At 46.9% G+C, this 225,774-nt stretch overlaps 5 protein-coding genes and 2 long non-coding RNA genes across 28 annotated transcripts; 5 read left to right on the top strand and 2 right to left on the bottom strand.

Moving 5' to 3' along the window:
* Nucleotides 1–21,039: 21,039 nt before the first annotated feature.
* LOC119453999 (uncharacterized) lies at nucleotides 21,040–25,518 on the bottom strand. Its single transcript, XM_049667860.1, has 3 exons — nucleotides 24,478–25,518; nucleotides 21,321–21,560; nucleotides 21,040–21,138 (listed from the first exon to the last, which is right to left on the bottom strand). Exons 1-3 carry the CDS (start codon nucleotides 25,306–25,308, stop codon nucleotides 21,040–21,042), a joined length of 1,170 nt encoding a protein of 389 aa, XP_049523817.1. The 5' UTR covers nucleotides 25,309–25,518.
* Nucleotides 25,519–26,830: 1,312 nt separating this feature from the next.
* Nucleotides 26,831–31,156, top strand: LOC125945560 (uncharacterized). The gene is made up of 2 exons (XR_007466993.1): nucleotides 26,831–27,002; nucleotides 31,006–31,156. It is a non-coding gene; the product is annotated as an uncharacterized LOC125945560 (long non-coding RNA).
* Nucleotides 31,157–40,793: 9,637 nt separating this feature from the next.
* Nucleotides 40,794–155,787, bottom strand: LOC119453068 (uncharacterized). 20 transcript variants are annotated; one of them, XM_049667526.1, is made up of 8 exons: nucleotides 66,426–66,921; nucleotides 58,959–59,115; nucleotides 58,771–58,851; nucleotides 53,510–53,804; nucleotides 52,764–52,939; nucleotides 48,413–48,520; nucleotides 46,758–46,893; nucleotides 40,794–41,179 (listed from the first exon to the last, which is right to left on the bottom strand). In XM_049667526.1, the coding sequence occupies exons 4-8, from the start codon at nucleotides 53,793–53,795 to the stop codon at nucleotides 41,142–41,144; spliced, it is 744 nt and encodes a 247-aa protein (XP_049523483.1). In that variant the 5' UTR covers nucleotides 53,796–53,804; nucleotides 58,771–58,851; nucleotides 58,959–59,115; nucleotides 66,426–66,921; the 3' UTR covers nucleotides 40,794–41,141. The 20 variants fall into 20 exon arrangements, with proteins under 20 accessions (XP_049523483.1, XP_049523478.1, XP_049523482.1 ...); XM_049667521.1 differs by lacking the exons at nucleotides 53,510–53,804; nucleotides 66,426–66,921 and adding exons at nucleotides 58,632–58,691; nucleotides 61,456–61,839; XM_049667525.1 differs by lacking the exons at nucleotides 53,510–53,804; nucleotides 66,426–66,921 and adding exons at nucleotides 58,632–58,691; nucleotides 60,543–60,935 and having other exon boundaries at nucleotides 58,959–58,999.
* On the top strand, nucleotides 67,173–71,990 carry LOC119453072 (uncharacterized). The gene is made up of 2 exons (XR_005192201.2): nucleotides 67,173–67,252; nucleotides 71,823–71,990. It is a non-coding gene; the product is annotated as an uncharacterized LOC119453072 (long non-coding RNA).
* LOC119453069 (uncharacterized) lies at nucleotides 78,680–102,869 on the top strand. Of its 2 annotated transcripts, XM_037715064.2 has the most exons (6): nucleotides 79,784–80,161; nucleotides 81,235–81,756; nucleotides 84,266–84,441; nucleotides 94,917–95,024; nucleotides 97,462–97,597; nucleotides 102,484–102,869. In XM_037715064.2, the coding sequence occupies exons 1-6, from the start codon at nucleotides 79,846–79,848 to the stop codon at nucleotides 102,519–102,521; spliced, it is 1,296 nt and encodes a 431-aa protein (XP_037570992.2). In that variant the 5' UTR covers nucleotides 79,784–79,845; the 3' UTR covers nucleotides 102,522–102,869. The 2 variants fall into 2 exon arrangements, with proteins under 2 accessions (XP_049523462.1, XP_037570992.2); XM_049667505.1 differs by lacking the exons at nucleotides 79,784–80,161; nucleotides 81,235–81,756 and adding an exon at nucleotides 78,680–79,529.
* Nucleotides 155,788–163,060: 7,273 nt separating the features above from the next.
* Nucleotides 163,061–191,997, top strand: LOC119453066 (tyrosine--tRNA ligase, mitochondrial). 2 transcript variants are annotated; one of them, XM_049667503.1, is made up of 14 exons: nucleotides 163,093–163,232; nucleotides 165,610–165,959; nucleotides 166,085–166,198; nucleotides 166,863–167,007; nucleotides 169,226–169,410; nucleotides 172,147–172,248; nucleotides 173,201–173,315; nucleotides 175,423–175,501; nucleotides 181,267–181,376; nucleotides 183,130–183,228; nucleotides 184,478–184,544; nucleotides 187,803–187,997; nucleotides 189,627–189,752; nucleotides 191,621–191,997. In XM_049667503.1, exons 2-14 carry the CDS (start codon nucleotides 165,856–165,858, stop codon nucleotides 191,656–191,658), a joined length of 1,479 nt encoding a protein of 492 aa, XP_049523460.1. In that variant the 5' UTR covers nucleotides 163,093–163,232; nucleotides 165,610–165,855; the 3' UTR covers nucleotides 191,659–191,997. The 2 variants fall into 2 exon arrangements, with proteins under 2 accessions (XP_037570990.1, XP_049523460.1); XM_037715062.2 differs by lacking the exon at nucleotides 165,610–165,959 and having other exon boundaries at nucleotides 163,061–163,232.
* A 7,504-nt stretch (nucleotides 191,998–199,501) lies between these two features.
* On the top strand, nucleotides 199,502–205,154 carry LOC125945558 (uncharacterized). The gene is made up of 2 exons (XM_049667504.1): nucleotides 199,502–201,462; nucleotides 203,819–205,154. The coding sequence occupies exon 1, from the start codon at nucleotides 200,043–200,045 to the stop codon at nucleotides 201,393–201,395; it is 1,353 nt and encodes a 450-aa protein (XP_049523461.1). The 5' UTR covers nucleotides 199,502–200,042; the 3' UTR covers nucleotides 201,396–201,462; nucleotides 203,819–205,154.
* The last annotated feature ends 20,620 nt before the right edge of the window (nucleotides 205,155–225,774 follow it).

Raw genomic sequence — 225,774 nt, 5'->3', positions numbered from 1 at the left:
GTTATTTCAACTTGTGTAGTCCCTTTATTTTTTTATTTCCTTCGCGCAGCACAGGGAATTTGTACATCTTTTATTTAGAAAATGTCACAGTTTCGCCCTAAGGGTGAAGCAATGAATGCGATAGCAACACAGCAATGTCATACGAAGTAAGGTGAGCGGCATTGGTAGCAATATGAATTGTAGTAAACATGAGCTGATTAAGTAAGCAGGTGTGCTGCGGCGTAAGTAGACCGACATGAAGAGAGACTCGATGACCACGAGGAGGCACGTGTGAAACGGTGGTGTTGATGAGAAGCGCTTCCCGTGGGCCGCGCGTGCGAAGGGACACACCTGTAGCGCTGCACTGCCGACCCGGGCAGCATTGCATGTGTAGCGTGCGTTGGAAAATGTGGCCCGACTATTACTAACTGATTGAACAAGCGTGGTGTGAGCGCGCATAAACAAACATGAATAGATCACACTGAATGACTGCAGACAACGACTTTCAAAACGCTGGCAGCAAGCGCATATATACGCCGCAGCAGCCGGCCAAAGTACGTGCGGTCTATCGCTTCAACGGAAACTGAGCGGCGAATGCACGGCGCATAAAGGTGAGAGCCGTGTGGAGATAAGAGACGGTGCGGACGAGCGACGAGCGCGGTTGTTTGCAGCGTAGAAGTGCGCCCCCCCCCCCCCCCCCCCCGCCCTCCCTCCGGCGCTGGCTTCCCGCTTCCTTGCTTGCGCGTGGGTGATTGAGTACGTTCGCTCTCCGTGATAGCGCGCGTCCCCGCACGCTTCCGCTCGAAGATTTTATCTATAGGGAACCTCACGGCGACGGCAGAAATCCGGTAGAAGTGTCCATATAATTGCTATCGCAATAAAAGGGCCGCGCACGAACACTGCTCAGCGATTGCAACGCGATACTCAGACAGCATGCCGGCCAGCACTATTTTCCCCACCGCGGAGTGCTGGGTGTATGCATGCATTAGTAGCGTATTACGACTTTCACTTGATCAAAAGTGCATCGGCTCGGTGTCCCCAATGCCCACCGGTGGCGCGAAAACTCCCGACAGTCATTCTCTTCAAGCATGGCGTTTCAGTTGGGGAGCACTGTACAATAATTCTTCGTGTACCTTAACCGGGTTTCCACATTTTCATAACATTGCTTTTTCTCCCCAGGAATGCAGGAGTGGTAGGTGAAGTGAGCTTGGAACTTAAGCGCATTTTCGTTTGCCAAGACTGCAACAACTTCTTCTACGAGGGATCGATCCAAATGACGGAGACTCGCCTCCCTTGTCCAAGCTGCGGAAGCGAACGGTGCAATGAGCTTGTGTAGTGCATGCACTTGTGAAATATGCCCGAACCGGGACGAGGGTGCACAGTTTTAAGTGAATTGAACACTACAAAGTTTGGATGAAGCATATGCCATCTCCACGAACGCAGCCTCGTTAGAACCAAAAGCCCCACAATCCTCGCGCAGGTACCCAATGATGAGCGGGGTACACATGACACGGCGGTAAAAAGACGCGGATCAAACGTCACTTATCTTGGAACAGCAGCGTGACACGCGCTGTGACTATTGACGACCACAGATGTGTTCACTGATTTTAAAAGGAAAAATTTTCTTTCCCCCTCTTTCTTTACGGCAAGCTCCATGACTGACCAAAGTGCATAATACACCGCCATGTTTAATAGGCCAGATGGCAGATAACGTGAAGACGTACAAATGAGCCACTGTATTTTCCATTTGAAACTGCTGAGTGCTGACAGCAAAAACCTTCTCTCTTGTCTACTAAAATTTGATAAATTGCGTTCGTTTTATGCTGCTACGCTTTCTGTAAAGTGTGTTTATATAATGATGTTGCTGAAGTGTTTTCTTTTTCTTTTCTTTGTAAATGGACTGTATTATTTTATGTATAGGTTACTGTGTATTTAATTGAACAATTTTCGATGACATGCTCGTAGAATACCCATCGCATCCTTCACAGACGACGTGTTTGTGTTGAATGCCTGAAGAATTTTTCATGTACCACATACTTGCTTTCCCGCGAAAGCGTTGGTTACATCTCCTTTGTGTCATGTGAATAAAATAATAGGCCAGCTCGACAGGACACTGGCCACATTGGAAAACCCGACCATTTCAGTCCGACTGTTGTGCTGACTTTTGTGTGGTTTTTTTTAATCACTGCTGCCTTAAATTTTACGTTACTCAGTGACAGCATTATATAAATTCTCAAATGAAGGTATAGGAGTACTCGTGGAGTCCCAAAACAAGTGTTCCCAAGGGCAATGTGAATAAAGCACACCAATTAGGACACAGATCAAGCTGACCGTCAGATATTCTCCTGGTTAAATTGAACATGACGTCGCTATTTCACACGACGCGGCGGCGAAGAAACCAGGCTGGTGAGAAGAGATATGCGGAAGTGTTCGAATGCAGCTGCACTTTGTTTACAGAGGCACTAACGATAATACTTTTTAACGCGAAAGCGTTAAGGGCCCCGTGTCGCAGAAAATCCGGCGTTGGCGCTAAGCATGGGCATCTGGTGGAGTTAATCATGCCGAACCACATCATCCCCAACCACTCCGACGTGTCGGTAAAATTGGAGTAGCGGCGTGCGAGCGTGCATCTATTTATATGTCGCGTATTTCGCGGGCTTTTGTTTTTTCTTAGAAAAAGCAACCAAGTACATTTCAGCACGAAACAAATGCTTGATTCGGAGGTTTTTTGAGGTGCCTTGCAACTTTGTAATTTGCATGTTTGCGATTCAAGCAATAATTGAAAAGTTCACAAAAAAGCCATCATTTATTAAAAAAATTGGAGGGCGCTTAAGCTTCGCCTTGAAGAATAGAACGATAGCGTTATCGGGACCTGTTCGCATCGCATCGTTCGCATACGGCAAGTAGGCTTCATTTACTGCAATACTGAATGTGGGAAAGCCCGCTTACAAAGACCAAGCTTACACCGATACCCTTAAAGTGAGCGTCACGTTTAAAATGAAATGCATATCTGGAAAGACGTTTTTTCAGGGGCAAATATATATATATATATATATATATATATATATATATATATATATATATATATATATATATATATATATATATTGTAGCGAAGAGAGACGCTAGTGGGACCAGACGCTAGTGGGTCCAGCGCTTTTGCTCGGCAATAGCGCTCGTGCTTGAAAGCTGTGTCTCCTTTTGACTGTCGCCGCTGCGCTCCTCCGAACTCTAATAAAGCCCTTTACTATATATAATCTTGTGAGACGTCGACCGATACGATGCCTTTATTTCTGAGCAGCCGCCAGAGGCAGAGACGAAGCACCGCACGAGACAAAAGATGATGAGTCGTATGTACAGATGACGACGACGATATGCACGAATAGCGCTCTCACCATAGAGTAACATACTACGTAAAGAGCGGACACTCCCGTAGGGCCTTGCGGCCCAGCTACTGCACTGCTACCAGCGCGACCAGCGGCTGGTCAGACCGTCAATGTTGTCTTCCGAGATTCGGGACGCCTGGTTTGGCTCTGTTTTGGTTTCGGTTTTGACAGCAGCGCTTTTCAATATGATTTACCTAGCTGTTTAAGTGTTCAACTACGTTATCTTTAGTGAAGCTCCGGTGTTGTGTTTTTGGCATAAACAGGCGTCTAAACTAGCAGATCGCAATCTTTTTACTAAACAAAAACAACCAAGGTTGTCGATGTACCATGAAAAACGGAATTTGCTCATGCGAACAGCATAAAATCATGCGGTCAGAGATTTTGTTGTTGTTGTTGTTGTTCTCACTTTTTTGCCGTTCTTTTGAATTACACACAACAGGAAGCAGTAGTGGCACAGTACAAAATGCTTTATTTTTCCTTGTTTACAAGCGTACTACCAAGATCCTATTGGGCACAACTAATTTCAGTACATATCCTTAAAATTGCAGGTAAAGAGCAGGCAGAACAACAAGAATGGTTTAACAATGACAGCAACGCGTTATGTACAGCCCACGCTTACGAACCAGCCTCGGTGGACGCCGAAGCATATATTGTATGCTACGCACGCAAAAATACACTCCATCGGCGTCAATAAACATCTCTTTAATAATGTTGAACGCAAACAACTGCAAATTCTTAGTGCAGACAAAAGGATGCAACTTGCCGCAGCAGCGAACCGGCGTGTTGAAAGCGCGGCGAGGTGGGCGTATCCAGCTGCACATGACCGGAGCAGCCAGCGCAGCATCAACGTTTCTATGGAGACGGGACACCACAGAGGGGACGTCATAGAGAAATAGATGACGCGTCGATGCAGCCCGCTGGAGGCATGATAACCTGTCTATCTTTGAAGCGAAGTGGAAGCGCTTGTCGCTACGCCATCTGGCGGGTGGTCAGACCCTCAATTGCTCGGCCGCGAAACGGCCCTTGTGGCCACTCTTTACGTAGTATGTTTCTCTATATGCTCTCGCAAGATGATGAGTCGTATGTACAGATGACGACGACGATATGCCCAAAATGCGCTCACAATATACATATAAAAATGAGATGCGAAAGGCATGGAGGTTAACCGGGAGGTTAACAGTCGCTCAAACAGGTCGCTTGACCGGTGGAACTTCAGTAGCGCCCTCGTCGCCCTTCTGGTATGAAGACCGTATCAGCCGGCATTCTAAAATCGTCTGCTCAGAAAGCAGCCGGTCGTCGAGGCGTGCCAACTCCGAAACGAGCGACTGTCTCTGGGAGCTGTAGCGGGGACAATGACACAGGATATGTTGGACTGTTTCCTCGCTGCCGCAACTATCACAACCAGCACTGTCAGCCATTCCGATGCGACAAGCAGAATCATTAGTAAAGGATACTCGAAGCCACAGTCGGCAGAGAGCAGTTGTCTCGATTCTGGGAAGTCCAGACGGAATATGTAGTCGGAGGGATGGGTCCAAGCGGTGCAGCCGAGTATACCGGAAACCTGGCGTGTTCCACATGGATCGAGTGGCATCAAGCGCGAGTATGCGAAGCTTTGTTGCTGCAGCGGCTCTTTATAACGTGATGGGTTCCTTAACAGCATTTTCGTAAGCCCACCTCGCAGCTTCATCGGCCTCTTCGTTGCCCATGATGCCGCAGTGGCCTGGGAGCCACTGAAAAGTGATGTCATGTCCTTTTTCTGCTAGTTGGTGATAAAGGTGCCTTATTTCCACCACAAGTTGGTCTTGTGTGGTTAGGGGCAATATAAGTGGTCTTATATAAAAATGCGAAGGCCCTAGCACCTTTTTTATTATTTTATTAATTATTTGCTATTGCTCCGACGCGCGCAAGTCTGGTAGAAATGATGGATAAGGGGTTTGTGTTTGAGTTTCCTCGTAGCAGAATTAGGTTTTCTCGTACATTCAAATTACAATCCGACGGCGAATCCGGCGCCGAATGGTAAAGTCGTACTTTATAATTTTGTGACGGATTTCACGGTGAGAAATTCAATTTTTGTTGACCAAAACCTTGCGCCACGTGGAGGGCCTGCACGGTCGATGTGGTTGGATGATTTTCTCCGCCACCCGCAGTCACATGCCGGTTGCAGACGCCGGATTTTCTGCGACACGGGGCTCTAAACGCTGTCGGGTTAAAAAAGTCACAGTTTCACCTGAAAGGCGAAGCATCAATTGCGATAGCAAATTTGTAGAGAGCTATACGGAGTAATGATAGTAGCTTTATCAGCTGTATAAACTTGGACATGCAGCAGCACCTGCAACACGCACAACTGTTGTCGACGCCGTCGGCGTTTTGCCCGCGTTCGCACAAAATGCGTGCGGCGTTGGTGACTGTTGCCGGAGCCTCTGATATAAATAGTAGTAGTGATTTTATTGAAGAAGAAAGTGACGCTTATTTCTGCTGCCCAATAGGGAGCACGGCGCAGCGTCAGGGGAAGGGGAAAAAAAAGGAGATAAAGATGTTGAAACGAAGGGAAGAGAAGAAGAAGCAGCAAAAGTCTCATCCGATCAAATAGGCACTTGGTGCTGCAGCTAAACGTCGCTTCTCTTCCCTCCCCCTCCCCCCCACGGCCTTTCGTGCGTCCGAAGAAGGCGCGTTTGCTCTACATATATGGTGATTGTAAAGGAGGAAAGAGACGCCTACTTCTGCAGCCCTTAACGCACGGCGCAGAACACGCGTTTGTTCTCCGCCGTGGGTTCACTCCCCGTGAAAGCGCGCGTCCCTCGCGCCCTTTCACTCGCACATACAGCGTTCGGCGGCGCGCGGCGATTGGCGCTGAGCCGTGCTCCCTCAAGGGCTGCAGAAGATAGCGCCAACCTTTCCCTTTCCCTCAAGAACCACTTATCATATCGCGCGGCGACGATTTCATCTCCATTGACGTCATACGGAACCTCACGGCGACGGCGACGGCGACGGCGACGCCGACGGCAGAAATCTGCTTTGGGGTGTCCATATAATTGCTATCGCAATAAAAATCACAGCATATCCACGGGGTGAATGATGATGAGTGGGCGAAGCTCCGGAGGGAATCATCGGATCTCCCGCTTAAGAGGACGCTAGCACAAACGCGTTAGAAACGTGCAGTACTCTCTAGTAAGGGGGAGCGGCCACAGCGTCTTACGCAGCCATTTACACATGCCGGAACGTGCACCGCGTTTGCCGACGCCATCACATGACTGCTGAGAGAGTATACCCCCCGTATTCATAAACGCTCCTCGACTTGAACTTGAGAGAGAGAGTAAACTTTAATGGGGAAAGGCAAAAAAACAAGAAAAATGTGGGTGGAGCCCCTAGTCCAGGGCCCCACTGGCTTGAGCGGCTCGCTGGGCTTGGTCCAGGAGAGCCAGCTGACTGTCCTGTTCCTCGTCCGCAAGCCATGCCTCCCACTGCCTTAGAAAGTGTTGTTTAGTAAATTTGTGTGTGTTCGCTTGTGGAGGTCTTCTCGCGCATATGAGTGTGATGTGTGGCAATGTAGGCTTTTCGCCACACCACGGACATTTGTCTGCGTACGCTTCGCCATGTATTTGTCTTAGCTTGTGTAGATTAGGATAAGTGTTCGTTTGGAGTCGGCGCCAGTCCATCGCTTGCCGTCTGGTCAATTTTGGATGGGGCCTGCCGAACTCCCGTCTTTCCTCTCTTTGTTGTTCCAAGATATCTCTCGCAGTCGTTGGAAAGTCCCTACGTGGCTGGTCCGCCGCTCGGATATTTAGTACTCGAGCTAATCGGTCCACCCTCGTATTTCCCTCCATGCCTTCGTGTGCCGGGCACCACGTGAGGCTGTGAAAATTACATAGCTTATTGCCTATGATCCTAATCACCGCCCGGGGTACCGCCCCTGACAGGAAGAGGCGACACGCCGCCTGTGAGTCGGTGATGACAGCCGCGGATGTCCCTCTGCATTCGGCGTCCTTCAAAGCTAAAGCTACCGCGGTCGCCTCAGCGGTTGCCGTACATGCGGTTTTTACTGATGCCCCTACTACCCGTTCCTGACACGTGGCGACTGCGATGTGTATGCCACATCCAGAGTAACTTGCGTCCGTGTAGTAGACGTCCGGCTTGCCTTCGAAACTCCTTCGCAATGCTCGCACCCGAGCCTCTCGTCTTCCCCCGTGGTACTTCGGGCTCATATTTTTTGGGATTGGTGCTACGCATATACGTGCCCGAATTTCCCTATCGAGAAGTGATGTATCGTCTGTGCTATAAAACGGTCGAGGTGCATACCCCAGTCTGTTTAGAACAGTTCTCCCTTGTTTGGTTTTGCCTAACCTCTCTCTCTGAGACAAGAAAACGGCCGCTGCGTGTTCTTCGAAGGTGTTGTACACCCCTAGCTTCTCCATTCGTTCCGTGCTGGTGCTCTGAGGGAGCCCAAGGGCAGCCTTATATGCTCGTCGTATTATAATGTCCAACTGTTTAATCTCTTGTGCGGTGGTGTTTAAGTACGGGATGCTATACGTGACTCGACTGATGACAAAAGCGTGCACTAGTCTAATTGTCTCGTCCTCCGAAAAGCCTTCTCTACTGCGCGTGACCCTGCGGATCATTTTCGCCACATTCATCACCGTGCCCTTTAGCAACCGTATCGCATGCTCCGCGTTGGCTTTCGGTTGAATCCATATCCCCAGAATATTTAGGGTTTGCACTTCGCGGACTTCCTGTCCGTTCAGAGTGAGTTCTATACTCGGCTGGTTTGCCCGCCTGGAATATCTTGCACGCACCCGAACGAACTCTGACTTTTCGGGGGCGCATGCCATTCCCGCCTCCCGTGCGAAAAGCTCTACCTGGTCGATTGCCCACTGCAAGAGGTCCTGTTTTTCACCGTAGGATCCTCGAGTCACCCATATGGTGATATCATCCGCGTATATGGCACTTCCTAATCTCGCTTCCCTTTCCAACTCTGTTGCTAACCTCCTTATGGTCACATTAAAGAGGAGCGGAGAAAGTGGGGAGCCCTGGGGGGTACCCCTGTTCGGCAGCGTGAAAGGTTCCGACCTTGTGGATCCTATTCCTATGGTCGCCCTGCGATCACACAGGAAGCTCCTTGCGTATTGATATATTCGCTCTCCACAGCCCACTGACTCCAGGCCCTGCAGAATGGCCTCGTGAGATATTGTATCGAAGGCTTTCCGCAAGTCTAAGGCCAGCACTACGTTGTCATTTGCCCCAATATGTGGGTGTAGTACCTCGTGCTGTAAAGCTAGGAATACATCCTGCGCACATATGTTGGGACGGAAACCAAACATGTTCGCGGGAAAAAGGTCGTTTGTCTCCATGTGGTCCGCGAGTCGAGTTTGTACTACTTTTTCGAAGAGCTTTCCTGCACAGGAGGTCAGGGATATAGGCCTGAGATTTTGTATATCTCGAGGCTTGCCCGGTTTCGGAATCAAGATAATGTTGGCCGATTTCCATTCATTGGGGATTTCTCCTCCTTCTATCCATACCTGTTCATTAAAGTATTTGGTGAGCTCCTCTAAACTCTCGTGACTGAGGTTCCGGATCATGGCATTTGTGATCTGATCCGGTCCCGGTGCCGTGTTCTTTTGAAAGGATTGAGCCGCCGCATACACCTCAGCCACGGTAATCGGAGCGTCCATATCCGGCTGGGGCGGTCCCTCGTACCGCTCTTTGCGACGCGTTATGTCACCCGCAGTTGGTCCCACATAAAAATGCTTGAGCTTTTGGATCAAGTCCTTTGGGTCGCCTGCGTACTCGTTTTCTATTAGTTTTAGCGTTTTCTGTGTAGCCGTTTTAGTTCCCCCCGGGTTCATCATGCTGCGCAGGACATACCACGTTTTCTTCGTCCCAAGTGTTCCGCTGAGAGAGTTGCAAAATTGGCGCCAATTCCCCTCATATAGTTCCTGCGCATACGAATTCGCCTGCTCGGCCAGTTGAGCGATCCTTATCTTAAGCTTGCGGTTCATCTTTTGCCTCTTCCATCTTCTGGTCAACCCTCGACGGGCTTCCCATAAGTGCATTAGGTGCTTGTCCACCACGGGGTAATTTTCGGTTGTGACCACTGTCTTTGTCACTCGTTTTAATGTGTCCCTTAGCTGAGCTGCCCACTCCGCAATGTCCGTGATCGACCCTGTCGTGACCTGCTGCTTGCGGTATTTTGTCCAGTCTGTCAACCTAGCTTCGGTCACTCTCCGTCTTATGCTCGCAGAGTTTACGGATAAGCTTAGTATGAAATGATCGCTTCCAAGGTTATCCCCCAGGTTTGTCCATACCGCTTCCTCCTCCCTATTCGTAAAGGCTAAGTCGGGTGATGTGTCTCTGGATGCACTGTTTCCCGTTCTAGTTGGCATGTCGACCTGGTTTAGAAGTGCGAGATCGTATTTTTCCATGAGATCTAGCAGCGTCCGTCCCTTTGCAGAGTTAACCTTATAACCCCATTCTACGTGTTGCGCATTAAAGTCCCCTAAAATAATAATCTTATCCTTGCCCATTGCCTTGCTCATCGTTTCCGCCACTATGCTCTCGAAATCCGCGTGTCGTTCCTTGGGAGGGCTGTAAGTATTTAAGATTACCGTCTTAGGCTTACCCCGTTTGTGCGGCCATACTGTAATTATCTGATGCTGTACTGGTTCCCCCTGACTGTACTCTACACTCAGCGCCACGTCCTTTTTAGCGTACGCGGCTATCTGAGGGTAGTCCGGATGCTCATATAAATCATAGCCCTTAAGGCTCCGGCGAAATTTTCCTATCTCCTGTAGGCAAATAATGTCCGGAGGCACTGGCGCCGACTCAATGTATTGTGTGAAGTTGGCGTGCTTTCTGCCCAACGTGTTGCAGTTCCACTGCCATATCTCAATGCGTTCTTCGGATCTGGTCTTTGGGTGACTAGCCATGATTGGTACAATCGCTGTCCGAAACCTCTAAGTTCTTGGGTCCTCTCGTGGGGGCCCCCGGACTGTGGCTAGTTCTCTTACGAGTTCCTCCTCCTGCTCCCTTCGCGAGGCACTCCTCCATGTGTCGTTTGAACTTGTGAAACTCTGCGAACAGCAATTGCATATTCTGTGCCAATTGCTCTGTTGTCACTGGTTGCGCATTGCTTGATCTGTTGTTAGGTTGTATCTGTGTTAGCTGTGTGTTCTTTGTCACCGTCCTCTTTAGAGCTTCAAGCTCAGCCCTCAACTCAGATAAACTACTCTTTAAAAGGAGATTCTCTTCTACTATCTTACGGTATTCGGGGTGCTGTGTAATAGGTGTGCTTGGTGTTTTAGGTCTGGCAGTGGGAGACACGACTTGCGCCCAGCTTACCTGACTCTGTTGCGGTTGGCTCTTTGCCAGTGGGGCCCCAGAGGATGTGGCCTGATTATGCCCCTTCTGTTCGCGTCTTTGTTGCTTCTGCTGTGGACGCGGTGTCCGAGGTCTGGACAATGATCTCTGTTGATCCCGCTGGTCCACCGAGGCTTGCTCCCTCGATGGCGACCGGGTTAGAGAATGTCCGCGATGCCCGCTTTCCTGGAAATTCGGGAAACTCTTGAGTTCCTCTTCCTCGTCCTCTGTGGCGAACCAATGCGGGGGCCGCCTCTGGTGGTCACCTTTCGATGGACGTCTTCGAAGCTGTCTGAGAGGTTTGAGGCGTTTGGGGCACGCCCTATCTCCCGTCGGATGCTCTCCACCGCAAATGGCACATTTGGGAGAACAGTCATGTCCGTCGGCTGGTTCCCGCGCTCCGCACACGTGGCAAACGGGAAGGTCGGGTTGTGGGCACACGTCTGTGCGATGTCCCACGCCACAGCAGCTCCTGCAAAACTGCACCGCATTTCTGTATGGCCGGCATGTCTTTTCGCCACCGTAATAATAAACACATCTTGGCACGACGTCTCCGAAGAAGGTGATCAGGGCACTCTGCGAGTCTCCCAACATTCGAGCGTCCACGATTTCCACCTGCTGGGTACGAAGCCTCAGATGAGCTTTGAGCGTTGCTGATGGCGTATGCGGCTCGATGCCGTGAATGACTCCGCGTACTGTCCCCTCACCAGTTGTCACGTATGCGTTGATGGGGTGAGGTCGGCCATTAATGTTAAGTGAACTGACGGCCTGTACCCTGCGCGCCGTATCCTGGTCAGGTGTAGAGACGATGGCAATGTTTGACCCCGGCTTGATGCGCAGGATGAAATCATCACTTAGTACCTTGTTTTGGCAGGCCTCCACTATGGCTCTCGCCATTTCTTGGCTGTTCACATTTCTGAGGGGTAGACCCTGGTGCGGACGGATAACTATCTTCAGATCCTCCCGGGGTAAAGGCGGCAGCCGCCGTCTTCTCGGACGGCCGCGATGTGCGCTATGCTTAGCTTCCGCGCCCTGCGACGCGTCTCCTTCGTGCGACTGCTTGCGCTCCTTTGCTTGTTTCCGCTTTTCGCGTAAAGACAGGACCCTCTCCCATCCTGCTTCTATTGCGGCATCGCCTGTTGGAACGGCGTCTCGCGTATTATCGCTATCTCTGTCCACCGTGCCATCTTCGTGATGGGATGACGTGAGGGATGTTCGAGTGTCATTAAAGTCCATACCTTCGTCGTCGACAGACGGCTTCGGAATGTGCTGAGTCGATGTGGAAGGCCCCCCGGCGCTAGTGCCTGCCATCAGGCTCGTCGTCGGTGCCGTGATCGCCGTCTCCATGCGCACACCCGCCGGCGTCGCCACCGCTGCCCTACTCGTCGTTAGGGTTAGCGGGGCCGCCAAGTGGTGGATGTGGGAAAATGGTCGTACAATGCCGATAACTGGTCCGGTTGGGCCGAAATTGGTGTCGTAGGATTCCGGAGCACTTCCCGGATCAGATGGTATAAATCTTCAGTGGGTCCCTGGAGGTGGTCCACCGAAAAAACATCGAGAAAGCGGGCGCGATGTGAGTGCGTCAACTACACAGGTGCAGCGTCTCAAAAACTCTCTGCACAGACAGACTTGCTCGCAACAAGCTAACGCTCCTGCCCGATGAAATTCTCAAGAGAATAAATGGGTGGAGAGGCTATAGATAGGCAAGCCTGTGAACCAACCGATGAGACGGAGCATATGTACGATCCTTAGCTTTCGGCTTTTATATTACTGCGAAGCTGTTAGCCTCTGATTGGTCGGGACTTCCGCGGCGTTGTGCATTGAAATAATGAAAACTAATCACCCTGCTCATCATGGCCGATTCCCCGTAGTGGGCTGTCATACCAGAGACACCCAACGAAGCCTAACTCTTGTCCCAAAATGAAAAAAAAAAATTGTGGAATTGGAATACTGTCTCCTATATTCTCGATTGGCTGTTTTCTCTTAGACTCCCTATCTTCGTCCCGATCTTTCTCGCAGAAGTTTTAGTGTTAATTCTAGCCATTCGCAAACTAAATACATCAACACGTTCCATGTTGGTCGTGACGAATTCTGTCTCTGTGCTCCTCCCTCACTGCTTCTGATGACTCCCAGATTATACGAGCTTTGAAATCGTTAGTGTCTCCTCATTTACTAAAGCTTTGAATTGATTGGTTTGGCTACGTGGAAAGAAGGGCCTATTTCTAAACGAAATGGCAGATTTTTTGGCAAAAGCGTTCCCGAATGGCCCAGTCATTGAAATCCTACCGGCATCAGCTTTCATCATAGGGGCGAGATTTCAGAGGCAAATGACTTATGCGTGAATTTCACGCCCCTCCTTTAACAAACTCTTTAGATTTTCAGCACATGCCACATTATTGGAATAGTAAACTCTGTCAAACATGAGCGCTCATCCCGCTATGTTTCTGGGCGACGAACCTCTCTTTGACATTAAGGCTGTCCTGGATTTTCTGAGCGATGTAGTATTGCATGTTATTTGCCTAATAGTTTCGTAGCGCATCCTCTCTCCAGAGGATGTCGCCGCGATAGTAGTTTTGCATAGCACGCGCCTCCAGGCCCTTGCGTTTCAAAGGGTCTGTCAAGGCAGTAGTGATTTTTGAAAAGTTTTATCTGTGACATATTTTCGTTTATGTTCATTATCTTGCAATTTGTTTTTTCGTGTTCATAGTGCACCTCATTAGCCATTGCCATAATTTTACTACATATATATATATTACGCATTTTACAGCGATTGTTTTTTAGGCCCTTTTACAGCCACGATACGTCTACCTTTCACAATTCATTGCTCCATTGTCAACTCATGAACACTGGCCTGGCGCTCTTTGGCCATACCTGGCCCTTGCGCCATTAAACACCATTGAAGTTGCATTGAAGTTGCATCATTGAAGTTGCAATCACTAGACTACGCTGCCGAGTTCCACTTCTACATTTTTACATAGACAGCTGGTCTCGCTCCATTACCGAACTGTGCCTCTTGCGGGGAACATGAAACAATAGATCATTTTTCTCATTTATTGTCAAAGATATTCTGAATTGCGAAACAAAACATCAGAAACGGCGTTCCGCCTTGTTAGATTTGACTTAGATGTCCAAAATTTACTATTTTGGGGGGTCTCGACCCTTGCGCAGAGCAACAGGAAAGTTGGCGATGCCATCCATCCAGTTTTACGTGCTGATCGGTCAGCCCGTAAAACTGGCATCCTTCCAGAAAATGCCGAAAGTGGTGTATCGCAGTGTAGATGACTAGTAGCTCTCGGCCGAAGATCCTGTAGCGGGTCTCAGCAGGAAGTAGCTTCCGAGAGTAAAAAGACAAAGTCCTCCAGTCGGAGTTAATGCACTGTTGTAAGGCAGCTCCGATTGCTACGCTGGATGCATCCACCATTAGCCGAGTGGGGGTGTTGCTGCACGGATGGATAAGAAGCACGGCGTTCGCGACTGCTTGCTTGGCAGCAGTAAAAAAGGCGGCCTGGGCTTCTGGTGACCAAGAAATGGCAGAGGACGGGCCGGCGGTTGACCGAAGGAGGTCGGTGAGCGGGCAAATCAGCTCTGCACAGTGCGGTACAAAGCGCCTGGAAAAATTCACAAACCCCAGGACTAGGAGTAACTAGCGCAGTGTTGTAGCTGGGGGTAATCCTGGATGGTCTTGACGTGGGACAGGAGAGGACGTATACCTTCGGGTCATATGTGATGGCTCACAAACTCGAGCTCAGATGCGCCGAAAACACACTTGGAGGCGTTCACAACCAGACCGTACTGCTGAAGATGTTGCAACAGAGTACCTAGATGGTGCTCATGCTCTTCAGCGTAGGGCTGGCGATGAGAACATCAACGTACGCAAACACAGTAGGCAGGCCCCGCGTGACCTCAGAGATGAACCGCTGGAAGGTTTGAGCCGAATTTTGGAGTCCAAAAGGCATCCGCACTTACTCAAACAAACCAAAGGGCGTCGTGATGGCAGTCTTAGTTATGTCGGCGGGCTCGACGGGAATTTGGTGGTAAGTCAGTTCCACAATGTTAAAAAATGGTGCAGCGGTCGAGACGCGATGTAATATCTTGGATGTGAGGCAGCGGATAGCTGTCGTGGACAGTATTGGCGTTCAACGCTCGATAGTCTCCGCAGGGACGCCAGTCACCGGGATCACACTTGGGCACTAGATGCAGCGGAGAAGCCCACGCGCTAGACGACGGGCGTATAATGCCTAGATGTGGTCTAACTCCCGATTGGCGATAGCTAGACGGTCCCCAAACAAGCGGCGGGGTGGAGCGGCTGCTGGTGGGCCACGGTTGACGATCTGGTCTGTCACTCTATTTTTAGGCGGCTGAGTGAGGTTCCAAGGCTTTGTTATAACTCCGGAAAATCCACCAAGATTTTTTTTTCGAACGGAGAGGAAGCAATCATAGTTCGGATGTCCATGGGTGCAAGGTCGGACAGGACTCCAAGAGATCCAGAGAATAGTCAGACCGTCTGTGAGCCGACGACGCCGCACGCTGACGTCCATGTCGAAGTAAGAGAGGAAGTCCGAGCCGATGATCGGGTGAACCACGTCTGCGATGACGAAGACCCACCGAAAAGGACGGCGAAGGCGGACCTCAAGGGTGAGAGACCGGATAGACGAGGCGTTGGCAGCACGAAGCGACTGCCCCCGCATTTTCGAAATTATTCCCAAGCCCACAGCTATGGCGTCTCTCATGTCCCCGCTCCCGGGGACATGGCAGCCGCATTGTGTTAATTCCCTGCAGAAATGTGTTTTGTGATTTTGTGTTTACACTTGCCAAGTGACGTTATTCCTTTGCTCTTAACGGTGTCCTCATTGTTTGCCCCTTTCAGGCACAGGCGCCCCTTCCTACCATGTCGGCCTGTATGACCTGTTACGGCACACCCTACTACTGGGCAACAACGGTAGCCGTCATGGGGCTCGCCCGGCTGGCATTTCAACAGAGGCTGCAAGCACACTTCGCAAACCACATCAACGACGTGCCGATAAATCTACAGGCGTGGAGCTACAACCACGCGCGGCCATGTTCTCTAATGCTGCTGTGGTTGCGCTTCCCGCCCTAAACGCCGAAGACTTCGGAATCATCCACGGCGTCCTCGTGCTCATCCATCTGTATACACTACGAGTACAGACGCATCAAAACGACGGTGCAGCTGTTTTCGTCGATTGACACCAACGTTTACAAGGTATGTATTTCGACGATACACTTGTGACCTATGTTTGTGACGAATTAGTGCATGCTGCTGCACATTCGGTAATTCGTTACTTTCTACAATCGGGGCTCGACTTCGTGCAAGACATCACGAGCCGCATTGGGAAGTACACTTGTGGCACTAAGGCGACCTCCTCACTAAGGCGCAGCGGCACGCGCAACTTGCGCGGTGGCCTACTTGCGCCCATCGCTCGCAGCCGCCGCCGCTGCCACTGTGACGTCAATGCGCAGTGCGCGCGCACCCGCTTTTCTGCGCAACAACACCTGGCACGACACCAATGACCAAACTTGAAACTCGGCATACGCTTAAGACTGCTTACGTGTGGGAATGCAAAGGCATTATACCGTTTGTAGACCTGGGAACGTCATCAACGCGCTCATTTTATACTCTTGACGTGGCGCCACCGCCTCGGCACCGTCACGTTCGCCGCCCAATGACGCACGCACTACTAGTCTAGTCATCGAGATGGCTGGGACGTGACGTCTGCAATCAGGCACGCACTAGGCACACCTTCAGTACGTCATAACCGTGGAGCAGCGTGGGTTCAGGGAAGCCTGCTCGTCTCGCACCCCAGAGGCTGCAATGTACCAAATTTTACTTTCAAAGCCACTAATTTACTTTGTTTATATGAACCTCCCTGAGAAATGTGACATCAATCCCATACTTTTTCACGTGTTTTATTGCGATAGCAATTATATGCACACTCAAGAGAATTTCTGCCGTCGCCGTTAGGTTCCGTATTAAGTCCAACAGGCGATGAAATCGTCGCCGCGTACCGTATGCTCTATGTGCGAGTGAAAGCGCGCGAGGGACGTGCGCTTTCACGGGGAGCGAACGCACGGCTGAGTAGCAAACGCGACTTCGTCCGTCGCGCGAAGGCCGTTGGGCGACGAGGGGGATTGAAGGGGAGGCGACGTTTTGCTACGGCACCAAATGCGTATTTATATAAAAATGTCGCAGTTTCACGCGAAAGGCGAAGCATCAATTGCGATAGCAAATTAGTAGATAGTTATACAGAGTAAGGATAGTGGTTTTATGAACTTTTATCAGATGTATAAACTTGGACATGCAGCTAGACCAGCAACGCGCAGAAGTGTTGTCGACGCCGTCGGCGTTTTGCCCGCGTTCGCACCGAAAGCGCGCGGCGTTGGTGACTGTTGCTGGTACCTCTGGCGGCGGCTCGGAGGTTTTCGATGAGATCAGAACGGCACACTCGTCAGAGACTATCTAGCAACGCCTGCTAGATCACGCCATCGTCGCTTGCGTGCACTGGGCACGGACACTGTGTATCACGCAAGTCCTTATATGTTTGGTGCTATGCGCTAAAAGCGTCTTTGGATAGCTTGAAGGACGAACGCATTTTGATTACAAGCACACAGATTAGAAAGGGCGGCGCGCCGCTTGAAGTGATATTAGCAATAATACGCAATGTTATTACCTTTAGAATGTTTCTTTTATTGGATTCAATAATTTTTGTCAGGATATTTACCAGAAAAATTATGAGCACTTTATTTACTCCCAGGGTGCCTATTTTCATAGCAGCCGCTGGTACCTCCTAATGCACACGCTCTTCAATGATTTCTTAGTACAAAACACGAGACTAGCGTATCACGCAATTAGCGAGATACCACGCAAAGTCACTCACAGTAGAGCTTCTATGCACCAACGCATCTCAGACGTCGCTATGTTCTATCCCACCCTGTGCGCATGAACCATAGCCACTTTCAGTGCATCTATGTAATTATTTGCTGCGGACGGACAGAAAATTTACCTGCTGTATTTTCTCTTACAGCTAGGAACACTTCACTTCCTAGAGACATCGCACTTCACCATCTCGTCGCTACTCATTCTGCTTGGCACAACCAAAGAAACCATCAACGCCAGGTTTTGCACAAGCCCATCATTCTGGTGCGGGCCAGTAATCCAATTCAGTAAGTGTACGTGAACATATTGTGTTCCTGTACATTTTAGTTTGCAAACAGATTCCTCGAATCTCTCGGATTTTCGAAATACAGAACAAATCGTGCAGAAGTCATCGATGACGGTTGTCAATGTGAGCGAATAGCCGAGTTCATCTAGAAAGCTGTTCGCTTCAATGATCGCTTCAATGACCATAGAGTGAGTGAGGGTTGTCGTTCCCGCGTGCCCGACCAGAGCATCCAAACCTTCAGTCGCCCCGCAGTTGTACACGGTGGCGCCACACAGCGATCAGGGAGAGAAATGCCACGAGGAGGATCAGTAGACGACAACGCGGTATGACCTCGTTTTCGCGTGGCAACTCCGGGCTGTGTCAACACCCGCCGAGCAGGCACAGGTGCTTTTGTTTGCCCATTTCGCGCGTGTTATGGTCAAGCACCACAATAGTAAGCGCATGCGATGATTGTCGGAGTGCACAGACAGACTTGCTCGCAACAAGCTAACGCTCCTGCCCGATGAAATTCTCAAGAGAATAAATGAGTGGAGAGGCTATAGATAGGCAAGCCTGTGAACCAACCGATGAGACGGAGCATATGTACGATCCTTAGCTTTCGGCTTTTATATTACTGCGAAGCTGTTAGCCTCTGATTGGTCGGGACTTCCGCGGCGTTGTGCATTGAAATAATGAAAACTAATCACCCTGCTCATCATGGCCGATTCCCCGTAGTGGGCTGTCATACCATAGACACGTGCCCAACGAAGCCTAACTCTTGTCCCAAAATGAAAAAAAAAAGTCTGGAATTGGAATACTGTCTCCTATATTCTCGATTGGCTGTTTTCTCCTAGACTCCTTCACTTCGTCCCTATCTTTCTCGCAGAATTTTTAGTGTTAATTCTAGTCCATTCGCAAACTAATTACATCAACACGTTCCATGTTGGTCGTGCCGAATTCTGTCTCTGTGCTCCTCCCTCACTTCTTCTGATGACTCCCAGATTATAAGAGCTTTGAAATCGTTAGTGTCTCCTCATTTACTAAAGCTTTGAATTGATTGGTTTGGGTACGTGGAAAGAAGGGCCTATTTCTAAACGAAATGGCAGATTTTTTGGCAAAAGCGTTCCCGAATGGCCCAGTCATTGAAATCCTACCGGCATCAGCTTTCATCATAGGGGCGAGATTTCAGACGCAAATGACTCTTGCGTGAATTTCACGCCCCTCCTTTAAGAAACTCTTTAGATTTTCAGCACATGCCACATTATTGGAATAGTAAACTCTTGTCAAACATGAGCACTCATCCCGCTATGTTTCTGGGCGACGAACCTCTCTTTGACATCAAGGCTGTCCTGAATTTTCTGAGCGATGTAGTTTGGCATGTTATTTGCCCAATAGTTTCGTATCGCGTCCTCTCTCCAGAGGATGTCGCCGCGATAGTAGTTTTGCATAGCACGCGCCTCCAGGCCCTTGCGTGTCAAAGGGTCTGTCAATGCAGTAGTGATTTTTGAAAAGTTTTATCTGTGATATATTTTCGTTTATGTTCATTATCTTGCAATTTGTTCTTTCGTGTTCATAGTGCACCTCATTAGCCATTGCCATAATTTTACTACATATATATATATATATATATATATATATATTACGCATTTTACAGCGATTGTCTTTAGGCCCTTTTACAGCCACGATACGTCTACCTTTCTCAATTCATTGCTCCATTGTCAACTCATGAACACTGGCCTGGCGCTCTTTGGCCATACCTGGCCCTTGCGCCATTAAACACCATAAATCATCATTGAAGTTGCAATCACTAGACTACGCTGCCGAGTTCCACTTCTACATTTTTACATAGACAACTGGTCTCGCTCCATTACCGGACTGTGCCTCTTGCGGGGAACATGAAACAATAGGTCATTTTTCTCGTTTATTGTCAAAGATATTCTGAATTGCGAAACAAAACATCAACATTTGACTTAGATGTCCAAAATTTACTATTTTGGGGGGTCTCGACCCTTGCGCAGACCAACAGGAAAGTTGGCGATGCCATCCATCCAGTTTTACGTGCTGATCGGTCAGCACGTAAAACTGGAATCCTTCCAAAAAATGCCGAAAGTGGTGTATCGCAGTGTAGATGGCTAGTAGCTCTCGGCCGAAGATCCTGTAGCGGGTCTCAGCAGAAAGTAGCTTCCGAGAGTAAAAAGACAAAGGCCTGCAGAAGTGTGGTTTGTGATTTTGTGTTTACACTTGCGCCAAGTGACGTTATTCCTTTGCTCTTAACGGTGTCCTCATTGTTTGCCCCTTTCAGGCACAGGCGCCCCTTCCTACCATGTCGGCCTGTATGACCTGTTACGGCACACCCTACTACGGGCAACAACGGTAGCCGTCATGGGGCTCGCCCGGCTGGCATTTCGACAGAGGCTGCAAGCACACTTCGCAAACCACATCAACGAGGTGCCGATAAATCTACAGGCGGGGAGGTGCAACCACGCGCGGCCATGTTCTCTAATGCTGCTGTGGTTGCGCTTCCCGCCCTAAACGCCGAAGACTTCGGAATCATCCACGGCGTCCTCGTGCTCATCCATCTGTACTACGAGTACAGACGCATCAAAACGACGGTGCAGCTGTTTTCGTCGATTGACACCAACGTTTACAAGGTATGTATTTCGACGATACACTTGTGACCTATGTTTGTGACGAATTAGTGCATGCTGCTGCACATTTGGTAATTCGTTAATTTCTACAACCGGGGCTCGACTTCGTGCAAGACATCACGAGCCGCATTGGGAAGTACACTTGTGGCACTAAGGCGACCTCCTCACTAAGGCGCAGCGGCACGCGCCACTTGCGCGGTGGCCTACTTGCGCCCATCGCTCGCAGCCGCCGCCGCTGCCACTGTGACGTCAATGCGCAGTGCGCGCGCACCCGCTTTTCTGCGCAACAACACCTGGCACGACACCAATGACCAAACTTGAAACTCGGCATACGCTTAAGACTGCTTACGTGTGGGAATGCAAAGGCATTATACCGTTTGTAGACCTGGGAACGTCATCAACGCGCTCATTTTATACTCTTGACGTGGCGCCACCGCCTCGGCCCCGTCACGTTCGCCGCCCAATGACGCACGCACTACTAGTCTAGTCATCGAGATGGCTGGGACGTGACGTCTGCAATCAGGCACGCACTAGGCACACCTTCAGTACGTCATAACCGTTGAGCAGCGTGGGTTCAGGGAAGCCTGCTCGTTTCGCACCCCAGAGGCTGCAATGTACCTGCGATAGAGCGAACAGGCAGCATTCCATCAAGCAAAAGGATGACCGTTTATTTCACAGTGCACTTATATAGACACGGATCACCTGATCCGTAACACAAGGAATGCGCGCACTGGGTGCGCACTGATATGCAACGTCACGCTATAACACTTCTTCCCCCTTAGATTAACTTCGAAATTCACTGGGTTGGTATCTGTTCGGGGGATGTCGCACACGGGCACTACGACGAAGAATTGGCAGCTCGGCTGTAGGTGCAGGGTCTGGCTGGTTCGAAGAGCCGGGGGCAGCTGTTCCGGGCGTGGGCGATTCAGGTACCGGAAGCTGCTGATTTGCAGACTCTTTCGCGCCTGGAACCCCGAGAGGTGGCACGGCGACTGGCCCACTAGACATCGGAGCAGACGGATGAGCTGTGTCTTCCGAGGCTGTAGGAGCAGTTTGTACTGGCGGAAAGCTTGAGGAACCCGAGCTTGCGTAGCGGGCTCTGATGTGGTCCACATGCGTAAATCGCACAGCCTGCGACACTTTCACCAGATAGGTAACGGGACTAACAACTTGCGTCACGACACCATCGTCCCACGACACGCTTTCACCTCGCACAGTTTTGACCCACACAGCGTCCCCCACAGAAAAACATCGAGGAACCCCACGCGACACATCATGGGTTTCTTTCATGCGCTGTTGCTGCTCCCGCATGGAACGCGTAAAATCTGGTTTAAGCAAAGAGAGCTTCACCCGTGGCTGTCTTTTCAAAAACAATTCTGCCGGGGTCTGGCCAGTGGTACTGTGTGGATTATTCCGATAACTCATAAGATAGCTGTCCAAACACTCCAGGAAGGAATGCTTCTTGTGGCTAAGTCCGTCATGTAAGACCTGCTTCAACAGAGCTTGTTTGGTTGTCTGCACTAACGCTCGGCCGCTCCGTTAGAAGCGGCATGATACGGCGGCGTCTTAACATGCCTTACACCATTCACACTCAAGAACGTTGAGAACTCTTCCGAAATGAATTGCGGTCCATTATCACTCACCAGTACCTCGGGTAGACCGTAAGCTGCAAACACACAACGTAACTTTTCAATGGTTTTGTTAGCAGTAGTGGATGACACAGACCAGACCTCGATCCATTTCGAGAACACGTCGACGAGGACTAACAACGCCTGGGAGCCCTTTACAGCATAGTCCACGTGCACGCGTTGCCAGGGTCTTGTGGGATAATTCCATGGCTGCAAGGGAACAGGTGAAGCCGCGTTCTGAACGGCCTGACACACCCGACAGTGTCGAACGTAGCTCTCAGTCGAAAGGTCGAGACCCGGCCACCAAACAAAGCTTCTTGCGAGCGCTTTCATGCGGCTAGCTCCCGGGTGGTCTTCATGCAATTGATGCAAAACCATTACCCGAAGCTTATCAGGTATGATCACCCGTGATCCCCATGTTATGCATTCTTGCTCTACTGATAGCTCATCGCGACGTGAATAAAATGGTCTCAACTCTTCGGAGCACTGCGAAGGCCAGCCATTTAGAATGAAGTGTGTCACGCGAGATAAGGTGGGATCACGTCTGGTAGCTTTAGCCACGTCATCAGATTTTAGTGGCATGCTGTCAAAAAGCAAGAGACACTCGGGAGGCTCGTCGGCCGCTACAATAGGCCGTGGTAGCCAGGACAGAGCATCAGCCACTTCGTTTCTTCCTTTTCGATATTTTAGTTTATACCTATATGCTGCCAACGTCATTGCCCATCTTTGCATTCGAGCTGCCGCAAGGGTAGGCACAGATTTGTCTTGGCCTAATATTCCGAGCAGTGGCTGATGGTCTGTGTAAAGAGTGAACTCTCTTCCATACAAGTAGCGGTGAAATTTTTTTAGCCCAAACATCAGTGCTAATGCTTCCCGCTCACCCTGAGCATAGTTCTTCTCAGCTGATGTAAGTGTTCTAGACGCAAACGCCACTGGCCTCTCTTGTCCCTCTGCAGTCTCATGAAAAAGAACAGCACCCAAACCATAGGGCGAAGCATCACATGACAGAGCAATTGGTTTCGCTACGTCGTAAAAGGTGAGCACAGTACTCTTCACAAGCAACTGCTTCGTAGCAGCAAAAGCTTCGCTACACTCCCGTGTCCACGACCACTTTTCGCCCTTGCGCAACAGACGATACAATGGTTCTGCCACGCAGGCAATGTTGCTTAAAAACTTTGCGTAAAAGTTTAACATGCCTAGATAAGCCTTTAGCTCTGTTTGACAAGTGGGCTCTGGCGCTTCCGTGACCGCTTTTATCTTTTGTTCCGTGGGATAGATACCGTCAGCGCACACAGTGTGACCTAGATAAGTCAGGGTGTCCTGAAAGAAACGACACTTTTCTTCTTTCAGAGTCACGTTGTAATCATTAAGCCGCCGCAGAACTAGTTCCAACGTCTTTTGGCAGTCGGTGAAGTTTTTTCCGGACACAATGACGTCATCTATGTAGCAACCTACGTGCGGTATGCCCTTGAGCACCTCATCCATGAATGACTGAAAAATGGCTGGCGCGCTGGCTACCCCAAACGGTAACCGCTGGAACTCGAAAAGTCCCATGTGCGTGTTAATGGTTAGCAGTGGTCGGGACTCGGTAGCGAGCGGAATCTGCTGATACGCGGCTGAAAGATCCAGCACACAAAACACCTTGCCACCCGCTATTGCAGAGTACGTCTTCCGGACGAGGCAATGGGTAGTGGTCGGTCTTTAGCGCGGGATTTATTGTTACTTTGTAGTCCCCGCACAATCTCAGCGAGCCATCTTTTTTCTGAATCACAACCACTGGCGTTGCCCAATCGCTTTGCATCACGCGGCGTATAACTCCGCGTTTTTGCAGCCTTTCCAGCTCCTTTTCTACGTTATCTCGTAGCGCATATGGAACGTTTCTGGCCTTGCCAAAGACTGGCGTACAGTTCTGTTTAAGAACTATCCTTGCTTGGTAGTTCTTTACTACTCCGGGTTGCTTAGAAAACACCCCTGGGAACTTTTGTTTCACTGCTTCCACCTTGCTAGCGTCGCTTACATTTACGGACAACACACTTTTCCAGTCAAGCCCTAGCATCTCGAGCCAATTTCGCCCCATCAGCAGTGGAAGCTGTTTGCCGTGATCTTTGACAATGATAACTGGCAGTCGTAAAGACTGCTTTCCTGTCGTAACGAAAACGTTGCATTGCCCCTTCACTGGAATGGGTTCCCCAGTGTATGTTCTTAGGATGACTCGCGATGGCTCGCACTTGACATGAGGAAATGCGTTCAGCTTAACACTCTCAGGAATTAGGGTTACAGCAGCTCCCGTGTCAATCTGCATGCAGATGTCTTTCCCTTCTACGTTTACTTGCACTTCGTATCCAGAACGAACGGTGTTAATAACATGGTACACATCTAATTCAGAGTCACTATCAGAGCAGTCCACCACGTTCCCAGTTTTTAGTTCTCTGCACTTGCTGGGACACATCTTCTGTAAATGGCCGATTTGTGAACAGCTGTGACACTGGACATTCTTATACCAGCAAACACTAGCGGCATGCGCCTTGCCACATCCTTCGCAGATTCGCTTGACGTCCTTGAATTTCCGAAGCTTCAATTTCTTTTCAGTTCCCTGAACTCTTATCGCCATGGCATGCAGCGTCGCTTCCTTGCCTTCTGCATGCAGTAACGCTGTTTGTCGCGCAGCCTGCTCCCGGTCCAAGGCTATCTTGCACGCCTTTTCAAAGGTTAAACTGTCTTCAGCAAACAAGGCGAGTTGCGTTTCTTCGCGTCTTATGCCTGCCACTAATCTGTCTCGCAGTGCGTCTTGCAGGAACAGACCGAAATCGCACTTCCTTGCTAAATGCTTTAAGGCCACTATGAAATCCTCGACGCTTTCTTGTTCCTCTTGTGCTCGCTTGTTAAATTTGCAGAGCTCGGCGATCACAGAACAGCTTGGGCTATAGTGCTTCGTCAACAGCACTGTCACCTCTTCGAAGGATTTGTCCCCAGGAACGGCGGGTACTACCAAACTTTTGAGCACCTCGTACGTTCGTGGTCCTATCACGCTCAGAAATACGGCCAGCTTCTTTTCCTCTTTGATATCGTTTGCAGTGACGAAATGCTCAAAGCGTTCTAAATAGGATTCAAAATTCTGCTCCTTCTCGTCGTACTCGTCTAGCTTCCCCAGTCGTGCCATTTCCAGTGAAGTGACGGTATACTTATCGGTTCGCTCTCCCGATGACTGCGTTGACTCGTTGCTGTGGTACCGACGATTTCAACCGTTCCGGGCCAGGGCTGCCGCCGCTTTCCTTTCCGTGGCTGTCGACCGCCGACTGTCTATGATACTGCTTCAGCACTGAGCTAGTGGAAGCGGGCACATCCCACCCTCGTCGCCAGTGCGAAAGAGCGAACAGGCAGCATTCCAACAAGCAAAAGAATGACCGTTTATTTCACAGTGCACTTATATAGACACGGATCACCTGATCCGTAACACAAGGAATGCGCGCACTGGGTGCGCACTGATATGCGACGTCACGCTATAACAGTACCAAATTTTATTTTCAAAGTCACTAATTTACTTTGTTTATATGAACCTCCCTGAGAAATGTGACATCAATCCCATACTTTTTCACATGTTTTATTGCGATAGCAATTATATGGACACTCCAAGAGAATTTCTGCCGTCGCCGTGAGGTTCCGTATTAAGTCCAACAGCGATTAAATCGTCGCCGCGTACCGTATGCTCTATGTGCGAGTGAAAGCGCGCGAGGGACGTGCGCTTTCACGGGGAGCGAACGCACGGCGGAGTACAAACGCGACTTCGTCCGTCGCGCGAAAGGCTGTTGGGCGACGAGGGGGATGAAGGGGAGGCGACGTTTTGCTACGGCACCAAATGCGTATTTATATTAAAATGTCGCAGTTTCAGGCGAAAGGCGAAGAATCAATTGCGATAGCAAATTAGTAGACTGTTATACGGAGTAAGGATAGTGGTTTTATGAACTTTTATCAGCTGTATAAACTTGGACATGCAGCTGGACCAGCAACGCGCAGAACTGTTGTCGACGCCGTCGGCGTTTTGCCCGCATTCGCACCGAAAGCGCGCAGCGTTGGTGACTGTTGCCGGTACCTCTGGCGGCGGCTTGGAGGTTTTCGATGAGATCAGAACGGGACACTCGTCTGAGACTATCTAGCAACGCCTGCTAGATCACGCCATCGTCGCTTGCGTGCACTGGGCACGGACACTGTGTATCACGCAAGTCCTTATATGTTTGGTGCTATGCGCTAAAAGCGTCTTTGGATAGCTTGAAGGACGAACGCATTTTGATTAGAAGCACACAGATTAGAAAGGGCGGCGCGCCGCTTGAAGTGATATTAGTAATAATACGCAATGTTATTACCTTTAGAATGTTTCTTTTATTGGATTCAATAATTTTTGTCAGGATATTTACCAGAAAAATTATGAGCACTTTATTTACTCCCAGGGTGCCTATTTTCATAGCAGCCGCTGGTACCTCCTAATGCACACGCCCTTCAATGATTTCTTAGTACAAAACACGAGACTAGCGTATCACGCAATTAGCGAGATACCACGCAAAGTCACTCACAGTAGAGCTTCTATGCACCAACGCATCTCAGACGTCGCTATGTTCTATCCCACCCTGTGCGCATGAACCGTAGCCACTTTCAGTGCATCTATGTAATTATTTGCTGCGGACGGACAGAAAATTTACCTGCTGTATTTTCTCTTACAGCTAGGAACACTTCGCTTCCTAGAGACATCGCACTTCACCATCTCGTCGCTACTCATTCTGCTTGGCACAACCAAAGAAACCATCAACGCCAGGTTTTGCACAAGCCCATCATTCTGGTGCCGGCCAGTAATCCAATTCAGTAAGTGAGCGTGAACATTTTTGTCCCTGTACATTTTGGTTTGCAAAGAGATTCCTCGAATCTCTCGGATTTTCGAAATACAGAACAAATCGTGCAGAAGTCATCGATGACGGTTGTCAATGTGAGCGAATAGCCGAGTTCATCTAGAAAGCTGTTCGCTTCAATGATCGCTTCAATGACCATAGAGCGAGTGAGGGTTGTCGTTCCCGCGTGCCCGACCAGAGCATCCAAACCTTCAGTCGCCCCGCAGTTGTACACGGTGGCGCCACACAGCGATCAGGGATAGAAATGCCACGAGGAGGATCAGCAGACGACAACGCGGTATGACCTCGTTTTCACGTGGCAACTCCGGGCTGTGCCAACACCTGTTTGCCCATTTCGCGCGTGTTATTGTCAAGCACCACAATAATAAGCGCATGTGATGATTGATTGTCGGAGTGCACAGACAGACTTGCTCGCAACAAGCTAACGCTCCTGCCCGGTGAAATTCTCAAGAGAATCAATGGGTGGAGAGGCTATAGATAGGCAAGCCTGTGAACCAACCGGTGAGACGGAGCATATGTAGGATCCTTAGATTTTGGCTGTTAGCCTCTGAATGGTCGGGAATTTCCGTGGCATCGTCCTCAGGAAAAAAAATTCTACGACTGAAAAATAATGTTGGGGCAGCTTCACAATAAGGGCAGCTTCACAATAAGCGAGCTGGTGACCCTTCTCTATATATCATATGTTTCGCGATAAAGATTACAGTTGTGGAAGACGACGGCAGCTTGCGACGTTGGGAGTGATGTCATTAAGCCTTTCGCATACAAAAGAACCAGCCTAGCAACTGATTTCATTGTTGTTCCAGCACCGCTACGGGTGGACACGCATACTTAGGCCTCCCGAGAAGCCGCGTGAATACGAGGAGCTGAAAAGGGAAAAACAAACGGCAATACGACCAGCGGTGGCGTGCTGCCAAAATTACCGTTACACCCATCACTACCATTACTCTAAAAAGCCATTACTACCGTTACCCTAAAGCAATAAAACATTGCAAACCCCCCTCAGCAGTTGTAGTGGTGGTTTTCAACAGCTTCCCGTGATATATCCACTTTTACAGGGCTGGGACGGTGAGTCATTTTTTTTTTTCAGGATGGTAAAAATGGGGAATCATATTGAAAGAGAAAAAGCCAGGGAGACATCGGGGGTTTCGAAGCCTCGCAACCAGGTGTTTGGGATTTTTCTGGTAGCATTTACAAACGATTAACGCAAGCAATGTTCTCGTTTGGACCGCAAACGCTCTACTTTGAAACAAGTGACGTCACTCACACCAACATGCCGTGACAAAGAAAGCTGCTCGCAAATCCTGTCACCAACTCATCTTCACAAATTCACGTCATGAGGCATTATTGATGCATTTAAAGGACACCACATTAACAAAATTAGCAACCAATGGCGAGGGGTTTGGCGCACATACTTGCTTACTTTGTTATCTGCCCTTTTTAACCGAATACCAAAAGACGAATTGTGGGGATTTACGTGGTCAAAACAATGATCTGATTATGAGGAACGCCGTAGTTGGGGATTCCCAGATAAATTATGGCTTGACGAATTTGCCTGACGAGGAGATGGACTAATCCTAGGCATGGGATCCTAGGCTGTTTCATGGGATATATGCCACGTAATGACAGCTGCGTATTGTCACACATTTTTGTCACAACATGCTCAACAAAACGCTTTCCGTGCCTTCGTCCTCTCCCGCAGTCCTCCTCCTGACAGACACTTTAGTTTTATTCTCGATTAAAATCTCGATTTACTAAGTGCGCCACCTGCAGGTCGCGGGGATAACAAATCACTCGGAGACGGGGTTGCACGCGAGCATGCTCCCAAGGCATCTGGCGACTTTGCATCAAAGCTAAAAGTCCGCTGACCACCACAAAAAGACGAGAGAATCCCCTCCCAAACCTACCCCTCCTCCAAAGAAAAAAAAACTACTACTTACTGAAAAAAAAAAAGATCGCAAAGGGATCTGATCTGCTTTGTTCATGTTCGTAACTGGGCGCTTGAGCAATGCATGTGCACAAGCGAATAGCATTCTGCCGGGAACTTGGGTGCTGGTCTGATAGGCTGTTGAGAGAAAGGGTAGCACACCAGAGCGCGTTTAGTCGCGATGCTCCATTCGTCATGCTGGCTCACGACTCCCTCGCTTAGATCCTACACCCATAGAGTTTCGCATTATATTACCTCAAATGAAATCTGGCGCTGCTGCGCTGTGGTTTGCATATGGGAATGCCGGCATATTGCAACTTCGGATTGAGAGCCAGGACGCCTTGAAGACGCGCCTGACTAGCACGGTTTTGTCTGTCACAATGATTTTTTATTTTCAGCTAGAACAGCACCTAAAAGGCTGCTTTAGCTTCACTATTACACAAAAACATGTTTTGTTTAATTTTGAGGACTTATTATTGTATGTACTAATGATATGAAACGTAAAACGCATCAGCTGGTCGCTGAAGTTGGAGGACAGACAAGATTCTCGCTCGCTTTGAAACAAGTTCTCGTCTGTTCTTGCTTTTCTTGGCTTGATTCTGCATTGTACGTGACTAAACTTTATTAAGAGACGTAATACGGGTGAATGAAAGCCTTTTATGTGGATTTTATTTTAAGTGCGCATAATTTGTGTAGCCATATCCACGTTTTATACATAGCCTCGCACAACACCAGCCAACACAAGCCTCGCAGGCACATATCCAGTCATTCCCATGACAGCACAGCGCCCTTTAGGAAACTCCCATAGACGGTGGTGCCAGATTACCCTCTAGGTGTTATAGTGAGAAACTCTTATGCCTACACCCCTGCAGTACATAGGATCTGCCCGACTTTAGGCGAGGGGAGAAAATGTTGTCAAGTCGTCGACGTCGCACCGTCATAATCGTCGTGACGTCATCTTCATTGTCATCATTCTGTCGTCTCCACAGCGTCGTCGTGGCACTGTCGTAGCATCTACTGTAACACGTGAAGGATAATTTGTGCCTGCAACATTAGACGCGGTTATCGACGCCAGCAGTGCCCTTCGGAAGTGTTGCCAGTGTCGATTCAATTTGTGCACTCTGGATGAACTAGAGGCTTACTGTGACCATCATTTTCGGTCATTTCTGAATGTCCTTTCTTTTTATTTCTTCAAGGGTAAAAGCGATGGTAATTGAGTATGAGACAGTGCTAAATATAAAAAAAAGAAAAATCTATAGCATTTAAATAGTTCGTAATAGGCCCACCGAAAAGGAGGTTTGCTTTTCCGTACATCCGTTATCTTATTTTACTTGGTCGGTCTTCTGTAATAAACAGTTTCCAGAAAATTTCTAGCCTGTTCCGAAGGTGGCGGTCGCAGAATTTCTTCAGTGCACTTCAATGCTGTAATTGGCGATTGTGTGTACACGGCACCCGTGGCAATGTTTCACCCCGTAGATGTGGTGCTACGTGAAGCGTAGGCCTTAGATAAAGTCTGTGGGTCAATGGGTTTTGACCTACAGACGTGGGTCAAGTCAAAGAAGACGTGTACGCAGCACAATGTGCCCCACATCCTAAACACGCACAGATGTCCATCGGTCATGCCTGATCCTCGAAGCTATAAATTTGACCGTACGCCCTTGCGAGGGAGATCGCCTGAGGATGCCCTGTTCCAATGGCCCATAGGGTGCCTCAATGCGCTAGCTCTCTTTTGCTCAGTCTGTTGGGAATAGGGCGACCACCGAGGCACATTAAAGACACACCGTAGCATTACTTCAGTTGCCCTACACGTGTGTCTTCATTGGTGGGCAAAAATTTTAACTTCATGTATTACTCTTTCCTGAGAAGGAGCTTCTGAATTGGGAAAAAAAGAACGAAAAAGAAAAAACAGCCTATCTGTATAGTAGTACATTTTATGATTGACATGAATGCCTGCTTGCTGGAGCGTTGTAAGACAATCAACAAACTGGAAATATGCTGTGCTATTCTGAAAAACTCCTTGTTTCCTTTGTTGCAGCTCGTACCTTCTTTGTGGAGAAGGAACTGTTACTGGCTGGCACAGAATTTTTCATCACCATTCTCGTCTTCATCTGCCCCAACATTTATGTTTGTTTTTGTTGCTTTCACCAAAGGTGCGAAAAAAATAAACCACTACAAAAACATGATAATCATCATCACCATTTTTGTTGTGTGTGCAATATTTCCTAAATAAACAGTCAACACACAGACATAAATGCAATATTATACACTCTAAACATTTTTACACCTTTATGGGTGTATAAAGGGTGTTGGTTGTCGCATGGCTAACACCCTCACGTTTAAGGGATAAGATAAAATTCTTGGCGGGAACTATGATGGCGTTTTGTTTGTCGACTTTTTCTTGCTAGTAAAAATGATGACAGCTGTGACAGGTGACATAAAAAGTGCATTACAGTTTCATATCTATCCCTGTGAAATTCTATCGGATATTTCTGTGTGCCCTAGGCTATTGAATGATGACATAGTTTTTCAACTAGGTCTTTTGTCATCGCATGTCTAGTTAGAGTTCCGTTGTCGTCCTCTATAAAGTTTTGTAATGCCCTAACAGTAGGGGTGTTAGTGCTTTTTGAGGAAAACGAATGCCCATGCATTTCGTCGGACACTTTGAAGATTAATATCTCGAAAACAAGTTCAGTCCTGAGAATTCGTTCCAAGGGGATACACCTTGCGAACACAGCACTAGTGCTTGAAATACAACTCATAATGCATTGTTTACAGCAGAAACAGTCAATGAAACTCTGACATAAAATGTAAGCATAAACTATTAGGAAAAAAAAAGATACACGACACTTGATACACAGTATGTTGATATGTGCATAACAATAAGTAATAACTAATAAGCTAGCTCTAACTTTTTATTTTTGCACGAAGCCCCCCCCCCCCCCCCCCCCTTGGTAAGATTGTAGGTTAACTTCAGTAGCTATGCGTGATGGTAGGTTATTCATTCTATTATTGTGCGAGGAATAAATGAGCTTGCATAAAGAGATGAGTGGCATGTTATGCGCTTTACTTTGTTTTCTTGGTCACAGTGTAGGAAGACCGCAGGGGGTGGCGAAAAGAAGTCCTTGTGAAGCGCGGAATGATGATACCGTTTATGAAATAAGGTTAGGCGAGCTAAGTGGCATCGACGTTATAGTGGGTCTAACTCGGCACGTTTTAATGCTATGTGGCTGGTGAAGCGTGAATAATATGAATAGATCAAGCGAACGGCACAATTTTGCAGGAATTCAACATTATATATGAGTATGCTTGATCGGGATCCCATGTGGCAGAAGCATATTGCATTTTTGCCTGTATCAGCGTGATATAAGCAAGTTTCTTTAAGTGTGAAGGTGCGTGCTTGAGGTTACGTTTAAGAAGACCGAATGCTCAGTTAGCCGATGCTAAGACTGTGCTATATGGCGATGCCAAGTTTAGTCAGACGGAAGATGAACGCCAAGGTACCTGCAAGTTGACGTAAGTTCTACGCTAGCATTATTAAGAAAGCAGGCTGTAGGAAGACGAGTGGAATGGTTGGTAAATTACCTTAGCTTTGTTTCAAACGCATTTAGAGACATTAACCACGAGGAACACGAGGCAGTCACCGCATGAAGATCAGTTTTTTTAGATATTCTTAGATATATAGAAACATATGCATACACACTCCTAGGACACACGCACACCGCAATATCAGTAAACACTCGCTGCAGTTATATGGTTTATTGCAACCAATACCTACCAAGCCAAGCATGCTTCACATTAGGTAGGTGTCAACTGAAATTGAGCTTGCCGGTTTTTGTTTTTGTTATTTTCTTTTATTTTTTTTTACAACTGGTAATAAAGACTTGCAGAACTGTGTAGCCTGCACGCACAGGAGGTTTAGGTGTGCAGCAACAATGATATGTGTATATGTAGCAGCTGCCTTTTTTAGACGAAAAATATTTTTTTTCAATATCGCCTGTGGCAGATAACATAATTCGACTCATTGAGCTGGTTTTCTCGGAAGAGGCGTACACAACTTGCACTAGAAATTGAAATGCATAATCAAATAATCAACGAACATTGACCAACTAACCTTTTAATTAATTACCTTATGGCACATGCACTGTGGTATGAAGGTTATAAACAGGGATAAGATGCCTCACAAAGGCTGGCGATATACAGGGGGATCAAAATTGACAGTTTCTTTTTTTTAATTAGGCGCCAGAGACGTACGCGAGAGCCACCTCTACAGTTTGTTTATGAGGCGAGGGGGACACAAAGTAAGATGATAATTGTCCCTGTTAGCCGTGCAATTAACAAAAATTGAATAATTAACTTTCGACTGGTTGCAGTAAGCAGGCACGTTTGTATTGAAAAATTTAGAGGCAGTTGTGTTTCTACAGAGTTCCACTTGGCAGAATTCTTCTACCGTATCTGTGCTTTGAGATATCGAACTGTAAAGTTTAACTGCCATTCGCATCATTACGCATGCAAAGCTCCTCCCTTCTGTGACGCGCCTTTTGCGTACGCCGTTTAATCTGACAGATGGGAAGGTGGCATAGGCAGAAGCGATAACTGCCTCCCTTTCACTCTCTGCTGGCATAATCGCAAAGCGCACAAATCGGAACCGCTATCAAAACGCGGAACCGCGCAGCCTGTAACGAGGGCAGAATTAGACTACAAGAAGTTAGGAAAAGACGCACAAAGCATAAGGATAGAGAAGGTAAAATTTGTTACCTAAACATGTAGGGTGGTCGCAAGCAGTAAAAATGGCTGGAAATTCAAACGCAGCAGAATGACGAAGCGATTAATTAGCGTGTGCGTCTTGACCGAAACGCATGTACTAGATTTGGAGTAGCCGCCTGTTATTGTCAATCTTGTATGGGAAAGGTGCCACAGAATGACCGGGTCAAGGATGAGCGGAGGCGTAGGCATGCTAATTAGGCGAGGTCTGAAGTGGCAAAGAGTAAAAGAGACGTGTAAAGAGCATTTATGGATTAGCACCACATGGTTGGGAGTACCTATACCTATGAACAGGTAGTGACAGCAGAGAAAAAAATAAGGAATTGGTCGATTGCAGTAGAAGCAATATTAATGAGCTCAGGCGCGGATCCAGGGGGGATGTCCGGATGTCCTGACCCCCCCCCCCCCCTCAGATTTCTGCATCGCCCCCTCGCTGACAGGGGGATGGCCCTGTCGCAAAAAAAAATATATATGGCCACCAGCATTCTTCAAAAGTATTTTTCGCGAGTACCAGTGGTATCAGCCATGTCAGTCAGCATCAGTCAGTAAAGCTAGCTCGCTCACAAGCTTAGTTGTATTCCGTAGGAGTGTGGTGTCGCGCAGTTGCCGTAGTTATTTTTTATTATGAACACCTTGGACCTCCTGGCGCCTGCCGTGCCTTACTTGTCCCGTCGGTGGCGTCGAATGAACGAGGGGACGTCCCTTTTGCCAAACACGCCGAGGTCCGCTCGAGCGCCTTCGCGCCTGATTAACTTAGTTTCCCCTTGGGGTGCCAACGGTTGCCTCATTGGCTGTCATCGGTTCCGCGACCAACCTGCTTAATGAAAGAGATCTCTTGCTGAAGTGTTCATATATAAGTAATAACAACTAACAGCTAAACTAAGAACTACGCATAGGCAACTTTTTTTAACTGTAGCACTCATTGTGATCACAGTTACACGTTGACAATATCCAGTACGAGCACAGTACCGTTCGTACGCTACAAGTTTTCCATTGTAACTTCGCACTTTCATTGTCGTACATTAAGCATAGGAGGCTCAAGCCCGCCGCATCCGTTTATCTGAGTGAGCGTTCTCGCGGAGCGGGGCGAAGCCTCGAGCCGCGGCTGCGAAGTGGGGGAGCGTGACGTCAGCGGCTAACTGCCAGCGCGCGGGCCTAGGATGGCTTCACGTGGTTAGAGAAGCGGGAGCAGATGCGCGCCTTGTATAAAAGGATGACGTCGAGTGGGAAACAAAACATGAAGACGCTGGCTCGCGCTCTCGGCTAACACGCCACATCGTTCTTCTTGTAGGTGGCGTCGTGAGTCTTCATACGCGGTGATTCGCATATCGTAAACACCCAGCTTTGTAGTTGCTGCGTTGGAGCGGGGCGTTACGCCCGTATTCAAGAACGTTCCTCTAGTCAACATACCACCACGACTCCAAGAGAGAAGATGGCACCGCCATCCAGTGGCGCACCGACGGGGGGGGATTCGGGGGTTGTAACCCCCCCCTGAGGCCGACTTAACCCCCCCCTTTTGTTTAACCCATTTTCTTTCCTTACGCATTTCAGTACTGCAACTAAGATGTAAGACGCGCAATCGTCTGCACACTCGCAAAAAGCGCATTTTTTTGACAATTTCCCGTGAAAAAAATCGAAATTAGTGCTGTTTAGATGGTATTGGCAAACTGTCAACCCCCCCCTGGCAGAGATCCTGGGTGCGCTACTGCCGCCATCACTCCACAGAAGTGGTCACTGAGCTTCATGATCATTCACGGGAATTCATGAGAATTGTCGCGTCTTTATTCTCGATTATTCTGCGCAGTACGACAATTGAAATTTGGAGTCTGATATCTCAGAGAACGGACATGCTAGAATAATTCTTCCGACTGATACTGTGTAGAAACTCGACTGTCTCTAAGTTTTCAATACAAACATACCCACTAACTGCAGTCAACAAAAAATAATTGTTCAATTTTAGTTAATTGGGCTGCTCACAGCGATAATTATCATCTCACTTTGTGCCTCCCTGGCCACATAACTTATTTGTACAGGTGGTCTTCGCGTGCCTCCCAGAGCCTAACTTTAAGAAAACCATACAGCTTAGTTTTGAACACCCTGTATTATCAGGCGCAGCCGCCAAGCACATGGCTGTATTGGGTAACGTCCTTTTCCTATAAGCTCGGAGAAACCGATACCTGGCTTCGCTACAGGTCTTCTTCCTCTTTCTGGGGTTTTACGTGCCAAAACCAGTTCTGATTATGAGGCACGCCATAGTGGAAGGCTCCGGATTAATTTTGAGCACCTGGGGTTCTTTAACCTGCACTACAACGCAAGAACACGGGTGTTTTTGCATTTCGCCTCCATCGAAATGCGGCCGCCGCGGCCGGGATTTGATCCCGCGATCTCGTGCTCAACGCCCGAGCTGACTGAGCCACCACGGAGGGCTACAGGTGTTGCTTTAGCCGTATAAAACGTGCGTTTATCGTGAGGAAAAACGGTAAATTTCGGTAAATAAGAAAGGCTACTATCATCATCATCATCATTGACAGAAGCTGACCCCCCCCTCAGAAAAAACCTGGATCCGCCCCTGAATGAGCTCAAGAAATCGGGCCAGGTGATGTTAGTTGATGTGAACACACACATGGATGATTTAGATGGACATACTGATTGCAACGGTTCTATAGTTCTGGATCAGTGTGATGAACAGAACCTTATCCTCCAAAGACCCCTTGTACAATACATTGTGCATTGCCTCAAACATTCTTTCGAAATTCACTCGGGAGTGATTACACAAAGTATTCATTCTGGGTATTAAGTACGGTGCATGTGTAACTGTAAAGTGGTTTACCGTATTTTTATCTGCTTTTGAAAAATTTCACACTCATTTGATCTAGACCTCTGTGTCATCCCGGACTGCCGAAAGCAGTCTTGAGGTGTGCTTCGCAATTGATAATGCGTGAAAATACTGGACGCGGCAGCAACATGGCAATGTACTAGACATAATTCCATCTTCATCTCTGCGTTTAAGCAATGAAATGCAGTTTTTACCATAGCAAACACGAGGGGATGAAGTGTTTTTTTTTTTTTCACATACATGGAGATGCAGCTTTTGGCATCCAACCGTATAAAAACAATTAAAAAATAACCACCTTGAAGAGCGATTATATCCCACAGTTGTGTTCAGGTCTCAGAAGGTATACAGTTAACAGGGAGAATAAGTTTCATGGACAGGTAACGTGGCAATGTGGAAACTGAATCTTATCCCACGCATGCACACCAGCAGAGGGCGCATGCCGTCAGCATGCTGCTGTCAAATGTAGAAAACGCACTCTCCCTTTTACGTACCGAGTGCACTATAAATACCGACGCTTAATAAAAATGTTGGTTCGCTGTGCACTGGCTGTGTCGACGCTTCACTTCGGCGGCAAGCTCAGAACGATACAGAAACAGGCAGTCATGAATCGACTACGCCTTAGTCTCAGAAATGGTCTGCTAGATCAAATGATAATAGACAAGCATGCAAAAAAAAAAAGCCTGGGTAGCTATTACAGACGTTTAACATTGAAGTTTGGGAGAGATACTAATGCAAAACACGAACCAATAACACCAGTATTTCTAAAAATGAATGAAGAGCAAATAACAGAACGCAAAAAACGGAGAAGAAATCGGAGGCTTTTCCTACAGCAGTCTGGGAATATAAGGAACTGGTAGACATTATGCAGCAGGGAATAAGACAGACACGGCCAAAAAATCGTTGGGCTGGAAAGAGGAAACCACGTAAGTGGTCGAACAAACAAATAAAGCAAGCTATAGAAGAGCAGAAGCAGGTATCTAGGGATCATCGAGAAGCCAAAAATTTGGGATTACACGAAGAAGAGGTGCTCCTTGGGTGGAACAAACACCGAGAAATAAAAAGGGTGGCAAGTGAGCTTGTGCAAGGGAAAATTTCCCAAGTGAACGTTGGGTGCATAACATTCACAAAAGAGACAAAGGCGCCCAAAAATGATGTTGGAACCATATAAGAGCACTCGGAGCTCAAACTAAAAATTCGCAGATGGCTATAAGGGCTGAAGAGGGTAACATATAAGAAGTGGATGAAGTGCTGCGGTACATCACAGAGGTTATTAAAGATAACTTCGGCACGAAAGAAAGCATAGTTCAGACAAAAGGTCCAGCAACAACAGAGAAGCCCGAGAGATCAAAATTTAGCAAAGAAAGCTTTTATTGGAAGAAAGCAGAAGAAAATGTCCCTAATAACACGGCAGCAGGAACCGATGATATCCCAATAGAGCTAATCAAAAACCTCGGTCCAAAGAGCAATGCATTGCTGACTAATGCCATCGAGCAAAATATTAGAATAAAAGAAATTCCGGTTGGATGGCACGAAAGCATGATGAACCTAATATAAAAGGCAAAGGCGATAAGAATAAAACGAGCTCATATACAACATTTGCAGTAACGTCAGTAATGTATAGAATGGCAATGCAAGCATTAAAATTACAACTGTTGAAGTGGGTGGAGAAAAATGATGTACTAGGGAAACTACAGAATGGGTTCAGGCCAGGCATACGCTTAGAGGATAATATGTTTGTATTAACTCAGTGCATACAGATTTCAGCAGCTCATAATAGACCTTTATCGGTAGCATTTCTAGATATTAAAGGTGCCTATGACAACGTAGACAGAGGCATTCTTGAGTACGAAGGCTTAGATGACTATTTCGTGGAGCTGGTGAGGGAGATATATAGAGGCAACCGAGTACAAGTTGTGTGGGAAGGTCGAAAAGGTAATGATGTGGTGGGAATTCACCAAGAACTGAAAGCAAGAATGTCCTCTCTCTCCATTATTGTTCACGCTTTATGTTAAGGGCATAGAAAGACGACTGGAAAACAGCGAATTAGGGTTTGATTTAACCTACATGCGTAATGGACAAATGGTGCAACAGAAGGTCCCCGGACTGATATATGCGGACGATATAGTGCTACTGGCGGACAGTACAAGTGATTTACACACACTTGTGAATATCTGTGGCAATGCAGCGACAAATCTATAGGCCTTAGGTTAGCATAGAGAAAGCGGGAACTTTTACACTTTAATGAAAAGACGAGAAATTACGTGGTGTCAATTCAACCAAGCAATATAAATACCTCGGCGTATACATAAACGAAGGAAAGACTTGCTCAAGCACCCACCAGGATAATCTGAAGGGGAAGCGGAATACAGCAATAATGAAACACAGAGCACCGTAGGGCCACAATAAGTATGAGGTGGGGCGTGGAATCTGGAAAGGAGTAATGATGCCAGCGCTAACGTTCGGAAATACCATTCTATGCTTAAAATCGGATATCTTGTCAGGGTTGGAACTTAACCAAAAATTGGCACGCCGGTTGGCTTTGGGAGCCCATGGTAAAACCACAAATGAGGCAATGCAGGGTGACATGCGTTCAGCCTCTTTTGAAGTCGGAGAAGCACAGAGCAAAATTAGTTTTGAAGAAAGACTCAGGAACATGGATGAAAACAAATGAATGGGCGGCTAAAGTGCACAAATATGTGTACCTGAAAAGCATGGACACAGAGTGGAGGAAGAGGTCAAGAAAGTTGGCAAGCAAGTACAGGATAATCAAAACTAAGTATACAACCAGGAGTCATCAGAAATAAGGAGAGAAAAAACAGAGACAGTGAATTGGATGCAAAGAATTGAAACAAAAAGGACCGTGGAGATTTACAAGGATGAGAAGAAAGAAATTAGAAGGGAAAATCTGAGCGATAACACAAAGGGCAGTGCCTTGTTAATTGAGGATCGAACCGATTGCCTAAGGTCCAAAACACGCCGGAGCAAATATTCGGAACTAGATGAGGCATGCGTTTGCTGCAGCCAAAATGCAGAGACCACTCGGCACATCCTAATTGAAAGCAAAGGGATTGTCCCAGCGAGATCCGTAGGTAAAGTACACCTTCCAGAAGTACGAGTACCTGTGTTTAAAGTGGACGGAAGCATCAACAGGTCAGAAATAGAGATAAGAGACGTTTAAAGTTCTTTAAAGACCAGATATCTTTCAGTCATAGGTCGTGGTACAAGGTAGATTGTGAATGGAAAAAAAAGTGAAAAAAAAATGTTAAGATGTATACAAAAATGCTAGATAAAAAAACATGTATAGCATACCTCATTAAATCAAGCAGGCTAGGTGACTATTTGTCACTGCCTCGTTTCAATGTTGATGCCATTAAATGTTAAATTAAATTCAGAGAAGGGAGGAGCGTCCACCAACTGCGCATCACGGATTCTTCCAGGAAGCTTCATTTCAGTCGGCATTTTGCGGATGGCGATTAGGGACAAACAGTGGAGCAGCCTTCTGGTGCGTGGATGCGACCAAGCAGCTTTCACTTTGCGCGGCAGGCAGTAGGTGCGAGCACGCGACGAGGAGAGGGCCTGAACTCTTGAACCGCTGTAAATATGTAAATATGTAACTCTTGTAAATGGGAACCTGAACTGTTGTAATATGTAAAACAATCACAATACTCTCCGCTTCCCATCACACCTCTACTTCTCCCTTCAACGTTCTCCTCAAGCATGAAAGAGGGAAATGATGACGTGGGCCAGCTATGCTTCTAGGAGATGCCCAACCAGACCTCTTACAACATTAAAAAATTAAATTATGGGGTTTTACGTGCCAAAACCACGATTTGATTATGAGGCACGCCGTAGTCAGGGACTCCGGAAATTTGGACCACCTGGGGTTCTTTAACGTGCACCTAAATCTAAGTACACGGGTGTTTACTTAGATTTAGGTGCACGTTAAAGAACCTCTTACAACATGCTGCGGCCGTCAGTATTCAAGTGCTTTGCAATACAAACTGGCACGGTCAACGGCAGGTTGCCCCTTTGCCTCTTCTATTATGGAGAGACACATCTGTTAGCACACAAAATGTCGTTTGCAGACTTAAAGCACAAACTCGAGTGACTCGCAAGTACTGCAGGTGTTTGTATTCCATAAGCCCAAGTTATCGACGAAACATGAACACAGGTCAAGCGTGACAATGTGACTAGATGCGATTACTTGCGAACATAAGACAACAGCATTTGATGCCTACTACTGGCATTCTTGATTTATTTTCTGCTCTGGAAATGGTTAACAACAGTTATAGACTAGACGTCACTCACATCTGGTTCTGAGGAATTCGGGACGGTGATATCCAGATGACACGCAGCAAGCCCCATAACACATTACATCCAATGACAGGGTGCACTCGGAATGTTCGAGGACGGCTGGGCAGAGGCGGACACTGATGGCTGGCAAGATGTCATACGCAAGCTCAAAGTGGTCCTTCACCGAGTCTGAGGCAAACGCACACCTCAACTGTAGTGCACCCAGTAAATGTGCAGTTTTGTAGGTCATGGCAGGTCCTTAGTGCTTGAACTTGTAGGCTTCAGGTTTCACACAAGTCGACACCAATGGGCCCAATTCCTGAAATTAGAGCATAAAAAGATTTTAAGAAAAAATAACCAAAACCACATACAATCACTGACTGAATTCTTAGGACAATGACAGGGACGCAAAAATGTTTGAACGACTGGACAGTACAAAAAATTTATTTAGAAAGTCAAATAAATTTCTATCTCCTTTACAGTGGAAAATTCATTCAACAGAATTCTGCTCTATGCTGTGCTTCTTTCAAGACAATGTTTACTTGAAACTCCCTAAGTGTCAAAGCTGCGGTTGTGCTTCACAATAGCCCATCACGCAGCCCAATTAGCATCGTACATCGTCACAAAGTGCAGATATTGTGCACGTGTGGTTGACCAAATGATGCTGATAACTAAGCCTGTGTTGAATAAATTCAATTTTTAGTTTACGTGCCTACATGCAGGTTTATGCCATTCCATCCAGCAAACACAAACACTAGTTTTTCAATGTAGTCGATGGCTTAGAGCCTGTGGACCTGAACTCTGCTTCAAGCACAAGAGCGAAACTGACAGCCTTGCAGGTGATCTAATGCACCATTTCCGGTATATACAGTCAAATCTCGATAATTCGAACTCGAAGGAGCCCGAAAAGTTGCTCGAATTAAAAGAAGTTCGAATAAAAGGAAGGTCGTATTTTTTAAGTATTCGAGCACCATGCACGAACGGTGCAAGTCGTGAAATATCGCGGCGCGCAAACGCATAGCGAGCGCAACCACCCACGCTGGCCACCGTTCGGTTCCCGATAATGGATAATAACTTCTGAGAGCGGACAACGCCTCGGGTGCTTGCACGCGGAGACCGTCGAAGGTGAGGGAGGAGGGCGGCAGGGAAGCGGATTTGGCCTCGGCAACTTCGCCACTTCGGTGGGAGTGGCTTCGGTGGCTCCCCCTCGCCCTCTCTCTCAACTCCCTCGCAGCTTCTTCACCTTCAACTATCTCCGTGTATGCACACCGCCGTGGCGGTGCCGCGGATACAGCCGGCCCGGCGCGAATTAGCCCGCTGCCTGAAGTTTCGTTTTCTGGCATTATCAGGAAGCGAGCGTTTGCCGGCGTAGGCAGTTTCATTGACCGGACTGGGCCTCCGCCGCTGCATTAAGGGGTCTCACCTAAGCGTTTGCTCTATGGCGGTGTCGGAGCAATGCCGGTCGGAGGTGCCGCCGTGTTATTTGGCGCACTGCTGAGAGCATTGTCGGTCTGCGGTATGTTCGAATTAACCGTAGCGAATGCTTTCGCGTTCGAATTACCGAGCGTTTTCGCCCATTGAAATACACATAACTTTGACGGGACCACAGCGTCAGTTTGAATAAACCAGCAGTTCAAATTAAGCGTGTTCGAATTAACGAGATTCGACTGTAGTTAAGGGTATGAAAATATCAACAGCAAGAGCCGACTAGGGCTAACCTGTCAAGCTTTGTCAGAGTCGGTAAACAAAGTTGCGGCTTTGTGCCAAGACAATAAATCTCGCTTCACAGCAGCCATATTCATTTAAGCCACTGTAGTTTGACGTTTGAAAAGCCGAAAAATTTCCTCTCAAAAGAAAGTGACGGCAACAAGCAACAGTCTGAATAGTGCAACTTTGTCCAAAGCCATTATTTTTGCGACATCGCATACCCGGATGCGACTTGAAAGCTAAGTGACACACCAGCGGCTTCTGAAATTTCAGTTACCATCATAGAGTTAGTATACTACCTCCAGAGGAAAAGATGGGCGAGAAAAGTGGGGACCACAAAGGCACTGCCATGTTGCTATGACTCATTTTTGTAGCACTAAAGATATTGAGAATATTATGCAAAAGCAAGCACTTACACGTAGCATGTAGGCACGGACAACGTTTGAAGTTCATTCCATATGTTTTTCAGAAAGATTGGATGACTATTTAGAAAATGTTGATCTAAAATTTACTGTGTCTAAAAGGCTGCGTTTGCGGGCGCCTCAACTAGATGGCGCCACCATACTGATGGAGGCTCGGGATCGCATTCATTACGCGCCTCGTCTGAATCGCATCTCGTCGTCTGCGACTGCACACGCACAGAGTAGCAGCATGAGTAGCATTGGGTCCGAATTCAATACATGGGCACTATGGGGAGCTTTTCCTCTAGAGTTTGTTATATTAACTCTATGGTTACCATTATACATTGGAGTGCACGTAGATGTCCAAATTCAAGCAGGTAAAAAAGTTTGACAATCGGAAAAGCTGTCAGCGACTGTATGTCAACACGACCAAAAGAAAGAAAAACGCAACCAGGAAACTTAACAAGTGACTTCAGTTTCAGTTTATTATCCATTCAACAAGCAACGATTATGTACAGATAGTACATAGAGAACAAGTTCAAATCAATTTATAACAACGGAGTAGATCTTGCTGGCACCTAACTTAGATTCAGTGCAACGAGAGACAAATACACTTAATGGCAACCTGACCTTGTTGCCAGCTAAAATGGAAAAAGCAGCCACAGTGTTGCGGCAGAAAGGTAACTCAAGTGGGGTGAAGTTATCTGACACACAAATCACCCAAAACACTTCTGGCTTGTTTCGGAAAAAAAGGAATGCGCCACGTGCAAATACTATCGCATAGTATTTACCTTAACGATCTAAAGAATGCTACATGCTGCTGTCGCATTCGTATAAATGCGGTTACAGGCTCGGAACACAACAAATGCTCGCTGCAACCACGGCAGATATAAATCCGTGGTCGCAACGATTGCAACCACAGATGGCAGCCACATGGTAGTCCATAAGGATGTGGACAACGAAGTGCCACACACTGCACTAAATGCGATAAAACGACGCAAAGCACTCTCGAGCTTTTGTCTTTCCCGTATGTATCTCACCGATGGCCATGGCAATGCAGACTCCAGCGCTATGTTTTGGTTGGACACCAGCACCGCCCGTACTGCTTTCGCATCACACATCTGTAGTGCTGTGCACTCTCTAGGAATCATCTGAATTAACTGGTGCGCGGCCATATGCCTCTGAAGAAATTGGTGTTTGATGCCATTTAACAATGCATACACTCGCTGGGACCAATAGGCGAGTGCTAATTACATTAAAGAATCCAGATTCGCGAGGGTCGAATTAACGACATTTTACAATACAAAAGAGGGTGTCCCAGCAAGGAAATGCGAGGAAGACCCAGCTCCGACAATATCGCACTGCACATGCTTCGCAGCCGGGAGCTAACTTCCTCTTCCTTGACGGGCGCTGCACGTGGAGCGAGTTGTGCCCTGCTGCCCGGGCCCTTGCATCGGGCCCTGGCCCTGCTGCCCTGCAAGCCCTACACTGATGCACCTAACACACTAATGTCCTTAATACAAGCTAGGGCATTAAGCTTTCTGGCCCTGGAGATCCACACCAGCTTTTATGAAGTGTGGAAAAACACTAGTGCTTAATGCCAAAGCCCATCCACGCAATACAATTAATTATTATGGGTTTTACGTGCCAAAACCATCGATCTGATTATGAGGCACGCCGTAGTGGGGGACTCCGAAAATTTGGACCACCTGGGGTTCTTTAACGTGCACCTAAATCACGGGTGTTTTCGCATTTCGCCCCCATCGAAATGCGGCCGCCGTGGCCGGGATTCGATCCCGCGACCTCGTGCTCAGCAGCCCAACTACCATAGCCACTGAGCAATCACAGCGGGTGCAATACAATTAAGAGCACGGAAGCACTGCTGCTCAATGTTCACACTTTACCATAGACTAAACACCTGATATACAGTTGAACCCACTGTATATCAATTAACAATGGGGACAATGAACAATGGGGATGAATTACAACAAATGATTGAGGACGTTAAGCGAGAAAGTGTAAGAGTGGTGTTGAAGATTAATATGCAGAAGACAAAGATAATATTCAACAGCCTGGCAAGGGAACAAGAATTCAGGATCGCCAGTCAGCCTCTTAGAGTCTGTAAAGGAGTACATTTATCTGGGTCAGTTACTCACAGGGGACCCCGATTATGAGAAGAAAATTTACAGAAGAATGAAATTGAGTTGGAGTGCATACGATAGGCATTGCCAAATCCTGACTGGGAGCTTAGCATTCTCATTGAAAAGAAAAGTGTAAAATCATTGCATTCTACCTGTGCTACCATATGGGGCAGAAACTTGAAGGTTAGAGAAGCTCGAGAACAAGTTAAGGACTGCACAAAGAGCGATGGAATGAAACATGTTAGGCCTATTATTAAGAGAGTGGTGTTGTGGATAAGAGAACAAATGGGAATAGCCGATATTCTAATCGACATTAAGAAAAAACAATGGAGCTGGGCAGGCCATGCAATGCGTAGGATAGATAACCGGTGGACCATTAGAGTTACAGAATGGATACCAAGAGAAGGGAAGCGCAGTTGAGGATAGGCAGAAAACTAGGTGGGCTGATGAAGCTGGGAAACTTGCAGGTGCAAGTTGGAATCAGCTAGCACAAGACAGGGGTAATTGGAGATCGCAGGGAGAGACCTTCGTCGTGCAGTGGACATAAACACAGGCTGAAGATGATGATAACGATATACCGGTTTCAACAATGCATCGGGTATAACAATGAGCTGCTGTCACAAAACAGCGCATAATCAAAGCGCGCGCCACACATCACTTAAGCCAGCAAGGAAACAAGTCAGACCTGCGGCAGCTTCGACAGAGACAGAGAGCGCATAAGCCACAGACAGCAGAGAGGATCTACGCAGACTAGAAGCTTCGACAAGATACGCTAAGGTTAGATAACGAGAGAGAGGAGAGAGTGTGCGTTGATACACCCTCTCAGACCCACGCACACGGCGAACAGAGAGAGAGAGAGGGAGAGAGGACAGCAACCCAGCTTGCGCCTACGGATGAGTCGCCATCCTCCTCGAAGACGTTTCAGTGGACGCGGTTGAAAATGCAAGAAATGTCGAGAAGATTCCCAGGCTTTGTTAACGCTATGGGATCACGACTCCGTCAGAAGGTTCGAGAAGCGCCGGCGAAGGCAATAAAAGCACCGTGCGGGAATCAGTAGGGGATCAGACCACGCCGGTGAAGAGATGGGACGTGAAGACTAACCGTCTAACTAACCATCTGCGAAGAAGGGGATTCCGGGGCAAGCTAACCGACGAGTTCATCAAGCGTCCGCAATTCCGGAAGAAGTTCTTTCGAGATTTGCCTCAAGCTATGCCGAAGTCGTCCATTTCAAGACCAGAAGGGTGAATACGAGTGGAGACTGTGTTCCTAATCTGTACTGTAAGTGTTGAACTCTTAGTGCTTGTCATTATTTATTTTCCCGAGTTTTGTTAACACCCATCTGAATTGCATTGTGATGTGCCTAGCGGAAGTGTGTATGTAATTGCCTTGTTTGAAAAATTTATTTTGTTGTGTTTTGACAACTCTGGGTTCTGACTCGGTCTTTGGACAACAAACGGCGTTCGCTGGCGCACAAGAGGGCCCCTTATTAATTGTCCGAGCTTTCGTGGGGTTATTTTCGGAACCTGATAAATAGGCTTTGGAATTTCGCCCAGCGTTGGCACCTCGTTCACGGGGTGTGTGACAGCTGCCAATGCACCACCAACTACCAAATATTTGATTATATAAAAGTCGCATGTTGAACACTTACCACAATGATGCTGGCACCATGGGTCAGCCTGCACTTCGACACTGCAGGTTGAAACTTGTGGCTTTCTGCACTGGACTAGCGTGATGTGATGTTCGGTCTGGCAGAACCGTTCTGCATGCTGCAGCACGGCCTCGTACTGAAATTTCAAGGTTTGGGAAATCAGACACTTCTCAGTTGCAACCATCACGTAACAGATAATACTGCCATGTATGGAGTGTTCTACTTTTTACAGCGAAGCTGTGTACATCTACCCCCCAATGCATTTGTCGTGTCCGTGGGCAAAAAATCTTTTTCGTGTGCCTGTCCCGGAGGTTGCGCAACACTGAAGCGAAAAGTGGGCATATCCTTTCGAATCACACATACAGTGCATACCAAATAGGTTGTTTCGATAAAGAAAAGAATAAAACATCTCATATCCACGTGATGGATAATGGCGTTAGCAATGGGATGCACAGAATGACTGATAACATGCACTTGTAACAGGGGGCGTGACATCCATAACCATATATATACTACGAACTAAAGTGCAGGTATGTGACAGCACAGTTTGTAACACAGGATGTGACGTCACTACATTACATAATTTATAAAGAGGGCCCACCTAGTAAGCCATAGCATTTGTGTTGCGACAGTGCTATGCCAACGCCACGAATAGTGAGGACTCCTGAAGACAAACGTGCATACAAGGAGCGGCGAGGAGAACAGAGATGACAATGTAAACAACGGCGTCGTGCTCGTGCCAATGATGCAAATCGTGTCCAGCCGCACGACCCGAATTTCCATCCTGCAGCAAGCACCCTGTGGGCTAGGGGCTGCCTCCAGAGGAAGCAGTTCAGAGCTCTTGGATCATTTGGGCCCCGTTTTGGGTCAGAAGAGCAGCCGCCATTAAAAGAATGCTTATACATATTTTTGAAGCATTAAAAGCTCTCCCACACGCTTTTTCCAAATAAAAGGTTTGTAATTAGCAAGTACAAAGGTTTAGAACCATAAAATAGTATTTTCATCTGCTACTAAAGCTGGCCTGAAAGCGCCGGCCTTGGCGTCATCAACATTATTGTGACGTCATGATAGAGAGCAAAGTTTGCTGACGTCATGTAACAATAAGGCTAGGTATGAAGACGTTGGTCATAAAGTAAAATAAGCACGAATGGCTGCATGCAGTTCTTTTGGCTGGACTCGTGTGTAGCAGCCGCTGCGGTCGCAGAAACTGAGCAAGCCAGCATATCCCTACGCCATAACAAATCCTAGGTACAAAAGCTGAATGTCATTCATTGAAACATGTATGCTATATATAGTAAACAATTTATAGTGCTCTGAAGCTTGTCCATGTTTTTTATAATGTTTAGAGCGTTTTGGCCTTTATTTAGCATATAATAATTACAAGTCGGGAATGTTATATCAGTACTTCATCAGTAAGCGTCCCTTTCCTTCTCACACTGTCACACCTTATCACTCTGAATCCCTGCCTGCGTAGGAGTACAGAGAAAGATACCCTTCTCTCACTTAGCCCAACATAATAGTAGTGTTTTGCAGAGGCAATCAAAAAGCAATGTGCGCATCACAAAAGAAAAGAACGGAACAACAAAATGTCGCTGAGAGCCCCCAACCGCACTCAACAAGTCTCGTGCATTTCATTCACACAGGGCAAGCCTTACCTCGCCGACGCACTTGTCTTGGAGGCCTCGCCACGGTTCTACCCGGCAGGTGGTACTCACCAGGCTGTCCTCGATAAACGGTGGCTTGTCACATGCCACCTCAGCCGCCTGTCAAAGAAACGGGATGCGATTAAAGCACGTGCAAAAAAAGGGTAATATGCTCGTTTGACATAGCTCAGACAAGCTGCCGACAGCATATCACCTTCATGGCAAGCACTGCCCAAAATGCCAAACAAGGCCTCTTTCTCTTCACCATTCACGAACATAAGTGGGCAAACGCCCTCATTTCTAGTTTCCCTTCCTTAGGATGCAAGTCCCGCCCTCACCTCAACCTCGTGCTAAATGTTTGCACGCCACCCTCACCTGCACACGCTCGCTCTCACGCTGAAACGGCTACCCTCCTTCTTTTACCTTCGGTTTGCTACAATATCAAATAAATCATTTACTTATCCTGCGAGCTTAGTTTACAGATATGACTACCTGTCATGCCATCCCGATTGTCAAAGCATGCCGCAGTGTTTTGCTTATAGCTGCATTGATGAAACCTAAAGCTTAATTTTTCACGCACTACAAGTGTGTGAAGTGCCTTAAACCTCCAGTTTTATTATTCCTCCCTAATCGGAGCAAAAAAAGGTGAATTCCAGAATGTCTATTTAAGATAAAAAGGAGTGTGCGAACTGTGGTAATTAAAAGAAATGTAGCAGTTTCACCCGAAAGGCAAAGCACCAATTGCGATAGCAAATTAGTAGAGAGCTATACGGCTTGAATAGTAGTTTTATCAGCGGTATAAGCTTAGACATGTAGCAGCACCAGCAACACGCAGAACGGTTGTCAACGCCGTCGGCGTTTTGGCCGCATTTGCACCGAAGTGTGGACGCAGTTGGTGACTGTTACCGGTGCCTCTGGCGGCGGCTCAGAGGTTTTCGACGAGATCAGAACGGGACACTCGTCGAGCAGCGTCGGAAGTCTTTACCACCTTCTTGCCTCGCAACGTGTTTATATAAATATGCATTTGGTGCCGCAGCTAAACGTTGCCTCCCCTCCCTTCCGTCCGTCCCCCCCACAGCCTTTCACGCAACGGAAGAAGTCACGTTTGCTCTCCGCCGTGCGTTCGCTAATGCCCTGTGAAAGCGCGCGTCACTCGCGTGCTTTCACTCGCACATACAGCATATGGCGCGTGACGATGATTTCATCGCCGTTGGACTTCATACGAAACCTTACGGCGACGGCGATGCCTACAGCAGAAATCCGCTTGGAATGTCCATATAATTGCTCTTGCAATAAAAAAGGAAGACACTTTTGTTGCTGCTACAGCTAACATCAACAGCCATTTATGACAGTGTCACAAGTGGGTTTCAATGTACATTTGAGCTTAAGAGGCTTCCTGCCAGTGGGCTTCAAAACTTCAGACTGCAAACCCATCACGCATACGATCAAAGTGACATCAATGATGTCTTCCTCATTTAGTGTCACATCGTCACCCTCCCTCACTTCACAACGTCCACCCTCACCAATTTTTTCGAAGCCGATTCTCACCTCAACACATGAGGGGAGCTCACATCCCGGGGGCAAGGATGCCCTCGTGAGGCTGCTAAATGACAAGATCTTGTACTATAACCAGAGTCTGATACTCGAAACACTAGAGTAAAATCTGACACCTGCGTGTGCATGCGGCTGCCAGTGTGACTGCTAAGAGAGTATACAAGCGATGAACAGTAATAACCGCTTCATTGCGCCAAATTAGTCCTATCAAAAAATTTTAGCTTCACCACATTTCTTGTACATTCAGAATCATGAAAACCGTACAGCTGCAGAACAAATTAGCAATTGCAATTCCTCAGTGAGTTTGCTCAAGTTTACCAAATCTAGAATTCAAGCGAGAACTCTTTACAGGAACATCAGGTGTAAGAACATCCACTACTCCATGTCTAGCGTAATTGGAAAGCACCTATCCAGACACTTGAAATATATGCCCGATTTTTTTTAAAACATCGTGAAAAACAATGAAAGAAGTGAAACCGTTACATGAAGAAGACAAGCTGACACCAAGGGCCAACACCTAGCCGTATACCTTCAAACTCATTTTACTAAAGCACTTTTTACTTATTATTGAAACTTGCAGCACAGGTCCACTCAAAAGTGTTTGAAGATGTCCACGACACATTTTAAATATCGTAATTTTAATTAGTGCTTTTATGATTTTGATGCACTATCTTGACGTGCTTATTTCTGCACTTAGTGCCTGAAGGGGTTAAGTTAAATTTAGCTAAACTTGTTACTTCTAGTGGCCTCATAAATCCTTATACTAATAGCCTCGTGGAAAGTAATTGTTCATTGCAATTTCTTTCTGCATGCAAACAATTGCTCTCGTTTTCTTCTCTACCATTCGATTGTTGTCCCAACATAACAATTTACAAACAAAAATGGTTTAGGATATTGAAAATAGTTCAAACATGCCATAATTCATCAACCACTATGTTGACTAATTGGCATAGATGCTCAAGACAGTTCCTCAATTTATTTAGGGGCCAGAAATTACACGATGGAATGAATAAACCATGACGGTATAGCACTAACTCCTACAGAGAAATTCCATTTGGCTAGAACGCAACGTAACTGAACCACAAATAGTAACAAGATAATTTGTACTGTGGTTTGTCAACAAATCCTTGCCAAAACAATGAAAAATATTGTACAACCAAGGATAACAATGGTGGTTGCACGACTATTTCAATTTCACTCACCCGCTCCAAAACTGACCAGAAGGTGTAATCCCCACGTGACCTCTGGCGCTCTCTCTGAATAAGTCAGTGCCGACCTCACATGAGAGCTAATCGGGTCCAAAAGTAGGTAGCACCACCCCGATATTCCATTTTCCTCATTTTAATTCACTCACAATAGCCCTGGTCTTGCTACAAATGATGCACTCGTTATTACGGAAGCCTAACCTTTCAACCTACCTCTACTAAATAGTTTCCTTTTGTATCCCTTTACCACAGCCAATTAGAGAAAGAATTAAAGAATTATAGACCCATTAGATTGCTTTCAGCATTGTATAAAGTATTCACCAAGATAATTTCCAATAGAATCAGGGTAATACTTGTCTTCAGCCAACCAAGAGACCAGGCTGGCTTCAGGAAGGGATATTCTACGATGGATTATATCCATGTCATCAATAAGGTAATCGAGAAATCTGTGGAGTACAATCAACGTCTCTATATGGCTTTCATAGATTATGAAAAGGCATTTGATTCAGTAGAGATACCAGCAGTCATAGAGGCATCACATAATCAAGGAGTACAGGAGGCATACGTGAATATCTTGGCAAATTTCTACAAGGATTGCACAGCTACTTTGGTTTTCCACCAGAAAATTAGAAAGTTACCTATCAAGAAGGGGTCACGCAGGGAAACACAATCTTTCCAATGCTAATCACTGCATGTTTAGAAGTATTCAAGCTCTTAGACTGGGAAGGCTTAGGAGTGAGGATCAATGGCGAATATCTCAGCAACCTTCGGTTTACAGATGACATTTTCCTACTCAGCAACAATGGGGATGAATTACAACAAATGATTGAGGACCTTAACCGAGAAAGTGCAAGAGTGGTGTTGAAGATTAATATGCAGAAGACAAAGATAATGTTCAATAGCTTGACAAGAGAACATGTATTCAAGATCGCCAGTCAGCCTGTAAAGTCTGTAAAGGAGTATGTTTATCTAGGTCAGTTACTCACAGGGGACCCTGATCATGAGAAGGAAATTTACAGAAAAATAAAATTGGGTTGAAGTGCATATGGCAGGCACTAACAAATCCTGACTGGGAGCTTACCACTGTTGTTGAAAAGAAAAGTGTACAATCATTGCATTCTACCAGTGCTAAGATATGGGGCAGAAACTTAAAAGGTTAACAAAAAAGCTCGAGAACAAGTTAAGGACCGCACAAAGAGCGATGGAACGAGAAATGTTAGGCCTAACGTTAAGAGATGGGATGAGATCGGTGTGGATCAGAGAGGAAACGGGGATAGCCGATACTCTAGTTGACATTAAAAAGAAAAAATGGAGCTGGGCCGGCCATGTAATGTGTAAGATGGATAACCGGTAGACCATTAGAGTTACAGAACGGATACCAAGAGAAGGGAAGCGCAGTCGAGGATGGCAGAAAACTAGGTGGGGTGATGAAGTTAGAAAATTTGCAGGCGCAAGTTGGAATCGGCTAGCGCAAGACAGGGGTAATTGGAGATCGCAGGAAGAGGCCTTCGCCCTGCAGTGGACATAAATATAGGCTGACGATGATGATACTCTGCATATGGTGGCACGACGTCATTCGAATGTGGAAGCAAGGATCGGCGTACCTGTTTGAAGTCGATGTCCGGGAACACAGCACTGAAGTCGGCCGTTGCCACCCCAAGAGCTTCAGCTTCCGATGTTGAATGATGCGGACACATGACAAGAGGCCAACTCCTTCCTGTCCTGTGCACCCGAACTGTCTGTGCCTTGACTCCATCAGCTGCCGGCAGGGTTTCTCCCACTGTCAGATAAGAAGCAACCGTCACAAAGGAACGTGTATTTTTTATTTATATACACATCACAGGCCCGATAAGGGCCCAAGCGGGAGGAGCACAAGTTGCATGAAGAAAGGAAAAGATACATAAATGTAACTCATAGGAGAATAGGTTTGAACCCTCAATGAGACAACTCAACCAGACGGAATAAAAAACGAGCAATTTTGCACTCGGTCGTGCAAAGCTTAGGCATAGCGAAAGATCCTTAAGTGTTACTGGCTGCTCCTGCTAGGTATTAACTTGGTTGCTGCTAGGTTTGTAAGCAGGTTTTGCTTGGCCTTGTATTTTGCTATCACTTCGCATTACTGGACTTGAGGATCGATAGTTTCGCTTTTCACGACCGAGTGTAAACTTGCCCGTTTTATTAAGCTATATGTATGCTTTGTAATGAGTATGAAGCAGTGTAATTTTATTAGTCAAACGAGAAGTTCTCTAGCAGAAGTCGTCGTCATGATCTCTCTCATCACCATCGTCGCCGAACCACAATCTGTCACAGATTTTGCAAGAATGCCTGAACTCCAGTGCCAGAAACTCACGTGCAAACCTGACACTCCCGGTAGAAGCACGGGCTCCTCGTCGCTCGTACTCGGCTTGCGCTATGCCTGGCAAACTACGCATTGCCCGTTTTCTTGCCGCGTCCTTCTCTCTCGCTCGTCGGGTATATTCCGGGTCTGCCTGTCGTCGCCGTTTAGCGGCAGCTTCATTGGCCATGTAGATAGGGTCTGATCGCCGTCGACGGGCACGTTCTCGATCTGCAGCACGCCGAGCCTCGCGGTAAGCAGCCTCTTCTTCGGCGGTGCGCACCTTCTTCGGTCGGCCCATGTCTTCCAACTGCATTGACACGACTAGGTGCAGCCCCTTTTATTGCAAACTCCGAGGCCAAGCGCATCGCTGTCGACGGTCATTGTGCTGTTGTTCCTTTGTAATTTCTAGCATGTTCTTTAACTTAGCTGCACATGTAGGGAAGGTATTCTCGAGCGATCATTTTCGGAGGTACCTTGCCTTTCACGACATTTCGCGTGACTAGCGCCAGACGCGTTGGCGCCTATGAGCGACAGCGTTCCTGGCGTGTCACAAACGCAGGCAGGCTAAGAACGCTGTTGCTTGCCGACGCCGAACGCGTTGAACACCATCTAGGTGGTGTTGGTTGGAGGCTAGCCACTCGATATCTAGCGAAAGTTGACACGACTAGGCGCAGCCCCTTTTATGGCACACCACAGCTGCATCTTTGGCACGGTATCATAGAATAAACCAACTTCTTCGGATCGGCTTGCCGCCGACGCGCAGGTTCTCGCTTGGCCACAGTGGCGTACCACCTATTTCTCAAGGAGGGGGGGGGGGGCGAACTGCAAAAAATCTGACCTCTCTCCCCCTCCCTCTCTATATATATTTTTTTGCAAATTACTATTACAATAGGTGAAAGAGCCTGGAAATGCGTCTGTCAGTTAGTTTTATATTTAACAGACATCGACCTATTTATCAATCACACACATGGTGAACCATGGCGGTGCGAAAAATTATTTGAATTTGCATTTATGTATTGCAACTACATAAAATTTCAAGGTGATGTAGGAACAAAAGGCAATGAGGGTCTCACAGAGGTCTCGGATCCCGCCTAGTAGCAGCAGTACAGCGCATACAAAAAATGTGCATTTGCTACAAACAATTTATCAATGAAACAAAGAATTGCACTTGTTATTTAAGTCTACAGCCTAAATGTATCGCTAGTTTAGGTAATAGTATTGTCTAGGTTCTACACAACGAAGTACAATGAACACAAATTGCAATATCCAGTAGAAAAAAATGACAGCAGATGTGTGCAACAACCTGATTTCCAGCAAAGGTGGTTCTTTTGAACAGTTGCAATAAAACATTAAATTTTTTGTATTTATACCGCATACATTAAAAGGTAGCCCGTATATGACTGCACAATTTGAAACTTTGCCTGCATGTAATCCTTTGGAGCACTTCTTATTTCGAATTTTTAAAAAGCTAGTAATTCATCAACACACGTTCCTTCGCCATAACATTTACCATGGTGTCCTCCCTCCCTCTGTCCTTCCCTCCCCCTCGCCCTCCTTATTAATTTTTTTATATCAGTTGAGTTCACAGTTCTGCCAGAGCAACGTGATAAATCATTTGTTCGTAAAACACATTCACAAAGCTCCGGATCCCTTGTGTGCGTAATTTACTGCAAATGTCATAATTAGTCCCCTGTCTTTAAAGTTTACCTACATATTGTCAGTAACGCGTGCTTTATTTTCACCAAATATAAACAAGATTTCTTGTTTAGTTCACCGAGGACATCGCTGAAACAAAGTCTGAACGTGTTACGACACCTGAAAATAGGGAGAGAAAAACGACGGCTCAATAATTATTTGCAATGCTTCTAGCTGGATCAGGAACGTAAAAAATTTGTCGCACATTGCAGTTACCATGTCACCCTCTCCTTTCCAGAAAATATAAACCTCCTGTAACCTACAGCTATGTCGGGACACTTGGAAGCATAGCTGATAGCTGCCATATCACAAGCTTTAACACTTGAAAAAGAATTTTTTTGCAATGGCTGTGTATGATCCAGCCACATTTAGCTTCGCACAGAGAGTTTACATACCATACCATCAATTTTTGCTAAATTTGGTCCTTAGTGGCTTTTACAGTTCCGCCATGGCAGTGGGCTCAATTCTTCCCCACTCGTTAAACACGCTCAAAACATACTAGAGTGCTTGCATACGTAATTTCTTGCGAAAGCCCCAATTACCCATCTACTCTGAACTTCACCTACACATCGCCTACAAACTTGTCCTTACAGTCACCAAACAAAATCGAAACTGCCTCCTTTAGTTCAGTGAGGACGCCAGGCGAACCTACCTAGTATGTCATGCATGAAAAAGTAAAAATAAATAAAATATGAGGGTTCAATAATTATTAGTAACGCTTCTAAATAAGCCAGAAACATTAAAACTACATGACACATTGCACTTAAAATATGCCTATTCCTTTAAAGTAAAGAATACCTGAAACGCAGAGTTCTCTTGGAACATTGGGAAACCTAGCAGCAGCATACTTTCGAACAATTGATTGTATTTTTTTTTAACTCATATTTGATCAACACGCATTTACCATCACACATAAACTTGGCGTATTCCCCTTATACTCACAAAATTTGACCTCAGTTGTAGTTGCAAATATTCCAGCGCAGCCATCTAAGTTTTACACCGCTCGTAAAACAGACTATAACGCAATGGACCACTTGCATACGTATTCTACTGGAAAATGCACACTTAAACCATCCATTTGGAACACTGCCTACAGATTACCCATACCATGCCCCTAATTATCCCCAGATATAAACAGAATGCCTTGTTTAGCTCAGAGAGGACACAGGAGAAACTACAAATCTCATATGATGCACGAAAACACATCGAAAAACAAGGGTTTAGTAATTATCTGCAACACTTGCATTAAAAGCAGAAAAGTGAATGTTTTGCAACGCACTGCACTTAAACTTATCTCTATTTTCATGGAATTTCAACCGTCTCTCGTGCTGTTGCTTTAGGAGTCGGGGAAACACTTCGATTAGCGGCACTATGACTCCCTGGAACGCTCCCATGAATAACTTTCTACAAAGACTGCAATGAACCTACACAGGATAAACATTTATTGTGCGTCACTCAGAACATTTCTTCGTACTTCGAATAAATAAAAACACCATGCCCCGCATAGTTCACCGAAGATACTGGGGGAAAACAACTAAATGCCGTGTATAACGGATAAAAATTCGGAGAAAGAGACTATTCAGTAACTGTTTTCAGAGCACATAAGCAACCTACACAGGGCAAATTTTCGATACACGCCACCAAGAAGTGGCCCTCATTTTTTTTTTAATATAAAACACCTGCTATTCTTGCTCCTGCTGGGATACAATTAATAGTGTAGCCCTTATTTAAAAACAGCCTGAAAATGAAACCGACAAGTTCAGAAGGGACACAAGCCTTTAGAAAAAAATTCAAGTCAGTGTTCTATTGGTATTTAAATGACTCTGCACATTCGACCAAGGTCACTTTCACGAACATATATCTACAATAAGTCGTGATTGGACAGTGAAACTCGACAGTTATACCTGTAAGAGGTTTGATTACTTTTTGATGGTGATAAGATACTGAGACTGCAACGCTATGTAGGCTGTCTCTGGACAGAGATTAAATAGTTCCAGCATTTGAAAATCCGAAGATTTCATGATGTAAACCACAGCAGTCGTTGGGCGCGGCTGATTATAATACGTTATCCTGACCTCCCCCTCGCCCGCAGGTTAAATAATGCTGATTTTGTTTTCAAATACGGATATAGGGATCCCAAAACACTGGGCATGATGCAAGTAACTCAAGCTGACATCTTTTAGGGCGGGAACTGCCCAGCGCCAGGCCTTCCCCGCAACGCGAGCGTGTACAGAGAATCCCGCGTGTCGTCCGCTACGGCGCGTCCCAAGGAGACACAAAAAACAAATCCTCACTTCCCAAGCAGGGGATACGTAGTAAAGAAAAGCATTACTGACATGACCACTCTATTACGAAAAAAAATTTAGCTTCAGCTGTAGTTTTGTTGAACTTTCCAGCACGCAGCCAAAAGTGCCCGCTTTCAAAAGTGGGTGGGCAAATGGCATACTTTGCCCCCCCACTTTTGACAGTGTGGGGGGGGGCAAGCGCCCCCCCTGCCCCCCCCCGGTAGATACGCCTATGCTTGGCCGCGCTACGAGCTTCAAGATGAGTGGCGGTAAAGCCCCTTGATACTTAGAAGTAGCGACACTCTCCTCCCCGCCGCGCTTTTCTAGATTCACCTCGCCCGCCGGCTGCGCGCGCTGCGTACGGCACGCTATTCCGCCTTGGCTCTCATGGACGGGCCACGGAATTCGTTGGAGGCGCATGATTTTGGGCCAGTTGCGCGCCCCGGTGGCGTAGAAAATTTTGAAAAATGGTGATAACAGCATGGAGAATGCTGAAGGCAACATTTATGAGGAGGTTTGTTTCATCTTAAAGCCGTATCAATGACACACACTGATGTAAAAGGAGCTTTGAGGCGAGTTCCATACTCCAGATATTTTTTCTGTCACATGATACGCTGCTTTACTTTGTGCATCGGATCTAGTATTGCTTGTGGCACATCGCTCTGTGTTTGGCAGTTTTTCGTGCATGTGCGCCGCAGGTATTATATTGAGCGTGCCTTCTTATAATGAATCACTGGCAAGTGCATCGTCCGTCCATGTGTTTGTCTCAATGTCAAAATAGCTTTTGCGCTGTGGTTTCTGCATTTAATAGGACGGTTGCGCAATTTAAATGCGATGAAGTGGTGCCGGCAACCACTCATCACCCACAATAACAGAAGCTCAGGAAAGGTAATTTACAGATTATTCTTTAGGCGTCACTCTCAATGAAGCTTTAAAAAATACCGAGTGAAAAAAAAAAATGAGTGAACAGCCGCACACTAAATTATTGTATGAAAAGAGATACTATAGCTTAGCAGGGTTCACTTGGCGAAGCGGGGGGCCCTATTGTCGACGCATTGTAGATTGCGGGCAAGCATGCGGTGGCCACAGGTGCTGTGTAAAAGAGTGTAATACCACAGGATGCAACAACGAAATGAATAAAAGGTACCATTTGCCGTTGCTCAACACTGGTTCGTGGCACGCACCAAGTTGGTCAGGGCAGAACTGAGATAGTGCTGATGGAGGAGTGAATTTATTGCGTGAGTGAACAGCCGCACACTAAATTATTGTATGAAAAGAGATACTATAGCTTACAGCAGAGTTCACTGGGAGAAGCAGGGGGCCCTAGTGCCGATGCATCGTAGATTGCGGGCAAGCATGCGGTGGCGACAGGCTCTGCATAAAGGACCATAGTGTCGTTGGTTGCGTCATTAAGCGACCGAGATCATTATTGCTGAAATTATTAGAGGTGGAACAAGGAGCAAGCAGCAGCAATCACTTACTACTGTCAGTTCCAGGTTCATGCCGCTGTCGAGGGGGCTTCCTGTGCTTCACGACAGGTCGGTGGGAGAAAATTGTTGGAACTGCGTTGGGCTTCAGCTTTTTTTTTCCAAATTCTCGTAATATGCGAGGCTCAAATTGGTCTTCAGTGAAATGTAGCTAGAACATTTATCGAAGAGTTAATCTTCAGGCAGGATGAATAAAACATCCTTTATACAAGTACAAGTGGCTAATACGCTGCAGTGCTAAACATTATTGCCTACATAATATTCCCTGCATTGCTACATCATAACCATAATCATTATTCAACCTTCGTAATCAAAGTGCATTCATACAATGACATCGGCTCATGTTACATGGATGGAAAAGGTTTACCCACAGAACAAAACCGAAGAAATGCGATTTTAACGCATTCGCTATTAAAGCGAAGATTCCCGGCCGCCACCTAGAAGTCGATATCAACAGCAAGGGTGAGCGATCATGTGAACACCTCCTGCACATCGCCTGTGTCCGTGAGAAAACCAAATAATAATCGTCACCCACTCACGCGTGCATGGCAGCCCAGTTCAAAGCATATTCAAGAACTGAGAAAGATTACCAGGGGTCCTTGGCCTAAGAGACGCGAAATTCGAGAGACGCGAAATTCGAGACGCGAAATGCGAGTCTTGTAACATCTACTGTAATTCACCTCTATCCACACTAATCCACCTTCATGCACCTTATTCGACCTTAATCCACTCTAATCCTTCTTAATAGACGTTAATCCACCTCAATGAACCCTAATCTTCCTAAATACACTTATACGACCTTAATCCACCCTAATCCATCTTAATCCTCCTTCATGCACATTAATCGACGTTAATTCACCCTAATCATCTTTATTACATCTTGATCCACCCTAAACCACCCTAATCCAACTTAATCCTCCTTAATCGACCCTAGCCCTCCTTATTTATCCTTAAACCACCTTAATCCAATCAATAATGAGTCATGAATTTACTAATGATTAATAATCTATTATACACGGCTGGACATGATTTGGCTCACTTCTGGCCTTCATTAGGTCACCTTACTTTCTGTACCTCAAACGCTCACCTTGAAACATATCCAACTAAGGGTCTCACCTTAAAATGTGGACTACCTGGCGCTCATCACCTGCAATACCACGGGTATACTTGCCACTAGTTTTTTTTAGGCCCTGCATCCAATGTATTTAAGCGACTGACACACACATCGAAGTAAGCTGTAAATAGCTCCTCTACAAGCTGCTATTTCGATTTTCAGTAAAACAAGCAACGGATCCTAACAATCACGAAAAGTGCGATCGAGAGGCTGTATCTCCGGGTATATTTGTTCAGTGGAAATCAGAATCTATAGTGCTGTATTTCCGATTGAATAACACTTGGCGACGTGCGAGGTAATGGAGACCCAGCAGAACAGTATTCAGCATTCTGAGGAGCACCCCATTTTTACGCAACGTACAAATTGCCGCAGCAAAAACGCTAATGAGCAGGCCGGAAGTATTGAAAAAAAGATGCAGCATTAGGGGATCTGCTTTGATACGAGCAATAAGAAAGCCGCCTTACCTCGCAAACAACACTGTTCTTTGTCGGAACAAAGTTCTTTCGGCCAATGTTGTGCAGCCACTGCTTCTTGCGCAAGACATCACGCTTTCCTTGCGGTATCGCAAAAACTGCATAACCATCTTCCCGCTTCTTGCAACAATTATATGCGCAGCAGCACGGCATAGCGCTAGCAGAAAGTGCACGAAACAGCGTGCAATGTTAGCGTGCCAGTCGAGCTAGGCGGAAAATGGCACGAACGAAAAAAGCAAAACACAAGATCCGCTCGTTTCCAAGGGCAACGGCAAGGAGACCAATCATCGTGCAGGAAAACGGGCGCAAGACCGTCTGCCGCAGAGGGGAATAGCGAGAGGCGAGGAGGTCGCGCGCGGGCAGCAGAGTACAAAAAAAAAAAAAAAATACAATTATCAAGGCGCTTTAAGCGGCGCCTTCTTCGGGTGTACGGATCTTCTTTGGTCGTCCCATTGCCAAAGCTACATGTACTCGGCACAGCATAGAGCCTATGCGGCACAGAGTCGACGAGAGAAGGGAAACTCTACCTTCCACAGTGGTACGAAAATAAAGAGCGGCCGCGCATGGAACTTATTGGGGAACCCGACAGATGGCTCTGCTCAAACAAAATTTTTACTACCAGCCGAGGAAATTTTCGTGTCATTGGCGTAATCAAAAAACGCCAGGCTAAAAATTAGATACAAACAGCATGTCTCCTTTGAAATCAGGCGTACAGCTCAGCACTCGTTTTCAAAAGAAAAACCACAAAACAAGCATCAAGGCGCGTGTGAACAATGGGAACACGCTCCGACGCGTTCCGGTAAAGATTAGGTTTGCAGCTGCTACGAAATGGGTTTAATAATAACGTCTGCGAATAATGCGAAGCACGTTCCTTCTCCCGCGTGTGTTTCCCGGTAAAACTTACGGTTGCGTAAGCTACTCCGAGTGGGAAAGTACCCAACAGCATCAACCGCGGCGCGTTCAGCATGGAGCGCGCAAGTGGAGCTACTGTAATTTTGTCGCATACCTTAATTCGTATTTTTTCTGCTAGGGGCGCTCAACGGGGCTCATTTGATCTATTAATGTACGTATAATAACCGACAAACAGAGTTACGGTGCCATGTTTTTACAAAATAGGCAGTCTATTGTTTTTATTGAACTTCTGTTATTAAAGCCTGTGCTTTGTTACTTGAATAAAGGTTTTGAGGCCTCACTGACGTGTGATGAGCAGCAGCCCACTGGTATCGATTGCAGTCCGTGCCGTTTATCGATTCAAATTGTACGGCGGTAATATCATGTAATATTTGCGGACGGGGTGGTCGTTTCCTTTGAGCAGCATCGCGCAGGTTCGTTTTAATTAGATATCAATGATATCTCAGCCAGTTTATGCGTCCGGAATTCGATAGCTGCCACCAAGCGAACGTGTTTACAGACGCTAAACTTTCAGCTGCGGCGTTGGTTCTTTATTCTATGGTCATCGCATTCAGAGCAATGGCCATTTGCAAGGGGTCCTCGAGATCGGTGATTTCGGGCGCTCGTTCGATCTCGTCGTCGTCATCAAACTGAGCGAGGCGACTCCAATCGACCTTTATGTTTAGATATTTGTAGACGGCTGAGTCTTCTAGGTACTTCAACCACGCGTGAATGTTTCGTTTCTTGACTAGCACGGACTTGTACGAGGGCTTGCTTATCAGCTTTCGCTTTATATGCAGGTCGATGGCTGCGTCGTCGTGTATGTTTCTAGGAAGGCATTGCACCGTTTTCTGCACGTCTATTGGGACGTTGACCACTTGACCTTTGATTCCGTACTGCCTGTTGCCGTGCGTTAAACGCCTGGTGCTCATGAACGGGAGCCGCGGAGCGATTAATCGTTCTTCTTGTGTTGGCAACCCTGTGTGCTCAAGCGTAGACTGCGGGCAACTGGCAACCAGTACTCCTGTGGCCTGTGTGGCGGACAGAGCCTCGCCTACGCCTCTCTGGCGAAGTTGTAACCGTTGTGTCACGAACTATGTAACCCCTGGTCTGCCGCAAGCTAGCGGCTTAGTTAATAAATATATAACACTTCTACGGAGTTCAACGCGGGCAGTTCTGGTTTGGGCGGGTAGCAGTAACCGTACGTTACACTCGCTGCAGGGACCTTGCCAGATACCAAGGAATCTGTGCACGTCGAGCAAACCATGTATGTACTCACTGTGATCACCACCGGAGAACTCTTGCTGCATCACTGTGATGGCGTTGGCTCGCGACTGTTCGTTTCGTATGCTGTCGATTTTGGTCAACGCGTTATCAAACCACAAGCGATCACACACTTTGCAGCTGTCGCCCAAGCTCCGGTCGAGGAAATCACGCTTGGACCGTGCATCGGCGCCTCCCATCTCCGGTAGGCAACGCCTATGGCGTTTAGCCGCCGCTTCCCGAGCTCTCGTCTCCGGTGTAGCAGCTTGTTGTCGGCGTCGCCGCCTTGCCGCCGCTTCCCGAGCTCTCGCCTCCGGAGTAGCAGCTTGTTGTCGGCGTCGCCGCTTTGCCGCTGCTTCCCGAGCTCTCACCTCCGGGTCCGCTCGACGGTTAGCTTTCCGCGCCCTCGCCTCCGGGGTGGTTTGTTGTCGGCGTTGCCGTTGAGCCTCTGCTTCCCGAGCTCTCAACTCCGGGTTCGCTTGGCGTTTTTGCCGTTTTGCCGCTGCTTCCCGCGCCCTCGCCTCCGGAGTAGCTTGTCGTCGGCGTTGCCGTTGAGCCGCCGCATGCCGCGCCTTACGTTCGTTTTCATCCATAGCAGAAACATGGAATAAAGAACCAACTTTGCCTTGCCGTGTACGCGATAGTACCGGTAATTTTTTTTAATTCAGGCCAGAGCTATAGGTCACTTGAGAGATCGATGATGCTGAGTGTTATTTTTAGTTTATAATGGTAAAAAAAGAATCGGGTTAGCACTCAATAGCATAATCTCTAATTAAGAATAATAAATTTGTACTCTCTGTCATGTAATAAAAACGCTTCGATAAGCGCGGGAGAAAGATTGTAGGTTAAATGGATGGATGAGGCTGAACCCTTTAAATCGGGCGGTGGCATACGCCACCTAGCCATGACTATTAAAATTGCGCTTATTACGGTGCCTCTGGCGAGAGTTACTGAACTCACGCAGGCATATTTTCGAGGGGGTGTACTATGCGTGTTTTATTAGCGGCGATTTTTTCGCCCTCTGTGGCCATTTGGTGAACTCGCGAGATGGATAGATGGATGGATGAGGCTGAACCCATGGAGGAAGGAAACCCCAGGAGAGCAGACATGGAATATATGGCTAACTCATGCTAACGCCCATGCACGAGCGTATTGAGACTGCCTCAGGTGTGGCGGAAGTCACGTGCTGTTTCGCGACACCGGTACCCCAAATGTCAACGTTGCCAAAAATAAATACAAACGCGACAACCTCGCGTCTCGCTCACTTGGTATATATTCAAAGAACGTGGAAAGGTACTGACTAAGAAAGGCATTAGCTGCTGACATACTTCTCCCGGTCTCTGGTATATAAATTTTTCGGCCGAAATCCCTCTGATGGTGTGGGTGTGACGTCAATAGACCTTGTTCGCGAGAAAACTGAGAATTGGTAATAATAGTAATGAAATGAGAAAAGCTTTAAGGGCTCCGGTAATTTCGACCGCTGGGTTTCTTGAACGTGCACCTAAATATATGTGCAGTGTGTCGAAATGTAAGCCGCCGTGGCGGGAAATTTACACTCATGTAATTTACGAGCATCAGAAAACGAACGTGCTTTACGGATGTGCAACTCGTCTTTCGCCTCTTGTGCAAGAGCGCAAACACTAAGCGAATTTTGACGTGAAAGTAACTTTAGGAATATTATCGTCTTACTTCAACGTGCCAGTACACTGAGCGCGTCTGAACCAGAATGCTGCAAAGCAATAAATTATATCGCGGTCGCAGCACACACTTCGCGACGGCAATGCACCTAGTTCAAATGACCCATCAGCTTGCTTAAGGTACAACGTGCGCGATAGCGTACGGCGCCTCTGGCTGCGGCGAGAGTTACTGAACTCACGCATGGCATTTTTTGGGGTGCAAGCATGGTGCTATTGCCCTCGTGCCCATCTTTTACGTTCTTTCCTTGACGAACTCTAGCACCGGAGCTAGGCCTCGCGCGTTGATACGTTAGTTTTTGCATTATCTTGCTGCCCAAGCACAAAGAAACGCTCAAAGATGGGTAAGCTTGCAGCACCACACTGTTTACATAGAGTTCCTTGAACGCAAAAAACTACAGCCTCCGATGGATGGATGATGAGGCTGAACCCTTTAAATCGGGCGGTGGCATACGGCCACCTAGCCATGGCTATCACTGCAGCACCCCTGAGCCATGGCTAGCCCTGCAGCGCCCTCTCGTGTATTTTCACTTCGCAGCGTGCATTGTGCTGTCATATGCTTTGAGTTGATGGGCGCTTAAATGTCGGTGTTTTGGCCTTTATTTTGTTCTTGTTAACCTTTTGTTCACAACGTTGGCAGGTGCGAGCCAACGTTGGCCGTGAGCACGGACAACGTGGACGGACCTACAAGCCTCAACCCTAAAGTGCTTCGCCCCTGAAAGCGGAATTTTTACAGCAAAGCTCTATATCTCTACGAGCCGAGGAAATTTTCGTGTCATTGGCGTAATCAAAAAATCGCCAGGCTAAAACTTGAATACAAACCGCATATATCCTTTGAAATCAGGCATACAGCCATGGAGGAAGGAAAATGTTTTCCTTCCTCCATGCATACACCTCAGCACTCGTTTTCAAAAGAAAAACCACAAAACAAGCATCAAAGCCACATGATGGATGATAAAGCGCGTGTGAACAATGGGAACTCCGACGCGTTCCGGTAAAGATTAGGTTTGCAGCTGCTAGGAAATGGGTTCAACAATAACGTATGCGAATAATGCGGAGCACGTTCCTTCTCCCGCGTGTGTTTCCCGGTAAAAATTACGATGGCCTAAGCTACTCCGAGTGGAAAAGTACCCAAGCGCATCAACCGCGGCGCGTTCAGCATGGAGCGCGCAAGTGGAGCTACTGTAATTTGGTTGCATACTTTAATTCGTATTCTTTCTGCTAGGGGCGCTCAACGGGGCTCAATATTTGATCTATTAATGTACATATAATAACCGACAGAGTTACGGTGCCATATTTTTTTACAAAATAAGCAGTCTATTGTTTTTATTGGACTTCTGTTATTAAAGCCTTTGCTTTGTTACTTGAATAAAGGTTTTCAGGCCTCACTGACGTGTGATGAGCAGCAGCCCACTGATATCGATTACAGTCCGTGCCGGTTATCGATTCAAATTGTACGGCGGTAATATTTGCGGACGGCGTGGTCGTTTCCTTTGGGCAGCATCACGCAGGTTCGTTTTAATTAGATATCAGTGATATCTCAGCCAGTTTATGCGTCCGTAATTCGATAGCTGCCACCAAGCGAACGTGTTTAAAGACGCTGAACTTACAGCTGCGGCGTTGGTTTTTTATTCTATGGTCTCACTGGCATAACGGCTGCATGCACGGCTTCCGCCGTTAGTGATCTGCCGCGTTTGGCCGCGTAATTACGTGTTGCCTAAAAAAAAAAAAAAGTGCTGGCCAGCGCGAATATTCATCGCTGGAACCGAGCACAGTCTGCTTGAAGACTACCCACGAAAGCGGATTAACCTTGCAGCCCCTGGGCGTGTGCGCCGGTGAGTAAAAAAGGAAACAGTGGCTCCAATCCACGCTGTGAAGGTGGCTGGACAGCGAAGCTGTAAACGACACCAATTGACGACACCCACAACGATTACCCATTGTGACGTCACTTGAATTCACACACGTACGTGGCTCACGTACTCACATTCAACATCGTATCCATGAGTGGAAAGTAGAGGCACTTTACCTTCGAGTAAGGAATCCTTGCAGGCACCACACACTTTAAAGTTCACAACGTCCTCCCCAGGATAGGAACACAACACGTCGAGTGCGCGTTGTTTCTTTTCTGTATTCATGACATTTGAAATGCACATTAGATCGTCTTGAACGCACAGTCGATCACACACTGAGCAAGTAAATCCAAATTCTACGTCGTGAAATTTCTTTTTAAATTTATAATTAATCCCCTCGAATTTGGCCAACTGATCAGCGTGGTACTTGCGCCGTTTGGCAGCGTTCTCTGCTTCACGTCGCTCCTCGTCTCGGCGGGCTTGTCGCTTGCGCTCGGCTTCTCTGGCGGCATATGCTGGGTCCTGCCTAGCCTGTCGCTTGCGCTCGGCGTCTCGTGCGAGAGCGGCTGGGTTTTGCCTACGACGTTGTTGAGCGAGACGGTTTTGTTCTTTTCGTCGAGCATTATATTCACGCTGATCTTCTGGCGTCTTTACTTTCCGTGGTCTACCCATGGTAAAGTGTTCTATTCTATAAAAACTTTACCGTAGTTCTTTACCGTAGAACTTTACCCGTAGTTCAGGGTGGTCGCGGAGAGACGGCGTTTGCTGCCGACCCTACTTCCTTGTGGCGGAGCAAGTGACGATTACGAGGCTGGCGCGCGCTCGACCAATGGCTTGACGAGAGACCGCAGGTCGTGCCTCCAAGATTGCAACAGACGCCGTTATAATCTCGGAGGCCAGCCCACGTGACGTCAAGTTTGTTATAACCCATGATCTTCATGGCGTCTGTTTTTTGGGACCGGGCGCGTTGTGAAGCGGTCCGTATTCCGTGCCTTCTTACAGCGTAAGTAATCCATTTTTACACTTTTTTTTTTTTCCAAATTGCAGCCGCCTGTGGAGTGGGCCGACATCCCATGCAAAGCTGATCGTGTGAGTGGTATTGCCTCTGTCAGGTTCGTCAGTGCGTGCACAGAAGCCATTCAGTAGTCTGGTTCAGTGAAGGAAGCGTGAAATAACGAGGACGTAAGAAAATCCTGGCATGGTGAGCTGTTCCGCCAGATGGTGTTAAATCGCGCTGTTAGACCATCTCACACGAGCGAGATGGTCATTTAATCATCACCTGCATTCTCTTTAATCATACAAATTGCATCACTGCGCGCAAGAGCGTCTCGAAAGTTTCCTAACAGCCGCCGTGCCTGTTGCATGCACGCTTACCAGCCACACGCTGTCTTAATTAATGCAGTTAAAACGATTATGACGCGGTATCAGCCTGCTACTGCGTGATGAGGGTCACTATGACAATAGAGTTAAAAATAACAAAAGAAATGAATGCAGTAAGTGTGATGTCAAACGTTGCTAAGCGTGATAAGCGGATCTGCCTCGTAAAATGCGTTGAATGAATCGGCTTCCTAAAGTCAGCTTCGCCGCAGTGGACTTGTGTTACGCGGTGAAGCTTACCAAAAGTAGTGCAGTGAAGCATATCAACACTGAAAAGGGGCCACTGTGTGTTTTTTAATGATGTACGCGCGCACCCGCCGTCTCCTGTCGCATTACGCGCGCCGAGTGTGCTGGCAGGAATTCAGAGCGATTCCGGACGTGGCTGTGACGCTTTGAAGCTTTGTTTCGTCCACCTCGCAAGCCAATTTGTTCAGGCGGGTCATTTTTGCTGAAGTGTTGATTTCTGCACTAACAGCTACGTAATTTCGTAGTTTCCTGACCAACTGCTTTGGCCATATGCAAGTCAAGGCGTTCTTTTTAGCCGAGTGCAATTTTCGAAAGCGAAACGACGCTTTTGCAGCAGTAGTGCCGTCACCCATTTACAACACAGTCAATCAGTGCCATTTTGTATGACATTGATTGACTGCATAACTAGCCGTACGATACCATGCAGCGTGCCTCTTGTGAAGCTGCTTTGCGCACCCTTGCTCAAGATTTAACGTCGCACTTGGTGGTTGGCTGGGGCGCCACGCGCGTTGATTGGGAGCAATTGAGGCATGGATTCGGGCCATTTGGTCTGGCCTACTGTGCCGTGTGTTGTCGTTTCTTGCATGCCCCTGTCTTTTTAGCGCTAATGAGATTCCCAGTCGAGTCTGAGCTGATCGCACACGTGCGAGGTCTTCTGGCCGCTATCGTACTGGAGCAAATGGTTTAGCTGGTTCGGTTGAGTCTGCCGCAGATTTTTTTTTTTTCCTTGGCTGGTAATACATTGCGCAGTGGCCCGTTTCACTTCACCGCGAGACATCTGTATGTCTAACAGCACAACATACTTGTACTGCGGCGAAGCTAGCTGTTGTATAAGGCATCGCTGCCGACTGCAGCGCCATTAGATGGCGCGTGCTTGGGAGCCGGCCTGGAGAGGAAGAAGAAGATAGAATAAACAGTCAGGGACTGAGTAATGTCTGTAATGTCTCCTTCCAGTATCCTGCACGATACAACATATTTGGCGACGAGGATTTAACAGCCCATGTGCTACCGGCTTGCCCCTCATCTGTGCCTTCGATTGCTGCCTATCATCCTATACGATGAGTATTTCGGGACTACAACCGCCACCCCCTTTCCTGTCCTCACCTGGACACCCGGTCATTCCATGGGAAGCTATCTCCACAGTTTTCTGCGCCCAAGAAAATTATTGAGAAGCGTGGACCCGCCTCTTACCTGTTAGAAGATGGCCGTGTCTGGAATGCTTCCAAGTTAGCGGCCGTTCACCGCGAAGCTATCAGCAAAATGAAGTTCGGTACCTCTGCTGTCATGAACTGGTCACCGGCATCCGATAATCCCGCTACTGCAGCTGTAAATCACCCTTCACAACCTGGCACGTCAAGCGCGGATAACTATGAGAATGCACGCTTTAACCATGAACCACCTGTTGCAGAGCGCACGCAACAAGCTTCATTTAATCTGCCGGGATGCGAAGCCCGCGTGAGAAGAAGCGCCCGTAACAAGAAGACGCCGAAGAAGCTGCAGGACTACATTAGGCAATAATGGACAAACAACCGTTTTTTTTTTTCTTCGTGTTTTGTATTTTTTTTTCCAAGAGGGGATATGTTGTATAAGGCATCGCTGCCGACTGCAGCGCCATTAGATGGCGCGTGCTTGGGAGCCGGCCTGGAGAGGAAGAAGAAGATAGAATAAACAGTCAGGGACTGAGTAATGTCTGTAATGTCTCCTTCCAGTATCCTGCACGATACAACACTAGCTTTATGAAACCGAATTTCGCAATGCTTTTTAGACTCTTGCCTCTCTACCAGCCACTACCAAACGCTTGCCGGGACATCGCTTGGCAAAGGTCTTACCAGCTAATTATCCCCCGATGGTAGTTGGGGAGACTCACACGTATCATGAAAACTGCCAGGGAAAGCAGCTGCCCTGATGAAGGCAAGCTCTCTTGTCGAAACGATTGCACCAGCATGTTCGGCCACTGTCCGCCACATATTTGTGTATATTGCGGTGAAGCATGCCGATAGTGGGAAGGGTTCACGCGAATCGGGAATGTAGGGTTCTCAACAAAGCAGACTTTCGCAGCAGGATGATGTTTCGACGACTTTTGTTGGCTAAATAATTACATGCCAGGTTAGCTCTTGTCACCATCAATGTGCTTTACCGCAATACAGATGGAGCCTCACTGCAGAACAAGTCCACCGTAGTTTGCCAAAACCCTACGTATGTACGTGTTATAGTGAGAAACTCTATGTACGTGACAGGTTCACCCTTGCCGCTATTAGTATGCTTCATTGCAAAACAGATTGTGTATTGCGGTGAAACATACTAAAGCACATTTGTCACTTTAGAATGCAAGGACCCTTGCCCTTTCGCTATTGTGAGATTATGACATTCATTATAATGAAGGCATATTCACTGCTAAAACCATCCACATTGAAATGGAGACATGAACATTGATGGCAGCATGTGTGATGTTTAATCATTTTGCTTTGTTGTGTACCCGTCATACTGCTATTAAATGCTCCTGTACTTTGTAAGGTACTTACGTATATCACATCGCAATGAGTCACTGTGTAATTAGTGGCCTTGTCATGTTCAGAGACCAGGCTCTCCTCAAGAGGGGTTGGGGTTAAGTTGCTGTGAAAATTTGTTTAGAGGGGTAGTTTTCTGAGAAAAAATCAGATGCCAAAAAAACAGACCTTTGGTTCCCTGGGTTTGAGTATTTAACAGTGGAAAGGATACAAACTACATAAATATTTCTTGCCTGAAACCAAGAACTAACTGAAATATGTAAAATATATTAAATAGCATCCATGAGCAACTGCAAGCTGTGCACACCTAGACCCAAAACACACTTCTCTTGCTCCAGTCCATGCAGGCTATCAGGTGCTTTGTTGAAGCCTCTGGTACATTCTCAGTGGTGCAGTAATTTTAATCCGCCTTTTGCTCAAGTGTGCCCTAGACATAATTGAGTGATTTGCAGTTACAACTAGACAGCAGCCTCAGCTTGGGAGGCCAATGGTAGGGCACATTTTATAAAACTAAGCTACACATAGCATTAGCAGTTTGAGCTGAGACCTGTTTATATATGTCACCTTTAGCATGTAGATTTTTTACCATGAATTCAGAAAAATCTCCAGCACATTGAGCTCCTAGGTGACAAACGGAGATAACTGATATTCTAGTCGACATTAAGCGGAAAAAGTGGAGCTGAGCAGGCCATGTAATGCGTAGGATGGATAACCAGTGGACCATTAGGGTTACAGAATGGATACCAAGAGAAGGGAAGCACAGTCGAGGACGGCAGAAAACTAGGTGGAGTGATGAAGTTAGGAAATTCACAGGTGCAAGTTGGAATCAGCTAGCGCAAGACAGGGGTAATTGGAGATCACAGGAAGAGGCCTTCGTCCTGCAGTGGACATAAATATAGGCTGATGATGATGATAAGTTGTCTTCTTGTTCACTGCAGTTGCGCTTGGCTTCTGTCCAAATGGGAGAGCACTTCTGCATAGAGCATCAGGGAACATTCTTATTTACATGCCTTCCTTTTATTTATCTTACCTACAATCAAGAGCAAACGTATATTGCACATGAATGTGCTGTGCGTGAACTTAACTTACATTGCCATGTTTAGCTAGCACAGTGCACATAGTTGGTGTTGGTTCATTCAAGCTAAGCATTACGACAGCCTTTAACTGTAGGTATCATGGTGTAAGAGCAGGGAAATGGATATGCAAAGACAGTTGAGCACATTAAGGTGACATCTTTTTGTGTGTGAAAAGGTGAAAGATACACAAAATGGCACAGAACACATGCACTTTCATCTTTTCTCACACACAAAAAATGCCGGAGAAATACTTGTTTGTTCTCAAAGGGTAATTCTGTTTCGTTGGATTTGTTCTTGTGCTGTGTTTATTTTCTTGAGTGTGCTCTACTTTTTAGTTAATGTTTCAAACTCGTTTTTATTTTCACAGCCTGAACATCCCACGTCTTGGTTTGGCTTCCTGGTACAGGATATTTGCACTTGGCATGGAGTGATGAAGCAGCACGGTGTACTTTTATTAAAAGCACAGATTTCACCAGTGTAGAAGCAGTTCATCAAAAAAAACATGTGTGCTGAAAATGAAGTGTTCCTACCCACATTCCTCATTGTCTAATTATGCTTGTATCCCTACATTCTCTTCAGCAAAACCACTTATATGGGGAATAGATTGTGATAAGTGCTCGTGAGAGTTTTCAGGAAGAGCTTTGAACCCTTTCCACCTGGTGCACTGGTAAAATGTGTACATGCTGTAAAATTGAAACACCAGGCGGAATAGCAAACACCAGTGCTTGATGCGGCATTTGTCGGACTTGTATGTCGGCAATTTTTCCATAAAACATTAATATACTCTAGGACAGAGCATACTAGCACTACAAAGCACCCATCTTCTATGTTGGGTATACATTACCACAAGCTCTTTAAAGGTGGTCACAAGAGAAATGCTGGCATTAATGAGAAACTAAAGGTGAAGGAAGCTGTGAAAATGTATTGAGAAATTATGGAATCTGCTGCATTTACTCAGTTCAGATAACGTCCGAAGGTGCCATAAGGCCTTGATAGCTGTGGATGAGGGAACAGTTAGTTGTAGCCCTATTTGGAGCATGAGAAATAAATTAAGATGGAAACCTGAGTAACAACTTGTAATGCAATTAAAGAATCTTGCTACACCTCTAAAAATGAGGCAGTGAAATGAAATTAGTGTCACAATTACCTTTTTTTTTTGCTTCATTTGGGTTGAATATACTGATTGGAATAGCACAAAAAATTACCGTAGCTTGCACTAGTGGCGCAAGGCTAAAGAAACAGCGGAGCTGAATAGTACCTAGCTGGTCCTGGCCTTACAGGTTATGCTATTCCGGAATTTATTGCTTATTGATCGATTACCTATTGATTGGCTATCGCAAGGCGAAGTGAGGCGCAGCTGTGCACAGTGATGTCATCGCTAGGCGAGTTTTTGCAAATGCTACACAGGGAAACGAAAAGCTTAAACAGCTCCGCTGTTAAAAGAAGAGGTGGGGCACATTAGAGAAATGCTAGTCTGTCTTTATATTCTGCGTTCTCTGCATTCAAAGTTCAGTAAAGTTAACTTGGAAAGCTACGGTGAAGCGTTTGGTTGAGCCTGTATGGTGCATAACAGTGGCAATTGCCAACCTAACTGCTTAGGTTTACAGTGCCGTATTTGTAGTACATACCTATTTAAGCGCTGAGCTATTCGAAGATTGATTAAGGTGACCAACATACTGAACAAGTAGTTTACTGAGTAAATTACATGGAGAAGGGCGGTAAGATGGGACAGGGCACAAGGGGTGTATTCTGCAAGTGTCCACCTAGTGGACATACCCATTTCAGCTGCTGCTTAAGTTCCGATTGGCTGGGCTGGGGCATGCGTGGAAGGAGACATATGCCCCCAGCCAATCAACAATTCAGCAGCAGATGAAATGGACATGTCCACTAGGTGAATACTTGCAGAACCCCCCCCCCCAGCTCTGCCTGTGACCAACACGCCTGCTATGCCACCCTTGCTTTCAATGTATGTCTTTGTCAGCAAAAGTGTGAAAGAACCAGGTTTCTGCATGAAAAGTTTTCCTGGGGGTGTCTGCCTTGAAGCCCATGGTGATAATCACAGGAAACGGGGGAGGGGGGGGATCCAGAGTGGCAGCAAAGGAGAAGCCTTTATCGAAACAAATATGGAGGGGGTTACTGCATGCTCAAATTTGTGAGCTCACAAGTTTGCCAAGACCGAATCGTGTCAGAAGTTGATGAAGCCTGCATGGTTAATGAATAACCGCATAGGCTAACATTATTTAGGTACTGTTTATGAGGACTAATTTACTGGAAATCTCTGAAAGTATAATTGTGTAAGCGCAAAAGAATACCCTCAGTGGGTGGCGACGTCCTTGAAAGAATGAAAATGTATCAGTTGTACCTGCGTGGGGAATGAAGTTACACTAAAAAAAAACAAAGAAAACTCGGCAATGGCACCAAAATGCAAAGAGTAGTACTCCAAATACTATATTGCAACTTTTTTAGGACTAGATGAATGCAAATAATTATAATAAACAGTTGAAACTTGAATGCCAACCACAAAAATAAAAAATATGACATGTTTCGGCTCCTACATGAGAGCCTTGTTCACAATGATGGTGAACAAAGCTCCACTTGAACCCTATATTATTTTTACTTTTTTTGTGGTTGGTGTCCAATTTTAAACTACTTACCGTGTCTCTTTCGACCAGACCAGACGAGCTTCCGTCAAACTCTTCACTACTTCTTTGCAATTAATTAGAGGTTGGCAAATATCAAAATTTTCTAATAGGACTAGTAAGTATCAAATAGTTGAATACAGATGCATACATTTACAGCATGCATATTTATCTTGGTATAATTAAGCACCATGCTTCTACTGACTAGAAAAAAAAGAGCACTGCTAACTATCAGGGGAAGATGCGGTTTATTTTTAAACACAAGATCACTAATTGTCACTTTAAAAACTACACAAACAGCCTCTCAAAATCTTTAGAGCCTAGTGGGTGGCAAACAAGATTTCCAAGAATGAATAGCTGCTGTATGACTAGCTGTAAAAAAGTACTAAATAAAAATCGGAAGTGGTGAAAACGGAAAACAAAAGCTGCTGAAGGACTTGTATGCTGTAAAGACATGTAAAAGGACATGTTGCAAGAAAAAAATCACTGGTTATAAAGAAATTTACGTGACTAGACGGCTGTTAAATGATAGACTATAAGCGAAAATCGGTGGTGGTCATGTAGCCTTCCACCATGAAACCAAAAACAAAGCTTATATTACCCATTTTGTTTCTGCGTTGCTTCGAAAACTTTTGTTGTTTCACTTCTGATAACTTGTGATACTTTGTTCGCAGACGGAGAACAGTAACAGCGGTAACACTCGGTTATTGCGAAATATTTGGCTAGTTTTACGTAATCAAAAAAGCCGAATAGTTCATTATTTTCGAATACAAATAGTTGGCGTGCGATATTCGATTGGTATTCAAAACTTTGAATACTTGTCCACCCCTACAAATAATACTTCCTTTACCAGTGTTCATGTTGAAACCCCCCTCCCTTATATGTACTCGGCATCCACCCCTACAATCCTGAGGCATTCTGACGTTATGCCGTGTGGAAACCCAAGCAAATAAAAAGAAAATCCTGAGGCATGATCAGATTTGCAATGTGTGGTAAGTACCTGTCTACAGTAGCTTGGATCTGCCTGCTGTGCTGAGTAATTTTATGTCACACACTTGTGAAAGTCAAGTAGTGCTTCTCAAGAATCGTGTCCAAACTGCACACACTAAAACATAAGCTGGGATGTTCAAAAAGACAAGTACGTGTCTTGCTCGCCAAGTGACTTTTAGTGTGCTCATTTATGTAAGGTGTACTATTATATGATTATTGTAATTTGCTAATGCAAAGAATGAACAAGGCAGCATCTCTTGCTTGATATATATGCACTGAACCAATAAAGTAATTAAGGAAGAACAGCATCAGAAATAAACACAAATATGTGTGCACTTACCAGCATAAAATAATTCTCAATGCAATATTTCGATGAAGCATGCAACTTGAATTAAAGCCACGTAACATGCTTTCCAAAGCACTCCCTAACTTACCTGTGTTGCTCAGCATCATTCAAGAAGCTTTCACCAGGTTGATTTTTCATTTGAATAACTTAGACAATTCTGTCCTCGTAATAGGTCATGTAGTTTACCTAATTTTTTGAAGTCACATCTCAAGAAATCAGTGCTAGAAGAGAGTATAGCATAATGCACAGCTGCATAACAACAAGACACTATCTAAAAACACATGATTCATGATCATTCACTGTGTTAGTAACAACCTCCCACTGAAGCAGACTGAGAACACATCTGGGCATTGCATTCAATAGCTGATGTAAAATGAGAAAATTGCTGCTTGTAGGTATGAATGAACCAAGTGAATAAGAAATATAGGTTCTCAAACTTCTAGTATTCAGTGTGGCAGCATTTAAGAAAAACACATTGCAACTGAAAGTTGCAAAACATGTGCTTGAATAACTGAAATAGCTGGAGTTTAATAGACCAATAAACAGGAACTGTAAATTCCCAACATTTCTGAATACTTTTCCTCACACTATTCTCATAAAGGTGGCTTCCCTTAATTGCTCACACCTATGACTTAATTCTATAATTCCTTGCCCTCGCTGTTTTGCCCATGCTGACTGACACCTTGCACAAAGGTTAGGGCAAAAGCAGCTTGTGTTGTGAGGCAAGCTGTCCACGTCTGGTAGCCACATGTCAGTTTCTCAGAGTAAATAAAAGGGAAGCCATGAGGGGGGGTATGTCATAGAGAAGACAGATACCTTGGTTCAATGATAAATGAAAATGAACTATATATTGGACAGCCCAGAGAATCAGCAGAATTGACACAGATTGGAAAAACTGAAAAGATGCATCATGCTGTATATTTATGTTACACAGGTTTCAGTCAAGTTAAAATATTTTCACTGTCTAATAAACTTTCAAGACAATACATACTGCATGGAACCGAAACAATTTTAATAAAGTCATCTAGAAGCCAGGATAGAGAAGTGATTGAATTGAGGATGCTAAAGTGGATGAAGTGGAGGCACAATGTGAAGATATGCCTTAAAAAATGACAACGAATGCACACTTAAGGTCAGAAAGATTAGACTCAATGTTCAAGAAGAACGTGACAAAGATAATTTATTGGTATCCATACATGAGAGAGCAGCAGCAATACAGCAGAGATAACTGTCATGCCACAGGAAGGGATGTTAGTCTAAAAATTAACAGTTGATCAGAAGAACGATTAAGCATGGGCGCAGGCTTATGTAGGATTCCGTATGGTATGCATGATGTGAGAGTTGCATCTCATAAAGAACCGTGGCCTTACATGCCTGAAATATGAAATGATGCGGGCTAAGATGAGTGTATCAAGAATAGCATCAAGAGGGGGCCTCCTCCAAAAAAAGAACAAGAGGGAGCAAGATATATAAGTCGTATCATATGTGTCAGAATCAGTGCCGACGTGTCTCAGGGAAGACACAAACTTCCAGGGCCCTCCATCTGACTCTGCCAATGGAGTAGGCGAAATGGTATACAGTGTATATATATATATATATATATATATATATATATTATCCGGTGTGATAGGCATAAAGTACTATATCTTTTTCATACTGTGTTTCCCTTTAAACTTAGGCCAATGTTGTTTTAATATAACACTTGCCAACTGGCTGGTAAAATGTAAATCTGCGTCACTAAGTCTACGACTGGAATATGGTAATATAGCTGTTTGCTGCTTATAATCAATAACCAAGTCTTTCTTTTTGCATGCAATAGTGCGCTGATATTTCCAAACGAGCAAGAGATCATGCAGTAACTTAATTGTGCTTAGTTAAATAGGGCACAAAAATGCTTCACCCAAACTTGCATAGTGCAATAGTTTATATGAATGATTAGTTGTCGAACTTGTCGATTAGGATTTTATTTATATTTAACTGTTGTTAGTGTTGCGATCTCACTCATTATGTACATGGCCCCTTCGTACATGAATTACGGTGTACTGTCAATAAATGTGCTGAAGTCAGATAATTTTATTCCATGGAGCTGTAGACTGTCTTGAAAGGATGCAGAGATAGGAATATCCTTTCTGCATTGTTTAGGGAGTCCTTGTTAATACGGAGTAATTCAATTTTGACGATGTACAGTCAGTATAATGCCACATTTTTTCATAAAAAGATTTAAATCACCGGCCCAAGCCACATGAACAAGTTAATGACTAGCTGCAGGCATAACGAGGATTAAGAAAAACTGCTACTTCACCATTGCTGACAGAACAGATTTGAACATGTGCCGAAAATTACCTTTACGTGGTCCCTTTAGTAAAGAGTCATGTGTAGCGGTACTCTGCAGTCTGATTGAATGAAATGGAGTAACATTGGGTAAGCAGCATCGATTGACCCGAGCTCAGTTTCTGTGTTTTTGTTGTTGTTTTTTTCCTTGCCGCTATATTGAACAGAATTTGTAAAAAGAATTGACACCCACAAATGATGTGAACGACTCAAGCAGTCACGGCCACAGGCGAAGTCACGGCCACACACTACACGGGCAGAACGACTACGGCTACACTCGATCACTTCGCCGAGGCTCTCAACATCATAGAATGAAGAACACGACATCAAATAACTTCGCAACTTCACTCGGAGCTCCCTAGTATAACGCTGACCCCCCCCTCCAAAGCTTTTCACTCCATCGACCGCGTCGTAGCATTACCGGCCAAGCGAAAAACGCCAGGCTAAAAATTGAATACAAACAGCACATCTTCTTTGAAATCAGGCATACAGCATATGCAGCTGATCAGCACTCGTTTTCAAAAGAAAAACCAGAACACAAGTATCAAAACCACATGATGGATGATAAGGCGCGTGTGAACAATGGGAACACCCTCGGACGCGTTCGCCGCAGCACTCGATCGTTTTCGAAAGAAAAACCACAAAACAAGCATCAAAACAACATGATGGATGATAAGGCGCGTGTGAACAATAGCACCCTCCGACGCGTTCCGGTAAAGATTAGGTTTGCAGCTGCTTCGAAAGGGGTTGACGTCGTTCAAAACCCTCGTGTGAAGTGCAAACCGCATAATGTATGCTAATGACGTCTGCGAATAATGCGAAGCACGTTCCTTCTCCCGCGTGTTTTTCCCGGTAAAGATTATACGGTTGCGTAAGCTACTCCGAGTGGAAAAGGACCCAAGAGCATGGAAATCACGTAGTGACGTCACCACGGCGCCGCAAAACTGCAAAACGCAGCAAAATTCCACGGCCGTGCGGAGTTTCGTAGATGCATCTAGCTCCACCGTTCTAGAAGCGCACCCGATCGCAGTACGAAGGCTACGCATGGGCTACGGACGGAGCGCGTCTACTCCGACGCTACCAGCTGCGCCGCCAGGTGTCGCATGAATTGCTGGAGTCGCGAATAGAGACCGGTCTAGCAACTCATTCAGTTCATTCCAGGCTACCATGGGTAGACCACGGAAAGTAAAGACGCCAGAAGAACAGCGTGAATATAATGCTCGACGAAAAGAGCAAAACCGTCTCGCTCAACAGCGTCGTAGGCAAAACCCAGCAGCTCTCGCACAAGACGCCGAGCGAAAGCGACAGGCTAGGCAGGACCCAGCATATGCCGCCAGAGAAGCGGAGTGCATGCGTCGGGCTAGGCAGGACCCAGCATATGCCGCCAGAGAAGCCGAGCGCAAGCGACAAGCCCGCCGAGACGACGAGGAACGACGTGAAGCAGAGAACGCTGCGAAACGACGCAAGTACCACGCTGATAAGTTGGCCAAACTCAAGGGGATTAATGCTAAATTTAAAAAGAAATTTCTCGACGTAGAATTTGGATTTACTTGCTCAGTGTGTGATCGACTGTGCGCGCTTCAAGACGATCTAATGTGCATTTCAAATGTTATGAATACAGAAAAGAAACAAAGCGCACTCGACGTGTTGTCGTGTTCCTTTCCCGGGGAGGACGTTGTGAACTTTAAAGTGTGTGGTGCCTGCAAGGATTCCTTACTCGAAAGTAAAGTGCCTCTACTTTCCAAGACTCATGGATACGATGTTGAATGTGAGTGTGTGAGCCACGTACGTGTGTGAATTCAAGTGACGTCACAATGGGTAATCGTTGTGGGTGTCGTCCAACCACCTACACAGCGTGGATTTTTTTTTCTTTTTTTTTACTGCGACATTTAATATAGCCGCTTTTTGCCGGTAGCGATCTGCAGAACACAGTTGGTTCTTTATGCTATGCGTCTATGACAGAACAGCTGTGCCACGGCCGCTGGATAAAAAAAAAAAAAAAAAATCCAGGGGCCGTGGCTGTGCACTGACCTGTACTACATGTAATGTAGAGATCAGTGCAGCTGTGTCTCCGACGAAGAGGTATGGGTCGACTGAAGCAGAGCGTCACTCCGGAGGAAGAGGAAGCGTGGCGCGAACGGCGACGCGTCGCTACTCGAGAGCGAGTGAGACGACTTCGGTCCGATCCAGAGTATCGCGCCGCCGAAGCGGCGGCGAAACGTCGGCGATTCGCAGAAAATCCGGAGTTGCGAGCCCGCGCTAGGGAGCAAACCCGTTTGAGCGTCCAGAAGCGTCGCCAAAACGATCCGGGGCTGCGAGTCATGGAAAACTTCCAGCGACTTGTTCGAAAATCCATGGGACGTGCTGACGGACGGTTTGCCCGCGAGTTTCTAAGCAATAGTGAGTTTGTTGCCGAGTGTGTGATACACTACTGTGGTTTGACTCGAATCTGTCTACGCTCTGTGCGCGACTGCGAAAAGCGAGAGACTGCGGTGCGCAACGTACGTACTGTACGAGAAGCGTTTCCCGACGAAGCTAGGTGGGGCCGTCAGCTTCGCTGTTTGCCCCAACGTTTACTAGCTACAGAATTAACGTTGGTTTGCCCAGTCTTCAGAAGCTGTGAAGTGTGAAGCTGCTCCATGGAGGAAGGAAAAAAAACTGTTTCCTTTCCTTGCTCTATGAGCTGCCCCAGTCGGGTTTTGCGAGCGCATGCCGGCGCATGCTCCGCCGTTGGCTCCGCCCATGCAAGTGTCGCCTGGCAACGGAGGCGCGTCTCTTCCTTCTTTCGCCCTTCTTTCTGCGCACGCCCCGTCTTTCTTTCGCGCTTCTTTCCGCGGCCGCACCAGCTGGAGCAGCAGCTACGTACGCGCGCGGAGAAATGTAACGTCCGTGCTGTCTCGGGGATGACACACGGTCGCACTTCCCGAGGTCAAGTACCGAATTTACCGCAAGCTTCGCCGCCCGCGACATCCCCCGGCCCGTGTTTATGGCTCGAGGGCCAGGCTTGCCCGAATCTGCACGCTTGTGGAAGCCTCGCGCTCGTAGCTCCCGCTGCAGAGGCACAGAAAGTTGTCCCCGAGAGGTGGGCGGCAACACCACCGCCGCCCAAAGAGGGGAGAACCCTAGCGTATATATATATATATATATATATATATATATATATATATATATATATATATATATATGTGTGTGTGTGTGTGTGTGTTTGTGTGTGTGTGTGTGTGTGTGTGTTATAACGGCCTACGCATCGGCGCATATTAAGGCAATTAAAGCCTTTAATGGCTCCTACGCTCGGCGTCCGACCGTCCGTCCGTCCGTGCCGTGGAACGGTGCCAGCTGTGGCCTCCCCTTCACTCTCTCAGCAATCACGTGTTGGCACAGCGGCGCATAGCAACAGCTGCGCGCTGCCACAGCTGTGGCCTCTCCCCCTTACGCTCTCTCAGCAATCACCTTCGTCAGACGTCTCGTTGCAGCAGTCGAGTGGATGATTCCCAAAGGGCCCGGTGATGATTCCAACAGGGCAAGCGGTTCGGAAAAGCGCCCCAAGAATGTGGATTCCCTCGATACCAAACGCCAGAAGAAGAACGAGCGAATGCGCCTGTGGCGGGCTAAGATGTCACCCGACACCAAGGCCAGGGAAGCTGAACGGAAGCGACGACAGCGAGTGGCCGCGTCACCTGGCACCAAGGCCAGGGAAGCAGAAAGAAAGCGGCAGCAGAGAGTGGCCGCGTCACCGGGCACCAAGGCCCGGGAAGCAGCAAGAAAGCGGCAGTGGCGAGTGGCTGCATCACCGGTCACCAAGGCCAGGGAAGCTGAGCGTAGTCGGCAGCGGCGAGTGGCCGCGTCACCGGGCACCAAGGCCAGGGAAGCGGTACGAAAGCGGCAGCAGAGAGTGGCCGCGTCACCGGGCACCAAGGCAAGGGAAGCGGTACGAAAGCTGCAGCAGTGGCTGTCATCGCAACCGGGTCCCAGCACCGACTACAGCAACACACCCAGTACGTCTAGTGCCAACAACACTCTTCGACAGCACTCAGCACCGAGGATACTGCTCAGGACTGCCACAAACGACTTCCAGAAGCATTTCGCGCAGAACCCGTCTGGAGCAAAAAATTGGAGGACACTTTGTAAATTTCAAAGTGTGTTCTGCGAAAGTCTGTGCCCATTCCACTGGGAGTGTCATGCACAAAGAAAAAAAAAAAAACAGACATGGCATAGTCAGTCGAATGGCCACAGGCTTTCGCCGAATACACTTAGGAATTTCCAAAGTGCCCTTCAATTTTTTTCTCCGTAAAATTAACATGCCTGCTGACCTAAAAAAAATTGAAAAAGCTTGCGCTAGGACGCGCAAGGCTTAAGATCAGCGGAGCGACGATCATGTAGTTCTTGTAGTTTTACTAAGTTTATGCTACGTTTTGCTAGGTTTTTGGTGCTTGAAACGGCCGTACGCTCCTCCTATGGATTTACCAGCTCGGCGTCGTGATGGCCCGAGATGCCTCGGCTTCTCTGCAGTCGGGGTTTTCACGCATGTTCCGCATACCGATCCGCCTTCGTTCCCTTTCTCGATCGGCGTATTCGGGATCTTTGATTCTGCGCCGTCGCTTGGCTAAGGCTTCCTCGGCTCTCTGTGCAGGATCAGCTCGACGCCGGCGATTGTATTCTTGTTTGGCTAAGCGGCGCGATTCCGGGAAAGCAGCCGCTTCCTCGGGAGTGCGGTTCTTCCTCGGTCTCCCCATGGCTGCTACTACTGCCCGCGCACTAGCAACCCTGCCTTCACACCTGCTACATGGAACATTTATGGCAAGCTAGTGTCTGGGCGCGGAGTCTTGCGAAGCTGTCGCATAGCTGGTGTGGGGTTGCTAGGCAATGCCGTGACGTCATAGCTCGGCGAGGTTTTGTGGCTCGCGGCACACATTACGGCCGGCTTGAACGGCTCTGCTGTTAAAAATATCAAAGGCCATGCTTTTGTGTGCTGCCGACACCAGAAGTGACTGTTATGCCACGTGTATATGGCAGCAAAGACATCTTTTCGCAATTAGCAGTACATATAATAGCGTGGCCTTCATAGCATGGGAGGTCGGCTTTAGTTACTCCAAGGGAGCCGTCGCTGGAAGGTGCAATTTTTTATATCCTGCAGGAAGGCGCAGCTGAAGTAGGTGGAAGGGGCTGCTGAAATTGTAAGAGGTAATATTGCCTTACAAATGTAACAATTCATAAGGATTATTCATGTGCGCAGAAACTTATTGCATATATGTGCTTAGAAAAATAAGATTTCTTGGAAATTCAGAAAAAGAAAGTGTAATAAACAATGACACAAGAACGTCTGAAGCCACCCATATGTAACATGACAAATGCACACACTACCCATTATTGCCTTGGTATAGGTGAACGACCGCATTGCCAGCGTTCCCTCTAGTAATTTTTGTAGGAAACTCCACAGTTTAGTGCATGCTACATCCATGCCTTTCTGAACTCCTATGACAACGAAGCCTCGTTATAGCAGAGCCGCATCCATCAATACATTCGGTATATTAATATCTGACATTCATTATAAATCTGTGTTCGTTACACGCTGATGTTGGTGAAAATGAAATTAATTCGTATAAGGATTCGATAATTCATATATCTGTGTTCATTACATTGCCGTTCGACTGTGCTGTGTTAGGTGGCCTCGTTGCGTGGGGTTTGAACCTGAAGCCACCGCTTTCTGTGGTTGACACAATCTCATCTCTCCCTCCTTTAGATTTTGCCTCTACTGTAAGTGTTGCGAGATCGCATATATCGAGCTTGCGATTCGTAACAAATTCTGTGAGAATGTCCTGTACTCTTTCTCTGATCTGGGCTCCTAAATCTTTCTGCCGTCCTTGGCTAGAAGCTACTTGCTAATCCATTTTGGTAGCAGCTTCAGAGCGCAAGAAAACTAACTCGCATACGCCAACCATTGATCACAAATTTCTTAATAGCGTTATAGGTGGGCTTCACCCACTTTGACAGTATATAAGAGAACTCGGGATGTGTTAAGCATATGCGAGTGCATCACAAAACCGCAAGCCTCGCATAGCAACCCTGCCCAGTTGAGATCACGTACTTGTAAGAGATACAAGGTATACAAATGTCGCATTGATAAATGAGATGCTGTAATTTCACCCGTGACGCGTGCACATGCAGCTGTCGAGATGCCACAATCGTCACTTTCTAAGTATGCTATGGCATGCTTAGAGACTTAGCTGTGCCAAGTCCTGGTCTAGGTTTCATACCACCTCTGGACGGGAATGGCAAAGAACAAGTTGCACACACCAGTGTGTTTGCTGTAACTGGAGGGGGTCTTATTCCTTCTTGTTGAGTTGTCTCATTGTTGAAACTTGTTGTCCTGGGAGTTACATTTATGTATCTTTTCCTTTCTGCATGCAACTTGTGCTCCTCCCGCTTGGGCCCTTATTGGGCCTGCAGTGTGCATATAAATAAAAAATACACGTTGCTTAGTAATGGTTCCTTCTTATCTGACAGTGGGACAAACCCCGGCGGCAGCTGATAGAGTCAAGGCACAGACAGTTCGGGTGCACAGGACAGAAAGGCGATGGCCTCTTGTCATGTGTCCGCATCATTCAACATTGGCAGCTGAAGCTCTTGGGGCGGCAACGGCCGACTTCAGCGCTGTGTTCCCGGACATAGATTTCAAACAGGTACGCCGATCCTTGCTCCCACATTCAAACGATGTCGTGCCACCATACGCTTAGTGTGCGGCGGCGCCATTCCCATGGTTCCCATCTCGCATAGACTGGCTGTGGTAAAGGGATACGAAAGGAAACTATTTAGTTACGTCACGAGTACATGATCTTTTTGGGTGAAGGCAACTAGTCAGTAAACCCACATATGCCCAAAAAGATCACATACTTGTGATGCCTGCGGCAGAAAGGATGTTCCACATCCACCCCCAAGGTTTGCGAGTGGTGGCGCTGGCTAACACTCCCAGGGTTAGTTGTAGTAGTAAAGAAACATAAATACCCCAGAAAGTGGATGGGAAAACGGCTCCGCGGTAGCTCAATCGTAAGAGCATCGCACGCGTAATGCAAAGACGTGGCATCGTTTCCCATGGTCGGACAGTTGTTTTTTCATCCATTTTCATTTCCATTTATTTATCATTTCTTTAATTAAATTAGTAAGTACAAGTAATTTCCCCTATGTTGTCCTTGGTGTCATTGTTTGTTGGCTTCTTATGATATATATACATATATGTCTGTATGTATTACGTATGTATGTATGCACACGTATACATACATGAGTGAAGTGTTGTATCACAGGATCCGGCAGTGAAACAGGTCAAAGAATAGAAGCACGTAGGAAAAATATGATTTTACTGACATTTCGGCGGGGGACCAGCCTTGATTCCGGGCCACACGAACCGATCAATTGCGATTACATCATTTATTGAAAAATTGTAGAGTTGGAATTGCCCCGCACAAGGCACCACTGCTAATAAAATCGCCTCCAGCTCCTCTCGAAAAAGTGCCGCAGTGCTACAGTTGACCTGCCAAGGGGGGGCAACCCCCCACCCCCATGGCCCCCCCTGACTTTAAGCACTGGTTCTACCATCATGGTGTATTCATTCCATCGTGTAATTTCTGGCACCTAAATAGATTGAGGAACTGTCTTGAGTATCTATGCCACTAAATCAACGTAGTGGTTGATGAATTATGGCATGACTGAATTACTTTTAATATCCTAAGCCATTTTTGTTTGTAAATTATTATGTTGGGAAAATAATCAAATGGTAGAAGGGAGAAGGAGAACAATTGCTTGCATACAGAAAGAAATTGCAGTGAAAAATTACTTTCAAGGCAGTTACTCATATAAGGATTTACAAGGCCACCAGAAGGAACAAGTTTAGCTAAGTTTAACTTAACCCCTTCAGGTGCTAAGTGCGCAAAAATGCACGTGAAGATAGTGCATCAAAATCAAAAGCACTAATTAAAGTTATTGTATCTAAAATTTGTCACAGACATCTTCAAACACTTCTGATTGGACCTGTGCTGCAAGTTTCAGTAATAAATATTATGTGTTTTAGTAAAATGGTGTTTCAAGGTATGCAGCTGGGTGTTGGCCCTCAGTGTCAGCTTGTATTCATGTAACAGGTTCACATCTTTTAGTGTTTTTCACAATGTCTTACATCTGGCATATACTTCAAGTGGTCTGGATAAGTGCTTTCCAAGTACGCTAGACATCAAATAGTGGACGTTGTTATACCCGACGTTCCTGTGAAGATTTCTTGCACGAATTCCACATTCGGCAAACTTGAGCAATCTCACCGAGAAATTGAAAACTCCTAATTTGTTCTGAAGCTGTACAGTTTTCATGATCCTGAAGGTACAAGAAGTGTGGTGAAACTAAATTTTTCAACTGACAGGACTGATTTGGTGCATCAAGTGGTTATGTACTGTTGTTCATTGTTTGCACACGGTCTTAGCAGTCACAATGGCAGCCGCATGCACGTGCAGGTGTCAGATTTTGCTCTAGTATTCCGAGTATGCGACTCTGGTTATAGTACATGCTCTCATGATTTAGACATGGACAGCCTCACGAGAGCGTCCTTGCCCTCATCTGCCCTCACCCTCATATGTTTAGGTGAGGATCGGCTTCGAGAAAATTGGTGAGGGTGGGCATTGTCGTGTGAGGGAGGGTGGCGGTGACGATGTGACACTAAATGAGGAAGACACTATTCACGTCACTCGGATCGTACGTGTGATAGGTTTGCAATCTGAAGTTTTGAAGCCCACTTGCAGGAATCCTCTTATCCTCCTAAGACCCCTTGTGCAATACATTGCACATTGCATTCTAGATTTTTTATATGTTCACTCGGAAGCGATTACGCAAAATATTCATTTTGGGTATACTGTGCATGTGTAACTGTAAAGAAGTGCTTTAGTCATATTGTTGTCATCCACTTTCGAGGAATCTGACACTCAATTGATTAAGACCTCTCTGTCATCCAAGATGGCTGAAAGCCACCTTGAGGGGCACTTTGAAATCACTGAGATTGCGTGAAAATACCGGACGTGCCAGCAACATGGCAATGTACTACACGTAGTTCCATCTCGATCTCTGCATTTAAACAGTGAATGGCAGTTTTTACCATAGCAATCATGAGATGTTCACGTACATGAAGATGCAGTTTTTGGCATCTAACCATAGTACAGTGCTGTCCACTTATAACGATATCAAGAAGAACTAAAAATCCGATTGTTATAAACAATCATCACTATATCTGGACTGCCGTAAAAAAAGAAAACTGCCGATACCTTTGTAGTCCCAAAACTAGATTTGCCACTTGCGATAAGAAATCGACATTGTGGAAAGTAGGCTGTGAAAAATAAAACAATTATTTATATCTGTATATAGCAATTCAATCATTAGGTACGCTGAGATAGTCAGAAATCCGCACTTGCTTTCGCGCAAGTTTCAATTGCACAACCACAGTGTGGAACAAGTCCAGCTGCTGCGTGAACACTGGCGGCTATAAATTAGCGTGCATTAAATCAGTGAGCAACTTGATCGACGACATTGCACTCTGCGTGAACATCGGGGTCGTTGTGTCGGTGTCAAAGACGGGCCATTGTCAATCTCGTCGTCACTGCCGCTGCTGTCGTCACCTTCGTCGCACAACGCCGCCGTCTGTCGCGGCAACAATCGCTCCGGCGGAGATCTCTTCGCAGAACCAGGCAGCACTATCTGCACTCAGAAACTCCTCCACCGAAGCACCACCCATCTCATCATCAGTAGTGACGTGCTCCCAGACTTCGGTAATGTCAGCGGCTTGCACCGTGTTAGTTTCACTCGTGGGGGTTTCGTCCTGGCGCACGAAGCCCGCCTTTTTTGTTTATCAGCATGGCCACTGCTTCTAGCATTCATGATCGTGGCGCTCCCAGTTTTCATAATCGTCGATATCATCCACTGCGCGAGCTCGTACTTCTTTCAGTCTTGCAACTGTGTCTTGCAAACTGTCTCAAGCGACACAGTTTTGCCGGCGCACCTCGATCCCTCCACTTCCACGGTGCATTTCCGCGCTCGCTGAGAAAGAGAGCGAGAGGCAGATTGTAAAGGGAGTGCAGGCGCCGCTCGCTTATTGCTTTTTCATTTACTTGTTTAACAGCGTAGCTGTTTAAGCTCGAGATTCGGCTACAAATCGTTCGCAGAAACGCCGCCGAGCTATGACATCATTGCGTTGCCTAGCTGGATGGATGGATGGATGGATGAGGCTGAAACTTTTAAATCGGGCGGTGGCACACGCCACCTAACGGTGACTGTTCACGTATTTTGTACTTTGTGGAGGGTGAAATTTCACCCTTGGCCTTAATTTTAGCCACCAATCAGATAACCTCCGTTTGGCTATTTCTACCCGCTTAAAGTCTATTTTGCTTCCACTGTCCCTAAACCCCAATGCCTTTAAAAAATCAGCCCCGTTGCTTTGCACTGGTAGTGTCAAGCCCTTTATAGTAAAGTCTGAGGTGTTCAGCCGTTTTCTCTTCCTCTCCACATGCACCGCACAACGTGTCTATACCTTGGTACTTGACTTGGCACATCTTAGTACGCAATTCTCCCGTCCTGGCTTCAAACAACAAAGAGCTTGCCCTAGAATTATCATAGATATTTTCTTTGGCAATTTCTTGCTTGAAAGTTCTGTATGTTCCCAGTGCTGATTTCGTCTGCATCCCTGTTTTCCACAGACCCCTCTCTGTTCCTTTAACCTTTTTCTTAACCGCTGTTTCTTGGTTTGCACCGCTCTTGCAGTCCAAATATTTGATTGACAATTTTCTGGTCAACTTCCTCCATTTTGCATCAACATTCTTCTTCTACAAATAACTGAAAACTCTCCTTGCCCACCGCTTTTCTGCAATTTCTCTCAATCGCTCCTCAAATTCTATCTTGCTGCTAGCTTCCCTGCCCTCGAATGACGTTCATACCATGTCACCCTGTACCGCCTGATTTGGTGTACTTCCATGTGCTTCCAAAGCAAGCCTACCTACCCCTCGCTGCTTAGTTTCCAACCTTGCTCGAACCTCTGATCTCATGCACAGGACCGCATTGCCAAAAGTCAAACTAGGGACCATCACCCCTTTCCAAATCCCTATTAATTTTATCACTTCGTACTTATTGTAATTCCACAGTGCCCTATTTTTCATCACAGCTGCATTCATGCTACCTTTAGTCGTTACATATTTTTCATGTTCCGTTAGGTACTCAGCCCCATTGTTTATCCACACTCCGAGATATTTGTACTTATCCACTACCTCCAGCGTAACCTCCTGTATCTTATGCTCGCTGCCCTGATTATCATTAAAAATCATGACTGCTGATTTTCTTTACTAAACTTCAAACCTAAGCTATCTCCCTGTTTACCACAGATGTTCATTAATCCCTGCAAGTCTTCCTTGTTGTCAGCCATAAGTACAATGTCATCCACGTACATCAATCCTGGTAATGACTGTTTAATCCATTCTCCTTGCTTGAAAAAGGAAAGGTTGAAGCCCAGTCCGCTCCTCTCTAATTTTTTCTCTAATCCTTGTAAATACAGCATGAACAGCAGAGGTGACAGAGGGCACCCCTGCCTAAGCCCCTGCTGTATCTCTATAGGCTCAGATACCTTTTTCCCCATTTTATAAGCACCTTGTTACTTTTATAGATATCTTTTAAAAGATTACTTACTCCATCTTCCACATCTAGAGTGCCCAGTATGTCCCACAATTCTTTTGGATTACACTGTCATAGGCTCCCTAGATATCCAGAAATGCGGGCCATAGGGGCCCGTGTTCCTTTTCTGCTATTTCAATACACTGCGTCAATGAGAACAGATTATCTTCTAACCGCCTTTGTTTCCGGAACCCATTTTGTAGTTCCCCCAGCACCTCCTCCCCCTCCACCCATGCCTGCAGTCTGTCCTTTATAATCTGCATCACCACCCTGTAAACCATTGACGTCACTGTTATGGGACCGTAGTTGTTTATGCTGGCTTTGTCCCCCTTTCCCTTATATATCATGCTCATCTTGCTTAGTCTCCACCAGTCGGTGGCTTTACCGTCCATCATTTTGCTCACTACCTCTCCTAATGCTTTCTTAGATTTTGGGCCCAATGTCTTTATTAACTTAATTGGGATGCCATCAGGACCCGTCGACATGCTACTAGGAACCCTCTGCTCTGCCCTTTCCCACTCGCTTTGTTCAAGTGGAGCCACTGCACTAACCGGTCTATCCTCACCTGATTGAGCACATGCTACGTTTCGTTCTTTGAATTTTTCTGTCATCATTGTTCTTATATGTTCCATTGCCTCATCTCCTTCTAGCCGAACACCTTGAGCTGTAACTATAAACCTCTGCTCTAGGATAGTCTTATTACTCAAGGAGTTGAGATGTTTCCAAAATTTCTTCGCTGCTTTTTTATCCTTTTTGTTTACTTCTGACAACGATTGGGTCCCCGTTCTTCTAATCTTCTCATTGATGAAATAGGATGCTTACCTTCTACAGTTTAAGAAGTTATCCCATTTTCTGTCTACATCAGCTTCTGGTTCACCCCTCTGCTTTGAATATGTGTGTTCCCTGGATGCTTCCTGACGTTTCTCTATGGCCTTCTTAACCTCCTCATCCCACCAGCTCTTGGGTTTACGTCTTCTGTTCCCTTTGGGCCTGACTTGTACCTTAGTAAGCTCTAGCTCAAATACCCCCTGTTAAATTTGCATATGTCCATTCTGTTTTAGTATCCTCTGAAATTACTTCCTCAATTTGTTGGATTGCTATTTCCAGCTGCTTTTTCCGAGTAAAATATCCTACCTGGTTGTTCATCTTGCCTCCTACCTACTTTCATTTCTCATCTAAAATTCAGCTTAATACGTTTGTGATCACTACCTAGACTTCTGGAGCCATATTCATCTATGTTCATTATCTTTAGCCTATCATGCATCCTATGTGACATAAGTGCATAATCTATCGTCGACTGCAGGATCCCTAACTCCTATGTTATGTGCCCTTCACGCTTCTCAGTACTGTTACATACAACTAAGTGCCTGCAGTCTTGGCACTGCTTCAGCACAGCTCCGCCTAGCTCTGACGTCACTATGCGTCGCCTAGCAACCACCTGGCATGTCTGCGCCCAGCCGTGCCACGCTGCTTCCCGTACATCGCCAAGCTTCCACAGCCGTGTAGGTGGAGGGAAAAAAAAAAAAAAAAAAGCCACAACGTCACTGCGCGCCGCTTCGTTCGTGACGCCGCGACGGCGGCACATCCTAGAGTCTCTGCGCCGAGCACATCGTTTGCGCCGCCTAAAAACATGGGTCGGCCGAAGAAGTACGTAACCCCCGAGGAAGATGATGCTCGACGGGAAGCCGGTCGCACCGCTGCTCGTGAACGAATGCAACGGCTGCGATCAAACCCGGGATACCGTGCTGGTGAATCTTCGTCAAAGCGACAGCGAAGAGCGGAAGATCCCGAGTACCTCGCCCTTTGCAGGGAACGCTCTTGTCTCAGCGATCGCAAGCGCCGAGAAAGTGATCCTGGCTACCGTGTCACGCGTAACCTTCCAGCGTCAAACCTACAAGTACATGGGTGGCGCGAACGGCCGATTTCAGCGAGAGTTCTTGAACGTGAGTTTGGTCACGGCTGCCGCGTCTGCGATCGGCTGTGGCTTGACGTCTTTGAGCAACGCCTCCTATAAAGTCTTTATAGGAGGCGTTGCTTTGAGACGCGCAATGTCGGCGTGCAAGTGTTGCACGAAGCGTTTCCCGCCGAAAACGACCCCGAATTAAGAGATGAAGGTTCGCAAAAATATTGGCATAGCATAGCAATACATAGCGAAACATCGTTAACATCTTAGCATAACATAGTAATACATAGCAAAAACTTTCGTAAACCTTGGTCGACCGCCAGCTGCGCTGTTTCATCAGCCTACACCGCTACTATATAATGCTACTAAGTGGTTCGTTATGAGAAAAAGAAAGATTATATAGCGGCGATCTTCAGCAGCCCTTGAGGGAGCACGGCTCAGCGCAAGCTGCCCTCATTTTAACAGCGAGGCTGTTTAAGCCAGTCGTAATTTGTGGTTCGTATCATGCGACGCCACAGCTGCTAGAACACCTGGCGGCGTATTTCTATTTGCGCCCCCGTACAGCACTCGACCGCTGGCGCCGCGCTGCGCCGCTCGCGCGTACCACGTTTCTAGCCGCCGCCGTTGGAACGGAGGAGGCGTTGACGGAGAACACGCTGGGTTGGGGGTCACTAGCCTGCTGTTAGGGGATCGGTGGTATTCCTAAATAAACGCATCACTGTTTTGATGATCCAAATATAATCTCACTATCAGGGAGGGAGCAGTCTACCTGACTGGAGCAGTATTTTTTTATTGGGGTGTTGCTACGCTGCGCTCTGCAACACCCCAACGACCGCCGCTTCGCGTCGGCGCCCGGCACCACGGCTTCCGCCGTGGCGCCGGGGTTCAAACGACCGCGCTGGCAAACAGAGAGGAAAACAAAAGAAAAAGCGTGATATTAAAAAAAAAAAAAACTAGGCAAGCATGCAAACCATATGATTGCGTTCGAGCGCCCTCGGCGAAAGCAACCACCTAAAAACGCGGTACGCGCGAGCGGCGCAGCGTGGCGCCAGCGGTCGAGCGCCAAGCCACGCCTACCGCCTGTGCACTGCGCACGCGCCAACATGCTATGTAAGCCGGTGCTCGGGGTGACGCTCGATTAGCTGTAGGCATGGGACGCCCGAAGAAGGTTCGCACTCCCGAAGAAGAAGCCGCGATTCGCGAAGCGAGGCGTACCGCTACGCGAGAACGGCAACGGCAGCGACGACAAGATCCCCAGTATGTGGCCAGGGAACTGGAGATCAAGAGGCAGCGGCGGCAGGATCCCGAGTTCAGGGACCGTATACGTGCTCGGAATGCTGCATGCATGCGAGCTCTACGCCAGGACCCAGCTTACCGGCTACTAAGACAACTCGCACTCATCCGCAACCTACGCTACCCCCAAGCCGACGTTCTCAACTACCAACGTGACCAGGTGCTTCCCTACGTGCCGTTCCGGAACGAACTAAACCTCGACATAGCCAAGTTCAACCTAGCTCTTTGTTGCGTCTTGAGCTTTGCGCGGCCTAGTGCAAGCTTTCGCTCTTTTTTTTTTTCTTTTTTTTTTTTTTTTCTTCTCCCCTCCTCTTCTATGGACGCTCGCACTAGCCCCTCCATCCACGCGCCACGCCGCTTTTGGCAAAACGTGTATGTAGCCACCGCCTCCTCACTGCCATTGACGCGGACGCGAAGCATCTGGCGCCATCTCGTGCACGCTGTACCAACTTGCGATGCTCTCCGGGCGGAATGCGGTAATGGCGGCAGATACGAACTTGCGTAGGCAAACTTTTCGCCCCGTCTCGGTTGAGGGCAAGTTAGGAACGTAAATTTCACGATTATTCCGCGTGAAAAACGCCGCCCAAAAGCAAAATTTCGATCCTTATATCCGATATGCGGTGAATAACATATCGTTATAGATGTTATAGACGTTATAGATAGATAGCCCTGATGCATAAGTTACTCTTCAGTCGGCCCATCGTTATAACCGATATATCATTATATGTGGTATCGTTATAAGTGGACTGCGCATTATTTAAATTTTTAAAATTGTTTTTTAAATTCATAACATAACCGTACACAGTAAAAACCACCTAATCATAATTAAATGGCTGTTTATGTTAGCCAAACTTAACCACTGGGAGCTGTAGCATCAACGAAAGTTTCTTTTTATTAATTCTCACAGTGCGAACACTCCTTTATCTGAAATAGACTTTATGGAATTCACCTTTTCTTGCTCCGATTATGGAGGGATAAAAATGCTTTAAGTTTGACACATTTCACACATTGATAGTGCATGAAAGATTAACCTTGAGGTTTAATCAATGTGGCTGTAAGCAAAACACTGTGGCATGCTTTGACAATTGCAATGGCATGACAGGCAATCGTATTTGTAAACCAAGCTCACGGGATGAGTAAATTACGTATTTTTTTATTGTTGCAAACCGAACGTAAGAGAAGGAGGGTAGTCGTTTCAGCGTGAGGGCGAGGGAGGGCAGGTGAGATTGGCAGGCAAACATTTAGCACGAGGGTGAGGTGAGGGCGGGACTTGCATCTTAAGGAAGGAAAACTAGAAATGAGTGCGTTTGCCCGCTTATGTTCGTGAATGGTGAAGAGAAAGAGGCCTTGTTAGCTGCAAAGCAAGCACAGAAAGCTGGTCAGCAGTGCGTGCTCAACCAAACAAAGTTATGCACACAGCAGGAAGAACCGTGTTTAGCAAAGCATTAGTGAATGGGGGGGCTGCTGAAGGTCTAGAATGAACCACTTTTCGCTGTTCCGGTGCATATCATCTTACTGTCTTTAAAAAAAAATTTTTTTTTTTAAATGTAGATGGAGGTAAACGCCCATACTGGTCATACCACCTCTGCTTTCATACTTGATTCAATGCTAATCATTGAATTGTTCTAGAATGTCAGCTATGCTGTGTTTTACACATAGCAGGCGATGCTGCGGAACCTACAGAAATAGCGAAGCCATAAAAGTGACTTGGTTTATTTTGCAGGGTGGTTGTTCTTTATCTGCAATCATTCTTACGGAATAACTATGGTACTCTATCTACAGCAAGCAAAGCTTATGAATCTTGAAGTTACACCGAGTCACATAATACACGTGGAGTTTTGTGCTTCCAGTACGTGACATACTATGCTTTGGTCGCGAGCGGCACTGTGGTCATTGATTGCAAAAATGCGTCACTCTGCTTGTGCGATGCTAAGTAGGTTCAGATCGGTGAAGCCTTCCATGGAATAAATACGTCATAGTTTGCAACATAAAAACGTGAGACTGGATGTTACATCGAATTACATGATGCCTACCCACATATGTTTTGTTTAAATGTGTCGTGAATGCGAACAGTGAGATCAGTCTCCCTAGCCTGCTTGCCATGTGGAAAAATTGAGTATGGCCCGCTTCCAAACCTTGCTTAACTGACGGCCGAGGCATTTTGGGCAGTGCTTGCCAGGAAGGCGATATGCTGCCGGCAGCTTGTCAGAGCTATGGCAAGCTAGCATTTTACCCTTTTTTTGCACGTGCTTTAATCGCATCCCGTTTCTTTGACAGGCTGCTGAGGTGGCATGTGACAAGCCACCGTTTATCGAGGCCAGCCTGGTGAGTACCACCTGCCGGGTAGAACCGTGGCGAGGCCTCCAAGACAAGTGCGTCGGCGAGGTAAGGTTGCCCTGTTGGAATGAAATGCACGAGACTTGTTGAGTGCGGTTGGCTCTCAGCGACATTTTGTTGTTCCGTTCTTTTTTTTTTTTGTGATGCACACATTGCTTTTTGATTGCAACTGCAAAACACTACTACATATTATGTTGGGTTAAGTGAAAGACGGGTATCTTTCTCTGTACTCCTACGCAGGTAGGGATTCAGAGTGATAAGGTGTGACAATGTGAGAAGGAAAGGGACGCTTACTAATGAAGTACTGATATAACATTCCTGACTTGTAATTATTATATGCTAAATAAGGCCAAAACGCTCGTAAACATTATAAAAAACATGGGCAAGCTTCAGAGCACTATAAATTGTTTGCTATATATGGCATGCGTGTTTTTATGAATGACATTCAGCTTTGGTACCTAGGATTTGTTATGGCGTAGGGATATGCTGGCTTGCTCAGTTTCTGCGACTGCAGCGGCTGCTACGCACGAGTCCAGCCAAAAGAAGTGCATGCAGCCATTCGTGCTTATTTCACTTTATGACCAACGTCTTCATACCTAGCCTTATTGTTACATGACATCAGCAAACTTCGCTGTGCATTATGACGTTGCAAATAATGTTGATGCCAAGGCCGGCACTTTCAGGCCAGCTTTAGTATCAGATGAAAATACTATTTTATGTTTCTAAACCTTTGTACTTGCTAGTTACAATAACTTTATTTGGAAAAAGCGTGTGGGAGAGCTTTTAAAGCTTCAAAAATATGTATAAGCATTCTTTTAATGGCGGCTGCACTTCTGACCCAAAACGGGGCTTCAATGATCCAAGAGTTTAAGGCTTTAAGCTGTGAACTGCTTCCTCTGGAGGCAGCCCCTAGCCCAATAGATATACGTTGCGACCATTGGGCGGAACTGTCAAAAACAAGTCACGTACACAAACGTGTACGGTGTGACTAAAGGCTGTTTCCACTTCAATCATTTCTCCTTCATAGATGTCTGAAACATGAATCAGTGTATTTATTCTGTTATTCTTAGCAGTGACCTCGTCACATTTATGTGGGTGTAATTACTGTCATTATGCACTGCCGAAAGTGAGAGTTAATTGTCTGCGGTCCTGAAATAAAAGCAACACTCAGATCACAGCGATAGTGGCGAGCATGCAGTTGTCAGTCATCGAACGTAATCTCGTGGGTCAAGTCTGTCCAGTATTATCATGGCACATTTCGGAATGTAGTACACTATTCGTATTGCGTGCGCCATCTGATAAGGCATGTCTCTTTCGTTATAGAGCGGGTGACGTTCATTAAGAAGTTTCGAACTACACAATGGTTTGTCTCGCACAGAGCGATAGGTTCATAATGGTGATGAACTGTTGAAAGTAGATTGGGAAAAAAAAAACTCCACTCCAATCTGCTCTGCGAAGGTGGTTGGACAGCGAAGCTGTAAACAACACCTAGAACGATTGCCCATTGCGACGTGGCTTGAAATGATTCACATGGCGACTGTCACATGCACTTTACCTAATTATTAGCCATAGATGTTTCCGTGGCCTGCGACTTGGTTTTCGCCGCTACTTCGTGTACCTACGAAGAGTGCACCAGAGACAAAGCAAGATGCACTTAACCTAGAATCACAGTCGATCACAAACGGAGCAACTAAATTCAAATTCTGCGTCGAGAGATTCTTAAATTTAGTATTTGCACCCTGGACATGACTGATTGCATTGTACCTTCGTCATTTAGCTTCTTTCAGCTTCACGACATTCATCATCCAGCCGCACAGGGTGCTTGCAGCAGGATGGAAATTCGGGTCGTGCAGCTGGACACGATTTGCATCATTGGCACGAGCACGACGCCATTGCTTACATTGTCATCTCTGTTCTCCTCGCCGCTCCTTGTATGCACGTTTGTCTTCAGGAGTCCTCGCTATTCGTGGCGTTGGCATAGCACTGTCACAACACAAATGCTATGGCTTACTAGGCGGGCTCTCTTTATAAATTATGTAATGTAGTGACGTCACATCCTGTGTTACAAACTGTGCTGTCACATACCTGCACTTTAGTTTGTAGTATATATATGGTTATGGATGTCACGGGCCTCCTATTACAAGTGCATGTCGTTATCAGTCATTCTGTGCATCCCATTGTTAACGCCATTATCCATCACGTTCATATGAGATGTTTTATTCTTTTCTTTATTGAAACAACCTATTTGGTAGGCACCGTATGTGTGATTCGAAAGGGTATGCCCACTTTTCGATTCAGTGTTGCGCAACCTCCGGGATAGGCACACGAAAGAGATTTTTTGCCCACGGACACGACAAATGCATTAGGGGGTAGATGTACACAGCTACGCTGTAAAAAAGTAGAACAATCCGTACATGGCAGTATTATCTGTTACGTGATGGTTGCAACAGAGAAGTTTCTGATCTCCCAAACCTTGAAATTTCAGTACGAGGCCGTGGTCCAGCATGCAGAACGGTCCTGCCAGACCGAACATCACATCACGCTAGTCCAGTGCAGAAAGCCACAAGTTTCAACCTGCAGCGTCGAAGTGCAGGCTGACCCATGGTGCCAGCATCATTGTGGTAAGTATTCAACATGTGACTTTTATGTAATCAAATATTTGGTAGTTGATGGTGCATTGGCAGCTGTCACACACACACCCCGTGAACGAGGCGCCAACGCCGGGTGAAATTCCAAAGCCGACTTATCAGGTTCCAAAAATAACCTCACGAAAGCTTGGACAATTAATAAAGGGCCCTCTGGTGCCCTGACTTCCTCAATTTCTTCAACCTTGCGGTAGACATGCATGCTCATTGCCTCAATGTTCTCAGAACACGCCTCTCCCTCAATGGCGTACTCTGCACCGCCTCGCCGACGGGGCTTCGAGCTCTCGCACCCGCTTCGCCGTACGCAAAAATCCTTGCCGATTTTCCCGCTCTTATGAAGCCGCACATCAGAGAGTCACCGGTGAAGCACTCGATCAATCACCACATCGTGACCACTGGACCTCCACTCTTTACTCGGCCCCATCGGCTGTCTAGAGACCGCTTCGCCATCACTCGCTGCGAGTTTGAACACATGCTTGAACTGGGCATTGTGCAACCTTTCTCAAGCAACTGGGCATTGCCACTTCACATGGTGCCAAAGAAAGATCTTGGCGACTAGAGACCATGTGGGGATTATCGTGCTCTCAACACCGACACCTTACCAGACTTCCTCACATACGAGACTTCACATCGAATTTGGCTGGGTGCACGATCATGTCTAAGATCGACTTAGTGAAAGCTTATCATCAAATTTCTGTGGAGCCTGCTGACGTTCCGAAGACAGCCATTACCACCCCTTTCGGCCTCTTCGAGTATGTGAGGATGCCTTTTGGATGGCGCAATGCTGCGCAGACTTTTCAGCGCACTACCAGCGAGGTCACGCGAGGTCTAGACTTTGTGTTTGCCTACCTTGATGTTCGCCTACTTCGTCGCAAGCTCATCCGGCCCCGAGCAGAAGCCTCTTCCACCGACTTGATGATTACAGTCTCGTCTGTAATCCGAACAAATGCCTCTTCGGTGTCGCTACCATTGAGTTCTTAGGCCACCTTGTCACCCCACAAGGTATCCGGCCTCTCGCCAGTTAAGTGAAGGCAATTCAAGACTTTCCACCCCCGACTTCACTAAAAAGACTCGGAGAATTCCTGGGCCTACTGAACTTTCATCGCCGCTTTCTTCTGAAGTGTGTCACTTTCTTGAAGCCTCTGACTGACCTACTGGCTACCAAAAAAGATCCGGCCACACCACTTGAGTGGACTGAGGATGTTCCATCTGCCTTCGCTACTGCCAGGAAGGCGCTGGCAGACGCCACCATGCTCATACATCCCGTTCCTGATGCCCCAATTCGTCTCATCACCGATGCATCGAACGTGGCAGTCGGCGAAGTTCTCGAGCAGCACGTATCTGGTTGGCAGCCTCTTGGTTTTTTTTTCTCGCAAAGACTGAAGCCATTCGGTCGAGAACTCCCTGCGGTGTACCTTGCCATCAAACATTTTCGCCACTTTCTGGAGGGCCTGGACTTTTACGTCGTCACAGGCCATAAACCCCTGACGTTTGCCTTCTATCAGAATCACATCGACTACACTGCACGGGAGATCCGCTAACCGTGCTTTATATCTGAGTTCACAGTGGATCTCCGTCACGTGCGTGGGCTGGAAAATGCTGCCGCTGATGCACTCTCCCGCATGGATGCCCTGGTGGCCCTACCACCAGTAGACGTGGAGGAGCTAGCAGCTGCCCAGTGCAATGACACTGAGTGCCTGCTTCCGTTTTCTTCCTCGTTGATAACATGCGAGACAGCCACTGGTGTTTCATCACGTAATTTTTGATCCACTGCGCAGCATGAGCCACCCTGGTATTCGTGCGACCCAGAAGCTAGTCATCACTCGCTTCCTTTGACCAAACATCAATGCAGATGTCCGTCGCTGGCTGCAAACCTGCCTTCTATGCCAGCACGTTAAAGTTCACCGCCCTACCGTCACGTTAACTCCCCATTTCGGCCTCCAGATGCGAGATTTTCCCACGTCCAGCTCGGCATTGTCAGCCCTCTCCCATCAACATGTGGGGCCTGTTACCTGCTCACATGTGTGGATTGCTTCACCCGATGGCCAAAGGCGTTTCTCATTACTGACAATACGGCAGAGACAGTTGCTGCGGCTTTCATGAGCGGCTGGGTGTTGTTTCGGATGCCCTTCTGTGGTCTCCACCGACCGAGGCCAGGAATTTCAATCGGCCCTATTCACTGCGCTGGCCGACATCATATACGTTCAACACATCCATACGACCACCTACCATCCTTCCGCGAATGGCATGGTGGAACAACTTCATTGACAACTGAAGGCTGCCCTCGTCATTTATCAGCCAAGGGAACATTGGCTCGTCCACCTTCCCTTCGTCCTCCTGGGCATCCTATGAGCACGGAAGGCTGACCTAGGTTGCTCTTCAGCTGGACTCGTCTACGGCATTCCTCTGCGCCTGCGCCTTCCCGGAGAATTCTTTGCGCCATCGTCGCCACCTTGCTCCCATGGTGCTTCCACCTACATCCGGGAGCTGCGCACCACGTTTCGTGATCTTGCTCCTGTAATTCCTGCTGACCGACACCCCCGGTCTGTATTTGTCAGCCAGGATATGGATTCCTGCAGCCATGTCCTCGTTCGGCGCGACCACACGCATCCACCCCTCACTCCGGCCTAGGATGGACCATTCCGCGTACTCCGTCGTACTCCCAAGACGTTCACGCTGGACATTAACGGCCATGAAGATGTTGTGGCTGCCGATCAACTCAAACCGGCCTATGTGGCCGTTCTTGTGCCTGCGTTCCCTCCACTCAACCTGGCCTCCATCCCTTCACCACTCTGGGCGGCCGCATCTAAGCACGTTCACTGGGTGGCTCCTCTGGCTTCCACTCTACGGGGGGGTCTGCCTCGCATTTCCGTGCTGGGACACCCTCTTTTGTACTGTAAAATGTCGTTAATTCGACCCTCGCGAATCTGGAATTTTTTATCTAATTAGCACTCGCCTATCGGTCCCAGCGAGTGTATGCATTGTTTAATGGCACCAAACACCAATTTATTCAGAGGCATATAGCCGCACACCAGTTAACTCAGATGATTCTTAGAGAGTGCAGAGCACTACAGATGTGTGATGCAAAAGCAGTACGGGCGGTGCTGGTGTGTCCAACAGATCATCTGCACGGCTGTCAGTTTAGCCCTTGTGCTTGGGTCCACAGGCTCTAAGCCATCGACTACAGTGAAATCCTAGTGTTTGTGTTTGCTGGATGGAATGGCATAAACCTGCCATGTAGGCATATAAAATAAAAATTGAATTTGTCCAACACAGACTTAATTATGAGCATCATGTGTTCAATGACACGTGCACAATATCTGCACTTTGTGACAATGTACGATGCTAATTGGGCTGCATAATAGGCCATTGTGAAGCACAACCGCAGCTTTGACACTTGGGGAGTTTCAAGTAACAGGTTGTGGTGCGTACAGGTGCTTGAAATCCTTGAAAACCCTTGAAATAGAAAAGTGTGTTTTCAATGCCCTTGAAAGTCCTGGAATTTTTTTTTTCCTTCCTTGAATTTCGTGAGCAATGCACTCTGATATCGACATTTTGACCTTCCTGTGGTAGATCGGCGTCGATCTGACAAACTCCCCATTTCAGAAACAATACGCCGGCGCGAGCACACGTGGTTCCGTTTTGCAGAACTGCGCAGAAAAAATTAAAGGCTTCGCCGCGTCAAACCGCCAACGGAGCGAGATATCTGTGTCCCGCTTCGGTGCCGGCTCGGCCTGGCGGTGTTTACGGTGCTTTCCTCACCCTATCGTTCGTTTAACTCCTCGCCCTTCGGTCTGCCTCGTCCCACTTACCCTCTTGCACGCGAGGTGAAGCTAGTGAAGCTTAAGTAAAGAGAGCTATAATGGAGCAACTTTACCACTGATGCTCAGTGCCTTTGTGCGGAGGTTTGTTATAATAATATTTATGATAATATAGTATAAGTGCTATAACATTATGCTGAATGTTTTGGAAATGTTTGATGAACCAACCCAGCTAATGCTGCAGAAGCCTGAGCAGCTGTTGTGAGTGTTCGTTGTGCTAACTTTTAATATTGTGGACTTGAGAAACGATCAAGACATGTTTTACAAAATTGCAATATACATCTATTTGTTATAATTTAATGGATGTGTAGCAAGTCTACACTGAATGGTTTGGAAATGTTCGGTAATCTTGCCCAGTTAATACTGGAGAAGCCAGAGTAGCTGTTGGGAGCATTCATTATGTGTTGTGAACTTTTGTTCTTAGTATTGTTGTGAACTTGCTAAGTGATCAGGGCTAGACATTGTTAACATCATTGGAATATAAATTTATTTCTTTTATTTCAGTGCAATAATCCTATGCTGAATGTTTTGAATATTTTTGGTGAACGTTACCCAGCCTATACTGGAGAAATCTCAGCCGCTGTTGTAAGCGTTCATTTTGTGTTGTGATCTTGAGAAGTTAACGAGGCTAGACATTTTTATTATAATTGTGATATACATTTATTTATTGTAAGTGCAGTTAAACTAGTCATTTTTGCAAATGTTAGAGTAAAGAAATCCTACTTTGGATGCTGCCTTGATACCTTGAAAAACCTGTGACAGGTTCTAGAATATCCTTGAATTTTTGCCTTTGAAACCTGTACGAACCCTGATAAGCATTGTCTTGAAGAAGCACAGCATAGAGCAGAATTCTGTTAATTAATTTTCCACTGTGCTGATGTAAAAGAGATAGCAATTTATTTGACTTCCTAAATACTTTTTTTGTACTGTCCAGTCGTTCAAACATTTTTGCGGCCCTGTCAGTGTCGTAAGAATTCAGTTAGTGATTGTATATGGTTTTGGTTATTTTTTTCTTAAAATCTTTTTGTGCTTTAATTTCAGGAATTGGGCCCATTGGTGTCGACTTGTGTGAAACCTGAAGCCTACAAGTTCAAGCACTAAGGACCTGCCATGACCAACAAAACTGCGCATTTACTGGGTGCACTACAGTTGAGGAGTGCGTTTGCCTCCTACTCGGTGAAGGACCAGTTTGAGCTTGCATATGACATCTTGCGAGCCATCAGTGTCCGCCTCTGCCCAGCCGTCCTCGAACATTCCGAGTGCACCCTGTCATTGGATGTAAAGTGTTATGAGGCTTGCTGCGTGCCATCTGGATATCACCGTCCCGAATTCCTCAGAACCAGATGTGAGTGATGTCTAGTCTGTAACTGGTGTTATCCATTGCCGGAGCAGAAAATAAATCAGACATTGTTGTCTTATGTCCACAAGTAATCGCATCTGGTCACATTGTCACGCCTGCCCTGTGTTCGTGTTTCGTCGATAACTTGGGCTTCTGTAATCCAAACACCTGCAGTACTTGCAAGTGACTCGAGACTGTGCTTTAAGTCTGCAAACAAAGACATTTTGTGTGCTAACAGATGTGTCTCTCCATAATATAAGAGGCAAATGGGCAACCTGTTGTTCACCATGCCAGTTTGTATTGCAAAGCACTTGAATACTGACGAGCGCAGCATGTTGTAAGAGGTCTGGTCGGGCATCTGGAAAGCATAGCTGGCCCACGTCATCGTTTGCCTCTTTCATGCCTGAAGAGAACGTTGAAGGGAGAAGTAGAGGTGTGATGGGAAGCGGAGAGCAGTAGGATTGTTTTACATATTACAACAGTTCAGGTTCCCATTTAAAAGAGTTACATTTCAGGCCCTCTCGACGTGCTCTCACCTATTACCTGCCGTGCACTGTGAAAGCTACTAATTCGCATCCACGCACCAGAAGAAAAGCTGCTCCACTGTCTGTCCCTAATCGCCATCCGCAAGATGCCGACTGAAATGAAGCTCCACGGAAGAATCCGTGGTGCACAGTGGGTGAACCCTTCTATATCCTCCCTTATTGGAACACAGCCTTATCTTATCACGTTGCCTCTACCGTCTCTCGTCGACCTGACCTATCGGCAGCTTTTACCCTGGTGATGTCACGCGCATGACCCTGTCATCGATTACCACGTTCGAAGAAGGAACTAGAAAAGCCCAGAGAGGTACATGTGATTCATTTTCTTTAAATTAGTGGCATAGTCTTTGCAATCTACTTCATTTATATTATAAATGTGGCTTCCTTCTGTATTTGTGTGAAATGTTCTGGCTTCTATAGGTGCAGTAAGCATTGAATACGGAATGAAACAATTACTGTTGTCATAAAAATGTGCTTTCCATAGTACAAGTGCACCAGCAACGCATTATATCCACAAGTGCAAATGAATGCTGACATTTTTTTCCTTTGCCGCTATGTATTATTCAGTTTTCATGCCGTTTCACTAGCAGTTTCACGCCAGCAGTGGAAGAAGGGTCCCCCTGGCATTGGTTGACTCCAGGACATAATTCTGTTGTGGAGCTGTGCTCACCTTCGAAAACAGCTGACTAAACTCTAGATAATGCACACAGTCGGTCCATTTGCCTTATTATATAACGAAAATGGATCCCCAAGGCACGTCTCAACAGCGTCGTCGCACTATACATTCTTAGAAAATAGTGGACATAAGTCTGAATAAACGGCAACAACTTTGGCAGTTAGAATGCAGGCTAATGCTATTTATTTCTCTCAAAACAAAAGACTCGCAGCATATCCTTTTACTAAGCGAAAATGCGACAAAAAAGTGTCCCTCAAAACATCTTGTTTCTTCCTTGGTGGAAGACAGCAGGACAAAAATTAGCAAGATAACACGCACCGCAGTTTAAGGTGTACAACAGCTGATTTGTTGAAACTTAAGGAGTATGTGGGAAAAATGGACCACATTGAGCATTCTGGACGGGTTTCAAGGCAAGAGCACTGGCCACTAACCACTCGGTGGTAAGCGCAAATGACGCCTTCAAAATTTTCTGTCTTCATGAGTCAGGCGCCCCAGTTTTGCTCCACGTTTCAAGGCATCACATTTGAAGCAAAGAACGACACGCGCAGTAGCAGAGAATCGCCCGAGTACATGCCTCCAAGCCTGTGACGGCAGGCGCCACTAAAAGTTGCCACGTACCAAACAATCGCGAATGGTCCGGCAACCTTGTGGGCCTATTCCTACCCAAAAGGCACCGCACACAAGGCCCCAGAGAGAGGGAGGGACGGCTTCAGAGAAGGTTAGCTTGCCAAGGCTAGCGGAATCACCTGACGCTCCTTCCTAGTTTTCCTCCATGCTTAGAAGCCATGTTTAGGTAAAGGCAGTGACTGCCTTTACCTAAAGCCCCTCTACCTTTACCCAGTTGAATCGCCACCATTCGCCACTGCCTGTTGCATGTACGCATTGTACGTAGTCGGTCACATGACTTAACGGCACTGTTTTATTGGATCTCTTCGCCCTTCTCAGTAGGCTGCAAATCCCTGAAGGTCGGTGCGCTCCCCTTTCAGTTCGTGCATTTTCTGTGAACGTGGTGGTTGTGTTATGCGCTCATCAGTTCCAGGTGAACGTTAGTATTGTGTGCTTCAGTGAGCTTCATCTTCACGGCGCCTGTATGTCTTACGCCTATGAAGAGGTGAGTGACAGTTCGTGGAGTCGGTGTTTTTCTCGACTAGCGTGTTGTTGTGTCTGCGCATAATCGTATGCTGGGCGTTGTACATCCCCATTGTTTGTGGCAATGGTGACATCACACAGTGATTGACGATCCGTTAATTGTGCTCCGGCTATGCTGAGTTTAGTTGCATTGTACTGCTTTTCTGCAAAGTTCCGAGCTTACTCTGTGCTATACTGTTTCTGTATAGCGCTGAGATCCGCCCCCAAGAAATTCTGAATGCGAAACTTTAGAACCGCTAACTCCTCCCATGTAGCCTACAGGATGGGTCTGTGACAGTTATCGTTGTCTTTCTTGAACAGTGGCGAATAATAATAAAAATACTAATAATAATATAACTATTCCCGACACGCACTGTCCAGAATAGCCTTGCCTGAGCTTCATTTGCATTTTGTTTGCGTAACCGCAATTCGAGAGCAATCGTACAACCGCGTGAGGTTGGAATAGCTGAATTTTTGTAGGCATTTGCATAATATGGTCGAATCACTTGCTGCACATTATGGCCGGCCGCGCGGCTGAATTTTACCACGTCTGTCGTACGCGCACGTACGTTTCTTGGAATAATGAACCTTTTGGGTGACTTCTTAGACTTCTGCTTACTTGCACATGATTGGAGGCGCATGAAGTGAAGCTTGCTCAACTTTCTATGACGATCAAAACGTTTGCAGTGACTTAATTGCTCCTTGGCACCTGGTCGTATTTTTTAGTACGTAACAGTGCAAGTTTTTCTCAGTTGACTGTTTCTGTCACGCGCTCGTAGTGATAACCGTGTCGCTTAAACTTCTTCGTACGTGTGCTGTTGGTGATTCGTTTGTGTAACCGCGATTGTGAGAGCAATCATACAACTACGTAGGGTTGGAACTTTGTAGGCATTTTTATCACGGTGGCGCTGTTGAATTTAACCACGCGCATCTTTAGGGCTGGTATTTGTTTTTGGCCAACAGTATCGTGCACGTTGTCAGAATAATGAAACCTTTGGGCGACCTGTTAGGTAGCTGACCTGCTAGACTTCTGCTTATTTACACGTTGCAGTATGCATGCTACTATGGTGTTAAGGTCAAGTTCACGTCTCAGCTCTGTAACGATCTAAACGTTTGTGCTAATTAGCTCGTTTGCACTTGGTCGGATTGTTTATTATGAAAGTTTGTCTGAGTTGACTCTCTGTCACGCGCTCGTCGGGATTAACCTTGTCACTTAAGTTTTGTTTGCGTAATGATCGCGATAGCAATCTTAAAACTGTGTAAGTATGGATTAAGTGAACTTCTTTTATTTATGTGTTTATTTAATAAATAATTAATTTTTTTATTTACTTATTTCAATACTCTGAATGCCACATAGGGTGTTGCAGAGAGGAGTGGGATTCTATACAATACGTGGAAACTGCATTTTTAAAGGATTAGAGAAAAGCTGGTTGCTGTCCTTGGAAAGAAGGAATAACCGTGCAGGTTCGAACGTGAACTTGGGACGTGGAATACAGAAGTAGGCATCCTTATCATGATCGGAGCACTCGCTGCAAGTGATGGTTCATTGGCCGGCTGCGCTGCTGAATTTTACCTAGCTTGTCTTTACGGCTGGTATATTCGTGCCAAACAGAGCCATGCATGTTTCTCAGAATAACGCAACTTTTGGGAAACTTGTTAAACTGCCGCCTATTTATTTGCATGCGGTTTGACGCATGCTATTATGATGGTAATAAGATCAACCTTAGGTCCTAGCTTCCGAATTTTTCTTCAACTGTGAGGCTTTTCTTTCAAGGAAACCATATGGGTTTCCTTTGTAGCAATTGCTACGTTTGGGTGGATGTCTCATTTTCCATTTAATTACTTCTCTCCACCTAGCGGGTTTCTGCTGAATTATCATGTCAAACACTTGCCTTTGCTTCGAGTTGTTGATAAATCCAACTTCAGTTTTTGAAGGATGATGGAAAAGTTGGTCGCTGTCCTTGGAATGAAGGAATAAGCGTGCAGGTTCAAACGCGAACTTGGGACGTGGAATACAAAAGTAGGCATCTGTATCACGATCGGAGCACTCACTGCACATGACGGTTAATTGGCGGTTGCGCTGCTGAATTTTATCACGCTTGTCTTTATGGCTCGCTTCAACCCAGCCTGGAGGGATCTAGACAACAAATACCCGCTTATATCATACCACGAAATCACTTCAAATCATAGGTTAGCACGAAGAATTTTTCCTCCTCCTCACCAAAACCTCAAAAAAGCACAGGCCGTCACTTACAGACAGTTGCAGACTAGGACATACATCACACCAACAACACTAAGCAGGATCAATCCTGGCCTTCCTACTGAATGCCCACACTGCGGCCACGAATACAACAACTTCGAACACATGCTCTGGCTGTGCCCTGCCAACGCGGGCACGGACTTTCCTGACCAGTCCTCCTGGGACTCAGCACTCAGAAGTACAGAGCCCATCGCTCAGCTCAACGCTGTCCAGAGGGCCCGGGCCGTCGCCGAAGGACTCTGTATACCGGCCCCGACCTGGGTGGAGCCACCGGATTGATTGGCGTGGCCTCCATCCCCGCTTTAATTCTTTCTCCTCAGGACCTCAATAAAGTTCGTACTCACTCACTGGCTGGTATATTCGTGCCAAACAGTGCCATGCATGTTTCTCAGAATAACGCAACTTTTGGGCAACTTGTTAAACTGCTGCCTATTTTCATGTGGTTGGATGCATGCTATTATGATGGTAATAAGATCAACCTTAGGTCTCGGCTTTCTATAACGATCGAAACATATACGTGCTATTGCTAGTTTGCACGTGGTCGTATTGTTTAGTATTATCAAAAGGGAACGTTTGTCTTTGTGAACTGCTAAAGTTGTGCCATGCGCGCCCGCCCTCGCTGATTAACCGTGTCACTTGAGCTTCGTCTACCGTTTGAGTTTTCCTTGCGTAACCGCGATTGAGAGAGCAACCGTAAAACAACCTATGGTTGGAATAAGTAAAGTTTTGTGGGCATTTCGATCACGATCGGAGTACTTGCTGCACGTGATGGTTGGCCGGTCGCACTGCTGAATTCCTGTGCGTTTCTTTTAGGCTGGTATATTGCTCGTGCCAGACAATGCCACACACGTGCGTTTCTGGGAATAATGAAACTTTTGGGCTACTTCTTGTGAAACTGCTGCTTATTTACACGTCGGGTGCATGCTAGTATGATGGTGAGGTCAAGCTTACGTCTCGGCTGTCTGTAACAATCGAAACGTTTACGCTACTTATTAGACCATTGCTCGTTCGCACGTTGTCATATTTTTAGTAACGGAGAACATTTGGCGCTGTTGACTGTTGAATTTCTGTCAAGTGCCCTCGGTGATTGAACGCGTTGCTTAAGCTTCGTCTGCTGTTTGCGTAACCGCGATTGCAAGAGCAATCGTAAAACCACGTAAGGCTCGAATAACGGAACTTTTGTAGGCATTTGTATCTCAGTGGCAGCACCTCTCACACATGGCGGTTGATCAACTGCGCTGCTTCAGTTTTCTTTCCTCTCGCATTTGTTATCATTTGGGCCAGCGTATGTTCTGACATGTGTGCGCGACATGCCGTACGAGATGAAATTCATGCCACACTGTCTCTTTTGAACTACGAGACTGTTGCATCCCCATGTTGTCATTATATTCTTTGTGAAGGTATAGTTGATGTTTGCCGGTTTTTTTTTTTTTTTTTTTTTTTTTTTTGCAATTATAGGGATACTCCAGCCAAAATTCCGCTGATGCGGCATACGCAGGGTATGTGCACCGCCCTTGGTTGTGGCTTTGCGAGTGCTGCGCCCGCACAACCTTAGTGTCGAAGGTTCGCGTAAACTTAGCTCTGCAAGCTCTCGAAACGCGTTGTAGCTGTAGCAGTAAGAAGCGATCGCTTGTCGCCGCCGACTCGCTTCATCACGCCAGTGTTTCGACAGCGAGTTCCCCTGCTATCGAGCGAGATGTGTTCGTGTTTGCTTGAAGAAAAAAACAGTGCAAAAGAGACGAGAACAAAAAGAAGACATGTACAACAGACGGGCGCTGTCTTCTTTTCGTTCTCGTCTCTTTTGAGCTGTTTTTTTCTTCAAGTATATGTTAAACCAACTCGCCCACATCAGCCTTCAGAGTTCATGTTTGCCTTTGCGCACGACACCAAGGTTGTTAATTTAATAAGTAAGCGAAAGCTTTACTTTTATTTACACTGGCGATAACATGTACAACTGCTTAATTTACTTATTATAGCTTTCTCGTAATTTGCTATCGCAATCACTGCTTCGCGTTTCGGGCGAAACTGCGACATATTTACCTGTTGTCAGCTCGTTTGACAAATGCATGCAGATGTAGAGACATTCGGAGAATTCCTTTAATCCTTGCACAGAGTTGAAGTTATCACAACCTTTCTCTTAACTGTTAGCTCAGCTAGCTTGTATAAAGCCATAAGGAAGCAATGTTGCTATCAGAACCAGCAGATTGCTGTTAGAAGTGCAGCTTGTTAACATACACATGGTGGATAGTAATTTGTGTACATATTTCTAGCATGTTTCTTGCATACATTACAGCCCCGCTGTGTGCCTTCCTGGTCCACTGAGGCAAGCCCACAGAAATCCCCCGCTAACTTTCTTAGTACCTGCGATCTGAACAGTGCATTTTCGTGTCTGCGACCACTTAAATGAGCCTGCAGCATGACTAGTAAATTGTGTAGCCGCCAACGTACTTGTAATCTCTTCCGTTCTGCATCTGCAACCAGGGATGAAAGGCTGCACCCGGCCAGTGGTAACTTCCTTAGGAGCCTACGTACTTGTGAACTCTGGGTTAATTTGTGTGTCTGTCACTGTTGATCTACAAAAATGCCGTACTAAATTTGTTAGTACCTGTGACCTCCAGTGCATTTTGTGTCTGCGACCGCTGAAGCCAGCCTGCAGCAAGCCGTGGTAAATCGTGTAGTCTGCCATGATACCTCTGATCTTTTCAGAAGTATTTGAGTCTGCAACCATGGAAGACCAGCCACATTCAGTCTCTGGTAACATCCTTTGAGATCTTGTGACACCCGTGAATTTTTTGTGTGAATTTGTGTTTGTGTGTGAGCGCTGAAGCAAGCCCACGCAAATCCTCCGTTAACTTTTGGTACGTGTGAACTCATACAATGCGTTTTTGTGTCTGTGTCCACTGAAGCGAGCATGCTGCAAGCCTTTAGTTAAATGTGTAGTCGCCAACATACCGGTGACCTCTTCAGCAGTATTTGGCTGCGACCACAGACGGCCACATTCAGCTTCCGTTAATGTGCTTAGAGGCCTTTGAGCCTGTGTACTCCTAAGGTGAATTTGTGACCTACTCGAGCCAGCAGTATCTTGTAAGCTTGTAACTTCTAGTATCTGTGAACTCATTTTTGTGCTGAAGCAAGCGTCTAGTAAGCTAGAAATAATAGTAATTTTATTAAAGCTCAATATATATCTCGAATCTTTAGTTTTTACTGTTTGCAACCATTGAAGCAAGCATGCAGAAAGCCTGGAGCAACTTCCTTGATTTCTAAGACACCTGTGAACTTTTCTGCAAATTTTGCATTTATGTGCCAGCGACTGCTGAAGTGAGCCAGCCCACAGTGCCCTCCCATAAACTTCCTTCGTGCCCCCCACCTTTACAGAGGGCTTTTAAAATTCTTTTACTGGCCGAGGTGCATATGCAAAACGTTAGCTCAACTGAAATTGTATCATCACTGCTCGAAAGTGTCAATGTTTGATCTGGTGACCTTTACCAGAATTTGTCATCAATGCAGAGCGCATTTGCATAATAGAGGGGTGATCATATAGCAGCTGTTTCTGTCTATGACCGCTGAACTAGTCTCAAGTAACTTCGTTAACGCCTAATGTAGTTGTGACATTTTTAACATTATTTGTGTTAGTGTGTGTAACTAATAAAGACGGTCTGCAGAAAGGCTCTAGTAACTTCCTTAGTGGCTAGTATACCTGAACTTTTCAGCACATTTTGTGTTGATGTGCCTGCGACCACTGAAGCGAGCCCACAGCAAGCCTCATATTATAACTTCCGTAGTGGCCTTACTGCGAGTTCTTCAGTTTTCTTGCTTGCCAAAGTGCATTTGTGAAGAACTTTAATTGCTGCAATCTTTTACTGGCCCTGGTGCGTCATAACGGCTAATGGCTGAGCTCGTATGATCAAATTATTGAGTCCTATTTGTTTGCACTGATGTGCTTTACTGAAAACTGCTGAGTGCATTTGAAAGTCGAACTTGTGATCTTCTTGCAGCCGTTTCATTGAAATAAGTGTTGTATTTTTAACGATATTGTCAAATGATTCAGCAGACTGCAGAACTTAGTTCTGTAGCTTTGTTCCTGTTCGCACAAAAAAGTCTAGCTTGCTTGTCCTGACTGATTATAGTTTGTACTATATGTTTTGATTTAATGCATTTTTATAAGGTTCTGTGTAATGTATTAGTTTACCATAGCAGAGAATTATGTGTGCAGTGCAGCTAAGCACGGTGCATATCATTCCCTGCTACAATTGTGTAATGTATTAGTTTACCATAGCAGAGAATTATGTGCAGTGCAGCTAAGCACTGTGCATATCATTCCCTGCTACAATTGCAGCAGGAAATAAGACGGAGAAGGCAAAACAATTGTTGGATCAGTAAGAGGAAACCATGTAAGTGGTGGAACAAGGAAATGAACAGGCTACAGAAGAGTGTGAGCAAGGCATCTAGGGATCATCAAGAAGCCAAAAAAGTTCGGATTACACGAAGAAGAGGTGCTTCTTAGATGGAACACATACCGAGAAAAGAAAAGGGTGGCTAGTGAGCTCGTGCAAGAGAAAATTAAATGCGCATGTGAACGTTGGGTGCATAACATTCACAAAACAGACAAAGGCACCTCAATAAGATTCTGGAAACACATAAGAGTACTCGGAACTTCAACTGAAAATTCGCAAAAGGTTATAAGGGATGAAGACGGTAACATCTACGAAGGAGACCAGTGCCTAAAGTCGGAGGGGGACCCAAGGGGGCCCGGCCCCCCTCCATTTTATAAGGAGGGGCTCGGCCCCCCCCCCTCGGCAGTTCAAGCGTAGCACTGCAGCACTCATTCGACAAGCGCTAGAGGTAATTTCATTACCAGTAGTGCCTTGTGCCGGACAATTCTAAGTCTCGAATTTAATTTTTCGATTAATGATTTAATTCCAATTAATCGGTTGATGTGACATAAGCAAAAACAGGAAAGCAGGTTTTGTACTGCTGCATGCATTTCCCAGAGGCGCTGCACAGGACGATCACCACCCTTGTTCAACTAGAGGTCCGTTCGATTCGCCTGCACCACTGTGAACCAGTTCACGGTGGTTCACGAGAAGTTCAGAAATAGTGCAGCTCGATTTCTGTGGTGCAGGCACAGCGCGACACTCGAAACGAATGCCAAGGTGCAGACGCGGTGCAGGCGTTATGTTATGTCCGACTAATGTGCACGGAGTGCGTAAGTTTGAGAGGTCCTGAACTGCAGATATGATCAAATTCTGGGGCGTAAATACACACCACACTTGCGTAGACACATCAGATGTGCATAAACGGGGTTTTAACGGCGCTCGCGCCCATGTGCTGTGTCGTCTGCTGCGCTGCTGCCGCGCACCTGTACGCCTGCACCAAGGCGGCACCGACAGTGGAGTGGGTGCAGCAAAATCATGAACCAGCCCTGCACCTTTCCTGCACCTTTTGAAACAAACGGTGTGGTTCAGCGGGCGCCATTGCTGCACCGCTGAAACGAATGGCAAGGTGCAGCACCTCGTGAACTGGTTCAGGCGGTGCAGGTGAATCGAACGTACCTTAGGATTCTAGGCACAGCGTACTGTTTCACGAGTCAACCGAGTGTGAAGCTACCGGTCGTGAATCAGTGAAACTTCATATTGGCTTCTTTAGTTTACCAGTTAATTTTCACTTTATTTGTGCATTACGAGTGAGTGCTGTGTTATGGCACAGAGGCATTATACATTTTATCCACTTTTGTAGCTAAGTAGGTGTGAAACCATAAAATATCCTGTTGTATAATACCTGAGGTTGTCAAAGAAGCAAGGCAACTAATGTTCTGTATTGCAGCTAGACTTTTTTAGTTTGTGTTCACATATCTTTACCCTTTTGCCTCCAGAGTCATTACTTAAAAAAAAAAAGGAAACGTTTCAAAAATGCATTTTTTTCTTATTGCTTAATTTAATTGGCTCATTCAATAAGTACGAGAAATATACTCAGTATAATATATGTAATTCATTTTTTTTTAATTCTAGATAAAGTTGGCTTCACTACAGTGCTTGAAGTTGGCTTTTTTAGTACTAATAAAGTAAACAAAAAAAACATTACACGGAAAATCTCCTATAGTCGAAATGATGCGTAAGCATTTGCTACTGATCACCTGCTGTTTCGTCATCGTATGCTGTGGTCTTTGGTACAATTGCGAGAAACACCATGAAAGAATCGTGAAACCGAGAAGCGTGGTTGCAACACCGAAATGTTAACCGAGACCAGCATGAGACGACGAAGAGGCGAGTAGTAGCAGTTTTCACTCGTTATATGATGGTGGGTTTCGATGATGCCGCCACTGTTTCGTGGCAGGTGAGCACTGGCCGATGCGTGGTGTAGTACGTGACGTAATTGAACAGTGTCACGTTTGGTAGACCTGGTAAGTAGGCGTGGTCGATGATGCTGCCTCCTCTCGATGCGAACTGTTATCAACCGTACTCCGGTGGCGGCTGCGTATGACTTATTTTGAAGGCGATCTGCATGGGAACAGAGCGCCGAGTGCTGATAGCTTCGTGTGCGCTGTGTTCTCGCCGCTTAGTTCGCGTTGAAGCGAGATGTAGCACGAAGGTCAATTCGCTCGCTGCTGCGGGCCCCATCTTGGAGCGTTGGGCCCCATCTTGGAAGCGTTCATCTTATGTGGTGGACGGACGGACGGGTTTCGTCGTTGGGTAGGCATAGAAATCATTATGTACTTAAAAAGTGAATGTCCCAAACACAGCTTCTGTGGCCTAGGAAGGCCCTAGTACGGCACACATCAAACCCAAGAGGAGTGCCATTCCACTCCTTGTGATATATACATATATATCCTACTTGTGATATATATATATATATATATATATATATATATATATATATATATATATATATAATGTGAGTGCGTGCTATAATGGTCGCCGCCCTGAAGGAGGCTATGCACTGTGGTACATCACAGATGTTATTAGGGGTAACTTCAGCACAAAAGAGAGCATAGTTCAACGGATCCAACAACAACAGATAAGCCTGAGAGGCCAAAATTTAGCATAGAGAGCTTTTACTGGAAGAAAGCAGAAGAAAATGTCCCTTAACAACACGGCAGCAGGACCCGATGAAATCCCAATACAGCTAATCAGAAACCTTGGCCCAAAGAGCAAGGCACTGCTGACTAATGCTATAGAGCAAGTGATTAGAATGAAGAAAATTCCGGCTGGATGGCATGAAAGCGAGATGAACCGCATCTACAAAGGTAAAGGCGATAAGGATAAGATGAGCTCGTACAGGCTATTTACAGTAACGTCGGTGATATATAGAATGGCAATGCAAGACATAAAATTAGCACTCTCAAAGTGGGTGGAGAAAATGATGTACTAGGGGGAACTACAGAATGGGTTCAGGCCAGGCATATGCTTAGAGGATATTATGTTTGTACCTAACTCGCTGCTATAGATATTTCAGTAGCTCAGAATAGACCTCTATCGATAGCATTTCTATATATTAAAGGAGCCTATGACAACGTAGACAGAGAATTGTTATGGGATATTCTTAAGCACGAAGGCACAGATGACGATTTTGTGGAGCTGCTGAAGGAGATATATAGAGACAACCGAGTACAAGTTGTTTGGGAAATTCAAAAAGGTAATGAAGTGGTGGGTATTCACCAAGGATTGAAGCAAGGATGTCCTCTGTCTTCATTGTTGTTCACACTTTATGTTAAGGGTATAGAAATACGACTGGAAAACATCGAATTAGGGTTTGATTTATCCTACCTACGTTATGGACAAATGGTGCAACAGAAGGTCCCGGGACCAATGTATGCAGACAACATAGTGCCACTAGCGGATAATACAAGAGATTTACAGACACTTGCGAATATCTGTGGCAATGCAGCGACAAATCTAGGCCTTAAGTTTAGCACAGAGAAAGCAGGAATTATGATCTTTAATGATGAGACGAGTAATTACGTAGTGTCAATTCAACTGCAAGCCATACCCATAGTCAAGGAAAATAAATACCTCGGCGTATACAGTAAACGAAGGAATGACTTATTCAAGCACCCACCAGGATAATCTGAAGGTGAAGCAGAATGCAGCATTGAAACGCAGAGCACTGTGGGGCCACAATAAGTAGGAAGTGGTGCGTGGAATCTGGAAAGGAGTAATGGTGCCAGCGCTAACGTTCCTAAATGCCATTCTGTGTTTAAAATCGAATATCTGGTCGGTGTTGAAAGTTAACCAAAGATCGGTAAGCCGGTTGGCTTTGGGAGCCCACGGTAAAACCACAAACGAGGCAGTGCAGGGTGACATGGGTTGGGCCTCTTTTGAAGTTAGAGAAGCACAGAGCAAAATTAGTTTTCATGGAAGACTCGGGAACATGGATGAAAATAAATGGGTGGCTAAAGTGCGCAAGTATCTGTACCTGAAAAGCGTGGACACAGAATGGAGAAGAGGTCAAGAAAGTTGGCAACCAAGTACAGGGCAATTGAAACTGCAAAGCCATCAGAAAGAAGGAGAGAAAAACGGAGACAGTAAATTGGATGCAAAGAATTGAAACAAAAAGGACCGTGGAGCTTTACAAGGATGAGAAGAAAGAAATTGGAAGGGAAAATCTGAGCGATAACACAAAGGGCAGTGCCTTGTTATTTGAGGCTCAAACCGGTTGCCCAAGGGCCAAAACATACCGGAGCAAATATTCGGAACTAGATGAGGCATGTGTATGCTGCAGCAAAAATCTGAAGACCATATATCCTAACTGAACGCAAAGGGATTTACCCTCCGAGAACCGTAGGCAACGTACACCTTCCAGAAGTGCTTGGGTTTAAAGTGGACGAAGCATCAACCGGTTAGCAATCGAGATAAGCAAGAGACGTTTAGAGTATTGGTGGAAAGAAAGCACGGAAGAGATTGATCTGACCGGATCTCTTGTAGTCATAGGTAGCGGTACAAGGTAGATTGTGAATGGGGGAAAAAAAAAAGAAACCCCAATTAAGGAGATATATACAAAAATTCTGGATAAAAAACATGTATAGCATACCTGACTAAATCAAGCAGGCTAGGCGACTACTTGCCACCGCCCCGTTTCAATGGGAATCCCATTAAATCATCATCATCACCAGCAGAGGAGATGAGCGCAGGCAGAGAGCACGCTGGAATACTGCACGCCTGTAATGGCGTGGACATTAGTTGGCCGCGCCTGATGCATTGCAAGATAAGGGAGTCGGAGTTCCTGAACTCCAGTTGCAATAATATCTACTTCGCACTCAAGCAGGTTCCACCATCGAATGATCGTGCCAATGTTTCTACAACTCAGGACGACAAACTTCTTTTTTTTTCTTTCTTGGGCTTGACACGTGTTCAGATAAAAGCAAAGCATTAAGCAGTTGATCAGCGTGGTACGAACAGCATGCACAGTTGCCGCTTGCCGCAGGTGTTGGTGTCATCTCGCCGTGCAAGTGATGCAAGCGAGCAATGCTGTAAAAAAAAAAAAAAAAAGCAGAGCGGTGCGTATAAAGAGAACATGCAAACCTATATAGTACGTGTCAGATCCCGCGTCCCATCTCTTGCTTTCTCGCATGACCTCTAGCTGCTTCAACGTTCGCAATTAAGCTTCCTTCTGTTGAGTGGCATGTTTTTTATTGAAACAATTCGCTGCTGTTAGCAATTGAGCCTACTCCGACTTTGTAATCCTCACCAATGTCTTAAATGTTTGGAAAGCACGGCGCGTTGCACAATGCCAGTTCCCGAAAGTCAGCTACGCCTCAATACAGCACTGTTATGCAGTGAAGCATAGCAAGAGTGGGAAGGGGCAATTGTCACAGGACACAGTATGTATTCCTTACACACGCGTCTACCGCCGTCTCCTATCCAGGGGTACCGAGGGGGCCTGAAATGTTGTAATATGTAAAACAATCCTACTGCTCTCCGCTTCCCATCACACCTCTACTTCTCCCTTCAACATTCTCTTCAGGCATGAAAGAGGCAAACGATGACGTGGGCCAGCTATGCTTTCAGGAGTTGCCCGATCTGACCTCTTACAACATGCTGCGCCCGTCAGTATTCAAGTTCTTTGCAATACAAACTGGCATTGTCAACGGCAGGAGGCCCCTTTGCCTCTTATATTATGGAGAGACGCATCTGTTAGCACACAATATGTCTTGTTTGCAGACTTAAAGGAGAGTCTCGAGTCACTTGAAAGTATTGCAGGTGCTTGGATTGCAGAAATGATACATGAACACAGGGCTGGCGTCGCAGTGCGACCAGATGCGATTACTTGTGGACATAAGACAACAGTGTTTGTACTGGTATTCCCGATTTATTTTCTGCTCCGGTAATGGATAACACCAGTTATAGACTAGACACATCACCCGCAGCAGGTTCCGAGGGATTTGGGGCTGTGATATCCAGATGGCACGCAGCAAGCCCCATAACATTGCATCCAATGACGGTGCACTCGGAATGTTCGAGGACGGCTGGGCAGAGGCAGACACTGATGGCTGGCAAGATGTCATATGCAAGCTCAAAGTGGTCCTTCACCGAGTATGAGGCAAACGCACACCTCAACTGTAGTGCACCCAGTAAATGTGCAGTTTTGTAGGTCATGGCAGGTCCTTAGTGCTTGAACTTGTAGGCTTCAGGTTTCACACAAGTCGACACCAATGGGCCCAGTTCCTGAAATTAGAGCATAAAAAGATTTTAAGAAAAAATAACCAAAAACCACATACAATCACCTGACTGAATTCTTACGACACTGACAGGGCCGCAAAAATATTTGAATGACTGGCCAGTACAAAAAAATTAATTTAGAAAGTCAAATTTCATCCATCAGCACAGTGCAAAACTCATTAACAGAATTCTGCTTTATGCTGTGCTTCTCCAAGACAATGTTTACTTGAAACTCCCCAAGTGTCAAAGCTGCAGTTGTGCTTCACAATTGCCTATTACGCAGCCTAATTAGCATCGTACATCGTCACAAAGTGCAGATATTGTGCACGTGTCATTGACCACATGATGCTGATAATTAAGTCTATGTTGGACAAATTCAATTTTTAGTTTATGTGCCTACATGCAGATTTATGCCATTCCATCCAGCAAACACAAACACTAGGTTTTCACTGTAGTCGATGGCTTAAAGCCTGTGGACCCGAACTCTGCTTCAAGCACAAGGGCTAAACTGACAGACATGCAGGTGATCTTATGCACCATTTCCGGTATATAGTTATGGGTATGAAAATATCAACAGCAAGAGCTGACTAGGGCTAAGCTGTCTAGCTCTGTCAGGATTATGTAAACAAAGTTGTGGCTTTCTGCCACGTTAATAAAACACGCTTCACAGCAGCCATATTCATTCTAGCCACTGTAATTTAACAATTGAAAAGCTGAGAAATTTCCTCGCCAAAGAACACGAGGGCACCGAGCCAGTCTGAATATTGCAAGTTTGTCCAAAGCCATTATTTTTGCGACATCGCATGCGTGAATCTGTCTTGAAAGCTAAGTGACACACCAATGGCTTCTGAAATTTCAGTTACCATTATACCTTACTTGTCTTACTTGATGCCATGTAGGTCCGAATATAATCAAGCAGGTGAAAAAAATTTGACACCCGGAAAAGCTCTCAGCGAGTGTGTCAACACCACAGTGCCGAGAAGCAAGCGGCTGAACGAATGTAAACAGAGGCGCGATGGAAGCACGGAAGAAGGCAAATGCAGCGCACGTGAGAACAACCAGGCCGAGCTCGTGAGAATCGTCGTACGATATGGTGCCAGACCAATAGGAGCGAGGCACGCGGGGGGTGTGCGCACTTTGGCCAATCAGCGGCACGGACGCATCCATCAGAAATGACGCGACATTTTCAGTTCCCCTCCCCGACGCCATTTTGAGACGATGCAAAATCTGCACAAAGAAAACAGCTTCAAAACAAGCCCAAGATGGCGGCTGCCAGCCTGGTAGCAAATGGCGTCGGCACGAAGTTCGAACGTTTTTGGCCAATTCTCGCTGATTTCGCGTCCACACTTGTTCGTATAAGCTTGATTTTTATTATTTTCCGATTAAATTTACCTTCCAGATTTCGCGGAGACAGTCTTGAATGTATAAACGTAGTGAAAATGCACATTTCGGAAAATCGACTTTTTTTTGCTATTTTTTGCCATTTTAAGACCCACGTCTCCCCTTAAAACAAACAGAATAGATCTTGCTGGCACCTAAATTAGAGTGATTCCATGCAACGAGTGACAAATATGCTAATGGCAACCTGACCTCGTTGCCAGCTAAAATGGCAAAAGCGGCCACAGTGCTGCAAGAAGAAGGTAATTCAAGTTATCTCATACGGTGTATGCAAACTCTGGCATGTCGCATTGAAGCAGAGACACTGCTGGAGCGGTGTGCTCTCCTCCACACACCCGCAGAACGCAAATCACCGCAACTTCTGACTTGTTTTGAACAAAAAGGAATGCGCCACGCGCAAATACTCTCGCACAGCATTTACCACGATGAGCTAAAGAAAGACACATGCTGCTGTTGCATTCCTGTAAATGTGGTTACTGGCTCAGAACAAAGCCACTGCTCGCCACAACTGCAGCAGATTATATAAATACGTGGTTGCAACGATAGCGACCACAGACAGAAGCCATGCACTGCACTATATATGCGATAAAAAAGCCGCAAAGCATTCTCGAGCTTTTGTCCTTCCCATATGGTTCTCACCGATGACCGTGGCAATGCAGACTTTAGTGCTATGTTTTGGTTGGACACCAATGCCACCTATGCTGCTTTTGTATCATACATCTGTAGTGCTCTGCACTCTCTAGGAATCATCTGAATTAACTGATGCGCGGCCAAATACCTCCGAATAAATTGGTTTTTGATGCCATTAAATAATGCATACACTCGCAGGGACCACAAGGCGAGTGCTAATTACATAAAAAATTCCAGATTTGCGAGGGTCAAGTTAACGAGACCTTTCAGTGTAAAAGAGGGCATTAAGCTTTCTCACCCTGGGGATCTATACCAGCTTTTATGAAGTGCGGAAGAACACTGTAGTGTTGAACACCGAAGCCAATACACGCCATACAATGAAAAACATGGAAGCACTGCCGCTCAATGCTCACGCTTCAACCATAGATGACTAACAACTTGACATACGGTTGAACCCACATATAAGTACAGTGGAACCTCGTTGATACGATCTTTGCGGGAACCAGAAAATAGAACGCATCATCCAAAAATCATATCATCCAAGGCAAGCCCCAAAACGTAAGAAAACAGGCTTACTTCGTGACAAACTCGCTAGCAAAGCTTCCTGTGGCGTTGAGTGATACTGCTCCGCATAACACACCTGCTATGCGGAGCAGCATCACATCACAGGAACAGCAGTCAACACACTTTTATTGAGCAACTTTAAAACAGCTCGTCAGTTTTCGCTGAACTTTTTTTTTTTTTTTTTCAAAGTCCGTAAACAAGTTATTTTGAAAGATAACGAGTTCCCTGACATAGCTACAGAGGTCACCGGCACAACAAAGCCAAGAATTCCGAAACAAAGGAACACCGAGCAATACGCCTGGCGGATGAGGGCAGGAGTTTCATTCAGCCACGTGACCGCACGAAGGTCTCACCCGAAAAGCCAACTAAAACAAGCGCGAGCAAAAGCTGACGCGAGCAGACGATACTACGAGTGTGAAAATAGCGCTCGGGCAGGTCCGCATGACACCAGTTTCTTACGCCACGGCTGGTCTAGAGGTCCTTTAGCGAGCGCGTGCCAACAGACTGGCTGTGCCCGCACGTACATCACTGAAGGGGGCAGCTCTCATTGGTCTGCTTCGCTCCTGGGGCGCACGGCAATTTAAATCGGTCCAGGACCGATCCCTCCCACGGCACGAGACATCTGCTTCCCGGTAGCTTTTGTGACGCCCGTTTTGCCGCCACCGGTGCGCAGCGCACATTCGTCGCCGGGCCGTAACATATTGTTCGTAGGTCATTGGAATGTAATTTAATCTAGTACACTTGAATATAAAGCTACGAGTTTCAGAAATATGAGTTTGCAGTCATATCATCCAATTAGAGGTGAAAACGCAATCGTATCAACCGCATGAAAATACATTGATCTTATGGGGCATTGGCAGGGAAATGAAAAGAAAACGTATCATCCCGAAAAACGTATTACGCAGAATCGTATCAACGGGGTTCCACTGTATACCGGTTTCAACAATATATCGGATATAACAATGAGCAGCCAGTGCACCATCAACTATCAAATATTTGTTTATATATAAAAGTCGCATGTTGAGCACTTACCACAATGATGCTGCCACCATAGGTCGTCAGCCTGCACTTCGACGCTGCAAGATGAAACTTGAGGCTTTGCGCACTGGACTAGTGTGATGTGATGTTCGGTCTGGCAGGACTGTTCTGCATGCTGGAGCACGGCCTCATACTGAAATTTCAAGGGTTGGGAGATCAGAGACTTCGCTGTGGCAGCCATCATGTAACTCATAACACTGTAACACATTTATTGTTCTATTTTTTTTCTTACATCCACGTTTAACAGTTCATCACCATTATGAAGCTATCGCTCTGTGCGAGACACACCACAGTGCAGTCGAAACTTGTTAATGTCGCCAATTCTATAACGAAAGAGACATGTCTAATCAGATTACGCACGCAATACGAATAGTGTACTACATTCCGAAATGTGCATGATAATACTGGACAGACTTGATCCACGAGATTACGTTCGATGACTGACAACTGCATGCTCGCCACTATCGTTGTGATCCGAGTGTTGCTTTTCTTTCAGGATGCAGACAAATTAACTCTCACTTTTGGCAGTGCATAATGACAGTAATTACACCTACATAAACGTGACAATGTCACTGCTAAGAATAACATAATAAATACACTGATTCATGTTTCAGACATCTATGAAGGAGAAACGATTCAAGTATGAAACATCCTTTAGTCACACCATACACGTTTGCGTACGTGACTTGTTTTTGGCAGTTCCACCCAATGGTGGCAAGGTATATCTTTGTGCTGCTAGGGGCATTTCTTGATGAACAAGGCAGTACAGTTTCTGGCAAGTGCATATTTCCATCAGGAAGCAGTTCATAGTTCAGAGACCTAGGCTATAACTCTTGGCACTTGGCCCCATTATTGGTCAGAAGTGCAGCCGTTAAATGACTGCTTGTACATATTTTTGAAGCTTTAGAAACTCTCCAACATGCATTTTGCAAATAAAAGGATTGTGCTTAGCAAGTAGACAAGCTGAGAAACATAAGATAGTATTTCCATCTGATACTTAAGTTGGCCTGAAAGTGCCGGCCTTGGCGTCTTGAACATTTTCGTGACATGATGCAGAGCGAAGTTTGCCGACGTCATGTAACAAAAATTTGGAGGAGGCTTAAGCTTCGCTTTTAATAGTGGAACGCGATAGCATTTAAAGATCCCCGACTGCTTATCGCGCATCCCAGCAACTGCAGCTTATGTAACCATAATGTTTACCGGGAAACACTGGCAGGGAACGCTATGCACAAAGGCCAGCTTTCTGGTAGAAATGCGGCCTCTTACGCTGGGCAACCTTCTGTTATTGTTTTGCACTTTTAATATTTCAGTCTGAGAATATTTAACATAAAAGGCATGCACTGTCGATGTTTTGTTTCACGACGTTTGTGGGATGTCATTCTCAAAATTCCGAGGAATAACTTTGTAAAGAATGTATAGACAAGGCATGAGCAACTTTAGCGATAGAAGAACTTTAGTGCCGTATAGATTATATAAAGCAATTTTTGCTCACGGGACACCAACGCCGGCTACGGCACCGGATTTTCAGCGACATGGGGCCCTTAACGCTTTCACATTAATAAGGCTAGCTATGAAGATGTTGGTCATTAAAAAAAAATAAAAAGGAATGCTGCATGCATTTCTTGTGGCTGGACTCATGCATAGCAGTCGCTGCGGTCGCAGAAACTGAGCAAGCCAGTATATCCCTACGCCATAATGAATCCTATGTACCAAAGCTGAAACCCGTTCGTAGAAATGAATAATACATAGTAAATTATTTAGGGTGCTCTGAAGCTTGCCCATATTTTTATAATGTTCAGAGCATTTTGGCCTTCATTTAGTACTTAATAATTACAAGTCAGGAATGATATATCAAAACTCCATTATTAAATCTTCCATTCCTTCTCCGATTTCTGTCTTCTCTTAGCTTTTCCTTTTCACTTTGTCGTACCTTATCATTCTGAATCCCTGCCCGTTTAGGAGTACAGAGTAAGACGCCCTTCTTTGACTTACCCCAACATAACCACGTTTTGCTGTAGCAAACAAAAAGCTATGTGTGCAACAGGTAACGAGAAAGAAAGAAAAAGAACAAAGCAACTTCGGCTGAGCAAGTCTCACGAGTTTCATCCCAGCAGGCACAAGCAAGGCTTACCTCGCCGACGCACTTGTCTTGGAGGCCTCGCCACGGTTCTACCTGGCAGGTGGTACTCACCACGCTCGCCTCGATAAATGGTGGCTTGTCGCATCCCGCCTCAACAGCCTGTCAAAGAAACGGGATGCATTTAAAGCACGTGCGAAGAAGGGTAAAATGCTAGCTTAACATAGCCATACCTGCTAAGTTCGGAGAAACTGAATCCGAGAGATCTTCCGACCAATCGGGGCGGGGGGGAGTTCAGTCGAATACACAACCCCCCCCCCCCCCGACCCCCGACGTACTGACACTTATTTACAGATTGACAAATGACCACATGAACATCAAGGTCTCACTTTTGCAAGCATTTCGTTGTTGCCGATTCTGCCTTCAAAAAAATTTCAAAATTCTCAGGTCTTACGTCCCACAACCACCATGTGATTATGAGGGGCACGGGTTCTTTAACGTGGACCCAACGGACGGCACACGGGCGTTTCTGTATTCCCCTCCCCCCCATTGAAGTGCGGCCGCCGTGGCCAAGATTTAATCCCGCAAACTTGTGCTTCGCAACGCAATGCCAAAGCCACTAAGCAACCCCAGCGGGTGTTCAAGAATTCTTCAGATAATATTTGATTCCATTTCTTTCACATTTTGCAACGATGACGTTTCCCAGCGTCTTGGACGAGCGACACACAGACGAGCGGCACTGCGTTCCTCGTATTTTTCACGATGGTAAACTGCCGCTCGCACTCTGCATTGCTCTCTGGTATCAACAAAATACCCTGTGTAACTTCGGCTGAGCACTACATTAAAAATACTTGAAGATACTTTTTGCGCTAGCACTCCTTGCTTTTAAAGCCATGGCCTATGCAATGCCAGAGCGACTGACGCCGAGGAGAACGATGGAGAGTCTAGTGTTGCCTAGTTGCAGAATGTGGAATTAGCTCGCTAGCTTAAAGAGACTAGGGCCACTAGGGCACCCAACAACCCCGTCAGAGTAAGGAGCGGCTCTGTGCAATGTTACTTGACTAGTCTAGTAACATTGGCTCTGTGGTTAATTAACGAAATAGCGCATGTATAGGGTTTGCCTACTACTTTCTTAACAATGGTTTGCACGATGAACTTCCAACTGGATTGGATTGGGTTAGAATCTTTTTGTCAATGTGGCCTGACAAAGCGCTGGAAGCGGATAGAAACAGGACACAACTGCAATTTCCGGGACATTTTCCTGTCAACCGTACAACCGGAAGAAATGGTCCAAATCCGGGAGGCTCCCGGGTAATCCGGGAGACTTGGCAGGTATGCATAGCTCAGACAAGCTGCCGAAAGAATATCGCCTTCCTGGCGAGCGCTGCCCAAGATGCCTCGGCTGTCAGTTAGGCAAGGCTTGGAAGCGGGCCATACTCAATTTCCCACATAGCAAGCAGGCTAGGGAGACTGATCTCACTGTTCGCATTCATGAAACATTTAAAGAAAATATATGTGGGTATGCGTCATGTAATTCGATGTAACATGCTGTCTCACGTTTTTATGTCATAAACTATGACGTATTTATTGAATGGAAGGCTTCATCGATCTGAACCTACTTAGCATCGCACACGCAGAGTGACGCATTTCTGCGATCAATGGCCACAATTTGGCGCTTGCGCTTGCGACCACAGCATAGTATGTCCCATACTGGAAGCACAAAACTGCACGTGTAATATTAGCCACAATCAGCCAGAATCATAATCGCCGGTTCAGCCTTCGTTGCCACCCTCGTCATTCTCTTTGAGTGCTGTAAAGAACTTATTTTGGGAATGGATTTCTTGAGGGAGTACGGTGCAGTTATTAATGTCCGCGACCGCATGGTGACATTTGCTACGAGCTCCGAAGACGTCGACCCCGCGGATGACCAGCGACCGCGTTTACGTATCGCCGACGACGACGTCACGCTTCCGCCGCGAAGTTGTTCCCTCGTGCCTGTCATCTGCGATAACTTGCACACCGGCCCTGGCGTCGCTGAACACATCAACGCACTAGTACTGAGTCAGGGCGTTTCCGTCGCCAGGGCCGTAATTAATGTACTCGACGGACATGCTGAACTCCTGCTGACGAATTTTAGCAGGGAACGTCGACAGATTGTTAAAGGCACTGCTGTTGCTTACTTCGACGAAATTGCCCCAATACAAGACTGCCTCTCAGTGCAGCACGCGGCGTCCACCGCGCCTATGCCTGCACCTGTGGTTGATGTCAGTCGAACTTTATCGCCCATCGAACGCAACAGCCTTCTTGAGCTCATCAATGAGTTTAACAGCTGCTTCGCATCAACGTCAAGAGTTAGCCAGACGCCGCTCACCAAGCACCGTATTATCACCGAAGACGACGCAAGACCCATCCGGCAGAATCCTTATCGTGTAGCACCGAAAGAGCGGGAGGCAATCCAAAAACAAGTGAAGACGATGCTTGAGGACGGAGTTATTCGGCCATCTAAGAGTCCGTGGGCATCGCCTGTCGTATTGGTGAAAAAGAAGGACGGTAGTCTGCGCTTCTGCGTCGACTATCGAAAACTCAACCAGATCACAAAGAAAGACGTTTATCCGCTACCGCGTATCGATGATTCACTGGACCGGCTACGCAACGCACGTTACTTTTCGTCGATGGACTTGAAAAGCGGCTACTGGCAAATCGAAGTTGATGAGAGAGACCGTGAAAAGACCGCTTTTGTGACACCCGATGGACTCTATGAATTTCAGGTACTTCCCTTCGGTTTGTGTTCTGTGCCAGCAACGTTTCAACGACTCATGGACACGGTACTCTCAGGCCTCAAATGGCAAACCTGCCTAGTGTACCTCGACGACGTGATTGTTTTCTCCGCCACGTTCGACGAACACTTAAGGAGACTGAAGACGGTCTTTGAGGCAATACGCTCAGCAGGCCTCACTTTGAAACCTAAAAAATGCCATTTCGGTTTTGAAGAACTTCAATTCCTCGGTCACGTGGTTAGTCATGAAGGTGTTCGACCTGACCCTGATAAATCACTGCCGTCGCTAATTTCCCGACGCCATCTGATAAAAAGGCCGTGCGACAGTTTTCTGGGCCTTTGCGCCTACTACCGGCGGTTTATTGCGGACTTTTCGCGCATCGCGTGTCCATTAACGCATCTCACCCGCGAAGATGTCCCCTTCGTGTGGGGCGAAGAGCAGCAACGGGCATTTGACGAGCTGCGGCAGCAGCTGCAGATGCCTCCTGTGCTCGCACACTTTGACGAAGACGCCCCGACGATTCTTCATACCGATGCTAGCAATGTCGGCCTTGGCGCAGTGCTCCTTCAGCGGCAGGACGGCACCGAAAGAGTGCTTGCTTACGCCAGCAGGACCCTATCCAGAACGGAGACTAACTACTCCACTACAGAAAAAGAGTGCCTCGCGGTAGTCTGGGCCATCCTGAAATTTCGCCCATATCTGTACGGCCGCTGTTTCACCGTCGTCAGTGATCACCATGCACTTTGCTGGCTGACTAATTTAAAAGATCCAGCTGGTCGGCTAGCACGCTGGAGCCTTCGGCTCCAGGAGTTCGACTTCACTGTTGTCTACAAATTGGGGAAGCGCCACGCCGACTGCCTGTCTCGGTCGCCTGTTGCGACTGCATTGCACAACGATGACGACGCGGCTTTTCTAGGCATGGTAGGCGCTGTCCCCGTTTCACGCCTGCAACCGCCGTTTCACGCCTGCAACGCGAGGACGCAGAACTGGTTCCTCTTATTGATTACTTAGAGGGAAAAAGAAGCTGCGTGCCGAGGTTATTCGCCAGAGCGTTGCCTTCATTTTGCTTGCGTCACGACGTTCTCTACGAAAAGAACTTTTCACCCAGTGGCAGCAGCTACCTACTTGTCGTTCCCGCATCTCTACGGAACGAAGTCCTACACGCCTGTCACAACGAGCCGACCGCTGGTCACTTGGGCTACTCCTGCACATTATCCAGAATTAGGCTAAAGTATTACTGGCCGAGACTTGCGCCGGTCGTGAAACGTTATGTCCAGACACGCCTGGATTGCCAGCGCCGCAAAACCCCACCGGTCAAGCCTGCTGGACTGCTGCATTCTGTTCAGATACCAAAGGCGCCGTTCGCACAAGTTGGCATGGACCTTTTAGGTCCATTTCCAGTGTCTTCTGTCGGCAATAGATGGATAATCGTCGTCACAGATTATCTTACCCGATACGCCGAAACAGGTGCTCTCCCGCGGGGAACAGCAGCCGAAGCAGCACGATTTTTCATCGAAGCCGTCGTCCTAAGGCATGGCGCTCCCGCAGTGGTCATTACCGACAGAGGTTCTGCTTTCACGGCCGCGCTTCTGGATACCGTGTTGCGATTAAGTGGTACAACTCACCGAAAGACAACCGCTTATCACCCCCAAACCAATGGGCTGACAGAACGTTTGAATAAGACTCTGGCAGATATGATGAGTATGTACATCGACGTCGACCACAAGAACTGGGACGAGATTTTACCATATGTTACATTTGCGTACAACACGGCTCGCCAGGAGACAACACGCGTGACACCTTTCAGCCTCGTCTATGGCCGGGAAGTAACAACACTGTTGGATGCGATGCTGCCACACGAGTGTGGTGATCACGAGACTGGTGTCGAGGAGTTTACGCAACGCGCCGAGGAAGCAAGGCAGCTTGCACGTTTGCGCATCCAAGAGCAACAGAACTACGATGCCAGACGCTACAATCTTCGACACAGACCCGTCACGTACAACGTCGGCGACCAGGTGCGGGTTTGGACTCCTATTCGTCGGCGGGGGCTATCTGAGAAGCTCCTGCGAAGATACTTCGGGCCGTACACAGTTCTACGCCGCATCAGTGACGTGAATTATGAAGTTGTGCCCGACAGTCCTTACTGCTCCAAACGCCGGCAGCATCTGCCCGAGGTTGTGCACGTGCTTCGTATGAAGCCATATTTTTCATCATGACCTCACTTTTGCACCATCACTGCACTTTCTTGGGCGCTTGGTGCATCGGGACGATGCTTCTTTCAAAGGAGGGGCAAATGCCACATGCTATATCGTCGCCGCGGGTATGTGCCCGGCCATGGAAACGACGCTGAAGTAGCGCGCGGGTAGAAAAACAGAGACGACAACGACGTTGCGTTTGCTGCTCATATAAAGTGCTTGTATACGTGCTGTACGCCGGCTTCCACGTCTCCTGCGAGGTCGTGACAATATGTGATTCGATGTAACTTCAAGATTCAGAAGCTTTAGTTGCTGTATATAGAGTACCGTAGTTATTCCGTAAGAAGAATCGCAGATAAAGAACAACCACTCTGTAAAATAAACGGTGACTTTTATGGCTGCGCAATTTCTGTAGCTTCTTTTCCGTAGCCAATTTCTGTAGCCCACTTTTCAGCGAGACACCACCACCACCGCCGACACTTGTGAGCCTATAAAGCTTCGCTTAAAATGGAGCTGGGCAGGTCATGTAATGCGTAGGATGAATAACCGGTGGACCATTAGAGTTACAGAACGGATACCATGTGAAGGGAAGCACAATCGAGGAAGACAGAAAACTAGGTGGGGTGATGCAGTTAGAAAATTTGCAGGCGCTAGTTGGAATCGACCAGCGCAAGACAGGGGTAATTGGAGATCGCAGGGAGAGGCCTTCGTCCTGCAGTGGTCATAAATATAGGCTGATGATGATACTCCGCATATGGTGGCACGACGTCGTTTGAATGTGGGAGCAAGGATCGGCGTACCTGTGTGAAGTCGATGTCCGGGAACACAGCGCTGAAGTCGGCCGTTGCCACCCCAAGAGTTTCAGCTGCCGATGTTGAATGATGCCGACACGTGACAAGTGGCCATCTCCTTTCTGTCCTGTGCACCCGAACTGTCTGTGCCTTGACTCCATCAGCTGCCGGCGGGGCTTCTCCCACTGTCAGATAAGAAGGAACCGTCACTAAGCAATGTGTTTTTTCTCATTTATATACACATTTCAGGAGCAGCACAAGTTGCATGCAGAAAGGAAAAGATACATAAATGTAACCCCTAGGACAACAGGTTTCAACAACGAGACAACTAAACAAGAAGGAATAAAACCCCCTCCAGTCACAGCGTACACATTGGTGTGTGCGACTTGTTCTTTACCATTCCAGCGATGGCTCCCTTGGAGTCACTAAAGCCGACTTCCCATGCCATAGAAGCTATGCTATGCTTTATGAAGGCCATGCTATTGCTAATGCCGAAAAGACGTTGCTGCTGCCATATACACGCGGCATAATAGTCACTTCGGGTGCTGACAGCACGCAAAAGCATGGCCTTCGATATTTGTGTAATTTAATGTCACAAGGCATGTTAATTTTATGACGGAGAAATATGCGCCAATGCGTAGAGGCCGTTATAAAACATATATATTATATATATACCAGGGTTCTGACCACGGTGGGCGGCGGTGGTTTTGCCGCCCACCTCTCGGGGACAACTTTCTGTGCCTATGCAGAGAGAGCTACGAGGGGCCTAGGGAGCCTCCATGGGGCCGTATTCTGAAACGTTCGCCTAGGCGAAATCAGCGTGCGCGCTGACTGGCTGGTTGAGCAAAATTGAATGACGTCGGGCTCAACCACCCAATCAGCTCATCCAATTTTGCTAAAACAGCCAATCGGCGCACGCCTGAAAGCAAAAAAAAAATAATAATAAACACCGCATACACACGGGGTGAATGATGATGAGTGGGCGAAGCTCCGGAGGGAATCATCGGTAAACCGTGAATCTTACGTGTAATTCGCCCAGTCTCGCCGCACTAAGTCGAACGATTGACTTCCACCAATGACACGCGCCATATGTGGCGTCATTCCTATTTTATACAGCGCCCTTCATTATAATTGCACCATCTCCCTCTTAAGGGGACGCTAGCACAAACGCGTTAGAAACGTGCAGTACTCTCTAGTAAGGGGGAGAGGCCACAGTGGTCTTACGCAGCCGTTTACACATGCTGGAACGTGCACCGCGTTTGCCGACGCCATCACATGACTGCTGAGAGAGTATAATCCCCGTCCAGAAAGTCTCTCTTGAACCGGGCGTCGGCACCTTCGTGTTCTTTCTTGGCACGTTTTGCAGCCGCCTCTCGAACTCTGACCTCCTCGTTCGCCCGTCGATAGGCACGCTTTCTCGTCGCTTCTCGTTGCCGGACGGCTTGGAGATCATCTTCTCGTGCGGCCTGGCGCCGCTGCCGCGCCGCTTCGGCCTCTCGTTCTCGTACACCGGGATCTTGTCGGCGCCGCCGCGCAGCTTCGCGGCGCGCTTCTGCCTCGCGCGCCCGCACGTCGGGGTCCCTTCTTCGAGCGCGAGCCGCCGCCGCCCTGCGCGCACGCCGCTCAGCAGCCTTGTCCATCTTCCGCAGACCCTCTGAACGCGCGCGCGCCAAAACGGCGCGTTTATTGTATTATAGAGCACCCGCTGCAGCGTACGGCGCCGCCGAAGAACACGCGATCGTCTCTCTCCTTCCGTACGTGTGACGTCATTCCTGTTTTCATAAAACTAACCTTTTATTTTTACATACTACAAGTAACGCCCTCTAGTATCGTACCATCTTGCATTTTTCAGCGTATATGCATTCGTTATATAGTACAAGTACCGGCCCTCTACGGCCAGTTCAAACACGCGTTCGCTACGCGGACGCTGGCGGTTCACTCCATTTATATATTACGTGCGAGCGAGCGAACGGGAGAGTGGGGCGCAGGGAGGAGAGAGAGCGAACGGCGAGAGAAGGAGCGGCGAAGCACTGCACCTACCCTCCTACACTTCTCTCCACACACGCGGGAGCTCCGCCGAGCTCCCGCGATGCGAGCCCCCTCACACGCCAGAGCGCGCTCTTACCTCTCCACTCACTCTCCGCTACTCCGGAGGCGGTTACCTACGACGGGACGCTCGGGCCACGCCATAAGGAGCTTCGCCCCTAAAAAATCACAGCATATCCACGGGGTGAATGATGATGAGTGGGGCGAAGCTCCTGAGGGGAAATCATCGGTAAAACCGTGACTCTTCAGTGAAAGTTCGCCCACTACATCATCAATCTGTCGCACACACCACAACTATGGCCGAACGAAACGTCCAGAAAGTCTCGCTTAAACCGCGCGTCGGCACCTTCGGGCTGAGCTCGCCTGATGCGTTTTGCAGACGCCTCACGAGCTCTCACTGCATCGGGGTCTGCCTGCCGATACGCGCGCTTTCTCGCCGCTTCCCGTTCTCTGACGTTCTGCAGATCCTGTTCACGCCGCAGCCGTGCCGCTGCGGCCTCTCTTTCACGTACGGCAGGATCTTGGCGGCGGCGTCGCGCAGCTTCACGGAGCGCTTCTGCCTCGCGGGCTCGCACATCGGGATTCTGTCTGCGAGCGCGCGCTGCCGCCGCCTTGCGCGCTCGCCGCTCTGCAGCCTTGTCCATCCGGCGACTCCGAGCGCGCGCCAACAGCGAACGGATTTTATTACAACGCTCCCCCTGGCGTACGACGCCGGGATTCTGTCTGCGAGCGCGCGCTGCCAAATATGATGTGCAAGTGCGCTGCCGCCGCATTGCGCGCTCGCCGCTCTGCAGCCTTGTTCATCCGGCGACTCCGAGCGCCGGATGTACAAGTACCGCCATCTAGTGAACACTCCATGAACTAAACGAGAGGTAGCTACATACAGAGGATGTACAGACAGACCCACGGCTTAAGGAGCTTCGCCCCTAAAAAGAAATTTCGCCGAGGCGAACGTTTCAGAATACGGCACCATGTACCGCGTTACACGGTACATGGAGGCTCCCTAGTGGTGCCGGCTTCCACAAACGCGCTGTTACGGGCCAGCGTGGCTCACGAGCCATAAACACGGGTCGGGGGATGTCGCAGGCGGCGAAGCTGGCGATAAACGCAGACGATCGCGGTACATGACCCTCGAAAGTGCGACCATAGAATAAAGAACCAACTTTGGTGCGACTGTCTGTCATACCCGAGAGAGCACGGAGGCTACATTTCTCCGCGCGCGTAGCAGCTGCTCCAGCTGGTGCGGCCGCGTAAAGAAGCGCGGAAGAAACATTTTCCCATCATTTTCCTTCCTCCATAGAAAGAAAGACGAGGCGTGCGCAGAAAGAAGGAAGAGACGCGCCTCCGTTGCCAGGCGACGCTTGCATGGGCGGAGCATGCGCTCGCAAAACCCGATGCGTCGTCGCCTCGCCTCCGCAACAGAACGAAAAAAAAAAAAAAAAAAAAAAAAACGCCGTCGCATGCCACCGCGCGAGGGACACATGTAAATGCATTGTGGTGGTGGCGGTCTGGGTTGAGAGAGAAGAGAGAATCGTAAGTAGGTAACGTAAAGTTGTCGGCACCCCTAAAGTCCCGTTGACGTTGCCCGACGGCCTCCAGACGACGACGCTTCCTCGCCGCCGCCTCTCGTTCCCGTACGCCGGGGTCCGCGGCCCGACGCTGGCGTGTCGCAGCGGCGTGTCGTTCTCGACTCGAAGGGTCCGCGGCCCGACGCTGACGCCTGCCCGCGGCTTCTCGTGCACGCTGCTCGGGATCCGCTTGTCGACGTTGACGCCTGGCCGCGGTTTCTCGTTCACGAAGTTCGGCGTCGGCAGCACGCTTACGACGCTTGCGTTCGGCGTCGGCAGCGCGCCGCCTCGCCGCCTTGTCTTCTGCCGCCGTTGACGAAGACGATGGTACGATGTCTTGAACTGGTGCTTCGGCGCTGATGTTGGATTGCGTCGAGGTACTAGTTGAAGGTCTTGCTTCCATCGCTTATCAACTGCGACCGCCTACGAACGCAAGAGAGCGCAGGAGTTGAGTGGAGGAGCCCGCGCCAACCCGCTTTATATTCCTAGCGCGCGCGTTAGAGGGAGAGGGGGTGGAGAGAGGGCGCGCTATCACGCCAGCACCTGCTGTTGCTACGGTGCTTGCAGCGCCGGAGCGCGACTCAACTACGACGCTTCGCGCGCTGCACATGTGCTGCAAGCGTGATGCGGGAGAGGAGGAGTGGGGGAGAGGGCGCACCTGCGCTCGAGCTGTTGCGGACGGACGGCGCACGCTTCATGTGAGTTAAAGAAATGTTTAAAATCACAGCATATCCACGGGGTGAATGATGATGAGTGGGGCGAAGCTCCGGAGGGAATCATCGGTAAACCGTGAAACTCTTCCGTGAAATTCGCCCAGTGCATCATATAAAGAGTGAGCACACACTGCAGCTCTGTCCGAACGTAACGTCTAGAAAGTCTCGCTTAAACCGCGCGTCGGCACCTTCGGGTTGAGCTCGCCTGATGCGTTTTGCAGACACCTCACGAGCTCTCGCTGCATCGGCGTCTGCCTGCCGATACGCGCGCTTTCTCGCCGCTTCCCGTTCGTTCCCTGACGTTCTGCAGATCCTCTTCACGCCGCAGCCGTGCCGCTTCGGCCTCCCGTTCTCGAACGGCTGGATCTTCGCGACGCTGCCGTGCCGCTTCGGCCTCCCGTTCTAGCACTGCGGAGTTTTCCCGGCGTCGCCGAGCAGCCTGACGACACGCTTCGGCCTCTCGTTCTCGCACGGCCGGATTCTGTCTGCGAGCGCGCGCTGCCGCCGCCTTGCGCGCTCGTCGCTCCGCCGCCTTGTCTTCCATCCGGCGACTTCGAGCGAAAGAGAAAGCGCGCCAAGAGCGAGCGCCTTTTCTTATTATTAGTGATATTATTTCCAAGGACATATACACACAACGTCATCTATTGAGCAATTCATAAACTAGAGGTGGCTACATACTACTACTACTACTACTACTACAGAGGAGGGAACGACCCACACCCTAAGGAGCTTCGCCCCCTAAAAAAAAAAAAAAAAAACAAAAAAAAAAAAAAGGTTAGCAGCCGATCCACGAAGTGAATGCTGATGATGGAGCTACGGTGGCTAGAAGGGGGAGGTGAGAGTAACGGCGGCGGCATCGCGTACATGGAAGTGTTTTTCCGTGGGTGACAGAAGCCAGCGAATACACGCAAAGTGCCTCGAGCGGCCAGTCGCGCGCCAATTTTGCGTGCATTCGCGGGCTTCGTTCACGCTCGGAAAAACTTTTATGCAGCACGTATTGAGCAACAGAAAGCTGTATCGGTAGTTTTTAGTTGTAGTTGCTCTACAATTTTCTCCATGACACTTTTCATCTAATTATATTTGAGAAGTTGATTAATTAAGACAGTATGTAATTAGCGGAATGCAAAAAAATAATCTGAGTATCGAGAAGCGACGGCAAACAACATTGCCTTGGTTCTGTCCAGCTACGGGGCATTTGCATATTTCTAAAATCTTGTTGCATGATAGTTGGGACACCCTGTACAGAAATCTAAGCGTCGACGCGCGCGCCACCACTCGGCATCATGAATCACTCGCCGCGCTCTCCGACGTCCGCGTTGCTCACACCTCCTACTTTTAGCCACCGTAATGGAGCGAAGCTCCTTGGACGATTATGAACGTTTCTTCTAGCACGCGAATGGCTCTCGCTTTCGAGACTTCGTTACGAATGTTGCCTATCTTACTGAGGTTGTAGTCAAACCACAGTCGGTCGCACACTCTGCAACTGTGGCCCGACGACTTGCCTAGAAAGTCGCGCTTGAAGCGCGCCGCATCCGCCCGCCGCTCACGCTTGGCAGCGGCTTCGCGCGCCTTCCTTTCGGCGTCGGCTCGTTCACGGCGTCGCCGTTGAGCTTCGCGCTCCCTGACTCGAACTTCTGGGTTTGCCTGGCGTTGCTGTCGTCGTGCTGCTGCCTCTTGTGCTCGCGCTTGTGGGTCCGCATCGCGTCGCTCTCGACGTGCCGCCGTTTCTCGATCCCGTACCGCAGCGTCAGAGTCGCGCCGTTCACGATGTGCCGCTGCTTCACGGGCTCGCCGTTCTGGGTCTGCGTGGCGTAGCTCTCGCTGTGCCGCTGCTTCACGGGCTCGCAGTTCTGGGTCGCCTTCACGTCGTCGTCGTCGCGCTTCTGCTTCGCGAGCTCGAACCTCTGGGTTCTGCCGGCGTAGCCGTTGTGCCGCAGCGCGTCTTGCCTTGACTTCGGGGTCTTGCTGCCGTCGGCGCCGAGCGGCTGCTGCTCGAGCTTTCGCTTCGGGGTCTTGCTGCCGTTGCCGGCGTGCTGCTGCTTCTCGTGCTCGTAGGTCGGGGTTAGCTTCGCGGCGTTGCCGTTGGGCTGCCGCGTCTCGTTCTCGAAGTTTAGAGTCACGACGTTTGCGCTTACGTTCGCGCTCCTCCATACTGTAGCGGCGCGGTGCCGGCGCAACACCTGCGCGCGGTCGGTATGCGCGCTGCGTGCGCTCTGCGAACGGTTCTGCGCATGACGTCGTGCGCTTGCTCGGAGAGGGGTTTCGGAGCTTCGGTATGCGCGCTGCGTGCGCGACGGGGAGCTACGACGACGACGGCGACAACGGACATCGTGAGAGCGGAGCGTCGCTCCTAAAAACAAAGTATAAAAAAGTGAAAGCGCGCGCTATCATCGTCCAATCGGAGATACAGAAGAGAGAGAAGCGACGTTGATCAAAAGGATGGCGGTACTTTTCCTTATAGGTACTTTACGTTTTACACGGTATATGGAGGCTCCCTAGAGGGGCCGGCTTCCACAAGCGCGCTGTTACGGGCGAGCATGGCTCACGAGCCATAAACGCGGGTCGGGGGATGTCGCGGGCGGCGAAGCTGGCGATAAACGCGAACGGTCGCGGTACATGACCCTCGAAAGTGCGACCGTGTGTCATCCCCGAGAGAGCACAGAGGTTACATTTCTCCGCGCGCGTAGCAGCTGCTCCGAAGAAAGCGCAAAAGAAACATTTTCCTTCCTCCACGGAAAGAAAAACGAGGCGTGCGCAGAAAGAAGGGCGAAAGAAGGAAGAGACGCGCCTCCGTTGCCAGGCGACGCTTGTACGGGCGGAGCATGCGCTCGCAAAACCCGGAGCGTCGTCGCCTCGCCGCCGCAACAGAACGAAAAAAAAAAAAAAATGTCGCAGTTTCTCCCGAAAGGCGAATCGTCGGTACAGTGTAGCGTCGGATAGCAAAATGACGATGTCGTCAGCTAGCGACTTCCGGTTCGCGGGTTAGCGCTTCTGTTGCTTCGTTCAGCCTTGTCAGCAGTTTCTACAGTGCGATTTCGGGCTGTTCGCGAAGAAAACACGCTTCAGCAACGTGATTACGGTTGGCTGCTCGGCATTAGGGTGCGCGAACTCTTCCGTGAAAGGGGAAAAAAATGTTTCGTTTTCCATGGAATGAAGCGCACAAACGTAAACGGGCAGTTGCCGTCAAACAAGCGACCGTGAACGGCGAGCTGTGGGTACCGAACGTAGGAGCCAGAATATGTGAAGATCATTTCGTCACGAATAACTTCGTCTTTGGCGAATAACTTCGTCTACTAACGTTCTAGTACAAATAGCCCCCTTTTTAACAATCAGTTAAATACACGCAGGTGCACCCAGCAAGGATCCTCAGCACATTGATTATGTGCAGTCTTCATTCCGGTACAACGAAAAGGCAACTGAGGCTGCACGAAAGAGGGAGGAGAGGTAACGTCAAAATAATTCGTGCACTTTTGAGATACTTAAATCAGTGCTTTCTCTCTGCAGTTATACACGACATGCGTCTCTTGACAAAAAACGGGAGATTGCGAAGGCACAGCAGCCGACGACATGGTGCGTGCGCGCTGGGCACCGCTGCAGACAAAACAGCGGACGAAGCGATCGACTGCACCGTTTGTTATGGGAATAAGCGTTACCAACAGCCACTTATTAGGTCGACTTACCACTTATTAAAAACTACTAAGTTAACGAACGTTTATATGCGCTCGACAAACGTTTGCGCTTGATAAACGTTATATGACACAAACACGACAAGCGACGCGATGGAGATGGCTGTCGCGTTCACTCGTCGCCCACAAGTCGTACCGCATGCGAGCGACGAGACGAGCGACGACTTTGAGCGACGTCTCCCCGGTGTTGCCGGTATGAAGGCAGCAAATACTCGCCGAAACTGGTGTTACGCGTGCTTTATTAATTTAAGTTGATGTGTTTTAGTGTGAAGAGTAGCACAAGGTCTTGCACTACGTCATTATCCTTACACGTATCAAAATCTAGTCGTTTGCTTGATCCGTGCGACAATTGGTAGTACTTACTAACTGAAATTCCTATTTAATTTATATATTAATGATATCATTAGTATCAGTATCAAGGCAAACTATATAATTTACGCCGATGATACTAGCATATTTCTGATAAGAAAGTCGGCGGATGAATTAGTTGAGGAAGCAAACTTAATCCTTCAAAGATTACATGAATGGACATGTAAAAATAGTCTTAAAATAAACACAAACAAAACAAAAGCAATAGTTTTCCGGAGCAAAAATAAAAACGTAATAATTAAAACGCCTATATTGCTAAATTTAACGCCTATCGATATTGTTCCATGCTTTAAAACTTTAGGCGTTATTTTCCAAGAAAACTTATCATGGGATATGCATGTAAATTCCTTGGCGACAAAATTATCTCAAGCAATCGGGCTTGTTTACCGTAACCGTCATATACTGCCAACAAAAATAATGATGCTGATTTTCAACACACTGTTTCTTTCTAGTCTAAACTACTGTCACTTAGTTTGGGCTACTACCACACAGGGAAATTTGGAAAAACTTCATGTACTGCAAAAAAAAAATTCTTACGAGTCGTAGAAAACGTTCCAAAATATGTTCATACACGTGATTTTTTCATAAGATATAATATAATGCCAATTGCCAATATGTACGATTATCGACTCTGTAGAGCATACAAACAAGAAATAAAAAATGGAGTCAGCTTTCTAAGAACACTAGCGGATCTAAAAATCAACATTACAGCATATACGACAAGGACGAGAGAGTTTTGGAAAGTGGAAACTGTTAGAACGACATACGGACAACAAACTCTTCGTAACAATCTGCCAAGGCTACTGAATAAATTTCACAACCAAACCAGTGGATTGGAAAATACCTCTTTGAAAGCTCTGTATAGTTATTTCTGCCTGCACTAGATTTTTTCCCTGGCTTTCGCATTTTTTTTTATCGGAACTAACTAGTCCCATTGCATATATTCTTGCTACTTTCGTTTGTTTAGTCTGTATGAGAAATGTTAATGTTACGGCTTGTGTTTTTGATTATATTTTTCTCGCCCTTGTGTTTTTTCGAACAGTTGCGATACCGTTATGCCTACCATTGCTCATTTGTCCTTATTGGTTGGAGATGCTTTTTTCTTTTTCTTTTATTATGCCCTGTTGTTAGGACACAATTTTTTTTTGTTCTTCATTTGCTCTGCATGGTTTGCGATGGTTAATTTTGTGCAAATGGCATTTGCAAACAATGATGTACTGCTTCTGTGTGTACTAACGTCGCGCAAACGCCAATGCGGGGGCCTGCGGCTTCGTAAAGCTGTCCATGTGGCAGCTTTTTCTGCATGCCCCTCGCGTCATGTACTGATGCGTTATGTACTGATGCAAATAAACATCATTGCCATTGTCAACATTGTCAACTTGACTGATGTATATCGAGTTCCGACTTCGCACTATTGGCTAGTCGCTCATAGCACTTCCGAGCGACGAATTCTAGATTTCCAGAACCGAGCGATCGAGCGACAAGAACGAGCGATCTGTTCGCGCGACGGCCCGTTTCGTCGCTCGAAGCCGTCGCTCGTCGCCGTCGCGCACAAAATCACTCTCATGCGGTTTGGGCTTAAGGGCGCCAACATAAGTACGAAGAAGCGCTAGCTCACACCTACGTTTTGGAACTGCCCAGCGGTGCTTGCATTGTGGTTTTTCACCAAAGTTCCGCAGTATATAAAAAACAAAGCGCGTGAAGCATGGGCATGAAGTGATGGCGGCATAGACGGCGTCGTGGTCTCGAACCGGAAGTTGTAGCAGAATACGCCGTACCCCACAATCCCTTGCGACAACCGAGATTTTGCTATCCACCTATTGCGATAGCAAATTAGTAGAGAGCTATTCGGAGTAGGGATAGTGGTTTTATAGGCTGCATAAACTTGGACACATTCACTTACTAACTGGAATAACAAGCGTGGTGTCAGCGCGCACAAGCACACATGAATAGATCACACTCGATGACCGCAGACGACCACTGTGAAAACGCTGGCAACAAGCGCAGCCCCCGCAGCGAGCGAAGGTTCGTGCGGTCTATCGCTTCAACGGAAACTGAGCGGCCGAATGCACAGCGCATACAAAGGTCAGAGCCGTGTGGAGATTGGCTGCATAAACTTCGACACATTCACTTACTAACTGAAATAACAAGCGTGGTGTCAGCGCACACAAGTACACATGAGTAGATCACACTCGATGACCGCAGACGACCACTGTGAAAACGCTGGCAACAAGCGCAGCCGTCGCAGCGAGCGAAGGTTCGTGTGGTCTATCGCTTCAACGGAAACTGAGCGGCCGAATGCACAGCGCATACAAAGGTCAGAGCCGTGTGGAGATCGCTTGCAAGACACGGCGCGCGCGACAGCACCGGCAGCCCGTACCGGCGCAAACATATAATAAAGAACCAAGCGCAAAGCGCTAAGTACATGAACGCATTTGTTGGCAGAGTAGAAGCCCCGCTCCCTCCCGCGCTGCCTGCCCGGCTGCGCTGCCGTATGTGCGAGTGATAGCGCGCGTCCCACGCGCGCTTTCACTCGCACATACGGCGCGCGGCGACGATTTTATCGGCCTTGGACTTTATACGGAACCTCACGGCGACGGCAGAAATCTGCTTGAAGTGTCCATATAATTGATATCGCGATAAAATTACCGAAGACACTTTGGAAATTCTAAAGTGTGCTAGGCGAAAGCCTTGTGGTCAACCCACTGCATATACCATGTTGTACATGGTATATCTACCCTCTCGTAGGCGTATGCCACTTGTGCTACACGCGTTGCGACAACCATTGGAGCCGCTTTCGTTCCACCTTCCTGGCTTTGCTGTTCGGTGACATAGCCAGACGGCTGCGACTGTTTTCACAACAAATCCGTGCAGGGGGGCCTCGATGACGTATAACCATTTTCTTTTTTTTTCTGTCTGTTTGGCGGCATGGTCGGTGTGAATTCCGCGGCTTGTGAAAGCGCGGAATGCAACGATGAGCGAGCCTCCTGACCGACAGAAGGTGATCGAAAAGTACCTCCAAAGGTTACATCATCACGAAGACGGCTACTCCCATGGCTACTGAAGTCAGACGATGAGCTTAAGCTTTTTGAGAGGTCCTCGGCTGCCGTCAACGAGAGGCATGCTGTGCGGACATCAAGAGACCTGAACAAGCCATCTAAATGTAAGGATGTATCTACTGGTTCTTAATGTTTCGCTCTGCGCGTAGATTTATGATTGAAAAACGCAGTATAGTAATTTTAACAAGGCACTCATACCCGACAGAACGACTTGTTTTCAGTTGCGGTTAGTGCGCAACACCAGACAAATGATTTATCTTGATTCGCTTTTGAAGATCGGGTTATCATCGTTTTTGGTTACCGGTTCAGAGTTCCCCTGGCACCGATTTATTTCGGTTTGAGTGGAGTATTCTTCCGGTTACCGCGACATGACCCGATCCTCAGAAATTTTGATAAACGTAAAAATAACTGGTGTTATTTTCCGCTTTCAATCATTATTAGAACCGCGCATACAAGCTAATTGTGAATTTAAGAAATGAGAAAGTCTGCCCCTGTGCTCTTTACATAAATGCTTCAGAGCTGCGCTTGGGCGTTTGTTTTGTAAGCATCTGCGCATTGTTTGTTTGTTTTTTTTGGTTTTTTTTTTTACTTGCAGGCACAAATTGGAATACGCTAGCGCAAGACAGGGGTAATTGGAGATCGCAGGGAGAGGCCTTCGTCCTGCAGTGGACATAAAATATAGGCTGAATGATATATATATATATATATATATATATATATATATATACCTTATCGACTCATGTAAGGGCCACACCACCAACTTGGTAGGCCACAACTTGCGAAAATTTTTTTTTCTAACACGCAATCTTGTTCGGTGCTCCGATGGCGCGCGCGCGCGTCTCGCTGCCTACTTTCCCGTGCCGCTACTAGATGGCTAGAGCCAGGGTGTGCACAAGTCGTGCACACCCTGGCGTGTGTGCACCCTTTCGACCAAAAGGTTCGGTCCTGTGCAAGGGCCGCACCTCGTCAAAATTGAGAAAAAAACTAAGTGCGGCCCTTACACGAGTCTATACGGTAGTTTTACCCACTAGTGTGGATGTACTACCACGGCCGCTGGATAATTTTTTTTTTAATCCAGCGGCCCGTGGTACTACTCTACCTAACGCGTACTACCTCTAAGTATGACCTCAGTTGCGCAGTCGCCATATGCCCGCATAAACTCGCGCTCCACGACTCTGCGCCAATAATAATCGATCACGTTTCCGGCCGCTCCTTGTTCGTCTCGAGCCTCCGCTAGCAAAAAAAAAAAAAAAAAAAAACGCGAGCCGACCGCTGCTGGGAGCCTCGGCCTCACGAGCAGCCTCAGTCGCGTCGGCAACGTCGGTCAGAATATCTCTAGGGCGATCCAATCACAGGTGCATCGGACAGTGCGTCGCCAAACACCACCCTCCAACAACTGGTCGTAGGACGTTCTGCGGCATCAGAGGCCGGTGTACCAGTTGAGACTCGTGTAAGGGCCGCACTTAAGATTTTGACGAGGTGCGGCTTTCACACTATTTGGTCTTGTTTTTCGGCTACGAAATCCACCGTAATCCTTCATGATCGCCCACCAACACAAAAGGGGGCGCTATTTACTCAGTCATACCTTAGACCATATGGTCGCTTAGCGCAAATAATGAAGGAGGCGACGGAGTCAATGGTAGCATGCCAAGTGCTCTCGAGGGTTTCGACGGGAATTCAGGGCGCAGGCTCCTTTACCAAGCGTATCACCCCTGAAAGAAGCCGAACGCCAGGCCGGGGTACGCTTGTACCCATTTGAACCAGTGGGTGCCCGGCGGCGGTGGGAATCGAACCCACAACCTTCCGCAGCCGACGCGGGCGCTCTAATACTAGTCATATGCACGCCGCGCACTTGGCATGCTCGTCTTCGCTATCGCTGCCGCTTATTCGCCAGCACATTCCGTGTCATCCACGGCGTTGGAGACCCCTGTTATTTTTTTTTTTTTTTTGGCGCTGTTATTGTGTTAACAATAACCTCGAACAACACCGCATACGCAACAGCTAACAAACTCGCGCTCCACTCGCTGGACGTTTACGACAGCGACGAAACTTGGCCGCTCTTTTCTTCGTACTCACACGGGATCCCTTGGCACGGGGTCGTCCGCCGGCGGAGGCACAGCTCATTTCGCTTCATAAACAGTCGAAGCCATCCCCTGCTAGCCTTGAATTCCGGTGGAGCGATGCCCATGAGGCGGGCGATTGCGAGCGCCTTCACGCGGATCGTCTCGATCGACGGAGCGAAGCCGTTCTTTCTCGTTGCGACGACGTACTGCCGCAGCTCTCGTTCGAGTTCCGGGAACTTGCACGCTTTCCCGCGGAACGCCTCCCTCGATTCGTTCGTGGCGGCGAGCACCTCCTTCTGCTTCAGCCACCGGCGTACGCACTTCTCGTCGACGCCGAAGTGGCGGCCTGCCACTCGCTTGCCGTGCACCTCGGCGTACGCGACAACCCTGAGCTTAAACGCGGCCCCGTACGCCGTCAAACGGCCACTCTCCATTGCGAACTCCCGGCCCGCTGACAGACGCGCTGAAGGCGCTGGCCCGAAATCCGAAAACTCTCTATGATAACCGCACAACGACAAGAGGGCGCCAGCGACTCGCGCACTGTAGCGCACTGGCTAGAGTGCTTTAGCGCACTGACATGACGGCAGAGGATGGATGGATGGATGGATGGATGAGGCTGAACCCTTTAAATCGGGCGGTGGCATACGCCACCTAGCCATGGCTATTAACATAATTTGTACTTTGTGGTGGGTGAAATTTCACCCCTGCCTTAATTTTATCCACCAATCAGATAACCTCTGTTTGGTTATTTCTACCCGCTTAAAGTCTATTTTGCCTTCACTGTCCCTAAACCCCAATGCTTTGAAAAAATCAGCCCCGTTGCCTTGCACTGTAGGGTTAAGCCCCTTACAGAAAAGTATGAGGTGTTCAGCCGTTTCCTCTTCTTCTCCACACGCACAGCACAACGTGTCTATACCTTGGTACTTGACTCGGTACATCTTAGTCCGCAATACTCCCGTCCTGGCTTCAAACAACAAAGAGCTTCCCCTAGAATTATCGTAGATATTTTCTTTGGCAATTTCTTGCTTGAAAGTTCGGTATGTGCCCAGTGCTGATTTCGTCTGCATCCCTGTTTTCCACAGACCCCTCTCTGTTTCCTTAACCTTTTTCTTAACCGCTGTTTCCTGGTTTGCACCCCTCCTGCAGTCCAAATATTTGATTGACAGTTTTCTGGTCAGCTTCCTCCATTTTGTATCAACATTCCTCATGTACAAATAACTGAAAACTCTCCTTGCCCACCGCTTTTCTGCCATCTCTCTCAATCGCTCCTCAAATTCTATCTTGCTGCTGGCTTCCCTGCACTCGAATGACGTCCATCCCATGTCACCCTGTACCCCCTGATTTGGTGTATTTCCGTGTGCTCCCAGAGCCAGTCTACCTACCCCTCGCTGCTTAACTTCCAACCTTGCTCGAACCTCTGATCTCATGCACAGGACCGCATTGCCGAAAGTCAAACTAGGGACCATCACCCCTTTCCAAATCCCTCTCACCACTTCGTACCTATTGTAATTCCACAGTGCCCTATTTTTCATCACAGCTGCATTTCTGCTACCTTTAGCCGTCACATATTTTTCATGTTCCGTTAGGTACTCAGCCCCATTGTTTATCCACACTCCAAGATATTTGTACTTGGAGTGTTGGCGCGTTGTCCTTGGAGAGGACAACGCGCAGCTCCCGCCATCTAGTGGGAAGCGCGCGAACATTTTCTAATGCGCGCGCGCGGCACCGAACGCGGTTGCTTCTCGACATTTCCTTCCTCCATGCTTCTCGATCAGAACTTTCTTTCTTTCTCTTTCTTTTTTAACGAGTTTCGGGAAGCCATGTTGGGGGTTGGGCCTTTACACAGTATATGTAGGACCTCGTCGCGGGGGGCAACGGACTACTACAAAAAAAGCTTAAGAACAGCGTAGCGACGATCATGGGCCGTATTCTGTAACGCTTCGGTTTTCGAAGAATTCGGTTTGGCGGTGGCGTCACATTGGGGCGGTCCGTTGACGTAATGAAAACAAGTGAAAGGACAGAGACCAATCGGCGCGAAGGTTTCTTTTTGTGGCAGTGAACGTCAGAAACCGAGTAAAAATATAGCAATTTACGAGCGCTTCTTGGTAAATAAAAATAATTTGTTCATGGTATTGATGAGGTTTACGTTTTTCATCATGAAACGTGTGTGAGTTGTACTGGTGGTGAGTGACTTAACGAATTTTGTTCACTTCGGTTGACCCATTTATGCCGCTAGGTGGGACGTCGTACGCTAACTTCGCGTTGCGGCCAAAATACACACTCAAGTTCCTCGCACAGTCGAAGCGCTGTCTCTTTTGAGAATCTGAATTGTCGCCGGAATCCCTCGTCTGTCATCTCAAAGGCGTCTTGTCGACGTTGTCGCTGTCTATCACGGAGGCTCGCTAAAAGCACGATAACAGGCGCTCTTGTATCGCTCTACAGTTCTCGTAGTTAATTACAAAGTTTTTGCTAGGTTCTTGGTGCTCGAAACGGCCGTACGCTCCTCCCATGGACTTACGAGCTCGGCGTCGTGATGCCTCGCGAGCCCACTGCCGCCGCTTGGTCACCACTTCCCGCGCACGAGCACCATCCAGGTCTGCCCGGCGCCGCGCTCGCTTAGCCGCCGCTTCCCGCTCTCGCCTTTCGGGGTCCGCTGCTCGCAGTGCACGTTTCGCTGCGGCGTCATTGGCGCGCACCGTCTCGGGATCCGCCAGGCGCCGCGCTCGCTGAGCCGCCGCTTCCCGCTCTCGCATTCCGGGGTCCGCTGATCGCAGTGCACGTTTCGCCGCCGCGTCATTGGCGCGCACCGTCTCGGGATCTGCCAGGCGCCGCGCTCGCTTGGCGGCAGCTTCTCGAGCTCGCACCGCGGGATCCTGCCGACGAGCACGAGCCGCAGCGGCCATCCGCGCCCGCCGCTGCGCATCGTCCATGCTCCACCAACGATCCAAGAAATGAGAGAGGCGCTCGCTCCCCGCGCAGCAGCCAATCGGAGAGGATGGATGGATGAGGCTGAACCCTTTAAATCGGGCGGTGGCATACGCCACCTAGCCATGACTACGCCACCTAGCCATGAGCAGCGGCACTTCCAGCGCCATCTAGTGTCGATTCACACAAGCGCCATATTGCACACAATTCTATTGGACCAACGCAATCTAGGAAATGAGACGAGAAATGGTGATGACGACACAGATTGTGTACAGCGCCATCTAGAATATCGTCCCTGAACTGCAGTTTGTATGTACTTCTATGAGACAGCGCCATCTATTGCATTATACGGGAGATACTGCCGTTTACTGCCGGGAGATACGCCGGACAACGGAGACGTGACAAGGTTAGACTAAGAGGAGCTACACCCCTAAAAGGAAAGGTTAGCGCTATCGTCTGCAGCCCTTGAGGGAGCACCGTTCAGCGCCAACAACTGACGCCCGGCGCGAAGAAGCGATCGAACCGCGCGCTCGACCTCCTCTCCGCGACGGCAACGTGGGGGAGGGGCATGACTTCTGCCAACACCAACTTCTTAAAACATCTCCTCCCCGTATAGGTTCGAAGGGGTTGAAGGGATATGTGACCGCAAACACTGCAATTAAAACGGGACAAACAGGAGAAGTGAACAACATTTGCGCTGTGTTGTGCAATTTAGTTGCTACAGATAATAATTCTATAATAGTCTTGTCCCGTGCTTGCAGTGTTATGCCATCGTGCCAACAAGCCAGGCTAATCAATCAATTGACAGAGAGGACGAGTATGCATTTTTCTGTACGTATTAAAAGTTTAAGATAAAAATTTTGCACTTATACCATATTTTCCCTCAATTTTTGCAGCAATATCGCATTTTGTGGTCGCGGTCATTCAGGTAAACCTCGGCAGTCTTTAACTAGCACGGTTTTCAAAAGAAATAATAACAATAGTCATTAGTGTGATGTCTTCATTTGGAATATCACTTATTGATCACCTAGCCCTGACAAAAACAGCTTTGGTAAGATTTTTTTTTTTTTTTTTTTTTTGTGGGGAAAAACAGGCAAGCAACAGTGTCAAGCATTACAGGAATGATATGGACCATAATATGCTGCCTTGCTGAGAAATCTGAGCATGAACAAAACAGCAGTAAGCACAAAATCTGTTTGTGAAGTTGTTATGAGAACTAAAATGCATGTGCATACATTCTTCATAACCCATCGCTCACCTAAACCAGATCGTAACGTTTCTATTCCCAACATATGTTGAGCCGACCCTTATGCATAAAGAATCTTACTTAGCCCTTCGTCAGAAAGCTGCGTGTAAACTCTGCAATTCACACACTCCCTTCATGCTTCAACCCTTCTTGTATTAATTCTGCATTCTCCTCTACGGTTATGTGGTTTATTGAAAAGCCTTTCCATGGCATTTATCGTTAATTGCAATACAACACAATGTTTTAATGCAGAAGACAGAATCGCCACATATCCAAAACATTGTGCTACAGGTATCTGGCCATTCAGCAGGTGGTCGAAATTTCCGGAGTCCATCACTATGGCGTGCCTCATAATCAAATCATAGTTTTGGCATGTAAAGCCCCAGACTCTCACTGTTTGGGTTCCTGCAAAGTGTTACCCATAGTTACCGCATAGACCAACACATTTGTGCAAGACGAGTAATTGTGTATGTGTGATGCGAGCGAGTGCCTGAAGACAGGCACTCGCTTGAGTCGAGGTGACAACGTGGATAGCATGACAATGATAGCATAGCGACCAATTTGTATAATCTGCCAAAGCTACGTTCATCTTGTGCGATGTTTATGTTCATGGACACATTTCACAAAAAGTTGAGCTGAAATGCAACATGAAATCAGACTGATGCACAAAGTGAGATGTTGACACAGCGTTGTCACGAGTACTAAGGCAATATATGATGCTTGTCGAAGGTCCGTGCTAGTTCATTGGCTCAATAAAACCATTTAAAATCAAATCACAGAGAAGTACAACATATTTAAATATATTATAAGCATTCTACTTATAGCCCCTAGTGACACATATCCATTCTGGAAGATTGGTGCTCCCACGATCTGCCAGTGGCCAGATATGAAATTCTTTTTTTTTCTTTTGCCAGTTTCTGCAATCATGTTTCTGAATGTCATGTCCAGAAAGGAAAGTGCAGTACAGCGTTCACAAACAAAAATGTGCATAAAGTGAAGCATGTGGACAGTGTACCAGATGCCTCGTGGCAGGTTTTATGTTGGACAGTCAGGACACTCCACTTATTTGATAGAATGCATGAGCACTTAAAGTTGGACCTTACTGGATAGCTAAAACACAAACAGAAATGGGAATAGTGGAAACATATAAAGAATCTAAGGCCTGAACTTTGTGCAAGCTTCCTAGTAGTTGACAAAGATGGAGATGGAGTCTAGCTTGCTAGGTACTTGTTTGTAGTCATGTAACAACTTGCCCAACAAGCAACGATTATGAACACTGATATCGCTCAGCTAAATGCTCGAGTGTAGGCAACATAGTGAATGCCCTGGGACACAGACTATTCGTTTACATGCATGCACTTCAGCTCAGTGCCATCAAAAACAGAAAATGTGGGCAGCTTGCACTAGTGGTGCAAGGCTTGAGTAAACAGAGGAGCTGGGGATCGACCTAGCTTCTTCCAGGTTTTACTAGGCTTGGCAAAGGTTTGCTAGGAAATGCTAACTACTGCTAGGCTTGACTCGTTAAAGGCTGGACTCAGTTTTGCTGAGCTCGACTCAATATAGCTAGTTGATGTTTGGGCCAACCAAGGATTAACCACGCATTTATTTCCTGTTCCGGCCGGTGTGGGAGGGTAGACGAAAGCATTTGTAGTACCGAAGTGGGGCAAAACTTGCCTTGAACTAGCGAGTGCCTGCACGTCTTGCACACCTTCATCTCGTCGTGGTCGGTCACGGCTGGGAATGCTTCATGCAAGACTTGCAAGGCCAAACTACTCTTATCAAAGACTCGGACCGAGCTCACGGTAGACAGGTTGGCATCGAACCAAAGCCAGTCGCAGACGTGACAGCTGTGGCCAAATTCGATGCCCAGGAATTCCTGCTAGAAACGGCTGTTCGCGCCACTCATGGATCGACGGATCCGACGTTAAAAGTTCTCCATGACTCGGCAGCCTGGATCACTTGCCCAGCGACGCTGGTCATTTAAACGCCCACTCTTGCGTTCTCGAGACTGGAAATCAGGGTCTCCGACTCGGCGCCATCGTTTAGCAGCAGCAGCAGCTTAGGCACGGTATTCCGAAACGGCTCGCCGCCGACGCACAGATTCTCGCTTGGCCGCGCGAAGTGCTTCAAGATGAGCGGCGGCTTCTTCGGGTGTCCGGATCTTTTTTGGTCGTCCCATGTCAAAGCTACATGTACTCACCACAGTCAACGAGAGTTCTACCGCAGTCGCGGCAGCTTGAGGGCTTTTATCTCCCGATGACGTCACGACTAAGCTCTGCCTCCGTACTTGCCGGGCACAGCTAGACAAAGCCCCGACAGCCCGCGAACCATGTTGGCGTGCAGTGACATCACGGTGTTTGGCTCCGCCTACCCTGCGGAGCGAGGAGGTTTTGGCTGGAGCCGGAGTTCTGGTGAGGTCACATGATCCCTCGGCGGGCGCGCGGTGTCAGTGTGGCTAGGCAAAGCATGTGCGTGGTAGCTGGGAAGGGCGGCTTGAAGATGGCATGCCTAGGCAAAGCGGGGGAGCTATGCCTGGTTAAAATGCTAATTAAATGCATTAGCTATTTTATTTTCGTCATCTACTAGTGCACCGTCTATATCAAACTGTGCTATCTTTAGATTCGAGAGAGATTAACCTCCAAAATTTCTCTGTTGACACCGAGATAAAGGTGGACAGTGATGTTCCGTAATAATGCTGTTTGTCTAGGTCAATACGTTAAGTTGAGAAGGAATAGCAGAAATCTTTTCATTCTGTGATAATTGGTCTCAGTATAACTGATTTAATCTTTTTAATCTCCATTTTAGTTACGGCGTCTCCCGAGAGAAATCCAGGGCTATTTTTTTGCCTCTTGTTAGTTCATGCTTGGGACAAAACGGTGTCAATTATGAGGCTTTTAAAACGGTCCCAAATTTTGTGCACACCATAATCACTGTTCAAGAAAGCAAAAAAAAAATTACATGACAACATATCTATATCCGACATATCATCGGCACGAGAAAAGTCACGGAACTGGCTCCGGTGAAACTCTTCGGAGGTGACAACTCGCGTTTCTGGCGCTTGGACACAGCCACGGACGACCGTGCTTGACGCTTACGAGCGGCTTCCTGTGCACGATCTTCATCGGTAGAGTGGGCACGACATCGTCGGCTATATTCCCGCATCTGACGTAGGCGACGTTCCTCAGACTCGGGGTCCTTGGCCGCATTCTCCGCTTTTGCACGGTCCCGCTGTCGCTGGTTGTATTCGCGTTTCTGCTGTCGACGCCTCTCCGCTTGTTCCTCCGGCGTGAGCGCGCTGCGCCATCTTGCCATCTTCGGTTTCTCGCAGTCAAAAGTCACGGAAGGTAGACACCTTGCGTCTTTCAGTTATAGAAACGTCAGACACGGTAAGTAACACTGCCTGGTGGTTGGACATGCCAGGAATAATGTCGCAATTGTAATTAGAAGTAATAGAACCGACTTAGAGGTACACTGTACTCTGGTGAAATTGTCTACAACCTGCAGTAAATCAAAAGAAAATGTGATATCCAACACCAGCATGGCATCTCCAGACTTATCGTTTGGATCTCCGAGCAAAAGAGTAGACCAGTCCACACTTGGCAGATTAAGATCGCCTGCCAGGACAACACGATCACCAGGCTTCACATATGTACACAGGTAGCTAGTAAGGCCTTCTAGTATGCCAATAGAAGAACCAGGGGGTTTATACATGGCTCCAATAATATACCTGACCTTGACACGATAGGCCTTACAAAACACACATTAAATATTCGATGCGTCTGGCATGCTGATTATGTGCACAGAGTCCTTGACGCGGAACGTCGCTCGCGCACAACAAAGCCGAAGAAAGCTTGTGGCACGCGCAGCGCCGCCGGCCATGCAGTTCGAAAAGCGTCTGCTCCTGGCCTTGGATGCAGACGGCGTGTATATGTACACAGGTAGCTAGTAAGGCCTTCTAGTATGCCAATAGAAGAACCAGGGGGTTTATACATGGCTCCAATAATATACCTGACCTTGACACGATAGGCCTTACAAAACACACATTAAATATTCGATGCGTCTGGCATGCTGATTATGTGCACAGAGGCCTACTCCTCCAACTTTGCCTTCGCGACCTTTTCTGTACGCGCTATATCCATTCGGGACAAATTCACTGACATTTATTGCGGGGTTCAACCAGGTGTCTGTCAAGGTAGAAATATCTAGATTATAAGAAAACAGCAGAGCCTCGAAGTTGGTTACCTCATTCACTATACTTCTACAATTTAAGTTCAGTATTTTATGTTAGGTCCGTTCACATGTGCGTCGTCAGGTGCCCTTTTTGCTAAGCTTATACCGACACCTGTCGGTGTCATTCCACCCAAAAAACACTCCATCAATGCTTGTCTCTCGTAAGCCAAGTTTTCCCACCAGCTTTTCTCGCACTTCCTGTACACGTGTCAAAAAATCTTCGGAGAGTGACAGTTGAGTGCCTTTTAACTTATGGGACATTTTCAGCACCGAATATTTTTTACGGTAGTCAAGAAATTTCATAATTACAGGTCTCATTTTGTTTTCAGCTTTGTGACCTACTCTATGTAACCTTTCAGTACCAGTTACAGTTATGCCCCAACTTTAGCTTGATTACCTCTTCTTTCTCTCGCTTTTCTAGCTGCGTAGCAGTTTCACTCTTACAATCTTCTAATCCGTAAATAATCTAATTGTTTCGACATCCTCTGTTTTCTAATTCATCAACTTTATTAAACCGCACAGCTCATTTCTTGTCGAGTATAGATACCGATGCCTTCGATCATTTCCCTCCTTTTCTTTGGTACACAGGCAACACAGTAAGTTCTGATATCTGCCGCTCAATTCCCTCCATTCTCTCTTGTATGTTACCTTGAGTTTACTGTATTTCCTCAATGCTTGAACTAATCATTGATTGTCCAGAAAGCACCTGAACTAACAGTTCCTTTTCACTAGGTCCAATGATAGCTAGGTTCGAGGTCACCGCAAACCGACGAGTCTTTTAACAAGGAAACACCACTTTTCACAAAAGACTTCATGCACAGTGGGCATTACAGCAGCATCACTAAGAAACGATTATCACTACAGCATGGCAATATTGAAAGAGACGCGACTGACTAGGTAGAGTGACATTGCTGTGGTCACAGTGAGATCTTCAATGGAGCTTTCATCTACTCGCAACTGCTGGTAGGCCTGCTGGACATCTATCTTTAGGAAGAACCATTCAACTTGGCATTCAACTCACTCACGGTTGAGAGATGAAGAATTTGGCCTAAGAGAGCGCTCATCGTGAACAGTACTTGCCACAAAGGTGCACCGTTTTGTTTTTCTTGTTAACTGCGACCAGGGATGTGGCTCATGTCAAACATCGACATAGCTTGCAGTAGCAAATAAATATGCATTGGTTAACCAGTGTGCCAATTGTGTGTCTGTTGATCACGTTGTCATAGCGAGCCAGAAGTAAGCCCAGTTTTACAATAGTCACAGTGTTGATTCTGGCGATCCCAATTAGACGAGCCTGAAAGTAGTCTTGTCCGACTAGCTCCTTGGCCTAGCACAACATGGAGGTAGAGTTGTGCGGTCTTGTTCCAGAGTTGGACACTCGCTGAGCATCCTAGGAGCGCTATTTTCTGATTTCTGTCCAGAACGTATGTGACAGGATGAGTTCTCCCACTGCTACTACTGTAGATAGCTGCCGGGATGGAGGAAGCTGGAGCATTATTATCAAACTTGTTCTGAAGTTGGAGTCATGAGCAGTTTTGTGTGTTTGATGTTATTCTCATGCAGCATTAATTCCTCACATTGTACAAAATGTAAGCACTGTGAAAGCATTTGCTGCATTCAATTCCAGTGCATGTAGAAATGCTGTCAAGAGTCTGTGGCTGAAATGAATGCAACCAATTTCCATTTGGTGTTTTCTCTGAGCATCTGACAACAGCTGATGCTGAATAAAAAGTTTATTCATCTTGGCTTTTGTTAACAATCCTTGTTGTGCTTCAAGATGCTATGAATATCAGAGATATTGATCGGTATGAACGTTTTTCAGCACACCATTGGATCAGTAATGAAACAACTGGAATGCACATTTTCTAAACGTTTCGGCTTATGCTGCCTATCGGTAATGATTTGACTGCAATGAGTGTTTTATAAATGCGAAGATTAATGTGTACATTGTGAGTACATATCACTTTTACACCTGTGAAAGTGCAATAAACTGGTGTTAGCACAAAATACGCAACCATCTGAAGTGTACAAACCAATGAATCCGTGCCTGCCGTGCACGCGAGTATAACAGCAAAAATTTTAAATCCAAGCCAGAGGTCACATGGGAGGTCGATGATGCATAACGTTATTTTGTGTGATGGCAAAAAGTAACACAGCAAGTACACAAGAGTACAATGTATAATTAGGAATAATAATTTTGTACTCTTTGTCGTGTAATAAAAACGCTTGGGTAAGTGTGGGAGAAAGTTTGTAGGTTAAAATTGCGCTTATTACAGTGCCTCTAGGAGGAGATGTAGCGCTCATAGAGTTTCTCACTATAATGTAGTGAGAAACTCTATATGGTAGCTATATTTTGAGTGGATGTACTATGCTTGCTTTATTAGCAGCGTGCTGCACAGTCGATTTTTTCGCCCTCTGTGGCGATTTGTTGAACTTGAGAGTGTGCTACCCCTAGGGGCGCCCAAGTACCTACTATATAAATAAAAATCAGTAGTTCCCATTGTGGTGCACGGAGGCGTTGCAGTCAACCGGCTGGACGGGCATGCGAATGAATGTAAATGCGCGACGAAAAAATTCCGGGATCCGGGTCATTATACAGCTTCGCCGTAAACCTTTGGTCTATTTTCTCGGACAGTTGTCAACTCTTTTCTGTCAAAAGCAAAACAAGGTATCGAAAGAATGATGATTCTAAACTGATTTCAGTGTTGCGGTTTCGTTACTGCCTCATCACCTCCCTTTTTTTAACCATGCCGCCTCAGAGACACATAACAAATCTTGACGACACCTAAGCACTTAATTCTTATGAGTTGTGAATGTGAAGGAAGCTTTAGATCGGCGGGAGCTCCTATCTAAATGCAATGGAAAGGATAAGTTGTTTTTCTCAGCACCAACTTTGATAAGATTTGTTGAATTAAAAGAGAAGTTAAAATCTAGTGGCTGGTGGTGGTGGTGATGAAACTTTATTTCCGAAAAGGGTCCTGAAGGACACCCGACTGTTCGTCAAGGTGTAGAGGGCACCTCCCACGTCGGGACGGGGAGCCCTAGGCTCTCCCTCAAGTTTACTCAGAAATGAAAAATGATATCACATTTATGTAAATTGCATATATAATAGTACACATGAAGCAGACAAAATTGATGAATTAATGCATGGCTCTCAAGTAGACCACTAATATGTGAGTAGAACTTTTGCAAGACCCCTGTAAACAATGTAAGAAATCCACGTAAGCTATAAAGGAATAAATCAAAATTGCCCATTTTGGATGCCCTAACGGATGCAGTTTGCAGAACTGCGATATCTGTTCTTTATGCAGAGCTATGAATTTGTAAACTTCATGCTTCTACTTTTTTTTTCAAGCTGATAGATTTTCTGAAAGCTCCTTTTAAAAATTACACACCTTAATCAAAGTTTCACATCCAAAATCCACTAGGATTTCACTTTCTCTCTTAACTGCAACAAATGTCACTGAAATCGGCCCAGTGGCTATCTCGGAAAAGCATTTCTGCATTTTACATGCATTAATTTGAGTAAGCGGCGTCCGAGTTGGGGCCGAGTAGAGTTACTGCGGGAGCCATATACTCTAGCCCGAGCTAAAGTTCGCGCTGCGAGTGGCAGCGACGCGATAGCATGCACAAGAGAGTCGGAATGCCGTGATGTTTCTGACCTGGGAAGTGTTGTTCCAGGAGGGAATGCGCCTTCTCCGGTGTCTTGATCCCATCGTTGGTAAACCACAATATGTCGCGCACACTACACGCGCTGCCGAACGGATTCTCGATGAACGCTTGGACGAATCGGTTTGCGGCCGCTTGGTGCACCGGCGTTATTGTTGCTCCGGCTTCCTCTCTGCGTATCCGGCGCCTCGCCTCGGCCTTCTCCTGCCGCTTGCGACGCTTTGCTTCGGCTTCGCGTTGTCGAAGGGCTCCGTCCCTTTGCCGCTTGCGACGCTTTGCTTCGGCTTCGCGCTGTCGAACGGATCCGTCCTTTTGCCGCTTGATGCGCTTTGCTTCGGCTTCGCGTAGTCGAAAAGCTTCGTCTTGCCGCTTGAGACGCTTTGCTAGGCGATCCGCTTCCGCCTCACGCTTTCGAATGGCTTCGTGCCGTCTCCTAGCGCGTTGCGCCGCTGCCCGTTCCGCCCGCCGTGTTTCGGGAGAGGTGACGACGGTGGTGGATTTCGCCGCCAGCCTCTTCGCTCGTTTTGCTGCGTTCTTCCGCTCCCTAGCTTCGTCCGCGGTGTACTGGCGTGGACGGCCACGCTTCGCTACTGCCGAAGTTGCGGCCGCCGACGACGTAGATGCCTCATGCTCCATAACGGTACGTGGTCGGACCCCGACCTAACGTCGCGACGATGTCCTCTCCCCTCACGCAACAGCTGGCGTGCAGCTGTTCCATTTCGCCCGCTATGCTCGCTCGTGGCGCGGCGGTCGCAGCCAATGGGGATTTAGGCGCCGTTTGACTGCTACAGACGCCGGCTTCAACGCTCCCATTGGCGCTTTCTCGTCAAAAAGTAGGTGCATGCGAAATCATTCGTCACTCACTTATTCTTCTTTCTGGGGTTTTACGTGCCAAAACCAGTTCTGATTATGAGGCACGCCGTAGTGGACGAGCTTGCATGTCGATCAACGGTAGATCGACGCTGCGCACAAGGATACACATATATTGTGTATCCTTGTAGCTATATGTGGTTTCCACCACTTTTAATCTTTTATTTTACACTACGAATTTTCGCTTTCTTTTAAAAATTTTTGCTTTTGTATCCAGTGATGACTGTTCCCTTTTTTGTTACTCTCACTTAGTGTTGTGCTTATGGGTAGCTGGAGCTTTGCCAGGCATTTATTTGCCTTTTCACCAGTGTCCACGGGAAATCTGTACATGATTGTCCAAAATAAAGAAACCTCAAACTTGCGCAGGCTCCTCGGCAGCCTTGTGATCGCGGTACGCCCATTGCAACTCTGCATTCTGAGCACATTCCCTCTTGTCATAGTCAGCGTTCAGATGACCAAAGCGTGGCAGCTGATTGCCTCCACAACTAAAAAAACAATAGTCCTGCTTAAAAAATCATGCTTCTAACGCACATAGGTGTAAATAATACATTATATCTTGGTGACTGGTTTGGTAGAGCTCTCGCGGTGGGAATGCTACAGCACATGCCGGATCACGAGAGAAATAAACTGGGCTCCAATCAACGCTGTGAAGGTGGTTGGCCAGAGAAGCTGCAGTACCATAGCTGTGGTATCACCTGATCCGGCCGACAGACCAATGTGACGCAGCCATAGGTGTTGTGACGTAGCGGCACCGCACACGTTCAAGTTCCAGCGATCGCCACTGAGGGCGAAAAATCAACCACTGCGCGTTCAAGCATGAAGCGCGTAGATGAAGCTACTGTAATTTGGTCGGATAATTTAATTAGTCTTTTTTTCTTTTCTGCTAGGGGCGCTCAACGCATGGAGCTGCTGAGGGAGATAAAGTCAAACCCGGATATATCGAATCTGAAGGGGATCACAAGAAAGTTCGATATATAGGTAATTCGATATGTGAAATAAAAATTTAATCCAGAAATTTTCGAGGGGATTTTACAGCTGTTCCATATACACAATAATTTGTTATATGTGGGTTCGATATATCCGGATTCGGCTGTATATAAAGACAATCGAGCACAAGTTCTGTGGGAAGGTCAAAAAGGAAATGAAGAGGTGGGAATTCACCAAGAATAAAAGCAAAGATGTCCTCTGTCTGCATTGTTGTTCATGCTTTATATTAAGGGCATAGAAGGACAACTAGAAAACAGCAAATTAGGGTTTGATTTGTCCTACATGCGTAATGGACAAATGGTGCAACAGAAGGTCCCTGGACCAATGTATGCGGATGCCATAGTGCCACTAGTGGATCATACAAGAGATTTACAGACACTTGCGAATATCTGTGGCAATGCAGCGACAAATCTAGGCCTTAAGTTTAGCACAGAGAAAGCAGGAGTTATAATCTTTAATGATGAGACAAGTAATTACGTGGTGTCAATTCACCAGCAAGTCATACCCATAGTCAAGCAATACAAATACCTCGGCGTATAGATAAACGAAGGAAAGACTTACTCAATCAACCACCAAGATAATCTGAAGGAGAAGTGGAATTCAGCAATAATGAAACACAGAGCACTGTGGGGCCACAATAAGTATGAGTTGGTGCGTGGAATCTGAAAAGGAGTAACGGTGCCAGCGCTAGCATTCGCAAATGCCATTCTATGCTTAAAATCGGATATCTTGTCAGGGTTGGAATTTAACCAAAGATTGGTACGCCGGTTGGTTTTGGGAGTCCATGGTAAAACCGCAAATGAGGCAGTGCAGGGTGACATGTGTTCGGCCTCTTTTGAAGTCGGAGAAGCACAGAGCAAAATTAGTTTTGAAGAAAGACTCAGGAACATGGATGAAAACAAATGAATGGGCGGCTAAAGTGCACAAGCATCTGTACCTGAAAAGCGTGGACACAGAATGGAGGAAGAGATCAAGAAAGTTGGCAACCAAGTACAGGATAATTAAAACTGTATGTATACAACCAGGAGTCATCAGAAAGAAAGTGAGAGAAACAGAGACAGTGAATTGTATGCAAATAATGAAAACAAAAAGGACCATGCAGATTTACAAAATTGAGAATTCAGAAATGAGAAAGGAAAATCTGTAAAAAAGGGCAGCACCTTGCTATTTGAGGCGCCAGCCGGTTGCATAAAGACAAAAACATACTGCAGCAAATATTCGGAACTAGATGAAGCATGTGTATGCTGCACCAAAAATCTGGAGACCACTCAGCGCATCCTAATGGAGTGTGTTCCCAAAAAGTTTTTAGTTCGGCTTAACATTCAGCCAATCAGGACGAGCAAGCGAAGCCTAAGCGTGAGAACATGTCTTTGCCGCGGCCCTCACACATGTTTGCTTGTTGAAATGTTGGTTCCAGGATGAGGCTTCCCTTGCTCACCCCTGCTACTCAATTGAAGTGATCATCTCCTCGCAACAACCTCTTTGCCTCGTTTGAATACATAAACCGAGCTTTTTCTTTTATCAACATGAAACCGTAAATTCCACTTTCCATGGATCTGTAAGCATTAATTGGGCTTGCTTATATGTTTATTTAATGTACTTGTTTATTCACACAATCTCTGCAGAAGGCCTTGTAAGCACTGTTGTCTCCATAACCTTCCTTGCTTTCCTATGAGTACTCCACTTGTGTCAAAGCCTTTACTACCGCTCCTGAATACTAAATGTGCAGCAGACATATCAAGAGCAGACAATATGTGCTGGAAAATTTAGCATAACATTGTTTTGTTTCTTTCCTACACTACGTGCCTCTCGCCAATGCGTTATCAAAAGAATGGGGCACTGCAGCTCGAGCTTATTTTGCTGACACTACATCTTTGCCACAATGGAGAGGAATTACAACAAATGATTGAGGACCTTCATCGAGAAAGTGCAAGAATTGGGTTGAAGATGAATATGCAGAAGACAAAGATAATGTTCAATAGCCTGGCAAGGGAACAAGAATTCAGGATCGCCAGTCAGCCTCTAGAGTCTGTAAAGGAATATGTTTATCTAGGTCAATTACTCACAGGGGACCCTGATCATGAGAAAGAAATTTACAGAAGAATAAAATTGGGTTGGAGTGCATACGGCAGGCATTGCCAAATCCTGACTGGGAGCTTACCACTGTCGTTGAAAAGAAAAGTGTACAATCATTGCATTCTACCGGTGCTAACATATGGGGCAGAAACTTGGAGGTTAACAAAGAAGCTCGAGAACAAGTTAAGGACCGCACAAAGAGCGATGGAACGAAAAATCTTAGGAGTAACGTTAAGAGACAGGAAGAGAGCGGTGTGGATCAGAGAACAAACGGGGGTAGACGATATTCTAGTTGACATTAAGCGGAAGAAATGGAGCTGGGCAGGCCATGTAATGCGTAGGATGGATAACCGGTGGACCATTAGGGTTACAGAATGGATACCAAGAGAAGGGAAGCGCAGTCGAGGACGGCAGAAAGTCAGGTGGGATGATGAGGTTAGGAAATTCGCAGGCGCAAGTTGGAATACGCTAGCGCAAGGCAGGGGTAATTGGAGATGGCAGGGAGAGGCCTTCGTCCTGCAGTGGACATAAATATAGGCTGATGATGATGATGATGATGATGATGACATCTTTGCCGATCACTTCTTAGGTTTCTTTTTTTTAATCTAGCTGAAATCGTTGAACACAGAAAAAAATGTAAGCAAGTGTTACACGTTTGTAAAAGGTTAAGGCAAAAGCCTGCCAGCTGTGGAAGAGAGAGAATAAACTTTATCAAAATATCGTGATCAGTTGTGCCTCGAAGGTGGAGCCCGTAGTCCGGGGCCCCATAGGTAGCAGGCCTCGGCACGGTCGACCAGCCATTGCTGGCCAATCGCCGTCGCGTCGATCAGCCGCTCCTCCCAGGAGGTGAGGGTGGGATTTGGAACGGGAGGGACGTGGGGAATGTCTTGGCAAAGCCAGACCATATGCAGTAGGGTGGAGCCGTCACCGCAGTGCGGGCATTGAGCTGGACCACGGGAGGGGTAGAGGTAGGAATAGAAAAGGGGCGTCGGTAAAGTATTCGTCTGTAGTTGTCGCCAACAGACAGCCTGTCGGCGAGTAAAGGGAAGGATGAGGTGGGGGGTATTTGTTGCCAAGTTACTCGTATCTCAGCAATTTGGGATGCGTACGAGAAAGGTTGCGGTCGTATGATGGCAGAGCGATCCCCAGCGGCTCGGTGTGAGAGTTCTCGGGCCAGCGCATGAGCGCGCTCATTACCGGGGATCACTGCGTGCCCAGGCACCCAGACCAACCAAAAAGTATGCGAGGTGGATGATAGGAAGGACTCCAGTATGGGCGTGGTAGTAGGATGTAAAGTGTTGAAAAGAAAACGCCGACAAGCTGCCTGGGAGTCTGTGAGAATATGATTTGGGGTAGAAGGAGGGAGAGAAGAGGTGGATTGCCTTGGCAATCACGCGTTCTTCCAGGAGGGAGACGTCGGTTAATGTACGAAGACGACAACGACGACGAACGCGCGAGCGCCCGGGGCAGTATGGGAACGCGCTGGCATGATGAGCGGCATCGGAGCCAGCTGTGGAAGACGACGACGACGATGAACGCGCGAGCAGCGGCACGATTGCGTCTCTACGACCACGTGATGTGTACAATAAGGTACGCAATAGGCACACCTTTAACCTAAGGCTTTCGCCTTAATATACGTATAGTGTCAAACACGTCAAGCAGCACTGTACGTAAGTACAGTACGAAGGTACCCCAGCATAAATATCGTTGTCTGAAGCTTCCTTCTCCCTGTTCGGTGTGTTCGGCACGCCGAACACGCCGGGGAAAATTCGCTCGTCGACGGGGAAAAACTCGGCGATTGACAGCATTAAGAACCTGACTGTGCGAAAATTGTGAGTATGTACTGCTTCATTCACCATTGACAATAAACAATGTAAGCTTTGTTGTTCGAAGTTTTTTTTCTTTTTTTTTTTTTTTTTTTTTTGGCCATTTGAGGCCTCTCGGTCACCTGGCGACATAATTAAGGTATTTGGGGTCATGTTAGATTACCGTACACGGCGGTAACAAAACGCCCAGAACCAGCAAGCGCACAGGACCACCAGCCAGCCGCTACTACCGCAGCCCCCATAGAATAAAGAACCAACTTTACTAACCAGTCTTCCAGGAGGGAGACGTCGGTTAATGTACGAAGACGACAACGACGACGAACGCGCGAGCGCCCGGGGCAGTATGGGAACGCGCTGGCATGATGAGCGGCATCGGAGCCAGCTGTGGAAGACGACGACGACGATGAACGCGCGAGCAGCGGCACGATTGCGTCTCTACGACCACGTGATGTGTACAATAAGGTACGCAATAGGCACACCTTTAACCTAAGGCTTTCGCCTTAATATACGTATAGTGTCAAACACGTCAAGCAGCACTGTACGTAAGTACAGTACGAAGGTACCCCAGCATAAATATCGTTGTCTGAAGCTTCCTTCTCCCTGTTCGGTGTGTTCGGCACGCCGAACACGCCGGGGAAAATTCGCTCGTCGACGGGGAAAAACTCGGCGATTGACAGCATTAAGAACCTGACTGTGCGAAAATTGTGAGTATGTACTGCTTCATTCACCATTGACAATAAACAATGTAAGCTTTGTTGTTCGAAGTTTTTTTTTTTTTTTTTTTTTTTTTTTTTTTTTTTTTTTTTTTTTGCCATTTGAGGCCTCTCGGTCACCTGGCGACATAATTAAGGTATTTGGGGTCATGTTAGATTACCGTACACGGCGGTAACAAAACGCCCAGAACCAGCAAGCGCACAGGACCACCAGCCAGCCGCTACTACCGCAGCCCCCATAGAATAAAGAACCAACTTTACTAACCAGCCAGCCCCCGCAGCCAGCGACCATCATAATGCGCGCCATAAAATAAAGAACCAACCAGCGCGCTACGTAATGGTGATGATGATATTAGTTTTGATTTTGACAGCGCCCTCTCTCGATCGTACACTTCTCTCGGTCGTACACTTTAGTTCACGTCTCCGCTGCCCTGCGAAAGGTACTGTTTCCCTTCTAAGTTAACTTAGCAATGCCATGGCAATGTACTACATAAAATGATTGACAGCAAGATGTCAGTGGCGCACCGACGGGGGGGGATTCGGGGGTTGTAACCCCCCCCCCCCTGAGGCCGACTTAACCCCCCCTTTTGTTTAACCCATTTTCTTTCCTTACGCAATTGAGTGCTGCAACTAAGATGTAAGACGCGCAATCGTCTGCACACTCGCAAAAAGCGCACTTTTTTGACAATTTCCCGTGAAGAAATGGAAATTAGTGCTGTTTAGATGGTATTGGCAAACTGTCAACCCCCCCCTGGCAGAGATCCTGGGTGCGCTACTGCAAGATGTACTGTACAAAAACTTTTGTTTTCGTGGTACTTGCGTCTTTTGGCAGCGTTTGCCAGTTCTGCATTGTCATGGCACGCTTGGCGCTTGCGCTGAGCCTCTTGGGCACAAACCACTGGGTCTTGCCGAGCCCAAGCACGACGCCGTTGTTCACACTGACGTTTCTGTTCCCGTCGCCGCTTATCGTATTCAAGCTGCTAGAGTGTAACGCTGCTCTTCGTGAGTCCTAAGTAGAGTGTACTAGTCCTAAGTATGCGTGGCCTTGCCATAACGCTATCACAACACGAATGAAAACTTGAAAAGAGAATGAAAACCACCGTTACTAGATTACTTTGATGAAAACTTCCAAAGTGGTACCAAAATAAGCAGCGGACGCGCATGGAACTTACCTGGGAATACGACAGAGGACGCTGCTCAAGAAAAAAAAAATTAATATTAAAATTTGATATGGCCGTTTTTTTTTTTCATGTCCCGTAAAGTGACGCTCCCTGGAGTTTAAATGCGAATCTTAAAGGCTTTGTTTTTGCTCGTTAAATTAGGCGACTTATGGACACCACAGAACACTGGACACCATCCACACCATCTACATTTACCTTTACAAGATTTTGCAAAATAATGCTTTTGCTGCATTTAGCGCCAGCAGTATCATTGATGGATGCGCTTTGAGGCAAACGTGTTGTAACTTTGTGCTAAATGTGCTCATTTAGTAGATTCCGCGAGTGTTAGCCTAATCTCTGTCCTTGTTCTGTCAACGTTGTGCACAACAAAACCGCTGTGTTTCACGTGTGTTGCTTGGAGGCTTGAACGCGAAAATTAGAGACAAGGCGATACATTTTGTTCTGTCTTCATGTTTTCTCGAAGAGTTATCGCATCTTTCACGCAATCATCCAGGTGGGTTGCTTGACACGCTTCTCGAGCACATCGCAGTCGGTCAGCTGTTGTAGCCACCTGGTAATTGCACGTAGATAAATGAAGTTCTTGGGAAATGGGCTTCAGTCGGGAGCTGTTGTACGTTCACTGTCTTTTGTTGTTGTTGTTGTCGTTATGTGTACGTAATTATTCTACGCAAGTGTCGCTTGACGTCAAGGGCAAAGAGTGAACTTTGTATTTTTCTAGGATCTGCTACCTCGCTTGTATTTTCTATATGGGGGTATTACGCGGTGCATTTTCGAGGTCGAGTTCAAATTCCTCGATGACGATAGGTTGCTTTACGCAAGCTGCTAAAATAAGTTAGTCGTTTTCAAGAAAGCCAATCCCGAAAAGGCTCGTCGTTATAAAAAATGTCGCATGTGACGCCCGCATTAGTTTAGTTTCGGATCGCCTGGAACGAAGCAGTGTACACGACGGGCATTTTGCTGTGCGTAGTTGGCATACCGGCGGCCCGGACGCATGAATTTGCTGAAAGTTGTTGTCCTTGCAAATCGAGTCGCGCTAAGCTCGATGAAAACGAATAGGATGTTTCGTTTGAATCGTCATCTAACGGAGAATCCGTAATTGTGTGATAGTTTCCTTTTTTTTTTTTTTTTTTACAGCGAAGCTGTATTGACCTTTCTCGCAGCAATCCCGTGGGCGCTGACATGTTTGATCACGTGGTGACGCGTCCATTGCTTGCCTCAACTGCCTCCGTGTTTACAACGAATGTGTATGACGTCGGTGGGGCTTAGAAAGCCTGTTTCGGGAGATATCGTAGACGGTGACGGCACTCGGCTTTCACCACAGCTTCAGAGAACATGCAAAAGCGCTTTCGGAGCTGATTAAGCCATGTCCAAACCGCGCGAGCAGCGTATATGGTGTTTGTTCTAAAAGCGGGGATAAATATGTATTCCAAGCAATCCAAACTTTCTGCTCATGAAGTGAATCAGGATTGGCATGTTCTGCTCTTTGTTCTATTTTTGTCAAATATTTTAAAGCAGTGGCTCGTCATGTTTTTGACTCTGTAAAGTTCCTCAGTGTGGTTACCATCTGATTAAATTCTGCCGAATTGCTCGCAGGTGTGCTGAGTTCCGTTATATTTGTTCTTGCTGCGCGCAAGACTTGAAACGTAGCTGTTCTGTACATTGTAATACTTTTCAGCTAAGACTTATTATCCCTAGTAACTCGCGTACTCTTGTGGTCCGTCTTGAAACATTCAGCTTCCACCATTCGTGTGCTATTGGTGTAGTACCATAATTTATTGTGCCTATATAGTGCGCATATATTCAAGTGTGCGCCCATTCACTTATTCTTGAAACATTGGCGAAAGAGTGGGCGTACGATTCTGTGCCAATTGGGGTAGATGTGTGTAGATACTTAGCGTAAAACCTACTATGACAAGAAGCGGTGCTACTCCCTTTAACATTGTTTAACGAGTGGTACTCACTCTTGCTGACGTACCTTGGCTGAAGCCCTTTCGTTGAAGGTTAGCTATACAACGCTGTCGGATGAGCAAATTTCTGTATCCTCGAGCCGAGCCGTACATCTTGAAGTGCCAGAAACACATACGGACAGTTGCTGCAGCGGTCTGCGAACTTGGCCACATATATTCATTACATTCCTTAATATGCCAGTCGCTATTATTCAGCCAAACTACTGCACACGTTTTCAATCCACATGATTCAATCCAGCATGATTGGAGCACAGTGCGTTAGCGAAAACTCAGTTGCATTTTCGACAGCTGATCGCACAGAAGCAAGGTAGAAGCGGTAATGGTATTGTATTCATGCGTAGTTGCTGAGGTGACGTATGGCGTGCTGCCGAAAGCGCCATCTTGTTTCTTTAGAACAAACTGCTCCGAAAAAAGGTTCGATAAGGCAAAACCAAAATCCGTCCGTCCGATGTGCGCAGAAACCCCTCCGCCGGAACCCATGCGCATGCGCGAGAAAAACCTGGTATGAGAAGAGTTATAAGCACGGGGAGAGAGAATGGCTGAGTTTATAGATGACGTAGGTACAGTCAACCACAAAAGTTTACGGACTACGGTATCAGAAAACGTTCAATTCCCGAGCAGCCTGTAGCAGTAGCCAGTAAAACTGTATACGGCAATGTTGTTAGCATATTCTAGTCGAGGTCCGAAATGCAAATACCAGGCTGCGGGGATATTGAGGTTATTCTCAGAGTTTATCGTCTGTGATATTTTGTGGTTGACTGTACAGTCTTGCACCGGCGGAGACGTGTAAGTGGGAACTACGCATCGGAGGGAGCGAGCAGCAAGGGCTGCGCAGTGTAGTAAAAGAGGAAGAGAGCCGCGTCATTGGCTGCACTGTCAGTGACGTCGTTCTCTCCGTCGCAGCCGAATGCGCGTGCAGTACTCAGCAGCAGTTTCTGTCCGACTTCAACATGGGTAGGCCACGCATCGTACGAACTCCTGAACAGCAAGCAGCTTTCGAAGAACAGCGCCGACAGCAGCAGCGAGAGAGAGCTCGTGTTCGCCGTGCGGATGCTACAGTCCGGGCACAAGAACAGGCTCGGGTAGCCGAGCGCAAGCAGCAACTGCGCACCGAGGATCCGGCAGCCTACCAAGCCGCGCTAAATCGCAATGCGGAACGCAAGCGGCAATGGCGGGCGGATGCTGCTAACCACGCCGCCGAGCAAACTCGAGACAGCGAGCGCCAGCGTCAACGGCGGGCCGAGGAGGCAGCGGTATATACTACCGTATATATACATGTATATATATTATAAGAGCGAGACATTTCAGCTTCGCTGGTTAACCATCTGTACCGAGTGCTTGGGTGGTGATTTTTCTTTCTTCTTCTTTTTATTTCTAGGCTTTTCAGATGTACTTTTCTTCCGCCATGTCTGGCACGAAAACACAGCACAAAGGAAGCGTTCAAACAACTTCTTCAGCGGGCTGTCATCCAGGAAGTGCATCCACCTGAGACGTTAGTACCCTTGGGTGCTATTCCCGCTAAGATGGCGAATTTGACAATATGGCGACATGTGTGGCAGGGAAAGAATCGCAGCAGAACTTTTTAAAGTATTGCGACACCATTGCCAAGTGCATTTCTAAATTATTTACACCCTTTGCTGATATACTGTCAAGCAATATGAAGACACGTTGACCTTTGTGTGCACGTTGCACTTTCACTATATGTCATTGTCACCAGTGTGCCTGTGTTTTAACTTTGGGCACCTTGCCAGGTTGTCACTTTTGTGATTGCTTTGCATTTGTGCGATAGCAGTCTGACATAACCTACATTTCTCTGTGATGCACAATGGCAGACAGGTGTGCTCATGGAGTGAAGTTTGGTTAGGCTAGGTTAAATTAACTTTCAGGCAGATGGGTACTCTCTTTGGCTGACACAATAATCACATCATTCGTATCATCACTGTTGATCTGGAAGACAAGTGCCAGGTGTTCATATAATTTAAAAACATAGATGGTTGGTATTGCTTTCATATTCTCCTGTCGAATTACATTGTTATTTGCACATCCCACTGTCGTTGTTATGCTACAAGTAGCAGGTTGCTTTGCTCACACTAGCTGCAATTGAGCCGTGATTACCGACCGGAGTATCAGCAAAGTCTTTTGTTCTTGTTCAACAGCGACAAGGTCGTCGAGCTGTTGGCCACGAAGCAGTGCATCTACTGTGGTTTTGACCCCACGGCCGACTCTCTTCATGTCGGCAACCTCTTGGCCATCGTGCTGATGCTGCACATGCAGAGGATGGGCCACGATGTCATTGCCGTGGTAAGTGCTGCAGCTGCTTACGCCCCCTGATGGCGACATGGTAGCGGTCACAGGCATTGGTGCCTCCTCTCACCCCTGGTTACGCCACTGCATGGTAGGGCCGATTTACAAACGTCATCTTCCACCTGCACCAGTCAGGGCACCCCTCAGCCGCTAACAAAAGTCTTCGAAACATGGAAGTTGTGGAAAAAAACTTGACTATCTTGCAATGTAGGTATTAAGTCGCAGTAACTCTTTTATGCTTTGGTTACTTCTGCCTGTTGAAGGTTTACCTTTACCTCATGTCGTGCGCCTTCAGAACCGTTAAAACCACACAGCAGCGGAGCAGGTTAACAACTTCGAATTTTAAGGCGAGTTTTGTCACACTGACGATTGTAGAGTTCACACCGTAACACTTGAGAGTACTTTGTGTATGGAAACACAATCCGCGATTTCACGGGCAATGTAACACAATCCGCTATTTCACGGGCAATGTATTTCTTGGAAGATGCAAAGTCACTTGGGAAGTTTTGTCCGGCGTAAATAATTAATGCAAAAAAAAAGAGGGAGAGAGAGAGAGAGAGGAATGAATTGCTTGGGCACTAACTGGCGTTGCATATGAATCCTCAGCAGATATCTACGGACCAGCTCATTTCTCTAGCCCACCTTGCACACAATAACCAGTTTTGCAGCACAACAAGGAGGAATCAGTTTTGTGACCCGAAGTGTAAATTCTCCCACGGTGCATCAAAGATGCTGCAAGCCTCGACCTAATCTCCCTTCACCTTCTTTTCACACTTACGCCGCAGCGCTGGAACAGCACAGAAATTGTGTAGTTGCTTTCATTTTTCACAGCCATGTCTCTTAATTACAGTAAAAGCTCGATGATACGAATCTCAGGGGGTCACGAAAAATATTCGTATTAGCCGAAATTCGTATCATCGAAACATAATTAAAACTACTGTCGAATCTCGATAATTCGAACTCGAAGGGGCCCGAAAATTTGTTCGAATTAAAAGGACGTATTTTTGAAGTATTCGTGCACCATAGCACGATGCACGAACGGTGCGAGTCGTGAAATATTGCGGCGCGCAAGCGCATAGCAAGCGAGGGCCACGAAACTGCCCACGCCGGCTAACGGTCGCTTCCCGATAACGACAGAAAACGAAGCTTCAGGGAGCGAGCGGGCGGCGCCGGCACACGGGTGCGCGCGGAGACCGTCGAAGGTGAGGGCGGCAGGGAAGCGGATATGGCCGCGTCAAATCCGCTGCTTCGGTGGCTCCCCTCGCCCTCCCTCTCAACTCCCTCGTAGCTCTCTCACCTTCGACTCTGCGCGCACATCTCCGTGCGCGCCCGCCGCCGTGCTGGCGCCAGCTTATTTTAGCTGCCCCCTGAAGTTTCGTTTTCTGCCGTTATCGGGAAGCGAGCGTTTGCGGGCGTGGCAGTTTCGTTGGCCCGACTGTGCCTCTGCCGCTGCTTCCCTCTGCGCTGCTGCCGCAGCGTGCAAGGTCAACATGTGACTTGAAAATAGAGGAGAAGGGTTCACTGCCATTTTATCCGCGTGGCTGAGACGTCGGCACTAGTGTGTGCTAGAATACGGTTGTCTAGAACACTCTAGTCGGCACGTACACGCTTGTTCCGGCGCGATGCAGAAATGGCGACCTTGCAATTTGAGAGGGGGAAATTTCCGCCGCGGGGTTTTTTTTTTCCCCCGTTCCTTCGCGCGCGGCATTGAGGGGTCTCTCCTGAGCTTTTGCTCTATGGCGGTGTCGGAGCAATGCCGGTCAGAGGCGCCGCCGCGTTATTTGGCGCGCTGCTAAGAGCATTGTCGGTACGCGGTATGTTCGAATTAATGAGATTCGACTGTAGCTAAATTAAAGAGTCAGAGGTGAACTCACTCAGGCACATGTACGTAACAAGCATTTATTTCTTGAAGCGCCACCGCTTCAAACTCTTCGCGCCCAGTCGCGGAGTCCGCGCTGTCGGGCGCAGTGCCTCCGCACCAAAAGAGAAGGAGAGAAAGCGCGTGACTGCGCGCTGTTCTCTTTCGCGGCCATTGGTGGGGCAGCGTTTATTCGTATCAACCGACGCAGGCTGAAAATCGATTCGTAACAACCGTTCTCTAGCACGTTGCAAAGTAATGGGGCTCAGCCGGGACCACAGAAAAATTCGTATCATCCGGAAATTCGTATTAGCCGTGATCGTATCATTGAGCTTTTACTGTACTACGTTTTCTCAGATTGGCGACTCCACGGCTCAAGTTGGCGATCCCAGCGGTCGCCTCACAGAGCGCGACAAAATGGCCGGAGATGTCATCGAGAAAAATGTGGCCGGTCTCCGTTACAACCTGGAGACAGTCTTTGCAAACCACGAGGCCCACTTCTGGAAGCCGAGCAAACCTAAGAAGACCCTGAGCCCCCTGAGGTGAGGTGTCACACGGTTTACGGATCACTTCTTGCTTACTTCACTGCTTCGTAAACTGGGGGCCGGGTTTGGCTGGATGTTTTGAAGCGGTGCAGGGAACTGATAGAACGTTGCAGCAGACATAAAGAAAAGGTAAACGAATGCCTTGGTGCAAAAGCAGAGATACATTTGCAAGCTGATGTAGTCAAGAGTTTGACCAAACATTGTCTTGTTAGGTAAAAGCACCTTTTGTAAATCAGACTGCCAACAATTGATGTTTCCTGGGTCTTTCTTTTTGTTCGCCTGAGTTGCTATGCATCATCGCATGGATGTATGTGTGTATGTGTTTGTGGAGGGGGCAGGGAATCTGCGCAGATACCCTGTTCCCAATCAGTGGATCATCACAAGATGCGATTAGCTTATTGTATATACTAGGGCAGTGGTTCTCAGCCATGGATGTGTCGGGGACCCGTTGTGGACCGGTGGAATTGACAGAGAACCCCTTGCAGTGACAGGGCGGTGGTACAAAGACTTTTCTTTTCGACGAACATAATTGGCAACAAAAATTGTGACGTCTTTTATTTTTTCATCTTGTGCGGATTGCTGCTGCAGTTCAGAGAGCAGGTCCCGGAACTTGGAATGAGTCGAGGCTAAACTGGCCTCCAAGAAACGCGCATTTCCCGCCCCCCCCCCCTCCTTTTTTTTAGGGGTGTGTGAAGATCAAAATTTTCGAAAACGAATCAAGTACGAATACTTAAGCTTCAAATATCGAATGATGATATGCACATGCATTTATTAGCAAGTTGGGTTAATTTGATACGTTGGAATTTGCAATCACATTGTCAATGTTACAAAACTAGACTAGTAAGCCACTATACTAAAACATTGTGCATTTGGCTCATGTTAACTTGAAAAATTGAGTAATTCCCACTAGTTGTCCTCGTGAACCTGTGCCTTATTATACTGCACCAAATGCCTGTAAAATCGGAGGCATTGTACTCTGTGCCACTTGCCACCCATTCCACTTGTTGTCAAGAAATAAGCTCAGAAGTTGGGGTGGTGTTGCAAAAAAAAAAAAAAGAAGTGCACCACCCCCTTGCTACTGAGAGGCTGGCTAATTTGCAAAGTTTAGGCGTTTAGTGGTTAAGTGTGCTGTTCAGGCGAAATTTTGCCAGCAGCCCAAAATTATCACAAAATTCAGCACAATATCACATAAATATTCTTAGGTTAGATAGAAACAAATGCTAAAAACCGTGTTTGCTCCCGCACAGCCATCAGTATATTTGATTTGATTCGACTCATGTTAAGATGCCAAGTGATTGCCTTTATAGGGACCGAGGTTAGGTCCACTACAACAATGTGCGAGTCAGTGAGTGAAAGGGCTGAGAACCATTCAGAATGATGGCAGGAGCCGAAGAAGCTCTTTATGTTAATCTATCTTCTTCTTCTGACCTCGCAGCATGAAGCACGAGAGGAGCACTGAAGCGTGCCATATATAAAAGCGGCCGAGGACAACAACTATGGCTGCTGGAGGACCCCCCCCTCCCCCTCCCCACACCTTTAGGAGAAAAGCAGCGGTGCCCCATAAACAACCTTTGTTGCCAGGCGGTCGGGTAGATCCGCCATTTCAGCAGTTGTAAAGTCGTTGAAAGCACATAATGATGACGTGGTTGCTAGATAAGCTGGTTTGACCCTGTCTATTGCCATGACTTCTTCACGTTCGTTGAGGTCGATGGTAACATTTATTTCTGTCCACTTGAGTACCTTAAAAGGGCCATCATTCGGTGGCGTAAGAGATGGTCGGATGTCTTCTCCCGTATCGATGCAATATCCACGGCCACACTTGACTTTGAAGAAATTGCCACAGCGCAGCGTTCAGACGTCGAGCTTCGGTACCTCCGGTCCTCTGCTATGTCATTAGCACTGTCTGACGTGTCCCTTCCATTTTGTTCAGGCACTATCACTTGCGACGTGTCAAGGGGTCAAACACGGCCATTCGTTTCATTCCGACTCCGCCGTCAACTATTTGGCAAGCTACGCGGCGCAAGTCATCCCGGAGTTCGTGCCACCCAGTGTCTAATTACTTCCTGCTTTGTGTGGCCGAGTGTAAAGTCTGACGTGCACCGCTGGGCTGACGAATGCCTTCACTGTCAATGCTCCAAGACGACGCAACACAAAGTCACCAAGTTGTCTATTGTTGCTGGCTGGCTACTACAACCATCAGGGAGCTGGTTCTATATCTTTGCACAGTGGTGGTGGTTTGGATTTTGTCCTGCGCAGATTTAATTAGCTTTCTGATGAGAGCTATTTTTTTGGGGGGGGGGGGGGGGCGGATTTGCCATGCTGAAACTACACACAGGGTTATGACGGACATCGTAGCAAAGAGCTCGGAGTTAATTTTGACTGCCTTTGACACGCGCCAAATGCACAGTAAACAAACATTTTTGCCAGCCTGGAATTGGAACCCACCACTTCATGTTTTCCAGCGTGATGCCATATAGCCACTGATCCGCTACAGCTGGTAACGAGAGCTCTGTACTGAGTAAAGTGGTGCCGTGGTAATTTCGAAACACTAATTTATCTTTCCCATACAGCTTTACTTAACGTGTGCTTTTGGTTTCCCTTTAAGGCTTTGAAGTTTATCATTGCCTGAGAGCTTCATTTTGCGTGAACACCTTTCTTTCGCAATCTACTAGCGTAGCATGTCTCTGTGAACGAAACGTGATGATTAAAGGCTGGCCGTGTTGTGCCGTGCAGGATAGTCCGAAACTCAGAGTGGTACCTTGGCCACGACGTCATAGGCTTCCTTGGTACTGTCGGCCGGAACTTCAGGTTGGGGAAGATGATGTCACGAACAAGGTGAATCTATGTTTTTGTCCTTATTACTTTCTTCGACTTTAATAGTTGACGTTCGTCATGGCCTAATGCCATCTATTATAGCTTTTTAAGATGCGCATGCTGTCGTGTGAGAGCTTTAGTGGGGCATCTGAGGTTTACAGGCTGTCGCAGGGCACTCCGAAAGGACAGCCCGCCCTTTCTGCCGCCGCCCTCTCCTTCTGTGGTGGCTGCGAAAAGGGTGGATGGCAGTTGCCTTCTACACCAGCGCTCACACCGCTGTAGATAACACATATTATGAATCTGCTTATATGTATAGCCACCTATACCTACCATTTCAGATGTGCTGTATAATGGCTCTGAACTCTGCGGAATTATGCAACGAAACAATGCTACCTATACTCGCGGACAACTTTCTGCAGCGATGAAGGAGAAGCTGTGGAGGCAAAGCACACGCAAGAGCGCTCCTGAAAATAGTTCCGCATTCTCATTTGTGTTAGCTTAATCCAAAAAAAAAAAGAAAACATAAAACATTATAATTACATGTGGAAAACAAGACAAAATACACCACTGTGCGTTAAACCCCACATATTTTTTTTTGCTTTTCTCTACCGTGTTTGGGCAAATGCGATACCAGCGCACATGGAAGCCATGCTTATTCAGTATATCTGTTCCAAGAAACCAAAAGCGCTGTCAAACACTGCCGGACTACTTGGTACTGCAGCACGCATGCAGAGGTTTCGCCCCTCTAGCTTTTCCTTCATTGCCACCGAGAGTTTCCTCACTGCAACAAATTACACGGCTTCAAGCGCATTATTTCTTCAATAAATAATAAATAAATAAAGCAAATAGCTTTCTAGATGTGTTTGACAAATTTGCTTACACTGACAACTATCGTCGATAAGCACTGACACCATTCTTAATATATTTTTCTTATTTTCATTTAATTTTTTTTCATTCATTTTTTTCCCCCCAGTGTACAGCAGCGGCTCAACTCTAGTGAGGGCATCAGCTTGGCTGAATTCTCCTACCAGGTCTTTCAGGCGTACGACTGGCTGCACCTCTACGACAACTACAAATGCCGCTTCCAGGTAACTGCGCAGTTTAATTGCACCCCTGTTGGTCACACGGGCTGCATCATTTACGAGAGTGCCAGCGATGGGCGGCTGCAATATTGATTGCGTCCCCGCTGTTAGCCAAGCCTGGGAGCTACAAAATGGACTGTGGGTCTGTGCTAACCCGAGAACTGATTTGAAAAGCATACTTTAGAAGAGCGCGCCGTACTAGCTCATTGATTTATGGCCAGGAGAGCAGGAGGTCGGGGGTTTGATTCCCAGTCGCGGCAAGCACATTTGAATGCGGGTAGAACGCAAGGACGCTCGTGCGCCTAGATTTAGGTGCACGTCAGGGGGCCCCTAGACCACTCTGAGCTTGAAAACTTGTTATTTGTGCCAGCTGTGTGCCAGTCTATAGTGAATGTACAGGCATAATACTTTTTTTTTAATGATGCCATAATAGCAAAGTTGCAGGCATCTGATTAACCACTATGCATCCTGTGCCGTTTCTCACTCCCCTTCGCACGAGCCCTCTCTCTCCTCCTCACCACGTGACACGATTCCTTGCAACGTGACAAAAGCTGCAGGTCCCATCAGCCAACCAGACGAAGGGCTTCTCCATTGTCCATCTCTGATCACCATCCGCGCGACCCCGACTTAATGGAACCTTTCGCAGAAGGATCTGTAGCACACAGTGGGTGAACCCCCCCCCCCCCCCTTCCTTTCTCAAAACACGCAGCTGGCTTGTCACGTCGATTGACTAGTCGACAGATTTCACCCCGGTGAAGTCACACGCATGATCCACGTGTGAAGAAAGAACTGGAAAAGCCCAGGAAAGAGCATGGGATAGTGCTTTAATTTGTGGTTTTCACGTTGCGCTTAGCGCTGCTGCATTCGCCAAACATGTCGTGGCATTCTGTACACCATGCATGCACTCATTTAAGTGTGTTCAGGATAGGGGAGGTGGCTTAGGGGCCCTTTATAGTAAACAAGGGGGGGGTCAAGACTATTTCATTGCACTGGGATCGGGAATAAAGCATTGTAATGTTAAACCCCGTAATTTTATTTCTGATCACTCTTGGTCTCGGCAGAAAAAAAAAATCTAATAGGGAATTTGTCAAGGATAGTAGGAGGCTGTTTGAACGTCAAGAATCGTTGATCGAGGCGAACCTTCACGTGTGTACGGTGCAAACTTATTTTGCAGTGAAGCACTGCAGCATTTGTTAAAATCAGACTGGCTTATCTGCTTTCGGTAAACCTGAAGGGGTGCAAGCCGTAAAGATTACTACAGAAGTTACCAATGGAAATTCTTGTGATACTTTTTGTGGGAACTGCGAATATGACAGTTCAGTCAGCACGAGAAGGTTAGGTAGCAGTACATGGGCTTGCCTAAACGTGGTCCTTTTGACTTCAAACGGCTGTGCAGATTGATCACATTCAACAAAATATTGCGTTGTAAATACAGCTGGTACTAGCAATTATTACGCATGTGCACAGAGTTTTATTACCTTGCCTTGTTTCGAAAACTATGATTGTCTTGAAATTTAGAAGGCATGAAGATTGCACAAATCCATGTACTGTAGGTCATTCACATGGTAGCTGGATGACTGCAGCACACAAGTTTCCTCTAGTAATTTTTGTAGCAAACTGCTTATGGTTGAAACAAGACCTAAGCCATCTGCTACGCCATTCATCACAACTAAAGGTGCAGCTTTCGAACATGCAACAATCACTCGAAAGAGAGAGAGAGAAAAAATTTTTTTTTATGATTTGTGAGGTTAGCCTAGCAACAAGCCTGGCATGATACCTCAGGTGAGTTGGTGAGGGATGGAAGAGAAGGAATGAGATAAAAACAGAATGCAAAGCACACAAGTAGACACGCAGACATGTACAGTGACATGAAAGCACTTGCACAAAAGTTATTCACCGTGTTTCATTGAAGCCTGTATCCCGTAGCAAAGCAAGTATAAGCGCTTTAGTTGGGCGGATTTTAGGGTTGAGACTATTAGCACGGCCCAAGAACATCCCGCAAGTGAAGTCACATGTCGTGTCGCATTTTTAAAAGCATCCCTCACATCAACGCTTGAGGTTGCATAGAAAATCCACTTTGCCTACACAGTGACATTGGTCTTTGTCATTCCAGATAGGAGGTGGCGACCAGCTAGGCAACATTGATTCGGGCCATGACCTTATAAGAAAAACAAGGTCGGATGTGGGCTATGGTGAGATCTCTCTCATTTTTTTTTACACTGGCTCATCGGGCACTATGAACTTAAAATGGAATGTTGCCTCCCTGGGGTTCTTTAACGTGCACTACAACGCAAGCACATGGGCGTTTTGCATTTCACCTCCATCGAAATGTGGACGCCGCGGCCGGGATTTGATCCTGCGATCTCGTGCTCAGCAGCGCAACGCCTTAGCTGACTGAGCCACCGCGGCGGGTATGTTCTTTTCACAGTCGACTGCCTGTTTCGTTTAAGTGGTAATTATTTTTTCCGTTTCAGTTGGTTGAATGTCGTTGAGTGTTCACCTCAGCTGCGGTAAGACGGGGGTTCAAAAGACGCTGCCGCGAACTAACCACCATTTACCCAAGCAAGGGCAGGCATCCCCGGTCTCGACACCCAGCTTTCTTTTGGGGTGAACTGTCTTTCCAAAGGAGCCGGCACCATGCAAATCTTGTTCAACCCGTGGCCACAACAAAACACTATAAAAATGTGTCCAGCTCAGCTTGTCGGGATAAAGGGGGGATGCCAATGGCACTATGCCTCGTCACACCGAGCCTCATGATTGGCGCACGCCTGCCCATCAACCGCGGTCCGGTGCAAGCTCTAAGAAACAATAGAAGACAACCATGTGTATACTCGTAAAGCATTTATTACGATTGCAACTAACACTTCGAGCAGGCCAGGCAGCTCTGGCTGACATCACTGAGGGTTCCCTCGAAGAGAATAAAACTCTAGGTAAAAAAGACCTTTCAACTGACCAGCTAGGGATACGGATGGCCGTGGCAATTGCCGCGGCAAAAACGCAGTTGACTGTAACCACAGGCGGGAAAACGGTAGTGGCGGCAGAGATTTCCACACTCGCTGCTTGCTGGGGTCCAAAGAGACTCGGGACGATGTCAGAGGGATCTCATGGGACACACCCGGTGGCGCTGATGGCGCTTGCATTCCCGTGCACTGTCCACAAAAGGAAAGTTTCCCCTCTCCCCACCCTACCTGACCCGATGTTTGCCGCACATGCGACGAACATGGGTCCCGAGGATTCCCACAAGCTGAACTCGCATTTCCCCTCCGTGGCTGTGGGTGGTACACCAGAGCTGCCACTGGGTACCTATTGGTAAAATAGGTACAAGTGCACTCCTAGCCAGGCGCACGGCCATCAAGAAACCTCAATGCTAGGAAAACCAATCAAGGGGAAGCCCTCATATTGAGGGAACCACCTCAACAGGTGGTTCCCCGGATGGCACATCCAATAATTCTCGCTGTGGGCGTTCCTTGAGAATTGTGTGGTGCCTTGTTCATCTTGGTTCTTGCACAGCAGTGGCAGCAGTCTGAGCACAAGGCAGCCCTGAGAAGCTGAATGCTTGGCTATGGGGTGCTACTTGTACACTTCGTATATATACATTCAAACCTTGATATAACGAAGTTGTACTTGCAGCGAAAAACTTTGTTATATCAAGAATTTCATTATATTGAGGTTTAGATGAGGATAAAGATAGCTCGTTACATCGCGAATTTCGTTAAACCAAGGTTCATTATATCGAGGGTTGACTGTACTGTACTGGTGGGTGTTTGGCGATGGGGTTGAGCAACCCGCCTCTCACAACCGGGTCTCGCTATCAACTAAACTTGCATTCGAGGAAAGTTCTTTAAAAATTTTCTGACCTTCAGAGTTTGTGACCTAGCATTGGAGGCTGGTCTAGATTCAAATAACTACGATGAGTTTCTGCACACAACTTGCTTTAACCCAGTCAACAATGAAAAATGAGGCATGATTATGTGGACTGGTGACAAGAACCATGTCACCCTGCCTTCCTTATTTCGGACATGCAACTTTTACCTTCAGCCTCTGTGCATGTGTGTGTGCACGCCTGTATGGGAGAGCCTTCCCACGGAATATTACATTAGGATGTCACCTCATGCAAGTAGTGTAGAGATGAGTCCCTTGTGAAGTGTAGCATTTTGTTCTGGTTTTATCGCTGGTTGTTTCAACACACTTTTGTGCTGACAACTACTTTAATGATTGATTTCACCTTTGCAGCTTTGAATTCTCAGATCAACGTAAGTTCCTGTATCTCATGCACATAGCTTTTGTTCACAGGCTTTGCGTCTGATATTTCTGTAAAGTGACCCTGAAATGAATTTGGCGATCTTGTACAAACATTCTGAGTCGTTAGGGTAGGTCCTTCTGATCATTAAGTGGCGCATTTAAGCGCTCCGCGTAAAGCGTGTAATTCATTTTAAGGTTTTCAAAATTTGCATCGCTACCGATCGCAGCGGTGCCACTCCCCCAAATTTTCAGCTGCCCCTGACCAAGTGACGCGAGGTGACCATATAACACCAGAAGGGTGAGCTATCCAATTGGCTGCCCAGGGCGCTTCATCGATAATGTTTCCAACTTTATGGTGAACAAATGTTATTCGTAATAGTTGACATGTTAGTTAATTTGTTGCTATAAAAAAGAAAGTAACAGAGCATGCACAAGGACAATTTATCACTACACTCAAGCACAGCTAGTGTCATCTGCTTGTGTTGCAATGCGACGCGAGCTGCGCTGTCAGTGTTGGTCTCGAGCCTCACCATGGTTCGTCCTTGTTGCTCTGGGCTGCAAATGTAGCGATTGGCGATATGTCAAGCTGCGACATTGTGTTCCTCTGCAAGGCAGCAGACTAGCGGAGTGGGTGCAGCGCATCGGACTGTCGGTATCCGATCTGTGCCAGGATCTACACGTTTGTGGCTGTCACTTTACGCCGGAATATTACTACCGTAATAGAGAATTTTAGCCTGTCTGGTATTCGGGTACATGCAAGCGCAAGCGGACTGGGCGTTTTATCGGATGAGTGGAGGCGCAAACCTGAATGGCCTTGACAGTGCCGCCCCCTGGTGGCACAGAGCTCAACTAGACAAACATTCAGCTATTATAGCAGCAACCAAGTATATTGTACCTTGCTTCTGGTGTAAATTTTCGGCAGGAGCACAGTCGTGAACATGTCTTTTTAAACATTTATAATGTTTTACACTTGTTTACAGCAATAGCAGCTCTGCAGTTGGCTGGTTAAGCTCTGCTCCACAAGGTGGCTACAACGTGCAGACCGCTCACGTTTACACTAAAGCCCCTTCATCACAGTGATAGTATGGAGCAGCTTTAGTTTACGCCTCCACCCATCTGCCATAGCGCCCAGCTTGTCTGCGGTTACTGGAATACCGTACACGCTCGGCGCTGCGACAGAGTGCTCGGAACGCACGCTGCTTGGATAGCTCGCGCTGTAGATCAAGGGCCAGACGGATAGCTGAGAGGTTGGCGAGGCTTCATGCGCTGGCTCCGACCACAGGAAGTCGACGATATGGCGTCTCATCATGACGCAGAACCAGAAAAGCATGGTTAAGGAGGAGGGTAACTTGTAATCGTCTGTAGCTCTCCTAATATGAGATGCTTCACTTAAATTGTGGCACTAATGTTTCACTATAGCTGTACCATATGCATCTACAAAATTTGTCCAAACCGTTTCAAGGACCCTTCGAGCATTTTTTAAAAATTCTCTAATAGATTTTTTTACGTACATTCAGTGTCAAAAGTTGGTCATAGGTCACCATGGAATCTGAGAAAAAACTCAATGGTTCAGCAGCCTGGTATTTGGACTTTCGGCACGTACCAGTACGTGCGAATAATGTGGTGATGGGCTAGTTGGTAATCTTTAGAATCGAATATGTCTGTCACGGAACAGACACCACAACGAAGATGAACAATCAATGGATCGCTACTACAAGTAAACGTGAAACTCGCACATTAGTGGCGCGCGTCTGTAGTTTTATTCAACAAAGGTGCACTGCAGTGTAAAGAATGCACCTTGTCTTGTTTTCTGCCTTGCTGCTTCGCCTCTCATTGTGTATGAATTCTGTATATACATACCTGCCAGCCCTCCCCAATTTTCCCCAAAGATTACGAACTTAAGCTTGTTTCACAAATGTTGCGTCTAGTTTTACGAAAACTAAATTGTATTTGCCAAAGAGTTGTGATAGTGAAAGAATGGCAGAAGGGTACATCGCTTCGGGCAAGTCTGTGCTGGTAAATTACCAAAGCAGGCGAAATCACCAACCGCAGAGTCGCTGGAGAAGTCGCTGTAATCTAAAAACAATGTGTTGTTTTTTGCGTGTAAATCTATTTTCTTCCACATCTTCTGCTGCGTCTAAGCATAAATCATCGTTAATAAAGTGCGTATGTATCCCTTCAAAAGGCATGTGCTCCGGGCAAGCTTAAAAAAAATGCATGTTTTTCCCCCTCCCCTGTTCTCGGGGTCGTGCTTGCGAGATTTTTACTCATTTTAATGTTCACTGGTTGGCAGGTATGGTATATACTGTTAGTGCCGGTCAAGTGTCAACAGAACCAGTTGGTAGAAGGGCTTCATTGTTGTCCTTCGTCGTCTTTGTGGTGTCTGTCAGACTCCGAACGTGCTCAGTTCTGAATGTAATGTTGCGTGATCTTACTAGCTGCCAGCACAAACTGTCGGGAAATTCGACTTTCTCGCAGAACCCCTGGACTGCAAACTTCTGACACCGACTATGGTATTTCCTGTTCCCATCTTTAATGCATGGTGCCTTAAATTTGTTTACACTGTGCTGGTAGAAGTTTAGAGAGGACGCATCCCTGTTCCTGATGTTTAACAAACCTTTGCCTGCCACACTCTATAGGTGCTAATCCTTTGCACAGGGGTTCCTAAACTTGATGACCTCAGGGAACCTGTTACATAGCAGGCAACGCTGTGAAGGCTAGAGAGACTTCTTTCACTGTTCCCGTCCACGACCAAAAAGTAGTGGGTCATATGCAAAAGAAAGATATTAAGTACGTGCAAAGTAATTGTATGTAAAATTAAGTCTCACACTTAAGTTTCGCGAAATATGACCTATTCATGTTATTAGAGGCGTCAAAGGTCTAAACATTTTTACCACCAAACGAGCGGAGTGGCACGTTTCGGCGACCAGCGGCCACAGCGCATCATTTGTGTTTGCGCCCAAAAACTTAGTACGCCACCAACTGGAAGCGCAAAGGTGCGCAATTAATACGTTAGACATGAATTGGTGTCCAAGAGTTGTAATTTTACATATGTGCAGTAGTAGTTTATTCTTTAGAAGGCATCAGCGCCATGCATTGATATCGAAGAGCAAGTGCGCTGCGAAACGAGCGGAGTAACACTTCTACGGCCGCACTACTTGCGTGGTTTCCGCAGTGTTGCCTGCTAAGTATGAAATGGAGTATTCATATCTCCCCCCCCCCCCCCCCCTCCCTGAGCCTTACTCCATTAGTGCATGCAAGGTGTATAATATGCACCTTATACAGTGCAAGTATCCTCCCAGTCAAATATCCAGACTGTTTAGAAAAGCCGATTGTGTTCACTAGAGGCTTTGGCGAACACGATTTGATTTTCCAAGCAGTGACCCCTCCATTAAGATGATAAGTTGTGCGGGTTGGTATAACTGCATTTTGTAGCAACAGTGCAAACTTGTGCTCGTGCTTATGTAAAGGATCTTGATGTAATATTGTGTGTATATAAAAAATACCTTGTTGTACTTGGACAAAACTTAGTCGCGAGTCAGCGCTTTTCCCACGGCCTTCTTCGTCTTTGTGTGTTGTCCGTTTGCGCTGTTGTTGCAAAATGCAGGGAGCTCTGGTTGTGGTAGCATGGACCTTTCATACGTGGTTTTCATCATCAAGTAGTCTTCCCGGCTTTTGTGAAAGCACATCCTGTTCCTATTCTTGTCTCTTGCAGGCCTCTTGGTTCCGCTCATAACAGCAGAGTCCGGCGATAAGTACGGAAAGTCGTCTGGCAACGCCGTGTGGCTGGACCCAAGCAAGACGTCGCCATACGAGTTCTACCAGGTGCAGTGAACTGTAACTTTAAAATGTTAATTTTCGGTTCTGTTTGTGTTCCTGTCCTTCACCAAAAAACTTTATTAGACTTGAAGCCAGTTAAAAAAAGCAGGATTAGAAGTACTGAATTCTAGGCAAGTTGGTATTCCATAATAATGAAAACAGCACAAGAAAAAAAACAAGGCACGTGACAGGGACATGATACAAGCGCAGTATCGTGTTTCTTTCTCGTCCCTCGTATTTTCGCGCTATTTTTCGTTGGGAAGCAGGCTTATGTGCTAAACGTAGTTTGTTATATCAGGTAATTTGATATACTCAAACTTACCTATAACCAACTTCACACTTTCGTGACCGCTAGAAAATGGTAGTTTTCGGGTAGCCTAGTTAATATATTTTTTCCTGCCACTGTGGCTGTGACACTGTGGCTGCAACACCCGAGCGCAGCCAGGTGAGATGTGCACAACACTTTTGTTTATTATTTTATGAGCAACGTTATCGTAACTAACGTTTTTGTGGTACACGAGCAAACCTTGCTCAGTGTCAGATATCACAATAATGTCGGTGACAACAGGTTTGTCATTAACAAATTAAAATATATTTCCCAACCTTCACACTGCCTAAGTGTGATCACTTTATGTGCACTCGCTGGAGCCGATAAAAAGCTTCGATTGACGCTCGATATTGAATACAGAGATAATAAAAAAACTGTGCTGTTTCGCCCAAAAGGCAAAGCATTGACAGCAATAGCACTGTATTACATACACTACTGAAAAAAAGAAAGGCTGGTAGTTTCATGGGCAGTGTAAATCGCAGTAAATGCTCGATTGCTAACTAAGCAGCAGTGGTGTCACCCACCCACCTTCCTTTACGGCCTTTTTCTGATGTTTCGTTCGAATTGGTGACCCCCAGCTAAGATCTGAAACCAGGTGGTTTCTTGGATGACATTTCTGAATGGCAACTTCCTCGATAATCAACAGTATGCTGAACTTGTCTTAACCCATTGGGCTTCCCTCTTCTCCATACCTTAGGGAAATATCCTAGAGCGAGCGCTGTATTGAAAACGTTCAAAATAAACCGTTGATGAGCCATACACAGCGCAGCTACTAGGTCCGTCATGAAGCCTTCCGGCCCCGGAGCTGATCTCGCCGCTCTATGTCATCATCATCACACCTTTATGGCCCCGTTACCCCTGTGCAGAGTAGCAGGCCAAAGTGCACCATCTCAGGCCAACCTCTCTGCCTTCTTTCAAATGAATTCTGTCTCTCTCTCTTGTAAGCTAATGTTTACTGCAATTTGTGCTGCCCATAAAACCGTGATCCTTAGTTCATGCAACAGTCTAATATTTTGCTATTGCTGGCAATGCTTCACGAAACTGCAGGCTTTTTTTTTTTTACGCTTTTCTTTGGAATTATTTGATCCTCTTCCCTCTCCCTATGCAGAGTAACATGTCATTGGTCGCTCGCACACCTACAAAAATCATCATCAGCCTATATTTATGCCCACTGCAGGACGAAGGCCTCTCCCTTCGATCAACAAAAAAATTATCTGCCCTGTAATAAAGAGATTCTCTCTCACGTACTATGTACTCAGGTTCACTGTGTGCCTGGCATGGACAGTAATGGCGGCATTACGGCAGCAGTGGAACTGTAGCGGCACGCTAACGCATTCTAATTACTGTAGTAGTTGTTTCTGAGATCACAGCACGTGACAACAGTGGGTCAGGTGGTAATTGTGCTTTCTTATTTCTTTTTTCCTTTGCCAGTTCTTCATGCGCTTGACAGATGCCGAAGCGGTGCAACTTCTAAAGCTGTTCCTCTTTGCCGACCTCCATGAGCTGGATGCCCTCATTGAAGCGCAAATGGTGAGTCTTGAACGATATCTTATTAAACAAAATCGCTCCTAATACCTCGGCAGTGGAGTGGGAGACATCTCCCTTAACTGACACTCGGTGCGAAGTTTCTAGGAAACGCTTAAGCTTTAGGTATACTGGCTGACTTCAGTTCTACATTTATACGACGTGGCCTCCTAATGTCGATAATCAAGAAGTCAGCTAGTGAAAATGACTTAATAATTGCGTTAGCATTGTCGTCGCACAAGTTCTGACGGCCGCCACTGCTGTGAAGCTTGGTCGATTAAGATGACCTTTTTCATCTCGAATTATTTAAATTTTTAAAGGGTCCAACTGTTGTGAAATTTTGGCGCACGTGTCGACAGCTTACTTGAATGTGTACATATAAAGTGGCCTTCTCACGAAATTTTGTGTTTGACATGTGAGTGGATGCACCACGAAGAGCTCACAATAACAGATGCTTTTGATAGCCAAGACTAAGCGGAAGAAAAAAATGTTGCCGTTACCACTTGCAGGAAATGACAGAACCTGAATATTGAGATTAAGAAACAGCTTGGGGTGCTTGAGCATGATCTCCGAGATTGGGGACCGCTCGTGGCAACCTGAAAATGTTGGAAGGCCATGTTTTGAATTTTGCATCATACCTGTTAACCATCAAGTGCTTGTGTCATCAGCTAAGTTGCTGTTTAAAGGCTGTTGATAAAAAAAAATTAGACAGCTAACTACCCCTGCAGCTTTGCAGAGATTGCTCTGATAGCCACAGAAATTTTTTTTTTCTGTTGGCATTCAGTAATCTGAAGCGGTCATCTCAGAAACGCCCAGTATAGTTGGTAGCAAGTGACAAAATATTGCGGTCAGGACTTGACCTCCTCAGAAAGGTCTCCTGAGGCTTCAGTTCGGTAATCATTAAAGCAAATAGGAAAACTATTTTCATATTGTTCCAAGTCGTGTCATGAAAAAGATGCAAGGCCAGGTTCTAAATATTAACTTCGAGGAGGGTGCATCAGCACTGTATCAATCTCCTCGTTTGTTAAGAAAATTTTTTCGTTTAGTGTTAATGGCTCACATGTAGGATAATGATGGTAATTCTGATTGTTACTCTGTCATGCTGCGAAATACTATTTGTTAAAGACTTAATTTTAAATTCCCATGCCAGCGTTGGTGTGCTTCATTTCAAAGGGGGTACCTAAATTTATGATGCAAATAATTCCTTTTTTCTTTTCTATAAGCATTGGGATATTTTTTATGTTCAATGATGCAGAGAGCTCCAGAGAAGCGAGTGGCTCAAAAGCGGCTTGCTGAAGATCTCACACTCCTTGTTCACGGGGGTGAGTGCAGTTGCCATTTTTATACTGATCCAGATTGTAAGTTGTGATAGAGTCGTCGATCGCCGCCATAACAAAGTTGTATTCGATGCAAAAATAGCTTCGTTATTTCCGATATTCGTTATAAGCATGTGTTTGTTGCATGCTGATACCAGTGAGTAGAGATGTAAGCGGTTGAAAAGAAACATTGAAAATTTCGGAAAAAAAGCTTTTTTTTTTCAACCAGGAAGACAGAAAAAAACAAGAACAAAAAAACAGAGCGTCCCCGCGGAAGTTCCTTTTTAAAAGGCTTTTGCAAGGGAGTTTGGTCACAAGAAAGAGTTTGGGAGTCTGCGAAGCACCTGGATCCGTGCACGTGGTGGCAAGGATTTTGCTTCAACCAATCCTTGAGTCCCCTCGCCTGTCGCATACTGCATATTCCCCCTTCTTCGGCTGCATGTGAAAGAAACTGGTCCAAGTTTGGAAATGTGCCCACCAAGATACGCCACAGGCTCGCAGGGGATCGCGTGCAATAGCTTATGTACGTGCACTCGAACGTCAATGTCCGGAAGGCTTCATCCGCTGCACAGCGAAGCGTTGACGTGTCATGCGGAAATTAATCGGACTCGGATTGATACAACTGTCGGTCTTTACGCTTTGATCTGAAATCAGTGCCTTGATGGGATGTGCCTAGATTTCGAACCTGGAAGCTCTGCCGGGACTTTTGTGATGCAATAATGTAACAATTATATTCTTTTCAGTGTTAAAGAAATATAGGTGTTGGGTTTTGCATAGCTCTGTACGCAATTGTCTTTTTCTTTTCAATTTTTCATATTTTTCCGAAAAAAAAAACATGAAAGAAACCAGTTTCTTTCACGACCCTCCAAATTTCCTGAAATTTTACATGTCTGCCAGTGAGACATACTTTAGATTTACTTTCGTTGCGACTTCCGTTAATTCGACCCTGACGGGACGGTGCAGAAAGAATGCCAGGACACACCACTGATTTATTTCATTGGCAGTATTTGCCTGATTTTAACATGCCCCCGAATCAAATGCACGCCCACTTTCTATGTGTCCAAACTAGAAAACACGTCGAAATGACATTAAAGCTCCTAAATAAAGTAGAAATGTAACGCACACCCGAATTTTTAGCAAAAAAGAAATGGGCCAAAGTCTAATATGTGTTGCACGAACGTGCAACACATATTTCTAAAGTCAGCTTCGCCACGATACATTCATTTTATGTGATAAAGCACGTGAACGCCAAAAAGGCGGTTTTGGTTTCGTAAACGATTGCACTGCGCAGGCACTCATCGGCACAATCGTTGCGGGAAAAAAAAAAAGCGCGTGTTTTAAACTGCAATATTTATGTTGAGTAAATATCGTAATCCGACATTATGAGCAACGGTTATTGCTTGAAAATCTTCCTAAGGGCCAGCCGAAATAGGCGTTTTCGTTGGGAGCTTATAATTTTATGAGTGTTCAACGCATCCACTGTTCCGCCCTAAGCTCCGCCGGGAAAGACGCTGCCGCTAAAGGGGTCTCTACTGGAGTAACCATAGGGGTCAGGACACGTGCGTGCTGACTGGTAAGTTTGAATTATCTACCAAAGGCCAATTTTAAAATCGAAATGACAAACGTTTGAGCCCAGATTGATGCATGCAGATTGATACCTTCAGTCGAGATTGAATTAACTGGAGTCGAATTAACGGAAGTCTACTGTACTCGATAATTTGTTATATTTGTGTTCATGATATTAAGGCTCAACTGTATTAGATCGTGCTGCATTCCGATGGGGGCAGAAAGCGAAATGCTTGTGTACCGTGCATTGGAGATGCACATTAAAGAACACCAGGTGGATGAAAGTAATTTGGACCCCCGCCCTAATCGGATCGCAGTTTTGGCATGTAAAACCTCAGGAATTTAATTTTCAGTTTAAGTTATTCTAGATTGTATTTGCTAATGGGGTTTTGATTCCATGCGACACTACTAAAGTACAGGCAGTGCATGGTTTTATTCTCTCTTCATCAAAAATTGTCACGAATCATCAAGTGGAAAAATTACGGTCGAGGCAGCGAGTTCACAGCTTTACAACTTTGCAACAAACATTTAGGCTGTCTAAAGAAACAGACAGAAATGACACAATATACTTAATGGCTTAAATGAAACGGTTACGTTGTTACACAGGTTTTCATTTAACTTAAAAATCTTGATTCTCAAATGAAAAGGTAGGTTTACTTGAGGAGCTCCTACTGAAGTACACTCGAACCCCACTACAATGAATGTTGTGTCAGCAAAATTTCTGTTACGATGCATTAAAAAAAAATTTCGCATTCAGAGTTTGAGAGCAACTGACGCATAAAAATTTTCACCTGTGCCACACGGGCACAAGAAATTAAATTTGAGCGTTTGTGCCTGAAGTTCTCCAGTGACAATATTTTTCGTTGTATCTGCCGCACGTCCAGATTTAATGATATTTGACATTTAATGATATTTTACATGATGGTGCTATGACGGTGTCTTCTGAAATGAGTAATTTTAGGGCACTAATTTTAAAAATATATATGCATTTACAAGTTAAATCTGCCCTTGTAAATAGCTAAATTTAAAGGTAAGAACACTATGGTGCCATTTGTTTGAGTTTGTTGTTCAATTTTACAACTTTGCAACCGACCATAGCAATTTTGGTCATTGCATGTCAAGTCCCACAAGTAAAATGGCGCCTGCTGCGTCGAAGCCATTGTAACGTTGACCTGGGGAAGTTCGCCAAGTACAACTCCTGACAGAAGTGGTGTGGTTAGCTGTATATAAAGTATTTATAGAGCTATCTAAAAGGTTATGTATAAACTGTTTCAAATATACTTCAGTTATGCTACACTGTGCAAGCTATGGCATCGACAGTATGCATTTCTCAGTCGATTGAGTTCTGCTGAACGCATTAAACAATGAATGACATTAATGGAAAGTACATTAGGTATGTCTGTGTTCCATTGCGCAAGTGGCATTGAAATTAAGGTATTAGCAAGTTAATGTCATTTTCTGTGCTCGTGTGGCATGGGTATTAGTATAGCTTAGTGTCGAGTAAATGCCAGTTGTAATCCGGTGTCTGCGTTCTCAGTGTATACCCATTATGATTTTGCGCTGCGGTATGTCTCGCATGTCGTTGCAGTGAGCTTGCTCACATTTGCAACTGTTGCAATTGTTGCAACAGTTACATAATCGAAATGGGCCCGAGAAAGTGTTGACGATAAACTGAGAGTGCCTTGTTTCCTTGTGCAGAGAAAGGGTTGGCGCTGGCAAAACGTGCTAGTGCGGTGCTTTTCGGAGGAGCAGCTGCGACTGAGGCCCTGCAGCATCTCAAGGAGGAGGAGCTGCACCTGATTTTCGGAGACGCTGCTTTCACGACGCTTGCATCGGAGGCAGGAACAACCATACTGGACATGGCTATGAAGGCGCGCCTATTCCCTACCATGAGTGAGTGCTTCAGTGGCTGTTTCCTTCTATACTGCGATAGCAGATAATTTAATGATGTGCCAATCTACCATAGTTAGTATAGCCATCTCCTCTACTTCGGGTTAATCTTTTGTTAACATTATTGCACCTATCAACTTTGGCATGTGACATGCTCATAATGCATCACTGTAAGACCCATGGTTTGTATTTGCATTCTGTAATTAATCAAAACCCATTTTTCTGTCATATTGTTATCTTATGTTATGATATTATGTTTCATTGTATTCTATGTTTACTTACGCTTCACTCAGCGCTGTTGAAGTTTTAGATTTTTCGTGACCAATTTGGAGGTGCGGTCATTACGCGAGTAAATATGCTATTTTGCTTTTGTGTCCCTTCGGGTTGCTTGCACACGCTCAAAGTACTAGTAGCTACTTTGCTGGTGCAGCAACATAATGTGCAAGGAGGTTTGTCATTTGAGATCTGTTCACTTTGTCATTTGAGATCTGTTCGCTACTATCGCGGCTGTTGAAAGCCAGGCTGTCATCAGCACATTCACTTGTCGACTTGCTTGTCAAGCTCAACTGATGATTGTGCTGTATTTCATAGCCTTGTAATGTTTTCTATTTCATAGCCTTGTAATGTTTTCTATTTCATAGCCTTGTAATGTTTTCTATTTCATAGCCTTGTAATGTTCTCACCTGCAACTGCAACGAGCATCCGGTAGCCAGTTCGGAAGGTCTGGCTACCAGATGTGTTCCGTCTTTAGCTCTGCAGAGAATTGCAGCACAACCCGTCTCACGATGTATGTGGACATTAATGGGATCAGCACTGAAGAGATGTAGCGACATGCCGTGCTGCCAGATTCGTCACTTCCGTAAAGCCCGACTTCAATTTTCTGTTACCTGACATCTTCGTCACTCCTCTGCTGCTCTGCGCGCTTCGCTCAATGCACGCTCTGGTCCCCATTCTGCTCACTGCACTTCTTTCCCCACACTCGGCTGCTTTCGATGCCCACTCTGCAGCTGGCTTCTCTGCAGCCGACTTCTTCAATTTTCAAGTTGCCGACTTGTTCACTTTTGCGTCTTGTCTTGCTTGCCTATCAGGGCACCTACCTAGTGGTACATAGCCATTCTCGAGGTTTGGACAAAATGTTTTCATATACCTGGTGTGACGTGCTTAGTTGCATATGCACAGTTGTACATTATCCAGCGGCCCCAAGTTGTCTATTCTTGCACATGCCCTAAGGCCCCAAGTCATAGTCAAACCTCGATATAACGAAGTTGTATTTGCAACGAAAAACTTCGTTATATCGAGAATTTTGTTATATCGAGGTTTCTTTAATTCAACAGAACTAAGATGGGGGAAATAAAAATAGTTCGTTACATCGCAAATTTCGTTATATCGAGGTTCGTTATATCGAGGTTTGACTGTATTCCCAGATTGTCTGTTTGGGCATATACCCAGTGAGCCTAGGTTTGCACGACAGAGATTAGAAACGTACGTCATACCGAAAAATGCGTGAAGCTCCCAAAGGATGCTAATTGCATTAATATGTCACGCAGTCAAACGTCTGCGATTTCCTTTGGGTGTAAACAAGCCATCCATGTTTTAAGAGGAAAAAAAAATGGTTCCTTTTGTTGCACGTAGACGATGCTGTCCGCATCATCACAGCTGGTGGACTGTACATCAACCAGAGTCGTGTAAGCACACCCAGTCACGTGATCGTTCCCGGTGTTCACGTTCTCCCGAGCAACTACACGCTAGCAAGAGTTGGTGAGTGTGCAGTTTGTATTTGTATGGCCGCAGTCTTTCACGTGATGTTCTGCTGGCCCTGTTGTTGTCGTCCCTTAATTAAACCGATTGCAAAATTAGTTATCTAGTGCGATTGAGACAATTTCACCAAAACTGTTGTGTGTATTTAGCAGTCGCAGGGTAAGGGGGAAAGCTGGGAGGAGAGAACGTGTGACTTAAGCAGTACATACTTGCTGCTTTCATGCATTTACTTTCGCACTGTGTCAAGGTGCAGCTTGACACACAACTAGTTAGTGGTGGCTTCATGTTAACAAAACAGTGCAAGAAACGCTATCCTGCCATCTTTTTTGCCTCCTGTTTGTTGCACTTTTTTGCAAACTGGCTTTACGCTTGCATATTATGCCCCATTCCGGAAGATTACCCTCTCGTTTTTGCTCAGAGTACGAAAGTTAAGTATTGAGGAACCACTCGGGGCTGCCACCATATGATAGTTGCCATTGAACTGCTGCTAAAGATACTGCTGCAGCTACAGGTATTTATTTATTTATTATTTATTTATTTATTTGTACACACTGCATTCAAACATTTGGCTATAGCAAGAGTAGGAAAAGAACAATGAATTTTACACATAAATTACAACTGTTAAATAGCAGTAAGAAATTCATCTAAAGGGCATTCGCGTACGCTCCCGGGTAAAGCATCCCAGCTCTGAATCGTATGAGGGAGAAAAACTGTACAAAAAGAAGTCTGAATGTGAACTATACGGAACAATATTTGGAGCGTGATATTGTCGAGTATTTGAGGGGGCTGAAAATGAAATGTAATTATGATGGCATACTAGTTAAAAACTGTTGTAAAAGTGTAGCTTTCAGTATGTGGCACTTGTTTCTAGTAACCACTATAGCCTAATAAGCTGTCACTGCAACATAAACATGGCTACGCGCATCACTAGAGCATGACCACCAAAGGTGACACCGGATTTGAAGTTAATACAAGTGATTTTCTGCTTAAATTGGAAAGATCATCTTACTTTCTCGAGAATTATCAAGCAAGCATTTGATTGGAGGATGCGTGTGCGTAACGCTGTACCCATATGTCTTTTGGGATTATCCAGTTGTCTACCATCAGGGAAAAGCCTGAATTCGGGGGAATTTACCAGTTCTGGAAAAGTCATAGTAAAGGCAGGATATTTGAATCCCAATTCTTTTGAATCAGGGAAATTGGTGAATACAGTAGTTATGACACAGCCGGTGGTGTGCCAGTAGGAAGCGAAGCTTTTAACTGAACCTACGCAATTCATAAATAATCTTGTGTCCCATTGGTTCGGTGAGTGGGAGCCTGGCCAGGGTGCTTGGAATATCATGGAATGCATGATTCAGTAAAATCTGATAGTGCATCCCGCCTGATGTACAGCTTACTAGTAGTACTTGTTTAAAATTATGGGCTGGCATACCTAGTAACTTGGCAAGCTGGAAACCACACTTTCTTTAATCACCTGAGCCTCCAGTGTCCATAGATTGCCAAGGAATATTCATGAAATCAACCAGGGAAATCCTAGAGAGGACAGGAAACTTTAAATTGTAAATGCGGTCGATGTCCTACTTAGTATGTGTGATGTACTATTAAAGTTAGTATTAGTTATAGCTAGCCTCTGCCCCATGCAACCGCAAACAGGAGGCACGATGCTTCCTTTTTTGTCCACCTCTGTCCATCCGCTAGAATTAAGCTTTCCAGAGAGTTTCAGAAGAAGCCAGGTTTTACAACCTGCCTTGTATGTAGGTGCTTATTTTGGGCTTGTTTGTATCAGGCGCTCATCAACTCACGCGTCTGCAATTTGTAGACAGGTGTTTGACGTGGTGTTCTTCTCTTCGCTGGTTTATTTGTTCCAGGCAAGAAAAACTACTACCTCATCAAGTGGCTCGTTTGACAAAGAAGCAGCCATGTGTGAGCAGCCTGAAATGTGACTCCTGCTTCCAAGCCTTGCCCGTAGACTGCACGGCAAGCGGCGAGACTCGAGCGACATCGAGACGCTCAGCTTCGCTGAGACCTTTGGAAGGAATGAACAGGCCCGTGATAGTGTTGCCCCCTGTGTCAAACACAAACTTTGCGAAAATGAGCTGGACAGTCGCACTGCGCTCTTTTCTAGTTTTAAGATGTGAGGGCCGGGAGAATATCCAGGAAGATTGGGGAAAAAGCTTTTCTTTTCTTGCTTTTTTTTAGCAGAGAGAAAGTGGGAAAAAAACATTAAAATTTCCACATATAGTTACTCTTGCTATTTTCTGCTGTGCAGCATACGATTCTAGAAGTGACAGTAGAAGCACAGTTTTCAAGTTTGTTCATTATATGCATTCAGTTTTGTTCTGAAAACGTAGCATGGCTTTCAAACGTAGTTGAATACAGGATGCCCTCTGGGATTTGGTCCAGGACTGGCACCTGGGACTTCGCGAAGCACGTGGAACTATCAACCTAGTGGCAAGGCCTTTGCGCTAATTAGCTGCTGACACCTATAGCCGCCTACAGCTTCTAGGCTGCTGTAAATACCATCATCTACCTGTTGGGATGGAGCTGGTCTTTGTGCAACAGGCTCACAAGTAAACAAGTTCAAAAACTTGTCTATGTACAATCAAATTTGAATGTGGAAGCAGCCACGATCGATTCTAATACGAGGGTGTTCAGTGAGAGTGACTCGGGCACTGAGTGAACTTTTTCTCAGTTATCAGATTAGCAATCTCTCATAGAAGAGAACAGAGTTCGTTCCATTGTCTTTGCTTTCAGTGGGTGATTATTGCTTGTATTTAAGAGGAAGCTTTAGCTTGGGCCCAACTCTGATGCCGCCTATTCAAATACATGTAAAACGCAGAAACGCTTTTCTGAGATTACCACTGGGTTGATTTTAATGTAATTTGTTGCCTTTGAAAGAGAAAGTTAAATTAAAAAGAAAGTTAAAAGCTACTAGATGACCAGAGCCATCTGGTAGCGGCCCTTACATGGGACCGAACCACAAGGCTTGGTCCCGCGTAAGGGCCGCACCTTGTCAGAATTCTGGAAAAAAAAATGCTGTCCTTACACGAGTCTATACGGCCACTTGTGTGCCATGCTTAGGGTGCACATTAAAGAACACCAGGTGGCCCAAGTTCATAGGAGCCTTTTACTATGGCTTCTCGTATAGCCCCTGGATTACATTATACCACACGCACTTCAATGAGAAGCCAGCTGCAACGAAATTTTCACCGCATAAAAGCCCAGTTTAAGATAGTGTAGCTAAAGAGCCTCCGTGCAAAATTTGACGTTTGAAATACGAGCGGAAGCATTGCGAAACACTCGCTGGAAATAGCCGTTTTGAATACCTATATACAGAAAAAAAAAACGCCATTACACCTCGCCGGAAGTGACACATGACCTCGACGCGCGGCAGCTCGGCAGGGCCTCCAAAATAAGGCGGCGCTTCCGGTGCGCTGAAAATTTCTGCGGCGGCGTGCTGACGCTTACGTCATGGCGACACCAGGTGCACGCGTCGTCTGCTTAGGTGCCGTTTAAAGGATGCTAGCAAGAAAACTACGCAATCATGAGCCCCGCGACTTTGCCAAGATTTCTTGAGTGGCATATCATCGTCAGCACTGCAGGACGAAGGCCTTTCCCTGTGATCTCCAATTACTTCTGTCTTGCGCTAGCTGATTCCAACTTGCGCCTGCAAATTTCCTAACTTCATCACCTCACCTAGTTTTCTGCCGTCCTCGCCTGCGCTTCCCTGGTGGTATATACCATTCAGTGGTGTATACTAACTCCTTAACAAGTTAAGGACCGCACAAAAAGCGATGGAACAAAAAATGTTAGGCCTAACGTTAAGAGACGGGAAGAGAGCGGTGTGGATCAGAGAGCAAACGGGGATAGACGATATTCTAGTTCGCATTAAGGGGAAAAAATGGAGCTGGGCAGGCCATGTAATACATAAGATGGATAACCGTTGGACCATTAGAGTTACAGAATGGATACCAAGAGAAGGGAAGCGCAGTCGAGGACGGCAGAAAACTAGGTGGGGTGATGAAGTTAAGAAATCTGCAGGTGCAAGTTGGAATCAGCTAGCGACAGACGGGGGTAATTGGAGATTGCGGGGAGAGGCCTTCGTCCTGCAGTGGACATAAACATAGGCTGATGATGATGACGATGAAGTTCACCCGCTAGCAGCTGCCAGAATCTCGCGAAGACAACTTGAAATGTCTAAAAACGCTGCGGCACACTGACGTAGTAGAGATGGTATTTCTGTTAAATTGGTTTCATGCAAAAAGTGGACCTAACAGGGAACCTTGGGGGCACACCACATACTAGATACCGTACAGATAAAAAAAAAAAAAAGATTGATCATTTACGCTCACGAAGCAGGACCTATCGAGGAGGTAGCTGCGTAACAGAGCTACAATATCGATCAGCTTCAACACCGAAGTGTGCAAGCTTCTCGAGCAGTAGTGGATGAAATTGACTACGTCGGAAGCTTTGTCAAGGTCGCAGTACAGTGCATCAGCTTGCCCGCTGTTCGTGACGGGCGCGGAAACCTGAGTCTTAAATAAAGCTAACGAGGTTGGTGGCCATTGAGTGGCCTGAGAGAAATCCGTGCCGATTTGTAACGCGAATATATTTTTTACGCGGTACAACAATACACTGAAATGCCAATTCGAAAAGCTTGGAAATCGCAGAAAGAAGAGAAATCGGCCAATAGTTACCGACATCCGTTTTCGCGCCGGATTTAAAGACAGGAGGAGGAGGAGGAAACAACTTTATTTCGCCGATTTGGCGTAATGAGGGGTGGCCACCAGACGATGCCTTGCAGCCACCGCCTCGGCTCTTTCGATGGCCCGAAGTTGAACCTCCAGGCTCGGGTCCCGGAGTATCACGGACGCTTCAGGCGAGGGAGCGGCCAGGAGACCTGGTGGGGGGTCTTCCCTAGAGAGGCCCACATAATGAGTAGTGTGGTTCTATCAAGTCAAGGTAAACGTGTGTGTGTATAATTGTGGGTTGGGAAAGGAGTGCGTTTGGAGTCGGCGCCAGTTGACTTCTTGTGCCTTGGTGAGTTTGGGATGAGGTGGGGTTTTTGTCCGTCTTGCGAGGCGGTAATGTTGTGCGGTGTCGTGGTATGTGGTTAGTGGCTCGCTGACTAGGTCCCCCGGGTCAGAGACGGGACCCACCGCTCGGCTGACGAATCCTCAAGCACATTGTTTTTTTTTTAAAGACAGGAAAAATGAGGATTTTCCAAGCACGCGGAAAAGTGGAATAATAATAATAATAATAATAATAATAATAATAATAATAATAATAATTTATTTCTTTAACGTGTCCTGGAACAACACTGAAGTCTGAGTGCCGGTGCATGCACTGAGAAACAAAAATTGAAAAGGTAGAAATGTAACGCAACTACAGAAAAAGTTATAGGATAAAAAAAAAAGATGAAACACGGGAACACAAAACAACTGCAAAAACTAAAAATCAAAGCCCCTTTCCTAAAAAAAAAAAAATATGGTTGCACGCGAAGCTTTCTTCCATGCAAACTGAAAGTCAAAGTCCAAAGCCAACGACCACGCAACGAATCCAAGAAATGCTGAACGACCCGATGCGATGCATATGTGATTTGATTGCTTGTTTAGGATTGCATTTTTTGAACGTTTGAAGTTTAATGAAGACACATTTCGTTAAGTTGCATAGCCTTCATTTTAGATCATGTAGCCGTTGATTACACTCGCGCACTCACACTTTCACGGACGACTCTACACACTTGCATTAGTATTGCCTTGCGATTACTGTGGTAGACGGTCAGAGGCACTGCCGTTGCCGATACACGGGATCGGCCTAACGGGCACGATCGCGCTCGCGCTTACGTTCGCGTACGGCAGCCTCTTCTTCTGCCGTGCGCTGCACCCGCGGCCTACCCTTGGTGACGGCCGGGAATGCATTGCGTGACGCGCGTAATGCAATGCAGATATATACAGTTCGTCTGGGTAGCGTGGCGTTGCAGTTCCCATTGTTCTTATCGGTACAACTGCGAATGTAAACTGTAGTGTTCTACGATAGGGATGTCGTGCGACGTTGTTCTATTGTGCGCGCAGATGCGCGGCCGTTTTTCAGTTGTGTGCGCAGATAGTTCTATTGTGTAAGCTGGCTTTCCTGCAGTGCGTTTTCGGCGCTCACGGACGAATCGGTGAGGCATAGAAAGGTTTGCTTTAATAATAATTATTTCCATCCTTGGAAAACTACCTTTGGGTTTGCCATAAGGCTCTACTCGCGTCACTTTGATTGGCGAAAACGTTTTATTGCTAGAAGTAGAACTTTCGATGACTTTTTAATCGATTGAATTATAGTTTGTTGTCTCTGTGATGAAAAATCCACGACAAACGGCCATCTGGCTTCAAAGTATTTTCACTCATAGTTGCTCGCTGCGCATCAGTTGCCCATGTTTAACACGGCTATTTTTGAACGTCGTCTAATGGAGACTCTAAGGAGATGTTTTAGGCTAAGCTTGATTAATAAATTACAAGCATGGAATGCCAATAAGGCTAGTCATATGGCGAGCTGTGGAGTGGAGTAAAAAATAAAAGCGCCAGTATCACCGACAGGTAGCGCCATCAGCTTAAAGAGAAATAAAAATATATGGAGATGTATACGGAAAATGGGTAGAATAAAAAGCATTGTCATTTCATTTTATTTCGGCCCATTTACAAGCAAGCAAATGGAGGGAGCCGAGGTAAAAGCTTCTAGTTGGCAGCTTGAAGGGGTCCCTGGCCCCCTTTACATATTTAGCATGTACAACACAGCCGAGTAACTCGAGCAGGCTAGGTGATTATTTGTCGATGCCCCGTTTCAGAGGGCAGGCAGGCAGGCAGGCAGTGAACTTTATTTTAGGTCCTGAGGAGCGACTCCGAGAACCCCTTACGGGGGAGGAGCCACCGCGGGCCGCTCCCACGTTGGGACGGGCAGGCCGTGCCTGACCGCCGCGTCGTGGGCCCTCTGGACAGCCCGTAGCTGAGCGGTGAGGTCGGAGATCTTGAGCGCCTCCACCCACTCTTCTTCCGTGGTGAGATTATCGTGGTCCCGTAACGAGGAACACCGCCAGAGCATGTGTTCTAAAGTGCAGAAGGGATCGCCGCAAAGAGGGGATGCCAATACATAATAATAATAATCACCACCATCCCATGCCAACACTATAATATATTCGAGGGCCTATACCACAGACATTATGATTCTATGAATGATCGAGTTACCGTTGAGTCAAGGCGCACCATATAAAACACATAACCATCAATGTGCCGCTAGGCAATTATGCGGTTTATAAATAAATACTTCTCCAACGTTTGCCTCATTCAGAAAGCACAAAGAAGATTGATGTGACATTTCGTCTGCTGCATTTGCCTTTTAAGCTGGTTTCCGAAGGCCTCGACAAAAAAGTGAATACGCCATACGAAAATCGCCGCGTTTATCTATCGCACCACGCGGGCTGCGGTTGGCCTCGTTTTATCGTGAGGTGTTCTCTCTGGAAAATGTTAACAGCTATTGTGAAATGACTCTGATATTAATGCGAAAAGATATGTCCCATGAGGCAGAAAAGCCGGCGTTGTCCGCAACGAGTGGCAGGAAAAGCATCAGCGTGGATTAAGAATGATTAATGTGGATTGAAGTGGAATAAGGTAGATTAAAGTGGATTAAGGTAGAATAACGTGAATTAGGGTGGATTACATGAATGAAAGTGTAATAACGTGAATAAAGGTAGACTTAATTTAAGGTGATAACTTAGAGAAGTCATAATGGTTTCGCATTCAGATCACGTAAGGATACTAAAGTGACTGCCAACCTTTATGTTCATCACTTGTAGCAGTGCTTGTACGCGATGGGTACAAGCACTGCTACACGTCCTTAGCCTCCACGACATCCTGGAGCCGTATCTTTTAACAATCGACCCATTACATTTTCGTCGCTTTCAATTTTAGTTGACGCGAATGACCGGCGCTGCCATTATTGCCGGGAACGGTTATATTCGGCTCCAAGGCACTAAGTGGACAGCGAGTTCTATAGCATACTTGCAAACCTGTGAACTTCAAAAATGATAAGGTCCCACGGACACGACAGCTAAGCGGAGAGGGGAGAGAGAGGGTGGATGAGGGTGGCACTCATTCTTCTTGTTTTCAAGCGAAGCTTGCTGTTGTTGTTGCCTTGAAACATTGGCTCACAAGTTTCGGTGGCGTTGTAGCACGCAAAAACTCGCGTGTGGCGCATACCCGCATTGTATATGCGGGTATGAGCCAGGGACAAAAAAGAAAGAAAAAAAAGTTGTCGCAATTTCACCTGAAAGGCGAAGCATCAATTGCGATAGCAAATTTGTAGAGAGCTATACGGAGTAATGATATTAGCTTTATCAGCTGTATAAACTTGGACATGCAGCAGCACCGGCAACACGCAGAACTGTTGTCGACGCCGTCGGCGTTTTGCCCGCGTTCGCTCAAAATGCGTGCGGCGTTGGTGACTGTTGCCGGATGATAAGTGGTTCTTGAGGGAAAGGGAAAGGTTGGCGCTATCTTCTGCAGCCCTTGAGGGAGCACGGCTCAGCGCCAATTGCCGGAGCCTCTGATATAAATAGGCACTTGGTGCCGCAGCTAAACGTCGCCTCCCTTCTCTCCCCCTCCCCCCCCTCCCCCACGCCCTCTCGCGCGTCGGAAGAAGGCGCGTTTGCTCTACATATATGGTGATTGTAAAGGAGGAAAGAGACGCCTACTTCTGCAGCCCTTAAGGGAGCACGGCGCAGAACGCGCGTTTGTTCTCCGCCGTGCGTTCACTCCCCGTGAAAGCGCGCGTCCCTCGCGCCCTTTCACTCGCACATACAGCGTTCGGCGCTCGGCGACGATTTCATCTCCATTGACGTCATACGGAACCTCACGGCAACGGCGACGCCGATGGCAGAAATCTGCTTTTGAGTGTCCATATAATTGCTATCGCAATAAAACAAAATGTAGCAAATCAAAGTAAGCAAAGCAATACCACAAGATCGGCGCTCCACGCCGTGCCGTCGCTGACAGCTTCGATTATAACGGCTCGTAAACTGTATATAGGAAAATAATTGAAAGATGGGCGAGGTGGTTTGGTTGGATGATGTAAAAGACAGCGCAAGCAAACCAGGGATAAAGTGAAGAACAACACAATAAAATGCAGTTGCGAGTTCAGCGCCCGTCTTGAGCTTTCTGAAGAAAAAAGTGGTCGCAGTTTCACCTGAAAGGCGAAGCATCAATTGCGATAGCAAATTTGTAGAGCTTTCTGAAGAAAAAAGTGGTCGCAGTTTCACCTGAAAGGCGAAGCATCAATTGCGATAGCAAATTTGTAGAGAGCTATACGGAGTAATGATAGTAGCTTTATCAGCTGTATAAACTCTCTCAGCAGTCATGTGATGGCGTCGGCAAACGCGGTGCACGTTCCGGCATGTGTAAATGGCTGCGTAAGACGCTGTGGCCGCTCCCCCTTAGAGTACTGCACGTCTCTAACGCGTTTGTGCTAGCGTCCCCTTAAGCGGGAGATCCGATGATTCCCTCCGGAGCTTCGCCCACTCATCATCATTCACCCCGTGGATATGCTGTGATTTTTTTCCTGCGCAGTATACCACGCGGTTCTTTATTCTATGGGTATACTTTGCCAGGTAACGATCGAAAACACGGTCACGTGTACTGGTCTTGATTTCAGAAGTGTGAGCCACCGCAATCGCGGACAAATTTGTCAGTGAACGCAAAGCTGCAGAACCAAGAGCGCATGAGAGTGCTTTCTGGAAATAGATCCACATTTTCATCCGCGTTAGTGTACGCAGGGGAAGAGGGGAAAAATAAACGTAGTTTTACAGCAGCGTAATTGGACAAAATACACCTCAGTGAGTTTTAGATTTGAATTATTTCTCTCGCCTTCCGCGATTGGGCAAATGCAACATCATCGCACGTGGACACTGCTAAGCCGATTCACTTACCTGCTCCCAGAAATCAAAAGCGATGTCAACTCTGCCGGACTACGTGGCACAGTAAGACATGTACAGAAGCTCCGCCCCCTTAGCTTATCATTCATTGCCACAGAAAGGTTTTTCCGTAGGTGTAGAGTGCATGGAAACAATTTTTTTTTGTCCTCATAAATAACGACGGCAGCGCCGTTGTCACGTCACGTTCTGCAACATTTCTGTACCGTGGCCGTTGGAAGCATCGGCCAGAGTCGTGCGTAAGGAACTTCCCACACCTGCGACTTTTCACAGCTCGTTCCTCTGATTCCTGGAGAGCAAAGTGTTTGCCCGACAAGAGGCGTCAGATGAGCTTCGAAGTCCTGCGTCTGCACGCCAACCAAGAAGCGCACGCCTTGGACACGCAACTCATCGATAACCATGCGGCGTCGAACGCTAAAGAACTCTTCCTCACCAATTGCATCCTTGCCGACCCGGACGATCTGTACCGAAGCGTACGCTCGTGCTCGGAACTCCAGGCCTTACGGTGCGTCGCATCCACACTCAGGCCTTGCGATCTGCTCACGTTGATGTTGAAAAGGCTTCCGCATCTCATGGAAGTCGAGTTGTCGCTCGTGTCCGAAACGGGCGTGGCCTGGGAGACAGGGAACATGGAAGAGATCGCGTCGCAGAACCCGGACGCCAAGGCTTACAACCTGTGCCTCATGTACGTGGAAATCGGCGGCACCCAAAACTTACAGCTCCTCAAGGTGCTTCTGAACTTCTGCCCGAACCTGACCAGGTTGCACGTGCACTTTGTAAGCGGAAACTTGGGCAAGGCGATCGCCGAGTGCCGCTGTATCCTCGAAGCGCGCCCCCGTTTGAAAACGTTCACGTTCTCGTCCGAAATGACGCCGACTTCCATTGAATTTCGACCAGTGGGGCCACTTGGTTTCTCCAGTTATGCTAACTTCTGCGCCAACGTCACCTACCAGAGGTCCCCCAAATCCTGGAGCTGCGCTCAACTCCGCGACGTGGCACACAACTGGAAAGAAGGCCGCACCCTGCCGACGCAGCTTGTCCTGGTCGCCATTGACGACGAAGACCTCATGGTGGAATGGATTCGTATGGCCTGCCACAGGCACATCTGGACCTTCGTCCGCCATCTCTGTCTCCTGAAGTTCCCGGCAGAACTCTCGAGCGCGAACAAGCAAACGGGAGCTGGCGCCACGTATCACGACACTCTACGCCACTTCTTCTCGACTGCCGCCAAGAACGTCGTCGAGCTTAACGTGAGCTCGTTTCACTTCGGCCCCGACCTCGACCTGACGCAACTTTTCCTGCGAGATGCGTTGAAGTTCCTACAGTCGCTCTCCGTGTCACCCTGCGGTCTTAGCCACCCGTTAGCGCTGAAGCGTCTGGCACAGAGCTGCCCCGGCATTGAAGACCTGGACTTGCGTGTGGACAGACGGGGCGGCTTGATCTGGTGTTCCATCTGCGAGAGCGAGTTCCGCTTCGAAGCCGAACAGATGCGGCTCTTTTGGCGTACTGGCCCCTACTCACGTAATCAGAGACAACTGGCTAGACTGACCCTTTGCGACTTGCCGAAGCTGGCCTCTCTGCAGTTTCTCGAGCTGCTGCAATGTCACTACACTGCGTCTGTCCAACTGTCTCAGTCCGCTGCACGCGGACTACATGAGTTTGGGCCGGTTGCTCGCTAGAAACGGCGAGCTGCGCTTCTTGTTGCTTCGGGACGACGCTCTGCCGCTCGGCGAAACGTCTTTGCTGGTGAGTCGGTTTGCACCACGCTTTCAATGCCGTTAGGGGACGTCATGTGACCGTTGCGTCCTCGACCTGACGCAGGCAGTACAGAAATGGCGGTGTGTGTGTTGGTTCGAAGCGCAAGCAATTAGTCTCCCGGAAAATTCCTCCGCCCTTAACGGCCCAGGAAGCAGGGAAAGAAACAAAATCTACTATGTACGCTGTATTCCTAAGGAAATACCACTCGTATCGTTCTTAACTAACACTGAAGAAAAGCCACTCGCTATCATGACGTTGTTTTTATAGAGGGTGTTTCAGCTGTCATGCTAAACTTCATAAAATCCACGTGTGGGAGTTACGAGAATGACACTAACTCATAGTATACAGTGTTCGATGTCCTTTTGAGCATTTCAAAGCATTTTTTACTTTGAGCTTAGCTTCTTAATTAACAATAATTAACCTATTATTAAAGCAGTGATTTAAACGGAACATACTCAACGCAATGTAGAAGTTATGTACTTCTGTTGAAAAATATCCAAATCATGTCTTTCCGTGATGATAGCTGCTGTGGTTTTCATTTTTCCGGCCTCCAAAGAAAGCGCCCGCGATCAGAAAAAGTACCACGTTATTACCTCGGCATTAGTGTCCTCTAATGCTAAGAAAGAATTGATGCTGCACACAGACGGAACGCATAAATAGGCCGCAAGAAAAAAAAATTACAGATGGCCAATCCACCGCCAAAACCTCCTCGCCCTTTACGCTGCCTGCGAATAGCAAAAACACTGCCAGAGCTTCAAAAATTGCAACGCGTAATCTACTGCATAGCCCAGTGCTTCAACGGACGAAGTATCTCGGCAAAAGTGCAAGCTAGCCAAGACCATTTTATTCGCTTCCAGTTAGTATATGAAATACACCGGGGACATATAGGCGGGAAAACACAAGCAATTAACTCCCAAGTTGTTTTGAGATGGCAATTATATGGACGCGCCCCAGGTTTATTCCCGCTGTCTTCGTCGCCGTGATGTTCTCTATAAAGTCGAAGTGCGATATCGTATGCTGTGTGTGCGAGTGAACGCGTGCCAGGGTGAGCCGAGGATGGCGGCTCGATCTCGCGCGCGCAAGGGAGGAAGGCGGAGAGAAAGCGCGCCGTCTTCCATCGCGCGCCAGGCACCGGAGGGCGTTCTGCTCTGGCGGCGGCTGCGTCGCGGCTGAGCGCGGCCACGCGGGCCCTGACTTGAAAGCGAGCTGCGATGGGCACACAGTCTAGGCGCGCCCAGAGCTGATAGTTTCGCGTGCGCTGTGTTCTCGCCGCTTAGTTCGCGTTGAAGCGAGAGGCAGCACAAAGGTCATTTCGCTCGCTGCTGCCGCCGCTCTTCCGTATGCCAGCCTTTTTGACAGCGAGTGTCTGGGGTAACCGAGTGAAATGCGTTTGTTTGCCTGTACCATGCTTGGTTAATTTAGTTAATGAGCGAATGTTTTCAAGTTTATACAGCCGATAAAACCACTGTTCTTACTTCGTATAGCTGTCTAATAACTTGCTGTCGCAATCGACGCTTTGCCTTTCGTGCGAGACTGCTGTACTTTATTTATAAAAAATGCATTGTCATTCCGCTAAACGAACGTCAAAGTGAGATAGAATTGTAACAATTAAGTCAAGAAGCCCTCGAACTGGTCCCATGCGCATTTGTTCTGAAACGGGGGGAACATTAAGTCAGCTAGCGCTTGACTTCTTTTCCCGCCTTTGTCCCGGTGCGCGCCGCAACTCGTAGTAACATGGACCACCTGCTATCCCGGTTTCAAAACTCGTTGCTCAAGGCCTGTTCGTGCGCTAGGTCTGCGGGCAGCATCGATCATTCGTCCGTGGTATGTTTGAAGGATCCGATTTCGCTGAACGTAAGCGCGTGTTTTTTTTTTTTCGATTCTCGCGCGCTTTCTTTGCAGACCGAAGAAAAAATTAATGTTTGGATATTTCTCAATAGGCTCTACAACTCTCACATTGAAGATTCTGCGTTTAAATCAATACTTTGAAAGTTTACTAATTATTGTTAGTTTACTTCAACTCCTAGTAAAAAATTGAGTTCCTCAAGAAGACAGCCCCCCCCCCCTCCCCCAAACAGTACTTAGTTGGTCTCATTCTCAACTCACACATGCATGTTTTTGAAAGTTTGCCGCAACTTAGCTGAAACACCGTGCAAGTTTAGCATTGCTTCTTTGAGAGCGCATGGTAGGGTGTAATAATGAACTAGTCGAAGTTTTGAAGAAAAAAAAAAACACGAAATCAAACTTCTTTGACTACAGTCACCAAAGTGCGCATTGACGTTCTCAGCTGCACCCAGCTGCCTCGAGATACCGAAACGATCGGAGGTGCATTCTTCTATTCCAGGCTAACCTGTCCCTCATCGACAGCCTGGAGTACCTGTGCCTTCTCTCGGCGAAGCCAGTTTCGAATCACGTGGCCTGCAAGTTTGTGCTAGAGCTCGCTGACAAGCTGTCGCAGCTGGAGTGCCTGCACGTCCACTACCGGGTCGCCGAAGACGCACCCGAGCAGCGAGTCACGTGGATTCGACGAGAGGGCGCTGCGAGCGGCGGCGATGCCGGTTCTGTCTTGATTCGAAACTGCGCATGCGTCCTGTGCTCCACCGCAACGTTCATAGGGCTCGTCAAGCCGCGTAATCGTGATATCCGGGTAGGCCTGTAAAAAGAAAGCGGGCAGGACACTGTTTTTTTGTTCAAAGTTTCTCCTTTTGTATCGTATCGTACAACCGCCCGATTCTTGGCCCATCGACCTTTGTGGGCACGTCACGTGTGCCGAGGTTTAAAGGAGCATCATCAGCGTCATCGACAAGCGCTCTCTTTGTAAGGCTCTATGTTGGTTTTATTATAGTGTTATATTGACCTATTCAAAATGTATCATTACTGTTTCTTTTTAGACTATGACTATTTTGCTCACTTTTACCAGATTTGACCGTGCCGGATTGAGTCAACAGGTCACAATGCGTCACTCGGATGCCGGTTAGGCTATCGAATTCCTTAATCGTCGAAGGAATGTCCAGTGAAGAGGCAAGAAGTGAAGCGTGCGTTTTCCTCGTGTGCTGACTATGGACGCGTGCCGCGGAGTGACCGGCTCTTTCTGCACCCCTGCTTTATTTGATTTACAGTACCTACATCCCGCACTATCTTTTGTCCAAGCTAGCCAGGATGTTGAAGTGCATATTGACGCCGACGAGCACTGTCTTTTTCGCCTGATCCCGGGACGTTGCGCCCAACTTAACAAATCTCATTTGTGTGCATCTCGAGTTCTGGCTTGACGGGCTGTCGTTTTTCTTGAGAGTACTGTATAATCAGGGCTTGTTGTTTTCAACGCTCTTATTGTTTTATGTACTTGCGTCGTAACCTCTCATCGACTTCCTTTTATCCTGATGCCGAGTAGCAGACCAGAGGAGTCAAGCTCAGGCCGACGTCATTGCCATTTTTTTTTAGCTTTAGTTTTTTACGTGGGACTGTTGCCTAGCGGTGACACACCAGAAAATTATTTTTTTTTTCTTGCCGAGTTTCAGTTAAAAGCACGGAGTGTCTGGCTAAATGTCTAAGGCCAACGCTAGATCGTGGGCAGCAAGCGTCATTTACCGGATTTGGGCGGGAACAGAGGATGACGAAGTTTGGCACGCGATTGTTGTTGTTGTTACCTCAAAAAGGGGATTGTTCTTTCCGCAACCTAAATGTCGTATCACCACTATAGGGTTCGCGACCGTCCCGAATTTAGCGGGACTGTCTAGACTTCTGAGGAAATGTACCATGTCCCGCCCCGACCCGGTCGGGACGGCCAAATGTCCCGACTTTGCTTTTTTTTCTACTGGATAAGAACAAATAAACCATATTTTATTGTTATCATGTCTGACAGCTCGTTTGCACACTCTTTGTGTCTGTGTGTTCTGTTGCGTAGTCACACAAACGCGGTTTTTGTTTTTGTCGTTGTTCTAGCTCTGTTGTAGGCCCTAACCGTTCCACAGCACCTTTATCCGTATGCGAAACCGTGTTATAGTCGGGCAACTATACTGCGCATTTCTTGCGAACTGCGACAGAGTATTAGTAAACAAGAATTTTTAACTTTTTTTGTGTTTTGCACGTACAGATTGGTGGTTCCTGCCACTGAAAGGGTAAATCATCCCCCCCCCCCCCCCCCCCCCCGCGGCCCGTACCCAATTTGGCCACGCGAGCATTGGCAACCCTAATTACCACTCGGTTCGTGGTCTATCCCCCACAGTGGGTTTGTGCCATTAAACAACTAATCATCATCATCATTAAACCGCCCGCAGTGATGGCGGTTGCCGACAGTCTTGGAGGCAACGAAGTAACGCCGCAAGAACTTCGGAAGCCCCAAGCACGAATATTATACGAACCATGTGCTACCCACAATTCCCATGGGGGCTGAACGGTCGCAGCGCCGCAGTTCCAAGTAATTTTTGTAGAAAACTCTACGGTTTATCCCAAGGAGATTAAATAATAACCGTTTTTCTTTAACCTCCTTGGTTCATCCTAGAATAAAAGTCTTTGCAAGCAGCCGGGTTCGATCGATTCCCGACAGTAGCGCCCTCATTCCGATGGTGACCAAACTGCAAAACAGCACGTGCGTGTTTCAAACTTTCGCCTAAAGTTAACGCACTGACTCGGCACCAACATCCATCAGCCTTTCCAATTACAAGGACTACCTCAAAATTCGAGTGCAGCTTTCGAACGAAAGAAAATCTATCCAGCGAGCTATCGCAGGCCTTGGGAGAAGTTTGTTACATGTTATACAAGTCGGTATGGGCTGCCCGATCGAGCTATTCCGTATATCTTCGTTATGCGGGTCTCACGTTACGTCACGGGGGGAAATATGAGCTGTGTACCAGACTGTCGGCTCCTATACCGGACCGAGATTTGGCGAAGAATTCTATTTCCATAGTTCGAGCTGGCTGCTGTTCTCTTGAGATGGATGATTCCTCATGTAATAATAATAAAAAAAGAAGCAGAGGTACAGCGCGGGACCCGACCCTATCTCGCAGGTCTCCGAGTGAAGCATAGACGGAACAAAATAAAACGGAAAAGATCTTTCGACCTCCCAGGAGATAATCGCGAAATTGCCATCGTCTGCTTCCTAGTGCCGAAATCGAAATTCGATCTGCGTCTTTCAAAAGAACGGCGAGGGACGCGCATTCTGTTCTTTCATTTCTTTCTTTCTTTTTTTTCTTTCAGATCTCTTCGCCGCGCAAGCAAACATCTCTTCCGTGCAACCGGAACAACATCGCAGACGGCACGCACGCCGTCTAGTGGCCGGGCCGCGAACAATACGAGAACTGACTGAGAACTCGTTCATCCAACGGCTATGGCCAATCTTTCTGCTGTCTGTTTCCATTCTTCCCATTCTCTGTCGGCTTCCTTTCATGTTTGCATCCCGGAACTAGTTTCGATACCACCTCATGCGTGATCCGCCGTCGGCGCTTGTTGCAGTTGTTAAGGCTGAGCGTTCCGCGAACGTCCGGTAACGTCCTCGGGCTAGCCGCTATCGTCGCGCTCTCGTGACCGCAGAGTTCACTTTCTCACGGAGTTCGCGGCGCGTGCAGAAGATGCCGCCGCCCGTCTAACTAGGTCCAAAAGACAAGCAAACAACAGAGCAGGCGACATCCTCGGGGGGTCTTAGCCGTTGGTATCCAGAGATGATCTGCGACGATCAAAGTTTTCACCCAGGGGTTATGCAAACATCGCAACATGCAGTGCACGAAGAAGCCAGGCGTTTCGTTATAGAGCTCTCTGCCAGAATGTATAGCGCGAATCTGCTATTTGTAGGACGTCCGGGAAAATGTCTGTGTATTTATGGTACTTGGCGCTTGCTTTCTCTCGTCTGCGCTGGTGGGCCTTCTGCATCTTTTGAGCGAATGACGACCAGACGATATGCAGACAACAACCAGCGTCCACGTTGGTATGGTTGTGGCTAGGTTAGAGTTCTATATTTCCTGCAGATTTGCACCGGGGTACACTCACTAGGCCTGCCATGCCTGTAGTGCATGTCATCAAGTGTGTGTATATAGTGCGGCGGCAGCTTTTGGCGGTGTCAGCGGTTGGCGGCGTCAGCCAACCAGAAAAGAGAACCAGCAGTAGAAGGGCTCCTCCCATTGCCCGCCTCTGATCGCCTTCATCGCTAGGCCTACCGAACGTGAGCTTGACGGAAGACTTTTACTATAGCGCACAATCGGCAAACCCTCCTCTCTTCTTTGGAACACGCTAGGCGTTGCTGATTGACTGACAAGAACTCTATATCCGTCGCTGCATTTCACAGAGTTGGTTTTTATACAGACTGTAGTCTATACGTCACCGAATGCATCGTCCGTGCCGGTTTTCTGTGCTTATGACTCGCTCGAAGGTGAACATTCGGCTAAACATCAATCTGGTTAGCGTAGGATTGATACTGATGGCGCCGTCGTTCCTTAAAGCTGAGAAGAATCTACGGAAGTGGCTCTTCTTGAGTCGCGGCGTATATCCAAGCCGCCACGGAGGCAATGAACCACTCGTTGCGAGCGTTGCCCCCAACCTACATGCAGAGCATACGCAGTGTCGCCTCTCGAGGGAACCACCGACAGGGCCGCAAGGCTAAAATAGTATAATAAAAAGCTGTTGCAGGTTGCAGAAGCCACCTCTGATGGAGTCGGAATGACTGCAGGAACGTTGGGTCAATCTTTAATAAACGTTCCTTGTTGGTGATTCTTTAGTCTGTCTAATTACTACTCGCGGTGTCGTTGGAGGGAGGTGTGACAACACTGGTAAGCCTTCCTGCATCTGAGCAGGCAATGCGAAAAAACAGATACGAGCGACTATCAGACGACCACAACCAGACGACGACCAGCGCTCGTGTACGTCTGGCGGTCCATAAGAAGACGTCTGCGTACTTTGGGAATACGTTATGCCTAAGCGTTTCCTCATGAGGGCCGTTCGTTCTATTTATCGCGACTGGATGTATCACATCCCTGTCTGCATTTCTCTACTTCTTGGCTGCCGCGTCATTGAAGTATACTAAGGAGTTCCGTGGCTATAAAAATTTTTCATGTTAAGTGTATACATGTTTGCAGCCGCTGCTTGCGCGCGCATGAGGTCAATCTTGTCATGCTCATCCGCACGTAGTCACCCACGCATGGCCCCCTATATAGAACGGGCCGCTCACGTGGATGTATTCTGTAAGTGTCCACCTAGTGGACATGTCCATTTCGTCTGCTGCTGAAGTGCTAATTGGCAGCGCTTGTCTCCTTCTGACGCGTACGTCAGCCTAGCCAATCAGAAGTTCCGCAGCAGATGAAATGACGGACACTCACAAAATAATGCTCCTCAAACTTACAAAAACAACGCTCCTCCGTCGTTTACGCCTTAGATGTAGCCTCCAGCCTCACCTCTCGTGTCGCATCGAGAGAATAATATACCCACTTCGTAATTCTTGTGATAACTCCGACGCTTCGGTGAAAACGTATTATCGTAAAAACGACCTCAACATTGTCACCGATACTATATAGCGAAAGAGAAAGTAATGGTGTAAATTCTGGAACGTACGGAGGTGTGATTCTTCACCATCACTATATGACGTGACAATGTGACCAACAAGGGGTTCGCCTGCTGCGTGACCGGTTGAATGCATCCTGGGCAGACGTCAATTCACAGGTGAGCAAACTGCTCGTGTGATTGTTAAGCAGAGGAGTGCTGTAAGTGCACTTCGCGATTTTTTTTAGCCGACACCAATCTTTTGGACTGCCTACAAGTGATATTGCGAGTTTCGCATTCTATATATATATATATATATATATATATATATATATATATATATATATATATATGTGTGTGTGTGTGTGTGTGTGTGTGTGTGTGTGTGTGTGTGTGTGTGTGTGTGTGTGTGTGTAAGAACTCGGGGAGTCACTTTCACTCCTGCGTCACAGGTGGCCGTCCTTATACACTGTAAAATAATTTATACCCTTAAAAGTTAATCAGGTTTGTAATTCTGTATAACACGCACCCTTGCACGCTTAAAAATAAATAAGGGTGCAAATTTGTTTATAACTTACACCCTTACCCTTAAAAGGGTGTAATTAGGGTGCGAGTTATGATTAAATTTACACCCTTGTTTATTTTAAAGGTGTAAATTATTTTACAGGGATAGGACTGTGTTGTCGGTGCTGGTTACTCTCTTTATGTGCTTGTGTTCGTTTTTGTATAGTGGTTTTTGATGTTTTCCTCTTGCTTTTCATTTTTTTTTTTGCGTTGCTTGAGCAACGAATCTGGGATTTTGGAATAGACGGCTGTAACGCAGCCTGCCTTCCCATTTTTCGACATCTAGAAGAAAAGACGTGCGGGCAAAGACTTGATAGCGCAAGTTAACACGATGACGTAGAAACAAGAGCGACGAATGCTCCTGCTATTCCTTGCGTTCTTCATCTCCAATCGGGCTATCACTGTAAAATAACTCTTACACCCTTAAAGGTGAATGATGGTGAAAATCTGTCTATAAACCTTACACCCTTTGTGGGTGTAAGGGTGTGAGTTAGAGATAGATTTGAACCCTTATTTAACGGCGCGGAAATTATTTTACAATGTATTTGGCATGATTCGAGCTTTTATGTATGGTAATTATGTGAACCAAGTATCTAGAGGGACTTGCTTATAGTAGTAATTTTTGTAATAGCGATGAATAGAATACAGAGCCAGAAGGGAATCGGAATGTTCTAGAAGGAGAAAAGAGGTAAAAAGTACAGCGAAAACGTGAAAAAAAAAGAGCTAATTAACGAGATGCAACGCGCTACAAGCTTCAGTGTCGGCCGAACAATTCACAAGTCCTTAAGTATCGGAGCGGCGCATTTAAGGTCTGAAGTGCTGAAACCGGACCGGTGTCCTAGGCCTTTTTTCCTCCGTCAAGGGGGCGATCGCCTAGTTTGACAAGCGGGTCGCGAACGCTTTCCTTTACACAATAACGGCACAAAAATGTTTCTTGCGCCCCGATGGAAGACGGAGCTTCAAACGTGGAGATACAAGGTGGGGAGACGAGCGTTTGGCGAATTCAATTCTACTGTGCCAGTCTATAACTGTATATACAGTGGAATCTCGTTGATACGATCTTCACGGGAACCGGAAAATAAAACGTATCATCCGAAAATCGTATTATCCGAAATACATTGCTCCTATGAGACACTGGCCGGAAAATGAACGAAAAAACGTATTATCCCGAAAGACGTATTATGCAGAATCGTATCAAGCTCGCGCCCGAGCGATGCGAAGCCTTGTGACTGCATCTGTTCTTGACAATACTATTGGTACACAGCGGAGACGGACCGTGCACGTTTCTGTAGGAAGTAGTACGCAATCGCATAGTTAAATGAGTGCACAAGAACGAGTGATCTTGTTCGTCCTTGTGTTATTAGCGTCTGCTTGATCGTCTTAATCGCACGTCTTCCCTGTACGTGCAGTAACTAAACCAACAAACTTGGCTTTCAAAGCACATCATGTTCACGTAATTCCATCAAGCCCCTCTTTCGTTCACGCTAAGTGACAGAATCTCCCGACTAATGACGTTTTTCAGAGGCAGTATGCTCTAAGTTAGAAAGGAAACGGTCATTATTGGTAGAGAAAAAAAATTCAGAGCACTTCGACTACTGTGAAGATGGAAGCCAGCGAAGCTGTGGCTATGGTGGGTCTGCTGTAGTGAATATTGCTATAGTGAATTTATATATTATCATTGTTGACTATATTGAGCGTCTTCGGCATGTTCGTCAAAGAGTAAAGACACCGGCGGCGTCTTGTAATCGCCCGGCGCGATGTCCAAGTAGTGCGTTTGCTGCGCCAAGTCCGATCTTCTGCCGAGGCGTTCGCGCGACGCCGACGAGATCTCTCCCGCTCTCGGCGGCTCATACCCACATAGACAACGCGGGTATGAGCCACACGTGATTTCTTTCTTACCTTCATTCTTTATCTTTCCCCCTTTCTTCAATTCTTTCTGTCTTCCCTTCCTTCCTTCTTTCCTTCTTTCTTTCTTGTCCCTGGCTAGCTCATACCCGTATATCCCTGGCTCATACCCACATATCCAGTACGGGGATATGCGCCACACGTGATCTTATTATCTTTAATCGTGACGTAACGGACGAGCATGAGATGTTATTGATGTATTGACCTATCAGCCATGTTAGTCATACATTCGTAACCTTCCATGCCAATTTTGGTATATACCAAGGGAACGAGACGCCCCAAAACTAGACGCCACAAGATTGTTGCCTACTTCCGCTGTACACGGACGCGATCTCCTGGAACCGAGCCCTTAACAGCTTCGCTGTTAAAAAAAAAATGACCACAGGTCAGTGACGGCGCTTATGCTTTGAGAAAAAGAAATGTAAGTTGCGATAAAATGGTAGGTAGCACACCTGCAGGAACAAATAGGTAAGTCTTAGTGTTAACAAGGTCCTTCTATACAAGTATAGAAGGAACCTGGTGTAAGTGCATACTTGGTAAGCCAGAGAAGGGTGAAATAATGAAAGGCCAGGGTCCTGCCCTATCGAAAAAAAGTGCATAAGTCACGTATCCAATAATTCATATAGACATATGGGGATCATATGGGATTAATCCCCTACGATATGTGGGAACGTACGGGTTTTAAAACAAAACTCTTTTTTTTCCCTCTTCCTTCGACATGTTGCTGCTGCTAGCAGCAGCAGCAACAACATCAAACATAGGGGAACACTGAACTTTGTAACTTCCGAGCTCATTTACTTATTGATATTTTATTTACAGCATGACAATAGATGAAATATATGAAATAACAATACTATCATGACGTCACAGAACCGTTTGGACACTACTCTCAAATATGAGAGGTCGCCCGGCATTCCCCCTTTTTTTTCGCTAACAAACAACTTTTCTCTTTTTGCGCCTTCCGAAATAAGAACGCAGTTTTCAAAATATATCTCACAAATCCGAATTAACGCGTAGTTCTGATCTTCAGCAAGTTTAAAAATCCCAACAGATGGATGAGCAAACACAACAGATAATAAATATTTATCTAAATGTGGGTGGGGATAGTGATAAAGGAGCGCTTGTAACGAGATCATATAGATGCCTGCACCCTTCCGTCACAGGTGACAGAAGGGATCGATCAGTCAAGCGTGGACAGAAAAGAGTAAAATAGTGTGTCATTCTGTATCACTTCGATGCTGACGCTTATAACAAATTGGTGAAGAAAGGCGTCAATGGCGTCATTCCTACGCCAAGTGCATTTTCCCCTTGCACGTCGCGCACTTCGCGTGACTGTGTCCCGTCTGTTCACTCCTCGTTTGTGTTCTGTTTTCCATCTTTTCTTGCTGACGTTCGCAAACCGCCAGAACCGCGTAACACACACAACCGAACCATCCATCAATCAAGTGAACACCAAAGCAGTATAGCGGGCACGCGGTTCTTAACGTCGTTTCCAGACAAATTGCCGTCATCCCCCTCCGGCGTAGACTGCGGTGGGGCGGGAGCGGATTCCTGGAAATTTTCGATGCATCCGCGTCGCCGAAACGAGCCGTGCGCCAGAAGCAGACGACGCGAACAAACAGACGACCCGCAGACGACGCGCGCGTTAGCCGCGGTAATGTGATGGCGTCGAAGGGAACACGAGAGAGAGAATGCAGCAGGCGAGGGTCATTTCATTCTCGAAGACGAAGTTTCTGCATTCTACTCCGGCGGTGCCCCCCCTCACGATTGTCAGAGCGTGACGCGCGGTGTAGCGTGCGCTGGCGTGGCGAAGCAAGCCGAATAGCGGTCATACGCGGGAGCTCGGTTTTCGAAGGGAGCACGCCCGTGCTTCCCTTGAAGCGCCGTCGTCTGCTGCTCTCGTCTGCCTCCTCCGATGATATCGTCTGCTTCCTCCATTACGATGCCGTTCTCCGCACTTCTTTCCAGTCCCCCTCATCTCTCTCTCTCTCACCCATTGTTCCCCTAACCGCGCATGCGCCTCTCAGCGCGCGCGTTCTGTCCGCGAGTTCAGTAAGAGAAAAGTGAGGAAAACGCTTCGGTGGGAGTTAGATTCGCCGCCAGAAGCGCTGCAGTTTCTATCGAGCTAGGGTGCCTCGATGCCCAGCGCCGCCGTCCAGGGTGGAGACAACCCCGCTGGCGCCGCCATATTGTGTCACACGAGCTGAGACTCAGCTACGCTTGCGTTCATAAAGTGTTACTCGCGGCGCGCTTCCAAGTGCTTTGCCTTGATGAGGATTTTTTTATCGGTGTCCCATCTGCATATCTTTATAACCAATAGCCGTTAACTCGTCGAAGGTCGAAGACGTAAATGTATGGCGCCGGGAACATGCCCCAAGTTGCCTAATTCAATCACATTTAATATGCCGTGTGTATGTTTAAAATACGCACTGATTTTTTTTTTTGCGCTTCGATGCTTGGTATATAAGGTTTGCGACCCCCTGTGTGTGGAAGTTTTTCTTTTTCGCTGTTGTATTTTGGTTTACACGTCACGCCTCCTTTACCGTGGCCAGTCACTCGCGCACGGCGGTTAGTTTCCCTTGCGTCGCGCGTGCTCTTCGCGTTCGTTGCAATTATTTGACAATATCTACACGCAATTTTGCTTTTTTTGCCCACAAAACTGTGTGCTGACAGGATTAAGCTGGTGTAAAAAAACTGCGATGTGAAAATAAGGTTTAGTTAGTGCTGTAGAGAAAAATGTAACGTAACTTGCCTGTGTCAATCTTGCGTAGTACACACAAGAAATCAAACGATGCACAAAATACATTTACTTATAATGTCTAGTACAATCAATCATGAAAGAGATATGTACATTAAAAATTATATGTACTGTGTGGCGCCTGAAGGTTATGTTGAAAGACGAGATAAAAAATTAATTCGCAAGGTAGGCTCGACACACACAATTCGGGGTAGGGAGAGTTTTTTTTTTATTTATTCATTACATGGGGGGGGGTTTCAAGTGAGTGCATCAACCTTATTACACACAATATAAATCGAAAACAAGAATGCAAACAAGAAAACGCAACCGCGGGTAATATTAATCAAGATATCCAGCCAGATATCCAGCCAGAATACATACATCAGCTACCATCGAATACGTCGCATCAGCCAAACACATCGATGGCGAGTACAGAACATTTCATAAATAACCATTAGAACACTGATAACTACATTGAAAAAATAAACAACACTGCATACATATCACGTACAAAAACCGTAAATGAAACTAAGAGAGTCAAATACAGATTAGCAATGTTTTTCACTTAGAAAATATAGTCCATGATGATGTAGGGCTGTTGACTTTAACAGACGGCGCCCATCCTGTCGATTTCCCTCGTACTGGTCCTCTTCAAAGTGTTTCTAAGTACAGGTAAAACAACAAAAGTGATTATTGATATGAAAAGTTGCCTTGTAAATACTGAGAACCCATTACAGTGCTTAAAAATAAATTTTAGCAGAAGCAATGCTGTATTACCTCGCTTCACACGTTTCGAAGAAATGCACAGGCTACAACAGACACCATGCCAGAAAGCGCCGAAACATTTTGGTCCCATGATGCCCCTTAACTCTACTACACCTGGGCATACCGTGCACAGGCATTTAAAGACCGTCACAGTACCCACTACGATCGGGAATGAGCACGAATGGCCATCGGCTTACGATCACCACGCTACAAATATGTACAAGTCTAAAAAATCAACTATGTAACGTAACACCCTGAGGTCCGCAAGATATCTCCTGAGAAATCAGAGAAAATCACAATGTTTCGCTTACCACGTACAAAACAGCCGCTCTCCCCAGACGAAGCACTGCGTTCTTTAGTCCCAAATAACCAGTACCGAAAAAAAAAAGAAACAAGAGACACACACGATGTGTGCTTCCCGTGAAAAAGGAAAACAGGTGGCTTACGTGACGATTCGTAGCTAATGTAAGACTATTTCGCGGCTAAGCATCTTCGTCAGTCCTTAAAATAAGGGTACAGACTGCGCCCATCAAAACGAAAAAAGCCTATGCGACGCGCGCTCGCAAACCATACGCTACTCAGACAGCATCGGTGCAGTGCTTACTTAGTTCGTGAGCGAACGTAGGTACGTGAGCGAGGATCAGAGAATACTTTCTTATTTAAATGAAAAACACGGTGCGGTAGTCTAAAAATTCTTGACACTTACCTCGCAAATGCAGGAGTTTTATCCGTTGCCTTCCAGTGATCGCGCTTTACTTGGGCTTCCCATCTCTTCCGTCGCTCTGGGTCCCGGGGGAAGCGAAAACAACGCAGTCCTTTACGCGTCGATCCGGCGCACTTGGGAACACAACAGCCCGTCATGTCGACACGATGCACTTGATAGCTTGTCAGTCATGCGGCTGAACACTGTCTAGCAAGTAGAAGCGTCCGCGAAGCATCCGCGCGCACTGTGCCTCGAACTCAGCACCGGCACCAAGCAATCGCAACGGCTCGCTGTGACACAATATGGCGTCGCAGCGAGAAAGCGGCGGCGCGGGGGCGGTCAAAGGTTGGCACCACCCTGAACGGCGGCGCTGGCATCGAGGCACCCTATATCGAGCTAGGGTGCCTCGATGGCAGCGCCGCCGTTCAGGGTGGTGCCAACCTTTGACCGCCCCCGCGCCGCCGCTTTCTCGCTGCGACGCCATATTGTGTCACAGCGAGCCGTTGCGATTGCTTGGTGCCGGTGCTGAGTTCGAGGCACAGTGCGCGCGGATGCTTCGCGGACGCTTCTACTTGCTATACAGTGTTCAGCCGCATGACTGACAAGCTATCAAGTGCATTGTGTCGACATGACGGGCTGTTGTGTTGCGGACCTCAGGGTGTTACGTTACATAGCTGATTTTTTAGACTTGTACATATTTGTAGCGTGGTGATCGTAAGCCGATGGTCGTTCGTGCTCATTGCCGATCGTAGTGGGTACTGTGACGGTCTTTAAATGCCTGTGCACGGTATGCCCAGGTGTAGTAGAGTTAAGGGGCATCATGGGACCAAAATGTTTCGGCGCTTTCTGGCATGGTGTCTGTTGTAGCCAGTGCATTTCTTCGAAACGTGTGAAGCGAGGTAATACAGCATTGCTTCTGCTAAAATTTATTTTTAAGCACTGTAATGGGTTCTCTGTATTTACAAGGCAACTTTTCATATCAATAATCACTTTTGTTGTTTTACCTGTACTTAGAAACACTTTGAAGAGGACCAGTACGAGGGAAATCGACAGGATGGGCGCCGTCTGTTAAAGTCAACAGCCCTACATCATCATGGACTATATTTTCGAAGTGAAAAACATTGCTAATCTGTATTTGACTATCTTAGTTTCATTTACGGTTTTTGTACGTGATATGTATGCAGTGTTGTTTATTTTTTCAATGTAGTTATCAGTGTTCTAATGGTTACTTATGAAATGTTCTGTACTCGCCATCGATGTGTTTGGCTGATGCGACGTATTCGATGGTAGCTGATGGATGTATTCTGGCTGGATATCTTGATTAATATTACCCGCGGTTGCGTTTTCTTGTTTGCATTATTGTTTTCGATTTATATTGTGTGTAATAAGGTTGATGTACTCACTTGAACCCCCCCCCCCCCATGTAATGAATAAATAAAAAAAAAAACTCTCTCTATCCCGAATTGTGTATCGAGCCTACCTTGCGAATTAATTTTTTTATCTCGTCTTTCAATATAACCTTCAGGCGCCACAAAGTACATATAATTTTTCATGTACATATCTCTTTCATGATTGATTGTACTAGATATTATAAGTAAATGTATTTTGTGCATCGTTTGATTTCTTGTGTGTACTACGCAAGATTGACACAGACAAGTTACGTTACATTTTTCTCTACAGCACTAACTAAACCTTATTTTCACATCGCAGTTATTTTTACACCAGCTTAATCCTGTCAGCACACAGTTTTGTGGGCAAGAAAAGCAAAAATTGCGCGTAGATATCGTCAAATAATTGCAACGAACGCGAAGAGCACGCGCAACGCAAGGGAAACTAACCGCCGTGCGCGAGTGGCTGGCTACGGTAAAGGAGGCGTGACGTGTAAACCAAAATACAACAGCGAAAAAGAAAAACTTCCACACACAGGGGGTCGCAAACCTTATATACCAAGCATCGAAGCGCAAAAAAAGTGCGTATTTCAAACATACACACGGCATATTAAATGTGATTGAATTAGGCAACTTGGGGCATGTTCCCGGCGCCATACATTTACGTCTTCGACCTTCGACGAGTTAACGGCTATTGGTTATAAAGATATGCAGATGGGACACCGATAAAAAATCCTCATCAAGGCAAAGCACTTGGAAGCGCGCCGCGAGTAACACTTTATGAACGCAAGCGTAGCTGAGTCTCAGCTCGTGTGACACAATATGGCGGCGCCAGCGGGGTTGTCTCCACCCTGGACGGCGGCGCTGGGCATCGAGGCACCCTATATCGAGCGAGTTTATACGGAGCGAATTCGGAAAGCAGTAAGGATGCAAGCGGTAACGTTCGAAAGTGCCATTCTGTGCCTTGCAGAAGATAGCGCCAACCTTTCCCTTCTTAATAAAGAAACCACTTCTCTCTCTGTGCTTAAAGTCAGAAGCCCAGTCGGCTGTGGAAGTTATAACAACACGTCGGTGGGCCGATTGGCATTGAGGACCGATGGTAAAATCCCAAATGAGGCAGTGTAGGGGGACATGGATTGGGCCTCTTTTGAAGTCAGAGATGCGCAAAGCAATATTAATTTCGAATAAAGAACCAGTAACATTGACGAAAAGAAACGGGTGGCTAAAGTGCATATATATCTGTATCTCAAAAGCATGCATAGACACGGAATGGAAGAAAATATCAAGAAAGTTGGCAACCGAGTGCAGGGTACCTGAAAGAGCACATAGATAACTCGGAGTCATCAAAAAGAAAGTGAGAGAAACAGAGACGGTAAATTGGACGCAAAGTAAGGAAACAAAAAGTCCTTGGAGATTTACAACTACGGCAAGAAAGAAATCAGCAGATAAACTCTGTACAATCACGCAAATAGCAGTAGCTCGGCTATTTAAGACGCGAGCATGGCTGCCTGAGGACAAAAAATATTCCCGGAACTAATATTCGCAACAGTATGATGCGTGTGCTTGCTGCAATGAACGTCCTGAGACGACTCAGCACATTGTAATGGAATGCCAAGACATTCACCCATCAAGAATCGTAGCGAACGTCCACCTTCTACAAGTGCTGGGACTCAAAGTGGATGGACGTATTAGCTGGTCAGCGGTCGAGATAAGCAAGAGACGTTTAGTGTATCGCTCTAAAAAATGCTGGGAAGGAATCGATAGAGCCAGAGTCTGGGCAGGTATAGGTAACTGCACAATATAGAAACATCGAAGAGAGATAGGCAAAATGCTAGGCTTAAACTGAATAAGTAAAACCTGACAAGCTCAAGCAGGCTAGGTGACTCTTTGTCGCCGTCCCGTATTGAAGGGCATGCCATTAGAACTCATCATCATCGTATTCATCATCATCAGCAGCAGCAGCTCACGCTCTTTTGTTTCCGCAAATAGTTTCAGCGGTGTTGTAGTGAAAAATGGTTGGGATTTGACGTCACAAACGACGTCACTGCAAGGCGGATCATGGTGGACTTCGTAGTCAAGAGACTCGGAATTATTTCTAACACATCGATTCTTTTTAGAGGTACAGTGCAGTCCACTATTCAAGGGAGCACCAAATTCGGATTCCGATACTTAATACAGCTCAGTGTTGGCGCGAAGGCTGTGGCAGCATTAAAAAAAATATATAGATAAGGCGTAGCTAGTGCATCACGTATCAAGAACTTTCTTTTCCTGTGAAGTTGATGATGCGTTCACGTTGTGCTGGTTTCAATACCGATTGCTATGTTTGCTTCATGAGAGGGCAGGGATTCGTCATTGTCGTCGTCGAACACCGTGCAGTCGTGAACGTGATCGCGCGCTGTAACAGCAAAACCGCTACAGCCAACAATACAACCACGACCGTTAGATAGACAGATTTTATTGATAGGAAAAATTTAAACGTACGTAGCATTAGGAACCATTTACGTCTTTTCCTCTCTCTCTCTCTTTTTTTGCAAGTTCGGTGAAGCGCTAGAACCGGAAAGAATGGATGTGTCTGGTGTTGGGCTCCTGTCGTTAGTTTTAGAAAGGAAAAATGGTGTGCCATGCGAATGTGTAGGTGTTTTTTTTTGGGGGGGGGGGAAACTGAAACCAGCAGGGCTAACCCCCAACGAGAGTAATATGAAAGGACTGCACCACGGGCTTCTTTTTTCCCCTTGTTTTGTGTTGCGCCACTCAGATGATTCAAGCTTTTCAGAAAGTAGGAATCTTAGGTGCCTAATAAGGTTTGATATCAGTTAGCCTAATAATTTACGGTGGATGGATATCCCTGTCCACTCGTTGGCTTAACTTGAGCGATGACTATTCGAAGTCAAGTAATTACCTAGTTATGTGTAATTTGAATAATTCAATATTGTGATTGCATGTAGAAGTAATATCATACTATTCAAATATTCTGCAAGCATAATCTCCGAATACTGTTCCAACACTCAAAACTTTCGTACAAATTTCTCTTTGGAGTTGATGTTGATACTTCTTATTTGTTAATTAATTTATTTATAGATACTGCAATTTTGTACAAGGTCTTTGTAGAGTGGTACAAATACAGAAATAAGCATTGACAAGCATAATCAAGCACAGTGTAGAGGGAAAAGTCAGTCGGGAGAAAACGAGTACAAAAATACGCTTAGAAAAAGGTCCTGATAGGAGCTACATTTCAAAGCATGTTAGGTTGTTGCAGTCTATTATTGTTCTTGGAAAATAAATATACCTAAAGCAATTGTTATGCGGCATAAATGATAGGGAGTGCTTATTTCTTGTAGAGTAACCTGTTTGAAAAGTAATTATACGCGAGTCATTAATGTTGTAATGATCGTTTAAAAGTACAAAAAAAACAATTTTAGGGGGTTAGTTTGATTTCCATTGGCCACAGACGGAAGACGTTGCCTTAAAAGTTCAGTCACTGAAGTGCGACCATAAGAATTGTTCATATATCTAACAGCTTCTTCTGAATGGTTTCTAATTCGTTAATATTCATTGTCGTGAAGATATAGCAAATGATTACAGCATATTATTAAGTAGGACGATTTATCCGTCGTGAACCGCAAGCGCAATTAGTAAATCCCTTCAATGCGATAAGCGATACGGGAACGATAACGATCATCAGGACGATAAGGGAACCAACAACGATAAGGGAACATCAGTGCGGAAAATGTTCAATTCTGTCTATATTATGAGCGGTAATGTACTCCACAGAAACCTATTCCAAGTTGGCACTCAGACTTGTGTGCGCTCTGTATAGCTTTCGCAAGGAAACGTTATCACAATAGAGGAAAAAAGTTTGGGCTCGTTGGCACCTAACGACAGGGTAATAGCGCAAGAAACGAGACTCGAACTACCCAAGTACGGCCTCCTCTGCCCGTGACTCATTCTTAGCGCGTCATCACAATCGCTGAAATGCGGCGCGGAAGCTACCGCAGCGCCAAGGCAACGCGAAGCGGCTTCCTCGAGCATTACACCTTGTCGCCTGGGCGCGCGTAGCGCTACTGAGCTTTCTCCCGCGCCTAAAGGGGCTACCGCTCGGCTCAACTCTCCTCACGTCGTCGTCCACGGCGGCGCGGTGCTAGTGGTTGCCTCCTCCAGCCGCTCTCTTGGATTCCCCCGTTTTTGTGCGTGCTTGGCAAACGCGGGCAGCTCGGGCCCTGCTTGTAATTTGGCTTCCCGAGGGCTCGCCGGCCGCTGCTTTTCTGCTGCCATTAAATTATGACTCACGCCGGGAACGGGAGAGCCGGCCCAAGCAGCCGCAGCTCGAACTGCGAGCGGCTGCTGCTGCTGCTGGTTTCGACGTCCACGGCTCGCTCTTCGCGTTGGCATCACTGCTGTCTCTGGCAGTAGTAGTTCACAGTGACGAAACAAAACGAAAAGAGGGGGCACGCTCCGTTTCTACAACAGTTCCGGAATTCGGCTGGTCGTTGTCGTGTTCGTTGACGGTTGTGCGCGCGCGTGTTGTGTTGTGTGTGTGTGTGGTCTCGCTACCTCGGAGGTCTTGCCTGGCTGTCGCCGGAAAGCTCGTCGAATTGCCCGAGGTTGATCGAAGCGAAACGAAGCAAGGATACCGCTGTGTCAGAATCCGCGTGGAGCTGGCTGGCATCGTGGTCTGGAGAGCCGAGGAGGACCGGAGGCCATCGATTGTGCACTCGGGATGTTGACGGAAGGAGGTTTGAGCGGTAAGTGGAGAAAGGCCGGGGTTTCTTTTTTTGCAAAATGTGCTGCGGCGCCGCCGCGTCTTTCCCGCCTTTCGCTTCTTTCGTTCTCTGCTCGTTCTCTCTACTTTACCACTTTCTGCTAACCGCAGCTTTCTTTCTTTCTTTTTTCCCTGCTCGGAAGCAGAAGATGGGGCTTTGTCTTTTGCTTTCGCGAACTGGATGCGCGAACGCGCGAATTTTTATTGAGCGCTCGATACTTTCACTTGCGTAACAACCAGTATCATATCTTTCGAGGGCTGTGACTGGTGGTGCAGTTTTAAATATCAAGTGTTTTTTGAAAGCAGAGCTAGTTGAAGTGTCCTTTTTGGCAGTTTGGGACTGTTTAGTCCTGCTGTTTCATAACTGTCACGTGTCACGCACACTTCGAAAGTTTGTAACTTTCGCAGTATGCGTCATTGAAATGCAGTATATGGTCCCGTCTCTGTAAGACCCTTCTAGTACAGCATTTCGAACCATCCGAAATCGAGACAAACATGTGTCACCTGATGGTTACAATGGTGTAGAGCGTAATTACCGGAACGTCTTTTACCCGTCGTGCTAGCTTCTATAGTCAGATGCAGTTCCGCTGTCCCTTTATAGCAGTACACGTCTTCGCACTATGGTACATCTCCGGAGACCTTTCCAATTCAGGCTATTGTGCGATTAGCATCCTTTGCCTACTATCTATCTATCTATCTATCTATCTATCTATCTATCTATCTATCTATCTATCTATCTATCTATCTATCTATCTATCTATCTATCTATCTATATCTATCTATCTATCTATCTATCTATCTATCTATCTATCTATCTATCTATCTATCTATCTATCTATCTATCTATCTGTTTACGCCAACCCAGTGGCCCAGGTTATCTGTGCTCATGGTTGCGATGCTGTCGTGGTCGTTCCATCGACGTCATTACGTCATCACCATCCCATCGACGTCACTGAGCCATCGTACAGTCGCCGTCATGCCTACGGGTGACCTTGGAAAGCGAGCGCAGTTGCAAAGTGGGCCGATACCGAAGACAGCGCATGTCGGTTGTATGGGGAACCAGCGCTGGCCAGGAGGCGCTACGGCAGTTTGGGTGTGCAGCTGAGATATGCTGACACCATCCGATAGGGAAGCCCCGAAAATGGTGCGACATTTTGGATGATAGCAGACGCGCGCCTGTATCAACGTTCGCTTTCGTTCTATGCATCGAGCCAAGCTTTGGCCATACGGCCCTACTTGATGCGCGGTGGGCAAAGCGCATGCGCTCGTACCTTCTATCACGCCGGTTCCCAGTCAGACCAAAACCTGGACACATGTACCTCAAGATTAGCGGTGGAATTGATAACGCGAATTCGCAGCATGTGCAGCTGAAAACTGCTTCTACCGCTCGCTAGGCTGTGTATTATGGCGCTGCTGCAGGCACGCGAAGTTTCAGCGCTGGTTGCCCATATAGCCGAAGCAATGGAAGCAAAGGTCAACACAGATTTTGAATTGCCGTGACTTAGCGAGAGAGTGCGTCGCTGCACTGGTTGAATGCTAATCGGATTACCGTCGACAGTCATCGTGAAATGGGTACTGCCGGAATTTTTTTTTCCCGATAGAACTAGAGTCGAGCGCAGAACTGTACAGTGGCCGCGCAACGTGCTGATCATTCGGCAGAGCGATAAGCTTAGATATACTATGACGAACGCGCGCAGAGCTATTCGCACACTGAGCAGGCGGTGTGCCTCGCGATAGCGTTGTACTGCGATTCAGTGGCCTGCCATGTGTTGTTCGTCTGCTGCAATGACAGGCATGTGTATGGACGATATCGTTACGAAATCTGGACGATCCCGACTGGAGATGTAAAATTTCATGAAATTTTGAGGGACGTGAAAAAAGAAAAACTGGTTTCTTTCACGTTTTTTTTTTTTTTCAGAAAAATAAAAAAAAAATAAAAAGACGATTGCGCACAGAGCTGTTTTCCCCCTGAAATTTTCAATGTTTTTTTTAAATATTTTTCAACCGCTTACATCTCTAATCTCGACTGGCATGCGTGCTATAAACTTTAGGACAGCATGTGCAAGGAGAGGGAAAGCACTCATTAATGGATGATGGAGATGTGTGCCTGGGCGCACGCGTACATCATTCGAATTTTCAGATGACGAGGCCTTACACGTGAAATGACGCGTGAATGCGTACTATATCCACGCACACAACATACACAAGCGCTCGCGCAGTAACAATTAACCAGAAAGTGTCATGGCCGACCCCAGCGTTTTTTTTGGAGAAAGGATGCAAGAGCGCCTTCGTTGCGAGCAAAAAGTCCAAGTACGTGGTGCAACTGAAAGCAAATGCCACGTCAATTTTAAACAGGTATTAGAGGAGCCCTTCAGAGCGAGTTCATTAATTCAAGATGGATTTTATTGATAGGAAAGACGGAGAGGTCGACCTGAGCTAGTGCGCTCTAGTCTGCTACCCTGCACTGGGGAAGAGAGAAGGGCAGTGAAAGTACTGGGATGGAAGAAGGTGACAAGAGAAGTGGTGAGTGTTTATGTACATTAGACGGTGGCCCTACTATAGCCGCTCGTCTAGTTTAACTCGTGTCCCGCAGAAACTTCAACAGCGCTTTAGTTGCCCGCATTGAAGTTGCAGTGTCAGGCCATGGGCCGAGGATAGTGTCCTCCGGCAGTGGTTGCCTGCCAACGCTGCCTTCCAACGTCCTTCGCTTCAGCAGATATGCTGGTCAATCGCACAATATGTGTTCCAGTGTTTCAGGCGTCTGGCAGTGTTCGCAATCAGGGCTGTTCGATTGGCCGATGAGGTGTGCGTAGCGACGGGGGCAAACAATTTACTTAATTCAAATTCAGTATACTGAAGCCTCAGACTTGCGACTACCACAGAACACCGTGTAGGTCTTATAATTGTATCTTGCACCGTGTTCTTCGAAGTTTTTTTTTTTTTAATTCTAGTTGAACAGCTTGGCTAACGTTAGCTGGAGAACACATGGTACAATTACAATGCATCAGGCTAATTGTCTGGCAAGAAGTGACACATGCGAAGTTGTCGACTGTCCGCGGAACGCAGGCAAGTCATGCATTTGTCACCTAAGGGAGCAGGCATGGTGGATTGTACTTTGTCTTCCTGCCAATTCTGGAGTCCTCTTAATGGCTATAAATCATGCTTGCTTTCGGGAGGCTTTATCTTTAAATGTCACTGTTAGCGCTGCACGGCTCGAACGGACTTAAAATCTCCCAAAGCATGATGGGCATTGATGGTCCGACGTGAACTCAAGCACGAGTGAACGCCAGGCGTATGAGGGGCTTGTTATCTCCTTCTGAGATAAAAAGAGTTGGAAGCTTGCGGTTTCAGTTATTTCGTCGCTGCGGCGTTTTTCAGATGTTTGCGATTTTCGACAATTCTTGTAAAGAAATTTCTGGTCTGGATCAAAAAATATCATCCGTGCATTCGGCATAGATTCGAACTTTCTTTTATGCGACAAAGGTTCCGTGTATTCATATATATAGCAGTTCCCGAGGTAAACCTGCATCGCTTTAACTGTTCCTTCTAGCTCCCTCTGAGACTCTTGAGTGATGCGGCACGGATCAGAATATAGTGTCGCACAATGAAGAAGCATTCCACGCTGACCCCGCTGTAGCGTGCGCCGGGCGGTGCCGGCCGCGATAACGCGCCTCGCGTGGCTCTCTTTTTGGGCGCCGATGCACGGCTTCCGTGTTGCGTCGGACGCCATTGTCTGGCGAAGCTTCCGGGCTTCGCCTCGTCTTCGCCACAAGCGCAACGCGAAAGAATAGAAGGGAGGGTCACGTGACATTCTTGAAGCCTACGATCGAGAATAGGGGGGGGGGGGGGGGAACCGAGGGACTCGGACGTTTTGTTAGTCGCGATCATACGAAATGACCGACAGATGATGCTAGAGAAAGCAGGGGCCAAGGTATAATTGTTACGCTTAATTGACATATGTTGAAATTTATTTATTTCATACATCACCGGCTCCAAAAGGAGTAATTGCGAGAGA

The sequence above is a fragment of the Dermacentor silvarum genome, chromosome 5 (assembly GCF_013339745.2).
Source record: "Dermacentor silvarum isolate Dsil-2018 chromosome 5, BIME_Dsil_1.4, whole genome shotgun sequence".
NCBI lineage: Eukaryota > Metazoa > Arthropoda > Arachnida > Ixodida > Ixodidae > Dermacentor > Dermacentor silvarum.
Note: the sequence above shows the minus strand (reverse complement) of the source record. Positions and strands in the feature narration are given on the sequence as shown.

Bases quoted from the DNA above. Each gene is read 5' to 3' on its own strand.
- LOC119453999 (XM_049667860.1), bottom strand. From the start codon at position 25,308: ATGGCACGACTGGGGAAGCTAGACGAGTACGACGAGAAGGAGCAGAAT. The intron at 21,561-24,477 runs GTAAACGTAGAA...CTGCTCCTACAG, and splicing joins GTTCTGGATACGAAGTGCAA to CCTCGGAAGACACAGCTCAT. The intron at 21,139-21,320 runs GTGAATTTCGAA...GCTCTATCGCAG, and splicing joins CCCGAACAGATACCAACCCA to GTACATTGCAGCCTCTGGGG.
- LOC119453068 (XM_049667506.1), bottom strand. From the start codon at position 63,298: ATGGATGAAAACGAACGTAAGGCGCGGCATGCGGCGGCTCAACGGCAA. The intron at 58,852-62,721 runs GTGAGTACATAC...TCCTTTATGCAG, and splicing joins GTTCTCCGGTGGTGATCACA to AGCCTGTCGCCACCGCATGC. The intron at 48,521-52,763 runs GTACGCCGATCC...TTTCTTTGACAG, and splicing joins CGGACATCGACTTCAAACAG to GCGGCTGAGGTGGCATGTGA.
- LOC119453069 (XM_037715064.2), top strand. From the start codon at position 79,846: ATGGGTCGACTGAAGCAGAGCGTCACTCCGGAGGAAGAGGAAGCGTGG. The intron at 80,162-81,234 runs GTGAGTTTGTTG...GTCTCGTTGCAG, and splicing joins CCGCGAGTTTCTAAGCAATA to CAGTCGAGTGGATGATTCCC. The intron at 97,598-102,483 runs GTAAGTATTCAA...CTTTAATTTCAG, and splicing joins ATGGTGCCAGCATCATTGTG to GAATTGGGCCCATTGGTGTC.
- LOC119453066 (XM_049667503.1), top strand. From the start codon at position 165,856: ATGCGGAACGCAAGCGGCAATGGCGGGCGGATGCTGCTAACCACGCCG. The intron at 172,249-173,200 runs GTGAATCTATGT...TTTTCCCCCCAG, and splicing joins AAGATGATGTCACGAACAAG to TGTACAGCAGCGGCTCAACT. The intron at 189,753-191,620 runs GTGAGTGTGCAG...TATTTGTTCCAG, and splicing joins CTACACGCTAGCAAGAGTTG to GCAAGAAAAACTACTACCTC.
- LOC125945558 (XM_049667504.1), top strand. From the start codon at position 200,043: ATGAGCTTCGAAGTCCTGCGTCTGCACGCCAACCAAGAAGCGCACGCC.